This window comes from Phragmites australis, chromosome 13 (genome assembly GCF_958298935.1).
Source record: "Phragmites australis chromosome 13, lpPhrAust1.1, whole genome shotgun sequence".
Classification (NCBI taxonomy): Eukaryota; Viridiplantae; Streptophyta; class Magnoliopsida; order Poales; family Poaceae; genus Phragmites; species Phragmites australis.
Genome location: NC_084933.1, coordinates 21,802,858 through 22,084,796, shown reverse-complemented (window position 1 = coordinate 22,084,796; position 281,939 = coordinate 21,802,858). Strand labels below are relative to the sequence as shown.

Sequence of the window (281,939 nt, the reverse complement as noted above, 5' to 3'; positions counted from 1 at the left end):
CAGCATCCATCAGCATCCAACCGAGGAGTTTAATGTGACGAAATGACGAACCTCCTGCAGCAAATCAGCGGCACCTTTCCTCTCCGGGCACCGGAAACCACACCTCTCGAAGAACTTGAGCAAGTACTCCCGAGGTCCCTGGTAGACGATTTGCCCCTCGGACAGCAGCATGACGTCGTCGAAGAGCTCAAAGACCTCCGGCGTGGGCTGGAGCAGCGACACCACGACGGTGGCCTCGCCCCTGTGGACGATCTGCTGGATGCACTTGATGATTTGGAAGGTGGTGGAGCTGTCGAGGCCCGTCGAGATCTCGTCCATGAACAGCACCTTGGTCGGGCCGACCAGCATCTCCCCTGAAATCAAACACGGCTGTAGCGACGGAGGGAGTGCGATCGGGAGCACAGCAGGATCGAGGGGGGAGGAAGGGGAGGCGCGGCGCGCGGATCTATGGTGAGGCGCTTCTTCCGGCCACCGGAGATGCCGCGCATCAGCTCATTGCCGACAATGACGTCCGCGCACATGTCTAGCCCGAGGATCTGCACCCACCAACGCCATCACAACCGCGGGCATCGTCGAATGCGTCGCGATTTTGCCAGGGAAGAGGGGAACGCGACGCGAGCCCAGAGAAGCGCCTTGTCTGCAGCTGCAACCCGATGGTGCTCACTTCCGCCGGACTCCGAAGCCGCCCGACTCGTTGCCGCACGGGCTCGCCAGCTCTACTTCCGCTGCTCCGCGGGAAACAACCGACACTTCTCCACTCCGCTCGCGCACAGGGATGAGGACGCCGCATCGCGCTGCAACTTTGCCGACGCTGCGCACATCTCCGCATCCCTGTTCCACTCGATACCGAGTCTGTTGGAGTAGTTTGCGGCCGACTTCTGCTGTAAATCAGGCGCTACAGTTCTTTGCGGCGCGGAAACGGACTCCGTTGGAGTTGGCCTTACATTCGTAACTACTTCACTTGGGCTTTGCAATAAGGTTGTAGCATTTCTCTGTGATTTTCATATAAACTGCTCTACAGCCAGATAAAAAGCAACAGTTGTGTTACTTCTCTGCAGGAAAGGAGCTGCGAGGTTATTTTGCGTGGTCTTTGATGAACAACTTCGAATGGCTCTCTGGTTACACAGTAAAGTACGGTATTTGTCACGTGGGCTTCAAGACACTAAAGCAAACACCAAAATTGTCTGCTACATGGTACACCAAGTTTATCAAGGGTTACAAACAGTATAGAGATGACCCATGAAGAATCCCCTAAGTATATGGCTCCCTAGCACAGAAATACAAAATTCTCAGTGTCGATGTTTTTACAGTACTTATATGATGCAGTAACGAAATGTGTACAGGAAATTAGTTTGGTAAATTTCCTCATGCCATCTTATCCCTGTGTCCTAGCTTCTCAACTATTTTTTAGTGAAATGTGTTTCAAAACTTCAAAAATAGAAGTAGCAATCTGACCATCCTCCTTCTAGTTGCAAAAGGCATAATAATTTAATGGAAATTGAAAGGACTATAGCCTCGCAGTTAGCACAGGAACTCATCCAAGACACGTACACTAGCAGTAGTATTTTTGGTGCTGCAATAGCTTGCTGATTTTTCTGTTTTCTTCTCTATTTATACACTGCTGATCACTACAATATGGTCTGATTCAAATAGCTAATAAGTACACCAATTATTGCTTTAATTAGCTATTATTCTCCCTAATTTGCTAGCTGAAAATCTTTGGTTCAAACAGCTAATAACTACAGCAATTACTGCTTTAATTGGCTATTATTCTCCCTAATCTGCTAGCTGAAAATCTGCACACATCAAGGCTTATTGCTAACAATCTCCCCCTAATCCTTGTGTGTGGACTTGGAATTGATGTTGAACATTCCAATCCTAGCACGAAGCTCATGGAATCTGACTTGCCCAAGTGCCTTCGTTTGAATGTAAGCGAGCTGGTCCTTAGTGCCGATGAAATCAGCACTAATCCTCCCATCTTCCCGATACTCCCTGATGAAGTGGTAGCGCACATCGATGTGTTTGCTACGTTCATGGAAGATAGGGTTTTGTATCAACGCTAAGGCTGACTTGTTGTCAATCTTCAGCTCGACGGTGTCAGCGTCCCTCCCCTTGAAGTTGCCGAGCAGTCGAGCCAACCACACCGCCTGTGTGGCTGCGGTAGTGGCAGCAACATACTCTGCCTCACAGGACGAGAGTGCCACCACCTTTTGCTTAAGAGCGTGCCAACTCACCAAGCTACTGTCGTAGAAGAACAAACCGCCGGATGTACTCCTCCTTGTGTCAACATCGCCGACGAGGTCGCTGTCGGTGTACTCGACAAGTCGTGCCTCCGCTGTCCTCCCGTAGTGGCAACCGAGACTTAAAGTCACAACCACATAGCGCAGGATCCTCTTCACTACCGCCATGTGTTCCTCCGTAGGCCGCTCCATGAAGCGACTCACGTACCCCACGCTGAAAGCGAGGTTCGGCCGCGTGTGGACAAGATAGCGGAGGCTTCCAATGATCCTCCGGTACTGAGTGACGTCCACCTCCGCCGCCGTGTTGTCACGGCTCAGCTTGAGCCGCTCCTCCATGGGGGTGCGCGCAGGGTTGCAGTCCTGCATCCCCGCCATCTCTAGGATGCGCTTGGCGTAATGCGCCTAGCACAGCGTGATCCCGCTGCTACTCTGCTGCACCTCGATGCCAAGGTAGAAGGAGAGCAACCCAAGGTCGCTCATCCTGAACCTCACATTCATCTCCTCCTTGAAGAGGTTGATCTCCCCCTCGGCTGATCCAGTGATGATCAAGTCATCCACATAGACCTCGAGGAGCAACAGTGAGTCGCCATGGCCACGCCTGTACATCGCTGCCTCATGCGGGCTCTGCTCAAACCCGAGAGCTCGCAATGTCGTGTGCAGCTTCTCGTTCCAAGCCCGCAGCGCTTGCCGTAGCTCGTAGAGCGCCTTCCGCAGGCGCAGCACCTTCTGTTCTGCTACGGTGATGACAAAGCCAGGCGGCTGTGCGACGTACACCTCCTCCCCCAAATCGCCGTTGAGGAAAGCTGACTTCACATCCATGTGATGCACCGGCCAGCCATCTTTCGCAGCAACAGCTAGCAGCAACCGAACGGACTCAAGACGAGCAACGGGTGTGAATACCTCATCGAAGTCAATGCCCGGTTGCTGCACATAGCCCTTGGCGACGAGGCAAGCTTTGTGCTTGATCACTACTCCTGCCTTGTTCTTCTTGAGCTTAAAGACCCACTTCAGCCCAATAGGTCGATGCCCATGAGGAAGCTCCACCAGCAACTATGTCCCATTCTGCTCGATGGAGTCCATCTCCTCGTGCATGGCTGCCTGCCATGCTGGATCGTGCTCTGCTTCAGCGATGGAGCGCGGCTCTCCCTCCTCGCTGACCAGTAGCAGCTCCTCGCCATCGACGACGCGATTGGCAAGGCATGGTGCCTCTCCCCCTCCAAGCACGTCGTCGATGCGACGGTAATGGAGAGGGGAGGAGTTTTGGTATGCATCTAGCCTGTCGGAGTCGTTTGGTGAAGGAGAGACGAACTCCAGGAGCGAGGTCGCCGTGGGAGAAGCCCCTATGAGCGTGGACGAGACGCCAGCGGGCAAGGCTAGCGCTGGATCCGTCCCCGCGGATGTGGGGGCTGCCTCTGCGGGGAAGACGGGTATGGGCAACGAGATCGCCCCTGTGGGCGCCGGCGCAGCAGGATAAGCGTCTTCTGCGCTGCCTGCGGACGGAGCCAACACGCTTGGGTGGATGTAGTTGACCACTGCCTCCACATGGAAGTCAGGTGTGGCTGTTCCACCGTCTTGCAGCACCGCCTCCCAATCCCAGCTGGCATCCTCGTAAAAAACAACGTCGTGGGAGATGTGGACGCGCCAGGACCGGGGCTCAAGCATGCGGTACGCCTTGGAGCCATCCTCATAGTCGATGAAGACCATCGTGGTGCTGTGGTCGTCGAGCTTCCGCAAGCCTGGTCATATCCTTTACATAACCAAGACACCTGAATGTACGCAAGTAGCTTACCGCCGACTTGCGCCCATGCCACGCCTCAAATGGCGTCTCGCCGTCAAGACTCTTCGTCGGTGCCCGGTTGAGGAGGTAGACAGTCGTGGTCACAGCCTCCCCCCAAAATTCAGCGGGCATCTTCTGCTGTTTCAGGAGGGCGCGTGCGGTGGCGAGGATGGTCTAGTTCCTCCTCTCCACCACGCCGTTTTGCTGCGGCATGTACGGCGCGGAGAAGTACCGCTGCACGCCATGGTCCTCGCAGTGGCGCGCGAATTCAACGGAGGTGAACTCGCTGCCATTGTCCGTGTGTAGAACGTGGAGCTTATGCCCGCTCTCCACCTCCACAGCAGCCTGGAACTTCGTGATGGCCACTGCAGCATCACTTTTTGCTGTGAGAAGCGCCAGCCACATGTAGCAGCTTGCGTCATCTACCAACAGCAAAAAATAGCGGTGCCTGCCTAGAGTCGCCGGCATGATGGGGCCGCAGAGGTCGCCGTGGACGAGGTCTAGGACGCCCTCTGCGCGTTACTTCGCCTTGGCTGGGAACAGGGCTCGGCGATGCTTCGTCATGACGCAGGTGTCGCAGAGCTGTTCCACGTGTTCTAGCCGCGGAAGACCACGCACCATGTCCTGGCGGCCAAGCTGGTGCAACGCGTCGAAGCTAATGTGGCCGTAGCGGGCGTGCCAGTGCCACAAGTCTTTGTGCTGCACCGCGAGACAGATGGGGCGTGCGACGTTGAGGCGTAGGATGTAGAGTCGGTTCCACTTGCGGTTCACCTTGGCGATGAGATGGCGCCGATGATCCCAGATGTACAACACGCCATCCTCGATCAGCACCTTCGAGCCACACTCATCGAGTTGGCCGACACTGATGATGTTGTTCTTCAAGCGTGGGATGAAGTAGACGTCGGATAGCCCCTTGTGCTCGCCGTTCTTCTCGGCGAACAGCACCGTGCCGCAACCGTGGATCTCGACGAGCGATCCGTCGCCGAACCGTACGGTTCCCTATACCGCGCGATCAAGCTTGGCGAAGATGTCGCTGCGACCCGTCATGTGGCTGGTGGCACCAATGTCGAGGTACCAGCCTTCCTAGAGTTCACCGGCATCCGCCACGCTGAGGAACGCCTGGGCTCACGGTTCATCGAGGTGGACTGTTGTCGACGCCGGCGCGGTGTCGTCGTTCAGCATGCAAACCTGCGCCATCAGTAGCGCAAGCTCGTAGTCGTCCTCCTGCACGAGGTGCGCCTGACCTCGCTTGGGCTGGCGGCAATCACGAGCCCAGTGACCGGTACGCCCGCAATTGCGGCAGGTGTCGCGGTCGTCGTTGCGGGCAGCGTTCTTGCCATCAACCGCGCCCTTCTTGCGTGAGCCACGGGAGCAGTGATTCTTATCGTCGCCTTTTGCAGACCGCGACCCCCCTCGCTAACTCGTCTTTCCTTCTGGCGCGCAAGCCACTGCTCCTCCGTGAGCAGCAACTTGCTATCGAATGTCGATGGCAGCACCTGGTCCGGGTCGAGGCGGTCCTCCGCCGCCTTGAGCCGTCCTGTGACCTCCTCGATCGTCAGCGTTGAGATGTCGAGGAGCGTCTCGATGGAGAGCGCGATCTGCGCGAACTTGGGCGGGACAACCCGCAGGTACCTGGCCACGACCTTGGCGTCGTCGACCTAATCACCGAGTACCTCCAGTTGGTGGACGATCCCGGTGAGGCGCATGGCGAAGTCGTCGATTGACTCGCCGTCGTGGAAGGAGATTGCCTCGTAGCCCTTCCTCACCTTCTGGGCAGTCGCCTTGCGAGAGCGCTCGGAGCCGACGCGCATCGTCTTGATCGTGTTCCAGGCCTCCTTCGCCATCTTCTTTGCAAGGGAGGTGACCATCTCCGGCGGGACTGCGCGAAAGATGGCCTCCATTGCCAACCTGTCGTCGACCCTGTCCATGCCGCCCTTGTCCACAGGCTTCAAGCATCACCGACCACTTGGCGTAGTTGTGCTTGGTGAGCAGCGGGTACGCGCCTCCAACATCTCTCACCACGCGCTGTACCACAGGCGCAGGAGCTGCAAAAGGACCATCTTCACCCGCCATGACACCCTACTGATACCAATTGAAAGGACTATAGCCTCACAGGTAGCCCAGGAACTCACCCAAGACACGTATACTAGCAGTGGTATTTTTGGTGCTGCAATGGCTTACTGCCTTTTCTGTTTTCTTCTCTATTTATACACTGCTGACCACTACAATATGACCTGGTTCAAATAGCTAATAACTACAGCAATTGCTGCTTTAATTGACTATTATTCTCCCTAATTTGCTAGCTGAAAATCTGCACACATCAAGACTTATTGCTAACAGAAATAACAACATAATTTACATTTTTTTCAGCCTCTTAACTGGTACAGCTGTAGCATCTAAACATTTATGCTAACACACACCACCACACACTCACCCATGCTGCCATACACACCCAAGAACTACAGACTCTACACACATTCAATAGAACCACCTTAATACATCCAAAAACTACAGACTCTACATACAGTCAATAGAACCACCTTAATACATCCAAGAACTACAGACTCTACACACAGTCAATAGAACCCCCACCTTAAGGCTCCGCAGGCGACAGGCATGTCGCAACAAAGGAATGGATTTTTATTTATGGGGATAAACCCCGGTGATGTCTGAGTTCAATCCTAGGGATCTAACCCAGGTGGCAGCGCTCGCAGCTGCTAGCCAACTGAGCCCCTGGCTCGTCCGATAATTTACATTTTTCTGACACAAATACCTGCTGGCTGCTATTTATTTCTTCGATGATTTTGGTCAAATTATAGCTCACCAGTGATGGAGAATGCTGGCTGCTATTTATTTCTTCAATGATTTTGGTCAAATTATAGCTCACCAGTGATGGAGAACACGTTGCCATTTTATCTGCAAGAACTTATGTCTGCATTGAAGACCTGCGTTTTATACAGTCAAATAAGATTAAACATTAGGGACACAATGACAACATCATGAATGGCGTAAAGCATATGCCTTGAATGCACATATAAAATCCAGTCAGCGTGCATAATGTCCCTAGGATTGAATAGAAGTCCACAAAACGATACCTCAGTCCTCAGCATATCACACTTAATAGAACAAAGACATAATTTTATAAAGAACCAGATGCAAGGACACTAACACACTTTCAGACTCACCTGATTCAAGTTATTTAGATGATCAAATCAATCTCCCACATAACGCCTTTGAAGTTTTTACAAACGAAGGTCTCATTCAAAGTTTTAAAAATCACACATCAAGATAACCATTTTTTTCTGGTCTTCACGGTCATTTGAGGCTGTGTTTCTTAAGAATGACATATCACACAGATCCAAACATACAAATTGGCTTGAGATCATTATAGGTGCAAATATTTTTCTCAAAAGTGAAAGTTAACTGTTATTTCATTCCATCCATATGTGATAGTGTACCATAGACTTTTAATTAAAATGCTGGATTTTCACTGTCAAAGGCTATTTTAATCGATACATATCATGGGAGAATCTCTTCAACTCAAAACTGCATCTACATGCAACAGCACCAACTCTTCAACACCACCTAGAAAGATAGACCTATTCCGCGGTGGGAGTAGTAGGAGGTGACGTAGGTGCAGGCATCGCAATGGTTGTTGAAGGTTCACTTAGAGTCTTTGGCCCCTTATCATCAGTGACTTCCATGGCCGCTCTCTCCTTTGCTTTCTGGGCTCTCTGAAATACTTCTTCCTGTTCACATCATTCCATCAGAGATTTTAGTAATGTGCGCCCCATACAGTAAGGTTTACAGAAGAAATGGAGCAAGCAGCAGTGGTAATTTTCAGTACTTCACTATATGTAGTGCACTGATAAATGATGACAGAGGACAGTTGGATTATCTGATATCTGAAAGCAATCCCAACATCTATATGTGATATCTGAAAACAATTCCAGCATCTAGATCATCCTAGTTGTCAAAAAAAAAGTAAAAATGAACGCAGAACAATTTCTATGCTACCATTTTGCGATTCAGAAGCTTAATTGCACCTAACCCAGGGAACAAATCTAGTTTTCTATTAGGTAAGCTATGCCCGTTTTGCAGTTCAACGCTCGTTCCTTTTTGTACACTCCCATACATGAATTCTGGTACCCCAAAACTAGAAATTTGAATGTTACAGATGATGCACCACAGAGATGTCAATTAGACAATTACTCGATGGCACAGGCAAAATAGCATGAATAGTCGAATACTACCCATCAGCAGCAAGGGCTGTATCGAGCAGTACCTGGAATTCCTGGACCTGCTTCTGCTGCTCGGCCTGCCACTGCCCGACGACACTGAACACCTCGCCAATCACCGACTCGACCCTCCCGGTGAGCGCCTCCGCGAAGGCCTTCCCGAGGAAGAAGGCGTCCAGGACAGCCTTGCTCTCGTTATCGCCTGCGTAACACCCAGCGAGGGGTAGAGTAAGGCCTACCTGGAACTGGAAATTGGAATGCCCTTCTGCTCCACACAAATATATTCGAAAAGGTTACCAGGTTTGGGCTCGGGGCGCGTGCCCCCGCCGCCGCCGCTTCCGCTGCTACTCCTGGCCGTGAATCTGGGGCGCCTTCTGAGGGGAGAGAGCGCCGTGGAGGGGAAGGCGCGACGGGGGCTGGAGGCAGGAAGGAAGACGCGGCAGACGGGGGAGAGAGCCGCAGGTGGTGGTGGGAGCGGTGCCATGTCTCCCACGCTCGCTGCGGGGGTTTCGGGCGAGGGTGGGGTTGGTGGCCGTTCGAAGCCCCCCGCCACCGTCCACCGGCGGATGCAGGCTCAGGGATTAGGGACGAGAAGTGAAAACGGGTAGGATTTTTCTCGTCCGCCCGATCTCCCGAACCGTTTGATTTCGGATATTGCCGGAACCGTTTGATCTCGGATATTGGATCGGATTCCGATATAAATTTGTGGTGGTATTTTTTTATTTGAAATAATTAATATGTTTAAATAATTAATAGAAGTTTCAGCAGCATATTAAGCATTCGTAACTACTCTAATTTCACTCTAACATAACTCCTCCTATAAAACATATAATATACTTAAATTTTAAATTCGAACAATCATAACATATATGATATATATAATAGATGTTTTTACTCAATATCTAAATAAATATTCGTAACTGATATTATAAATATCTGATTCGTTACATATTCGATTCGTATTAATGACTAAGATTACCCGTATCTATATTTTTATCCGATATTATCTATATCTAACTCTTATTTTAATAATAAAATAAGATAAGATATAAAATCAAAACATCTATTCGTATCCGATCCGTATGCCGCTAGACGAGACAGTCGAGGCAGAAGCAGCTCAGGTCGAGCACGGTCACCCCGGTGAATTTGGACTTTAGACGGTTGGTCACGAACAAACCACACGGCCTGATCACAAGTGGTATCACTACGAGTCTCAACCACACCGAATTTCTGCCCAGTGCCCACCTGTCCGTCGTCCTACAGGGTCCAGGCGGCACGACCCAAATCACTTGGAAAGATCCTGTGGAAGGAATAGCTCCATCCATTGCGACCCGTCCGAGGAGCCTTGCCGCCAACATTTCTCTGCCTTTGTGTTTTTCCCTGCACCACGGACCATAGCTTCTACCAGTGACATATAAAAAAAAACATTGCTAGGGTCTGTAGGCAGTTTATTTCTAAAGCATGCCTCATTCCTAGCTTTCCAAACTGTCCATGCCACTGCTGCTTCCACCACCATCACCAACTTTTTGGTTTCACCTCTGAACATTTGATCCACTCATTATAGAGCTGTGAGATAGATCTCGGTTTATTCTGAAAACCAAAAGCCACTTGTATCACATTCCAAGTATAATGTGCTAAAGGACACTGAAAAAACAAATGATCTATTGTTTCCTGCTACCACAAAACTGGCATTTGTCATCTCCTTTCTTCCATAGTGTTTGATGCTCCTCCTGAGTTCCAAATACAACGTGCTAATCAGGTTGTCTTAGTTAAAGATGCTCCTCTTGAGCACTAACCAAAGAAAGATTTTAACCTTCAAACAAATATTTAGTTTCCACAAGAACTTATATGGGTATCCTATTGTTTGAGACTTCAAAGCTAACTAAAAAGATTTAACAATGAACTGACCATTTTTGGTTAGCTGCCAGATCATTTTGTCCTCACTATCATCTACAACCACCCTTGAACAGATGTTTTTCAACTCATCTCAAGCTACTAACTTGTCACCTACTAAGGGTTTGTTTGGTAAAGTTTCAGCTCTAAAAAATTTTAGAGCTGGTTATCCCTAACTTTAGAAATTTTTAGAGCTAAAGATGTTGACAGTTTGAAGGTCTTTAGTTAAAACATATTGTTCTTATTTTAAATTAAAAACATATATTTAAATAACTTTATTTTATCATACAAACTCCAAATCCTACATAGATCTCGAAGCTGGAGCTCTGCCAAACAAGATCTAAAGCTCTTCTCAACTTTAAACACTCCCACCCTTTATCAAAAACCTCAGCCACAGAAATATTCTTGCTGAAAGTGATATAGTATAAATCAGGGAATTTACTAGCTAAATGTACCCCATCTAGCCAATTATCTTCCTAAAACCTAGTCCTTTCGCCATTTCCTACTTTCTTTGCACAAAACGGGTAGAAATACTTTTTAACCTCCATAAGTCCAGCCCAAAAATCTCAGTTAGCAGGATTAGAACTCGGTTAATAGATTTGCTACCCACATACTTGTTCATCAACAGCTCCTGCCACATACCCTTTTCATTTTCCAGCTTCCATAGTCACTTGCCCAAAAGAGCAATATTCATTTCATGATATCTAAATCTAGCACACCTAAACAGTCTAAACCACCCTGTTCTTTTGGACAACATACCACAGGCAAGCGAACAAGGTGATACCTTCTAGCATCCTGGCCCTCTTGCCATAACAAACATTTTCTATAGCAATCCATCCTATACCTCACACTTTTAGGAAGTCTGTAGAAGGAAACCATATAAAGAGGTACATTACTAAGGGAATAATTGAGCAGAATCAATCTCCCTCCAATAGATATAGATAAAAGCCTACCCTGCCATCCTCCAATAGATAATCGGTGGTAGGCTTGTCAGCTCTGTCATCTATTGAAAAGTTCAAAATTGTGAAATGCCCAATGCTTGATGTAGTCAACAATTGGCAGCAATACCACTTCAAGAAAATAGTCACTACCAGGTAAAATCATTCTTCAACTTTTCAAATTTTAACTGAAGATGATACATCCAATTTGACGGTGCCTTGCGCATCAAAGTACATTAATTCTGTGTATTCTCATTCGCAGGGATGCTACGGTTATTTCGACCTAGGAGAGGAATCAAGTTCCCTACTTTGAGCATATGTGTGTTCTCAGAGACTTTGAGCGTGGTGTAGCTGTTTCAAAAGACAGAAAGTTGATGCCTTGAAATACTTCAGTAGTTCAGCTGATGTGCAATACTCAAGGATGCAGCAAAAGATCTGTATGTACCGTATGCGTTAGCCTAGTTCCTCACAGTCACAGCCATAAAAAATTACAATACGCATCATTCCCTTCTTTCATGTTCTTAAAGCAGCAAATGGTAAGAATCTGATTCTCGGAACAGACAAGTTGAGAATTCGCAACATAGATGAGTTTCTCAGAATTACTGACAGGATGGCGCACCGAGCTCAGCGAGCTTTGTTGTTCAGCGATGAGCAACCAGCAACCAAATTTGCAAGCGTTGTTGTTGTGCCCCACGGATTCTGTGTCGTGACCATCGCACGGCGCCGCGGGCAATATTGCTGGGCGCCTGCCCGTTGTGTCAGCAGGCCAAGTTCAACAACGGCTAAGTCTCCAACGGAACTGCGTCACCAACTGCCGCGCGCTTCTCGCGCGCCCGCCGCGCACGCCCGTCGCGCCCCCGCAATGCGCGCTCGCCCGCACACTCGCTCGCCTGCGCGTGCGCGCTCCGTGCGTCCACGATCCGCATAGTGCGCCCAGCGCATGGCCTAATGGCCTTGTAATCTATATATGTAAAACACCATTGATCAATACAATCTATCGGTTGTTCTACTCTCATGTTCCACTCTTACATGGTATCATCGTCCAAGTTCATCAATCCTTTCTCCTCTGCTTCCGCTCCCATGGCGCACTCTCCCGATGCCTCCTCTGACGATGGAAGCCCCGTCGAGCCTGCCTCCTCTGCTGTGCTCCAGGGCGTCTCCATCCGGTCGCACGTCCCCGTCACCCTCGACGACGGCGAGGCCAACTACGGCCAATGGCGCAGCTTCTTCGACTCTGCGCTGGTTCTCTTCGGCGTGGAGGCGCACGTTCGCTCGCCGCCGCCATCCGATGAGCGCGACGGCGAATGGCGCAAAGTCGACGCCTGCGTCGTCAACTGGATCTCCACCACCGTCACCAAGGCCGTGTTCGACATGGTGCGACGGCCCAGCCCCACGGCGTACTCTCTGTGGCGAGCTATCGAGGACTACTTCCTCGACAACGAACTACAGCGTGCAGTCTATCTCGAGGCCGAGCTCCGGTCGACGCAGCAGGGCGATCTCACCGTCAACGAGTACTGCACCAAGCTCAAGCGCCTCGCCGACCAGCTCGCTGACATCGGACATCCCGTCTCCGAGACGAGCCAGGTGCTCAACCTCCTCCGTGGGCTCAATACCAAGTACCGCTACGCCAAGCCCGTCATCACCTCCAAGTTCCCGCCGCACACGTTCATGAGTGCGCGCTCCTTCCTCCTTCTGGAAGAATTGAGCCTGCAGCACGACAGCAACGTCGAGGCTGGGCAGGCCCTCGCCGCGTCCCATGGTGCTCGGTCGTCTGGCTCCAGCGCCTCCAACCCCTCCTCGGCTTCCTCCGACGGCTCCTCCTCCAACGCGCCGCGCCAGAACCGGAACACCAACAACCGCTCCAACAAACGGCGCGGCCGCGGCGGCGGCAACAACGGTGGCCAGCAACCGCGCGCTCCTGCTCCCTGGGCGGCGGGGTACAACCCCTGGCAGGGTATGGTCCAGGCGTGGACCATGCCCTTCCGTGCCCCGGGCGCCGGCGTGCTCGGTCCACGGCCCCCGTTCCAGGCACAGCAGGCGCTGAACGCCAACCATCTCTCTTCGACAGGCACCTCGGCGTCGCCCTTCGACAACAACGCCGCGCTCTACGCCGCCCTGCAAGGCGCCGGCGTCCCATCTCCTCCGAGCGCGTCCGACTGGTTCCTTGATACCGGGGCTACATCTCACATGTCGTCCTCGCCTGGTAACATGCCTGCCTCCTCCCTTCATCCTTCTTCCTCCATCATCACCGTCGGCAATGGCGCCCGTATGCCTGTCACGCACCGTGCCGACACCTCCCTCCCCACCTCCACATCTCCTCTTTATTTGAACGGCGTCCTGATTTCCCCCTCACTGATTAAAAATTTAATCTCCGTTCGCCGTCTTACACGCGATAACAATGTCTCTGTCGAATTTGACCCGGCTGGTTTTTCCATTAAGGATCTTCGAACCAAGGAGGAGAGGCTCCGATGTGAGAGCAGCGGCGATCTCTACCCTCTGCGCCTCCCTCATCATCAAGCCTTCGCCGCCACTTCTGCAGTCTCCTTATGGCATCAACGGCTCGGGCATCCCGGACATCCTGTGGTTTCCCAAATTTTACAGAATTTTTCCTTTCCATGTAATCCGGCAGATGCTCATTCTTGCTCCTCATGTCGTTTGGGCAAGCATACGCGTCTCCCCTTTGGTCAGTCACAAACTCTTAGCTTTTTCCCTTTTCAATTGGTTCATTCGGATGTCTGGACTGCTCCTGTGTTTAGCAATTCCGGCTACAAATACTATGTCGTCTTTCTTGATGATTTTACTCATTATCTATGGACCTTCCCTCTACGAAATAAGTCTGATGTGCTTCCCACCATTCGTGACTTCCTCGCTTACGTTCAGACGCAATTTCGTTTACCTCTGCTCGCTCTGCAAACGGATAATGGCCGCGAGTATGACTCTGCCGCCCTCCGTCTCCTCTTCGCCACACATGGCATCCAGCTTCGCCTCTCCTGCCCATATACCTCACAGCAAAACGGCAAGGCTGAGCGAGTCCTTCGGACTCTTAACAATTGTCTTCGTACTTTGCTAATTCACAGTGCAGCACCCTTGGCGTTCTGGGCGGAGGCGCTCGCCACGGCGACAACATCTCATCCGTGTACATGTCGCGCAATCCCGTTCATCACCGCCGCACCAAGCACATAGAGCTGGATATTCATTTCGTCCGGGAGAAGGTGGCCATTGGAGAGCTGCGTGTCACTCATGTGCCAAGCGCGCGACAGCTCGCCGACGTCTTCACCAAGGGCTTGCCGTCGGCGTTGTTCTTCGACTTTCGGGACAGTCTCTCCGTCATGGCACCCGACGTCGTGACTGCGGGGGGTGTCAGCAGGCCAAGTTCAACAACGGCTAAGTCTCCAACGGAACTGCGTCACCAACTGCCGCGCGCTTCTCGCGCGCCCGCCGCGCACGCCCGTCGCGCCCCCGCAATGCGCGCTCGCCCGCACACTCGCTCGCCTGCGCGTGCGCGCTCCGTGCGTCCACGATCCGCATAGTGCGCCCAGCGCATGGCCTAATGGCCTTGTAATCTATATATGTAAAACACCATTGATCAATACAATCTATCGGTTGTTCTACTCTCATGTTCCACTCTTACACGTTGCGCTTGCGCCGCCGTACGGGAGGGCGGAAGGCCCCCGCGGTCCGCGGAAGAGAGAGCGAGCGCACTGGAACGCCGCCATGCTCGTGCGCAAGCGCAACCGCAACCGCAACCGGATTGCGGAACCTCCGAACCGGGGTTCGTAACATCGCGGAGGTGGTCAGTATCTGAAATAACGACAACCCCCAAGAACAAGAACAAGAACATTTGTCCTTTTCAATTCTCCCTCCTCTGAATCCAGTTGAGCTTGAAATTTTGCACAACGCTTCAACAATTCAATCCGTACCTTCAAACTTTTTTACCGAATTTTTTGTGGCTATTTTGGGTCCTGCCATCGGCGGGGAGATGGTTTGGGGTGGTCGGTTGAGATAACGACCACCCCATGAACATTTGTCCTTTTGACTCTCCCTCCTCCGAATGCGTTTGAGCATGAAGATTTGCATGATGCCGCTCTATTGTATTTGCTACATGTTTGTTATTTTACTAGATTTTTTTGCGGTGAAATCAGATCGTGGGGTGGTCGTTATTGGAAACAACGACCGCCCCCAAGAACATCTCTTTTTCATTCTTCCCTTTGCTGAATCCGTTCGAGCTTGGGATTTTGTAGGGTGCTGCGCCAATGGGGCGATCCCCTTAGCTACCAGTTTTTTTCTTTAGAATTTCAGGAATTGCGTGCGTCTCCTGCGGCTGCGGGGGAGCTTCTGAAGAAACGGCCGCACTCTCCGCCACGGCCTCGACCTCTCGGATCTTGTACTGTGCAGCTCTGCCCGTGCTGTTTAGCTCCACCAAAAGGCCCTCGGTGATATCGCCGACGGCGGAGAACCAAAGGGGCTAGGCTCGCTTCTCGGGGTCGGTGGCGACGTCCCATGCTTGGAGAAGGGCGGCCATGAGCCGCCATATGCCGTCCGCGAGGCCCTGCAGCTGGTCGGGCGACGGAGATTGGCAAAGGGAACACAGAGCGCGCGCGTCCAGGGGAGCTGACCGTGCTCGGCACGAGTAGGCAGTGGCCCGCGTGAAGTTGTCTCGCGGATCGGAGTAGGCAGCGGAGATGCTCGTCGGCCGGCTCTCGTCAGTACTGTCGTCGGCGTCCCTTTCCTGCGCTGTGGGCTAGGGCTACGCACTACTGTCCACTGGATGGTGCTCACGGCTCAGTGAACAGTGGTGCTGTAGGCTGTAGCGGGTGGCATCGAGAGATGATTGGCCGGGCCTCACGTCTCCTGCCCTTGCTCGTGCACGGGATACAGGTCTTCGTCAACTCAGTCGAGTCGTCGGCGTCCGGATGACTTGAATCTGGGCTCGTCTCGCTCATCTGGCCTCCTCTCTGCAATCAGATCGATCAAACCGGAAGGACAACCAGAATCTACTGTCGCAGCTCCAGCTCCAGCTCCAGCTCCGCTCCGGCTTCCCGATCCTCCCATGGCGTGCCGCGGCGAGAGGCTCGTCGACGACCTGCGCGACTTCCTCGACGACTTCGCGTTCAGGGCTAAGCGGCTTGCCGCCCCGCTGCTGCAGCCGTTCGGGCCCTCTTCCGAGCCGAGCGCCGTCGGTGATGGCGAGCTCGACAAGCTGAAATCCAAGCTCAAGCGCATCCGCGCCACGCTCCGGGCCGCCGAGGACCGCGTGGTGACCGACGACTTCGTCGCGCTGTGGCTGCGGGAGCTCAGGGACCTGGAGCACGCGGCCGAGGACGTGCTCGAGGAGCTCGAGTTCGAGGCGCTCCGCGCGGCCCGCCTCGAGCGGTTCAAGGCCCAGCTCCTCCGCTCCAGCGCCGGCAAGCGGAAGCGTGAGATCAGTTTGATGTTCCCCTCTTCCCCCGATCGCCTCAAATGCAAGATCGACAAGATCATGGAGCGGTACAACGAGATTGCAAGGGACAGGGACGCTCTCCGGCTGAGAAGCAGCGATGGGGAGAGACGGCAGGAGGTCAGCCCCATAACGCCCACCAGCTGCTTGATGAAATGCCGGCTTCATGGAAGGGAGCGGGACAAGAGGCGGGTCATGGAGCTGCTCTTATCTGACGAAGCTAACTGCTGCAGTGTGTATTCCGTCGTGCCTGTTGTTGGGCCGGCCGGTGTTGGGAAGACCAGTCTCGTTCAACACATCTACAATGAAGAGGCCATCAGCTCAAAGTTTGACATAAAAATGTGGGTCTGGGTGTGCCAAGAGTTCGATGTCTTGAAGCTAACACGGAAACTCGCTGAAGAGGCTACGGTGTCTCCTTGCGGCTTTGCTGAGGTGAACCAGATGCATCGTGTCATCACTAACCGGCTGAAGGGGAAGCGGTTCTTGCTTGTTCTTGACGATGTATGGGATGAGAGCGGAGACCACTGGGCGAGCTTGCAGGTGCCTCTGAAATGTGCTGCGCCTGGGAGCCAAATAATGGTGACAACTAGAAGTACTAAAGTTGCCAAGGCGATGGCTTCGAAGATACACCAATTGGGGTACCTGTCTGATAATAACTGCTGGTCTGTGTGCCAAGATGCTGCCTTGCGAGGCCGTGATCCCAGTATTCTTGATGATAGTCTTATTTCTATTGGTAAATCGATTGCAGCCAGGTGCAGTGGCTTGCCTGTGGCTGCAAATGCAGTTGGCAATGTTTTATCCAGTGCAATTGATAGAAATCATTGGGAGGCTGTTGAGCAGAGGGATTTGTGGAACAGCGAAGTGGTTGGGCAGATTCTTCCTGCTCTTCTGGTGAGCTACAATAGCTTGCAGAAGCACTTGAAACGCTGCTTTTCATATTGCTCATTATTTCCAAAAGAGTATTTGTTTAGAAAAGACAAGCTGGTCCGTCTATGGTTGGCACAAGGCTTTGTTGAAGCAGACAGAGAACGCCATGCTGAAGATATTGCTTGCGAGTATTTTGATGACCTTGTGGAGAAGTTTTTTCTTCAGAGATCACCATATAATGAAGAGAGGTAATTTTACTTATTTTGGAATTTTCAGTGATTCAAAGTGTGAAATGTTAACTTGAAAATCTGGTTTGAAAACAAAAACAACTAGTTTGTGATAACTCATTCTCTTACCCGTGAGAATCTATTATTGTATTGCTAATTTGCTATTTGCTAATTATAGTTATCACCACGGATAAATATGCTAAAGTGTCCTTGGTATATGATTCAAAGCTGAACTAGGTTGCGCATGAAGTCAACAGTTAGTGAGGGTGCACACCTTTATTATGCAGAGGTCAAGTACTCAGAGATTACTATCTAGATGTCATTGGCATATGTCTTACTCCCTCCGATCACAAATATAAGTCTATATAGCCTTCTCCCAAATGCACCAAATATAAATCCATCATAACTCCAATGCATATTTTTGCTTCATTCTTCCATATCTGCCCCTACTTAAATGCATCCTAATTAATACAGTAAACTTGCCACACACCTTAACTCTACCAATACTTGATGGGCAACATGGTCATTGTACTCCTCACCTTAATTCTTGTGCCAAGTTCAAATAGACTTATATTTGGGATCGGAGGGAGTAGATGTCTACATGGACTTGGCAGCCATAAGCCACGTGCAGTGGATGACATGCCACTATGTCAGAATAGTGATGGAAGTCTGTAAAAAATGCTGGAAGAGTGTTGCTATGTTTTGTATTTTGAAAAGTTAAAAACGCACATTGATTATTCAATTATAATCTTGACTGGTCTAGTTGTATCTTTATAAGAGATGGTCATTGTACCCTCACATGGTCATTGTGCAATCTAGCTGGTCATTTATACATAATAACAGAATGATAGGCGATGAATAGTGAATTTCAAAGTAATACCTTATACGCTCAATATGTAAACCCAAATAGTATAAATAAATATAGAAGTGTATGTATAAAATTTATAATTACACACCAAGATTGTTAGCTCTTTATGCTATGCTGAGGTTTCCTAATTGTGAATTCATCTCGACTCTTGAGCACTTCTATACACTGCCATGTAAGCCCAAGTGCTAGGCTACTAGTATCATCCCATGCCTTGCGAACCTTGAATAGTCTTTATTACTGTTTCTTCAGTGACTGTAAGTATACACCGTAGCATCTGGTACCCATTGACACACTCTTCAGAATTTTGGTTATCTTCTACTCTGTATGGTACCCATTACACACTCTTCAGAATTTTGGTTATCTTCTACTCTGTATCCTGGTAAACAGTTTGGGTTGTTCGTTTTGTCCTGTGATAATTACTAGACAAGTGGCTTCCATTGTTTTAACTAAATGAACAGCCTTGCAGAGTTACCTGTCTCAGCCGTTACAGAACCACAGATCTTCCTATCTAGCTACATAGTTTTTGGATCTTACATGTTTGGTGATGATAACCTGTTCTAATTATATTTCTTTGTGTTTATGATGTTCTAAGATTCTTCATAAGTTTGCGAACGCTTCTTCCAACAGGTATGTCATGCATGACCTCTATCATGAGCTTGCTGAATATGTATCCTCCAAAGAGTATTCCAGAATGGAGAAAGCTACATTCTGCAATGTAGATGAAGATGCTCGCCACTTATCTTTAGCTCCAAGTGAGGATCCCAATGAAATAATGCAATTTTATGCGCTCCATAACCAATATATGAAGGAATTTCATATCCCTGGTCTGCGAACATTGCTGGTTGTTCGAAAAGATGAACCCAAGGATGATGGAAACACTTTGCGCATAAACTTCCCAAGTGACCTGTTGAAGCCTTTTGTGTCATTAAGGGCTTTGGACTTGAGTAATACTGATATAAAATGCCTACCACGCTCTATTGGGGAATTGATACACCTTAGGTACCTCAGTCTTGAGAATACCAAAATCAAGTGCCTGCCAGAGTCAATAAGTGCCCTATTCAAGTTGCATACAATGAACCTCAAATGTTGCGAGTGGCTTGGTGAATTGCCTCTGGGAATCAAATTCCTCACTAATCTAAGGCATCTCGAACTCCCATCCATGGATAACTGGAATGTTTACATGCCACGTGGAATTGGTGAATTAACAAACCTCCAAACAATGCACATGATCAAGGTCGGAAGTGATTCAGGCTCCTGTGGGATTGCTGACTTGGTCAACTTGAATAAGCTTAAGGGGGAGTTGTGCATCTCAGGAATAGAGAACGTGACAAGTGCACAAATTACTCCTGAAGCTAGCATCAGGAACAAAGGTGAATTGCGTAAGTTAATACTCCTCTGGTCTTGCATTGACTCCATGTTTGCTGATGAGGCATCATCTGTGTTGGATAGTCTTCAACCTCACCCTGATCTGGTGGAACTCATTATCAGGGGCTTTTCTGGTGTCAGATTTCCTTTATGGCTGGGGGATCAGTATATGTTTAGCTTATCCATTGTAGAGCTGAAAGATTGTCGGAATTGTAAAAAGCTGCCATCTCTTGGTCGATTACCTTGTCTCAAACATCTTTCAATCAATTCACTGACCAGCATAAAGCACGTGGGACGAATGTTTTCTTGCTATGACGAAACTAGCTGCAGTGATTGTAGATCCAGCACCAGCAGATCCTTTCCTACATTGGAGACACTGAAGTTCACTAACATGGACTCCTGGGAGCAATGGGATGAAACTGAGGCCACAGATTTCCCTTGTCTTCAGCACCTCACCATTATGAGATGTAGCAAACTGAGGGGGTTGCCCAAGGTTCAGGCACTGCAAAATCTTCGGATAAAAAATTGTGAGAATCTACTCGATTTGCCTAGTTTCCCATCCCTCCAATGTATCAAAATTGAGGGTTTCTGCAGTGTTAGCCATATACTGCAACTACCTATATTTTCTCATCTTGAGACGTTAGAACTCCGTTGTAACAAGAAACTCATATCAGTGAAAAAGGTACAAAATTTTGTCACTCTTCACAGTTTGAGATTGAAGAAAGAACATAAGATTTCAGGGTGTCAAGTGTTGCCTTTCCAGAATCTGTCTGTTCAAGATAGTCAGGTACATGTGATTACTAAATTAGATACCAAAGATGTCTGTTATCTAATGTTACGGATTCTGAAACATTACATGCTTGCTATATATTTCAGAAAACTTGGACGTTTTTAAGGTGTGCCGGAGGAATACTAGAATGTAATTGCAACTTTGTTGCATGTACTGATCTTGCCTTCGGACAAACCAATGTCCCACCTTCTGAAGGTAGCTCACTCCACTTTTATGATTCGTTTGTTGGCCCTCCTTTTTCATTTTCTGCACACATATGCATTAATTGCATCATTATTCAACTTCTTCTTTTATAGGAAGAACCTATTTGGCAGCTAGATGTGTTTATGTCAACTCAAAACATTTAACGGAGATTTCTTTGATTTATGTTTATCTATTTCAGCGGAAATCAGCAAAGATGTATCATTCCATGCTGGGCAACCTGAAGACGTCGAGCTTGTATCCTGCAATCCAGTTTGGATTCAAATGGGCCAGCCGGAGGAGATTGAGCTTGTTTGCATACGCTAATTGACCAAAGATAGTGAAATCAGCGTGATAGACAAATCAGGATCTTAAGGTGCTACTGCTAACACCTGGATAACGCAGGTCAAATCAGGGTCTTCAGAAGCTAATACAGTGAGTAATCCACGCTCAAGTTTTTGCAATCTTAGATGGGAATTCTGGTCTGCCAATGTCGTATGCTAAGTAACATCAAACAAACTCAGCTGGTATCGAGGTTCCTGTATCTGGTATATTTCCTCTTAATACTGTATGTACGTTCTGATATTTCAGCCACACACACATATATATATCTTGTAATGAAGAGAATTTTACATTCAAATAATCTGTAGCGGCACGAATGGGCCTCGCCGGCGTGCTGCCCCCCGCGCCGGCCAGGTTGATTGATTTCCAGCCTTTTGCGCCGACCGGCTGATCATATCAAGCCCGGCCTCGAGCGGCCGCACGCGCTCGTCAGCTAGCAGTTCCGGCGTCAATAGCCGCTTCCAGCCTTCCTGCCACGCGACTGCCTCCCTCGCCTCAGGTCTCGTGGCCCGTAGCCTCCGGAACAGCGCGTCTCGCCACTAGCCGAAGAGCTCCTCGTCCAGGAACCGCGCCATGTCCCGCGTCTCCACCGAACGTGAGTGATCATGCGTTTACCATCTCCAACGATTTTCCGTCAAGTCCTGCAATCTCTTTATAAAGAGATTTTTTTTTCTTTTAACATTCTAACGATTCTTCTTTATAGTTACCGTCACAAAGTAATTCTTAAAGTTATTCCATTCATGATGAGACTCTCTTTTACTTTTCTTCACAACTTACTTCCAATGAAAACTGTTAGAGATAGGAAAAAATAAAGAGAATAATAATATAAAGAAAAATCAAGAAAAAAAATAAAATAAAGAAAATATGGTTAGACATAGTCTTAACTGAATCGGGTTAGTTAAGTATCAGGATCTCTCTTCCCCAGCCACCAGTTGGTTAAGCACTCTATGTTGCTAGATGAATTTCCCGCGCAACCGAGCACGTGCATTGCTGATATATATCTGTATGAAATTACTATGCTGATGAACTGAATTGTTTGGATGCGTCAATTAATTAGGTATCATAACATTGCCAAATACATCTGGTTGAATCTCCCGCGCAATTGCACGCCTATCACCAGGGTTGGAGCCACGTATGGTCATAACCCCCGTAAAGTAAAACTGTAGTGGAAGTTGGCCCGTTTTGATCATATGTGCACCATTTAAATCCAAAATTATGTCTCCTAAACTAATTTATTTGTATATATTATTGCATGTACAGTGAAGTAGTATACCCCTACCACTTTGCTCTGCTCCACCTCTGCCTATCACAAATAGTGCCAAAAACATCACGCTATGGAACAAACACGCTATGGCCACCTGCTACACATGGGAAACCTAGAAGGCTAGAACGGACTTAAAATCCGCAGTTATCACACCATTTAGCCCTATGTTGTGTTAGTAAAAGTTCTGCACGCAGATCGTTTCTTCCGTCTTCTGAGACCTAAAATTAGAGTCTAGTAGCGATCGATTGCTCGATTTAGCGATTTGAACAATTGAATTTTGTACACTTGATACTATATGCTACTATAGCATAAACTGTGCGTAGGAATGAAGCTAGGCTTCAGGAAATGAAGGCGCTGTATCTGTGTAATCTCCAGTGCTATATCCTGAAGTTGGTAATAAAAATTTGAACATGGTAATGAAAGTGTTTGATTCAGCTAAAGGTTTAGGGCCTTTTTTGCAACGTTCGAATCAATGAGTGGCGCTCCTTATCTGAACCGGATTTGTGTTTGTATTCGGAATCCTCTTCTTCGCCCAGCGATTTAGTTGGAGATTGTAAATCTGCGAAGTTGGTTGGAGATTGCAAAATGTACAGACCCTAACGAAACTTCGAAAGCCAAAGCCAATCCATCTATGGGCGAGCAGCCGAGTTTGCATAGACAGGAGGAATTCATGTTGCTAGCTAATAACTCTATCTTGTGTAATCCTTAATTTTTTTAATGCAACAACATGTATTCTCGCTCTCTAAATTGCCGAGAGCAGTACAGATTGATTCTCAAGAAGGGAAAAAAAAAACACATCTTAACAGTTTTAAAACAAAGGAGATGATCAAAATTGTAACCTACGTCACCAAGAGGTTTATTTGTTATTGGATCCACATCTTAACATTTTTCTGTACATTTAAAAAAATTCAATGTCTAGATTTGACCTTTGTTCAATTATGGTTTGCTTTCTTTTCTCTAGCATATACGGCAGCTCGGAGAGGAACGCTGCTAGAGAGGCCCATGCTTTCTAAACTACACAGAAGCTGAACAAGACCCAATCTGACTTGGACCAACCATTGATTCGTCTAAAAATATTGGGGCTCGAGCATATTGTTTTCCAAACGCTTGCCCTCCACTCTCTTGGTTGATTGTGACCAAACATCAACCAATTTGCTTGGGGCTGTTTGCATTTTGCCAAAAAAAATAGTGGGAATGGGATTTAATTTCTTAGTAAAAGGATACAAGAAGAAGACATCACATGAACCTTTTTTCTGCAGACTGATATGGAGCCCAGTAATAAGAGTCAAAGGAGGAGTCGTACGGGCGGAGGTTCGAACCCATCCCGCACCTCTCACCTCATAGAAAACTGCGTAGTTAGGGAAGCGCCATTAAAAATAATCACATGAACCTTTTTTTTCTCCTACCAAGCATAGAAATAGAAATCTTAGACCTTTCGGTGGCACTAGTTGAAGCTCCACCGATGCCAAGATCTACGCTAAACCTTCACAAAACTCCGTTCATTTGTATGTTAAAAAACAGTGTTCATCTGTACCAGACTGACAATACCAGCTGCATGGCATTTAATTTGCACATATCTACTCGTAATTTTGAAAAGAGAGAAAAAAAAAAGAAAGCATTATCATCCAATGGAGAAAAAAAAAGGAAACAGGGTAAGATATGCTTGTCTGGGTCCAGGCGCCAGACACCTGTATCTGAAAACACCCAAACAAAAGCTTCTTACTACCGTACCACTGACCGGTGGTCCTACAAGGGGGCCCAGCGCCGGGACCCGCGGGTACACGCCAACAGATCCCCCCGTCAATCAATTACCGTATTACCCTCAAGGGCTTCCAGTAACCACGATCCTACCCTTCTGTTGTGCCTCATCTTCGCGGAGCTACGATGGCATAATTGTGATTGATGGAGTCCTGAGAGGCTTTCTTGAATGCGTTCCAGTATAAATAGGAGGCTGCCCCCTCCTCCTGCCTCCCTTCTCTTATAACCCGAATTTTTTTCTACCTCCTTCTCACCCCTCCCCGTCGCCCTCCTCTCTCCCCTCGTCTGCTCCACTCGCTTTCTTGTCTTTTCCCTGTGAATTTACGGTTCTGCCCCCGGTGGGCTCCACCACTGCATCTTTTTTTTTTTTGGTTTGAGGCCATTTGCATCCTTTGTTTAGTTTGCTCTTTTTTTCCCTGGTCCACGAGAGGAAAAAGACCTCTCTCTTGCTTTCTTTTTCGACGGCTGTGCTCTGTGCTGACGTGGCGCGTGGTGAAGCGGAGCCGTCGATATGTCGCTCAGCGAGAAGCTGGAGGCGGCCCGTGTCGCGCTCGGCAAGCGCAAGGAGCGGGAGCTGCAGGCGCAGGCGCTGCGCCCCGCGCCGGCTAAAGCCGAGCCGGGGAAGCCGGCTCCCGCTCCGGCTCGGGCCGGCGGCGGCGGCAACAAGATCCTGGCCGGCCACCTGGCTCACGAGTTCCTCACCCACGGCACGCTCCTCGGGCGCCGGATCGAGCCGAGCCGTGCCGGCCCGGCTCCCGCCGCACGAGACGACCCCGAGCCGAGGAGGAGGTACGCCGAGGTGTCCTGGCTGCTGATGACGAGCGGGGCCCACATCCCCGGCGTCGTCAACCCGACGCAGCTCGGCCGCTGGCTGCAGATAAAGGACTGACGGCCACGTCGGCGCGACAGGTGGCGCGGCGCCATTGGCCCGAGGCGCCGGGGCACCCAGGCTTTCTTACCTGGGAGAAGGGGAACCGATCGATGCTCCCCTGGACACACCAAGCGGTTTCGCCATTTTTCGCCTCCTCTCTGTGCTCTGTTTCTATCTAGATTCTCTAGATCTAGCGAGATCAACCAAGACTGCCTGTACTAGCTTTGTTTGACACATTGTTTCTACAACTCTGTTGCCGTATCATGTCTGTTTGTGCATGGAAGTGTGTGTGTGTGTGTACGGCCGATGGACGGCTGGACGAGCTGATCTCTCGTGCGCTCCCGAACTCTCGCAGAAGGCCGTCGGGTCTCGTCCATGGAAAATCGGCTTCGCCTGTTAGTCTTCCGTATCACGTTCCTACCCGTCTTCCTCCCTCGCTCTCTACTTTATGCAGATTCTCGAGTCTTGGCGACCAACGACAATGTTGGCGCTAATGGGCCTGCACAGCCGAAAGCTGGTCGCGTATTCACACGGCGAAAATGTCGCCGTGGTATGGCAGTGCGCGACGAACATGGCGTTGGTGCTGCTGCATCGGTGGAGATGGCAAATGCTTTGCGTGGTGCAGTGGTTGGTGTGGGACTGCGGGCCGCCTCTCGCCCTTTCCTTCTTCCTCCGTCCATGTGCTTGGGCCTGAAACGGATGCATAGTTCCTTTCTTTGGAGGAACACCAGCTTGAAACGGATGCGTAGTTCCTTGGACGCCCTTAGCGTGCAGGGGGAAGAAAGAAAGAACAGCTTGTCCTCCATTGACAGGAATGCAAGGTTATATGGTTGATGGTGCATTTCGTGAATCTTTGTCCAGTGATCGCTGAGATTTTCTGTCGGTACACATACAGACAACTCCAGAGAGATTGGGTCCATGGAGTGGTCTAGAGCTTTTTTTTGTTTTGTTTTTTTGTGAAGGAAATACAGAGTTGGTTGCTGGTGCAATTTCGTTTAATTACTACTTGCTCGTCATTCTGGTTCAAGTCTTTCCATTTGTTTATCCGAGCAATAAAATGGGTAGGTCTGCCTCCCATCTTGTTTGCCAGCTGCTCCCGTATAGATCCGGCAAAACACGGTGCACACTGCTGGTTTGTCCTTTTCCGATCTCGGCAACGCTCTCCGACAGCTTCCGTTTCTAGCGGCATGGTAATACGGACGGAGCAAGGTAGCGGCAAATTTACGAACGGATCGAGCACCTCGTATCACTGTTTACTGAGTATTTGGGTGGATCTGAGAAAATAAGGTGAGGAATGAAAGATAGTTGTTAGGGATGAAAAAAATAAAGGATATTATAATAGTGTTATAGGTGATAAAATTTTAAAGTATCTGTTGGAGATAATTTTAGTCGGGCATTGTTGTTGCCATTGTTTGATTGGTTTGTTCCAAGCAATTTGATTCTTGTACCAACCTGGTTAGTTCGTTTCAAACTGTCATTATTGGATGGGGCGTATTGATCTGGTCTATCTTTTCATTCATCGTCTCGTTAGTGGTGGTCAATGCATGGTCTGTGGAAGGACCGTATGTCCAAGGAACCGGGGGACAAGTTACACACAGGCAAAAAGCTGCTAGACTGTTAGGGAAGAATAAAGGGTGGAAGGGGCTGTGAATTATGATCTACCCATGTAAGCATGGATCTGAAATAATTCGCCAATATTATGTCAAGCTCTAGATTAAAAAAAAAAATGGTTGCATGTGGTGTCTCTCTTCTTCCTGCTATACTCTGGTGTGTTAACCTAGATGTGTGCAACAATATGTCAACAAAGGGGAGGAGCGGTGGTGATCAGGGAGATTTGGAATTTGGGTTAGGAGCGCGTCTCAATTTTTGATGCTTTGTGAAAATTACATTCGCCACGATAGCATTTCCCTCGCTCATATTCCGCAATGCTCTTTCCTGTCTTGGCTGGTGCATCCATTGTTGGTGAGTATACATGTATTTTCGCCCTGTTTCCCACCGTTCAGTTTTGATGTGATCGAGTTGAAATGTGAATTCGAAGTTGGATTACTCGATCTGGGAACTTCGTCAAGTGAAAGTTTTGATTCCTATTTCGGAAGTAGGATTATTGGTTGCCGGGAAAGGAAGACATGCCCGGATTTAGAAACACAGGTGGTCTTACACCAATAGATTTTTTGCGAGGTTATGCTAAAAGTTTTATTCCTATTTTACATCTAAGCACAGGGTAGCCAGTAAATTTCGCCTCAAATTTAAATCTACGTTTCTTTTGCTACTCAGCTAAAAAACACGCCGCTCTGGTTATCCTCTAGCTCGTCAGCCCACACCAACAGATTGGCCAGCAGAACTACATACAAGCGGACATCCCATTAGTCCGCATGCTACTTTACTTAATTATAATTGTGATTAAACGGTCTCAAAGCCCGTAAGTCTACCCCGCTACCAAACCTATAGCGAAAATAAACCTATTAGATTATAATTATAATTTTAATAATTAATAATAACATAGTTATTAAGACTAACATATCTGTCAATAATATATGTTAGTATATTTTATAAATACAATATATCAATAAGTCACCGCAGCCGGATAAAATTTAATTAAATTAGAGAAGTCCTAGAAGAATTGACCTCATCGGATAGCTCACTGCAGTAGAGTTTGCACTTACCGGAGCATTGTGCGCAGAGGCTAATAACATCACTGGATAGCCATGTGCTCTGTGTATTAAACTCACCAGAGCGTTTTTGACAAAGAGGAAAGGCTGAGAACCTCACTGGATAGTCCGGTAATCTGCATTGGATAGCACGGAATCATTTCTTGCAGATGCGATTATAAGTGTTGAAGAATGAAAATCAACTCATCGGATAGTCAGGTGATCACATAGATGAATGCGTCTAAATATTTTACACAGAAAAAGTGGCGCGGTCTAGCTCAAGATAACTCACCGGAATGTCCTGTGATAGATTTGAAGGCACATCAGAATGTCCAGTGTACACAGAGGCTTTTAATGAAGTTCCAACGGCTAGTTTATGAGTTTGTACTCACTTAATGATCCGATGTTGATACTATTATTCTCATCGGATCATTCGGTGTTAACATTTTTTCCAAGTCATTGGGAATCCGGCTAGTTAGCGGGTTTAATACTATAAATACCCCTCCACTTAGTCATTTAATGTGTGACATATTGCTGGAGTCTAGAGAAAGCTCATACACACTTGAGAAGACATATAAGCCACCAACGTGCTTAAAATGATCATTCAAGAAGATTAAGTACAAGATTAGAGATTATTTAATGCTTATAAACCCAGAATGAGTTGTAGCTAGTTGTTCCAGCTTCAAGAAGGAATCAAGGAGTGATCATAGTTTGTACTGAGTGGTACATTAACACCTTAAAGTCTTAGTGACTCAGCAGCATTTTTGGTCTTGGTGGCTCAAGCTTGTTGATCCTCTAACTTGGTATGGAGCGGTAGCAAAACACGTGTATGGTGACACGAAGACACTTGCATTGGTAGCTCAAGCTCCGAAGTGATCACAACAGCAAGTGACCGGAAGAGTGGCTAGTGATAAGAACTTGTTGCCTTGTTGGCTTGGTGACTCATTCAAGTTGAGATCTTATCAGCTCAAGAGCTGTGACCGGATGCCGATCGGAAATATATCCTTTGTGGAGCTCCAATATAGACTAGGAGTGACATTCATGCCATCGATACCACAGAATAAAATTTTTACGTGTCGAGTTTATCTCTCTACCTTATTTAAGTTTCCACATTTACTTATTTGCAATTTACCTTGCTAGAGTATGTTAAAATCTCCTAAGAGGTAGAGTAGAAATGCTAAATAAACCTAGTGTACATTTAGATATAATTTAAGATATATTTATCTTATAAAATATTTAGACCCAAATAGTTTTTAAATATCTTAATTTACTCCCCTCTAAAATGTCACCGTTCCTCACAAATCCTAAGCAGGAACCGACTCCTCTGACTTGAGAGGGAAAGTCACGTATAAATAGTGAAATAAACAATACTATGTGAGAGGAGGGACAACCGTTTGCAGTAAAACACTATAGCGCACACACTGTTCAGGAAATACTTTGATGTATTTACTTTATACTAGAGTTGTAGCATCACTGCAAGTTAAATATATGCGTTCCATATCCAATCCAACGATGTAAAGCGAAGCAAAGTCACGGGGGCACTATTCACCTGGTGCTTTTACTTCCTCAAGTCAGAAGAGCCAATTCCCCCCTATGGAGCACCTTCCAAATGTACCAACCACCGAATCAGGCAAAACCTAACAGAAATGTGATTCTCCCGTCCTATCGTCTTCAGACCACAGTTAAAAATATCGTCGATAACCGTTCGTTTATCGTGGTTACCGGACGGTTCGATCCGCATTGTTTTTATAAACCACTCAAATTAAAATTTAAAAAAATAAAAAATATAACAAAATTTGATTAATTTCTATCAAATTCCACAAAATTATTGTACAGTTATCACCGGGGATCGGTAACCGTTTGCAAAACGGTAACTAAAACCCTGCTTCAGAGACATGTGTGTGTGAAGGTGCTACACGTACATTAAGGAGGGGTAACAACACATCGATGTCTGGTCTCATGTATTTGTAGTCTGATTCAATTTATAGCGTTTTGATAATTTATTTTCATTTTTGTTTTAGATTATGTATAATAAAATTTATCTTTTTTATTTTTTTATTGTAAAAGTATTGATTCGATTTGAATTTTTTGACATACAGATTATAGTATCCTATACAATATTTTTTTAATGATTTTTTAAGAATATTTATATAGTATTTATAATTTTGAGAGTAATGAAATATAGTGTTTTTTTAAACTGTCATCTATTGGAAGGACGACAACTTTATTTTTTAAAGTTGTTACTCGTTGGAAGGACGACACTTGTTATCATTCTTTCAATGAGCGATGATAGTCTAGATGTGCAATATTATAAGTATATAATTTTGTAAATATTAAAAAATAAAAATAAAAAATCCCAGCATCGAGGCCGTCCGCGCGCAGGGATTTGGATGACCTATCTCCCCAAAATGGGTGTCCTGCGCAGCCCAGCCCAGCCCGCCCCGGCCTCCTCCTCCGTTCCCCAATTCGCTAGGTCTAGCAAGCAAGCGAGCGGCCGAGCCGGCGGATGCGAGACGACGCCGTTCCGCGCGCGCGAAACTGCCAGTGTTCCCATCCAAAAGCTCGTCCCCGCCGCCCGAAAATCTCCCGCCTCCCGCAGATGGCGCCGGTTCAGACCGCGTCCACGCGCTCCAAACATTTCCACCGGCCCCTACCCGCCACTTCCCTCCAGTTCCGAAACCCCGGCACCCCGCCTGGCCGCTTCTCCCCGCGCCCCTTGCGTATTTTACCGACTCCAGAGCCAGCGCCCAGCCCAAGCTTCTCAGTCTCTCGGCACCTATCTCCCTCTCCGGCTCTCTGCCTCTCACGGAATTTCGGAGGGTGATATCGGAGGGAGAGGAGTGGAGTAGAAACGGGCGTGCTCGTCTCGTGAGCGGAGATGGAGAGCCTGAGGAGGTTCCTGAACCCGCTGGTGCTCAACCTCCAGAAGATGGAGCTGGAGCTCACCTGCCCCGTCTGGTGCGTTGAAACATCGCTTGCCCCCTCGTGTTTCCTTTTCTTTTGGTCTAGATGCGGCTACAGCATGGACAACGGCTTGCAGTAGGACTATTTTCTTGCTTGTGATGTACATCAAATGTTCAAGGCGTCATTTTTATTGTTGAAGATCTCACTACGATGCAGTGGCAGAGCTTGAGCCAAAGTTTAGAGGGGGCTACTAGCAAGAAATAGATGAATTATGCAACTAGGCGGGTGCCATTTGATGCCAATTTAATCAAATATAGCAGCAGGCACATTGTTTTTGCATGTCAGAGGAGCAAACACAGGGGGTGGGGGGGGGGCATGGCCCATTTTGGCCTCCATGAAGCTCCGCCCTGCTACGATGCCCGCAATAGCGAAAATAAAATTATCTAGAGCTAGACCCGGGCAAAATAGTGTGCTTTAAGCCTTTTAGAATAACATGAGAAGATGAATGAATTTGTATACTGACCTTCTCAGTCGTCTGATGGTGAAAATCTTTGCTTGGCAGCCTGAAGTTGCTCAGCGCGCCTACAATGCTACCTTGCTACCACACATCGTGCAGGTAATTTCTTCAGACGCCTCAACTGATTGCCATCTATCATCCTCTACTAATCTTGCCTTGCGAGTTGTGATGGTTGACGAATTTGTTGGGTTCTTTCAGCAAGTGTGCCACTACACCGACTACGAATGGTTACAGCTGTGCCATCTGCAAATCAGCCTATCGTTCTCAAGGTACATCATGGGTTGCTGAATTGTTTCTAAGTTCTGATTGATGCCTCGATTCTTTGTTTGATCTCAACGTCGTTTGCAGATTTAAGGCCGGCCTCTCACCTTGAGGCAATAGTAAGCATTCACAGGAGGCTCAGCTCTACAGTCAGCACCATGGTTCAACAGCAGGATACTCAAGTTCACATTCCTGGTACATCCTTCTTCCATGCTTGCTTTCTTAGCTTGCAGAATATGAACTTCAAGCATTGATAATAACTAGTGGGTTGTAAGAGTAAAGGTTGATTGATCTGGCAAAAATTTGCCCTTTGTCCAGTTACAAAGACAGCATCTCAAGGAACACCAGAATCAGGAAACAGAAGTGGGGTAGACAAATCTGACCAGATGAAATCTTTCAACCCCTTTGCTTCAAAGCTAGTATATAACCAATCGACTGGACCTGCATTTGGGAATATGGATGGTGTTCAAGCAAGAGATCCTGCTTTTGAGAACAAAGCTGCTGATGCAGCTGTTGCGCCAGCAGTTTTTGTACAAGGAGGATCCTCTGGGTCACAATCTTCTGACGGACCTGGGGATTTGGATTGTGACAGCAATGACCTTGAAGGAGAACTGGTGAAATTCCATCTTATCTTGATAATCTCTGTTCTAAAAAAGTATGTTTCAAAGCATACTTTGTGTAAACTCACTCTTAAATGCGTGTTATTCTGTCAGATAGCAAGCAGATCACCTCTTCAAGCTGCATTAAAAAGGGAGCCAAATGGAATGGGTGGCCATACCAGAGAGTTGAAGAGGCAAAAATCCATTGATCAAGGAGAAAGTAAGTTATTTTCTAACTGGTCTTCTTTCTGAATATTTGGATATGCAAGATAATGGTGTGATTGTGATAAATACAGGACAACCAACCATGTCTGGTGCTTGGAAATGTGAATTTTGTCACTCTTTCAAAATCACTGAGGTCAGTCAATGGCAAAACTCAAGCAAGAGTTCAACTTTGTTTGTTTGCTAGTATTCATGACATGACCTGCCACTGGTTGATTGTATACTTTGAGAATCTAATGCAAATTTGGAGCTTGCAGTTTACTGGCCCTTTGTCGCATTATTTGCAAGGGGAGCCATTAGAGGCTGACCAAGCTTGGAAATCAAATGTTCTGCATGTCCATGAGAAATGCATTGAATGGTATATTACTGGCAACTTTTGTGATAACATTTCTGAAATACACATACTCATTTGACTTAATTCTACAGATACTCCTATCAATCTGAAAATGAAACTTTGAGTTTTGTGGTTGTATTTAGATGTAAAGTTTGTCTTTTGGCTTGCATATAGTAGCTATATACTGTGAGTTTTGTGTACCATTTCCTAAATAAAACTATTTGCATTACTAAGTTATGATTCCAATACAGGGCTCCCCAAGCATTCTTTACCGGTGATATTGCAAACAACTTGGAGCCTGAGTTGGCCCGTGCTTCTAAGATCAAATGTAGTATTTGTGGATTGAAAGGCGCAGCCCTTGGCTGCCTTGTGAAGAGCTGCCGCAAGAGTTATCATGTCCCATGCGCCCACAAGATCTCAGGCTGCCGATGGGATGAAGTGAGTCTTGTACCTTAATCTGCATTGTCCATTCTGTATTCAGTGAGAATGCTGCATCCTTTGTTATGGTAAAACATTTAGTCAATTTATCTCATTGAACTATTGTGGTGTGATCCAGGAAAACTTTGTTATGCTGTGTCCTTCTCATTCATCAAAAAAGTTGCCTTGTGAGAGATTGAAATCGAAAATGAAGACCAAGCTGCAGCAGTATGTTCGTTGGGCCTGTTTTTCATAGCTGCATTTTTCTATACCTGATTATGTTTTCTGATGGATCCCTTTTCTCCCAATTCCCCAGACCGTCTTCTGATATGATACATGATAATCTAAATTCACCTTCTCCAATGCAAAGGGATAAAATTTGGACCGACTCACCTTTTCTGACTAGTGAATGGGTGATATGTGGATCGGCCCTCAATGGTCATGAAAAGGTATTTTATTCCGTGTTTGATATGATGTTCACAAACTATGGTACTTTATAGTTGATTGGAATAAGTCTATTTAAACCCTTGGGTGGCTGAGGTTCGTCTAGATAACCCTCTGAAGTATGAAACCAGGTATCGAGCCCCCCAAACTATTCAATACCGTCTAAATAACACATTGAGTTGGTTTTGGAAGTGGTTTCGCCACCGTGGCTTTTCAAATTGTTGAATTCTGCTTTGTTTAAGTTTTTTTTGCTGAGTCAGTGACATATCATTGCCACATAATCCCCATGGTGGCAAAACCACTCCAAGGGTATGTTAATTAAACATTTCTAAAAGCTTTCAAATTTAACAACAACAAATTTAAAAGTTTTAATATAGTATTCAAAACCAGGTATTTAATTCAACATTACAAAAAATTAGAATTTAAAAAATGCAAAATTAAATATTTTGAATCTTAAATTTCAGATTTTGATTATGAACTTCAAAACATGAGTTAACATTTCATATTCAAATGTTGAAGTTTGATTTTTAAGTTATTTGTAACATTTCTTTGCCAAGTTAGTGCTGTTTCATTAGCTGTGTGACTTTCATGGTGGTGAAACCACTTCCAAAACCACCTGGGTGGGTATATAGACATTGAATACCTGGTTTCATACTTCTGTGGGTTACCTAGACGAACCTCAATACTTTAGAGGGCTAAGTAGACTTATTCCTAGTTGATTTGAATATGTAATCTGTCCTGACATCTTCAAAAACTTCACAGGAAATCTTGGATCAGTTTGAGCATCAAACTGGCATCACAGTAACTAACAACTGGAGGTCAGATGTGACACATGTGATTGCTAATACGGATGAACGTGGGGCATGTGCTAGGACACTCAAGGTTCTCATGGCCATATTAGCTGGGAAATGGGTTCTTAGTGTAAATTGTAAGTACATTTACTCTGAAAATCAATAAATTTCTTGTTGCAAACCAACTTATGCCTCCTGGGTCCATTTTTATGTTTTTGTGTTTACTGCAAGTTAGACAGGATAGTTTGGGTGCTGTCACCTGGTGGTGTGGTACTTGTAATCCTGATAATTTGACTTAGTAAATTACTGCTTACTATTGGAACATTGTGCTGGCATCTACTTGGTTGCTGTGACATAGGTTGCCCTCTTCTGCAAGGAAGTTATCTGATACAAATTCGCATGTGACATTTAGGGCTGAAAGCTTGTATTGAGGCTAGAGAACCAGTCCCAGAAGAGCCCTATGAGATCAGTTCTGATGTTCATGGCTCCTTTGATGGCCCTCGCACAGGAAGGCTTCTAACAATGCAACAGGTTTGCAAATGAATTCTGGGATTAAATAAGCCAAACTAAAACTTCACAGTAATAATCTTGTTGGTATATTGACTGCATACTTTTCTTGTTCTCTAGGCACCAAGTCTGTTTGCTGGGTTGACCTTCTATTTCAGTGGCCATTTCATGCCGGCATACAAGGTTCACCTTGAAGATTTGATTGCTGCAGCAGGGGGGTCAATTTTGGAGAAGACTGGGCTCTCTAGCACGTCCTTAATTGTTTACAGCATGGAGCCACCACAAGGAAGCGATCCAGACACGCTTAATGAGGCTATCAAGAAGAGAATAGCTGAGGCTGAGGAATTGGCAGCCACCATTGGCTGCAAAGCTATTCCTCATACATGGCTTCTGGATTCTATTGCATCCTGCACAGTTCAATTGACTGTGTGACACTGTACCTAGGTTAGAAATTAGGATCTACTTTCTATTTTTTTTCTTTTTTAAAAAGAGCAAAGGAAGTGATTGACGTGTTGTCTTGTTGATCCAAAAATATCTTCAGATGCTGTAACATGAGCGCACAATTCAATTCGAATAAGCTTTTGTATCTCATTCAATGTTACTGTCAGTGTTGTCATATTCACATGTTTCACCTACCCACAGGTGCAATTGGTTTGATTTTTCTTTTCCCAAAAAAAAAAAAAGATGGTACTTGTAGGTTGGCTTTACTCTAAATTCTGCTTGCGTTGGCAAAAAAAAGTACCAGGTGGATATCAATCTGGACTGTGTTCCAGATCCAACGCTTGGGTGCCGTTCAAGAATGTCTACATTCAGCTGTGGAATTAATCATTCACTGCTACAGCAATGGGGAAAGTATGAAATGATTGTGGAGTGCATTGGAAACAAAGCAAGCGGGATTGCTGAGCTCAGTAGGTTGCTTCAGGAGCAGTTCAGAGTTCACCAACAGCAGCCAGGAGAGGTCCCCTTCATGCCCTGAAGTCTCACCAGTCGGCAGTCACCAGAGTCCTTTCCTGATGTCTCATGAATTTTTTTTTTTCACCAGACCCTGATCCTGATGTCAAAGCAACATTTGTACCTCTCTGTTTCCTTTTTCTTTTTCTTTGATCTTTATAAGGAGACGCCCATGGATGCTGAGCGGTGACAGTGCCAAAGTCATGGCGTTCTTCAGCAGCGGATCGCGAGCGCTGGTAGAAATCCTGACGAGAATGCAGAGGTGAGTCGCAGCTTGCTAGTATTTTGTATTTTGCCTGTAAAAACAGAAAGTTTATATGTGCAATGGTTAACCGAGTGCACTCAAAGAGTATATATGCTGAATATTCGAATATCTCGAGACTCGAGCAAGTTTTTGAAATTTTTGTAGCTTGAATTATGTGTTTACTTAACGCAGAGAAGATGAACAATTTGTTGTGTGAGAGCTTTCATGAACATGCATGCGCACAGCCGCTCATTATATATCCTCAGTCATAAACCGTTTTTATGTTTTTGTTGCAGTGCTGAAAGACCAATGCCTGTTGATCACACCTTCTTCGAGTTCGGATCAATTCGATATCATGTAGAGGTAATACCATTTTCAAGCGCCTGGGATGCAGCAGCTCAAAAGTCGACACAAATACTGAACTCGCGGAGGGCGATCGTATATCTCAAACTAGAACGAAACCTAGAACAATTATGCCTTTGTGACCTTGTGTTCTTAGCGCCCATATAACTGCAAAATCGTGCAGGCTTCAGCATCAGATCCTGATAACGCATACTTGTCGATATCAACACCATCTCTATCCCACGAAGCCTCGCCCTCTTCGAGCGGCTTGCCTGAATTCACACTACAGGAGACGAGGAAGATGTACCAGAAGTTCGCCGAGATTATCGAGCCGCCAAAGGAAGGATATGTCCTGACACTGAAACTCAACTTCTCCGGCCTTACTCGACCAAAAGGTACGATCGAGCCATCGAACATGCTTCCGATCCTTTCATCAGTTCTGTAAGCCGTCGCAGCTGCGACGGAACACGCATTTCACCTGACTGCAACCGCATGCTCTTCGCTCACGCTTTTGCATAGATCGCATCAAGGCTATCAACCAGATATCGGTGCTGCAATCCGTCGTCCTCAGCTCGCAGCTCAAGGGCATGCTAGTGAGCCTCGGCGCGTCCGGCACGATGAAGCTCGTGTACAACCAAAGGGAGCCGTTCTTTGTCAGCAAGACGGTGCGTCCTTCGATCCACGCAAACAAAATCTTCAGAAAAAGAGGTCAAAGGAACGCAAAGGCATCAGCTTTGCTAGCTCAGCTCGCTCACCATTGTGTTTCTTGTCTTCTCCGCAGCCGGCAGGAAAGATAAACGCCGTCTTCCCCATGCGTTTCAGGGACGACACGGACCTGGCTATCGCGACCTCCTTCTTCCAGGTGGGTGTCCCGCCTGATCTCTTACACGTAGATGCATTTGCATCGATGGCTGCGTTTTCAGTGAGGTTTCGCGTGCCCTCAAGGAGCCGGATCACGGCGTGTGCAGGAGCTGCAGGACCTCGGGAACTCGTTCGCGAAGGCGCCCAAGTGCAGCTGGTCGCCGATCCCGCCGCCGGAGCTGCGAGGGGAGTACGTGCGCCACCTCACCACCAACGGCGGCTTCGTGTCGTTCGGTACGTGACGCCGCCCCCAACCCACCCCGATCCCTGCCGATTCACAGCCGCGCCGTGGCACTCCCCACGGGCCGACCCGCTCGTTTTAGCCTCCTCCTGTGTGTTGTGTGACGTCCCGGGCCCGGCCGGCCGGCCTCGTGACGCGCAGGAGTCTTCTCGCGGCACGTCAGGGGGAAGCGGGCGGCCAAGACCGCGTGGATCCTGCTCAACTTCCAGTCCTACGTCAAGTATCACATCAAGGTCAGCCGAGCCGCCTCCGCTCAACTCTGGTCGCGTGTTAGGACGACTCCGATCGAGCTTAGCAAAACACCATCGCTGACGGCGAAAACTTGGTTCTGCGCAGTGCACCCGGAGCTCCATCCAGAGCAGGATGAGGGAGCGGCTGGAGACCCTGACCGAGGTATGGAGTTGAAATCCTCAGAATACCCGAGTTGCGTTGCATCATTCAGGAATTAAGGGTTCGGTCAAGTATCCCGTGGGCGACTAAAATTGAAGCACCTCAACTCTGCCATGACTGAAAACCAAGCTTGTAACGTCGGTGCCTTGCTGATTGAGTTGTTGCAGGCGATCCAAAATGCAAGGCTACGAGGTACTGATGACAAGAGGAAATTACAAGGTACAGACGTTTATCCCATGAATGCGACTGCAATTTTCCCTGCATTTCTTTTCTTTCAAAGATAGTTTTTTGGACGCTTTTGAAGAAAAAAAAATAGATACCACACGCAGGAGATGAAGTGGAGGAGGAGGACGAGGAAGAACAGCCCCCTACTTGCTTCCGCTGCGTCCCCTACTGACCACGCGCAAATTGGCATGAAAAAGAGGAAATTAATTGTGAGTAGTTTTAGCACAGTTGAACGGAACTGATGCGATCCGCAAACCGCTTGATAGGGCAATGATACTCAGATCAGAAAAAAAGACGAATCTACCTACATATGTTACTTTCGAATAAAGTGACTAATTAATTTTTCTCGAACGCGCAAGAGAGCTATGTATTATTTAATCAAGACCAAGAACTGATAGATTACAAAGCTATAAAAGAACGACCCCATATCCAGCCCTCACTGCAACAACGAACCCAACCCCTCTCCCCCCGCTGGTGCGCAGAATGTATGAGCTCAAATAGCAATCGCAACCAACTTATTAATCGGACCTGCACCTGCAATGATGCCCAAGTCCCTTATGCTTATGACAAAGGATCACATAATGGCTGCTAGGACCATGCAAACGGATATGCAGATGCAAGTTACTTTCCATGATCGGTATAAGGCATGCATATGATGGATAGGAACGGCAACAGCCTAATTGGAGCATGCATATAGTAATAAGAGTAACATGAAATGGAATGGCACTGCATGGTAGCAGAAAATATTATCATATCTACCAGTTGCTTCTTGTTATTTTCTTGCAGAAAGTGCTGATATAATGAGGCAAAGTGGCTCATGAGCACATTACAATTTTGTGTTCTTTGCAGTGGTGAAGAAGAGGAGCAAGAGAAGGCTGATCAGCTTTGCAAACGCGAAGAAACTGCAGAAGGGTTTCAGAGCCGTCCTCAACAAGATCAAGCGGCTGCGGCTGAGGATCAGAGTGAAAGGACTGGACCGGCTGAGGCAGTGCCAATGCTTCGCCGTGCCCAAGCTTCCCATGCCACACAGGAAGGAGAACAAATACCACGTACTACAGTGAATCTTAGTCTATTCTCTAGGGGCATGGCTAAAGATTTTTTTAGAGCACATTCCCGCAAGCATGATAGTGCATGCTAACTGTGCTTTCCCATCCCAATCGAGTCAGATAAGAAGGTGACAACTGACAAGAATTTCATGTTCTTTTTCACGTATGAGCAGCGGACATCTGGAAGTACAGCAGTGGACACATAGAATTTTGATTTATTATTAGACAGGAATGCGTCTGTTTGGCTGACAAGGCAGACAATGATAGATATCTGTGCTCGAGCGTAGTTGCATCTGCACTGATTTGTACCTTCGTAATGTAATCGGTGCAAAATCTTCCATCTTTTTAGCACCCAGATCCGAGACATGGTTAATGTGTTTTGAGAAAGAAAAAAACAGCGGGGCACTAAGTACTCATTGTAGACGTAATGGAGCTTAGATATATGTGAGAATAGTATTGAAGTAGGTCTGGGACTGAGCGGCAAAATTCCAAGTGAAACTTTAGTGAGGAGACGAGAAGCATTTGGATGAAGCCGTTACAGCCCCCACCATGCTCTGGCGACTCCGTCGTCTCCCCCTCGATCCAACCCACTCCACCCAATATCCGCCGCCAAAATCCACAAATCGAGCCAGATCGCAGCTTGAGCGCCCTCCCCACCTCTGGATCCACCTGCCCCGGGTCTCTCCCCGCGTCTTCGCCAACAGTCTCTGCCGCTTCTGGGGCTTCCTGTCAGTGTGGCTCGGGAGCTCTGCTGTCGCGGTCGGCACAAGGTCGCCCCGCTCCGGCGGATCTAACGGATCGCTGGTGCATTACCTCTGCCTCGACCTTGATTCAACCAGATCAACCCGGCGCTTCAAAGCTTTTCCCTGCAGCAGATGGAGGTTCGATTCCTGCTGGCTCTTTGGATCTGCAGTCTTTGGTGCTCCATGGCTCCTCGCAGCAGACTTCCTCTGAGCTTGCAAGGCATCAACCGGCGTCGGTCGCACAAGCCAAAGATGAAGAAGGATGGCAGATTGTGAGACCCAAGTTCTGGTGGCGCAAGGAGAAGCCATCCCGGACAACGTCAGTTCCTCAAACTCCAAAAGATCTGAGGACCCAGCAGAGAAGTGAGTTCTACAGACTGAAGATGCAAGGTAGATGCTTCAATTGCCTTGCGAAAGATCACATGGTTGCAGTTTGCAGAGACCCCACGCGCTGCTGGAGGTGTTGGGGCTCAGGCCATAGAGCAGTCCAATGTGCCGCTCCCACTGGGATCTCACAAGCTTGTCCTCGATGGAACCTTCTCTCACAATCACCTTCAGTCAGCTTCAGTTCTGCTTCGGAACACCGGCCTTACCTCCAGGCACTCCTGCACAACACGCACAAGCCCAACCTCTGCAAAGATGATCCAAGATCGACCCCAACTGAGAGATTGGAGATGATCCCTGCGAGCTTCAAGGTCTTGGTTCCGGTTGGCGGGGACCAAACGTCTAAACCTTCTGCCCAAGGTTTCGACAGCCCGCCGATGGCACGACAGGGATGGCACAGAGATGATGAAGACAGCGAAGATGATAGAAGATGGGCGCGACGGGACAGGAGCACCTCATCCTGGTCGCGTGTCGCTCGCCGTGACCCTAAGTTTGCTGCTCCACGAAGTGAGGAGCGGGGGAGGTCGCTTCCCCGGGACCCCGGAAGGCATCCTTCTCGTTCTGGTCGGCCAACGCGCAGGCGCGTCACCTTCGCCTTGCCGGTGGCGACAGTGATGGGAAGCGCTGCAGATAGGCGGGGGGCCGAGGCTTTGAACGAGGGATTCAGCACCAAAGTGTGCTATCGCAAGTCCGGCCCAGTGCCACACCAGCAGGGTGCGGTCTCTCACGATGACATGCAGAGAAGGATTGACATCCACCTAAAGGCAAAGTCTCACAAAGGAACAAGGCGGAAGCAATTCTTTGACAGGAGTGTTGAAGTCATCAATAAGGAGTTTGGTGCATTTGATGTGGTCCGACCGCGGGAAGTCCTTTCTGACCCTATGTTCTTTGAGAGTTCCTTGCAGAAACCGAATTTTCCTGTTCATTTTCCCATCCAAGGAAAGTTGCAAGATGACCTTTGGCCGGTGCTTAGTAGGAATTGTATCACAGATTGCAGTTCTGTTTTCGCCCTCTCCAAGGAAACGAGCGTGCTGCACTCTTTTAATTTTTTCTGTGACCCTATGTTGTATGAAGCTTCTCTTGACCCTCTCCGTTCAGGTGTCCAGTCACAGACACCTTATACAGCTCTGATCGCCTCCAACACAGCGTCCAGCTCACCCGGCCATATTAGCAGTGCAGATCCGACTGCTAAAGCTTCCGTCGCTGGTGTCTTTGTGCCAGCTACATCACCTATGTTTCCAGAGCACCTTCAATCATCGCCCTCTTTGATTGTTGACACTATCAGAATCCCACAGCTATCTCCCTCTTCACCAAGACGATGCAATGTGGTGCAGAGCGAACAGTTTGTAGAAGCTTGCTTCGGTGAAGTTGTAGCGCCACCTCTGTCACGCCCATCTATGGAGCCCCTTTGTTCAGTCTCTCCGCTGCTTGATAACATTCTGAGAAGCCCGCAGCAACCCCCCTGCTCCCCAATACAAAGTGTTTGTGTTACTTTTAAAGCTCCTCCAGGCGTTCCCTGCGAACAGTTAGCGCATGGTCTTCTTCCCACGGGCGTCGACGGAAGTTGTGTCGCTTTTCAGCCTCCAGCCGATACGCCTTCGTGCTTCCCGACCTTTGCGTTACAAGGGAGTCCGGGGAATGTCGTGCTGGAAACGCCCGCTAGTGTGGGCTACGTCCCTTCAGGCGCCTCGTTGACGTCAAGCACCTCAGTTCTGTGCGTCGTCTCTGCTGGAAGTGAGACTCTGCGCGTTGAGGATGAGGCCCCCGCTGAAATGTACGGGAATGACTCTACGGTACCTTCGATTCCTCTTCTTGTGTACTCCAGGAAAAGGCTTCGGGTTAGAAGTGATGTTGCTCCGAGTACCACCAGTCAGGTGCTCCCCTTACTCCCCCAGGTGATTCCTCTGCCGGTCCACGCTGAGTTAGCCTCCAGCGTCGAAGAGGAGTACAACGTCACATCTGCTTCTGATGGACAAGCGATGTCAGTGCGAACCGCGAATCAACAAGCTTGCACGTATTCTCAGAATATGCAGCAGATGCGTCCGTCTGAAATGATCACTGTGGATGAATTTTTAGGCTCCATCACCACTCCCTTGCAACCTCCCTTAATCAGTCCCACCCCAGTTGCTCGTGCTCTTTCCACCAACACACAAGAGCTCTGTTTCACAGACTCGCCCAGGCGCAGTGACAGATTGGCCAGAAAAAGCGCGCCGGGCAAAGGTCAACTCAAGTTAGCGCAGGAAATCTTGGCAAACAAACTAGGAGCATTAGAACCCTCTTCGCGTTCTGATGTTGATCCCATGGCTTCTTATGCGCAACGTTTTGTCCAACCGCTTACCAAGGAAGCTTGTGAGGTTATTAAAGCCCTCGTAGATAAAGGTAAACAACCCCAAAAGAAGCTTGGAAAGGTTAGGGACCGGCCCGCGGAGCCGGTCGTGGTGGTGGGGAACCCGGCGTAATGCGTCATCCACGTCCGGCCAGCTCGTCGTCAGTGTCTGTCATGGAGCGAAGGCTACACCTCTCCCATTTTCAGTCTAGGTGTTGTGTTCTCAGTTTCCGGTCTTGGCTGTTCATTATCTGCTACGCACCTGGGGTTCAAGTCATGAATATCATTCCTATTCTGTGTGGACTTTGTATTTCTAGCGCCTCCGTTCAGCTGCTTTGGTGTGCTTTGCCGGCGCTCAGTTATCTGCTGCTTGTTGCGGTCTCTACGGTGCGACACGCCACTTCGCTGATCAAGATGCTAGGTCTCCCTATGACTAATTGGCTAACTCTCATGCATCCGAACTATATTGTTGTCAAGCCGCTCTGCGTTGCTTCCCATATTCTCTATGTCACAACATAATTGTCAAATATTGTGCTGGAATGTCAGGGGGCTCAATTCGCCCGCCAAGAGAGCGAGCATCAAAAACCTTGTGATAGCGACCAGAGCGTCCATAATATGTCTTCAAGAAACCAAGTTGCAGGTGTGGTCCATTGCTTTAGTATTAGAGACCTTAGGACCGAATTTCACAAGATTCTATGCCGCCCTTCCCGCAAATGGTACAAGTGGAGGTATTTTGTTGGCCTGTGATGAAACCTTCTTTTCTTTATCAGATCCTCTCATCACTGAGCACACTGTTTCGGCCACCATCACCATGTTAGCTGAAAACAAATCCTGGTCCTTGACCTCTGTGTATGGACCGCAGAGTGATGATGAGAAATCTATTTTCTTGGAGGAGCTCGTCTCCCTGATGCCCCTCATGAAGCCTGAGTGGCTGATCAATGGAGATTTTAACCTCATTTACCAAGCCCAGGACAAGAGCAATAACCGTTTGAATCTTCGTATGATGAGAAAATTCAGGAAAGCACTTGATGATATGAATCTCAAGGAGCTTGAACTTCATGGGCGCAGATTCACCTGGAGCAACGATCAGATCAATCCCACCATGACAAGAATTGATCGTTTCTTTTGTTCAACAGATTGGGATTTGATTTTCCCGGCGGCCTACCTGTCGGCTATATCGTCTAGTGAATCCGACCACAGTGCGCTATTGCTCAATGGAGACACCCTTCTACATCAGTACGAGGGATTCAGATTGGAATCCTTTTGGGTGGGGTTGCCGGGCTTCAGAGAGACGGTTTCAACGGCTTGGCATCAGCCAGTGCTTGTCTCCGACGCCATCCTTCGTATGCATGTTAAGCTGAACCGTACTGCCAAAGCTCTTAAGCTCTGGAGGAAGGAAAATGTTGGAGATTTAAAGTTGCGCCTTCTCATTTCTAGAGAAGTTATCCACCGGCTGGATGTTGCGCAGGAGTCGCGAGTGCTCTCAGATGATGAAAGAAGGTTAAGATCTTGGCTCAAGGAGAAATTAACAGGACTCGCTGCAATGGAGAAGGCACGTGCTAGACAACACTCGCGCATGACAATGATCAAGAAATCTGACGCAAACACAAGATTTTTTCACATCAAAGCAAATGGAAGGAGAAGAAAGAAATTTATCCCAGCTTTAAGCTCTGTCGATGAGATTGCAACCTCTCACAACCATAAGGAGGCCTTACTGTATAGGCACTTTGTTGAACATCTAGGTTCAAGCAAAACAAGGGAGCTTGCACTAGATTGGGCTGCACTGAATTACCAATCTCATGATCTATCAGATTTAGAAGCCCCCTTTGGAGAGGAAGAAATATACTCGGTTATAAAAGGTTTGCACTCGGAAAAGGCCCCGGGGCCGGACGGGTTCGTTGGTTTGTTCTACAAAACCTGCTGGGATACTATCAAAAGTGATTTAATGGAAGCTCTCAATAATTTCCACAACTTGGGCTCAGACAAGCTACATCTAATCAACGATGCGAACATTGTGTTGCTGCCCAAAAAGGATGGAGCCTTCTCTGTCGGTGATTATAGACCGATAAGCTTGATCAATAGTTTCTCCAAGGTAATCACAAAGTTGCTGGCAAATAGATTATCTCCCCGTCTCAATGAGCTGGTGCCGATAAGTCAAAGTGCATTTATAAAGAGGAGATGTATACATGATAACTTCTTGTATGTACAAAGGGTTATTCAAGCGCTGCACAGAACCAAGCATCCGGCCCTCTTTATCAAATTAGACATCTCTAAAGCATTTGACTCAATCAATTGGCCGTACTTGATTGAAGTCCTTCAGGCGATGGGCTTTGGACAAAAATGGAGAGATTGGATCTCGGCGTTGCTTGCGACTTCCTCCTCAAGAGTTATCCTAAATGGGACTCCAGGACCGCGGTTCTGTCACGCCCGAGGTTTGAGACAGGGAGACCCGCTCTCACCCATGCTTTTCCTGCTTGCAATTGATCCCCTTCAAAGAATCATTTCTGCTGCAGCGGACAAGAACATTCTTAGACCAATCCTGCCTAGAGCAGCACATCTTCGCTGTTCCCTTTATGCGGACGATGCGGCCATCTTCGCTGCACCGGACGGATTTGAGCTGAACGTCCTTCGACGGATTCTAGATACTTTTGGTAAATGTTCGGGATTAGTAACAAACTTGCAAAAGACTGAAATCTTCCCAATTCGATGCAATGACCTGAATCTAGAGGAGCTTCTAGCTGGTTTCCAGGGAAAGGTTGGTAACTTCCCTTGCAAATATCTTGGTTTGCCTCTCCACACTAGACGGCTAAGAAGAGTGGATGTACAACCTCTTATTGACAAGATTGCGAGCAAACTGCCAGGATGGCAAGGTAGACATTTCACAATGGCGGGCCGTGAGACTTTGGTCAAGTCTGTGTTATCTTCGCAATCTACACTGTCTTGCCTTTACAGAAATGGTTGCAAAAGAAAATCGATCGCATACGACGAAGCTTCCTTTGGAGAGGTGATGAACCAGACAAGGCATGTGGGGGTCATTGCCTAGTGAATTGGCCAACAGTTACAAAACCAAAAGACCGGGGAGGTTTAGGAATATCAGACCTTCAGAAATTTGCTCGTGCTTTGAGGGTTCGTTGGTTATGGCTTGATTGGCAGGACGATGATCGCCCATGGAAGGGCCTCCCGTTGCCGTGTGATCAGGCGGATCATGCCCTTTTCAATGCGTCCACCATTGTTTCAATTGGAAATGGTGTAAAGGCCGATTTTTGGAATTCAAGTTGGCTTTATGGACAAGCTCCAAAAAATATTGCGCCTCTGATCTTTCATAAATCGAAGAGAAAAAACTTTAAGGTCAAGCAAGGGCTCCGTGAATATCAGTGGCTCTCATACATCGGGGAAATCTCAACAGAGGAGGAGCTATCTCAGATTGCATCCTTATGGGGTCAGATTGCACATATACAACTTGTGGAGGATCAACCGGATTCAATATCCTGGCGATGGACCGAGAATGGTCAGTACACTGCCAATAGTGCCTATAAGATCCAATTCCAAGGGACTTTAACGAAACGTGATATGTCTGCTGTTTGGAAAGCAAAAGCACAACCGAAATGCAAAACCTTTGCATGGATCATGCTGCAACACAAGATTTTAACTGCGGACAATCTAGCAAAGCGAGGATGGACCCATGACCAATCATGTCATCTATGCGATCAAGAACACGAAACTTCCACACACCTCTGCAAGGATTGTGTTTTCACACGCGAGGTGTGGCACCATCTGTCAGGCTGGCTTCACCTTTCTAACCTCCCACCTTTTGAGCATTTTCGATCCCCATATGGTTGGTGGCGTGCGGCTTTGAGAAAGATAGACAAGCTGCTGAGATACCAGTTCAGTGGTCTTGTGCTCGTTTTCTGGTGGAATATTTGGAAAGAGAGGAATGCAAGGGTTTTCCGAGCAACGAGCAAAACAGCATTTGAGGTGGCGGATTCCATTAAGGAAGAAGCAGTTCTCTATTGCTCTGCGCACACTTTAGGGGTTAGGAGCATGCTTTGAGTTCTTTGTTGCTTTAAGCAGTGGTTTTCCCTTTAGTTGGCTGTTGCGTGGTTGTTTTTAGTTTCCTTTTGCCGGAACTGGTCCTTCTTTTTTCTGGTACTAAGTTGTCTCGCTTTTCCTTTGTAAACCTTCTTTTACTCCTAGTCTAATAAAATCGGCAGACCTCCTGCCGTCCTTTCTAAAAAAAAAAAGTATTGAAGTATATCACTCACCTGGGAAATTAGTTCGTCCTCCCATTTCCGGTTGCTGCGCTTGGACACTTCCAAAAATCGCGAAAAATTGTGTACATGTACATCTTGTTGATGCACAGTGGTGAAGCTTGGGCCGAATGTCAGCCGTGGCCAGTGAAGCTAACTGAGCCGCAGGGGTGCTGAACTCAAGGAAATTGATGGATTAGACTCAAAATGAACTACAAAATACAAAAAAAAAAAAAAAAACTGTTGGACTAGGGGAGGCCATGGCCCACCTTAGTCACAAAAGAGCTCCGCCCCTGTTGATGCATGTACCTCTGCAAAAATTTAGTACAAAAATATGCACACTTGTTTACTATGAGAAAACTTGGTACAAAATATGTACGCACGTGTACTGTATGAAAAGACAACATATTTTTTAACCAAAATTTGCCAAGGTACAAACATCTACAAGATGTACATGTAAACATTTTTTTCGCGATTTTTTGGTAGTGTATGTGTGGAACCAGAAAGGGGAGGACAAGATTCGGGTTAGCACGCAGCTGGATTCGCTTATTGTCGTTGTTGCAAAAGGAGGCGGTGAGGAAGTGAATGAAGTGGACGGCAATATCTAGGAGACAGCTGTCACGGAGATATTCGTTAAATATGGGTGGATGTTTACTAATAGACTTCGTGCTTGAATTTTTTCCATCATGTTTAAGTTTGATGAACATTTGCTATTTGTTGGTATTTCCTTTACAACTTTGTAATAATGAATGGTTGAGTGCATACCTTATGCAGAGACTAGAATAAATACATCCTTTATTAAAAAAAGCTATTTGTGTGTAGAGTGTTGAAGTATATCACTCACCTTTGCTAAGTAGTTAAGCTTTTGGATAAACTCCTTGATGCACAGGACCCAGTACAAACTTTATCACGGTTTGACCTGTCATTTTCTTAGAAGTGTCTGAATGCCTTGCTCCATAAGTTTGATCTGTCCATTGACTGTAAGTTTGTGTACTTCCTTTTTTTATGGTCGTAAGTTTCTGCACTTGGACTTGACTGATCGCCTTGGTTGCAGTTAGCATGGTGCTCGTATTTTCTATTCTCTGATTCACGACTGGTTCTCGTCTTCTCTGTTCTTATTACGTAGTAGGGAAAGGGACAGCATGAACCGAATGACAGAGACGGAAGCCTTCGCCAACCAGACGGGTCACCAGTGAGCAATCTTATTTCGTGTGGTCAGAATACCGTACAGGTATGACTGCACATGTATGACGTATCACAAACTTGTACTACTGATGTATTCCAAAATGTGGTCAAATGCGACTTTGCAAAGGCTATGACCAGGCGCCGTAGACTTGTAGCACAATATAGTTGGATAACTCAAATGTTTTCCTTGTTGATATGCTTGTCTGCTAGAGCTTCTCTTCAAATGTAACACCAGGGACTAGAGAAGTAGAGAGATTAGCGAAGAAACAAAGGCAATGGCAATCATAGTTGGATGTCTCTCACGTTTTCCTTAGTCTCCATGCTGTTTCTCTTGCCTTTTGTTCAATATACTAGTCATCATGTGCGTGGAATCAAGTTGGCAGCTGCCATAAAGCATCGAAATAAATAGAACAGTAAACTGAAAAAAAACACATTTCTCTTTTCTAATCTTACTTCAAAACTGTTGGATCTTCTAGATGGATGGTTGGGATTCTTGGTAATGGTACATACAAAACTCATCCTTTTATAGCATAGATAGACTATCTAGAATTCTAGTAGATATTTTTCTTTTCGGGTCTAATAGATATTTTATGTCAACCTAACTGAATTTCAAGTTGTATGTATTAAAACTTTTTGTAACTAAGTCCTTTTCAGTGACATCACAGTAGTTTTACAAGGTAATTGACACCAAACGAAAAGGTAAGATAAGAGTCTTAGGGGGGTATTTCTGGTTCTTTACAAGGTAATTGACACAAAAAAGGAAGACAACAGTGTTAGGGTGCTTTTGAAAATACCCTTACTTATGGGGTGTTTTTCGCAATGTCCAACTGTCCATGCATATAAAATGCGAGGGGAGCTTAAAGCGCTTACCAAGTTAGCAGAGCTAGCTGTTTCTCAGGAAGAAAAAGGAAGGGTATCATCCATCACCATGGCAACACGGCCGGGACCTTTCACCGAATGGCCATGGCAATGGATGGGCAACTTCAAGGTAACCAAAGTTGCCAACATATCTATGCTGTTTCCTTCCCACTGTTTTTCATTTCAGATATCTGACTTTCGGGTTTATTAATTGGAGGGAGGTAGTGTTTTTGTTCTTAAGCTAATGACATGGTCACAATGATCAAGAAACCAAGTGAAGAGAATAATTAATGAGGAATAAACTATTTGATGATTGCTAGACTAATATGATCGAGCAGTTGAGCTATGAGGTTGAGGTTCTGTGTCATAGTATTAAAGTAGAGCTAGGAATGGAAGGTGTGCACTGTCAATTTGATAGTGTTGCAAAAGATGAAAATCACAGTGAACAATCAACCTCATATGGTCCAACCATTCTAACATGATATTGGTGGCATAGTTGCATGACAGAGATTTTGCAATTTGTTGAGTTTCTTCCTGTGGCATGAGAGTTGTGACATGGTTTCTTTGAGATTAGGTGATTTAGGTTTCTTAGCTTTCTTTTTCACAGCATGGCCGGATTAGTTGCATGAACACGAGTCTTTTTTCAAGCATCCAACATAAAGTGGCTCCAAAAAAACGATGCAAGTTCAACATGATGCTGATCAAGCCCTAACTATTCTTTTGGCATGAGAGTACCAGGTCATGATTGACAATTTTCATTGTGGATAACAATCCGAGTATAAAATAACATGCACCACTACTGTCCAATTAATGTGGGGGCAGCAAAATAAATTCTCTGTTGATGTTTCAGGCTCTTTGGACCTTGGCTGAAAATAAATGCTCAGCTGGAGTCATCATATCCTAAAGATTTTATCTACTTGTGTACTGAACTTTTGCTAAATTTAGTTAGCTCACATCGGCCTGATGAAGTCATGAACCTTTTACTGTATCAAATCTGAATCACTGGCATTCATGGACTGCATGCAAAAATTGCATATAGCCAATCGCACTGACATGCAGCCTTCAAGCCACACCAATAACTTCAGAAGGAACAATGATCTGGAAACACATTTTACAGACAAGTCATTCATTTAATCTACTCCTATCTTCAGTACCTGATCCAACGTTTATGTTCATGTACAGTACCTGGTCCTGGCACCTGCGGTGCTGCACACTGCCCACAGGGTGGCGACCAAAGGGTGGGCAGACCTCGATCCAGCATACGTCACCATGTTACCAGCCCTGCTGCTGAGGATGATCCACAACCAAATCTGGATCAGCTTGTCTCGCTATCAGACCGCTCGCAGGAAGAACTTGATCGTAGACCGTAGTATTGATTTCGAGCAGGTGGACCGGGAGAGGTCCTGGTAAGTAGCATCAACAATTGTTTGTCAGTTGTCACACAAGCACATATTTGATTACCAAGATTTTGTTGCATTGGCTAACCTAACTACACGGCATGCACATCTGTTAAGCGGTCCTTACCATTCTGTACAGGGATGACCAGATCATCTTCAATGGACTCGAGTTCTATCTGGCCTATGCACTCATCCCAAATGTCAGGCTCCTTCCGGTCTGGAGAACTGATGGGGCTATCATCACCGTGCTGCTCCACATGGCGCCTGTTGAGTTCCTCTACTACTGGTTCCATAGGGCCCTGCACCACCATTTCCTCTACTCTCGCTACCACTCTCACCACCACGCCTCCATCGTCACAGAACCGATAACCTGTAAGTAACAGCAAATCAGCAATCACAACCTCAGTTAACACAACGACTTTGTCGAATTATACTCTAAAACGTAGAAACAGTGGATCCTGCAAGAACTAAATTATTACTTTGGGTGGCACTGCTCATGGAACCCAAGAGATTCAAATATGAATAAAGAATGATCACATGAAACAAGGCACACTGTATTGATTGCTTCCTGAAAGCACAATAAATTTTCAGGAACATTTTCCCAGATCTATGATGTTAATGCTATTGCCAACCGTCATCAAGTTTGTTGATGTCTAAATAGTAAGGCAACCATTTTCCCCCAATACATATTCTCAAGAGTCAAACGCCAGAACCACTAGATAACTGCCAAACGAGAGCATCTCTATACATATCAAGGGCTAAAAAAAATGGCTGAAACCAGGACCAGCCATCTCACATTTCCTGCAAATGATGAATGAAAGCACACAAGGTTACCACAACAAGACAGTTAGCACAGTATCGATCAACTTCAGTAAACATGCATTTACAGATGGGTGGAAAGTAGAAACATGTTAAAAGAGAGCCGTTTCTTGTGTAATATAGGGGTTTGGTTCATCAACAAAGAAGGTATGTACTGAACTCTATTATAGAAGTGCTTATGCTTTGATCCCTTTGTACCACTGGAACTATTCCTGAACCTAGCACAGAGTGATTGTACTAGTGTTTCAGGTTTTAGAAGGGTAAGGAGCCTTTCGTTTATGTAAAGCAATTAATGTTTCCTCAAGTTAGTTTACCATCAGTTTCTTTGTACAAGTAGTGACTCAGAGGGTAAACTCACAAAAGATAAAACTTGTCATCGCACTAGCGCATTTAATACGGGTGTAACATGGGCGTTTTTGCCTACCTACTCACAACATCAGTTGAATTCACGAGGGGACAATTTGATACCCTGAGCATAATAATTAAGAAAAGCAGAGGTGCATGAAAAGAAAAGAAAAGTATGAAACGGATAGTTCTCTGAAACTGTAAAAGTACGGTCATGACAAGATGAGTAAAGCAGTTGGTCCTTCTGTCCTCCGACAGCCAATCTACTTCATTTTTTCTGATATGCGCATTTAACAAGGGTGTAGTAGGAAGAGTCAAATTAACATGGGCGTTTTTTCCTACCTACTCACAACATCAGTCAAATTCACGAGGGAACAATTTGGTACCCTGAGCATAAGAATTAAGAAAAGCAGAGGTGCATGAAAAGAAAAGAAAAGTATGAAACTACACGAATAGTTCTTTGAAATTGTAAAAGTACGGTCATGACAAGATGAGTAAAGCAATTGGTCCTTCTGTCCTTCCGACAGTCAATCTACTTCAAATTTTCTTATATTACACTTGCAATGCTGCAATAAATCAGTAAATGCTCTCACACATAATGTAAATTTGTTAACAGAAGGCTTGGTGATGCAATATTTATACAGTTAATGCAAATTTGTTCTTCATTCTAATGCCATTTACCATATGATTTGCAGCTGTCATCCATCCATTCGCTGAACATGTGGTTTATTTCATGTTATTCTCAATCCCTACGTTAACACCCATTTTTATGGGCTGTGGCTCTGTTCTGGGTGTTGTCTTGTATATTGCATACATTGACTTCATGAATAATATGGGGCACTGCAATTTTGAGCTGATGCCAAAGTGGATCTTCCAGGTCTTCCCTCCTCTGAAGTATCTCATGTATACTCCATCGTAAGTATATATATTATCCCCTCATCCAAACACCCCCTTAGTCCACAGTGATAGCTAACCAGTACATAAAAAGATCCAAAGCATTAGTCATAACTTAACCAAACCGCAAACTATCAACTGTTGTTTTGTCCCACAGGTTTCACTCTCTCCATCATACCCAGTTCCGCACAAACTACTCATTGTTCATGCCATTCTACGACTACATGTATAACACCATGGACAAGTCAAGTGACGAGCTGTACGAGAGATCACTGAAAGGAAGAGATGAAACACCCGATCTTGTTCACCTGACACATATGACCACCTTGCAATCGACTTATCATCTAAGGATTGGGATAGCCTCCATAGCCTCTAAACCATCTGACGACCCTGTATGGTATAGCTGGATGATATGGCCCGTGGCGTGGCTGTCGATGGTACTGGCATGGGTTTATGGATCCTCTGCATTTGTCATTGAGAGACTCCAAATGAAGAAGTTCAAGATGCAGACATGGGCAATACCAAGATACAACTTCCAAGTACTGGATGTTTTGTGCTTTATGATCTATGCCCTTAATAGTTTGCAAACTACTAACAATTTCCTTTCATGCAGTATGGCTTGAATTGGGAAAGAGAATCCATCAACAACTTGATCGAAAAGGCAATATTAGATGCTGATGAAAAGGGGGTCAAAGTGCTCAGTCTAGGACTGTTAAACCAGGCATGATAATAATGCAATGCTTGCCTTGTATATTTATAGGTTTTGTATATACTTTCTATTGTGACAATAGAAATGTACTAAAGCATATAAGCAAAACACATCTAGGAATAAATTTCCTGTTTCTCTGGAACTAACAGGATTTTAAATCAGAGCATTGCACAAGTTGGTGCTCAAGGCACACAAGCTACTCAAGCAAAAGAAGTTCAAATGAATTGTTTATGTTGCTTTCGTCCAAAGTTAAAAAAAAATGTTCAGTTGGTGACGAGTCTAACAGATTATTTGGTTGTCCAGGCAAAACCACTCAATAGAAGCGGTGAAATATTTACACAAAAATATCCGAAAATAAGAGTTCGACTTGTTGATGGAAGTGGCTTAGCAACTGCAGTTGTGCTCAAGAGCATCCCTTTAGGTACAAAGCAAGTTTTTCTTTGTGGAAGTACTTCCAAGGTAGCCTGCGCAATAGCTATAGCCTTATGCGAGAAAGGCATCCAGGTACATCTGTCAGTCTGCCACTCTATTAGTCTAATATTCTTACAATATGATCTTTCAACTTTCCAAAGCATTTCACTAACACAATTCTGTGCAGGTAATTATGAATCAAAAGAAGGAATATGTCACGCTCAAGTCACGACTTCCAGAGAGTAGAACTGTCTACCTGAAATTCTCCAATAGAAACATGCCTCAGGTAAATGTCATCTAATAAAGAGATGGAAAAAAATCATCAAGAAGTGCCTTAGAGTGAGTACATTGTAAGGGGTCTCACTAGTTAGAATCATTAATGCATTATGCTACTCATGCCACAGCCTAAATCTGTATCATTATAGTGTAAGAAGATTTTGACAATACATCTAATACAAAATTACAAGAAAATTACTACGGAAAATACTTATAATTAGAATATAAAATAATTAAAGGAACAAACATTCCAGCAAACACAACATTCTATTGACTGAACTTCCATTGTGACAGATCTGGATAGGAGATAACATAGATGATAAACAGCAAGAGAGGGCACCACAAGGAACAACATTTATTCCTACGTCACAGTTTCCGCTCAAGAAGATTCGCAAGGACTGCACTTACTTGAGTACTCCCGCAATGAAGATCCCAGAGACAATGGAGAACGTTCACACCTGTGAGGTAATAATAATAGGTATCATTACCTTTTCATGTGAAATTTGAGCTACGAGAAAATGGGATCACATTATGCACATACAACTACTCAAAGCCTAACATAGATAATACAATCTACACCAGCATGCATGACACAACTGGCTGTATACGCAGAATTGGCTGCCAAGACGGGTCATGAGTGCTTGGCGCATTGCTGGAATACTGCATGCTCTGGAAGGTTGGGACATGCACGAGTGCGGAGATGATATGATGGACATCGAGAAGACTTGGTCGGCAGCTATTAAGCATGGATTTGTTCCTCTGACGAAAGGTTGATTCTTCTGAATCCTGGCAGACACCTCTAAATGCTGGAGGTTATTCAACTATGAGGCAGAGTCAAGTTTCAGCATTAAGGGGTGTCAGATATGTTGGCCTTGCTAGCCTCAATATCAAGCAGAGTTTGCATTGTAATGTCCTAAAGGGAAGAATAAATTAAGGGATTGGAAACTCCAAACTCATATCAATAGCTAAGTACTCGGTTGTATGGATGCAATCTATGTATCATGAACTTTTACGCAGTGTCAAGGTTCACTAGGAAAGTGTCAATCATGTATCAGTGGTCTTCAAACGCAAAAATGAATCAAACTATGTACTGGCTGCGAAAGATTGAAATATTACTTCAAGCCCACTTGCACAACAATTCATGCTAAGCTTGGCACTAAAATCCACTGTAATGAATCAAAAGGATGTTTGGATACCTCAAGTGACACGCTAAAAGAGTACCTAATTTGCTACCAGACACCAGATACAAGTTGTTAACCAAAAATGTTGTGTAGGCATCAGAACTAAAACTTTCGAGGTCTATGCGTGCCAAACTCGCCCAAACAGTTCGTTTTTGAGAACCAGCAAAATGGGGAGATTACCTGGGCCAGCAATGTCGCGCGAAGAAATCACCGCCTCACCGGTAGCTCGGGCCCTGCCTGATTGGGTGGGTCTGCACAAGCTATCGCGACGAGATGAGGGCAAGGAAGCGGGATTGGTGAGCCCGCAACAGGTCGCCCCCAACCTCCCGTAGATGGCCGGTGGCGATTTGCCCGATTTCTGCGCTGGGACGCCGGGGCATGACGAGCGGAGGGGTGGCGACGCGCGAAGTGAGCCGACGAGGCGGGGTCTGGTCGGTCGACGGTGTGGGGCGCGGTGGCGCTGGCGCCTGGTAGTGCTGGCCGTGTGTTGGCGTCGGCGTCGCGGGCGCGTGAACCAGTCGGACCCGCGACCGGCATGTGGGTCCCGGTCCTGGTACGGGCCGGGCGAGAGGGCTGGTGCGGGTGCCCGAAGCACAAGCACAAGCACCGGACTCTCGTCGGCGCGTTGGTCCACGCCCAAACTTTCAAGCCGAAAATTCGGTTTACCCAAAATCGGGCCCACCACCCACCGCAATTCAAACATGAGAATATGAGATCGATCAGTGCGTGCACCACCTCCGGTCCGTCAACGGGCTTCAGCGAGACTGGATGGCAAATTCGAGTCGAGCGAGTCTGAGTTATCAATCGAGTCTAAGGCCCGTTTGGTAGAGCTCTGGGAGCTGATTTCGCTCCGGGATCACTCTCAGCGTTGCTAAACGGGCTGATCAGGGAGTGATTCTGTTCGGGAATCACTTCCCGTTTTATATAGCGAGGTGGGAGCTGAAAAAACTAGCTTCTATCTGATTCCTAACCGATTCTTCTCGATTTCAACACAATATCCTCTCAGTAATCACTTCCACTACTAACATACCAAACAATTTTATAAACAGAATCACTTCCACCACAGAATCACTCCCACTCTACTTTCACCACAGAATCACTCTCACCACAGAATCAGAGCTCTACCAAACAGCCTCTAACAATAAATTTTAGCTTAGTTGGATTGAAGCTCGACTCAGTTCGAATAGACTCATTAATAATTAAAATTTATAAATTTTCTTCTCTATTCTCAATCACATGTATAAATTATTAAATAGAATAAAATACTCACGAGCTTCAAACTAAACTCGAGTTTGACTCGTTTAGGCTCATGAGCTTTAAATCAAACTCGAGCTCATCTAGAATCTTGGAGACTTGGACGAGCCGATCTTGAATGGAGCGTTTTAACGAGGAATTCGACTAACTCATCCTCCTTTGTCTTATCATTATTTTGAGCAAATATTACAAAACTATATATTTTTTAATTTAATTATTATAAAACTATATTTTTCCTTTCCATTTCAGAAAACTACACTCATTTTGTATCGTTTTATCATAAAAATATATTTCTTTTAGTTTAACTATCACAAAACCATACATTTTCCCTCCTATTTTACAAAACCACATTCATTTTGCACAACTTTATCATAAAAGTATACGTCTTTTGGTTTACCTATCACAAAACTGCACGTTTACCCTACTATTTCACAAAACCACATTTATTTTGCACAACTTTATCATAAAAGTATTTCTTTTGGTTTAACTATCACAAAACTAACCCAAAACTACATTTCTGTTAATATAAACGAATCTAACAAGATAGACTCACACGTCATACTTACAGGTTTTAGCTCTCACCGTTTACTAATGTGGCCGACTACATCATGTCACAATTGCCTACTAAGTTAGCAGATTTCTACATGACTTTTGGATTCTTTCTCTTAGAAGCTATCGATCTGACGTGAGTTGAATTTTTAGGCGTGAAAAAATGGTGCCAGTGAGGATTGGTGTGACACCATTTGGGTGGCTAAATCAATTGCTCCTGGAATGTTGATGTCTAAATGGTGCCACATCAACCCCTATCAGTGTCAAATTTTCACATTTAGAAATTTAACCCGTGTCAGATCGGTAGCTTTTAATAGAATGAGCCTAAATACCACGTATAATTTGCTAACTTGGTAGGAGAATTATGATATAATATAATAACAGAAGTGTAGTTTTGTGATAAAGTAATACAAATTAAGTGTAATTTTGTGAGATAAGAGAGAAAAAATATAGTTTTGTAATAGTTAAACTAAAAGAAGTGTAATTTGTGATAAAGTGATATAAATTAAGTGTGGTTTTATGAAATAAGAGATACAAAATATATTTTTATAAGAATTAGATAAAAATGTAGTTTTACGATATTCACTCTATTATTTTTAACAGCGCCCGCGCCCCTGGCCTCCACGCCAACGGTCGGATCCCCTACGAATCCAAAGACAAACGAATCCAACGACGATAAAACACCCCCAAAAATCCCAAAAAGTTCAAACCAAACCGCACCGAATCCTCCTGCGCGCATCTCCGGATCCATGGGCTGCTTCCTCACCTGCTTCGGCGGCGACGGCGACCGGCGGCGTCGCCGCCGGAAGTTGCGGAGGCAGTCTCCGGCGAGGTCCCCGCCGCGACCGAATCATGTGAGAGTTTTGGTTTGAGGATCCGTTTTCTGCGCTGTGGCCGTTGCGCGCTGTGGCGGCGGCGGGTTCCTGATAGGGTTTGGGGTTTGTCGCGCAGGTTGCCGGGGTCCATGAGGCGTCGGTGGTGGTGAAGAAGGCGTCGCCGCCGTTGCACGGGGCGAAGCCTTCGACGCCGCTGTCGGCGGGTGTGGTGGTGGAGGAGGTGTCGCCGCCGCCGTTGCACGAGGGGAAGGTTTCGATGCAGCTGTCGGCTGATGTGGTGGTGAAGGAGACGCTGCCGTCGTTGCACGAGGCGAAGGCTTCGATGCCGCCGTCGTTTGTGGAGGTCGTGGGTGAGGTGGTCGCCGATGCATGCCCCGGCAAGGAGCTCAGGTGCGTGTACCCTCCATTGCTTCCTCTTTGCGCGTGTGCTCTCGTGGTTGTGTGTATTCGCGCTCGCTCATGCGAGTGCAATGGATGTGAATCTGGGAGGGAGCGAGCTGCGGCTCGGGTGTTTGATTAAATGTCGCCGTGAAGCACTAGAACAGTGCTATTCATAAATTCCTGGGTTCAAACCTCACGCTATCGGCGGTCGCTGGCTCGCTGCTGCCCATAGGTGCCAATTGGCAACCAACTCCCTGTCCACAGATGTTATGACCTTATGCTCGCGATTCAGGATTTTTGCTGTAGTCTGCTTTTACTGCCGTGTTTCTTATCGTGGGTTCGTTCACAGGAATCAGAGTGAGCAGAAGGCGTCACCTGTGCGCTCTTTGCCGCTGGAGAAGCAAATCGCACCACCACTCTCCCCGGTTAAATGTTCTCCTGTGGTGTCAGCAGCTGTTTCCGCACCTGATTCAGTGGAATGTTCACCTGTGGTGGCAGCGGCTGTTTTCACACCTGATTCAGTGAAATGTTCTCCTGCTGCGGCAGCAGCTGTTTCCACTTCTGATTCAGAGCTCAGGTAGATGAATGAACTGCTGTATTCTTCTATGAACTGTGATGCAGTTTGTGTGCCTGTTAATAAACCATCTTTCATGATGTGTAGGGAGGTGAATGAGCATGGAAGTCGCAGCAGTGGCAAGAAGAAAGTTACATTCGACATGCATGCCACAACATATGAAAATGCAGCATTGCCTGATCAAGATGACGAACCACCTGAGGATATAGATGATGAAGATGAAAAACAGGCACATAAGACTGTGGTGCTCCCAGAGAATCATCGGTACCGGAATTGCTCAGACAGCGATGACGATGTGGAAGATGAGTACGCTGAGGATGATGTATATGGTGATGACAGTGACGAAGAGGAGGAGGATTTTGTGGACTGCAAGATTGATTTATTGGATGAGGAGGAAATGGGCACTGAAGAAAACAAGCAGGAGTCTCATGAGTCTCTATTCTCACTGTCAATGTCTAATGATCAGCAGAACGACCAAGAAGTTATCAGTCCTGCACCCAAGAGCAGTGGTGGCTCTGTAGAGGAAGAAAGCCCTCTAATTCGGAGAAACAATCCCCGTGATAGAAGTCAGTATGTTCGTCCTGTGCTAAACCCAGTTCAGAATTTGTCGCAGTGGAAGGAGGTTAAGAGCCTTAAGACCCAAGCAGTGCCAGATAAAAAATTGGACAAGGAGAATGTAAACTCAGTGCTAGATGTCGGTGCAAGCCCTGGCTCTAAGTTATCAAGCCAGACAAAGATAAGCCCTTGCAACACTAGCAAGAGGGGAGTTTCTGTTGACGCAAGCCTCTCTACCTGGTTGGTTTCTTCTGAAAACTCAACAGTGGACAAGGTGCAAAGTAAATCTCCCTGTTCCGTCTCCTCAGTAAGCCGAGAGGAAAGACCTGTCTTGGGTGCTCTAACTGTTGATGACCTTAAGCAATCATCAGCTGCATCATCTCCACGAAGGTCTCCAAGCCATAACCGTGAGGGGGCACCGATGTTGGGTACAGTAGGAAGTTACTGGAGTTGCACAATGCAGGATAATGGGTACTGTTCGTCTAGATCTGATTCAGGAACTAATGGAATCCCCAATACAACAAGCAAGTACAGAGAGGTACACTAAACTTGATAAGTCATACATTTCCTCGGACATTTTAATGATGTACTTATCTTTTAGTGGATCATTGCAGGACAAAAGGGTGAACTGGCCATCGACTCCCTTCAATGTTAAGCTGGATAGAGCTCTGAAGAAAACTTCTGCATGAGTTGTCGCTATTCATTCAAGCCTTAGAGAGATCGAGTCTTCGTTGAATGTGTGGTTCCAAGAAATTTCCCGCTCTAAGCACTGCTTCGCCAATACGCTCTTTATTCCTCTTTGTTTATCCTTGTATTTTTCGTGTGCGAATGTTGCTGAATTTTATGTACATTGGAGTGCTGCCCATGCTGCCGGATACAGAAGTGCTGGAAACTTGGGCTTGTTTGCGTCTGTATATTGCAAATGATTGTAACTTGTGTGACAAAAAAAATAGTATTTAGGTTTTGACCATCTTTTTTGTGATGGTGCTGAATGTGCATTTGGACACATTCTCTACCTATCTGCAATTGTACTTCGGTTGAAAATCTGAACTCTACAAAACATTTTTAATTTTTATTTTGGAGCCAGTGATGATGACTCATCGTGAGAGCTTTTTTGAATACACCCTGTTTGCCAGGGGCAACTGGTGTGTGCCCCTTGACGATGTACCTCGTGAAAATCCATGCAACTCATTCGTGTAAATGGTGAAACTCCGTGTTGTCTGATGTCTACTTGTCTTCACGTATACTCTCGGCTGCATTTTTCATTTCTTTTTTCTTTGAACCGAGCTGCGTTTTTCTGATGCTGTGCAGTGATTTTGGCTGATCTGACTCTATATCAGTAAGCCCAATGCCTGTATATGCATGAGCACGCTACTTGTAGGGGGTGCAAATTTGTGAACATAAGGTACCCATCGATTTTTTTTAGTTTAACTAATAATATTAATTTTCTAAAAAAATGCTAGGTCGGTGGGTACTTTTAAGCTAATTAATTCGCACCCCTACGCGCTTGGTACACGCATGTACGGGCAAAAATGGCTAGCATTTTGTTTTGTTTTTTTGGAGAGGAGCAAAATGGCTAAGCCGGTAGTGCAAAAAAGAAAGAAAAGAAATGGGAAAGAGAGTCGCCTCCATTGGGGGCTGGGCCACGGGCCCACGGCCCAAACGTAGGCCTGGTTGGGCCCGGCCTTCAGCACCAGCACGTCTCCTCCTCCTCCTCCCCCTCCCTCACGTGCACCTGACCACGCGTCGAAACCGTCGCGTGCCACAACCGGATCACCACCAGAGCCCACCGATTCCCTTACCACGATGCGGCAGGGGAAAGGCCAACCAGACGAGAGACCGATTGCCTTGTAGAGTAGTAGATTTCAAACTCAAACCGAACACCAGAGAGAGAGAGAGAGAGAGAGAGAGGTAAATCCGAGAGAGACGTTGGGAGCATGCGGCGATTGCGAGCGCCGCCCCCCTGATCCGGAACTCTACCCCCGGATTGCCCCAGCCCAGATTCGCACGATCTGTGTTCGTGTGTTTCACCATCGGATTGGGGGAAATCAAGGTAATCCTTGTTGTCGTCGGATGATTGCGTTCTAGGGTTCCTTGCTAGCTCTAGACATCTCGATGGGTTTCGAACGGCGAGACCGTCTCGATGCGCTAGTTTCCTTTAGGGTTTTGCTGATAATTTAGTCTAAATTCCATTCGTTTTGAGTTGGGCGACTACATTTCGTGTTCCTACCTATCGCGCCCGCCGCCACCTCGTCCTCCACACCGATGCCGCCCTCCATCACGGCTTGGCGCTCCTTCCCCTCCGCCCCGGCGCCGCGATTCTTCTTCTCCACCATGGTGCAGCGTCCTCCCTCGTCGGCAGCGCCCCTTCTACCGGCGGCGTCGCCGAACCTCAACCTCATCCTCTTGCGCTGGTGACAGGCGGCGCCTGACCTGCACCGGCCTGGCACTGCCGTCTCATTGATCTCGCTGTAGAGGGGGATAATGAGGTGAGGCCGAAACTCCCAAATTGCATGGATAACCCTAAATGGCTAAATTCGGATTGCAGCCCGCTACACCCTAACCCTTAACGAAGGAGAAAAAAAACGCTACATGATTGTATTGTTTCGGATTTGACGTGTTTGTTTTCCCCAGATGGCACTTGTCTTTTCAAGTTAAAAACTGTTGATTCACACCAATGGGAAGATTGTGAATTTCACAAGCTTGAAGTTCATAGTAGAAAGTGTCAGTTACTTCAAGTTGAAAGCTATTTTTTGTCAGTGGTGGCAGCGGGTAGGCTGGTGGCGAGGTGGCTGCAGGTGGTGGTGGACCGGTAGAGCGCAAATCCTCTGCTAATGGAGAGCGCTGTGGCCTGCTGGGGAGCAGATCAGTGTGCCCCGCCTCGCAAGGTTGTGGGCACCCGCTAAATAGGAAACCTCAGTATAAGGGTACAGTATTTTAGTGTGTGTAACAGCTGGTACGTGTGATTTACTTGGACAATTTCATTTTTTTTAATTTGATCTGGTGAGATAGCAATTGGTGGCCAGTGTAATATTACATATTTGATATTATAACACCATTTATGCAGACGTGTGAAATATAGATATTGTTCTGTTCTGAGTTGAACTAATTACAGTTCTTAATGGTAGTGGTACAACATAGTGGCTGATTTGGGGAAACTTGATAGATGAGGTGTGCTGTTTTCATATTTTTTTTCAAATCCAATTGGATCCGATCCATTGGGTCCAGTCCAACTGTTGCTGATCCCCTCCTCCACATATACTTATTCCTTTCCCAATCCCCTCCAATATAATCATGCCTGCTGACCCTTCCATATGAAAAGCGCCTCCGATGGTTGCACCATTTCTGGGTCTACCCACTGCAACCTTCCCTTTTATCCTCCGCTGTCTCCTACTTTTCCCATTCTCAACCACTGGTGACTACCACGATGCTGCCTCGACGTCCTTGGTGTCAGTTCCATGTCATCGCAATCATAGTCCCTCCCCTGCATGTAAGAAACATGTATTTTGTTTTCAGATTTTCTCGACATGTAACAGCCAAAGCAGTACGTCCTACTTTAAGATCCCCAACCAAATTTTCTCTCCTTTTTCTTTCTTCTTGTTAGTTTCTATTTTTCTTCTTTTAAAAGATATTGTTCTCATAATAATGTAGCAACGCTTGTTTTGCGATCTAGTGCTTCATTTTGTTTTGCAGTAAGCGTTGGACAAACTGTTGAATCTTATGTTGGCAGGTAAAGGTGAAGGGGCAAGTTTTCTGAAACTGAATAACTTGGGAGGGATATATGTCTGACATGAATTCTGATCATGTTCTTGAGGTTCCTGACACTCCTGACCGAGTACAGCAGTCAACACGCCCTGAATCAAGCTTTGTTCCCAGGAGGGACATTACAGTGACGGCTGCTAATCCATCTCCACGTCACAGATTTATATTTAAAACAAGACATAATTCCACGCATGGTCCATCAAGTCAAGGCGACGCTTGTAGTGTACGACCTGCACCTTCAGATACTGACCATATATTCAGACAAGCTGAAGTGGCACGGATTCTGGCATTATCAGAAGATCTTGAAGCGAAATTGTCCTCACAAACATTCAACAGGACTACAGGTACATCCCTTGAGAATGAAAAGAGGGCTGAAAAACGTGGCTTGGATCAGAGAAGCGGCATTTTGAACCACATAAGTTGTAGTGACACTGGAGGAAGGAGCCCTAGCTGCCAAATTAGAGATGGGGAGGTTAGTCAGCGAGATGCAAATCATCGGAATGCGAACTTCCTTGGTGTGAAATCAGGTATTCCTACTATCCCAGTGGGAAAACCACAAAACAGAACAGGTACTAGCACCACTAATAGGCTGAAGGTTGTAGCAGACGCTGATGTTTGTTCAGGATCGGGTTCCAGGGATGTCAAAGGGGAAGTGATCGCTAACAAGGCCATCACAGGACCCTCTAGGCCTCCATGTGTTGTTCCTCAAAGGCATGTGGGTCAAAAAAAGCTGGTCCGCAATGGTTGCATTTCTCCCTCTAACATAGCCAAAAGAAGTGTAAAAGTTGGTGAAAAGAGGGAAATGTGCTCTCTAAGTGGAGTTTTACACCATCCACATCCTCAGCTTGATGTTTTTGGCAAAGACGACGTGATTGATCTCACTGATAATTCACCAACAACAAGGCAAGGAAGTGCAGTAAACAATAGATTGATCTCTGCAAACAGTATGGACACAAGAGTGGCCAAAAAGTTGAGAACTGACAGAGCTGGAGAGATTTTGATTCCACCGCCGGAATATCATGCAAACAGCAGCAATAGTTATGGAGTTAGTTTATCACATCGCAACAACAAAGGAAAAGAAATTAGCCATGATATCTTGGACAGTAAGTGTATTGGAGAGGCTAATACGCGGAGGTATGTCCTCCTCCTATCCGTTCTCATAGCTGTCATCAACTCTTGTTTTTCTAATGATGTGAATTCATATATGTTATAGCTAGTTTCTGTACTTATATGAGCTCGAAGTATGGGGGGATTTTCTTTTCGTCCGAAACGCAGCAATAGGGCTTATGTGATAAATCATTGATTGAATTAAACTTAATAGAAATGTAGTACATTTGGCTCAATGGAGTACATTGAACCCCAACCGATTGATTTGAAAGTCAACTTTATTGTCCAATCCACTTAGTTCAGCAAGATACCTTTCATTGATATGAAACGAATCCTTTATTTTTCTTTTTTTCATTATGTTGTTGGACAGTCAATATGTTATGTAGTTTGAACTTCGGTACTTCTGCTATCGCAGGGTTTGTCTAAGTGCTGCAGGAACTTCTCCTGTGGTAAACAACAACAGCTCTGGTATAAATCCTGAGCAAGGTTGGAGAACAACACATAATCACACAAGTAAAATACCCATTTCATTAATGGGTAAGTCGACCAGTAGTTGCGGACAGGAATCAGGATCTTCCGAACCATCTGATCAAGATCCTGGATCTGCAGGAGGCAATAAGAACTCTATTAGTGGAGCACCCACAGCACGGGCTCAAAGTTTGGGAAATAAAACAATAAGGATTGGTAGAGGAAGGAGGAAACATGCCTCAAGCTCTTTTCATCCTGGTGAAAGCTCTAGTGCTCTTAATGAACCTAGAGGTTCGTTTCTTGCATCATCAACAACAACAGCTGGCAGAAATCACACCACTCATCGACATGATATTCCTGTTATAACCATCGATGACATATTCCCTGAAGTTAGACCTAGTTCGAGTGGATACAGTAATGAAACCTCTTTTGATCCTACCATACAAGCACAGTTAGAGTCTGATGAGTTACTGGCTTGCCAACTTCAGGAGCAGTTTTACAATGAATCTCCTCATGTTGTCCCTACAGAAGAGGTAATTTCTGATCATCTCTCTTTAAGTAATGCATTCAACTTCATGAAGATCATATGAATATTACAGTCAAATTCTTGATTTTCCATAAAGCAGATTGATGCAGTCATAGCAATGTCACTTCAATACGAAGAAGGTGCACATCGGACATCTAGAGCTGTTAGGCGATCTCGATACAATACTGTGAGAGCACTTAACTCATTACTGATGTTTTACCTAGCTCATATATGACCAGTATCTCCGCTAGCTTTGCTAGCAAACTATATGATGCCACAATTGCTGAATATGAAGTTAGAGGGTTTTCTTTTTTCATAAACATGAGAAATATGCTGTCAGAAATCTTGTAGTTTGTGTATGCTTAGGTGACAGTTCACGCTGTCCATAACAGATCAAATGACATTGTTTAGTACCGATTAACTTGTAGAGAGCAAAGTGTTCTTTATGACAAAGATCCTCTGCTGTGTTGTCTGTCTATTAAAATTGACATGTTTTATCCTTCTTTGCTTAGAGAGGTGCCCAGGCATCCGGTCCAAATGCTTCTCAGAATGCTGTTGAGAGGGCAAACAATATGATTTCCCGTCTGCAGAATGCTGCCTCAATAACTTTGGGATTGGTATTGCTTTTTATCATGCCCTTTTAATTCTTTTACCCATAAACATTAGTATATGTCGCTTCTGTAAATGAAAATATTTTGGTTTGAAAATACAAACTGACATATTATTTAGGTTCCATGCCATTCAAATCAACTCAGTATCACAGCTTGAACTGTTTTAGAATGTCCAAATATCACAAGATGACTATACTGCTTGTTTCTAGGTCTTCATTTGTATTACTAGATTATTATTAGATATACATTGAATTTGGTTGGATAAATATTTGGAGCACTTGAATAATAATGTCCATCCACATCCAACAGAAGTACTGAAGATTTCTTTTGTGTTGAAGAAACATTCTTACAGTTTTTAGTTGGAGATTGATACCTTGGCTTCTATTTCAACTTTTCTGATAGATGCTTTGGACTTTTAAGATTTATCAAATTGGTTGCATTTCACCCATTTCCAGTTTGGAGTACTGAATCACCTCTTCTATATCTCCTCCTGTACCACTGGGGTGTTTTCAGCTGATCTTTGAACTCAACCGTGTAGTATGATAGCCTTCATTGACTTTACTGTTCTTATTGCTTTACTGAAACGTTCCTCAAAGATTATTAACAGTTTCTACTTCACAATTTTCAGGGAGCTGTTTTTGCCAGATATCCTGGTACTCCACACATTCAACCGAACATTGATTTGTAAGTGGTCGTTCTCCTGTTTGACTGGCCTTCATTTTACCTGATTAACGTGAGAACTCAAAACAGTTTTACATGTATGATTCATTTAGCTATTTCTCTGAGTGAAAATTTACATATAGACTTCTGTTATATACTTTAGCAGCTTCGTTGTTATGCATCTGTCGTTTATTCATTTTTCCCCCCTCTTGCTGGGCTACTTTCTTATCTGCAATTATGCTGATTTTAACAACTTCCAATTGAACAAAGCCCTATGAATTTTCGAATATGTGCTGAAGGAGTTCTTGTTGCAGAAATGACTACGATGCACTCCTTGCACTAGATGAAAATAACTACCAGCACACTGGTGCTTCAGAAAGTCAGATCAATAATTTGCCACAGTCAGTAGTTCAGGTAAAAATTTCTTTCAATACTTGTGAGGTGGTATATGTTCTCTTTCCGTTTTGGTTTGAAAAATCATAACTAGTTTTCTGTGGCTCTCCGTTTTAGCAGTCGAATAGCATCGAAGAGCCCTGTGCAGTCTGCCTTGAAAATCCCTCTGTTGGAGATACTATCCGCCATTTGCCATGCTTTCACAAGTTCCATAAAGAGGTATGCAGTCTGACTGATATATTTCGTTAGTCTTCACAGAACTCTGTTGCATATCTGATGTCAACTTGTTTGCACGTTGCAGTGTATCGACGAGTGGCTGAGAAGAAAGAAACTATGTCCAATCTGCAAGTCTGGGATTAGATAAGAAACTCTGAAACTATGTCCAATCTGCAGTGTATCTTCATTCGCAGTTTTGTAGCGACGAGATGCTTTGTGGGCTTAGCCGCACCATTCTATTGGCATGATGGGCATAGCTAATTAGATGCTTGTGATATGTGTTGCGTGGTTTAATTATAAAGTGCGGTTCTTCCTCATGTGTGAATCACTGACCTTAAGATGTGATCCTAAAGATACTATGGTGCGAACGGGGTTGCTGGGGAAGTGAACCTTGCTGAGATTAGGACGGCTTTCCGCGTTTGTGGGGGAAGATCGGAACCAAGTGAGGTGAATTGAAGCATCAGTAATTAGCAGTGGATTTGATATAGGGCTGTGTCAAGCTCGAGCTCGACGCACACTCCAGCCGAGCTCGAGGGAGCCTGAGATGCCAGCTTGGAGACAAGCTCGAGCTCGGCTCGACCACAGTTCGAAAAGGCTCGAACTCGGCTTGGCGGCGAGGAGGGCGAGTTTGCTGTTCAAAGGCTCAACGGAGCAGCGGCGAGGAGCCGACTGGGGTTGGAGCTTCCGTTCCACATCCCTAGCTCTCCAACATAGACCGTATCGCGGGGAAACGTTTCTAAAAAATGAAAAGAAAAAAAGCAAGGCCTAGAAGTGGAGCGACGAGAGAAACGGGAAGGTCGTTGTGGCCTTGTGCAGTTGTGCATGGAGATCCAGTCCAGGGCTTCTAGGCGATGTATTGATTGTCTTGCGAGTTACGAACTCGCTGGGAAGAACAACAGGTAAGAAGTAAGGATGAAGGAATTTAATATTCGAAGGGCCTTGAGGACTTTGGCTGGGATTGGTAGGAGCCATAGGAACTTCATCACGTGTAGCCATGTAGGCATGTAGAGGTGTCAGGTTGTGTGATGGGATTGTGGCGTGTATGCTTTTATTCGGGACTCAACCTTGTGCGGTGGTCTGGGAATAGGGAAATTGGATGGAGGAAAATGCTAGGTTCAGTGGGAGAAATCATGAGTTGTAGGTACATGTAATATCCTGCTGGCAATAGTAGTGGTGTTAGCCATGTGGTTCAGTGCTATGTGTATTAGTCATGCATCACATGTGGGCTGGGCTAGAAGAAGAGTGCTACATGTGATATTAGAGCATCAATCTTTATTGCACGTATGTATGTGCATGTGGATCAGTTTGTGGCATGGCTGTCGGTGAATCAGGATTCAGGGTCCCCGAATTTTGAGGTCATGCCAGCAGTCCGCCACGTGGCGCCCTCCCGCGGGGTTATCTCCGCGAGGTAAAAAAGACTAAGTTCCGGGAGAGGGCACTCGGGGCCACAAGCAGTGGTCCCCGAGTAACCGGGTTCCTCGATGATCTGCGAAGACTAAGTGACCGGAAAGAAAGTGCTCGGAGAGGTGAACAGTGACCCCCGAGCACCCAGGTCCCCCGACGACCAGGAGAACTGAGTACCGGGAGGGGTGTGCCTGGGGCTGCAAGCAGTGCCCCCCCGGGCACCCGAGTACCCCGAGGACCCAAGGAAGGTAGTTCCGGGAGAGAGTGCTCGGGGCTGCGAGCAGCGGCCCCCGAGCACTCGGTTCCCCAAGGATCCGTACAGTCAAGCCCGGGAGAGAGTGCTCGGGCCATGAACAGTGGCCCCCAAGCACTCGGTTCCCCGAGGACCAAGAAAGGGCGTTTTCGGGAGAGAGTGCTCGGGGAGGTGAACAGTGACCCCCGAGCACTCGGTTCCCCGACGACCCAGGAAGCCCCCCGTCAGTGGCCCCCACAGGGGTCCAGCGATGAGGTGTCAGCCAGTGAAAGGCCCGATGCTGCATTTAAGAGCGTGCGTGGCCTGTCACCTCCAACTGCTCCCGCCACGCTCGGTGTCAGTCCCTGCCATACTCTGGCAGAAGGGCGTGGGGACATTTAATGCACGGGTCCCATCCCGTGCCATCCGGCGCGCCTCGGGATAGCATCGCGAGGCCCGAGGCGTTCCGTCTGCCGCGCTGCTGTGGCAGGCGAACAAGACCAGGCGGGCGTAGCGGGCCGCTCTACGGTTGCCCGGTGGGCCCTCTCCACGGCGCCCATTGCCAGCGCCATCATGACGACTGAAGACCGGACGCGAGGCGCGTTTTCAACCCCCGTCACTTCGCGCAGAAGCCATGATGACGCTCTTTCCATTTATGGTGCCTTGGAACTCGTGCCCTCCCTTTCGGGGCACGCTACCGCCGGCGGGTATTTAAAGCAACCGGCAGCACGGACAAAGACAGGGGAAGACGAGGCCAAGTCTAGGGTGAATCAAGCTCAGACAAGCAAACACAGAACCAACAGAAGCACACACAGACCGAAGGTGAATCCAAGCGAACAGAGGGCGCTCAGGCACTCGAAGAACACCTTCGTACGAGCATAGAAACCGAAGAATAAGGAGCCCGAGGCTCTAGGATAGACAGACATTCTTGTAACTAGCACATTCCTGAGAGACATTCTCAGGGCATTTATAGCATCCACACAGGAGTAGGGTGTTACGCGCAGTGCGGTCCGAACCTGTCTAAAAATCCCCCAAGCGCATTTACTCTTTTCTGCATTAGATCATTCCACCCCACCTGCCATCACATTTACATCCATTTATTTCTCCAGCAAACATATTCAGAATCATCCCCCCGGCCGAATCTCTAAAAAGGGGTCCCTCAGGATCCCTGCGATAGGAGCTAACCCTCCGACAATGGCCGTTGCATCAAGGGGTGATTCTAGGCATTTGCCGAGCATGAGGCGTGTTGACGGGGGTGTCAGCCCTTAAAGAGGGTTAATGTAATACCCTAGCCTATTAGCAGCTTAATTATAGTGATGATTTATGTGGTTTAGGTGTGTTGTGTAGTAATTTAGTATCACCTTGATAGTATAGGTAGGTGAGGGTTAGCATATAAACATTATCGTTTCAAACATATTACCTCCAGATAAATCCTTTTACACAAAGTGATAATAGATGTGCTATAAGTACATAGATCTACACCATGAGTGGGCTAAGCTAGAAATGAATTTTGGACACCAGGTGTTACACATGCTTTATGCATAATTAAACAGCACAGCTTCTAACATACTTACATGCTTCATGAATTTTCAGACGAAGAAATAATAAGTAGTAGACGTAAATCCGGTTCATTATAATATATGTGTTGCAATTAAAAAGGTGAAGTTAATCTAATAGTAAAATAAAGTATAGCACAACCGCTAAGTTCACTTGTATAAGAGTGGCTAAGCAAGTGCATAAGACATACTTTATTTTTAATAATACATCACTTACATATTATGAACTTCATCTATTTCATGAGATTGAAATACAAACAACTAGCCTCATCTATGAAAGACATCATAAAAGGTATAGATCTCAAATATAAATAATATGCATATGGTATGCTACATATGACAACTATAAATGATGCATCATTTGGACTTTGTTTGTATGACATTGGGCGGGAACTTCCTCTAACTAAATCAAAGACCAATGAATAGAAAATTACATAGATTAAAGCTCTTAACCAAAATGAAATGCCAAAGTAAAGGCATCAACACACGTACAACTTTGTTTTGAATCTTATGGACGAATTTGACACCAATTAATCTCAGTTTCTAAATTAAGCTGCTACACGCTAAACATATAAACAAATCCTAAACTAATCCTCCCATCTAACTTAATCCACCATCGACTAGGGACTAACTAGAGATCACCTTCATTGTGAGATCACAAATCGACGATGAATTCTGATAAATTCCACGAAATTCCCTTTTCCCCTTCCTCTCCTTTTTCCTCGTCCTCCCTAAGGGTGGCAACAAGTAGGGTCGAGGCCGGGTGGAGTGAGAACACACTCGACCCGAAACCCCGACCCGGCCCTGAAATTCTAACCAGGTGTAAAACCACCCCGACCCCAGCCTCGACAGGGATCCGAGACCCAATGGGACCCGAAACCTGCTCCGTCTAGATCTGTCCCTAACCTCACATAGCTCCTGGGCTCTGGCGAAGTAACTCCGTCCATGTCATCGTTAGTAGTATCCCTCTCTCTCCACGGTGAAGCAACCTCATCCCTGTCTCTACGGTGAAGCAAAACCTAACCCAAATGAAATCAAGGAAGATGTCACCAAAACAACCAGTACCCCCCAGAGAATCAAAGTGCCGCATGCTCAATCCTATTGGTCAGAGGAACAAGGCAGCCAAAAAACAACGCGATACGTGCCTGAGGAAGGAGGTGCGAATGTTGTTAGAGGCGAATGTCGAGTCATTGACTCATTGGACGAGCCTCCCATGCCATGTGAGAGCACTATCTCATGCCGAGAGGCGCACGTCCAGGAAGCTTAGCAGCGCAACCAGGAGGCGGAGCGGTGCGTCTTGCCAAGCTCGAGCTCAAATAGCAGCTTACTGTCGTGCCTTGCCACCTAGAACCGCAAGGCTATGTGCGGTCGGCCAGGATGCGACAATTGTGATGGCGAGGAACCCACCACGCGCACGATGAGGTACAAACGAAGCAGCTCCACTTCGTGGCTGTCCGCGAGTGGCGACATCGGAATCAAGAGGTACATGCAAAGGGGATGTGGCATGTAGCATGTGATGGTGTGAGGTGTGATGGGAGAGGGAGATGTGTGGACTGTGTGATAGGAGATGCAGAGTAAGGCTGTAATGGGAATGGGTCAAAAAATAATGGGTCCCGATTTCCAAGCCCATGGGACACCTGTAGGTGCAAAATAAACTCAAACCCGAACCTGACTCGGGTCGAGGCCCTGACCTGATGGCCCTATGGGACAGTTTTTATACATGAACCCGTCTCTACCGGGTCTAAAATCCACGGGGCCCTAATCCGTCTCACTGCTACCCTTACTCCTCATTCTCCTTCTTCTTCTTCTTCTTCTTCTTCTTCTTTACATCATTCTATACCGGGGGGGGGGGGGGGCAGCGGTGCACGGCTGGGGGCTAGGGTTTAGGGTGCGTGCGTGTGGTGTCGGGCGAGAATGGGTGGGATTGGGGTGGTGGCCGATCCCCACCCGAGTCTTATCATTTATTATTATTATTATTATTATTATTATTATTATTATTATTATTATTATTATTATTATTATTATTATTAATATTAATATTAATATTATTATTCAATAGTTTAAATTTATTTGACTCGTTACAGATTAATCGTGTGTTTGAATAGATTGAGAATAAAAGATCAAACCTCACGGGGCCTACATCAACCTCCTATTTTATAAATATTCAGGTATTACATTTGCCGAGCGTCCGAGCGTCTGGCATGGATGGCGCTTCAAGTCTTCAACATCGTCACAAGGGCTGCGCTGAGGTCAGAGCATACATTGCTTAGTGCTAAAGTTGAGAACTGGGGTTCTCCTTGTGGGAACAACTCTTTTTGATGTGCGGTGTAGATTTCTCGCAAAGAAAAAAAAGTGCGGTGTGGAGGTTATTTTGAAAGATATAGCATGACTTAACTTGTCCAGTCCTTGAGGCTTATTGATGAGGATTAAGATCATAAATAAGAATCAACTTAGGATTAGCACACAAAAACAAGGTTGATCGAATAATCCACAAATCAAGAACGACTCACCCAGTAGCAGTCCGGTAGAGCGGTTGATAATGTGTTAGTATTTGGCATGTTCACGGATTGCCGGATCCATTTTCCTAATTCTCCATCTCAGAAAAAAGGCGCGAAGAAGTTGTAGATGGAGCCCGTTCCTTTTTTTTTTTTATAATTAGTCCGTTCCCTTTTTAGAACCGAACCCGAGCACAAATAAGAGAACTTAGAAGATGGATCTCGTCATTCCCAGAACACGAGACGCGCCACGTAGGTGGAGCTTATGTCCTTTTCTCATTAATTCTCATGTGAATACGATGGTGTAGTATCCACAGAGGGAAAACTCCATCAGGTTACTTTCGGTATTAAGCCCACTAGGATTTCTTAAGGGTATTTTAAGAGATTTCTTTTGCGGACGAGAATCTCTTTGAAAAGATATTTTTGTTCTCTTCAGCGTTTCAACGATTTTCTTACGGTTTCGTCATGAAGTGATTCTTAAAGTTATTTACTTTAGATGAGATTTTATCACTTTTTTCTTCACAAATCTCTTTAAAAAATATATTAGAGTCACTAGTGTAGAGAATGAGAATCTCCAGGCTGCTATTTTGGAGGAGGAAGTTAAAGAAGCAGTTTTTTAGTTGTTATTCTAATGGGGCTCCTGGCCCTGATGGTCTCCCTTTTCTCTTCTACCAAAAGTTCTGGGATATAGTAAAGAGGGATTTGATGAATATGTTTTCTGCTTTCCAGCAGGGTAAACTAGATTTATATAGGCTCAATTTTGCTTTGCTAACGTTGGTACCTAAAGAGGACGAGGCTAGATGTTTGAGGAAGTTTAGACATATTAGTTTACTAAATTGTAGCTTTAAGAATTTTTCTAAGATTCTAACCCTAAGGCTAGGAAAGGTATGTCAAAGGCTTATTTTGCATCAGCAAAGTGCTTTCATTCAGGGTAGATATATCTTAGAAAGTGTTGTAGTGGCACATGAGATTGTGCATAGTATTCATAAAAATCAAGAACCTGGGGTTATTCTTAAGTTAGACTATGAGAAAGCCTATGATAGAGTTAATTTGGATATCTTGTTTGAAATTTTAGAATCTAGAGGTTTTGGATCTATTTGGATTAATTGGATCAAACATGTGGTTATAGGAGGTTCTGTAGGTGTTGCCATAAATGGTGAGTGCAGTAGTTACTTTAAAACGGGCAAAGGCTTGAGGCAAGGGGACCCTTTGTCCCCTCTCCTCTTTAATCTGCTAGGGGATGTCCTCACTAGGATGTTAATTAAGGCTGCTAAAGGTAATTTGATTAGGGGTTTGCTCTCTGGCTTTAATACTGAAGGAGTGATTTCCTTACAATATGCTGATGATACTATAATTTTCCCTTCGGCAAATGAATGTCATCTTAGATCTTTGAAATGTGTCCTTGTCTGTTTTGAGAAGATTTTTGGGATGAGAATAAACTTTAATAAGAGTGAGTTTATTCCCATACATTTAGATGAGGAGCAGGCCAATAGGATCTCTCACATCTTTGGAGGACCATTGGGATCCTTGCCTATGAAGTACCCAGGAGTGCCTTTACATTTTGACAAGTTAAGAAAAGAGGACATTCAACCTCTAGTGAATAAGATTCTTAAAAGAATAGCTGGTTGGAGGGGAAAATTGCTGTCTTATAGTGGTAGATTAGTGCTTATCAAATCTTGCTTAGCTACCATTCCTATTTACCTTTTGTCTTTTATAAGTTCCCTAAATGGGCTATCAACATGATTAATACTCATATGGCCCACTGTTTATAGAACACTGGTGATAATAGAAGTAACTTCCATTTGGCCAATTGGCCGAGTGTTTGTATGAGGAAGGAGTATGGGGGGGGGGGCTAGGAGTTCCTGATCTAAGAGATTTAAATATATGCTTGTTAGGGTCTTGGATAAGAAGGTTTATTAGTGACAATGGCAAAATGTGGAAGCAGGTCATAGAGTTCAAATATAACACTACTAATCCTAATATCTTCTCCTGTAATGATGTTGGTGTGTCTCATTTTTGGAAAAGTGTGCTATGGGCTGCAAAAGTAGCAAAAATGGGTTATCGTTGGGTTATTGATAATGGTAGAAATGTGAAATTCTGGGAGGATAATTGGTTGGGATCTTCCAGTCTTGCAATTCAGTTTTGGGATTTATATATCATTGCCAACGAGAAATCCAGTACTGTAGCGGAGCTTTGGGATGGAATAGATCTTAAATGCACTTTTAGAAGGTGTGTCAATGAGAGTCTCATGAGAAAATGGGAGGAGTTGTGTCAAATTGCTTCCACAATTAGTCTGTCTGATCAAGAAGATGTCCTAGTTTGGCAGTTTAACTCGTCAGGTGTGTATTCTTCGCAGTCGTTATATAAAGTTCTTAACTTTAGAGGAATCATGCCGGTGTACACGCCGGCGGTTTGGAAATTTTTTGTGCTCCCCAGAGTCCATTTCTTCTTATGGCTGCTGTCCAAAAATAAAACCTTGACTCGAGACAATGTAGAAAAGAGGATGAAGCTCGAAGATGCTTCATGTCTCTTTTGCAATGAAAAAGAATCAGTAAATCATCTGTTTTTTGAGTGTGTTGTGGCTTCTTCCATGTGGCTTTCTATCTCTGAGATAGTGGATTTACAGTTAGGATCTAGTTATGAGTCTGTTGCTATTCTGTGGTTAGATAATAAGAAGTTCTCTGTTGTCAATATGACTAATGTTACGGTATTATGGGCTATCAGGAAGCTAAGAAATAATTTATGTTTTCAGAATGGAGTTTGGTGCAATATGAAAGATCTGTGGAGGAGAATTGTCTTGATGCTCAAAGGTTAGAAAATCCTGTGTCCTACGAGATGCCTTTCACATTTCGAGCGCGTGCTTTGCAAGATGGAGGCGGTGCTTTCGAGACCGGAAAGGGTGCTTTGGTGATGGGCAAAGATTTGGGAGTAGCTGTTTCTGCTCTTGTTGCTTGCCAGCATCATTTGCTGAGCCGGGTGCCCCCAAGTCTGAAGAAATGCATCGGTAAAAGCAAGGTCGAGCAGTTAGTACCAGATGTTGGTTCATGCTCCTGGCTCTTAGCAAGAGGGCGACTGTGAACAAATAGAATAGTTTGGTTTTCTATTGAGCTGGTGCTAGTTTTAAATTGTGATTGTTGGACACAAATGATGTAAACAGTTTTGTCTCCTTAATGCATTGGGTGACTGGGGCTTGGCCCTTGAATTTTTTTAAAAAAAATAGAGATAAGAGAAAATAGAGAAAATAAAAATAGAGAGGAGAATCAGAAAAAATGAAATAAAGAGGATATAGTTTAAGATGGTCTGTTCCCTGCAAACGAACACTTGAACGGTTGCGGTTTTCTGATGTCCCAGGTGGCTGCACGCAACAATCCACGCTATCTTTAGCAGGCGGGCGGGCACCCGGATCCTAATTCCGGCGCGCCGATTTCCATCCGGAAAGTTGCGTGCAACAAACCGCGATCCTTGCACGGTTGCACCCAACGCCGCGTGAGTGCGCTACTCGGCGTACTACTCCGAGCCACGCCGCGCCCCGGTCTATAGAGCGCGCGGTCAAGGCACGGGCAGAGGGATCCAGCGAGTCAAGGGGATCGCGCAGTTTGTTCATCCGGGGTTGGCACCCGCGCACCGCGCGCCCTCGTTTCTTTCTAGCCGCGAGGCAGGAACAGATCAGCAAGCCAGGCAGGCAGGCGAGACCGCGCAGCTGCTCACCCGCTCGAGATCGCGCGCTCGGACGGCCGGGATCTCGTCGCCGTGATTGGCAACCGCAACCGCGTCGGAAACCTCGTCCGTAATAAACCGCGCGCCGCTGCCACTTGCTCGTCCGTCCGTGGAGGTGGGAAACCCTGGGTGGAACCGGGACTGTTCTGGCCCGGCGGCTCTCGGCGAGGTTTTGCTCGCTCCGCTTCGCTTTGTTTCTCGGTGAGGTTTCCGGCGTCCTGGCATTTGGTTATTCTCCTTCTCCTTCACGTCCTTCTTCTTGTTCGTTTGGAAAGGTTGGGAATTTTCGTGGGTTCTTTTCTTGTTTGTTCCTGGCAAAGATTGTGGAAGATGTTTTGAGCAATGATTTTATCGGTTGGTTTCTTCTACATGCTGTACCATTTTAGAGGATTCGGTCTGATTGTTTCGTCTGCGGACCATATCGTTTCGGATTTTGCTCATCTTTTGGCGAGGACTGGTGGGCGGTTAATCCCATCTTTATAGGACTTTAACCTTGGGTTTGGGGTGGTCCGAGGTTCCAGATAATTCTTTGCAATGCTGGTTGCGCCGTCCTATAAAGATGGGATTATCGTTTATCGAGAGCAGCTTGTTTGTTCGGTGCTGTTCTAAGGCATCGGATAAGTTTTCCCCCGTTTTATCTATTCTTTTGGATACAAGAGCGAAAGTTCTAAAGGCGTTCACCATTGATGCACCGCAGGGTTGGTAAAATTTTGATATTTGTCTTGCCTCGCTTCATATTTGACTATTGTTTCCAAATTCTCTTTCGGCTTGTTCTGACTGATGTTAAATTGTTTTTTGTTAAAAAAATGATCTTAAATTGTTGATGCTAAGAATGTCTAAAAATCGTCATGTGATCCTCAGTGAACTTTGTAATATTAAAGTCTCGTTCTACCAACAGAATTTACAAGAGCATGTCTGTTATTCATGTTAACCCCAGTGAATTCCTGTATGACTAATGCAGTGAAGTGCGTGACCCAGTACATCTGAACCTACGCCAGGTGTATAAAGGCACTTGAATACAATGGAAGGGGGTGCGACTGTAGCAGATAAGGCAGAATTCAAGGAGTGCCTGCGGCTTACCTGGACACAGCCTTACATTCTTCAGCTTGTTCTGTCTGCTGGCATCGGTGGTCTTCTTTTCGGATATGATACAGGTATTTGTCCATGATAAGCTACAAAACAATATATCTTGTCGAACTTTTTTTTAGGATAAATAGAGGCTGTGAGTATAGCTGATAGATGTTTCAATACGTCTTTCTTTTTGACATTCTCGAGTTTTTCTCTTCTAAAAAGAAGAAGTGACAATGTTTATCAATCACCTTGAATGTCTGAGGAAAGCAGGATTCCAGAAAATCTCCTTTTATTTTACAAGTATCATGATGATTTCCATCCTGTGGTGCTTGCTGTGCATATATCTGTTAAAAATTTGGGCATTTTAACGTCCCATTTGTCATGTTCATCCTATTACATACACTTCGAGAAGTTCAACGACTGAATTGATTTGCCTCCTTGTTAACAATTATTTTCTAGGTGTCATATCTGGAGCCCTTCTGTACATTCGAGATGATTTCTCTGCGGTGGAAAAGAGCACTGTATTAAGGGTATATATGGCTTATCCCTGATTCGCACTGTGATTCAAATTCAACTTCAGTTCATGTGACATCCTTTTCTTCAGAAAATAAGATTCTATGTGGCTAACATGTGATGCCATGGTTGACTCGAAATACAGGAGACAATAGTCAGTATGGCTGTTGCTGGAGCTATAGTTGGAGCTGCATTTGGTGGCTGGATGAATGACAAGTTTGGAAGGAGGCCCTCCATCATAATTGCCGATGCCCTGTTCTTTGGAGGTGCTGTGATCATGGCCTTTTCCCCAACACCTGCAGTTATCATTATTGGGAGGGTCTTTGTTGGTCTTGGTGTAGGAATGGCTTCCATGACAGCTCCTCTGTACATCTCCGAAGCCTCCCCTGCTAGAATCAGAGGTGCTCTAGTGAGTACAAATGGCCTTCTCATCACTGGAGGACAGTTCATGGCGTACCTCATTAATCTAGCCTTCACTAAGGTACTCACTTAGACACTGAAGTCTTGCCATATTATAAACATTTGAAGAATATATTATCGTAGGGTAATCGATTTGGAAAGAACGTAATCGGCACACTTTTGACCATAAAAAGCTGGCTTCGGCTCAGACCATTCACCTTATCAAGGACGAGGACACTCTTTGGATTTTTGCAGGCGCGCCACCTTTGCGCCTTTTAGCGCGAGAAAAGTCTTTATTTTTGGTTTGGGTGCTTCCGGGATACCCCAAATCTCCCTTGTACCGGGAAAGTTTTAACTTTTGCCCGTTGGGCTTCTTCTTATTAATATAATAGGCAGCTCTCCTGCCGGTTCGTTTCAAAAAGAATATAGTATTATCTTTTCAAACAGCAGCAATAATATGATCTCTGCCCTCAATAACAATGTTATCTCAAATTTTCAATGACCTTTGTCAGGTACCAGGAACCTGGAGGTGGATGCTTGGTATTGCAGGGGTTCCTGCCCTGGTCCAGTTCATTCTGATGCTGCTGCTGCCAGAATCACCAAGGTGGCTATACAGAAAGGTTGGTATTTCTGTACAAAACGTATTACATGGGCAAGAATCATTTGAGGTTTCAAATACTACCATAGTTCAGTCAATAGATAGTACATATTGTGGTAAATTACTAACAAGTTGCCCTTTCTTGGTGAAACGAACAGGGTAGGAAAGAGGAAGCCGCAGCAATCTTGCGGAAGATTTACCCGGCAAACGAGGTCGAGCAAGAGATTGAAGCCATGCACCAGTCCGTCGAAGATGAGGTGCTCCTGGAGGGCTCCATCGGCGAGCAGGGCCTCATTGGCAAGTTGAGGAAGGCGCTGGGCAGCAAGGTCGTCCGCCGGGGGCTCATGGCCGGCGTCATCGCGCAGGTCGCGCAGCAGTTCGTCGGCATCAACACCGTCATGTACTACAGCCCGACGATCGTGCAGCTGGCCGGCTTCGCGTCCAACAACACGGCCATGGCGCTCTCCCTCATCACCTCGGGCCTGAACGCCATCGGCTCGATCGTGAGCATGTTCTTCGTGGACCGGGCCGGCCGGAGGCGCCTGATGCTCATCAGCCTTGTCGGCATCGTCGTGTGGCTCGCCGTGCTCGGCGGCACGTTCCTCGGCGCCGCGCACCACGCCCCACCCGTCAGCGACCTGGAGACGCAGCTGTTCGCGAACCAAACCCAGACGTGCCCCGAGTTCAACCCGCACGTCCGCTGGAGCTGCATGAACTGCCTCAAGGCCGCGTCCACGTGCGGCTTCTGCGCTCACCAAGGAGACAAGGCAAGTCACGCATCAGTCATTGTTCTTGTCTACGACATCACTACACGTTCATCTTGTCGGAATCGCTAATGATCTCAACCCATGCAGCTTCTTCCGGGGGCGTGCTTGGCGCTGAACGACGCGTCGCGGCGGACGTGCCGCGCGGACCAGCGGGAGTTCTACACGGAGGGGTGCCCCAACAACTTCGGGTGGCTGGCGCTCATCGGCCTGGGCGCGTACATCGTCTCCTACTCGCCCGGCATGGGCACGGTGCCGTGGATCGTCAACTCGGAGATCTACCCGCTGCGGTTCAGGGGCATCTGCGGCGGCATCGCGGCCGTGGCCAACTGGGTCTCCAACCTCATCGTGACGCAGACGTTCCTGTCCCTGACCAAGGCGCTCGGCACGTCGGCCACCTTCTTCCTCTTCTGCGGCGTCTCCTTCCTGGCGCTCGCCATCGTGTTCTTCACCGTGCCGGAGACCAAGGGCCTGCAGTTCGAGGAGGTGGAGAGGATGCTCGAGAGGAAGGACTACAAGCCGTGGAAGAGGTACCGCGGCGGCGACGAGCAGCCGGCCAAAGGCCGTGAAATTGGCCTCACTGCACCTTGAAATTTGCATTTCTTTTGTTCGTTTGGATTCGATTAACAATAATTCGTAGTTGGGTAGATAGTGCCCTGAAAGAACCTCCCTTGCCAATAGATTTTCAGGAAGGAAAAAGGAGGCATTAGCCATCTCCTGTTATGAAATTGTGAAAAATATTATAGCTGCTTGTTACCCTTTGTCCAGGAACATTTAATCTTCGTTTTTAACATTACGGTGAATATTAAGTCGTATTATATTAGAGCAGCACTCTGTTCTGCTCAACATTCAATCTTCCATTTCAACACTTTTTTTAAAAAATACACTGGTGGTCCTCGAACTGATGATAATGTGTCATTTAGATCTACAAATTTTAAAAATACACTTCTAGACTACTAATATTATCAAACCATGTCAAACAGATCAATATTGGCTCAGGCGGGATTTTGATGTTGATGTTGCATGCACCATGGTGCGTGGCAAAGACGGCTGACGTGGCATGCTGCATGTACCTACGTGGTAAAAACGGTACAGAAAAAATTAGAAAAAACAGAAAAATCAAAAGAAATAAAAAAAATCAAGAAAAATAGGGAAAATCAAGAAAAAATTCAGAAAAATAAAAAATCAAGAAAAAAACATATTTTTCAAAATAAAAAACAATATAAAAATTAAAAAATAATTAGAAAAATTATAAAATTAGAAAAAATTAGGACGCATGATTATTTCACAAGACCATATGCAATACGTCCTATTTTATAACACATTATACTTTTAGAAATGAATTAGAATAGTAAGAATCAACGAGTGAGTCTATTGCTAGTAGACACTATAACGTAACATGTAACTTGGCCACATGCAACACGTCCTACATGCTAACAAATAGTCTATTGCTAGAATAGGGAGCAGGAGCGACGCGGCCAGTGGTGAGAGGGCAGCAGGAGCGGGAGCAAGAGAGTCAGTGCATGATTGTGTCAGGCTATTTTCGACAGAAAGATAAATTACTGATATAGCCCTGAATAGTATGATGGGTAATTTTACCAAAATTATCATAATTACTAAAATATCTAATTATATAGATCGACAGATTAAGTTTATACTACCTCTTACCTCTACGTAGTATAGACCACCATAAAAAAGCTCTATTTTCTTCACTCATCTTTCCTTTATGCGTAACCAGTGGCCATAGTTAACAGATTACTTTCTCATTCTCTTTTTATTTTAGAGTAAAATAGACTCATTCGTTGTATGTGGTCTAGTGATATATTACACTATAATGCATGTTAGCAATAGACTCACTCGTTGGTCCTTACTATTTTAATTCCTTCCTAAAAGTAAAATATGTTATAGAATAGGATGTGTTGCATGTGGTCTAGTGACATATTTAAGCGTTCTAATTTTTTTCTAATTATTTTAGTTTTTTTTTTATTTTTATTTTTTAATTTTTTTGATTTTTTCCTAATTTTCCTGATTTTTTCTATTTTATGAATTTTTCTCTAGATTTTTCCTATTTTTATTTTTCTGAATTTTTTAGTTTTTCTTATTTTTCCAGATTTTTCTTATTTTTTTAAAAAAATTACATCTTTTCCACACCAACACCACATCTTTTCCAATGCTATCTGTCGTCACCGGCCCTCCCTCGCTAACCAATCTATTTAGAGCTCCCCGCTATCGGCAACGCTCACTTGCAGCACAGACGGCGCTATCGTTACCTCACCACACCACCATTTTACTGTCCACCATCTTTTCAACCGCCACCCTAGGCATCCCTCTGAGCCCAAACCCAAGAAACACATCCCAGCCTCAAAAATCCCCTCACCGAACCGAAAGGGACCTCTCCAGCAATGTCGCCCGATTGAATTGATGCTTTTTTAAGATATCTGAAGTTTAGGAGGACTGAGTATGTATTTATCCCCAATGCTGTGCAAAACGACATATTTGGAGTCTACTCTAGATGCAGTTGCCGCGCCATCGTCAGCTTGAAACAGACAAGTGTCATGCGTAACATAGCAGTGAAACTAATCTAGCTAGGTTTTCTTTCAACTTTCAGTGACCTCTGCAGGTAGCTTTTGCCGATTTGTGCGGCATCCTCCCATTATCATAAAAAAAAGGGCAGGGACCATTGCCTGCATTTATATCAGTTGGGTATTCAGTACGAAAGTACAGTAACATGAACAATGCCGTTCGTGACACCGGTCGTACATGTGAAGTGAAAGTCAGTGCTACAGAATGTGATTCCGTATAGCACATATTTATAGCTATGCCATTTCATATCTTCAATGTCTTCATTTATTATTTTTTTTTCTCAAACATGTAAGAGAGTCTTCACATATTTAGAGCCTAGCTCACGCGTAAAATAAGAAGAAAGAAAGAGATCACAAATCTCCATAATAGTCAGACGACGAAGGTACGAAAAAGCAGCATACATTCCGATAAGCACACAACAAACAGCAGCCGCACCAAGCAACGCTACACAGCAAGCAACTATGCCCTGCTAGCACCTCAACCAGGACAGCCTGATAACTCAATAGGCGGAGCCACATCCCCACACCTAACTACCCGACTCGATCGACGGCCATGCCAAACCACAAGCTCAAAGGTGGGTCATGGGTCATCAGAACATAGCTAGTGCCGCGAAGCACCGAAAGGTGATGAGAAGTCTCACCGAATAGAAGAACGAAAGGGTCAGAGTATGGGAGGATGGTGTGTCCTGCAAGAAGTGCCGCCAGTAGTAACACCAAGTAGCAAAGGGGTTCTTCGAAATGACATCTTCAGGAAGGTGGCGGCAAAGGAACCGTCGTCGCTTGTCTGGGAAGCCGAACAAGATTTTCATCCGGAGAGATCCCAGGAGGAGCTTCATCACGGCACCTCCAGTAAGGTTATGATGCTCATGAGCGTCACCGTCGTTGACAATGGCATGGTGTCTGTCAGGGCATTCGCCCTTAGTTCCCCTACCACGGCACAACCCCTTGAAGCCAGAGGTTCGACGAGTTGACCAGACCAAGTACCTGTAAAAGAACAATGAGTAGCACAAGAGCACAATGCATCCGCCAGCAAGAAATAACAGGGGGCGAAACCCTGACTTGCGGTAACACAGAACATGGCCTCTAGGGTAGCACCAAGGAGCAATGGGGCCACTGATGGCCCGACTGGGTGCATGGTGCGCCAAGGCCAGCTGAAGGCATGACCGGGATCACCGACAACAATGACCTGACAGCAAGTAGAACCAAGCAGGACGGCGACCCATCGACCAGCCGCCCACACCTGCAGCAACTGACGAGCCTCGCAAAACCCACCTGCGCACAGCACATCGCCGGAGCTGAAGGGACCAAAAACAGGCGGGCAAGACGCGAGTATCCATGCAAATCCGATTAGGAAGAGGTAGATCCGATGAACTACAACACGAATCCGACCAAAGCAAGCATCCACAAGGGTGGATCCGGCTAGGCGAGCGCAATGCATAATAAGGAGGGAGGGGGAAGGAGGTGGGGAGGGGGAAGAGAGAGGGGGTAATGAGGGAGAACGGGATGGCGGCCACTACCATCGCTAGCCAATTTTAGCGACGATGACCTAGCCAGATCTAGGTAGGGATAGTGGGTCATGAGCGAATCCGAACCAAAATACTCTCTTATTTTGCTCTTATGAACAAGTTCTACTGTTATTACTTACACGCAGCAAAGAAAACTCCATAGTAGAAACAGATGCCGAAGACTCAATCAACAGATCGTCATGCTCCGGCATCATCTGGCAATTGCATCTTCTGCGGTTCAATCGTCGACGACACATGACCGTCGACATCCGCCGCTGCATTGCTGCTACCGTTGCCGCACTCCTCTGGAGCTGAAAAGATGCACCGTGCGGTCCATGCTGAGCTTTTGCCGCTTCTCAAGCTCATGTTTCTCGAGCATTTTGCTGTGAATCTATGCATGGCAAGGAACAAAGAATGCATTCGAGAATAAGATGTCTTCAGCTAGGCAGCTCGAAAATAAATCTATAAATGAAACATTTGTTTTTTCTCCTAGCTGTATCGTGCTTGCATTTAATGAGCAGATAAGTTTCATTTGGTTTTTAGAGATAAGTTTGATAAATTTGGATTTAGATTCGGTTTAGGATGGCAATTTTTTCTCTAGAAAAAAGAGCGGCCACATATTATTGGAATCAAGCAAAAATAATAATAATTTAAATTTCTTTTAATATTTTGCTTTCCTAATTTAGGATCTAATCTGTTTCTAACCGTCGATGTCATCTGACTATTTCTCGGTGGATATATATCCTTGCTATGATCTTAATGGGTTTCCACTTAGAAAATATTTAAGATTCACGTATGTACATCTGAAGGTACCCCTTCATTAGACGTGGTCATCTCTACCGACGTGCCGGGTTAATAAAATCAAATATTTGATGAATAAATGATTTGAATGTGGCAGTACTAATCGGATGATGTCAATAATGAGCGGAAACAGTAAAAATATTCAAAAAGTGAAAAATACAAGTTTGAACCATCATCAACAGCTGACCTTCAGACGAGCGACGCTTAACTTGAGACAATTTATACTTCCGTTTCGAGCATTACCTTCAGTTAGCAAACCTTAACACTGAAATATTTCTGGCTCCAATAATATAGCAGTTCAATATGAATTGGAAATAGCATGCCCGCAAGTGACTTTTCACCTGATCACGAGTCAGACCTTCAACCTTCATCATGTCAAGGATTGCCTATTGCTTAGCATCTGCAGTTGCCAAAAAGATAATTAGGGACAATACAAAGGCAATAATAGTAATGATAGCGATCACACTGCTGAAAACGTACTGGGCCTTCCGGTAATAAATAAATAAATAAAACAGGTTTCCTTATGCACGGATCCGCACCAGCAGAAGTGAAAATTCCGCTAGGCCACTGGATACATGTCTTATTAAAACTATTGATTTATATTAAAAAATAGATGAAAAAATAAATATATAAAAAATAATGAATATATAAATAATAGATAAGAGATATAAATAGACGATATAATTCGGACATGCCAAGCTACATGGCACTAGCCGCCGATGATCTATATACTGTATACACCAGATCCGAATCTCTTAACATCGATATCACGGTGACTTTATCACTAACACATAAATGTAATCCCACACGTCAGCGCCGGCGCGCGAAATCAGGATCCTCGTCCACACCTGATCAGCCCGCACAGATTATTGCTGCCTCGAACAGATCATCCGTGTAACAAATGTAAAGTCGTCTACACAGTGTTTAAACGTTTACCACAAAACATTGCAGTGCGACCGGAAGACGACGCCGGTATCTTAGCTCGATGACGATACGAACTGACTACGTATCCGGAGCCTCGGGCGTCGGACCTCACGACGCCAAAAGAAGCCTCCGGACACAGCGCTGCGTCCCGCGCCACGTTACGGCCGCGCGCCATGCACGCGCCCACGTCGCGTGCCGCGGCGTCCTCTGCCGCGCCACGTCCCGCGACCGCCGAGCCGCTTGATATAATGCGTCCCGGCTCCTGCGATGGCACTCCCTGCACCAGATGTGCTACTCCACCGACTAGATTTCCTCTCCATCACACGCGTTCAGGAAATCGCAGTAGTTCTTCTGCTAACTCTAGCTAGCGCGCACGGTAGCGAAGCGAAGATGCAGGGGGCAACGACCAAGACACGCAACGCCGACCGCGGCGCGGCGAGGGCGGAGGGGAAGGGCGACGATGCTCGCGGCGTGGCGAGGACGGAGGGGAAGGACGACGCCGGCAGCAAGGTCGGGGGGAACATGGCGAAGGGCGACGCCGGCGGCAAGGTCGGAGCCTTGCGCGGCTTGTCGGCGTCGTCCGAGGAGGCAAAGGACTCCCAGACCATCGTCGCGCTGCAGTCGCCGGTGACCGTCATGCGCCCCGTCCGCGGCGACCTCGAGGAGCACGTCCCCAAACCATGTGAGCAAACCTTCTTTCAGGTTTCAGCTGCTTAACGCTTCACAATGTCGACAGCGCTGTTTGCCATAGTAACTGCGATGCCTCGATGCTCGACTGAGCAGATCTGGCGAGAGCTCTGGCGGTTCCGGACATCTACCACCCCGACGGCACCACGGATGACCACAGGCACCACCACCTGAGCGTGATGCAGCAGCACGTCGCCTTCTTCGACCGCGACGACAACGGCATCATCTACCCTTGGGAGACTTACAACGGTATGTCGATCTCGTCCTCTAGGTTCAGCTGGTACGAGGTACGACTTGTGCAAAATTATCGGTGTATGTGTATCCCTGTACTGCACTGAAACCAGATAGATCGATAACGATGTAGGATGCCGTGCGCTTGGATTCAACATGATCATGTCTTTCTTGATCGCGCTCGTCGTGAACGTGACCATGAGCTACCCCACCCTGCCTGTGAGTGAACGAACTGAACTCTCCCATGATATCTCTGCTTCAGCGATCGATATTATGGTCGTAAAATGTTCCGTTGGTGAAACTTCCATCTGCATTATAACCGCGATTTGTGACCGCAGGGATGGCTGCCGTCTCCTTTGTTCCCAATTTACATCCACAACATCCACAAGGGCAAGCACGGGAGTGACTCTGGGTCCTACGACAACGAGGGCCGGTGAGACATCACCTGCTAACCCTCATCGTCTCTTAACCGCAGTAATCACCCTGTACGTAGCTTGTACTGACTGTTCCCAAATGCAAAAAAAACTCGTTGTATCCAGGTTCATGCCGGTTAATTTCGAGAACATCTTCAGCAAGTACGCGCGCACGTCACCCGACAGGCTCACATACCGCGAGCTGTGGTCGATGACTGAGGGGTTCCGTGAAGTGCTCGATTTCTATGGCTGGTAAGCACGGATCATCAGCTCTGCACTTCAAACTCCCTACTCATGGCAACAAATCAGGACGACTGATTGTGTTTGCGTCGCAGGTTTGCAGCGAAGCTGGAGTGGTCGATCCTGTACGTGCTGGCGAGGGACGAGGAAGGGTACCTGTCGAGGGAGGCCATGCGGCGGGTGTACGACGGCAGCCTCTTCGAGTACGTGGAAGGGCAGCGCCAGCAGCACGCCAAGATGTCCTAGGCTGCCTCCGTAGCATGGCGCGAGGCAGTGTGTCCGTAGCATGTGCTCCACTGCTTCTACTTAAGCAAGCGGCTCGTGGTCAAGTAAGCTGCTCGCAGTGTGTAGGTAGACTCCGTGGCGTCTCTTGGACTGTGAATTAACTCGAGGTGTGAACTCACCATGTGCTCGATCAATAATGACGCAAGAGTTCGTGAGGAGACTTCTCTGTTTCTTCAGCTGTTCCGCGTTCCTTCCTTCCTCCGTGCGTGGAAATGGACCTTTCAGTTCCCCAGTTGTGATGGTCGTCGTTCTGCCGCCCCCCTCAGTCTCGGAAGGGCTCGTACTTGCGTGGGCGCGGCTGGCAACGGGCTCTGCGGCATACCTGCGCGGCGCGGTTCGGTCGGAAAGGGCACCGGAGGAAACCGGCCGCGGATGGTGGCGGGCAATTGCTACGCTCTGCCACCCGGCGTGCTTCGATCAGGATTGCTGGCCCATTGCGACGTGTCGTGCCGATCGGGTATGTGAGCCCAGCGAGCGCTTGACTACGTGCACTTGAGTTATCGTCGTGGAAGCTTGCCCAGTTTCGAACGCGCGAGTGCGTAACCTGTGCGCCGGGAAGGTATGGAGGGGGCATGGTCCAACCCATGATTGCTGTTCTAATAAATATATTACATTTATGGACTTATGTTGAAACTTCGCCTATTAGTTCAGTTGGTTAGGGCGTAACGCGAACGTCGCAGGTTCAGACCTGCGTGGGCCATTTTTTTCCTGCTTGATCCTTCTCATTATGGCTGTAGTGAGTAATGTTGTCATATTCCAATCTAATTTATTTCAGTAAAATCTAAATTTCGAGTGTGCACTTTTAGTTGGTAAAATTAGATGAATATTATCATAAAATCAGCTGTGAGGATGATATGTGGGCCACGTTGGTATTTTCTAACTTCTGTGGTTTTGTGGCACGCACCACCACACCCGCTGTTCGATCCATTCCACTCCTATAGACGTCTAGCCAACCGATCCGTTATTGTAGACACCTGATTCTCTTGTCTCGTTCACGCCGTGGTCACGGCCTATGCTCTAGAAGCTAGCGAAAGGTAAGGTTTTGCCCATTTTGGGAGGAACTAGAAGTGCTAAAATTAGCAACCTGGACATCTCTTTTCTCTATGCAGAGTGGCTGTTTGGATTTTTGCTTGTTCCAGGCATTTTTTTTTTTGTATGTGTGTTCACATACCAGCAAAAAGGCGCTGTGGTTTAGGAGTAGGTTATAGGGCAAAATGCTTCCGAAAAGTGTAATTGTCTATTTGCCTAATTTGAACTTTGTCACGGGAATCACTGTGTTCACCATGATCATCAACTTATAACGTTCAAAACATTGATGTGCTTGAAGATTCTTCTTTTTGGTCGACATCTGTTGTAGATCACATTGAAAGTTTGAAATACAAGTTTTTATCCGGTGTTAGGTCAGTGAGCAGTGACCAGCAATGGAGAGATGGCTTCAAGAAAGAAATGCAAGAATACACCCTGAGTCAAATGGAGGTGACCAGTTTAAGATACTAGGTTACCAGTGATGCGCTTTAATGATCATACGCGGCAAAGCACTGTAAAAGTAATGGCCTGTTACAGGACGTCAGGTTACACATCGTTATACTTGATGCAGCAACCGCATTGTTTAGCTGTTCCTTGTGAGTTCACTTGTACCATCTTGTTGTCTTGTCTATCATCGTGATGATAATATGTAAATCTTTTTTCTTTTAATTAACATCGTTTATTCATTTTATGTTATTAATCGACAACCTAGAAAGAACACACATTACGTACAACACAAGTATACACAGGCTTATATACTAGTCAAAAGATACCAGTGACATGCCTGTATTATTCCGTAAGTGTAGTGTTAAATATCATCATGATACCGATATGTTGTGCTGATAAATGCACATGCACCTAGCTGTTTGATGCAAAAGTAATGCAATTACCTTGGCGTTTGTGCTGTATTCTTTTACTTTGACACCATCAGTCCATCATACACATCTGACAGTTGATATTTACAGATGTCAAGAGTATGGTATCAGCAGGATTGACAGCACTTCCTTGTTCTTCTTATGATCTCCCCGGAGCAGCATCTGGACAGAACACAGTGAAAATTCCGTGCATCGGCCATGGTGGCGGCAGCTTACCATTGTTTTTGGCTAGCAAATTCAGAGGTAAAGACTGCCACAAGCTTCAGCAATTCATATTGCTGAATACTGTAGAAGATTGACTAGCATCTGTGCACATGATTCTTTTAGCTTCAGAATTTTTTATTTGCACTTGAATAGACATAACTCATAAAAGTGAATCCCCTGTGCAAACCTGCTTGAAGTCGGATCATTGAGACTCCTAACATATGATCCATAGTGGAGTTCTACCTATAAATGCTGTAGTGTCCACTCCATAGATATGTCTAATCTCGGCCGTGTCTTTCAGGTGCTGCCATCCACATTGTGGAAATTGATCCCGTTGCTGTTTCAACCTCTATTGAATCCATGGGTTTCCCTGCATCATCTGTGCAAGGGTTATCATCTCAGTCCATGCAACCTGCTGACGCTGATGAGCTATTATGGGGAGGTATACATGACAGCCTTTTCCTCCATGTAGCAGATGCCGAGGATTTCATTGTCAGTGACAGCAATCAATATGATATAGTCTTCATTGATGCCTATGATGGAGATGACATATTTCCTCGCAAGCTCTGGGATGTCGATGGAGCATTCATGAAGAACCTAGAGAAGAAAGTCCATCCTGTTCATGGCTCCGTGGTCGTTAACCTCCATTCTGATTCTGAGCTATCAGCTTCTGATGCAGAAAACAGCGCCCATTTCCAGAGCATACTTCCCATGGGCAAGCATGTCTCCCAAGTCTGCAGAGCATACAAGCAGCACTTTGGGCTAGCCTTCACATCAACCGTCCCTTGCCTCTGCAACGTCACTCTTGTTGCCTGCCGTGATAAGGTGATTACAAATGGTGCGTGCCTAGGGCTTAGTTTTAGGGATTTCATTATTGGCAAGCTGCTGTCGAAGTCCGACATGGTCGAGCACGCGTTGGGCTTGCCGTTCCCTTGTTTGCAGTACGTCAAGAATGGTTTCATGCTGGTTGACTGATGTACGGTGATCAATATGTTGCTTTTCTTTTGCCGTTTGGTCGGTCTCATAAATTTGCTGAGGAATCCCCTTGCATGGTTCCGTGCGGTGTTCTGTTGCAGTCTGTCGGCGTGCAGCGATTTTTGTTTCTCACTCCTGCTTCAGGGCTTCTTGTTTTAGCCCTTTTCCTCGTCAGGGTATTGCCTGATATATGTGTATCGTGTGCTGATTCAGTTAGCTGCAATTTAAGCGTTGCTACACTGATAAGCAACATGCACTCATAGTTCAATGAATGTACGAGAGGGGAAATTTTCTCCTCCCTTTGATCTATCGGCAGCAAGGAATCCGGAGTACACAGAACGAGCTTGCTCGTGGAGCAGCGTCGGGTCGTCGGAGGGGAAGATCTAGCTTCTAGACTGCAGCTCCATAGCAAGCACCACTGACCACAGGTAACAGTACGGATCCAGATTCTCTAACTTATCTTTATAACTCATAACTTAATTTCACTCTAAGGGATATCTTTATTTTTTTCAAAAAGACTCACACTCACACAGTTGTACAGGAACGGTGCGAGCGACTTCGGAGAGCGTCAGGTCTCGAACTCATATCGCTCTCCCGAAAGCTGCCTGCAGGAACTGAGGCACTAAGAGATATCTAATTTATGATTGACATTGTAGATTGAATTTTAATTTTATTGAAGTTCAACGTTTCCAGTAAGTTAAATAATCAAACTATATATTAAAGCTTCAAAAATTGAAGTGATTCCAGGGCCCAAGGTATGAATGTATGCATATACACGGATACGTATACGTATATATGTATGTATGTATGTATGTATGTATATGTGTATCCGTATATTTACATGTATAATAAAATTTTTGGAAAATTTCAGAAAAATAGCGAAATGTATAATAGTTATATTGATAAATCGGTTGAAATAGTCTAAAACTACTGTTCATGTGGGCCTTATGTATGTATATATACAGATACCGATACGGATATGTATATGTGTACATATATGTATATGTATGTATGTATATATGTATATGTATATTTACATGTATAATATAATTTTTGGAAAATTTCAGAAAAATAGTGAAAGGTATAATAGTTATATTGATAAATCGGTTGAAATAATCTAAAATGAACAGAAAAATATCTAAAACTCAAAAAAATATGAAACAAATTTTGTTAGGTTCGTATTACTGTCGTTTATATATTAAAATTATGTGCATGTATAAAAATAATATTATTTTCTCCATAATTAAATGAATGTAAATGTTAATAAATTCATAAATAAATATTGAGATGTCTAAAATTTGTGAACATAATTTTTTTAGTGTCCTTTTGTCATATTCTGTGAAAAACAAAATGGGCGTGGCATAACCGCGTCAATCCGCCTAGTATTATTCAGTTCCACAATTAGTTCCACGTTTTCCAATTAATTATATAATATTTTTCAATTAGTTATATTATATTTTTTGATTTAGAGTGAAATCATGGTAACTTCGAATAAGTGAAGTAAGAGGATCCTCGTGCGCGGGTGACACGGCCGCACCGGCCCATGCATTGTCTCGTCATGAGCGTCTCACGCCCACGAACGACAGGTTCTCCCCCGGCCGCTGCACGCACCAGTGAATCATTTTCATTGCGGCGACGCGAGCGCTCCCACAGGACTCCTCTGTTGTGACGGGAAATCGATCGTGTTGCACTGGCACGGCATTGCACCTTTCTGGCTTTGCGAGAAGGCGTGCCCAGCAGAGTCAGAACCGCGCGCGTGAGGTGTAGGGATGAAAACGGAACGGGAAAATCCCGTTCCGTCCCGGTGTCGTATCTCCCTTTTTTTTTTTAAGTTCGTTTTCGTTTTTTTCCGTTCCCGTTTATCTTATTTTCATTTTTGTTTGGCTGAGAAAATGTGAAAGCGAAAATGGTAGGGAGGTTTTCCGACCGTTTCCGTCCGTTTTCACCCCTACGCTCATTTATGTCTTTGATTGAGACTTATCACTTATGTTTATTATATGCTCGAGTATCGAGTTAAGGTTTATATGGTTTTTTTAGAGGGGTACAAAACATGACGTACATAACCCACTTACATCACACTCACGCCTAACGCACGCACACACGTGCATGTCCTAAGCATACACGTTACAGATATATTCTCGCTAAACGGGCACGCGTGTGCATACCCCTAACTACCAAGGAAAAACCCCCGATGAGGCTCGTGGGTCGATCCTAAGGATTGAACCCACGACTGGCCGTCCCTGTCAGTTTGTCACTGGGAGTGAATCAACCGAGCTACTGCTCGGTCCTAAGGCTTATATTGTTGTATCTTCGTATCTTGTATTTTTTGAGTCAAATATTAATAAAAAAAATGATATGTCATGTGAATCGAAAAATCATATGATATATTTTTTATTTTAATACGACCTGCTGATTGGATTGGTTCATTAAACTTATTAATTCAGTGTTATCTTAAGATAATGTTAAATTTATACATGTTGACATATTTTGATGTTCTGTAGGTCGGTGTTTTCATTTTATGTTTTCGAATTCCGATCGATACTGGTATTTTTCCGATCGGATTGGTTCGTTTTCGACCCTCCGATTATGTCCGACCATTTTTGTTTTTTTCTGTTCCCGTCTATCCCGTTTTCTTTTTCGTCTGGCAGAGAAAATATGAAAGTGAAAACGGTTAGAGAGTTTTCCCGACCGTTCCTCTCCGTTTTCATCCCTAATGAGGTGCATTAAACTGGACGCCGACGCGAACCTAGCATCTGGATGGGATGCCCACGAGGTTCTCGCTCTTGCCGATAAGAGCCAAGTGTACAGGTTGACAGATGGCTTGATTTGTTTTAATTATCAGCTTCTTCTTACTGAAAACGAAAGCAAAGTTTAGTCTACTCGATCTTAAGCCGCTGCCGTTGCATGAACCACACGCATGTTGCATCCAGCATGGCCCTCATTCTAGATCGAGCAGAGTCGTCAATCTCGAGCTCCTTTCTTATAAAATCGATAACGAGCCACATGCATGCAATGGAACACGCGTTAGCCTAGTCAAAGAACAACCTGCCGACCGATCGATACAACCAAGTAGTTCCATTTTGTGTATCGTTATACGAATCAAGACACGAGAGGTCAGATCTCGAGGAAGCCTCTCCATCGTCTTCTCTTCTCTCTATCTCTTTCTCTCTCAACAAGAGAAAACTAGCACCGCCAGAGAGAGAATGTTGCCGAGGAGCTCATCCACGCCATTCCTGCACTCCTTCCACTGCTCGTCCCACTCGTCCCGTTCCTCTTTGCAGCTCCGCCGAGCCTTCTCCGACAGCCACCTCCCGTCCCTCCACCCGTCCACCCCCAACGACGGCAGCAGCGGCAGCCGCAAAACCACCGGCGGCCTCCACACCGAGCTCTCCTTCTCCATCTACAACACCTTCAGCAAGGGTGCATCACTGGCGGCCCAACAGCCTCACCAAGCTGAGCAAGGAACCAGAGCAAGTTCATCAGCGGACGGTGCAGCCAGAGCAGCCGGAGCTGCCGCTGTTCCTGGCGAGGGCCCTCGGGATCGACCGCATCGCCTCGGGCTTCTTCACTGCCAGTGCCTCCCCAAGCACAAGGCTGCCTCATCAGCCAAGATGGAGGGCGTGGAGGAGCGGGTGCAGGACGAGAAGGTGGCCGCGCTGGACGCGCAGTACAAGAAGATGGTCGACGAGCAGCCCGGCAACGCGCTGTTCCTGCGCAACTACGCGCAGTTCCTGCACGAGGTATATATGTACACACTGCTCCGTTTACCAGATTCCAGCCAGTTGGATGGCCAATATATGCCAATACGTCTACTCGTCATTGTAGTTCTTGGAAGAACAAAACAAACGGCACGCTTATGTATATAGACTTGATCGGTTGTACTACAACTTAGATTGGGCTTGTTTCTTAAAGATCATGATTGAGGATACATTACGGTTGCAGAAGTGTTTGTTGTGTTACAGCTTACAACAACGGATGCAGGTGAAGGGCGACCCCAGAAGAGCCGAGGAGTACTACTCGCGCGCCATGCTCGCGGATCCCAGCGATGGCGAGGTCATGTCGCAGTACGCCAAGCTGGTTTGGGAGGTGCACCACGACAGCGAGAGATCACTCAGCTATTTCCAAAAGTCGGTGCAGGCTGCCCCACAGAACAGGTCACCGTCCATTTCGTAAATTTGTACCGTACTGCGAATAAAGCGTATATATACTTCGTATAATTTTAGGATTCCCTGAGGTTGATAGCTAACGGTGGTAGATTTGCACCGTCTCCTGTCCTTTGTTACAGCCATGTCCTCGCAGCGTACGCCAGCTTCATGTGGGAACAGGACGACGATGATTGCCGGGAAGGCGAGCAAGGCGCGGGTGGAGCAGCACCGGGGCAGGTGAAGGAGCTAGCTTTTGCGGCCTTCTGATCCTGCCGGAATAGTGAGGCGTGTGAGTGTGACAGATGTAATGTAACCTGCATAACATCTATCTATTACTTAGTAATTGGCCAACAAAAAAAACTTCCACATTCACTTTAAAGACCACAAAATTACCACGTTAATCTGAAAAAAGAAAAAGATCTAAACCGCTCATTGTATATCTAATGGTGTACATTTAATCAAAGAGTCCGTATAGATTATCATAACAGTATTACCAAAACAGATTTGGTAGTTGCGGTCGGTTGAAAGTAAGATTATAGTATATTTACATCTATTGAGAGAGTCCATATAAGAAAACAAGTAGTGCATGTTCCATACGTTACGGTTACAAACTCTGAGCCTATATATATATATTAAATTAAAGAACTTGCTGCTTGGATTTGCATCGCCATACACCAAAACTACATCAAAACGTGGCCTGACGTTGGATTTCTTACCGGGACTTTCTTGTCAAACTGCTGGCTTCACCGATTTCTGGTCGATTAAATTAAAGAACTTGCCGCTTGGATTTGCATCGCCATACACCAAAATGTAGCCTGACGTCGGATTTCTTGCCGGGACTTTCTGGCCAAACTGCTGGCTTCAATTTCTGGTATGCTATTTGCACATCTCCTCTTCATGGCTGTCACTGTATTGACATACACATTGCATATCATCTCATATTTTTCTGATTGCAAAAGTATTCTGCATCTTTAACCTTGCTTTGCATTCAATGGAACATTTGAAAAAAATAAGCAAGTATTCTGCATCTATTTATTTTTATTCTTTTGTGATTGGGATCCGAGATCAGCATAGATGATGTAAGCGGGCTGTATCTCTATCTCTTTAACCTTGCTTTGCATCAAATGGAACATTTGAAAAAAAGAAACAATTAGGTTAAGCCAGTCAGTGCAGTGCAGATCTAACCGTGGCCAGTTTACCCAACTACTACTAGCCACCCCCTCTCCCGTCCCTTCAAAGATTGTATAAATAGACTAAAATTTCCTTCCAAGTGACTAATTGTATATAAAAAACTATAGAGCATACTGCAAGGTACTCCAGTTGCATCACTGTTTTAGAAATATAGTGGAACTTTTTTTAAATTCCTGTGATGGTTTTGAGCTCTTTGAAGACAGATTAAATCAATAACATAAATGATCATGAGGAGAATAAAGTTAGGATGTAAAAAGCACTTAGTGTTAAAATGTTTAACCTATCATTGAAAATGACGATGATTGCCGGGAAGGCGAGCAAGGCGCGGGTGGAGCAGCACCGGGGCAGGTGAAGGAGCTAGCTTTTGCGGCCTTCTGATCCAGCCGGAATAGTGAGGCGTGTGAGTGTGACAGATGTAATGTAACCTGCAAAACATTTGGATGAATTCACGAACAAATAAGGTAGCACTCGGAACGCACTAGAGGGCGAGAAGACAGCCCGGCAGAATGTGAACTCTGATAGTCTGATCTGTTGGCGTCTGATCCTCGCCGAGCACTCACGACACTGGTCATGCGCCTGATCTTTTGGCGTCTGATCCTCACCGAGCACTCACGACACTGGTCAGAGACCACGCACGACCAGTGCAAAAGATCACTCACGAGCAGTATACGAGCAGTCACAAGCACTGAACGAGCAGACACGAGAGAGACACTGTAGAGAAACTAATACTCGAACTCACGCGAACACAGAGTTGGATTTGGTGCTGCCAAAACGTCACAATATTTTCTTTTTATCTGATGCTATTTATATGCAGAAGCAAGCTAACAAACTGGGCCACGATGCCCGACTATCGCGCCACGCCTGCCGCCCACGCTCTGCTTCTTGCCCACGTCGTGCGCGCCGTGGCGATGCTGAAAAAATGGGAGAACCTTTACAGTACATCATAATACTAGATGATAAAGAGTATTATTGTTATAATCCAACCGTCTATTTTAGTAGGTATTATTATAATTATCTTAATATCTTTAGGAGTAATTACGTTATTAACTGATCGGACTTCGGACTTTCACCACCCATCATCGACCGACCGACGGAGGGTGAAAACCCTAATAAATGAAATGAACAGAATAAGTGAAAGCTTATCCGAAGAATAAACTAACATTTTGATCTTCCCTAATTAAACATATAATTTACAAGTTTATCATAGTTTTTTTTTTCCAATCCTACCCTTATGATACTCATGATACTCTTTAATGGTACCCATGATACTGATGAGCGATAAAGTATTATTGGGCTAATCTAAACCACCGGATGAAAAAAATGGAGGGTATACACTCATTTAGGACCTGGCTTCGACGCGAACGCAGCGCGCCTCTAGCCACTACTACTACATGCAAGCAAAGTAAGAATGAAGACCGTGCACGGTATTATGCTAACATGATCTCTGATGAACTACAGATGCCATATGTATAAATTTGTGCCACCTTTAGACAATAGAGGATTGCACCTTGCTGAGAGGTCACAGGGTTGAGGGTGAAGCAGCAAGGAGGAGGATGGGAGGGACCTCCAGAGCTCGGCCTCTCCACGGGCGAAGCTACGGGAGCATCAAGCCGCGCGCAGAGAGCTTCGTCTTGTGAGTCGGGCCATCTCGGCAAGGAGGATCCAACGTCCCCGTAGCTCTCTGCCTCCTTTACTACCTCGATTCCCAAACTTGTCAATCCGGAACGTCGGCGACGATGCCATTAACGTCAGGCGTCGGCCGCCGGGGAGGCGATAGGCACATAGATTCAGACTGGGCTGTCTCTTGAGCTCAATCTGGGCCGCCAGCCTTAGATCCCACGTCCATGATTGTGCAACAAGTTCATTGGAAACTTTCACGGATGTTCACATGCCTCAGGAAATCCGATGATTTGAGGTGAATCCGACCCGACAAGAAGACAAAAGTCTACGCAAATTCATCAATAGGTCCAACAGCAGCGTGCGAAATACAATTTCCGATATCTCTTAGTTCTGTGTGATCAAAGCTTTCAAATAAGGCGTACGTGATTGCCGCATGACAGAGAATATATCAATGAAACGGTCTCAGACTGTTCGATAATTGTTCAAGATAGCTCACGACTGCATCCGAGCTGCTAAAATTCTTGAGTCGCATAGAACTCTCGATAAGAGTGGAAAAGTCTCTTAATCTGGATTAGATCCAGAGTTATCCAAGACTGTCGAGAAGCGGAATTTCAACCCGAAGAATAAGAAATGCAACAACAAGAAGAATTCTGAAGATTCTAAAGTTATGCCCTCTAACCAATCCGGTCCTCCGTGGTATCCCGAAAAGCAGGGAAATCCATAGCTAGGGGGAGGGGCAAGAAATACTGGCCTTGCCATCAAACTAACTCCCATTTGTTATCTATTGAGTCTTTCTAAAGGAAGTCGAGAAGAAGGCTAACAAGATGAATTTCGACAAGCCAAATGGATCCAAACCTCGACGACTAGACAAAGACTCAGGAGACTATTATCTCGCTTTTCAGGAAAGTAACCATACGATGAACTACATCTACGGAGGATCATCGGCATACAACTCCAAATGTCAATACAAGAAGGTGGAATGTGAAGTCTGCGCTTCTCTTTCGAAGATGCCAAGGTCACCAAGTGACCGGACGTCCCGATCACCTTCGATAAGGCAATTGCCCAAACTTGATCTCATGTCCGGGGAGATACCCAATAGTTGTGGGACCCACCATCAACAATTTGAAGGTAAATCCCATTCTCATTGATGGTGATAGTTCGCTTAATATTTTGTTTGTTTGTGCTCCGGATGCTATGTAGATTCCCAGGACAAAAATTGAGCATGTGAAGAAATCCTTTCACGGTATCATCCCAAGCTCTTCAGCCGCTCCTATAGGCCAGATGTCATTGACAGTTATGTTCGTAACTGCCACTAATTTTCGAATAGAGAAATTTTTGTTTGATGTCGCTGACTTCAAGACTACTTACAATGCTATCCCCGATCATCTTGCGTTGGCTATGTTCATGGTAGTTGCTCATTATGCATACCAATGCTTGAAGATGCTAGGACCTAGCGTGGTGATCACAAGTCGAGGAGACAAGACAATGACAGTCAAGTGCGATAAAAAGAGTTTGTATATGGTAGAAATTACGCCATCGTTTGAAGTTAATACTGCGCTACTCCAACATTCTCCTAAGCACTCAAGGCCAAAGGTGGCACCCACTCTGAACTATGACATCAAGAGTATACCACTCAACCCAGCCGAGCCATTCAGGAGCATTCGGTTAGGCTCTACGTTAGGTACCAAATAAAAACTCACGCTCATCACCTTCCTCCGGTGCAATTCAGATGTGTTTGCATGGAATCCATCCGATATGTCCGGAATCCCCAGGGAGGTGATCAAGTATAGGCTAGAAGTTCGGTCCGAGGCCAAGCCAATTAAATAAAAACTACATAGCTTCATGACAGATCATAAAGAAGCTATTTGGAAATAGATAAGTAGCAAGCTCCTGAAGGCAGGCATAATACAGCAAGTATTCAATATTGAGTGGTTAGCAAACTTTGCGATGGTCAAGAAAGCCAATGAAAATTGAAGAATGTGCGTGGACTTCACTAATTATCCTTTTACTCTACCCCAAATTGATCAACTGGTCAACTCAAGTTTGGGATGCGAGCCACTTTTCTTCCTAGATGTCTACTCTGATTATCATCAGATTAGTATGTGTAAGGATAATGAAGAGAAAAAATGCCTTATCACTCTATTTGGTGTAAAAATGCTTTTCGACTTGAAGAGTGTTGGTGCTACTTTCCAATAGGCTATTTAGGTTACTTTCTGACGATGAATAATTGATAGTTACTATATATAGGCATCACAAGGTTTTTTGTAATTATCGAGGTATATCTTTATATCCTAGAAGGGGACCCCTGGATGAAAAGAAACTATCCATAGTTACCCAAGTTAGCCCGTAATTAGGAAGGTTTATCTCTAAGAACATGAACGACTCCAGAGGATGTACGACACCCATACACACACAACCAAGGGGCCCTGTGGAGGACAAGTCATGACAAGCCCAGATAAGTCGATATAAGCCATTAGAAGATGAGCAAGGAAGTCGCCAACTAGTTTCATATCCATCTAGGATAGTCACACACCGCCTTGTTATAGGCTCAGTCAATACAAGATAAATATGATGTAGGGTTCTTATCTTCTTAGAGGTTCGAACCTGTATAAAAAACCTTGTATGCTCTCTTGTGATTCGTTTACTCAAAGCATTCCCCAATTCTTCAATAAGTTCGTTAGATTGGTGGTTCATAAATCATAACAACTGGTGCTATCCGTGGGGATCATGATAATAGACGTTGAAGATTCTACACAGAACATGCCATCGACATCACCTAAGCTTCACCGAGAACCGGTGTTTCGAATGCAGGGTTCTATGACAACTTTACCCCTCTTCCTGGCGAGCTGGTAATCGATTGGGTGAATTTCAACGATGAACTTTCCAGTGATAATTCAATCGACGAGGTAAATCAATTTATGGATAAATTCACCAAGGATTACGACATCGAGTTTGAACCACTTGGCTGCCAAGACAGTCGTGAATGCCCTATTCACTACAAGATGGGATCTTCCCTCGCAATTTTTGACAACATGAATTGTTGAGACACCTATCTGGAGCAATCCGATGAAAAATCCATGATGGATCTGCCATCAAACCGGTTACGCAAGCTTTTCACGGCATAGTACGTGGATCTTCAATCACTCCCATCAGATAGATATCACTCCCTGTTACCTTCAAAAAGCATGACAACTTCTAGATGAAAAAGATTATGTTCGACGCGGTTGACTTCGAGACAGCATACAACACTATCTTAGAAAGACCTACTCTTACCAAGTTTATGGTAGCCACACATTATATTTTCCAATGCGTGAAGATCCCAGACCCCGAAAGGGGTCATCATTATACGGGGTTGCCCTAAGGTAGGTTTTCGTTGTGACAAGCGGAGTTTTGATATGGCATCTCAACACCAACCAAGCAAGGAACCTAAAAGCTCAAGGATCAAAGTAAATAAGAAGCCTAAGTCGTAACCACGACCACAATGCCTCGAGATGCAAATCTAGAAACCCGGGGGTTGTGTTCCACGACTAATTTGGAACCCTGTAAAAGCACATACTCTACCCCAGAGTAATAAGGATCACTACTTATCGGCTTAATCTAGTATGTGTTGTTTGGGTTTAAAATTTTAAGTCTGCAATAGCTCGTGGGTCATCAATAAGCTTTGTAAGTCCCAAGCGTAAGTACTAAGAGTAACTTCATAATAATAAAGACAATATTTCCTAGGAAGTCATTTGAATTCTTTTTCCGCCTTACTTGTCTTTCTGTGCATCCTATACCCGACAACAGGATAAGCCGCTTCTCGGGTTCCTCATCCCAAACTAGCACCCATGGTGGCGAAAAGCTTTTCTAACCCAAAGTCAATATGAGCTATTTTCTCTTCCTTGTGTTTTCTATTTAGGCTGGCTACCCAGAAAATTCTTTCGGGTAGATAGTCGGGGGCTTAACAAGTACTAGGTGCTAATAACTGAAAATGACATATTGTGTACCATCTGAAAGCAAATTCCAACGAGAAGGGAATGGTCATTATGTTGCGAACTCGGGTTGCAAAAAAAAGCTCCTTATTGAATTCCACGAGTGACTGGGGGCTACGACACCTCCCACTCAAGAGGACCTAACGCTGGTCATAATAAGCGCTCCGACTAGTGATCAACACGTCCCGAACTAATCGAAGGAAGAAGTTAGTAAGGAGATCATGATATGCCGTCGAATGCATCCAGCACGAAGTATTCCCGTCAAGAGTGAAAAGCGTTTAGATTCTTATAAGTCTAATAAATCTACAAAGTAATTTATTACAAACTGCAGGGTAAAGTTTTAAGGCAAGACGACCTTAATGTTCTCGAAGGAAAAAATGACACAAATGCTAATAAGATTAGCATCGTACCAACAAGTTCTCTGGCACTATCACGACCAGAACATCCGGAAAAAGGTCATTTGAGTCAACATAACGGCAACAAGCTATCTCCAAAGTGGGAGGGTCACTGCACGGTAGACGAGCCTACTTGCCCTGGGACTCTTAGCAATGGAGGATGGACGAGTCTTCGATAATTCTTGTAACGTCGATTAACTTCAAAAGTTTTATGTGTAAGTACTAAGAGTAAGTGTATGCTAATAAATATTCATATTTCTCATAAGGTCGTTTGAATCTCTTTGTGTTCTTTTTTGTATTCTCTAAACTAAATGTCTGGCACCCGTAAGATGGGTACACCAACGGTAAACCGCAATCAGGGTAACTTTGCCTATCGCGCGCACTCGGATAAGCCCAAACAAGGTCACATGAGAACCGATTTCATGAAACAAGAGTTTCTATAACCAGAAGGGAAGTATGAGCGTTCAATTATTTTCTCTTACCCCTGTTAGCTGATTCATAATGATCGGTTAGTAGTTTTTATCTTATTATCTTTGACTATCCATCTGAGTTTTTTTTTTCAGATAACCAGTCGGGGCTACATGAATATGATATATTAAGAGCTAACAATAACATATTGTGCGTATACCAAAGCGACTTCCTTTATGTAGGAACGATGTTCTAAGTTACGACCTCGCGGGATGTGATAAATGTTCCTTAACGCGTCCCTGAGTGCCCAGGGCTATCACGCCTCCCACTCATGTCGGACCTAGGGCTGACCCGATTAAGCTCACTGATTAGTGATGAAGTCATCCTACTCTAACCGGAGGAGTAAGCAAGTAACACTAAGCATGTTAGGTTATATTACCTACTCGGTATCAAGTTCCTAAGAAGTCACACCAATGTTATTTACATTCCTTTTATTTTTTTACTAACAAAAGAATGAATTTTTATTCTCAAGCACAGGTTACAAAAGAAAATCTAAGCGAACTTGACGATTCTCCGTCTAGCCGTCGCGATGGTTTGGAGTACTACTCGGAGTTATGACCTTCTGTGTCGGGATCCCATCACATTTTTTGTTTGAGATCTATTCTAGCGCACGCGAGGGTTGTTGGTATGAAATACTAGGAGAGCTAGCGCACTACATCGATAAATACACCCAGTTTTCAAATATAATCATGATCTTTTGCCAGAAAATGAGAAAAAATATATTTTCACCACTAGGAAATTTTTTCGCTACAACAGTTCAACTTCCGAGTCTAGCCAACGATGAGTCTTATCTCCCTTGTACCTTTACAACGACGAGATGATATTTATGGAACGACTAAAAAATCTATCCAGATAGAACACCTTCTCGAGGACTCACTTGCGAACTTGGAGGTGTTCGGAATCTCGAGAAAATGATCTAAGAATTCAGAAAACTCGATTAGATGATTCATCCTAATCGGGGATCCGAGTCCTACTCGATGATGTGGTCGGACAAAAAGCTCATCTTTACTGGTCATATACTTGATCCATCGAAGCCTCATTTCACGTATTGATGGGAGGCTTGACGATGAATAATAGATAGTTACTATATCCGGGCACCCAGAGTTTTTCTCAATTCTCATGACATATCTTTATCTTTGGAAAGAGATTTCTAGATGAAAGGAAACTACCCGTTAATACACAAGGCATCTCGTAACCCGGAAAGGTTTATCTCCAAGAACAGGAAGAATGAATCCAGATGACATACCCACATATATATACGGAGTCAAGAGGCTCTACTGAGAACAAGTCATGACAAGCCCAGAGAAACTGATACAAACCAACAGAAATCGAGCAATTAAGTTGCCGACTAATTTCAGAGAAATCGAGCAATTAAGTTGCCGACTAATTTCAGATCCATCTAGAATAGCCAAAACCCCTTATAACATACTTAATCAATACAAGATAAATATGACGTAGAGTTATTATCATCTTAGAGGCATAAACCTGTATATAAGCCCATGTGTATTTTCTTGTGATTCGTCTACTCAAAATATTGTACAATCTTTCAATAAATTTGTTAGATCGACGGTTCATAGAATGCCAATACTTTCTAACCACAAATCGGTACAAACCTAAAGGCTTGTGTTAATGATATGGTCGTAAAGAGTAAAGAAAAATAAAGTCTACTCAATGATCTACGAGAGATCTTTGACAATCTCAGGATAAATCGTAAGATGTTTAATCCTAATAAGTGTGTATTCGAAATGGCTTCAAGCAAACTCTCAGTATCTAGTCCTGATATTGAGATAAAATCCTAAGAAGAGTAAAGCCATTAAAAACATGTGATCTCTAAGTTTCGTAAAGGAAATCTAGAAACTTACTCGATGCATACCAGCTCTAAGTCACTATATTTCTCGGTTAGGTGAGGAACAGAGCTAATGCACACCGCTTGATATGCAGCGGGGGATGAAACGTACAGGAGGCAAGTTCATATTGCTTAGTATAGGAGTTCAGGGATTAGATGTGGTAGAGTTTGTCTTTGTTTTTTCGTTTTCCCTCTCTGTTTGATAGGTTCGCTTGATCTGGAGAGTTGTCTGGATGTTTTCGGTTTTCACTTTTGTTCCGGTGTAAAAACATTTGGTTTTACCTAACTTCTACAGAAGGCGGGGCAATAAAAAAAGCCCTGTTTTTTTTAAAAAATAAAAATTAGCTCCTCGTTTGCATCGCAATTAGTAACCACGATCCAAGGTTTTACACAAAACTCCCTAAATTACATCACGGTTAATAGTTGATTTGCAGAAAACCCCTTAAATTGGTTCGTCGCGATCCAATTTTTTGCATGAAACCCCCTAAAACAGTACACTGTTTTGCAAAAATTGTCCCTCCGCGTCCGCGCTTCTCCCTTTCCCGTCTGCGGACGGCAAAGGCGACGGCCGCCACGCCCACGCGAAAGAACTCTGGCTCCTCCCCTGGCTCTCCCTTCACCCCCACCCCCCGCCTGACATCCTACAGCCGCGCTCTCCCTTCTCCAGCTCTTCATCGCCGCTGTGTCCCTCCTCCCCCGCCTCTTCCCCTATTCCATCGGCCATGCCACTCGCTTCGAATCCTAACGGTGGTGATCGTCGCCATGCCCTGGCTCCGGCAGACATCTCCTCAGCGTGTACCAGCTTCTTGTAGGAACAGAGCGACGATGTTCGCGGAGAAGGCAAGCAAGGCAAGTGAGAGACAGCTAGCTTCGACGGCCGTCTGATCCTGCCGGGACAGTGAATTCCAGGAGTGCTAGCGATGTAATGTAGCCTGCCAAACCTCTGAATGAGTCGACGAATAAATAAGGTAGCAGTTGGAGGGCGAGAAGCTAGCCATCATGTAAACTCTGACGAAGATGTTCTAGATACTGAATTACTGATAGATGTGCCTGACCTTGTAATGATAGATGGGCTACATGTTTCTCAGATGACGATATATGGAGGATGGCACATGGATGGCATTATACAGCAGTGATGGGAAGTCGCAGGCCTCTAATTCGTACCTGCAATTGCTGCATCCGCAGGGCAGACAGCGAGTAGAATTGAAAGTTTTACCTAGCTTACCATCATGACCGTATTCCATGGTTGGCTAATCTGGCGAGTTAACGAGGCAGATACCCATACGTCGTACAATTAGCTGGTACTTCTGAATGTATGGAGGACTGAAAGGAGCCTGCCATGTGAGGCGCCGAGGCCTCCCGTCAGCCATTTCGTTCTGCACCGTTTTCTGGATTATCATTGCGCTGAGCCCGTGAGCAATTTGCCTCCGTAAGGATGTGCTTAGCCTTATTCAGATTTGTCAAGAGAGAAGTTGGGAGACGGTGAAGTCGATGGGCTAAGGGTGGCAGGGGGTCCGTGGTCGGCGATGGTGAATTCGATGGGCACAGCATGACGAGGCGGCAGATGGTTGGCGGCAGTGCCAACAATCACGGCAGCTAACCGAAGGACATTATCGGCGGTGAAAATATGCCTGATTTTTAGAAAGAATGCACGTGGGTATAACAACATCATAGCACGTCGTTACCATGAATCTGTGAAAAAGGATTTCGGCAAGGACATTGGGATCTCGTTCATATATAACCCAGAAGCTTTTTAGCTAATACCCACAAATGTAAACTTCAATCGTGCTATCATCATTAGAGCTAACCGCAGCCTGCAGCAGCTAAAAGCAAATAGCCAGTGCCAATATAAGTTGAATTATTAACACATGCAAATAACCTAGGAGAATCACTGAAACTGTTCACTGACATTGCAAAACTTCTAATGCGTTCTCAATGGACACCAATCCGACGATAACATGATCCTTTTCAACAGGTCACTGCAGTAGCTGAGGAGCAAAACCTACCATCAAAATGGCAACAGAAGCCCATTCAAAAAAGACTCCCGCACAATATCACCTAAGCAAAAATGCCAGAACTGCACCGGCCACCAGGTATAGAACACGGATGGTTCATGGCCATTCACCAGCAGAGCAGGTGCAAAACTAGTAGCTGTCATATTGGCGTCCACCCTTTTTCTGGTGCCCATTGCCCTTTGATCGTGTAGCATAATCCCCATCATATCGCCCAGCAACTTGGTCCCTTGAGAAATCAGTGGTTCTTCCTCGTCCCCGCCCTGCAGAGCAAGAAACTATAATTAACAACCCTAAGAAAAGAGAATTAAGACAGGAATTACATAGACATAGTTTACTCAAAATTCTTGTTACAGCTATTGTAGGGGAATTGATTATCACATTGCATAAGTCAGTGTATCCCCTCTTGATAACAGCACTTCAAGAACCTCATTCACTATTTCAAGCACAATTTTGTCAGTCTGATTGCCAGAACAGATTCTGATATAAATAACCATGCTTTCTCCATGCCTCTGCCTAAAACTATCGATACAAAAGGTTCTCTGCAAACTGCTGGGACAAACATGGTTGAAGAAATATTTATATGGTAGAGGAGACATCCTAAGTAGATACTTACTTCCGCCACGAGGGAATCCACAGTTAGGCCTCCTCTCCTCAACATGTACTAAACGGCCATTCAACTCTATTGGAGATGCCTGATGCACAAAAGATTGATCAGACAAGAGAGCATTCAGGTATACTGTGTGACATGATATAAAGACCATCACAAACCACTAATTTTTTTTCCTATGAACATCTAACTATGGGTGTAAACCTGATTGAAATAATGGAAGTATCAAATATCTGATTTCACAAAACACTGTATATTAGTAAAAGTGTCTGGTATGCTGTGGTAAATCAAAGACCTTGACACTGAGGTTTGACTACATAAAGAATCATTAGAGTTTTAGACACTTATCAAATTATCATTATATATCTCTTATTTACGTTAGGGTTCCAAAAAACTATGGGGTATAAGATTACACTTTGAAAGACAGCTGGTGTTTCCCCCTTGCGTTCAGGACAGTAAGCAAAAACTGTTTTGGCAAGTGGTTCAATGTTCATTTCACCCATCTCTTTACATCCAGGTATAGCTGGCTAGCTGCATAGGTTGTGATATAATGCAGATTGTAAAAGTCTGCGATGCTACGGGAAACTTACATTTAAAGCATTCTGGATACCAGACATGTCTTCAAACTCAACAAAACCGAAGAAAACTCCAGCCTCCTGCATATCAGTAGATGAAATTAGGAAGCCAGCAATAAACAAAAAAGAACAAAAATGCACCAGATAAAGGCAAGAAACCTTGCGACTCCGAATAGCAACTCCGTCAGGTTTAATTCTTCCAAAAGCCTGAAAGACCTTCTCAAGATCAAAGACTGAAGTAGACGGCGGTAGATTCCCAACGTAAACTGACAAAAACTCTTCTCAAAGAAAAGAAAAACCATCAACAGTCAAGGCTACAGGAAAAGACAGAACTGCCCAAAATTCAAAAGTAAACCATTTAGTCCAGTAAAACATATACAAGAAATAAAGAACCTTCAATTGACTACAAGTCAGAAAATCTATCGCGTGAAACAGAAGGTCCTAGACAGGTATTATTAGTAATGTAGCTCCCTGAGTCTAACAAAGCATCAAAGCTTTCAATAAGCAAATAAGCCATGACACAGGACAACAATACTGCCAGAATGCTTCAAGAAAGAAAAAATACAGCATAGATAGACTTGCATTTCCCAGATTGGTTAATCAGTAGTACATAGACAAAAGCAAGTCCAAAATACATTCCTACAAGCATGTTTGAGTAGATGATGAGTTGCAGGGCAATAACTCTTCAAACAAGCAATAAAGTAGAGCTAGATCAACTCCCAAGATTGACAAAGATGCAGCAGCTCTATAATATTGAGAAAGAAAACAGTCATAACAACAAGTAAGCAGTGGTTTGTGCATTCTAACAAGAGCTCAACACTTAAAGAATTTACTTTTATTTAACTGATACGAAAGCCGATAGAAAGGGCTTACTAACAATCAGCATTTCGAATTAAAACTATTATAAGGGGTCTTGGTGAGGGCGGTTGCTCTGGCGAATCTTTTTTTATTAAGTCTTAAGAATTTGGATTTAAATCTCCTCTATCCATACAGGCTTTAGAAATGAACTAGAGCTCAAATCCCAAAGTGGAAAAATGTGAAAACAATAGATAGAAAAATTAAAAGCCCATCTCAAGAGCTAAACGGCTAAACAATTTTTATCTTATTTCATTACCTATAAATAGAAGTAATAACAAAACAATTTCAACACAGGCCCCAACAAAATCATCAGAAGCTAGAGTAAAAACAGTGTACAAAAGAAAGAAACCTTCATCCACAGGGACGCTAACAACCCGATGGGTGTCCATGTTGGATTTTTCATGCACTGGAACAGATTGCACCTGCTGATCCACAGCCTGTTGTGACTCTGCAGTCCCCATCGTGGCCTTGTTGAGAGGAGCGGAGTGAATAGCCTGATGACCAGTGTGTCCTTTTTTTCGCAACTGATACAATTGCAATCAATGAGAAAACTAGGAATTCAGCTTACAAAATATAACAACCGTTTTCTTACCACTGAAGCATATGTCTTAGGTGCTTCTTCCACAGGCTCTTCTTCAAGGGTAGGTGGGGAAGGAGGGAGGGGAGGAGCAAGAGGTGAATCCTGTTTAACATCTTTTGAACTTGGGAATGGAGGAATATGCTCTTCCAAAGGAGTGTCATCATAAATCCCAGCTCTAAACTCCAAAGGATCTTGCTGTTGCACCTCATTATTTTCAGCAGGGGCTAAAACCTCCGTCGCCTCAAGTTTTCCAGCCAAGTAATCAGATGCTGGGAAAATTAAGCAACAAAAAAATATCATTACAATCATAGGCATGATTATTATTTGAAACCAACTTTCCCTCAATCTCAACACCAAGGAGTGCATTAACCATCTGGCAAAAAAATGAAACTAGGAATTTACATGGAATTATTACTTAAGAATGAGAAAGGGATCAGTGAAGGCCTAAATTTAGTGGCACGAGACATGAGAATTATCTGGTGACCTTGGGAGTTGTGATGTGGATTCTATTTTCTGCGGATCAAACAAAAGAGTATGCTCCTAGCATCAAAATTTGATAGCTAGAAGTAATGTATCAAGCAATATAACAAAACCTTTTTTTGCAAAAGAGAACCAGCCCCGACATGGACACGATGGGACAAAGCAGAGGTAGGACAAGTTCATGAAACAGTGAATGCTAGTTGTCTAGATGCATTCTTAACTTCAACACCGTTGGGAAGAGATACCTGTTTCAGCCATGGTATAAGGAGCATCCACCTGGGGTATGTTATCAGCACAACTGTAATCAGCAACATGGTACTGATCATCATACTCATCGCAAATGAGCTTAAAGATGTCACTAAATACAAAATATCCATCTTTCTTTGGAGCAAGAACAATATTCTGAGCAAATCTCTTGCGAGCAGGGTAGCCTTTCAATTGCACTAGGCCAGTAACCAACAGCATAATGGCTGCACCCCATGACTCTAAGCAATTGGCCGTTTTAACCTCAACCTTGTGTATATTCATGGACATCATCATATCATTGATAACCTGCAGAAGTAGGTGACAATAAAAAAAGTAAGATGGTTATAACCAACAGTAAAAATATAGCCTATCAGAGTTTGCAAGACGAAACAACATTGTGGCCTAGTGGTAGGACACAGCATTGTGGTGGTTAGGTCAAGGGTTCAAGCCCTTTCAGTCAAAAATAAACAATTTATCCGATGTGTTCTCTTCAAAAAAGCATAATCATTAAAAGGAAGAGACCGATTCATCCAGCATAATAAAAAATAGTAATCGCTATGTTCTGCTTTATTTACCCTTCAACACTAATCTTTTTGTATCAAACAGAACTGAAAAACGACCAGGAAATGGATGAAAACCAATAAACAGTACACGAGATGCGTATGAATAGATACAAATATACAACATAAAGTAAAATTAAATTTGGAATAACAAAACCTTAAAAAAAACTGGTGTTGGTAACTTTCGCACACAAAAAATACAAAGAAAAAGAGTGCAGCAACACACTGCTTCGTGGATTTTCACAACGGCTTCCTTCCCCGATCCCAGAACATATGCAAACAATCTCAACGTAACCAAACCATCACCTGGTCCATAAAACAAGATCTCCCAACGCATAATCACCACCAAACTTCGATCAAACAGAACTAACATCAACACGCCTTAAACTCGACCAACTTGGCATTTCACAAACCGATGGTAATCTACCAACGCCAGGAAGGAAAAACACAGCAGAAATTTTTACTAGAGACCTGGATTATACCTCAACCGTCTGACCAAACGATAACTGGCCCGTCTCGCAATCCAGCCTCACCACGCTGCTCTTGTCCGTGTAGAACTGGCGCGCCAGGTGCGGCTGGTTCGCCAGGACGTTGTAGTAGCCCGTCAGGAAGTAGGAGCCCACCTGCTTGCAAACCAGAGCGCTAAAACAAAAACTACCACCACGCGTCAGGCGTCAAAAACCCAACCAAAACCCCACCCCGCAGCATTGCCCCCGTCGCTAGAGATCCGGCGCCCGCTCACCTCGAGGGCGTAGGAATGCCCAGCGATTTTCGGCTCTTGCTCCATGGCCCCAAAACCCTAGGGAGGAGAGAGCTCGGATCGGGGACGGGACGACGCGGCTCCCGCTAAGCGCGAGGAAGTTCCAGGAGGCGACGGAGAGGAGGAGGGAGGCAGGGCGGCGGCTAGGGTTTTCGGGGGCGAAGGCTCGCCGGCGGGGAGCGAGGCGAATGGAGACAGCTGTGGAGAGGGAGGGCAAGTTTTTAAAATGGCTGCTCCTTTTCCGTTTCTGCTTTTCGCTCCCCGTTTCGCTTTTGCGATTCGAAGCCCACATTTTCCGGTCATCGCGAGGAGACGGAGGTGGGGACCAGAGACTCACTGGATGACGAGTGGGGCCGCTAGAGGGTGGGTCCCAGATATCGGTGGAGGTGAGAGAGCTGGCTGGTGGGCTGGTGGCCGTCGCGGCGGGAATGCAGCGCGGTCGACCTCGCGGCGGGTCCGCGTCGCGCCGCTGCGTGCGGGCGGGCGGGCACTTTTTGGTCGATTCGCGGGGAGCGCGGGGCGGTGACGTGTGGCGTTCCGTGGCCGTTGGATTGATGCGGACTCGAGAGGCGTGGCCGAGGAAGGCCGGCCCGAGTGGCTGAAGCCGAAATGGGTCGGGTGCAAGTGTGGCGAGCCTATCCACAAGCCCACTTGGCCCGCTCCGCAAAAACAACACAGCGGGCCAAGTCCAAAACCAAAGGCAAATATTGCTACGAAGTCCAAAACCTTGCCTCTTCTCCCCTCTTCTTTCCCTTCTGCCGCCACCACGCCTCCACCCGCCCCTCAGCTTCCGATGGCCGAGGCGCCGCTGCAGCGGTCGTCGGACCCTACCACTCCGCCGCAAGAAACCAACCAAAGGAACAAGAGAAAGGACAAGAAGAATCTCGCCAAGAAGCAACCGAAGGGAGCCGCCGCCGCCTCCTCGGGCGCTGGCACCATGGTTGAGGACCCGTTCCTCGTCCTCGCCGGCGGCAAAGAAGGAGGTAACGAATACTAGTACTCCGAGTTTTGGAGCTGCCAATTTGGCTAGATTTCCATGTGTGGTCAATAACGTGACGAGTGGTGGTTGGGCGCAGGGTTCCTGGAGCTGGAGGAGATCGACGAGGCGGACTTCGGGATCGTCGGTGGCGTCGTGGAGGACGTGGGAGCGGGCGATGGGAAGGCGAAGAAAGATCGGGGAAAGAAGAAAAAGAGGAAGCGGAAGCGACGGGGTGATGACGAGGGATTGAGCGGCGATGGCGATGGTGATTGTTAAAGTTGTATTCCAGTGTGTAACGTTAGGATAGGCTAGGGATTAGCTTGGCTGTTGATTAGGTTGGTTGGACACGCACGTTCGCATGGCGACCTCGTCTTTCGGAGACCACGTCCTGCGCTAGGCCTGATCCTAAATGATCGGATCACAGAGCATTGTAAACCATGTACTTGCCTTATAAATAGAACAAGATCCCAAGAGGATCACTGCGTTTTGGCATTCTGTTTTCATGGTATCAGAGCCTAATCAGATCCACAATTACCGCGCTCAACCATGTCCTCCAGCCCACATTCTTCCACCAGCCACACCACAACCTCCTTCCAGCTCCAAGCCATGCCGACGCCTTCAATCAATCACGTCATCAGCGTGAAGCTCACGCAGGAAAATTACCTGCTATGGTCGGCCCAAATCCTCCCTTACCTGCGAAGCCAAGGGCTCGTCGGGTATGTGGATGGATCCCTGCCGGCACCCGTCCAGACCGTGATGGTCAGCCCATCAGAAGACAGCGGCGGTCGCCGAATCATCGTCAATCCCGATTACACAAGCTGGTACCACCAGGACCAGCTCGTTCTCAGCCTCATCAACTCCTCTCTCACAGAGGATGTCCTCGCCACGCTGATCGGGGTCATCACGGCGCGCCAGGCGTGGACTACTCTGGAGAGAATGTTCGCGTCAAGCTCGCGCGCGCGGATCATGCAGATCCGCATGCAGCTCTCCACCATCCAGAAGAAGGAGACAAGCATCGCCGACTACTTCCGCAAAGTGAAGCGACTCGCTGACACTCTCGCCGCCGTCGGCAAGCGGCTCGAAGACGAAGAACTCATCGCGTACATGCTGCGCGGTCTCGGGCCAGAGTACGATCCACTGGTGACTAGCATCACCACGCGCGCTGACACGTACACCATCAGTGACGTATACGCGCACATGCTCAGCTACGAGATGAGGCAAGAACACCACAATACCGTCGTGCAAGTTTCTGTTAACAATGCAAGCAGGAACTCTGGTGGTGGTCGAGGTGCAGGAAATCTAGGCCGAAGCGGGCGTGGCCGTGGACGTGGCGGCGGCCGCAGTCAAGGCGGACGCCCAAATCGTCCACAGCAGCGGACTCAGTCTAGTAGCAGCAGCTCGCCATGCCAGATCTGCGGCAAGCTCAACCATGACGCCCTGCAGTGCTGGCACCGCTTTGATCAGGCGTACCAGCCAGAGGAGAATGTCAAGCAGGCAGCGGCGGTCACCAATGGATACTCGGTCGACGCCAACTGGTACGTCGACACCGGCGCCACGGACCACATCACCAACGACCTCGAGCGCCTCACCACCAGGGACCACTACACCGGGGGAGATCAAGTGCAAGTAGCGAACAGTGCAGGTTTGTCGATTTCTCACATTGGTCATTCAACTATTGCTGGCTCCACTCGTCCTTTATATCTGAACAATATCTTGTTTGCACCCAAAATCAACAAACATCTGATTTCTGTTAGAAAGCTAGCCACTGACAATAATGCCTTTGTCGAATTTCATCCAAACTCCTTCTTCGTTAAGGACCGAGCCACGAAGAATCTGCTCTTCCAAGGAAAATGTAGGAATGGCCTCTACGTTCTGCCAAATAAAAGCCAAGCACTTCTGTCAGCCAAAGTCTCCCAAGAACAATGGCATCAAAGGCTCGGGCATCCTGCATCTCCAGTCACTCTTAGAATCTTGCAAGATAATAATATAGCAGTAGACTCTATGATTTCACCTTCCTTGGTTTGTAATGCTTGCCAATTAGGGAAATCACACCAGCTTCCTTTCAATTTGTCACAACATGTATCTACTGCTCCCCTGCAATTGATCCACACTGATGTGTGGGGACCAGCTCTCCCCTCAGTAAACAATTCAAAGTACTATGTTTCCTTCATAGATGATTTCAGTCGATATGTGTGGATCTATTTCCTGAGGTGTAAGTCTGATGTTGAGTCAATTTTTATTCAGTTTCAGAAACATGTTGAACACATGCTCAATTCTAAAATCAGATCTGTACAGTCTGACTGGGGAGGGGAATATCATAGGCTACACAACTACTTCAAAAATTCAGGCATAGATCATCGTATCTCCTGCCCTCACACACATCAACAAAACGGTCTTGCTGAAAGAAAACATAGGCATCTCGTAGAGACTGGCCTTGCTCTTCTTGCTCAGGCCCAAATGCCATTGCGTTTCTGGGATGAGGCATTCAACACAGCCTGTTATTTAATAAACAGGATGCCCAGCCGCACCATTGAGCATGATACTCCCTTGCACAAGCTTTTCGACACATATCCTGACTACTCTAGGCTGCGCGTTTTCGGTTGTGCATGCTGGCCCAACTTGCGAGCCTACAACGACAAGAAACTAAACTTCAGAACTAAATAATGCACCTTCTTGGGATACAGTGCCACTCACAAGGGATACAAATGCTTTGATCGCACAACAGGGAGAATTTACATCTCTCGGGATGTAGTTTTTGATGAGTCTATTTTTCCTTTTACTCAACATTCTTCACAGGAGAGTCTACTGACACAAAACTCTCATCATCCTACTATCCTACCTGTGCTAGCCAAAACCACCAAATACACAGAAGAGTCCCTTATCACCTCTTCACAGCCAGTAGTAGGTGATGACATTGTGAGTGATGGACAAATCAGTCCTGTTACTAACACTGATCCTTCTAGTGCTAGTCAGTATGCTGCAGGTACTCCAGCTGGGGTACAAAACAATATTGCTGATCCAAGTTCAGATGACAATCAGGAAGTGCCCAGTCGATCTCTTTCACCTCAAGTCACCAGGGAACATCACATGAGGACAAGACTCAGTAATAGGATAGTGCAGCCCAAGCAGTTCACTGATGGAACAATCAGGTACTCAGAGAATACTCGTGCTTTTGCCTGTGTCAAGACTGATAGCAATCCGACAACAGGATCGTCAGCTGTTTCAGAACCAAATAGTCTTCAGGAGGCCCTTGCTCGCTCAGAGTGGAAGGAAGCTATGGACATAGAGTATTCTGCACTACTCCGAAATGACACCTGGGAGCTAGTTCCACCCAAGAAAGGGATTAACTTAATTGACAGTCGATGGGTCTACAAAATAAAAAGAAAGGCAGATGGCTCAATTGACAGGTTCAAAGCGAGGTTAGTTGCAAAAGGCTACAAGCAGAGATATGGAGTGGACTACCTCGACACTTACTGTCCAGTTGTGAAACCATCCACAATTCGCATCGTCTTGTCTCTAGCAGTGTCGCAAGGGTGGAATTTGAGGCAGATCGACATTCAGAACGCATTTCTCCACGGGTTACTTGAAGAAGAGGTGTACATGAGTCAGCCACCAGGCTATACTGATTCAAGCAAACCGTCCAATTACATTTGTCATCTGAAGAAGGCACTTTATGGGCTGAAACAGGCACCAAGAGCATGGCATTCACGCCTGACAGATAAGCTGCAGCAACTCGGGTTCAGTCCTTCAGTGGCAGATGCATCCTTGTTTGTTTTCAAACAAGGCAAGACAACAATCTACATGTTGATTTATGTAGACGACATTATCATTGCCAGTTCATCAGAAGTAGCCACTGACAAGTTGATTCAAAATCTCTCCACTGAATTTGCTGTGAAGGATTTAGGGTCCCTTAATTATTTTCTAGGAATTGAAGTAAGAAGAGAGGGAGATGGAATACTGTTGTCCCAAAAGCAGTATGCTGCTGATTTGCTAAAAAAGGCCAACATGGATAAGTGCAAAGCAATCTCTACACCAATGGCATCTACTGAAAAGCTCTTCAGAGATCAAGGGAAACATCTGTCAGGAGATGATCAATTCAGATATAGGAGTATAGTTGGAGGTCTGCAGTATCTAACCATGACTCGACCTGATCTAGCCTTTGCAGTAAACAAGGTTTGTCAGTATATACAAGCTCCTACTGATGCTCATTGGGCTGCAGTTAAAAGAATTATCAGATTTGTCAAAGGTACAATTGACTACGGTCTTAAAATTCAGAAGTCAGCAACGACAGTGCTGTCAGGTTTCTCAGACGCCGACTGGGCAGGGTGCCCTGATGATCGACGTTCCACAAGCGGCTTCGCAGTGTTCTTAGGTAGAAATCTGGTGTCATGGAGCTCCAGAAAACAATCAACTGTATCCAGATCAAGCACTGAGTCAGAATACAAGGCAATTGCCAATGTAACTGCTGAGATGATATGGATCCAATCTCTGCTGAAAGAACTCGGTATATTCCAGCACAAGGCACCTCAACTCTGGTGTGATAATCTTGGAGCTACTTACTTGACAACGAATCCCATGTTCCATGCAAGAACAAAACACATCGAGGTCGATTTTCATTTTGTCCGAGAACAGGTGGCACGCAAAACTCTGGAGGTGTGCCTCATTTCATCAAAGGACCAGCTTGCAGATGTTATGACCAAGCCACTGTCAAGAGCTCCTTTCGTCGCTAATTGTCGCAATCTCAACGTCCATGCTTCTCGTTGTGATTGAGGGAGACTGTTAAAGTTGTATTCCAGTGTGTAACGTTAGGATAGGCTAGGGATTAGCTTGGCTGTTGATTAGGTTGGTTGGACACGCACGTTCGCATGGCGACCTCGTCTTTCGGAGACCACGTCCTGCGCTAGGCCCGATCCTAAATGATCGGATCACAGAGCATTGTAAACCATGTACTTGCCTTATAAATAGAACAAGATCCCAAGAGGATCACTGCGTTTTGGCATTCTGTTTTCAGTGATTTGGTTGTTGAGAGTGAGCAGGAGGAGGGGGACAAGGGGGAGAAGAGGGCGAAGAGGAAGAATAGAAACAGGAAGAAGAGGAAGGTAAAGGATAAGGAGAAGAGCGCCGAGAGCAACGACGAGGACGTCGCTGACGACAATGCAAAAGGTGGTTAAGTTTACAGATTGTTGATTCGAGGCATTGAAATTTGTGGAGGCTAACTGTAGTATTTGTTCCGTTTGGGTCTGTAGTAGTTATTATTGCAAAATCGATTTCATCGCAGCGTGAGTTTATTTGGAACTGTTGTTTTTTTCCAAGACACTCAAGATGACAATGAGAATATGGAACAAGATAAGGATGATGAGCTGATTTTGGGCGAGGATGAAGGTTATGCATGGTGCGAGCTTAGGCTGCACCCTCTGCTTGTTGAGGCAATGCACAGGCTTGGATTCAGAGAGCCAACACCTATACAGAAGTCTTGCTTTCCTGCAGCAGCGCATCAGGGCAAGGTTTGTCGAAGTTTTAATTTGTTGGCCATTAGGCACTAACCTTTTAGACTTGATAATGTGAAATTGTTGTTCATTATTGACATATTTATATGCTATTTTTACTGAGTCTATTAATTAATTAACTTGATAACTCATCTTAGGGCATGTTTGGTTTCATTGCCCACTAGCCTTGCTTTGCAAGGTTTGGCAAGGCAAACCTTGCTAGGGAGGAGAGCCAATTTGGCCCTCCCTCAAAAGCAAGGAAATCCTAGCCCACCTTGCTCAAATTCAAACCAAGCAAAGGAACCAAACATACTTGCTTGTCCTCTAACCTTGCTAGGCAAGGCTAGGCAAGGGTGGGCAAGAAAACCAAATATACCCTATTTGACTCAAAATATTGGACTTCTTCCGATGTCTTAACTAGTCTAACAGATAGTTGTTCTAAACTGAGTAACTAACCACACTGGTTTTGGTCCCTTAACTTTTAATAATCATAAACTGCTGCCCCAAAACTTAGGTATTCTAATTGTGCTAACATTTACTTTGCAACAGGATGTTATCGGTGCAGCAGAGACAGGTTCCGGTAAGACACTTGCTTTTGGCCTCCCTATTTTGCAACGTCTCCTTGAAGAGCGAGAAAAAGCCTCAAGATTACATCAGGAAGATGAAAAAATGGAGGAAAGTTCTAGAGAAAGCCCTCTTCGTGCTCTTATTCTGACACCCACTAGGGAGCTTGCCAAACAGGTAAAGCAATAGACTGACATAACTCTATTTACATAGCAATTTAGCTGTCAGTTCTGATGCCTTTTTGTCTCCTGTTTGAATTCAGCTTTTCAGTTAGTCATTGAATTAAAATTTCTGTTATTGATTGTCCCATCTCCTGTTCAAGCTGTCTCCTAATTTTCTTTTTTCAAATATAAGTTAGGTTATGTCTTTAAATCTTACAATTCTTTATTTACAGGTATGTGATCATTTGAAAGAAGCAGCCAAGTTCTTAGGAATCCAGGTTGTTCCTATTGTTGGTGGTCTATCCATGGAAAAACAAGAACGACTTTTGAAAGAGAAGCCTGAAATCGTTGTTGGAACTCCAGGAAGATTGTGGGAGCTCATGTCGACGAACAATCAACACCTAGTTGAGGTTAGCACATGAACATCTGAATGTATATGTCAACTTCTCAGTATTCACACTGGCAACTCAATCTAACATACAACATTTATACCATACAAATGCGGTGTCCTGAATAACAAAATAAATGATATTATGTTAGGCGAAGCTCATTTGAACTTTGTGTGAGTGATAAAAAGAGCTCAACTTTAGTTAATGAAGTTTCCAACCTGGTCATCAGTCCTACTGGATATACTAATGTATTAACGATTTGCATCTTCTTTTGTTAGTGTACTGCTTCCATCCTTTCTTGTGAAATCAAGGACACACTAACTAATTCAGTTTTCTTTCTTTTTTTTTTTTTGCACAAACAATAAACAGGGAGCTGCCTGCCTATTTCTGTATTTAAGAACCAATGCTTACCAACAGTAAATACTTCTAGGTGACAGGAACTAACTATACCCTTCATGATTTGTGGTCTCTGATTGAACCTAATGCGTATCCAAGAGAACTTTTTTAGTACATTGTATTTCTACTTACATTGAGCATTTGAGCTCACAACAAAGTCTTGTATTTTGAAAGATAATAAAGTAGAGCAGAAGCTTCTAAAAAATTTATCGTAACCTTGTACTTGTTGTAATGTTCATTTTCTCGTTATCTATGTTTATGATGTGGTGATAATGTCATAATGCTTTTCTTTATCACTCAGCTGCATTCATTGTCATTCTTCGTGTTGGATGAGGCTGATAGAATGGTCGAACGAGGCCATTTCCATGAATTACAATCTATCATTGAGATGCTTCCACTAAATAATGGTTCTGATGAACAAGCCGTACGAACCACACCGAACTGTGAGACTGTGCCAATTTTGCAAATAAAGAAGAGGCAAACCTTTGTGTTTTCAGCCACACTTGCACTCTCATCTAATTTTCGGAAGAAATTAAAGCGTGGCCTATCTACTTCGAAGGCATCGATGCCTGATGATGTCAGCTCCATTGAAGCACTTTCGAAGCAGGCTGGAATGAAGCCTAACGCAGAAATAGTTGATCTGACAAGGGCCTCAATATTGCCTGAGAAACTTGAAGAATCCTTTATTGAGTATGCCTTTTCTGCTTTTATATTCTTTTATATCATGGCTATAACTGGCACCATTTTGCTTATACTATCCACACAAAAGGTATTTGTTGACAGTTTTACACACTTACCGATTTTTGTTTGCATGTTTGACAGGTGTACTGATGATGATAAGGACGCCTACCTGTATTATATATTGAGTGTTCATGGGCAAGGCCGCACAATAATATTTTGTACATCAATCGCTGCACTACGCCACATTTCCTCCATATTGCGCGTTCTTGGAATTAATGTCTTGACAAATCATGCTCAAATGCAACAAAGAGCTCGCATGAAGGTGATTTTTACATAGAATTGTGCATTTTACTTATATTTGATACTTGCTAATGTGGGGGAGTTGTCATCCAATTTCTACAGCATCTTGATGGCTCAAGATTAGTTCTATTGCATACTTTTGCACTTTATCTATCCAACTCTAATGTTTATTAAGATATATTCCATGTAACTGACCTTCACTTGGATGAAAATTATGCCTTCTTCAATTGGAGATGCACTCCATCTTTTTTGGATGTCACTTTTTTCAAAGTGGCATACTAACGTTTATCTACACCTGATAACTGAACCTGAGATCAGTGCAGGTTGCACTTTTGTTCAGTTCTTGTACTGTACCTTTTACACCATAGCTATGTGCATTCTTGCATATTTTAGGTTGACCTCTATCTGTGTCTTGTTGCTGTGGAAACACGCTTGACTACTTTCCATGCCATTTTTTGTCTAGGTTTCCTTTCATAGTTTCATGATAGAAATCATTGAGTTATTCTTTGTGTTCATTTAGGCTGTGGATCGTTTTCGTGGAAGTGAAAATTCCATTTTGGTTGCAACTGATGGTTTTGCAAGGGGCATGGATTTTGATGATGTGCGAACTGTTATCCATTATCAGTTGCCACACTCAACTGATGTAGGTGTTCTGTACACTTCTCCTGGTTATACATGTCATGAGGATCACTAATCAGGGTTGTCAAATTCCTTTCTGCCCCTAAGGTTTATATCCATAGAAGTGGAAGGACAGCACGTAAATCATTGGCTGGTTGCAGCATTGCATTAATCTCTCCTCCTGACAAGGCCAAGTTTTACTCTCTTTGCAAGTCGTTGTCAAAGGTAAACCTCAAGTCGTTCTTTCAGGCTGCTACTTTCTAACTCAAGAGGTTTTCTTCCCTCCTTTGTACCATGATGTTTGATTGCATTATGATCAAGAAATGATATGGTGTTTATGGTACCATTTTCAGTATTTTATTTCACTCTTATCTACTCTTTTATTTTGCTCTGAGTCACCTACCAAAGTACCAATGCACTAGGCACTTTTTCAAGCATGGTTCGTCATATTACAGTGTTTCTTTTCCTTTTCCCATTTTTAGCTGATAACTCAGCAAGTTCATAACCATTGATTGAAATTCACAGGAGAACTTCCAGCAGTTTCCTGTAGATCCTGCTTACATGCCAGCAGTAAAGAACAGGCTCTCCCTTGCTCGGCAGATCGACAAGATTGCATGTAAAAATTCACAGGCAAGGCCTCCTTTTTTCTAGCTTTCATGCATTTTCTTAAATCATTTCTAATATGTATGAATCCATGGCTTATATTGGATTAATTTAGGCTACACTTACTTTTTTTTCTCTAACTTTCCATTTGTGTTCTAGGAAACTGCCAATAAATCCTGGCTTCAGAGGAATGCTGAATCCATGGGATTGATATTGGAGGCTAGTGACAGTGAAGAAGAACGTGTACAGGGCCACAAGCAACAGAAGACAACTTCTGCACATCTCCAAAAGCTTCAACAGGTTGGTATACTTCAGAAGATTTTTGTGGGTTATAAATTGAGAAAGTATGCTATTTATAGGTTTTCATGATTTTTACAATGTTCCTCTATCTATCTGGCCCATATTTTAGCACATGAATTGTAGGACTTGAATGATCTCTTGCAACGCCCCTTGCAGCCTAAGACTTTCTCACGACGCTATTTGGATGGGGTTAGTTCTCTGACACTGAGTACAACTTTATGTTACAATAATGGTACCTTAAACTAACACTATCCTTTTCTTTTCCGTTCTCCTTCACTTGTCCAGGCTGGTATTTCACCATTACTTCAGAAGCAACTAGAAGAGTTGTCCAAGAGAAACGTAAGCAGCAATAGCAGTAAGAATGAGAATACAGGGTCTCGATTTGTTGTTATTGGTCTGGATCGTGTAGAACCCTTGCAAGCACTCCAGAATTCTGGGCAAGAGGTACGCTCAAATGAAATTTCTCTAGGGATACGGTGTTCCTCCTTTGTGGTGGTTGAAATCTTCATTCTCCTAAAAAACAAAGAACAAGATGCATAAATCATCCTACGATGCACGTTTGTATGCTAGAAAAAAATAGATTTGTCTATAGATTCTTTATGTCGTTAGTGTCAAGAACTAAGCTTGTGATTTGTGGATGTGTGTTCTTTGATTAGTTGTTTTTTCGCATGTTTTACTCCTTTTCTTATATGCTAGAGATTTTATGCTTTCAGGTCTGTGTGAACATAGACAAACAAAGAGAAAAGCGAAGACTTGCGGAGAATTGGAGGTGGAAGAAGCATGAAGAAAAGAAACGTAAACTTTTCCATCCTTCTCTTTCTTTTGCTTCACTTGCAGTTTGGTCTCTCCATTGGCTGGTGGCTACCCAATTGCTGATTTCCAAATATTTGAAAAGAAACGGGCAACTATCCTTCTAACCACTTTATTATAATTAAACTATTTACAAGGACAATGCGCGTGTCTTCAAAGCTTACTCTGAATAGAGCTTACAGTCTAGTCGTAGTGTCACGTTTATATTGATGTCGAGTAACATGTTTGCTTGGTTTACATGTAAAGCCTGCATACCATTCCAATGTTAGATGGCAGTAGATGCATCTTTGCTCTGTGGAGATGGATGCCCGTAATTATAATGAAAAAATTGTCCAAACATTGTAGAAGCAGCAACACTCCGACTTTCTAATTTCTGGTTTTAATTTTCAGGTACACGAGAGCAAAAGAGAAAGGAGAAGAGAAAAGCTAAAGAGAGGTACTAAGGGCATGCTTATTTTAGCTTTGGATTGTGATAGTTGTTTCATAATTCAAAGCTGGAATAAAAAGACAGATTCTATAAGCATATTGTGATCACGATCCAAACCTGAAATAAACAGAGTAGATCCTGCAAGTAAATTGCCATAAAACAGGCTCAGATTGCGAAGGTGGAGAGGAGCTTCTTAGAATCCAATTTTTCATAATCCAGTTTCTTACAATTATGTTTATTTCATTTTTTATTGTAAAAAGTAGCTTGTAGATTACAGATAGTAAGAAGCTAGATTGTAAAAAGCTGGTGAAATATGGATTACTTGTAGTGAAAATGATCTTATTAGATTATGATTGTGATTTTGATGATTAATAACAACATAGTCAATGAAATTAATATATTTTTTAAGAATATATATTAGTAGTTTTTATGGATGCAATACATAAAGAAATTATCGTAGTCGGGATAAAGTTTAGTTGAATTGTAGAAGTATCAGGAAGATTTGTCTCACTGGATGGTTCGGTGCTTTGAGTATTGAACTCACCGGAGCATATTTGATAAAGGGGGAGAGAGGTCTGAAGATCTCACTGGAAGTTCCGGTGATTAGCAAGTATGCTTGTCGAAGCAATTCTTTCAGAGAAAGTTGTCCTGTGAAAAATGAAGGTTAAGCCTTATTGGATAGTTCGATGATCAAAGCATGGTAACACCAGAGTGTTTCTGTCTAGAAGGTAGAATGGAACAATCTACTGAAATGTTCAGTGATCAGAGGAAGATACACAACGGAGCATTTTCATCAGAGAAGGTTGCAGTCGTGGAAGATCAAAAATCAACATGCCGGAAGGTTCGGTGATGAAGCAAGGCTACATCGGATAATACACCGGACAATAAACAGTGTAAAGAGATAGAACGAAGTTTAAGGCATAGGATAGTCCAGTGATGAAGTGATGTACACCTGATGCTAACACTGGAGCAATTTACACAAAGAGGATGCAGTTGGCTCGGATGGCTCAGGATAACTTACCGGATGTTCGGTGATAGAGATGAAGTATACACCGGAGTGTCTAGTGTTTACAGAGGCTTGAATTGTGTTCCAACGATTAGTTTGTGAGAGTGTACTCACTGAATGATCCAGTGTTAGTACTATTATTCTCACCGGATCATCCGATGTTAAAAAATTTTCTGAGCTGTTAGGTTAACGGTTAGTGTGTTGGTTTGAGGCTATAAATACTCCTCTATTCAGTCATTTGAAGGGGTAGTATGCTGCTGGAGTCTAGAGTAAGCTTATACACACTTGAGAAGACATTTAAGCCAGCAAAGTGCTTAATGTGATTATCTAAAGTGATTAAACACAAGATTAGTTAGTGATTAGTGTTTATAGGCATAGAGAGAGTGTTGCTAGGTGATTACTGTCTAAAGAGTGGATTAAAGAGTGATCCAATCTTGTAACAAGTGGTATGTCAGTATCTTAGAGTCTTGATGACTCGTTGGTAAGCTTGTTGACTTTCCGACTTGGTGTGGAGCGGTGACGAGAAGCGTGTATGGGGACGCGGAGACCTTTGTATTGGTGGCTCAAGCTTCAAAGTGATCACGACGGCAAGGAACTGAAAGAAAAGCTAGTGGTTAGACTATTCCTTGGTGATTTCGTAGCTCATTCGGGTGAAGGTCTTATCTTTGTGACTTTGTGGCTTAAGAACTGTGACCGGGTGCCGGTCATTTGTGGAGCTCCAACATTGACTAGAGGTGGTATTCATACTATCGATACCACAAGATAAATATCTCTTGTGCCGAGTTTACTCTTTCTATTTTATTTACATTTTCACATTTATATTCTTGTAATTATCTTGTTAGATAGTTTGCAAACGTTTTAATTGGTAGAGTAGACTCACTAGATAAACTTACATATTTAGATATAAATTGATATAGATTTAGTTTTTAAAGTCAAATAGATTCTTGGTGTCTTAATTTACTCTCTCCTCTTTTTAGGACGTCACCGATACTTTTATTACTATATTGTAACAATTCAGTTTTTATAATTCAACTGTTTGTTTCAGCTTGTAAATTATGATCATAATTCAATTTTTTCAATTCAACTGTTTGTTTTAACTTGCAGATTATGATCACAATTCAGCTTTTATAATTTAAAATAAATAGGATCTAAATAGCATATGAAAGAGTATCTATGGGCCTCTAAGGGGGTATATATTTACTAAGCAACTGACGTCCTGTCCGGCTGCTCAATTCTTAGATTTCCTTTTAACCATGCGTCAATTCCTTTGGGGAATGCATCCATTGATGTTCTTGCCATGATAGATTACTGAAGTCACCAGATTAACACTAGGCTTTAGAAAGATCAAGGTGATGGATATCATGTTTTTTGGCTGAAGTTAGAATGCAAAGCGCTGGCTCTGAACGAGGAAGATTAAGCACACTGCTTGGGTACACTGTAACATGACCTCTGTAACGTATACGCTTTATCACATTTCATCTTCTAATCTCGCGTACGGTAATACATGTTGTCAAAAGTGTTGCCTGGGCGGTGCTAGTGCTGGTCCCAGTTGGATGTATTATTTCTATATGTGAGTTTATTGAGGAAAATAACAGCATAGTTATTGCGATACTTTTATGCTCTGCCTCTACTTTATGTGCAAATGAACTAGTTATTCCGATATACTGTTTTTTAAACGATTGGCGGATATGTAGTTTTCTTTGATGCGTTTTATGAACAGGGCAAGCGCTTGGGTCGGTCTTTGTTCAGAGCGAATGAATCTGAATCGGACGGCCTGTTTAGCAGTACATACGTCTAGCTGCCGTGTATGCAAATTGGAGAAGCCATGCACAGAATAAGAAGAAGAAAAACTTTTATGATAGAGAGGAAGGGAAGGGAGGGGCTCAGAACTTGACTTGCCGCTCGACGGGATCCGAATCCCGATCGAACTCAACACACGAATTCCGTATCGAACTCGGCATGACTCATGAGCACATACACCAGCGACCTCTCTCCGCCCCCTCTGTGTGTGTGTGTGTATGTATGCGTGCGCGTTCACGTCCATCCCTCACCCAGTTAGCGTTAGCCCTGCCTTGGATCTTGGCTTCTTGCCGCGCGCTTGTTCCATCTCCGCAAGATTGACGAGAAGCGCCGACGCACGGTGCGCGCGCGAGAGAGAACGGAAGGCACGACGTTCATTGCTTGACAGCGGCAGGGTCTGTGGACGACGAGGCCATCTCGGAGGCCTTGGGCGTTGAAGTCTTCTCCCGCAACTCAGAGGAGACATGGACGTGATGGCAAGGGCGGCCGCGGCCGATGAACCTGTCCTGAAGGCCCTGGATTTAACGCCTTCGCCCGCGAACTCGCGGAAGCCATCCACGAGATGGCCGCGGTGGACGCCGATGAAGCTGTCTTGGAGGCTTTGGGTTTCAATGCCTTCGCCCGCGAGCTAAGAGAAACCATGGACGAGATGGCAAGGGCGCACGCGGCCGATGAAGCTGTCTTGGAGCTAGGCCCTAGGCTTCAACGCTTTCGCCCGCGAACCCGCAGAAACCATCCAAGACATGGCCGCGGTGTGTTGGACTAATCATAGGGTGGGTCTGGGAACTCGTTTCACGTGGAGCAAAAGCAAGAAGTTGTATTTAAGTTAGAAACTTTAGTTTGTATATGATTTAATGTCGTATGTGTGCAGAAGTACGTATAATTAGAATTCGAATTAGAATTGATTTAGTTTAGAGTTCGGTTAGCAGTCATTTTAAATATTGAGTTGTAACTTCTGAATCGTGGCGAGTTAATAGAGTCTAAATTTTCCTCCAGAGAAGTTTCAATCTACTCCTAAGTTTTGCTTGTTCTCGATAAGATTGCAGGAATACGTTCTCGTCAAGTTCGAGTTATTCGTGCTTGATCTGTCTTTGCATCTCTCTGAATAGGTTGCGACTCGTGTGTAACTATACGAGTACGTACTCGATGATTGCGTGCTCGAGTGCCTGCGTGGTCAAACGCTTGTGTGGTCGATAAATTACATGGTCAAACACGCACTGCTGATCGCTCATGTGGTCGAGTGGTCGAGCGTAAGCTAATCGTAATCGGGTACGAACAGATCGCACACGTACTGATCGTGGTCAGAAACGAACTGATCACACATGTATTGATCGTGGTCAGAAGTATGTGTGATCCAGAGGTAGAAGCCAACACGGTTGACACCGATGAAGCGGTCTTGGAAGCCCTGAGCTACAACGCCTTTGCCTGCGAACTCGCAGAAACCATCCACGGCGGCGGCGGACGCCGAGGAAGCCGCCTTGGAGGCCTTGGCCGGGCTTCAACACCTTTGCCCGCGAGCTCAAATGAGTCATGGATGAGAGGACGGCTGATGAGGTTGTCCCGGAGGCGTCTTGTGTCAACGCCTCCGTCGGCGTGAGGGACGAGGAGGCTTTCTTGGATGAGTTGGATTGCCACAAGATCGTGCGTGTGATAGCTCAGGCCCTGGAAGAACTACGCGAGGAAGCAAGTGCAGCGGCGGCGACGATGCCAAGACAGCTCAGACCACCACGACATGTTGCCTGTGCTTGATCAGCTCCGGAAGAAGCTTTTTTGGATGAGTTGGGCTACCACCATGGAGTCACGCTTTGGATGAGATCCACGAGGGAGCGGGTGCAACGACAAGTCGGCATTGCAACACATTTTTTTTTCACGAACGAGGTCCACACCTCTAGTTTCAGAGGACTGTATGTGCCTTTGAGGATGAGCGATGCCCACCAAGAATAGTGACACACCATGAAAAGGCAACACCTCACATGTAAACAACGGGTTCGAACCCACGACAGCAGGTAAGTCTCCACTGAGGCTTACTGTGACACTCTAGCATTGCTTTTGCTAGAGATGACCTATGTAGCACGATTGGAGCAGAAACCTAGATTTGTACAGATACAATACCTGCAGCTTTTGTACACCTCTCCCTGGTTGAATGGAACTATTTTTCCTGCTGTGTTGAGATGTGCTCTTGATCAATTTTTCCTACAGTAAGAGGCTTCAATTATGCTCCCTCTAGTCAAGAAGGTAATTCCTCTTTGATGTTGGTCCGTGCCCTGAGATAGAATCAATCGCCGCTAACAGGGTGAGTGTAACTGTGTAAATTCGGCTGTTTTCAGTCGATTGTGCAATAGCCCGACCCTTCCGTTTATTACATCTTTAATTTTTCTCGCATATGTCATGATAAAACTTAGTAGTCGAAGTGTCCTCATATTGACTTTAGAGAGTGAAAAACAAGCTTAAAACTTCCAATTAAAACCGGGAACTTTCAGCTTGGATTTGCAACGAATTTGAATTAAGTTTCCAAAGCTCTCAAATGGTGTTTGATAGGATTGAATCAGAAACATCAACTATAGTCTATCGACAAGAATCTGAAACACTTCCCACTCAGCTCGAGTTTGAACGAAAATATGAAATAAAATGGAGCTTGTGTCTCGAATTTGAACTCCAATTCCGTTTGCAAAACATTCACAAACAATAAAATGGAAGTAGCTGGGGTCTTTCATCCATTCTGCGATTGCAGTGTCACCAACGCCTCCTAGCGTGCAATGCAATGACCACCTCCCGGCCAGCGTTAACTAAACGCAACACATAGGCATCAAAATACGACTCGAATTCAGTTATCTGATTTGTTAAAGAAAATTTGGACGTGCGAGATACAACTTAAAATTTGACATAAATGTCGGAATCCGACTTGAATTCGGAGTGTTCAATTCGGTAAAAAGATTTGGACACAGATGTACATACACCACTGCTCCCGGCTCATCGTGTCGACCTTGTGCCGCGCTGTCCGCGGCGTGTCACGAACGCATCCGGGGACGCGCGTGGTGCGTGCGAACTCGGAGTGCCACCCCGTGTCGGGTCCTGCACGATCTCTGCTCCATACATATTCGCACGCGCACCCTGCTCTCGGCGTCGATCATAGCCCGGCTAGCGACTTTCCAATCGAGCGCGCGTACGTACGTATGGAGCGAGTCGAGATGATCCCCCCGGAGAAGGGGACGCTGGACGAGGCCGGCCTGTTGAGTAACCGCGTGTGGGCGCCCGACGACCCGGCCTTTCTGTACGACCCCAAGTACCGGTTCCCGGTGGAGGAGCTCCTCGCCCTCTCCCGCTCGCCCAGCTGCTGCTCCAGCGTCCCCCGCGAACGCCGCCGCGTTGGCGATCACGGAGGTTCCACCGCGGAAGCAGAGGACGGTGTAAAGAACGCCGTGTTGGAAGAGCCCGGCTACGTCGCGGTGTTGGAGGACCCCGACTACGTATTCGTCGACACGGCCGACGAGATCGAGCGTGGCCGACGGGAGGCCGACGAGGAGGCCGCCCTCGAGGCTCGAGGGATCGACCTCGTCCGCGAAATCGAAGAACTCTTGGCGGACACCGGCGACGAGGCCGTCCCGGAGGAGACGACACCAGACGGCCCCGCCGTCAATGACGTCCAGGCCGCTGCCGAAGCGAAAGCCGGAGGCGCAACACGAGGGCAGCAGCAGCTCCGGCGGTCTCGCCCCATGGGAGCCGGTACGTCCGCGACGAAAGACCCATTAATCTGTGACGACCAAGAAAAACAAGACCCGTAGATGAACTGATTCTGGATACAAGTGGTTACCTAACGGTAGTTCAGTTACTCATTTTTTTTTCATAATTTAATTAGGTAGAATTGAATCTTTTAATTATTTTTAAAATTTTGAAACGCCCTAATAATAAAAAATACAAAATTTATATCTCTAGATAGGGATTGTCTTTGAAAATGAATCCTTAGTCACACGTAAATAGTATTCATGACTTTACTCCGATATGAATCGGTGGATTCGAAATAGAACTGTAAGATTTTAGCGCTGTAGCATTGCTACAGTATCCATGCTACGTCAAAACAGCCCGGTATTCTCATAAACAGGGTTCAAGCTATCGTATCGGTTGCAAATTACTGTTCATGGATGCTGTTCACCGGTGCCTTTGCTGGGATCCATTTTCATTGTCTTCGTGATCAATCGTTTCTTGTGATGAATGACGAACGTGCTCTTGTAGTTTTATTATTTTTCCTGTAACCCAGTCAGGTTTGATCAGCACCCTTTTTCTCGCATGTCGATCGATTTCACGCCCAAAAAGCTGCGATGATGTAGGAGAGCTGTTAGCAACATTGGCTCTTCACTCGGAAGTTCGTAAGCCCTCGCTAAACCCCATCTGAAGATCCCGTCCTCGCTCCACACGGTCCACGCGCATCCCCTCGGGTTTTGGGCTATTTCCGCTGCCGGCTCGGGGCTTTGGGGACGCCGACCTTTCTGGGCTGTGCCTCTGGTATCTTCCTGGGCGTGAGGAAAAGCAAGGTGGGCCGTGGTTGTGTCGTCCGATCCAGGGATTCCAACCGCCGGTTCCGCTTTGTCTCAAAAAAGAAAAAAGGCTGGTCCTGCTGGCTCGCCTTTAACTTTGAGCAGAGCACGCATGGGTGCGCTTTGGTGGAAAAATCTCGCAATCGTGTGTTCTCGCTCTATGAGATTGTGAATTTATTCCCCAGCCTTGTCAAGCATATGTGTCATGGTGTGTGCGCGCGCGCGCTATAGTTCAGCTTCTGTCTGCAATCGAGTGGGCTGTGACCCTTGGGCTTTTCTACCCGCACCCTTCTGCCCTTCTGCTCTGTTCCAGAGGGCAGAGTGAATTCGATGATGGATAAAAGTCTGAACATTGTATCAACTCATCTCAGAAGAGAGAAGGGTTCTGAAAGAACGAGAGGGACAAGTTCAGTTAGATATGAACTGTCAGTTTCCAAAAGTTCAGTAACTTTTCTTGTCACATAGAGTGACAGAAAGTGCAGGTGCCTCTTTCCACGATACAAAATCCCTAAATTGGATTTCGTCTTCGCGTTGATGAAAGCAATGAAGGAACTACCTTTAAGTTCATACACGGGTTTCTTGGGACCTTATTATGCCTTTGGCTCCCTTTGCAACTGGGAGATCATGGTCCAAGCTCCAAACATCTTTTGTCATTGGCCATTACTTTAGGCTACAGTTGAGCTGCATGGAATCTTAATTCTTATCCCTCAACATTATTCTGTGGCATCTATCGTGTTCAGTTCACTATTTTTTGACAATTCCATTTGCAGTCCACAGCCAACAGCTCTACCTTTGAGCCACTGAGGACCCGATGGAGATAGTTGTTCAACGTACCCGGACTGCGAACGAATGGACAATGCGATTGATATTTGTGGGAATATCGAACGCGGGCCATTGAACCAAACCTGCCTCTGCATATTGGCATCACAGACTTCTTAAGCATGGAGCTGTCAAGAAATTCCGGAAAGATTTGTATGCATCGAAGAGCATGGAATGGGAATTTAGAGAAATTTTCGCTATCTTATCCTGTCTTTGTAGATTAGATTGCATTTTGATCGGTGTCGCACGCTCCAGCTCTACCACTGTCAATGAGATGTTCTCGGGCCTGTTAGCAAATGGACAACTGTTCTGCAGATATGTGCACTGCAGTGCTAGTTGGTTCATTGTTCATTTGCAAATGCATATACCAACCAGTGGCTGGAACATCTGAACTTTTTTTCTCATTGCAGACGACAGCTTACTCCCACCGTTTAAAAAAAGTTAAACTTTGTGTACTTTAACTAACATTTAACTAAATTATAAGAATGTCTAGTATGTAAAAATTACACAATTAGATTCATAATTCAAAATGACTTTACAATATATAGATTTTGTAATTATAAATGATATATTTTGTGAGAGAACCTTAGTTAAAATTTAACTTCAAAGATTGAGCCTAAAAGAAATATGTCTACTATTTCTAAACGGGTGGAGTGTAATTTTGTGCTTTCCTGGGACCCATGTAGTATTTTAGCTAACTAGTCCATCAACCCATACGCCTGCCCCAGCTGAAAATATTTTTAGAAAATACATGGATAATAGAACTTCGTGAAATAGAAGTGATGGATGTGCTTATATTGACCACATTTCATTACTATATTCCTCTACTAAATTAGAGTCTTGTGTATGTTATTTTTCCTTTTTTTTCACATTCACAATATCCGTTAATATGTGTTACGCTACCCATGGTATAATATCTCTTTTCTTTCATAGCTTATCTCCAGACTCCACGACATAATAGAAAGACCTAAATTAATGTTGGTGAAAAACATATGAAACCTTGCAGGGCAACGCCACTTTAAGCTAATTTTGTTATAATGGTAAATATGGATAATTTAGAAGCAGATATTTGGTTTTTTTGTTAATTTTTTCATAATAGTAGAGATGAGTAATTTAGAAGTATGTATTGGAGGTACTTTAGGTTAATTTTTTATAATGATAAAGGTGGGTAATTTAGAAGCATGTATTTGGGGTACTTTAGGTTTATTTTTTCATAATGGCCAATATGGGTAATTTAGAAACATGTTAGATTCAATGACTATTGTTGTCAATGATAATTAGAGTTCATCAAATTAATAATAGGATGCTTTGCTTTTTATGTGAATTTCCCTTTTTCTAGCACATCTTATATAAAAATTAATATAGAGACAGTCCTCAATTAGTAGTAGTAAGATGTTGGGAAGTACCACAGCACGTCAAGCCTAGCAAAAGGCTGGGGCCTTACGGCATTATATAAGCGATGGTATCCAAAATGTATCGTTGGCTACTGCACCGGAGGTTAGGTGGTTATTGACTTTTGACGGCAGCCGTCCAATCAGAGGTCTGATAACTGAAAGCAGGAAGAAGATAGGCGATCGAGTGACTTGCTGCGTGCGAGTGAGACGGAGCTTTCGTTCTCGATCGTTCGTTTCTCAAATCTCAAACAAATGGTCCACGATTGTTCCTGCATGTTACGGCCTTTCCTCGGCCAGACAACCCTTTTGGGGGAGAAGACAAACAGGCAAAATCCAAAGCACACGTGGGACATTGTGCGGTTGCAGCAGGAAGCTGCACTACACCAGGGGCTGCAATGTGCACTGCGACCCTCGAGACTAAGGGTGTGTTTGGTTGTCCGCATGAGGTTTTGTAGAGCTGCATCGTATATACTGGATGAGTGGAAGCAGGCTGAGGGGATCCGTATTCTGGAAAAGAAGTATGTTTGGTTGGTTGGATGAGCGGATGCATGTAGATTTTGAGTTTGTGTTTGGTAGGTTGAATCTCAGACTGCATGTGGGGATTCGTTGTCGCTAACAAGTGGGCCCCGCGTCGGCCAAGCTGCATCCCGCCGGTCAGGACGGCACCTACGGCCGATTCGGCCTGCTCCCGGCATGCAGCACGCGCGCGTATTCGCTGCACCCACGGCTGCAGCGCGCTCCGTCGCTGCACCCATCCAAACGCGCTGCTCCCTCGTCGTATACAGTTGTGGCTGCACGCGCGGCTGCATGCACGCACGGCTGCGCCCATCCGAACACGCCCTAAGTGCATCTCCAATGATAAAAGATAGCTATTATCTCTTAGTTATAAGAGTATATTTCTTAATATTATGATTAATATAATTTTTCAATCTCATAGAGTAGAGAGAAAAATAAGTATTAACTCTTAGAGATAGAAAGCTAGTGCTTGTAAATCACTTAGAACCTTTTTGTCTATATGAGATACGAAAAATTATGAACAATATGATTCATATAAATTTTAAAAAGTATGATCTCTCAATTAAATAATAGTTATATCGTTAAAGATGCCATAACAATCATCGGCCCTTTCTAGGAAGGAAATTATATGAGACCGATTTTTACAGAAAGACCCCTATCTTCGTGTGATATGTGTCATCTACTTCTCTCATATATATTTAATCAGACCGTTAGATCCAAAACAAACAGCGTTGATCAAAATCTCACGAAGACCTTTCTACAGAGGATCTCATATATTTTTCTTCCCCCGTCTGCTGCTCCCTAGGCTGCCCATGCATCCGGCACCGCACAATATGTAGTGGCAGGGAGTCACGTATACGTGGAGCTGCAGATCGACTCAGGGACTACTTGGATCAAATGAACAGAGTTTGAAGGGACTGAAAGGCCAGACCAGCAAAATGAGACCCCGTTTGTAACACGGGCATTTCTTAAGCCTCCCGCAGGATTTGCCTGCGAAATTGCTACGTTCGAAACGGGCTCTGGTTATTCTCCATGGGTTAAACTTGACCAAAGAATCAGTAGTGGTCGAGATCAAACTTTCGGTGCGCACAAAACTCTCGTTCTTTCTACCCACCCAAGGACGAACGGCCAGTCTCAAGGTTTGGGTGACACAAGGAGCCTGCAGTGCACGCAGTTGTTGAAGCCTGTCAGTTGAGATGGTTGAATATCTAGCTATAGATTATATAGCTGTAAGTAGTATATTGTATACGGATAAGTTATATCATATATTTGATATACAACTTTAGATATTGAGGATCTGAAACTATGGAAGCTAATATACTCAGAGAACACGAAGACTTATATTAGGAATGTCTTAATCGTATTAAACAACTTAAATACGACTAGTATCTAAGCTGCATTCGATTGTCTTCTTTGGCTGATAAAACAGAAGACTCACTATCGACTATGACGGACTCAGACGACGCCAGTACCCCTATATAAAACGGGGACCCAAACCTCAATAGAGGATAACCCACGACAGATCAACGCATGCACAACTCAACGCAAGCACCAAAACACTAGCTTTAGAGATACTCGATAACTCCAACCCTAAATTAATTTAGATCTGATCTACTCTATTGTAATACGTTTAATTTGTCACTTGTACTCGAGACAATTCATATACAGCATTATCCACACATGATATAGGATATTACTATACATCAGTGGTCCGAACTATATATATTGTGTATCTTATTTTTTACTCAATTATTAATCTCGAACATACTTTAGTTCAATTACGAATATATTGTGAGGACTAATCTTTGACATATGCAACCATTGACCTCAGGTCAGCACCGAGTTGGTGCCTGGTGGTACTTTTCATCCGTTGAAGGGTTCGAACTTTGCTGCGCATGCACATGGCCATTCTCCCATTTACCTCCCATGGCCGCCGCGCTGGGAAAGGGACGCGCACGCGGCGATGGCATGATTTTTCCGTCATCCAAGCCGCCCAGACTCGTTTTCAGCCCAGCCGCGTACGTACGTCCCGGCTGCCCCTTTGTTGGGAGATCCCGCCCGTGTCTCGCCGCAATAACTTCTGTTTGCCTTTTCTCGATGCAACTCGCGTTGCGGTACGTTCCGGGCGTAGACTTGTATTGGTTGGGATTGCATTGGAGCAGTCCTACGTAGGACGGTAGGAGTAGGCGAGCACGGACGTACTCGTATCGGTCAAGTCAAGGGGTTTCTTTTGTCGCTGTTGTACCTGCAGTCTAGGTAGGATTAGGAAGGAGACCAGATAAATAGAACTTGGCATCAATAGCTCATAGCCCATGGTAAGTGGCTCTCAAATGTCAGCGCATGCAGTAGTACAGTATTCCCTCCGTTTTGCAATATTTATTCATAGTTTTGGAAGTATCTATCTCAAATTGTTTGTTCATCGCGGTAACCAATGATATTTTATGATCTATTTTTCTACTATACTGTTGAGTGTATATATGTATTTACTTCAACGCCATGAGTTATTTGCTCTCATCATTGTATTGATTAGGGGTAGTATGGTCATCTCATTGTATTTTTTTACTCGATTTCAGTATTTTTTGATTTGTACGTAATGATAGGTGTAGATAAATATTGTGAAACAGAGGCAAGTTTTGAGAGAAAAAAATGCCAATGGAGCCTTGCACTGTTGTAGTAGTACTCCGTACTGTGCAGTAGCATCTCTCTTTTTTCCTATGGGAAAGAAAATCTTGCTCTCATTGTGTACCCTGTCACGCTTTCCTGGAGTGGTGGTGGTCTCGTACAAGAAGCTGAAGGCAACGAGCGTGTTGCGACCTTGTTCATTTTTGGCACTTTAGTCTTTAGGTACCAGGTTTGGACGTCCGCGTGATCATCCTTTCCTTCCCTTCTTGCCTGCCCAAGCTCCGCACCTGCTTCCAGAAAAAGGGAGACGCTTCGACTGTCAGTTTCTGGTTCTAGGAATATTTTCCAATATAACTACATAACTGATTGTAAACGACTCATATCATTGTCAATTTTTAATCTCTCACGTTTGAACTATGATAGAATCGTTAAGAACCGATATTAATACCAACTATCAATATTGATTTTCTAACCAGCCAAACCAACTCAAATCGAGATATTTATAAGTCCCATCTATCAAGCTGAACCCTATCTCCCTCTCCTTATCTCTTTGGCCAATGTCTCTCTCTATCCTCTCTCTCGCTCTCGGCTCTCTTTTCTCTGGTTCTCCTCCACACTGAGCGACAGCGGCGAGGTCTGGAAGAGCGTGTGGAGTATGTGGAAGTTGGTGGCAAGGTGGGAGGCTAGCTCCGCCTGAGATCACACCGACAAGGACCATGCTGCGACGGCTACGGCGGGATCCGTGGAGGCAGCGGCTGCGGCAGGATCCATGGAGACAACGGCCACAACAAGATCCATGGAGGCGGCAGCCATGACGGGGTCCATGGAGGAGGCGGTCTTGGTGGGGGGTGGATCCACATGCTGCTACCTCGAGCTCACTAGATCTATGGAGGAGGGAGGAATCCAGGTCGGCGGCACCTTCGCCCGAGCCTGTGCCGTTGTCATCAGTAGTGCCGGAGGCGAGCATAAGGCGATGGCGGTGGGGCGTAGATATGACGGAGGCGAGGGGCACAACTAAGCCCGAGCCTAAGCGCGACAAATCTGTCACAACGGTCTTTGTACCACCGCATTTTTCTCTGCAAGGTGCGCACGATGGAGCGACCGAGGCGATGAGTGGGTGCGGCAGCGCCTAGGTGCAGTGGCGCCATGGGTCATCTTTTTCTTTTTCTTTTTTTTTTAAAATATCATCACTATCGATTGGATCCGCGAACCGATAGTGATGGATACTTTTAGTACCGATTCTAGAAACGACACTGATAAATACTGATTATCAGTATCGAATAATTAATAATGGTTTAATACCCGTCACTGATAATATATTATATAATAGTATAAGTCTGATACCACACTCTTTCATTTTCTTACTAACCATACCATAAAGAAAACTAAGGTCACGGTTCCGTAGTGAAACCTTTTGCCATTGCTGTTCTGTGAAAGAAGTTCCTCACGCGCGGCCGGGGCCGGTCAAGCACTCTTCGGTCTGCTCATCCACAAGCACACGGCAGCCGTACACTTGGACGGCTTATTCCAAATAGCAAACGAGGTCTTTTTTTTGGCGCAGCGCGCACACACAAAATGGTTCTTCTAGAAACATTGCCAATCACCTCGTCCGAAGGGAGCAAGAAAGGTTTATATATAAGTCAGCTAGGTGAACACTTTATTTATTGTTCACTAGCTAAGTATTTATGCATTACAATAAAAAATATAAATATTAGATATATTAATATTAAATATAAACTCAAAGTATAAAAATACATATGTGTCATGGGAGCGCTAACGAACAAATGTATCCGGAGGGATACCGTAATTTAATTTCAGATGAGATTAAAAAAAGAGAATAAGTATATATATTAATTAGTAAAACGATTACATATCCGTAACTGGTAATATAATGATTTAAATTTTAGAGATTTTATTAAATAAAAGAAGAGTATGAAAATAGATGATTATAAGAACTAATTCATGTTTTATATAGTAAAACTAGAGCAGTTCCGCGATCAAAAGAACGGAGATTAGCAATGCACTCGTGCTGCATGCAAATTAAGCATAGTCGCGTGACGCGAATTCCAATCCAGCCGGTGGTGGTTGCATGTGCGCCCCACGCCATAAACCATGATCTGATGGTTGCATGCACGAACAACGGGAGCAGATAGATTCCACGGGCTTTCGGCTCTCGAGCCCCTAGCTAATTGCGTTTACCTATGCCTGCGCGAAGTACTAGGTTTAAATGTTATTTTAGTTTTCAATATATAGAACAAGTTTATAATAAATTTTTTATATATGATATATTTATCCTTTTCAATTTCTCTAATATTCAATTAATAGCATATAAATCATCAATCCAGCATACTTATTGAATTAAAACTTTACTTTTCAATAGACTTTAATATAAATATTCTAGTAAAATATCATCTTAAAAACATAAAACACAATCTATTTAACAAAAAAAAATCAAAATTTTAAAATAATATCTATTTGAGAATTGGCAAAGATGGTGGAGTTATTTACTTCGACCAACCATATAGTGAGACAGAGTGAGACCAAACGTGCCTAGGTATAATTTAAATAGTACTGCTGCAGTAAATAACCATTTTAAAAATACAGGTGCATTAGGATTTGATAAATTAAACTTTATAAATCTTGATTAACAATTAATCAAATTATATACATAGTATGTAAAACATAGATCAATATAGTTATATTTCACGTATCTTTTAATAAGATATTAGTTTCACAACAATTAATGATATATTGCAAGAGAATTTAATGGTCAAAATATATTGTGAAAGTTTTTTTATATCCTAATACACCTATAAAAAGAAATAGAGGGAATATTATTGACCATGTTGTGGGTCAATGGTTTATGAGAGTCCTTACGTGGCTGTCATGAACGTGATTCGGCTCTAGAGGACGCTCAACATATTTGATCGAATCATTTGAGTACACAGATTATGGAGACAGATTCAATAAGCAACGAAATCTTCATGGCTATGCTAATATTATTTATGCAATCCTCATGAGAGAGAGAGAGAGAGAGAGAGAGAGAGAGAGAGAGAGACGTGCAATTGCTCAATTTTTATTGATGGCCAAAGTACATATTAGGTGCTGGGCTGATATCGGTGGACGTATGCACAAGCTCTGTCAGATCCAATTTGAACGACCCAGATCAGAGATAAACCTTGTCTCGAGAAACACCTGTGTAGGTAATCATATACAACAACTCGATTTTTCTGTTGAATAAAAATCTTTTTACTAGACTTCCAACACCCAGCCGATCATTCATTAATTAATTACCAAATCGTAGCTGAGTGAGTAGATTTCCTTGCTGGGCATAATATTTTCAAATTAACCACCACTCCAACGTGCATGAGCAGTGCCGGCGGACTTTTTCTAGCAAATCTGCTGAAACAGACGGACACCCTGACTCCGCTGTACGTACGCACGCAACACGATTCACCTGCAAATAATACACGGGCTCACCAACACGCCATCCTGCAAATAATACACGGGCTCACCAACGCGCGGCCAACTGTTCGATCATCGCCGGCGAGTGAAACAACAGCAAGTGGAGCGTGTGCCGTCTCGCCGCTTTTGGCCGGGAGCTGGCTGCATGGATGGGATCCTCGTGATCCACCGAAATGACGCGGGTGTGCACTGCACCGGTGCATCTCTCCCAAGCCCCACGGCCAGGCCCAGCTTTTCCGGGCAGTCTGTTGCCTCCTGATCCGAGCGCCAGCACTGGAAATCGGCTCCTCTGACTTTAAGAGAATAAAGTACTCATGTGTAGTAAAATCAGCATAGTAATCTTGCAAACAATATGCATGATATAATTTCACTATAACATACTATTCCATCTTTTATAAATTACTGTCTATGACACTGTTCACATATGACTTACTTAGGGTATGTTTGGTTGCCCGTATGCTCTCAGTCTGACTGTATGAGTCATACAGGCTGAGTTGAGATAGGCTGGGGAGATGCAGTAGGGTCTGTTTGGTTGGCTGCATGTGTTCAGTCTGGTTGAGAAGATATTGTGTTTGGTTGTCTGCACGAGTATATGTTGTAATGCAAAGGAACTCACTTTTTTTATCAAATAACCTAGGTTGAAAATATTTTTATAAATTAGTATATCACCGGATAAAAATATTAGTGAATTTTTTACGATTTTTTGAGAATTTTAATTAAATATTGACTTGAGCTTTTTAGATCAAACTAATTAAAATAGGTTGTTAGTGACCTCTAATTTGCTCACAAAAATATTTAGAATTTTTAGACCTCTAAATAAAATCGAAAGTTAAATAAAAAAATTCGTATACACAGTATTTTGCATCTCTCCAACCAGACCCGACGGAAACAGCCGATTCCAACGTTTTCCCGAGCCTGGCTGGGTGGATACAGCTGCATGATCTAAGCATCCAAATGCGTGAGCATACTGCATCTACGGGTGCATGCACGAGCTGAGCTAGCCATCCAAACACGTCCTTAGTAACGTCGTAGCAGCCGGTTCCCAGCAGGGGTTGGCCATTTGTGCGCGCTGCAAAGCGCGCGCACCCTCCGATTGGCTGATTTGACCCTCGCCTTGGGAAAAAAAGGCAGAAGGCACGGCCCGGTGTTCGAGCCGGTGCGGTGCTCCCAGGCTCCCGGCTTTCCCACCTGCTGCCTTTTTGTAGTTTGTACTGCTTTGTTGGAGTCCGTGGTTCGTGACATCACAGAGGAGCTCCAACCATGATGGAAGTGCATCTTCCGATCTTCCCATGTCCTTTTCCGTACTCGTGCAAGAGTGAAAAGTCAGGCTGCATTTCACTCAAAAGGTTATTCGTCATTAAATTGAGTTTTCTCAAATAAACAAGTAAATAATCTAATCAACAAGATAGAGCGATAATTCGTCACGCATACAGACACATCGTGATGATGAGAGATGGGACTTGAGCCTTGTAATTCTTAGGCCGCTCAAGCCATGATTTTTGTTTGATCCAAACCACAGCATGACACAAAATATTTTGGATCAGATCGGTACGGCACGAACACGAGAGTCGTATCGTGTCTAGGACCTTAGCATGCTGGGTGTGTCGGCATAGCACGAAAAGGGTATGATATAATTTGTTTGACTATTTTTCTATATTTACCGTCTAATTTCTCTAATACAAAACGTGAGACGCTAAGGTTATATTTATTTGTTGAGAGATGATAAAAGATAAATATGTAAATATGATAAATAGATATAAGATGGTAAGAGATAAATATGTAAACATTGTCAGACGATATCGAGCATAAGAGACATAACTGTGAGACAATAAGAGATAAATATATAAGTATTCTCAAATGATATAGAATAGGATCATGCTAGGCTAGCATGGTACGAGGATGGCACAGCATATCAAAGTGCCGATACGATATGGTAGGATGGACTAATTATGCCTAATAAACATAGCACGATATGGTACAAAGAGACAACGGGGCAGCTAGTGTTGATATGATACGGGCTAAGTTTCAGCTCTGGTCAAGACTTATTCCTAGTTTTCACACTGCCTTTGATCGGCGGACGTAGCGGATCACGATAGAGTGACAGCTCTCGATCACTCTGTTGTTTTCCCCCTTTCAGTCGATGGCATAGGTTTGCTTTCTTTATGCAATGTATTTCAACGAGCGCGTTGTCAGGTCATGGCAACTTGGTCAGAGAGGGCCATGGGAGCAAGCTATGTGGTGCTCTATAATACGCTGCAATATCTTTTTATGACTGGTACCTATTTTTTTTTGAGAAACTGTTCTGTTTTCTTCAGGTATCAAGAGTGCATGAAAGTATTGGCGTAGTCCGCTGCCGTAGAAATTGTTACTACTGCCATCCGTTCTTTTTTGTTTGCAGTACAAAACACAAGGGAACATATCGACAAAGAGGAGAGTTAGTCTGAACCATAGAAGTTGCAGCACTAAAAAATGCCACCACATGAAGTTGAATCCCCTTTTTTTAGAACAGAAGGCATTTATGTCCTACCATAAGATTAGAGAATGGGAGTGGGATTTTTTTTTTCCAACACAACTCTTGATACGAAAGTTAAAAACATGTACTGAGCCAGTACAGAAAGGAATTCAGAATATGATAATATAAAATAAATATGTACTCCATACAAAAGCATCACTCCAAAGCCACTAGATTCAAGGAACAAGACAACGTTTTGATGGAGGGGTAGAGACCACAGGACAGAACACACCAATTGTTTCAACCATCAGCAGCCACCTATCTTGACCAGCAGTCCACCACACCTTGTGATCATAAGATTCCACCACACAAAAAAAGCAGCATTATTAGCTAAGATAAACCCTAGCCCCTCCCTATTCCATCCACAATACACAAGACTCTAAACGGCGCATGTACACAGAAACCCCAACAAGAACAAGAACACTTGTACCTGTCCCTCCTACTCTTGTTTTACGATCTTGCAACACCAGAATGGCAAAGCATTGGCCCAAACAGAACCGGCAGATACGAGATCAAATATGACGCGAGAAGAGAAAGTCAAGCACGCGTAATTTCTTCTCACGTTTGGTCTTGATTACACCTGCGGGTTGCTGGTCACCGCCGTCGGATCGACACGGGTCTGCGCGGACTTGAGCATGAACGCACCAACCCCAGACTTGTCGCCGGGGTCCTCGTCGTGGTAGACGTAAGCGAACCCACCGTGCCGGGTCAGGTCCATGCCAGACATCTCGTCGTCGGCCGAGATGCGCAGCAGCCCGAGCTTCTTGAGAGAGTAAAAGAGCAGGCCCATGGTGCAGCTCACCCACCCGGCGATGACCAGGATCTGAACGATGTGCGCGGCGAGCAGGCGGCCGCCGCCGCCCATGAACAGACCGTACGGCCTGCCGACGCCGTATATCTCCTCCACGTATTTCTTCCTCGCGAAGAGGGCGGTGAAGATGATCCCCCACGCGCCGCACCCGCCATGGAGCTGCGCGGCCTCGAGCGGGTCGTCGAACTTGAAGCGCGCGGCGAGCGCGTTCAGCCCGATGAGCACCCACGCGGAGACGAACCCGCAGATGAGGGACGCCCACGGGTCGACCACGCTGCACCCGGCGGTGATGGCCGCGAACCCGCCGAGCAGACCGTTGCAGACGTCCACCACGTTCCAGTGGCCCGTCTGGAGCCGCTTCCCGAACAGCGTGGTGAGCGCCGCCACGCTGCCGGCCAGCGTCGTGGTCACGGCCGTGCGGCCCACGGCCGACCACTGCCCGTTGATGCTCCCGGAGGGGCCGTACGACTTGAGGATGATGTTGAAGGACCCGGGGTTGAACCCGTACCAGCCGAACCAGAGCAAGAAGGTGCCAAGCACGACGAGCGACGCGCTGTGGCCCTTGAGCGCCACCGAGCGGCCGGCGTGGTCGAAGCGTCCGATGCGGGGGCCCTCGATGAGCGCACCCCAGAACCCAGCGATGCCACCGACCATGTGGACGACGCCGGAACCGGCGAAGTCGATGACGCCGGACTTGAAGAGCAGCGGGCCGGACGTGCGGAACGCGGAGGCCCACCCGTCGACGGACCAGATCCAGTGGGACACCACTGGGTAGACGAATCCCGTGAGGAACGCCGAGTAGATGAGGTAGGCAACGAACTGCGTCCTCTCCGCGATGGACCCCGACGTGATGCCCGCGGCGGCTATGGCGAAGGCCCACTGGTAGAGAAAGGAGGAGTAATCGAAGCCGGTCTTGGGCAGGTGCTTGAGCCCGAAGAACTGCTTCCCGATGAAACCATTAGAGGGCGACCCGAAGGCGAAGGCGAAGCCGAAAAGGTAGTAGAAGAGCGCCCCAGCCGCGGCGTCGAGCACGTTGGTGAGCATGATGTTCATGGTGTTCTTGGCGCGGACGGAGCCCGCGCAGAGCATGGCGAACCCGAGCTGCATGGCGAAGACGAGGTACGCCGAGAAGAGCAGGTACGTGGTGTCCACCGCCGAGGCCGTGTCGGAGAACTGGTTGCAGAGGTAGTCCGTCGCGTTCGCCGCCGCCGGGCCCAGCAGCGGCGCCAGGTCCGCCGCGCACGTCGACATCTTCGCTCCGCTCCTCCAACGAACACGCACGTACCGCGCGGTTGGAGGAAAAGGTATGGGGACGCGAGGGGACTCACGTACACGGATGTGAGGATGGGGGACGAACAGACGGTGGCGTCGATCGGATTTATAGGAGGCCGGCGTGCGGGTGCGGGAGAGGAGATGCAGATAGAAGAAAAAACAAAGAGCAAATTGCAGTTTTGATTTGGAAAAACAAATCGGCCTTCATTTCGTGAGACGGGGAATCCAGGAGGAATGGGGAGGGGTTTTGGGGAGCCACTGGGCCCATTGGCAGTGAATCTCCTGTGGTGGCCTGGATCCCCCGAGTCGTTGCGGAATCTGGAGATCTAGCTGGACCCTGCCTCGCGATGGGGTGGGTATCCATCCTGTACTTGAGGTGTACGTGTCAGTTGACATTGGCTCGAAACTTATTCTTTTTTGGTGCTTCTCAAATTTTCTTGATTTTGTTTGTTTGTTTCTCATTTCTGGTTGTGCTGCAATCTAATGGGTGGGTCAAGGACGGAACTAGCCTTAGGCAGGCTAGGTTTTAGCTCGAGACTTGAACTCAAATTTTTATTATATTTATTATGTAAATAGTAGATTTTTTAGACCTAGTTTAAATTTGAATGGATTTGCCTGGAGCTTGATGTATATTTGGTTTTGCCCCTGGCTAGGTGGTTTCATGGCTAGCGATACCAGGCCCATACCTTAAGCATTTTCAATAATATATATAACCGTTATTCATAAGAGTTGTGTATGTCACTAATAAATAATACTTATAGATTCCATTAACCACGATGCATGATAAAATCATCGACCACTGCATCAATTACAAAAGTTGAGAAATGATCATGCCACACATCAACATCTCACTCACCATACATACCAACAACAGCTAATTCATGCGCTGCATTTTTACCTAATCTAGGACAAAAACAAACTCGATAAGAGAAAAAAGAGTAAGCTCTTGATTTCCCTAAATATTGCATCTAATACTATAGACAATCTTCCTAATAATTTAAATATAGCAATACCTATAAATTAATATAAAAAATTCTATCTAAGTAGTAGTCTAACTTTTAACTCTCATCATTACCCTCTCCTCTACGCAAACAAAAATCATGCGTTGACAGCCTTATAACTACCCCTCCAGTAACAAATAAGTGTTGTTTTGAGTTATGAGCAGTCAACTATTTTAAATTTTAGCTACAAAATACTTTTTCGGTATTGAATTTTGATATTTGAAAACAATATGGGTAGATTTATCTCAAAAAGTACTTTTATAATAATATACTTTTAGCTATGTTTTATCAATATATATCAATAAAAAGTAATAGTTAAAATTGTATTTTGGAGAACGTATCGATATCTAAAACGACATTTATTTATGACTGAATGGAATAGCTAACATATATTGTTGGAGATGCACTAATACTACTTGGCGGGGTTTCATTTTTGTTCTCATACTTAACCCCAAACCAGCCTTAACCTAGACAATTCAAGGCTTGAAACCCAGCGGCACGCATTAAAATCTTTCAACAATTTCAAGAGGGAATCTGGCCATGACCAAATCACTTGTCAACGCATAGGAGAAGAAAGAAAAGTAGAAGAGATTCACGTATTTGATAAATTGACCGGATACGTTAGTAAAAGCTGCGCGCTAAAGTCTTGCCAAAACTGTGACGTTCATTTGCGGTTCAAGATAGCACACTAGTTAGTTTTCGTTTCACTCCGTGTTGCCCTCTATGGACACCACAGCCATAAAAGAAGAGGAATTGAGAAAACAAGGCAACAAAGAGCTTAATGCTTGACTTAACCATTTTGGAGGTGCCTAGAGGATAGGCTAACAAATTAATAGTATCCTCATGGAAAATAAACTAAAGTGACTTAGAAAAAAAAAAAGAGGAAGCAAACATTCACATAATACATGAGCAATTAGTTGACCTGGACATGGTTGATCCTAAAGGGTAGGCTTACGTTAATTTACATCAAGGCCACAAATGGTTGGTTCCTGCATGTGTGATCATGAAAGTGAGGCTAGGTATTGATACACCATGCAGGAATCTAAAATTTAGCACGCCCTATGCCCCTTGAATCTCAATGGCATGCCACTTGACAAACTATTTCACTGCTCTCATCGACCATCAACATATATCGATCATTTGGATTCAGTGTAGAGCAATGTCAACAGAGAAGATTCAAAAAGCCGACGTCACCGAAGAGGACTTTTGTGTGAATATATACTACTATACGCTAGCAGGTCAGAAAACGGAACCTGCGGCACATATTTTTTTGTTTAAGCCAGTGTTCTCTTTGCTCCGGTCAGTATGACAATTTCTCTATTTTCGTAAGAGAAAGGTATCTTGAGGTGACTAACCTCTTTCGTGCATAAACTACTCTTGTGGCGTGCACATTCGTGATGGACGACGTGCAAACTGTCAACCACAAGATTTTTTTTTTTGCCTCTGAGAAATACGTACAGGAATTTCATTTATACCGATTTTTTTTCATACATAAACTATTTTTTTAATACCAGACCCCTTGGAGGCTTTTTGACTGGGCCTGCGAGACCGGGGGCTGGAGCCAGGGGCTCCTTCCACCTTTGGAGGTTTGCCATCTGGCTACAATCCCACGTGCTTTCATACATGAATCTTAAGACTTTGAAGAAGTTAGTGTCTGAGAAATCAAATTGAAATGTGATTTAGTTTATATGTGATGAGTGATTGACATACTTGTCAATTTGGTTTGTCGAGTTTTGGATTGTTAGACCTTGGTTTGAGTATTTTGATTATTGACTAACTGAAGTTGAAGTTGGAGAAATGTGTTTGCTTGTCTCATGGTGTGCAGGTGACGTATGCAACCTGGCGGTTGACGGTGGGTGATCGGGGCTAAGCGGGTGTTTGATGTTGGACGATCAAGGAGGTCGAGCGGAGTCAAGGGTGATCCTAGCTATACACGTGGAGGCCAAGCAAAGCATAAAACAGAAGATGGAAATGGTGTGTTGACAAAGTCAAACGAAATGGATGCCTGTGCAAGTGATAAAGTGGATCGAGGGATCGGGAGCGGGAGAGACTTGTCGGCGGTTAGGATCGCAACATGAAGTGCACATGTCGACATCAGAGCGCTTGCTTAAGGTGTAAGCAAGTGACGAGTCATGCTTTGAGAAGCGTGTAGACGGTTTCACGGTTAGGTTTCAAAACCATAAGAGGACTGGAGGAGTATGTGGCACCATCATGAAGCTTGCGTCGATGCGAAACTAAGTCGTGAAGGCGCCATGGCCGATCGATGGACGAAACAATAAATGGACCAAAATACACTCGGTGGTAGGTAGAAATGTACTACAAGAGATGAGTATTTTGTTAACAAGCTAGGAAACTTAGGGATCAAGTTTTCTAAGCCTATAAATAGATAGATAGGACTATGTGGGAGTTTGAACCAGCCACTTAACCTATTGTGCAACCCATTTGAGAGCTTAGTGCTAGAGTTTTAGAGTAGAGGAATGATGAGTGGTTAGTCTATATAGTAGATGTGATTTTTGAGAGAAAAATCTTTGTAATTTATTTAAAATAGGGTTGACCTCTTTGAGTAATGAAGTTTATATTTTTGTATATGCTTAAATTCCCGTCCTTCTAGTTTCTCTCTATTGGTTACTTTTTTATTTGGCAAGTTTTCAATCTCAGTTGCGTTTTTTATTTTCGTGCTTGAGCTGAATTTTTACACCGTGTTGGAGTTAATCTTTAGTTGCTAGAGGCATAAAATTCGCGTACAAAAGTACATAATTGGATATTTAATTTATTTACCTCTAATCCATCAACTTTGAGGTTTTCTTCATACGGTGATCATCTCCTTGAGGTTTTGGTGTTTCTTCTCAAGATCTAATTTTTGTGTGGGGTTGAGATATGGGTTGGTTTTCTATGGAACATAGGGTTCAATTCCATCCATAAGACCCACATTTTGTTGGATTTTCAATTTTAGTTTTTAAATCAGAACTTCTAGGTTGAGCCTGAATTTCTGCTGCGTTGCTCTTTGTGGTGAATTCTTTTTTAGTGCATTGGGTAAAAAAGGAGTAGGCTGTCTATTTCGCAAGAAATTTGTAAGACATCTATTCACCCTCTAGTCGTCTATCTCGCTCCTACAATTGTTATCAGAGTCAGTTTGATCACTTGTTGACTTTAACCGGCTTTGTGATCCGTATGCAATATAGAGAGAAGTGGAAAGATTTCGTTGTTGGATGGAAGAGACTTTTCATATGGGAAGGTGCGCATGGAGGCTTATCTTCTAAACCAAAGCAGTGCAATATGAGAAGTAGTCGATTCTAGCTACGAGATCCCTACTGCCCACACAACTTAGGTTCAAATAGAATAGTATGAGACTAACAACAAGGCCAGAAATATTTTGTTCACTAGCCTGAGTCGGAATGAGTTTGACAGGCTTTAGCATCTTCGTACTGCCTGTGAGATCTGGACTACTCTGAGTATTTTCTATAAAGACACTAATCAGATTGAGGCCAGACGCCAAAGCACTTACAAACAAGAATACCAAATATTTGTGTAAAGTTCTGATGAATCTTTGGATGCTATGTTTACTCATTTTGATGAAATTTTAAGCAACATTAGATCCACTGGTGTTTTTCCTTATTCTAACCATAAGAGGACAATCAAACTTCTCTATGCTCTTGACCGTAGCATATGGAAAATAAAGATCTCAAGCATGGAAGAGTCACCATGTTACGACACGTTAACTTGTGATGAACTCTTCAGCAAACTCAAGTCTACCGAGATACCTAAGGTGGCTCGGATTCGCCTTAGAAACCTTCGGGGACGATCGGAAATGTAGAGTGGAGGCCAAAGGAACGATAAAGGTAAATGAGAGTTCTACTCTCAAAGATATGGCTTTGGTTGAGTATCTGTGATACAACTTACTTTCTATATCTTAGTTACTAGATGAGGACTTGGAAGTGCACTTCAAGTGTGATACTTCTCGAGTTCTTGATTCTTCTAGCGCTTTGATTTGATAGATCTCTCGAGTTGTGAGAGTTTTTGAAGCCGATTTTTCTAAGGTTTCTAGTTCTTCTCGATGTTTATTTGCTCAACCTTCTTTTGAGCTTTGGATGTGGCATAGGAGATTAGGGCACATGAGCTTTGATTTGCTTACTCATTTGAGTGCTATAGGCTTGATCTGAGAATTGCCCAAGCTCAAGTTTGAGAAGAATCTTGTTTGTGCTCCTTGTCAGTATGGCAAGATGGTTGCCGCTCCTCGCCCTCTAGTCAATCGTGTGATGACTGAATGACCAGAAGAACTTCTCTATATAGACATTGTAGATCCTTTTCGGGTTCGTTCGGCAGGTAGGAAGTGGCATGTACTTGTTATTATTGACGATTACTCTCGCTACTCTTGGGTCTTCCTTCTTGTAAGCAAGGATGAAGTGTTCTCACACTTTCGGAGCTTAACTTTGAGATTGTTCAAAGAACTCTCATGTGCATTAAAAGCAATTCACAGTGATAATAGTACCGAGTTCAAGAACTATCTGTTTGATGATTTTTGCCTTGAACATGGCATTGCGAATTAATTTTATGCCCCACACGTTCCTCGCCAGAATGACGTGGTTGAAAGAAAGAATAGAACTTTGGTAGAGATGGCTACGATAATGCTCGATGAGCATAGGACTTTTAGGAAGTTTTGGGCTGAGACCATTAGCACAACATGCTATATCTCAAATCAGATTTTCTTGCGGTTGATTTTGAATTTAACTTCTTATGAGTTGCCCTTTTGGAGGAAGCCAAAGGTTTTGTATTTGAGAGTTTTCAGTTGTTGGTGTCTCATCCCAAAGCGTGGCAATCTTGAGAAGTTCGAGTCACGCTCTTCTGATGGTATTTCCTTAGGGTATTCTCTTCGTATTCATACTTATAGGGTTTACAATCTTAACACTAACACCATTATGAAATCCTGTGATGTGACTTTTGATGAATCAACCCCCTGTGCTAGTTCTGTATTTGAGTGTGCAGGTGATCAAGAGATGAGCGAGAGCATCTTTGTAGATAGTGACTTTCCAGCTCTTGGTGATGACGAGGATGATCCTCTACTTCCCTTGACCATATCTGCTCCAGAGTTGGTTCCTACTTCTTCTACTCTAACAGAGGATCCTACAGACTCTACTTTCACTTCAGCTACTCTCGAGCCTACACCAGCTGTGTTTGAGAGGGAGGTTCTCTCAAGGTGTGAGGTCCCTCAACACATTCAGCGGCAACACCCTCCACAGACGATGATCGGTGACATCAATGAGGGTAACGAGGTCCAAATCTACTTCTCATGCTCATTTTACTGATTCTGCATTCGTTGCTTCCTTTAAGCCCCATGATATTGGACTTGCTTTATCTGATTCAAATTGGGTGAATGCCATGTATGAAGAGTTTGAATTTTTTTGAGAGAAATCAAGTTTGAGTCCTTGTAGAGCCACCCATAATGTCCACATCATAGGCACAAAATAGGTTTTCAAAAACAAACAAAGGGGGGATGGGTCTGTAGTAAGAAACAAGGCTAGACTAGTAGCTTAGGGTTTCACTTAAATTGAGGGGATAGACTTTGAGGAGACTTTTACACTGGTATCTAGGCTAGAAGCCATTTAAATTCTCCTAGCATTTGCGGCATCTCAGGGTTTCAAGCTATATCAAATTGATGTCAAGAGTGCTTTCCTAAATGGTTTCATACACGAAGAGTTCTATGTCAAGCAGCTACTAAGCTTTAAGCACTCTAAGTAACCTCACAGAGTATACAAGCTTTAGAAAGCTTTGTGTGGACTTAAGCAAGCACCTAGTGCTTGGTATGATAGGCTTAGATCTTTCTTGTTAGAGCACGGGTATGTCATGGGTCGATTGATAAAACTTCATTCACTCTCAGGCATAACAAAGATTTCCTACGTGTTTAGATTTATGTAGATGATATCATTTTTTTGCTCTTCTCATGCACTAGTGGCCAAGTTTGCAGAAATTATGAGCAGGAAGTCTGAGATATCGATGATGAGTAAGCTCAATTTCTTCCTTAGAATTCAAAATGTATGATCGAATATGCGCAAAAATACTCAATCAGAGGGGGGTGAATGATTGCGAAAACCAAATTCAAAGATTAACTCACCCAAATCAAAACTCGATTTATACTTGGTATTCCAATCGAAACAGATTGCACAAGCTCTAGTGAAAATGATGTAGAGAAAAATTTGCTGGTCAAATTGCTCTCAATTTTGGTCTGAAGAAACTAGATTCAAATACAAAACTAACCCCATAAGAATAGAGTAAATCGGATATGTGGATCAATAATTATGCCTGGTTGAAACAGACTGTGTCAACAACATGAGTAATAAAGCTTTTAGGAATCCAGTACCGAGTCACTCGACCAACAAGGCGAAACACGAGTAGCCCGAGTAGACTTAACACGAGAAGCTCAAGTGAGTTCAACTCGAAAAGCACTAGCAACTCGAGTAATCTCAACTCGAGAAACTCGAGTAGGTTCAACTTGAGTTACATGAGTAGTAAAAGGTGATGACTGTTTCACCTGAGGCACAAAATGAGGTGACACAACCTCACGGGGGATAAAACGTGCCTTTCACAAATTAGACCTAGTCTTAGATTTTTCATTCTTTTGTTGTTTAGTTAGTCTAAAGCAAAAATCTACTAACTATCCATCTCTACCATAATGAGTGCAAGTGTACTTAACCATGAGTGCTTGTCTCATGGTATACAGATGATGGATGCAACTTAGCAGTCGATGACGAGTGATCAGGGCTAAGCAGGTGCTTAGTGCCGGACTATCAAGGAGGCCAGGCGGAGTCAAGAGTGATCCTAGTTGTACACGTGAAGGTCAATCAATGCATGAAGCAGAGGATGAAGAAGACGTGTTGAAAAAGTCAAATGAAAGGGATGCTAGTGCAAATGACAAGGCAGCTCGAGGGATCGGGGTGGGAGAGACTTGCCAGCGGTCAGGATCGTAAGACAGAGTATATGTGTCAACATCAGAGCGCTTGTTTAAGGTGTAAACAGGTGGTAAGTCACGCTTTGAAAAGAGTGGAGAGGGTTTCACGGCCAGCCCTCAAAACCGTGAAAGGACTGGAGAAGTATGTGGCATCATCACGAAGCTTGCGTCAAGGCGAAGCTAAGTCGTGAAGGCATCACGACCGTTCGATGGATGAAGCAAGAAATAGACCAAAATACCCTCAGTGGTAGGTAGAAGTGTACTACAAAAGAGGGGTATTTTGGTAACATGCTAGAAAACGTAGAAGTTAAATTTTCTAAGCCTATAAATAGAGAAGTAAGACTATGTGAGAGTTTGAACCGGCTACTTAAGCCCATTGTGCCACCCATTTAAGTGCTTATTGCTAGGCTTTAAAGGAGTGGAAGAATGGATGCTTAGCCTATGTAATAGGTGTGAGTTTTGAGAGAAAAATATTTATAATTTGCCTAAAATATGGTTGATCTCTTTAAGTAACGAAGTTTATATTATTGTATATGCTTAAATTTCCCTTATTCTAGTTTCCCTCTATTGGTTTTTTTTGGCAAGTTTTCGATCTCGGTTGTGATTTTCGTTTTTGTGTTTGAACTGAATTTTTTCACCTTGTTAGAGTTAATCTTCTAGTTGATAGAGTCATAAAATTCATGTAAAAAAGTACATAATTGTGTATTAAATTCATTTGCCTCTGATCTATGAACTTGGAGGTTTTCTTCATCTAATGATCATCTCCTTGAGCTTTTGGTGTTTCCCTAAAGATCTAATTTTTGTATAGGGTTGAGATATAGATTGGTTTGATATGAAATCCAGGGTTTGATTCCAACCATGAGACTCATCTTTTGTTGGATTTTTAAATTTGATTTTTGAATCGAAACTTCCGGGTTGAGGCTAAATTTCTACTGCGTTGCTCTTTGTGATGATTTCTCTTAAGATGCGTTGGGTGAACAATAAGTAAGTCATCAATTTTGCAAGAAATTTGTAAGACGTTTATTCACCCTACTCTAATCGCATATCTCGGTTCTACAGTGTCTTATTGCTATCAAACTCTTATGGCTTTGTTTAAGGAAAATTCTGGTTCTTTCTCATCTTTTAAAAAGCTCTAAGTTTGAATTTCAACTCCTCATATGGGAGCGTTCATAGAACAAGAGAGTTTAAAAATCTGATTCAAGCTGCAAACCCCCATTCCACACAATCAACTACTCTACATAATTCAGCGAATTGCCTACTTTTAAACCCCAACTTGAGAAGCTAGATACCCTAAGCAAATACCAGGAAAGTAATGAGACTTGTCAAACAACTGCATTGATAGCACAACAACCTATAGACTACAGCTTAACCTACATTAGATTACAGCTTAACGGCATCACGTTCGCTGTAAACCCCGCGCCGGGACGGACAGCGACGACCGAGAGCGTAAACAAAGGATCCCCAAATGGTACAAGCAACTCCTGTGGAGACCCGACGCAGCTGGATCGCATCGCCATCGATCACCAGGCAAGGTCAGCGGCCGACTTGTTTATCTGCTGCCTAATCGCCTGCGACAAGCCGACAATAGACTAACCAGCGTTTTCTGAGACTGCAAATCCAGAGCAAGAAGGTATCCGCTTGTCGCGTCTGTAGTAGACAAATTCCACTTCGCATGCTCGCCTATTCGCCGAACGGTGTGTGTGGAGATGTTCTTTCATGGCCCGAAGAGCTGTTTCTGCAGTGTAGTTTATGCCTGTGCCGAGAACCATCTGTGCCTGGGGATCTCTGACCTTGGTTTATTTAACCGGGTTTCTGTTTTAAGAAGTCGTAATGTGACAGCATCTGATGATCTACCTGCTGCTGGTTATAGATTATATTACTAGTTGAATTCCTCTTGCAGCTGGCCTCCACTTCCATTCGCCGGAGCTCGTATCATATAGTAGCAGTATGTTTAGCTGTTCATCCTCTGATAGACCAGCGTGCTATGTGAGTAGATAAGTGTATTTTTACTCTATACCTGCAATACGTTCCTGCAAGTATGTCTACATGCCGTTGTATGATCCTTAGTTTATGAGTATCACTGGCATTTGACATGTTTGCGTATCATTGGAAGTTTGGAATCCCATGGGCTTAACAACCTTTGCGTTGACCTGAATCGATTTGGAATTTTGGATCATGATCTGAGCACATGATCCCCATGGTAAACAACAGATCATTGCCTTCAACAGGGGAGTTTGAACTTGGCCAGAACTCCCTCTTGTAGCTTCATATACTCTCTTTCTGAGAGTGGCCAAGCATTGTTTGTGGTACTTTGGTTCTGAAAAACATAGCTAGCGACAGCATTATCCATTCAGACTGACGAAAGAGGGTGACTTACACTTGTAGATACAGGTTATTAGTCTTTATTAGAAACATCAGTGCCCTTTGATGATGAACCGCATTATACCTACTCCGAGGGATTATTATTGCATTCATCTTGTTGCATCTCTGCATATGGCCTGTCTGTTTCTTGTTCGGTCTGTTACTGAATGATTATGAGCAGTTGAACACGTGCATGCCTGAAGCGTTTGCTGGTATTCCCCAGTTAGTATAAGCCCTAACTAGAATTTTCTTAAGTGTTAATAATCCTGTCAATGATCTGCATCTTGGAGGCTCGACTTCGCCGCAAGTTGGATTTCATTGGCACGGGCTGCTGACGCTGTGGCTGCGATACTGCGGTGGCATGCCAAGGTCGCAAAGTCCACCCTTCACCACTGCATATAGAATAGATCAAAATACTAGGCGCTGAATGAACGAATGATTGAGATTCCTGACAAAATAAGATTTATGAGATGCAGTACTGCTACAGATGCCTAAAGAATCACATTCGAAAATGCAAAAGAAGTAGTCAATTATACTGGAGGAACAGCGGAACTGCCAGTATGTTATCTATTGTGGAACAGCGCCGCTGAAAGATTCAGATACATTTCACTTTGCCGTCATGTTATGGTAGATTCCTTGTAAAAATATTCATGGCTGAGCTGGTGAATCAAGAAAACAATAAAAAGTGTTGCTCTCAGCCTACTGTCGAACCAATGTTTCAATTTCGGCCTTGTCGCTGTAGCTGCTGAAATACAAATATAGATTCAATTGGATATAAGATGCAAAGTCAGCGCAACATAGCAAAGTGCCTAGCTGGTGACACATTTTGTTGTCCATTTGATGACTCGCTGAAAGATGCTTAGCAAAGAAAAACCTTACCTCTGGATTAATTTATACTGTTTCTAATAAGAGTTACGCACTTGCACGATACTATGATTACCTGCATTATCTTCTGTTTCCGATAATCCTAACAGCTGAATTAGTATTTTCTGTTTTCGACATGGATGAGGAATCAACTTAGTTTAGTTGGCTGAGGGTGTGAATATACGTATAGACCGTTCAAGTTTGAGTTATTTTTTAACGTGGCGTAAATTTGTGTCTAATTTTACTTCATCAATTATACATATAGGTCCTCTACATGTGTTTTTTTAGGTGTTCAAGGCTCTCTTTTCCCTTAAGTGATAGAGATCCACATTTATCCCTACGCATCTTACTCGTGGAACCTGTGGTCAACTAGCAAACCTGACCAATGGAACATGCAAGCATAAATGCCATTGTTGTCGTGTCAGGCTAGTAGTATATACTTTTTCTGATTCTAAATATAACTCCATTAGAATATTGACAGTGTCTTCAATATAATATTTTAACAAATAATATATATATAATATACTATTTTAAGTAGAAATGGTTATATACTATAATAATATTTTTAATGATGAACTTAGTAACACCAACCGTTGTCCATCTATATGATTATTTTGCTATTGATGGTTAAAGTTAAAAAAATATTTGACTTAGTACAAACTTAAATAGTCTTATACCCTACCCTGTCATAAATATATGTTATTTTAGATAAGATACGGTCTTTAATACATATCTTTGACTACTATTTTCTATTAGAATATAATTACAAAGTCTATTGAATTTTTGATATTATGAAAATATTTTTTATGATAAATGTACCAATATAATTTTAATATTTCTAAATTAAATATTTTAAAAGCTATTGTTAGTTAAAGTTTTAAAAGTTTGATCGGAATTTTTCCAAAATAGAATGTATTTATGATTGGAGAGAGCATTTGAGATCCGAGGGGTATGATATTTCTTTTCTGCGCAAGTTGGCATGGATATTCATGCATCTTAAAGAGATGACTTAATTATGGGAGAAAGGTTTCAAGACTCCAGATGCACCGCATTAGTGATGATATATTTGATAGTCAAAAAAGGGAGGGATCTTGATAGCGAGTCTCAGCTGTCGCTGTGTCTTTCCTCCCAACGTTATTGTTCAGACTCCATAGAAGCAGCTGTCACAGATGTACTCGCTTTCTCGACGCTCAGACTGCATAGGAGCAGTCAAGCAGCGACCCTGGAGCCTCGAGCACTTCAGCAGTTGGAAGTTGGAACGGAGCACAGCCTTTTTGAATTGTGTGCTAGCCCGGAGCACAGCCTTTTTACCGCTTTCAAGTGATTGGATTGGGCTTCCAACGAGTGGAGCCCAAGAATAAAGCCCAATTCAGGGTTCTCGATCTGTAGGCCACTCGAAGGCCCGATTTTGGGTTCTCAAACTGCTGAAGGCTCCAAATGCCGGCCATCTCCAGTCCGGTTAAGGACGAAACCTTCCAAAACGAATAGCTGGGAGCCAGCCCAAATATGCTCCCCGCGCGTTGGACGCCGCTGCGAAGGCCGCTGCCCATTTGCCACCATCTGCCGGCCCGCGCGGGCATCGTTTCTGTCTTGCCATCTTCAGCTTTCTCACGGTGTCGTGCAACGGCGGCCAGCACCACCGCGCCATCCGCCGTACGACGAACGACGAGGAAGTCACGACTCACGAGGGGCAAGAGAGCGAAGTGTGACGGCCAAGTCGCCACGGCGATGGAGGATCATCGCTTTCGGCTGGACCTGGACCTGCCCGACCTGCGACGGTAGCATCACAATCATCCACTTCTTCACAGACACGCACACCGCGACGCCGTGGAAGGGAGCAGAAAAAGGAGAAGCGCAATACCAAAAGCAACCGGTGAGTGATCATCATTACGCTCAAAGGCACCACTAATGATGCAGTGCCACAACACTAAAGACAAGGCAGGCTACCTTTGGACTTGGCTTTCCTGATAGAAAGAAAGGAAAGAAAGCATTGACGGTCAAAGGAAAGAAAGCATGCATCCAGAAACATCTTTGCATTCTCACTCTTATATATTGTTATATGTACTAAGTAATAGATTACATTAATCTTGGTATATTGGCTCTGCACTTTGAACAGCCAGTCTTCACCCTTCAGTCTCACAGCTTCTGAAAATTAACATCTACCGTACCACATAAAGGCCTAGCTAGCTAAATCGTATAGTCGTTGCACAGCAAAGGCGTATGTATCACGTCAAGAAGAACATAAGGCGCTGGAAATGAAGATAATAAACCCGAACAAGAAGATGCGTGTGTGTTGTGCCAATAATCTAGGAGGGCTCGAAGTTGTAGTGCTTGTCGACGCCGACGATGACGTCCCAGGTGCAGCTGAGGCCTTTGGGGAAGACGACGAGGTCGCCGGCGCCGAACTCGACGCACTCGCGGGAGCCCTTGACGGCGGCGCGCACCCTGCCCTTGAGGAGGTAGCACGTCAGCGCCGCGTCGAACTTGAGCGGGTACTTCCCCGGCGGACAGCCCCACCTTCCATGCACGAACGCACCATGGAAGAAGCAATTAAAGGTAATCACACCACGCACGCACGTAACACACATGAAGGAGAGGAAGGAAGCTTGATTAATTACTTGGGCCAGGACTTGACACCGAGTTGAAGCAAGCGCCCCTCCGGTGGGTTCTTCTCGACGGCGATGGAGAGGCTGTGGTCGTTTGCCGCCATGGTCGTCTCTGGGCTTGAAGCCGTCCCCATGAGCTTCAGCTGCACAAGAGAAGAAGTGGTTCTGTCGTGCACTAGTGATAACCAGCGGCAGCCTCAAGGAGCTAGCGGCAGATGAAAATAAAGGGGCTTGCAACCAGTTGGATCGCTTGAATATGGACAAGCGCCAAGCGCACTTGGAGTGGAAGGATGCTTATACGGAGGCAGGGATCTCTGCATTTGTTGCCCTTTAGTACAACATACAGCCTCCCAAATAGATTAGACTGTTGAATTGGAAGTAGCCAACACGGTACAATTTCGCCCGCGGGGTTTAAATCATGTCGCCCACTTTTATAAACACGGCCGCTAGTACGCCCAAGTGGAAACACCGTTGTGTAAAGATTTGGGTTTATCCCTAACCTTCGCAGTTTTAAGAGCATCTCCAATCTAGATGTAGCAATTCGTGTCTAAAAATGGGCTCACCACCCCCTTCTTATCCCTCGTCAAATCAAGAGACCGCAAATAAACTTGCTAAATCATGGACCTCTAAGAAAACAAGTGGAAATGTATACTGATATATATATGTGATGAGTGATTGACAAGTGTGTTGATTTAATGATGATTTTTGGATTGTAAATACATGTATATATACTGTAATTATGATCATGACTAACCAAAGTTGCACAGAAAATCGAGTTAGCATGTTTATCTTTGAGTCTTAGAAAAATGTACACGCATAATGGTCCGACGCTCTGGAAGTTGAATACGCCGAATGGTTTGGCATTCAGACGGAGTACACGTCGGAGCATTTTAAGACAGAGGCAAAACTTGAAGTACACGCTATATGATCCGGCGTTGGGGTGAAGTGAAAGAGAGTATGCACATGCAAGATTTAACTTATCAACACATGGCAAAAACTCAAGTAATCGTCTAGACTCCTCTTAATAGTATGATATTTATCTATCAATCTAGTCATTTCTCTTCTCTAATCACCATTGATCGGTAAAAAAAAAAACCCTATATTTTATACATTTGCCTTTGGCTAGCCGTCCAATTGGATTTTATGAATACATCATCTGAGTCTCGATATTTCTTCTAGGCCTATCATTAACTCTTCACTTGAGCTTAATGATGATGTTCATCATCGCTTCTCATCTCGATCATCTCTTGATCTTTCGGGAGTTTGATGAAATTCACTTGATTGCTTCCTATGCACTAAATATGTAAGACTTTTGTTTTCACATCATCTTCATCTGATTCACCATCGAGATATGAACCACAAGCATCAAGCACACAAGTTGTCCACTAAGCTTGTCTTAATCTTGCTCTTCCAACTCGGTACATTAAATATCTCAATTCAATATTTTCCTTCATATAAAATCTCACCCTAACTTACTCTCAAGCATATAACACATGGGTTAGACTATAAAACTCAATTGATAATTTTATACCTTTGGTCACTTAATATCCACAAGTGATTTAGCCTTCACACTTATTGTCAATATTCTTAAGACCATCCTCAAACTCAGATGTCTCTTCCTCTCTAGCTTCTTCTTCATCACATGAGCATCACTTAGAGCTCAACAACCTCGATGCATATCTTTTGATTTCATGTTATTCCTCAAAGAACCCATGCTTTATCACTTAGACATCTTCTATGTAATAACTACTAACAATTTTTAATATAATTGTTAGTCCATAGGTATTATCATCATTTACCTGAACATCATTTGGAGCACATTCATCTTAATGTATTTCTCTTAATCAAATGACATTCAAATAAATCCATGCTCAATCCTCTATGCATCACCTATGAAAAATAACCTATTAACAATTCTCAACATAATTATTAGTGTCTATGTATTATTATTAATTACCAAAGCCACACTTAGAGGCTAGATGCACCTTCAATTTTCTAGAAAATAGATCCTCTCGCGAGGGTGAAACTATAACCTAAAGTCGACTTCTTTGTGTCCATGCAACCCGCAAAGTCAGCATCCAAATAACCCTTAACCTCAAGATTATCAGACCTCTTATATGTGAGCATTAAATGCTTAGCGCCTTACAAATAATACATGGTATTTTTGACAGCTTTCCAATGCTCTAATCCTGAATTAGACTGATATCTACCCATTATCCCCGTTATATAAGCTAAGTCAAGACGAGTGCAGACCTGAGCATACATAATGCTCCCAACTGCTGAAGCATAATGAATCGTCTTCATCTGATCAATTTCTAGTTTGTTCCTCGGGGATTGGAATGAACCAACTTATCCCTTTTAACAACAGAAGTAGATGATGCAAAATTATTATGCATATTATACATTTTGAGTACTCTATCAATGTAAGCCCTCTGGGATGGATATAATACTCCTTTGGACCTGTCCTGATGAATCTCAATACCTAAAATGTAAGGGACTTCACCAAGATCCTTCGTATTAAAATTAGATGATAGAAACTATTTAGTCTCATACAGCGTGTCCTTGTCACTACTAACCGGTAAAATATCATCCACATAAAGTACCAACATGACAAATTGGCCCCCTTTAACTTTAATGTAAATGAGATTGTCCACTTCATTTTCTTTGAAGCCAAAATTTTTTATGACTTCGTCAAACTTAAGGTACCATTTCCTAGATGTCTCCTTTTGTCCATAAATTTATTTCTTGAGCCATGTCTACATTCTCATGCAAGTCGCCATTAAAGAATGTAGTTTTAGCATCCATCTGATGTAGCTCTAAATCATAATGAGGCATTAGCATCATAACAATCCTAAATGAGTCATTCTTCGAGACAGGAGAAAATGTGTCATTATAATCAATCCATTCTCTCTAAGTGAAGCCCTTAGTGACGAGTCCTGCCTTAAACCTTTTGACATTTCCCTTAGAGTCATGCTTAGTTTTGTAGATCTATTTATATCCACCGATTTGACTCTATCGAGAATTTCTACTAGGTCCCAGACCTTATTAAAACTCATCGACTCCATCTCATCTTCCATGGTCTCATGCCACTTCGATGAATGCTCGCTCATCATAGCCTCCTTAAATGAGGCAAGACCATCCACCTTTTCTATTCTGTTCACATCTTCATTCATGTACATGACATAATCATCCAAAATACCATATCTTCTTTTCCGTTGTGATCTTCTTAAGGGCTCATTAGCGACCACATGAGTCTGATCTATATGATGCTCATCATTAGGTGTTGCGCTACTAATTCCATAATTTTCTTCTTGAGGCCGAACATCTGGAGATGCAACAACAACAGGAGGTGCATGTACATTATTCTCTTGGATAATCGGGATAGGAACATAAACTCGGTTCTCCGAGTGAAATTTTGATTCCCTCAGAACTCCCTTTGATTTAAACATTTTCTAAGGATTTAGCATATCTCGTTTATATAAACTTAGTGGTACAATTTGGACAATAGAAGCGATACCTCTTTGATCATTTCGCGTACCCAATAAAATAACAGCTAATAGTCTTATTTTCAATGCACGAGTTAAAGACTTTGGCTTCAACTGAACAACCTCACAATCGTAAATATCTTAAGCTTGTTTTTCTCTTACTCCATAATTCATAAGGTGTCATTTAGACATTGATTTACTGGTGACCTAATTTAGTATGTGAGCAGCTATCTTTAATGCCTCAATTCATAAATTATCAGGCAAATAAAAGTTATTAATTATAGTCCGTACTATATCTATGAGAGTATGATTTCGTCTTTCAGCTACTCCATTTTGTCGAGGTTTACCATACATTGAGTATTACACAACTATATTATTTTCCTGAAGATACAATGCAAAAGGACCAGGAATCTACCCACAGGGAGCGTGTATGCTGTAGTACTCTCCTCCTCGATCCGACCTTACTATCTTAAATTTTAAATTTTGCTGATTTTCTACGTCAGCCTTCAATATTTTAAATTTATTGAGTGATTCAGACCGTTCGCAAATAGGAAAGATATATTTGTAATGGGAGTAATCATCAGTGAACATAATAAATGAGTCATATCCCACGCGATGTGAGTCGTTGGATCGATATCAACGGCTACAAACCTTCGTGCCTATAACAGAAGGTCGATAAGAGCGACGGCTTTGGCTGTGGAGTGATGTGGCGACAAGGTGTGCCAGGTTCAAGGCACGCGTGGCGTGATGACAAACGAAGGCGTATGTGACGCTGGGAGGCAGCGATGACATGCGATGGCTACAACGAAAGGCACGACAGCAGGTACCCCGTGGAGGGATACTAAATCCCCAAAAATTCAGTTTTGGGAAAACAAATTGATTTTGGGATGAACTATTTTATGATTTTTTGGAAAGGATGGCATGGACATTGCCGAAATTTTTATATAAGGAGATAATTGACCCAGTTTATAAGGGAAATCAGACCCGAAAACCTCACAACTGCATTGCTTAAAAGAACCGGCAGATAATCTCGAGACGACAGTACAACCTCGAAACAGAACGACACCCATACCAGAGGCACAAAATCCCCAAAGAAAAGGACCAAACAATACATAACATGCTTGAAACCGAAGCCTAAATACTCATGAATCATGAAATCGACAACAATTTAGGGCTAATTGCACATAGGATCTTGCAATTTCAAACTAAGCATGCTCATTATTCGGCAACTAGGGCTCTACTGACAACACTTAGACGTGATTAACCATAAACCATGATTAAAACATGTTTAACCGACAACAAACAAAGACTAAAAATAACTAATTGACATTAACAAAAGCACAATTAACCTCAATCTCAATTAATCCGAGGCTAAACCAAACAACCAGTGGCATTAGCGTTCATGAAAAGGGCTAGATGGCTCTTGATACCAAATGTTAATGTTAAACCCTAAGGATCTTAGCTAGCCTTCAACATGAACACCTCTTGCAGAAATCAAAATACTAACCGGTTCCTGAGAAGCCATTAGGAATTAGCGATAACCCGTGCCTGCTTGATGCAGGCGTAACAGTAGTTGTCGGTATAGTCGTACTTAGTCGAGCAGGTTCGCCAGCAATATTGCCAGCGATGGTCAGGGCCTTTGGTCACTTGAGCGCCAAATTAGATCAGAATTTGTTAACCAAAGATCAACCATTGGCCTCCCCTTTTATTGTGACTCTAGGTGACTAGGATCACAAACAATTTTTGGGTTTGGGGTCACTGATATGGGTGCAAGTGGGATTTTTCGTTCCCCTTATGTCGATCTTATCTGCTGGTCGAGATCACAACTGACTAATAATTAATAGTTAGTTAAGTGTGCATCAAAACTAATGATGAGATTTTCTTATTCGCTTGGCTCACTAGCTTGTATATTTTGGTTTTGGATGATTAAATTTTAGATCTCATACTTAAAATAGGCTGGAATCCTAGCATGCACTTGCAGAGCTTTGTAGCTGAAGGTGTCCATTAGCTATTTTACTCTAAGTAATTCCATTTTCGCAACTAATACCAGATGACAATGGTTATACAAGTTATTGGAACAGTAAATTTAGATAAAAATATATTTGAGAAATTTGAAATCTAGAACGCATGTAGTCCTTGAGAATGAATGGAAATCAATGACAACTGATTTTGACTGACGTGAAAAGATTCCCTGTATCAAGCATTCAGCTATATCAAGTTGATGTCCTGAAAAGAAAAGACTTACAAAAACGTGTATCGACTTCCCAACGAGATAAGAGATACATAGAGACATAAACTAAAAGGAAGAAATGTGAAGTATGATGAAGAAGTCATATGATGAAGTCATGTCGGGAAAAAAACATAAGTCCAACCCACCCATAGATTTAATTGTTTTTCATCTTGAAATAGAAAGTGAGCAAATCACACCACTTGAAAGATCGACGGTTAGTGATGCTCGTTCCATGACTGTTGGACGGTGAAAGTAGCCATCACTAAGCAAACTGCCTGCTGTACTAAGTGTACTATGACCACGTTAGCGTACTTTAGCTTTTAGCAACTACACAGCGCTACAGTAAAATATGAGTGTATAAACAGTGATTTACAGTGGACTGTAGCTAAACCATTGTAGCAATATTATTTTGTTTACACTGCAGCGACTATTTCTACTGTTCATAGGGTACTGTAGCATCAGATCTGGTAGGAAGGGCTAATACATTTTACTGTAGCGCTGTGTAGTTGCTGGTTGCAACAGAGGATCCCGATCGTACCTTGGACCAACGGCCCCGGATCATCCGTCACCCCACGCGCCAGCACCCCGCGCGCCTATGGGGCTAGATCGTGAGCCGCGTCATCCCCTGCCCACCCGTGGCCTGCCTCTTTTACCGCATCAATTGCACGGCAAGGATGAGAGCCCCGGCGATAGTTTCGTCCCTACCGTACCCGGGTAGACCCCACCTACCAGGCTTAGAGGCCCCCTCTCGTGCTCCGCGTCCGCGAGGAACCTGCCCTTTTGACGCGACAAGGTTCGCTGCTCCCCCTCCCTGTGCTTGCTGCTCACTTCATCTACGCATCCCTTTCCCCATTCGCCCCACCCACTTTGCAGGTTGCAACTGCAGCATCTCTCTCTCCCCACACGGCAGTTACACCGCGAGACCCCCGCCCCCTGCTTCCGCCATGGGCGAGGGCGCGGACGATCCCAAGGACCCGAGGACGATCGCCCGCAAGTAAGAGCCCCCCTACCTACACGTTCTTCTCCCGATTCGCTTTCCAGATTTTCGCGCCCGGGGCGTGTTTTCGCGCGGAGTTTTGATGGAGTAGTGGAGCAGCAGGGCTCCAAGTGGAACCGCTGATGCATTTTCGTCGAGAGTTTCGTGTCAGGCCATCGATTTGTTGTGTCTATTGCTGATTTGTTGGGAGTTTGTGGTGGAGGTTTTAGGCAGGTTTTGCGGTGCAATTTCTTTTTCTGTTGCTTAATTTTAGCAGTTCATGCCCGATACTGTTTCTTTTCATGTTCTAGATTGATTTTATCCAAGCATCCGTTCCGTGAGAGATTTTGAGGAGTTTTCGGATTAGTTGCGATATTTTTGCAGTTTTGGATGTTTAATGGTCCCCTGTTTCGAAGTTCGAAAACGCGATCCCCCCCTTCAATCTCTACGATTCGATCATGTCAGAAACTTGGTCAGGGAAGGGTTTGCATATCTGCCCATCGGTAGCTCGTCAGGTTTCTGTTGATAGGGGTTGCTCGGTATTAAAGGCATGTGTCGACCAGTCTACTCGATTACTTTATGGCAATGCAGCGCGCCAGATAAAGTAAAACATGTCAATGCATAAATGAACTACTGTTAATAACTATACGAGATTTCGTGGTGATTGTGCCCTGTAGCCATTACTCCTAATACTCCTACTTTGTGGAAAAAGGTGGACGGTTTTTCCGTTGATTGTTGAATGGAGTAGTGAGAGACTGTGACTGTGAGTGTCTGTTTTTTTTTAAAATATTGTCAGACAAACTATCGGCGTTCTGTTACCTTAGCTTTTCTTAACCCATTATTTCCCTTGTTTCCTTCAAATGATACTGGAGTTCGGAAAACATCATTAAGGGTGTGCAAGTTTTTGGCATTTAGGTATCAGTTGGATCTTTGCAAGAGGGCTGTGGAGGAGAACATCATAGTGTACCTTGGCACTGGATGTGGCAAGACACACATTGCTGTGTTGCTCATGTATGAGCTTGGCCATCTCATCCGTAAACCCAGCCGTGAGGTCTGCATCTTCCTTGCCCCAACCATCCCCCTCGTCCGCCAGGTACAATAGCTCCTTGCTCCTCTCAGTATATATTTTAATTGTAAAGATGAGGACACATGCTCTTAATTTCTTATTACTAGATTAGTTGCACACCCTGAACTGTTCATTGATGTTTGTAACACATCTTTTTCAGCACCAGGTTGCTTAGTCAGTGCTCTTCCCTTTTTTTTTTTTTTGTAGCAAGCGATGGTGATTGCGAGTTCCACCAACTTCAAAGTTCAACGTTACTATGGAAGTGGTAAAAGCTCAAGAGATCATCAGGCATGGGAGCAAGAGATGGGAGAATTTGAGGTATTGTTTGCTCTACATTCTCTTTGCTGGCAACTGCCAACTGATCACTGATATTCCAGTTTTCATTTTTTAATAGTTAGCATAAATTAATTAAAGCTGTATGTACTCAAAAACTTTTGGAGAAGAATTTCTAGACAGAGATGTGTGTACCGTGAACTTTCCTCTGAAACTAGAGTTCTGACTCTTGATTAACATGTAAAAAAATAGACAAATCAGTCTTTGCACTCAGTTTTGGGAAAATATAGTCTATTTTATTTTATCATTTATTCAACTCCATGCATAAGTTTTCTGCCTAACTTGTGCTTCTTTCTCTGCTGCTTCAGGTCCTTGTAATGACTCCTCAAATGTTATTGCACAATTTGCGGCATTGTTTCATCAAGATGAGTTCAATTGCACTTTTGATATTTGATGAATGCCATCACGCGCAAGCACAAAAAAGACATCCTTATGCACAAATTATGAAGGTAGTTCCATGATTTCTTGCTTTAGTACAATTTTCATTGCTCGAACTATATACATCTGTTGGAACTTTTAGGTGCTGACATTTCCAGGCCACTGAACTTCCTCCTGTAGCTGTGCCCATTAAATCTTTATTTCTGTTGGTGAACTACATCCACATGGCAGGAAGTGACTTGCTATTGTTGACAGAATTTAATGTAGTGACTTGCAAAACAAAAGGAAAAAAAACTATCAGAGTGTAGATTTCTTGGTACAGGAAACATGTTGATGGGTAACTTCCAGCCTCTAGGGGCTGAAATGGATTGGACGTACAACAGTTTTTGATGACGATATCCTTATCATCAATATCATCAATGTTTTCCGGTTGAATGTAGAATAAAATTGAAATAAAGTCTATCCTAGGGTACATATGAGGTAGGTAATAGAGCAAATATAAATGTTAAATACTAACTTTGTACAGTATACTCAATATGTAGGTACACACAGACACACAGGAAAATGACTTTTAACATGTATAAAACTAGAGAGTTACGCCTATGCTTATATCTATATAAATGTGTGCAAAAGAATCTCCAATTTCTACAATGGTTCCATTCACACCATAATATACATATAAAACAACATCCTATATATGCATATGAATATTTTAAAGAGTAAATTTCACAAAACTACAGCTACCTAACTATCGAAAAACTACAACTTTTAGAACCAATTTCACAGAACTACAACTATGCGCATATAGTAACACAAAACTACAATTTTTTCACAAAACTACAACTATTTTGCTCTGTTTTTAGTTGTAGTTTTGTGTTACTAGGGGCATAGGTGCTCGTAGTTATGTGAAATTGGTTCTAAAAATTTTAGTTTTGTGATAGTTAGGTATAAATAGTTGTAGCTTTATGAAATTTACTCTATTTTAAATTTACTCAAATCTGTATCTGGCATCCGTATTTGTATGTGAATGTAGTAAGATGCTAAATCTTCATAACCATATACTTCTGATGGATATGGATGCTAGACGCTCCAGGAATAGTTTCTTATCACACTTCAGGTTCAATTATCCATTTTATGGCCCTTGCTGTTCCCATATAAATATGACCTTGTATTCTCCCTATGCATGGTATTGTTTCTTTTATCCACAACCTGGTGACTATTCAGGGCTATTTCTTTCCTTTTTTTTTCTCCCAATATTTACCCATTGTACCATCGAATCCATCATGCCAGACAACCTTATGTAGTTGTGAGGGCTTGGTCACACTGCTAGTTAGAACCGCCAATTGATGAAATTTAATTGATTTGAAGCAGTTGAACTTATGCAATAGTTGGAGCATTATTACATGTCTTAAATAATACTATTTAATATATTCAATGAGTTGCAGACTTTTCAGTCTGAAAGTATTTATAACTATGTTTCAGGAATTCTACAATAGCATTGATAAACCTCCTCGTGTTTTTGGCATGACTGCTTCACCAATTATTGGAAAAGGTAATGGTAATTTCCTATAGTATTTTGTGCCAGGTTAGTGAACTTCCTTCACCTCTACTGCAAGCAACCATATTCACTTGATTTCCATCTTTTGTCTCCTATTTCATCTAGGAGTTAGAGCATAGTCTTTCCCTCTTCTTTTGTGATTGATGTTTGGATCCTATTTTGTTTCCCTTTATGCCAAGCTTTCAAATTATTTGCTCCCTGTGTTCTTTTTTCTTTGCCTTCCTAGAATCTGTGCCGTCAATTTTTAAAAAGCTTGACCATTAATCTGTCAAAATTATCAAGATTGACTATATGAATATGATACTACTAGATCTATCTTTAGAAATGCTTTTATAATAGTATAACATATTGTTTAAATTTCTTTTGTCGAATTCTATTAAGGTTTGCATGAAAGAAAGGATAATATACCAAAGGGCATCTTAATCAAACAGACAGTTGAAATGAGAGGGAGGGAGGATCAACTAATAATACTCTTGAGGACTGAATAAAAATCTGCTCAAATGTAAACTGCCTCGATTGCATTACAAAATAGTATTAGAGCAAACAGGCAAATTGGATAGAAACATACCAGAGGGTGATCCTTCCCAAATCCTTGGTCGTGTCCTATCGCCAACTTTGCCATTTCTGATGGCCAGGTCGAAAAAGGTTTTCCTTATTATAGTGGAATAAGATGGGTACCTGTCTCTCATCCTTTTAATCCAAATCATTGCGTACAAGCATAATGTTGTATTCCTGTACCTTTTTGTTGCGATGTCTAATACCCAAAAGGCCAAAGTAGGATGACTGAAGGATACTTGTATTACACCATTATTTTGTTTAAACAGAAGATTTCTTGGGATTGAAATGCTATGGTTATCAAGGGACACACAAAATAGTGTTCGAACTAACACAAAACAGATGAAATGTCAGAAGATCTCTATTGTTGCTTACTAATGTGTTATTTTTCCTCCACAGTTGTATTATTTTCTTCCTTTCCCCATGCACACTCTCTTCTTTTTTGGGTAAGGTTTTAAGCATGTATGACTGAGTAATTATCATACCTATGCTTTCTATGACAGGCGGGTCTAATAAACTTAACTACACTAAATGTATCAACAGTCTCGAGGAATTACTTAATGCAAAGGTACGTACTACTAGCATACTCCAAATATCTGTTGGTCTTCAGGTATAATGCTTTTGACATTTTGCTTTTTGAAACCTGTAACTCTCACTGTTTATAGGTTTGTTCAGTTGATAATGTAGAACTTGAAAGTGTGGTTGCTTCTCCTGAGATTGAGGTGTACTTTTATGGCCCAGTTAGCCATTCTAACCTTACTGCTACTTACAGTAAAGAGCTTGAGGGGTTTAAGCTTCAGGTAAAGTTTTGTTATCTTATTATATTGGAATTTTCATTGTTCCAGTCAGTGTTACCTGGACACGGACACGGGTGTCGGAATCCGACTCGGACTCGGGTGTCCGATTCAGCAAAGAAAATTTGGACACACGAAATACAACTCGGAATCCGACACGGGTGTCGGAATCCGACTCGGATTCGGGGTGTCCGATTTGGCAAATAAATTTGGACACGGGTGTCTAGGTAACACTGGTTCCAGTTGACATGAGCTTATGTGTTCCTTTCTCTTTTCTTTGTCCTTGAACTACGTCTATCGAGCTTTGAATAGGCGGAATGCATGCTAAGAGACAGCCTATGCGATTTCAAGGATTCTCAGAAGAAACTGAAGTCCATGTGGAGGTTGCATGAACATTTGATTTTCTGTTTGCAAGAAATCGGTCTTTTTGGAGCTCTGCAAGTGAGTTGGCACTATTTGTTCAACCAAATTTTAAAATGATTACAGTCTTGTCTCAACTGAATTTCTTCTTGGCTATTCCTTGTACTTTGGTGTGTTCTTCAGCAAGCGGTGATAGGATTTATAGAACTGTTCTACGGTGATGATCAGTTGCTTTCATGTGTGTATAAATCTGCCAATTTTTCTTATACACATATCTTTTTTGCATCTTTCAACAGCATTGGTGATTACGTTCCACTAGACAATCCCCTCACTATAGTAAATATGTTCTAGGTTTATAGATCCTGAATCACTTAAATTCTTGCAAGAACTATTGTGTTGTAAAAGTTACATGTATTTTCCATGTGGTTTGGTATTGCCTGTTGTTCTGTCTTTAATGGTTACAAATTTTATTGAACTGGAAACTAGAGGCTTCTGAGGGGAATAAAGCCAATTATTTTCCCAGAACTGTAGTTTCACAATCTTTTTTTTAGGGAAAGTAGTTTCGCAATCTTACTGCAACATGTATAATGCTTTTGTGTTGCTTTCTCTTCTACTGGATTATGTTCCAGTGTTACTGTCACTCCATTGCATGGTGTAGGCTTTTGGTTCGTCATCATGTATTTCATTGGCAAGTGATGATTTGGACCTGATTGAGAAAGATGTTATAACTTAGAACCCACCATGAAAATTTCCTTATGCTGAAAGAACTGAATAATATTATGGTTGGCATGAGTCTTTCCTTACCCGCTTTCCTGTTTCTGCTGCTTGGCTGCTGTCGGTGTATCAGGAACCGGGGATCCCTGAGTCCCGAGGCCAGGCCAGCCGTCCGCCACGTGTCACCATCCTGCGAGGTCCTCCTGCGGGATGAGGAAAATCTAAGTTCCGGGAGAAGGTGCTCGGGGCCACATCCTCTGGTCCCCGAGCACCCCATTTCCCCGATGACCCGCAGAGTCCAAGTGCCGGGAAGAAGGTGCTCGGGGAGGTGCCCGGTCGCCCCCGAGCACCCTAGTCCCCCGATGATCAGAAGAGCTAAGTTCCGGGAGAGAGCGCTCGGGGGGCTGCGTGCGGCAGCCCCCGAGCGCTCGGTTCCCCGAGGGTCAGTGCAAAAGTGCTCGGGAGAGAGTGCCCGGGGTTGCACGTGGCAGCCCCCGAGCACTTGGTTCCCCGAAGGTTCGAGCAAAAGCGCTCGGGAGAGAGTGCACGGGGTTGCACGTGGCAGCCCCCGAGCACTTGGTTCCCCGAAGGGTCAGCGCAAGAGTGCTCGGGGTGGCACGTGGCAGCCCCCGAGCACTCGGTTCCCCGAAGGTTCGTGCGAGAGTGCCTGGGAGAGAGTGTTCGGGGAGGTGAACAGTACACCCGAGCACTCGGTGCCCCGACGACCCAGAAGGGCCCCCGAGGGGCCCGCCGACGAGGTGTTAACCAGTCAGAGGTCCGAGGCCGCATTTAATGGGCGTGAGCGGCCTGACATCCTGACATCCCCAACTGCTCCCACCGCAGTGTCAGTTCCTGCCATGCTTTGGCAGAGAGGCGTGGGGCCATTAATTGCACGGGTCCTGTCCCGTATCATTCGGTGTATCTCGGGATAACGTTGCCAGGATCAAGGCGTTCCGCCTGCCACCCTGCCGTGGCAGAGGAACAAGACAGGGTGGGCGCGTCGGGTGCCTCTGTGGCTGCTCGGTGGGCCCTCTCAACGGCGCCCGGTGCCAGGGCGTCCACAGTGACGAGTGACCGGACGCGCGCCGCGTTTTTCCACCGCCCCTGTCACTTCGTCCAGAGGAAATGATGACGCCTTTCTCAGTCGTGGCGTCTGGGAACTTATGCCCCTTCTTTCCCGTTCGGGGTATGTCGTGGCCGGCGAGTGCATAAAAGGATGGGCATACAGAAAGAGGAGGAGGAGGAAAAAAAATCAGACAACATCGGAAAAAGATCGACTCGAAGCATCGGAGGAGAGAACAAGCCCAAGCAATCGACCGTGCCACACTTATACGAAGAACACTGCAAGCAAGCCTGAGCAGAGCTAGAACAAGGAGCCTCAAGCTCTTAGTTAGACAATATATTCTTGTAACCAGACATATTCCTGGAGGGATCCCCCAGGGAAAGTTATTGCATCCATACAGGAATAGGGTATTACGCCCCCGTGCGGCCCGAACCTGTCTAAACTCCGGTGCATTTACTTCCCTTTGCACTAGGTCGATCATCCCCCACCACCGGCCATTGCATTTATTTCCACTTCCATTTATTTCTCCGACGAACTTATTCAGGATCATCCCCCCGGCCGAATCTCTAAAAAGGGGTCTCTCGGGATCCCTGCGACAGGAGTTCACCCTCCGACAGCTGGCGCGCCAGGTAGGGGGGAACATCCCTGAATCTGTTCGTTTGTTTTCTTCCACGGGAAAAGATGGCCGATGGGCACCGTCTCCAGCGTTCCGGCTCCACTTCCAGTGACGGAGTGCTGCCCGACGTCCAGGAGGCCCCAGTCGCTGCTGCGTTCCAGCAACAGCCACTATCTGCGCGCGCAGCTTTTCCCTCCCAAGGGGACCAGGGCGCTGGACCCAGCAGGGCCGCCGCCGCCGCCACCGGTGCACCCTGCGACCCCCAGCAGGTGGTCGAAACCCCGACCACCAGGTCCGCCTCTGGGCAGCGCCGGGTGCCACTTCGGCGTAGACTCGCCTTTAGCGAGGCCAGCCCGGGGAGCGCGCTGCTTGCGGCGCATGCTCTCCTCAGGACCGGGGAGCGCCCTCCAGGAATATGTCTGGTTACAAGAATATATTGTCTAACTAAGAGCTTGAGGCTCCTTGTTCTAGCTCTGTTCAGGCTTGCTTGCAGTGTTCTTCGTCTAAGTGTGGCACGGTCGATTGCTTGGGCTTGTTCTCTCCTCCGATGCTTCGAGTCGATCTTTTTCCGATGTTGTCTGATTTTTTTTCCTCCTCCTCTTTCTGTATGCCCATCCTTTTATGCACTCGCCGGCCACGACATACCCCGAATGGGAAAGAAGGGGCACAAGTTCATAGACGCCACAACTGAGAAAGACGTCATCATTTCCTCTGGGCGAAGTGACAGGGGCGGTGGAAAAACGCGGCGCGCGTCCGGTCACTCGTCACTGTGGACGCCCTGGCGCCGGGCACCGTTGAGAGGGCCCACCGAGCAGCCACAGAGGCACCCGGCGCACCCACCCTGTCTTGTTCCTCTGCCACGGCAGGGTGGCAGGAGGAACGCCTTGATCCTGGCAACGTTATCCCGAGATACACCGGATGATACGGGACATGACCCGTGCAATTAATGGCCCCACGCCTCTCTGCCAAAGCATGGCATGGACTGACACTGCGGCGGGAGCAGTTGGGGATGTCAGGATGTCAGGCCGCTCACGCCCATTAAATGCGGCCTCGGACCTCTGACTGGTTAACACCTCGTCGGCGGGCCCCTCGGGGGCTCTTCTGGGTCGTCGGGGCACCGAGTGCTCGGGTGTACTGTTCACCTCCCTGAGCACTCTCTCCCGGGCACTCTCGCACGAACTTTTGGGGAACCGAGTGCTCGGGGGCTGCCACGTGCCACCCCGAGCGCTCTCTCCCGAGCACTCTTGCGCTGACCCTTCGGGGAACCAAGTGCTCGGGGGCTGCCACGTGCAACCCCGGTCACTCTCTCCCGAGCGCTTTTGCTCGAACCTTCGGGGAACCAAGTGCTCGGGGGCTGCCACGTGCAACCCCGGGCACTCTCTCCCGAGTACTTTTGCAATGACCCTCGGGAAACCGAGCGCTCGGGGGCTGCCGCACGCAGCCCCCCGAGCGCTCTCTCCCGGAACTTAGCTCTTCTGATCATCGGGGGACTAGGGTGCTCGGGGGCGACCGGGCACCTCCCCGAGCACCTTCTTCTCGGCACTTGGACTCTGCGGGTCATCGGGGAAATGGGGTGCTCGGGGACCAGAGGATGTGGCCCCGAGCACCTTCTCCCGGAACTTAGATTTTCCTCATCCCGCAGGAGGGACCTCGCAGAATGGTGACACGTGGCGGACGGCTGGCCTGGCCTCGGGACTCAGGGATCTCCGGTTCCTGATACACCGACAGCTGCCTAGGGCTTTAAGTTTGCTTAGCATTATGAGTATAGTTTGATTACGGACTGTTCCCGACAATCCTCCGTAGCTGATACATATGCTGTTTTATGCGATTGATCATTTAGTTTTGTAAAATCTTTATTTGCAGTTTCAACAAAAAATGGTTTATTTGCAATTGAATTTTTGATACCCTTGGGGTTTTCCCCCTTTACACAAGTAGAGATGGTATGCAATCTTTTTTAATTGAAAAATCTTGGATTCTGTCCATGTTGATCTGGGCCAAACGCCAAACCTTGCCAGGCACAGTTTCTGAGGTATGCATTTTGTTCAATGCCACGATTGTGGTTCACCACGCATTCATAGTCCCATGCCCTACGTGACATAGACCCATTTCTCTGTCAAACTTTTCCACACCTGTGGCATCCATTTTCACCACAGATTTGTTGCACACCACACTTTGCCTAACTTAGCTGTGGCAAAATTAGGTGTGAAGTAAACACATATCTGATATTATTTGTTTGATTGTAGTGCAGGCTGCAAGGACCTTTCTGTCTCCCTATGGTGGTAGTCTAGATAGAAAGGGGGTTGATGTTAATGCCAATCATACCAGTTTTGTGCAGCACTACCTAAACAAAGCAATTTCTCTTCTAAGTTGCAACATCTTAGACGGTGAGGTCCCCCTTCCCTCCCTATTAAATTCACTTAGCTGGGATGTAATTGTTTCTGTTGTGCTATTCAAGAAGCTGGTCTGCATTAATCAAATAGGCATAGCACAGCCAACACTGGATGGATTAGTACCTTTTGGAGTACTTTTGATTGGAAATAAATGTAATATGAAATTCCGCAATATTTCTTAATCATCGAATTGTAAATCTGACAAGACCTGTTTTAGGCACCGATGGTGATTCATTTGATCTAGAGACACTGGAAGAACCTTTCTTCTCAAAAAAAATTTCTGTTCTTATTGACGTTCTTTCAAGATACAGGTAAGCCTAATCACTTGTGCTACTGTCATTTTCAGAAACATAACTTCGATTTCAATCAATGCACTGTGCTTAATGGCATTATTAGCTACATTGCCCTGGGGTGCCTGAGTTTGATCTGTGCCGCCATATCCTTTCAACCACATATGATTCAGTTGTGTATAGAAAGTATACCATGTCTACTTATGCCTTACGTTCAAAATCACATGCGCCTACAGACTACACAGGTAATGGCCTGCTGGCCAGGTTTTACACTATTTGGGTGGCCCCAGGGTCCATATTATACTAGAACACAAACGGTACTGCTGGATATATCATAGGCTATGCTTGAGCCTAGAAATGGCCTAAACTATAAATTCGTAGTCTTCAAGATATGTAGAACTCTCCTCGAAGAGTAACTCAGCTTCAGACACATCCACTGAAGATTTATAGAGCCAGGGTGATTACTTTGGTACTTAGCAAACCACAACGTGTATGAACAGATATAAAGAAGGTATTCTTAATCGAAAAGGTGTTGGTTTGTCTCAACTATTATAGTAAATATGTGCCAGGAGATAAGATCTTGCAATTGACAGGGATACAACTAATTTCTGGGGTTTCATTTTGAAGATGGTGCTGACAACCTGCTTATTAAATTTGTTAGAATATCTCCTTGGTACTTGTGTTAATCATTGCTGGTCTTTCATTAGTCCTAGGTACTTGTGCTAATTACCCCTAGTCTCCTAGCTGTATGCGCAGCCTCCCAGGCTGGCTTGGCCCTTTGGGCTTTCCTGTATTCCCTATATATATGTAATCTCTCCTGTAAATCAATCTCAAGCAGTACAAGCCTGTTGGCCTTCCTCTAATAAAATTCACTATGAAGTTCCAGAAAGACTACTTATGCCATGAACTACAAAGCACCCATTAACACAGCCTCATTATCTGAAAGCACGTTGGACATTATAAATTAACTTTTAAAGAGTTTGCCTAGGTTTAGCCACAAAGTACTGACTACTCGATGGGAGTTGGAATAACGAGGGCTTACTACTGCTTTATTTAACTGGTTTCTGCTCAGTGATGACACACACACACGCACCCATCATAATAATTGTATACTCATATGCCAGAGGGAAGCCATCCGTTGTTTCCATTGGACCCCATTGTCAGGATCAACAAGTGGCTAAAGTAACAAGCCTTTATCCCACCCATAACTGCTAATACAGTCACGTCGAGACTTCAGCTCAACTTTGGCGATATGTGTACACTTGCAGACATTCTGGTCAATAATTGCGAAATACTCGAATATCTGTTCCTAACTGAGGGTGCAATTGTTGCTTGCTGTGTAGTAGAAATCCTATTCCACTGGTTTGCTGTTGAACCTGAGGACGTCCAAAACCCAACGGAAAACCAAGCAATTTCAATGTTTTAACTGGAACTACTTTAGAAATAAGTTTCTGCCTTTGGTTCTTTTGTCATCGTCCTAGTTATTTTTTTCTTTGGTTTTTATCAACAAACAGGCTAGAGGAAAACATGAAGTGCATTGTTTTTGTGAAAAGAATCATTGTGGCAAGAGTAGTAGCACATATTCTCCAAAATTTGAAGTGCCTTGATTTTTGGAAATGTGAGTCCCTTGTGGGATGCCACTCAGGATTGAAGAACATGTCAAGGAACAAGATGGGTTCTATCATTGAAAAGTTCTCTTCGGGTCAGGTATAGTCTGAATTTGGTCCCTTCTTAATATTTCTCATTAGGTTTATCTCCTAATGATCTCTGCCAACGCCAGTATCCATGTAGATGTTTATTGTGTCACAATCCCTTTTTCTTTACTTTTTGCAGGTGAACCTTTTGGTTGCTACTAGTGTAGGTGAGGAGGGACTTGACATTCAGACTTGCTGCCTTGTTGTGCGGTTTGATCTTCCAGAAACTGTTTCTAGCTTTATCCAGTCCAGGGGACGTGCCCGGATGACTAAATCTAAATATGTTTTTCTCCTGGAGAGGTCATTTTTCACAAAAGCTAATTTATGCAATGCTGCCTTGATACTATTATCACTTCCTTGTACTTAGTTCCTAGACCTTGAAGTTCTTCATTTTGATATATACCAGGGGAAATCAGTCTCAGGAGAAGTTGGTTGATGATTATATTGCTGGTGAAAGCATTATGAATAAGGAGATTAACTTGAGAACTTCAAATGATTTGTTCGATTCCCTTGAGGAGAACATCTATCGAGTGAATAACACTGGTGCTTCCATTAGCACTGCTTGCAGTGTATCTCTACTACATCGCTACTGTGACAACCTTCCTAGAGATATGTATGTAATGACCATTTACTATTCAACCCATTCCGTATCACGTAATACTTTACTAGACTAACCTAACTCCACTTGTTGCAGGTTTTTTATTCCTTCCCCAGCATTCTTCTTCATTGATGATGTTGAGGGAATAGTCTGTAGACTGATTCTTCCACCAAATGCTGCGTTTCGTCAAATGTGTGGTCAACCGTGTCCATCAAAAGATGAAGCTAAGAGAGATGCATGCTTAAAAGCATGCATAAAACTTCATAAACTGGGTGCTTTGACAGATTTTCTTCTGCCAGGCTCAGGTTCTAAAAAGATCAAGGTATCAACAACAAATATTTCAGAAAGCAACAAAGCTGAGGGTATGGTCACGGTTCATTATTCAGAATATAATGTGGGAACATTGGTGATTTGGCTTAACTAATTTTTCCATGTTTCAGATGAAGGTCTAAGGGAAGAGCTTCATGAGATGTTGTTTCCCGCAGTTCTGAGACCTTCAAGATGCAAACTGGACTGTTCATTGAACCTGCATTTCTACTACATAGAATTTATTCCCATACCAGCAGATAGGCGATATCAGATGTTTGGTCTTTTTGTGATCAATCCCCTTCCAAAGGAAGCTGAAAAATTGGATGTTGAATTGCATCTTGCGCATGCAAGGATAGTGAAAGCAGGAATTAAATATTTAGGAATGATTGCATTTGACAAAGAAGAGGTACTATATGGCTCATCTACCCAAACGATAATACACAATCTGTCATGGAATATTGTTTAACATGTGGGCATGTGGCTGTTCTTTTTATTTTCTAGATGATGCTCACACACAATTTCCAAGAAATGTATTTGAAGATTCTCCTGGACAGATCTGAGTTCACTTCATCTTATGTTATGTTGGGGAATGATGCTGCGTTACAAATTAATTCAACATTTTACCTGCTGCTTCCCATCAAGCAGAAATTCTATGGTGATAAATTTATGATTGACTGGCCAACGGTAAAGCGGTGTTTATCATCACCTTTATTTCAAGATCCAACGGATTTGTCTCCGAATGACTCATATTCGCCAAATGAGCCTTTGAAGCTTCTTGATGGAACATACAGTAAAGCAGATGTGATTGGCAGTTTGGTCTTCACTCCCCACAACAACCTGTTTTTCTTCGTTGATGTCATTAAGGATGAAGTAAATGCTAAAAGTAAGTTTAAGTTTAACGGTGCAACTTATGAAGAACATTTCAAGGAAAGGTAATAGGCTGAATCCTTCCTTTCATGCCCTTTCTTAGCTTACATTTTTTATTTACAATTTTTGCACAGTAAACTGAAATATTTTTATACCATAATTGTGCACCCATCAGGGCAAATATAATTGTGTCACTAAGCTTAAGATTTCGATTTGTGCATACCATTTTAGGAGTATGAGTATTGCACTATGTAATATGATGATGTGTGCCCTGTTGTATGTTGAGAACAAACTAGCTACATAAATCCAGCAGAAATGTGCATGTAGATTGATGTACCCATATTTCTGGAATAGAGTTGTATTAGTTGTAGCATTTTAGGGCCTGTTTGGTACAACTCCAGCTCCGAGATACATGCTGGATCTAGAGTTTCTATGATAGGATAAAGTGGTCTAAACTTTTATTTTTAGTCCAAAATAAAAACCAGATGGCTCAACTAAATACCCTCACTCTATCAATAACTCTAGATCCAGATTTCTTGGAGCTAGCTCCAAGAAATCTTGGATCCGGAGCTATACCAAACGGGACCTTAATATCTACTTTGATCTTATCCAAGTCACGTATCCTTATTTTTGCACCAAGTCATGTATCCTCCGTTGAGGGTGTTTCCTTTTTTTCTTTGTGCGCTTTTGTTTGTTGCCCTAGAACTGATTTTATCACCTTAATACAATGACGCACAGCTCTCCTCTAGGTTCAAGATTTTTTTTTTTGCACCATTATAATCTGGAGGTCGCACCCAGCAAAATAAGTGATGCTTCTGTTCAACTGGTTTGTAATGTTATGCCTTGTTGAAATCAGGTTTGATATCAAACTATCCCATCCTGAACAGCCACTTCTGAAAGCTAAACAGCTCTTCAATCTGCGCAATCTACTTCATAATCGATTACAAGAGAGCAGAGGTTTGTTTGTTATTCTTTTTCAGACTGACACTATTGTTTATTGATATCATTACTGTTTCACTACAGTACTTGTGCTTATCTTGTCTGAAGATGAAATATTAGTGATGGCTCTGCAATTTTAGTTCTGATATTCAGGCACACTTGTGTTATATGTGGCTATGATTTCATTAATAAGGGCATGTTTGGTTCATAGCCAAAACTTGCCACAGTTTGCCACGCCTAAGGTTAGTCAGATTTGACTAGCTTAGGCATATGTTTGGTTCATAGCCACAATTGTGGCAAGATTCTCTTCCTGCTGTTATGGCCCCGCGCGTCAATGACTCAAAAAAGTGTGGCAAGATTCCCTTAGACGTGCCAAAGTGTGGCGAAGATTTTGATCGACTAATCTTATGCGAGTGTGGCAAAAAATTGTGGCAAATGGTGACAAGGTTAGTATATGAACCAAACAAGCCTTAACTCTTTTCTAGGGCAATGCTTTGCGTCAATCATCTATAGTGCATTTGACGATCTGCCTCTATATATTTTATTATGAACTAATCAAGAAAAGGATTTTTGGGTGTGTGTGTAATGTGTTTGGAACTATGGAAAACAGTTTTGAAATCAGTTGCTCACTTATGGATTTACTATTATCTGTGTTAGCGTGAGCTATTGTGGGCCGGCCACATGGGCCTTGGCGCCCAAGCCTGGCGGCTGGGCTGCCTCAGGGTTTTATGGTAGTTGATCATAGATTAGGCAAGGATCTCCGTTGATTGGGTGTATTCTATAAACCCTAGACGATCCTTGCCTATATAATGTACACCCCTGTACCTCTATCAATCAATCTACTATTTTCCCGAGCCATATTCGCTTTCATGGTATCACGAGTCCGGGTTTCCCCTCGGATTCATCTTCCGCTGCCCTAGCGCGCCGGCCTCTCGCCGTGCTGCGCCTGCGCGCCGGCTTCCTGCCGTGCTGCGCCTCCCACCTCTCCTCCCCTGTGCGCCGGCCTTCCTGCCGTGCTGTGCTAATGGCCGGCTCCCAGCCGACCTCTCCCACCACTGCCGCTGCAGCTACTGCCGCCGCCGCCGCGGCCACCCAAGAGGAGGCGAACGCCGCCGCGGCCGCCGCGCAGCGCCTCGCCCAGGAACGGCAGGCCGAGCGCGACGCTGCCCTGGCGCGCGCCCTCCTGGCCGAGGCCGCCGCCAAGACCCGCGACGCCGCCCTGGCGCGCGCCGCCAAGGAGAGGGCGGCTGCCGCGGCCGCCGTCGCCCCTCCGGAGTCCTCCGGATCCGCCCTGGGTCCCCACGCCGCCCCGGCCGACCTCCATGCTGCCATGATCCTCCACGAAGCCTGCATGCCCAGGCGGTCGCCGTCCACAACATCCGGAGTCTCGTCCCTATCGTCCTCGACGTCGACTCCGGTAATTTCAATCGCTGGCGTGATCAGTTTATGCTGACCCTCGGCAAGTTCTCCCTCCAGGATCATGTCCGCCTCGCCTCACCGACCCCTGCCTCCCCGGACTGGGCCCGGATGGACTGCGTGGTCAAGTCCTGGATTCTCGGCACCCTCACCGACGACCTTGCCGAAGTCATCTCCTCCCAGGGCTCCACCGCTAGGGATGCCTGGCTCGCCGTCGAGTCTCAGTTCCTCGACAACCGGGAGGCACGCGCCATCCAGCTTGAGACGAAGTTTCGCACCTTCGTCCAAGGCGATCTCTCCGTCACCGACTATTGCCGCCGGCTCAAGAAGATGGCGGATGATCTCGGTGCCCTCGGCGAGATAATCACCGACCGCACCCTTGTCCTCAACGTGATCCGCGGCCTCAACGAGCGCTTCGCCCACGTCGGGACGCTCCTTCGCCGCAGTCGGCCCTTCCCCTCCTTCTTGGAGGCGCGCGGCGACCTCATCCTGGAGGAGCTCACTCTGGAAAACCGGCAGACCTCCCCTGCCGCTGCTCTCGCCGCCTCCACCACCAAGTCCTCGGCTAGCGCCCCTCAGCAGTCCGGCGCCGGTTCCGGGGGCTCTGGCACCGGGAACGGTTCCAAGGCCGCCAACAGCCGTCGCAGCAAGCGCGGGAGCGGGCAGCGCTCCACCACCGGCGCCCCACATCAGCAGCAGGCTGGCGGCGCCCAGCTTGCGCCCGGCGCCAAAAGCGCCGCCCCTCCCGGCGCCACGTGGCCCACCTTCTACAACCCCTGGACGGGGACCATCCAGATGTGGCCTGGTCCCCGCCCTCCGCTGGCGCCCATTCCCCAGCCTCGTCCTCAGCAGCAGCAGGCCTTCGTCGCGCAGCAGCCGCCTGCTGCCGCACCTACTACCGCTGAGGGGGCTGGCCAGTGGGCCGCACCAGGGTTCTACAACCCCATGGCCGGACTCCCCTCCTGGGATCAGCAGTCCCTGGCCTCTGCGTTTAGCACGGCATCGCTGAACCAGCCTCAGGCCAACGAGTGGTACTTCGACTCAGGTGCTACTTCTCACATGACCTCTACTTCCAGCACTCTTTCGCATGCCTGTTCCCCACGGTATCCTACTCCTTCATCCATTGTTGTCGGTAATGGCTCTATGATTCCTGTCATTGCCACTGGCTCAGCTGAGTTGCCTCGCTCCCTGCTTCTTAATAATGTTCTTGTGTCCCCACAAATTATTAAGAACCTTATTTCTGTTCGCCAGTTTACTACCGATAACAACTGCTCTGTTGAGTTTGACCCCGCTGGTTGTTCTGTGAAGGATCTGCAGTCTCGGAACGAGATCGTCAGGTGCAATAGCTCCGGGCCGCTGTACCCCCTGCGTCTCCCTCCAGCACACTCCCTTGTCGCCAAGGTCGCCTCCCCTCTGTGGCATCGGCGTCTTGGTCACCCCGGTCATGAGGCTTTGTCGAAGCTTGCGTCTAGTGTCTCCAGTCAGATAGAGGACTGTTCAGATTTATGTCATGCTTGTCAGTTAGGGCGTCATGTTCGTTTGCTCTTTTATGCTTCAGCATCTCGTGCGTCTAGCAAGTTTGATCTCATTCATTGTGATATGTGGACATCTCCCCTTCCCAGTGTCTCAGGTTATAAATATTATCTGGTCATACTTGATGATTGCACTCACTATTTGTGGACTTTTCCTCTGCGCCTTAAGTCTGACACTTTCAGCACGCTCGCCAACTTCCTCGCCTACGCCTCCACCCAATATGGCGCCTCCGTCAAGGCTGTCCAGTGCGACAACGGGAAAGAGTTCGACAACTTTGGCACCCGCACCTTCTTTCTCACCCGGGGCATCCATCGTCGCATGTCTTGCCCTTGCACCTCGCCTCAAAACGGTAAAGCTGAATGCATTATTCGCTCCATTAACAATGTTGTTCGCTCCCTACTGTTTCAGGCCTCCATACCTCCTTCCTACTGGATCGAGGCCCTCTCTACGGCGACCCTTCTACTTAACATTCTGCCTACCAAGACTCTCGGCTTCTCTACGCCGCACCTTGCCCTCTTTGGCACGCCGCCGGTCTACGATCACCTTCGAGTCTTTGGTTGCAAATGTTACCCCAACCTGTCTGCCATAGCTCCTCATAAACTCGCTCCTCGGTCCGCCTTGAGCGTTTTCCTTGGATATTCCGCTCATCACAAAGGATACCGTTGACTTGACCTCTCTTCCAATAGAGTCATCATCTCGCGGCATGTCATCTTCGATGAGACTGCCTTTCCCTTTGCCGAGCGTGATGGTCCCCGCACTCCCGCGGACTTCGAGTTTCTTGATACTACTGACGCTGTGCCCGTTCCTATTGGACCGCTGCACAAAGTTTTGCCTGCAGGTATCTCCACCAGTGTCGCCGTTCCTCGCTCAACCTCCTCTGGAGACTTGGCGGCCTCCGCCGGTGCCCCCAGCGCCCCCGCCAGCCCTCCTGTGGTTGAGCCTGGGGCGCCCCTGGCACCTCCTGCGTCGCCGGCGTCCTCTGCCGGCCCCTTGGCGCGCGCGGTCCACGACCCGCCCGCGCTGCGCGCGCCAGGGTCCCTGACGCCCTCTTCCGCGCCCAGCACGGCCTCCCCCGTACCCAGCGAGCCCTCGGACCCGCGCGGCCCTCCCCTGGCGCCCTCGGCTCCACGCGGCCCGCCGCCGGGCTTCCCGCCGCTGGCGGCGCCCACGCCCCCTCCGCCTGCGGTGCCTGCCCAGTGGGTTGCCCCGGATCGCGCCATCACTCAAGTCTACACGCGCCGGGGCCGCCCGCCGACTGCCGTGTCGACCCCGCCTCCCGCTGGGAGTTCTCCGCCGGCTGCCGGCTCCCCCCCCCCCCTGGAGTCGTCGTCGACTGCTGCTGCTAGTCCGTCTTCCCCGCCGCTCCCTAAAGGTGCTGTTGCGGTCCCTCCAGTGACCAATCAGCACTCCATGGCGACGCGCGCCAAGAGCGGCTTCCGAGTTCCGTCTATCTTCCATGCCGCGCCACTGTCCCCCGTGCCCAAGACCTTCCGTAGTGCACTTGCCGACCCGAGTTGGCGTGCCGCTATGGAAGAAGAACATGCTGCTCTCATGAAGAACCACACCTGGGATCTCGTGCCACGTCCCCCTCGGGCCAATGTGGTGACGGGAAAATGGATCTTCAAGCACAAGTTCAACGCCGATGGGTCTCTCGAGCGGTACAAGGCGCGCTGGGTTCTTCGAGGATTCACCCAGCGTCCTGGTGTGGATTTCGCCGAAACTTTCAGTCCTGTGGTGAAGCCTGCGACTGTCCGCACAGTGCTCTCTCTGGCCCTCTCTTGTCGATGGCCTATTCACCAACTTGATGTAAAGACTGCATTCCTCCACAGCACCTTGACCGAGACATTCTACTGCATGCAGCCGTCTGGTTTTGAGGATCCCGTCCATCCAGGCTTTGTTTGTCGGCTCAACAAGTCTCTCTATGGGTTGAAGCAGGCTCCTCGTGCTTGGTACAGTCGGTTTGCCACACATTTGGTGTCTCTTGGATTTGCTGAAGCCAAGTCAGACACCTCGCTCTTTGTCTATCGGCGCAGTTCAGAGACTGCCTATCTGCTGCTTTATGTTGATGACATCGTCCTCACAGCTTCCTCACCCGGTCTTCTTCGACGGATTATCTCAGCACTTCAGCAGGAATTCTCCATGAAGGATCTCGGAGAGCTGCATCACTTTCTCGGTATGCATGTTCAACGTTACGGCGATGGCCTTCTCCTTTCTCAGAGGCAGTACATGATGGACATTCTTGATCGTGCTGGCATGGCAGAGTGCAAGCCGTGTTCTACGCCGGTTGATACAAATCCCAAGGTTTCTGCTGCTGATGGTGCACCTGTGGCTGACGCATCGGATTTTCGCAGTCTCGCTGGTGCCTTACAGTATTTGACGTTCACTCGACCGGATATTGCATATGCTGTTCAGCAGGTCTGTCTTCACATGCACGATCCCCGTGAGCCCCATCTCGCGGCTCTCAAGCAAATTCTTCGCTATATTCGAGGCACTCTTCATTTGGGTCTTCTGCTGCGACCATCTACATCAACTGACCTCCTGGTTTATACTGATGCTGACTGGGCCGGTTGTCCGGATACGCGCAAGTCCACCTCGGGCTATGCTGTGTTCCTCGGTGATAATCTCATCTCTTGGTCCTCCAAGCGTCAGAACACCGTCTCGAGGTCAAGCGCTGAAGCTGAATATCGTGCAGTGACCAATGGAGTTGCCGAGGCCACCTGGCTGCGCCAACTCCTCCAGGAGCTCCACGCCCCTCTTCGCCGCGCCACACTGGTGTATTGCGATAACATCACTGCTGTCTACATGTCCTCCAATCCTGTTCAGCATCAGCGCACCAAGCACATTGAGATTGATCTTCACTTCGTCCGAGAACGAGTTGCAGTTGGTGATCTTCGAGTCCTTCATGTGCCGACGTCATCTCAGTATGCGGACATCTTCACCAAGGGCCTTCCTTCTTCGGTGTTCACGGAGTTCAGGTCCAGTCTGAACGTGTGCAGTGGCTGACGATCAGACTGCGGGGGCGTGTTAGCGTGAGCTATTGTGGGCTGGCCACATGGGCCTTGGCGCCCAAGCCTGGCGGCTGGGCTGCCTCAGGGTTTTATGGTAGTTGATCATAGATTAGGCAAGGATCTCCGTTGATTGGGTGTATTCTATAAACCCTTCTATAAACCCTAGACGATCCTTGCCTATATAATGTACACCCCTGTACCTCTATCAATCAATCTACTATTTTCCCGAGCCATATTCGCTTTCAATCTGGTTGTTGTTTGGGAGTGGCTGCTGGACTTCAACCAGAGCACTGTGAAGTGCAAGCAATATTGTCATCATTCATGAATGTCCTTATTTCATTCCATCCTATTTTTTTTTTTAATATCTGCAATTAAGATACATCAACACTCTCGTAGAGATGCTGTTTTTGCTTATCAAATAAGCCAATAAGTTACATGAGAAGTTTTGCATTGCTCGGAGGATACCAGGAGGGTACTAATTACCAAGAAATCCAACACGAATGGAAGGGCATAAAATGAAATATGGTAGTTATAAAAAATATCCTATACTTTTTTCCCTTTCCTCTCTCTTCTAACTTGGTCATAGGAACTGTGCTGGAATGTCAATACCTAAGCGTGCCATTCTCTCTCTCTGTGTGTGTGTGTGTGTGTGTGTGTGTGTGTGTGTGTGTGTGTGTGTAATAGAACTATCGGCCAGTGTGTGTGTTTCAAATAGATCAAAAGAAGCACTGCCCAATGCACAGTTGGAGGCATCCTCAGCAGTGATAGATTGAACTGCTTGCTCGATTTACATGTGCTCACTTAATAGGATAATACTTCGGTAGTAAATATGCTTCTTTGGATACTTATACTAGCCATTGATGTCCACTGTCCATACGTCAACATTGATGCCTTTAAGCTGGATGGCTTAGGAGACATGATAAAATCGCTAGAACATGCAATTGCCACACAGAGCAGTAGATTGACGGCTGTTATATGGCCGCTTCTGCTCCTCTCAATAGTCCAAGATAGAACAATAACACAATTACCTTATGATTGTTGCTGGAACCAACCAAATTTAGTATTTCCACTGACAGGTACCTAAGCCTGTACTGATATCAATAGTTCTCATCCATTAGATTGATACACATGTATGTCTCACGAAGTAACAAGCAAAGTAAAACTTCTCTATATGTATTGGAGAGAAGTTCCTTCATCAATTTATTTTTATTTTATTTTGCTTTCAACTCTCGAACTGCTTGTGAATTGCTATCAGATCTTGAACTGCCTGTGAATGTATTTGATCTGGTATTTTGTTATTTCCTGCTTCTCTGGTTTTGAGCACTGAGATGACTGGAGTGTAGCCATAATCTGGTGACTGAATCCTACCTAGAATATATTACTATTTACTACCGTGATTCTTAAATGGTTCCGATCCGGGTATAATAATTCTGATGTTGTTATTTTTTGGGTTTGCTATTTCTAATAAGAATCCGAGGGTCGTGAATTGGTGGAGCACTTTGTGGAGTTACCTCCAGAGCTATGCTCTTTGAAGATAACTGGGTTCTCAAAAGATATGGGTAGTTCTTTGTCCTTGCTACCATCTTTAATGTGTCGCTTGGAAAATTTGCTAGTGGCTATCGAGTTGAAGGATGTCATGTTGTCATCTTTCCCGGAGGCTTCTCAGATTAGCGCTTCGGGTGTAAGTCATGCTACCTTTTGCATTGTTGATGCTGAAACTTCTTGTAGATTTTGCAATCTACGCAGAAAGTAACTGTCATTTATGAGGAATTAATTTCAGATTCTTGAAGCACTGACCACTGAAAGGTGTTTGGAGAGGATTTCTTTGGAGCGATTTGAAGTCCTAGGTGATGCTTTCTTGAAGTATGTAGTTGGGCGTCACAACTTTATTTCATATGAAGGACTTGATGAAGGTCAGTTGACCAGGAGACGTTCTGCTATAGTGAATAATTCAAATTTATATGAATTAGCAATTAGAAGAAATTTGCAGGTGAGTTGAATTCATTAATTCTCAATATTTATTTTCCTGCGAAGTTTTGTGTCATCTAGCAGTTATTTCATCTTTTCTTATTATGGACCAGATCCAATATGCTCAACCTTAAGCTGGTGACAAGGTGGAGTCTCAACCACCAGATGCAAAAATAGTTTAGTTCATAATTTTTTCTGTCAACTTCCTACATAACTGCAATATACACACCTTATTTTTTTAACTGCCTTACTAGGATATTAACTGCTAAGAGCCAAATAATACTGGGATAGCCTTGATGTGTTCCATATTATTTTTGGTTCTTTCATAATTACCTACCAATGCTGTTAAACATGTCGCTTGTTCCTGATCTATTTTTGTTGTTTTCTTATTGATGATATGGTTGTCTGCCTTCTAACATTTAGGTAGAAAATCACGACTCCTGTCTTTTGTGTTTGTCTATCTAAATTTATGGATAGATGGCCGCTTCCGCTTCCGCTTCCCCTCTCCCGGCGCCCCTCCACATCCCAGCCCCTCGTCGGTGTCTATCCCAGGCCTGACTCCCACCTCTTCGGCTGTGTTTTCACCTATGAAGCCGGCCTCCACCCATTTGTCTCTTTCCCAGACACCGACCTCAACCCTCTTGCCCGGCTGCTCTGTCGTTCTCTCAGGTGGGCCGTTCCAAGGAGATGGCTGGCTTGACGACAACCCCTCCTCCCCCAAGTCCGGCGGCTTAGGGCCACGTTCCTCTGCCCTAGCCTCCTTTTGTGATGTGGTGAGGGCATGTGCCTCTTACCCTCTAGCCTCGCTATCCTCCCCTGTCGCGTCGCTCCACGCTCTTGCCCGGTGTACACCGCCCCTGGGTTGCGTCCTTCTGTTTGCCTGGTGAATTGCCGCATCTCTATGCCGGCTCTTGAGCCACATGTGGATGGTTGACATGAGGTGGTTGGCAAGCGCCCCATGTCTATGACGCCTTCGTCCCGCGCGCTGGCCTCTCAAGCCGGTCTCTAAGGGCCTACGTGGACAATGCTTCAACTTCCTTGCGATGAGTCATCGTGCTGCCATTTACCAGCGCCGCAGTCACTACTATCGTTGCTTGACCTTGGGTCACAGGAGCTACGGGTGCACCAGGCCGCACGTTCCTCGTGCTCCTCCGTCCCGTGTCCCGACCTCGACGGCCGCCCCCTTGGCTCTGCGACTGTTTGATTGGAGTCATGTCTCGCTTCCAATGACGCTGGACACGACCTTCGCTGGGATCACCCCTGGTGCACTTCCCAGTTTGGTTACCTCGGTTGTGGACGCTTCATCCTGCGATGATGCTCCCTGGGCTGGCCAGGGCATCGGGGGTGTCCATCCATGCCACCAGCGTAGATGTCCTTCATCTTCCACAGCTGGGGTGCCAGCATCGAGCTCTTCACCTCTGCATCAGCGCTTATGGAGATGGAATCTTCTAACGTGGTTGTCATCTCTAACCCACCAAGGGATGTGTTTTCTTGATCGCTCGGAGCGTATTGTTCAGGTCGAGACAGGTCGAGATCAATCTACATCGGACGCTCTTCTTGACAGTCATAAGCATTAAACTACCGATTGCGTCGCGGGAGGTGGTGGTCGCCATTGCTGAAATGTTCAATCTCTATATTAGGCCTGCTAATGGGTTGAAAACTAACCCAAACCCAATCCAAACCATGCAATAACACCTAGGGAACCCAACCTCTCCCAACCCAAAAAATAGCCATGAGAATCCAACCCAAACCAGCCCACCACAATTTTCCACCCAACCCAACACAACCCAAATCCCAGAAACGGGTTCAACCCATTTTTCAACCCACTCTCCACCCAAGCAGGCAGAGTGCTCTATTGTTGATGTCCCCGTCGATTCCTTCAACCCGGAGCACCAGCCATCGCCTTCACTTCGCCACTTGACCTCAGTAGAACCACCGCGTTGGTCACTCCTCTGCGCAGCACCGTCGCCACGCCATCTCAGGCTTGCGCGAGGTCATCCATGGCAAGCTCTCCTGCCAAAGGCCATCCACTTCTATCGTCGAGGTTGTGAGGTCATCAGTCGCTGATATCCTCCGCCATGATTTAGGATGCAATCTTAAGAAAGTATTCCCATTGAAGACTTGGTATATCACTCCTAGAAGAGATTTGGTCTCAAGAACTAAATCGATTGATCACAAAACAAAACAAAAAATAGATAGATTTGGTGCTTGCCTCTCCTAAATGAATGTGCCCCAGATCTCGTGCTTCCGCTACAAGCCGCCAGCAGTGAGTGCCTGGATCGGGGAGGGAGCCCGATGGAGCTACAAAATCGACAGAGGAGCTGACAATGACCTCGCCACCGCCATCACCGCCATCTCTCCTATCGCAAAGTCGTACCGAGGCGTCCTCAACGATCCAAATTGGAAGAACGCGATGATTGACGAATTCACCGCCCTCTCTGCCAACAACATTTGGGATCTCGTGCCTCCTCCACCGTACTTCAACATCGTCTCCGGCAAGTGGATATTCCACCACAAGTACAATTCCGACGACACCCTTGCACGTAAAGCGTGCTAAGTTCTATGTGGCTTCTCCCAGCAACCCGACCTCGATATGATGAGACCTTTAGCCCCGTCGTCAAGTTGATCACCATTCGAGTGGTGCTCTCACTCGCTGTCTACAACAACTGGTCCATCCACTAGTTCGACATCAAGAACGCATTCCTCAACGGCAAGCTTGAGGAGACAGTCTTCTGCCAGCAGCCCTCCGGCTTCGCTGACGCCGACAAGCCAAATCACATCTGTCGGCTTAACATATTGCTCTACGGTCTGAAGCAGGCTCCTTGCGCGTGGTACAACCGCTTACAGGCTTTCGCGGTCTCCATCGGCTTCCGCAGTTGCAAAACGAACTCCTCTGTCTTCGTCTACCACAACGGGACCGACATCACCTACCTCCTGCTGTACATCGACGACATCATCCTGACAGCGTCAAGCACGACCTTGCTTCAACGGATCATCACCGCCCTCCGCAACGAATTCGCGATGACCGACTTGGGCAATCTCCACTACTTTCTCGGCATCTCGGCTGTCAGGACTCCCACGCCATTTCTCTCTCGTGCAACCCGTGCGCTACACCAATCGAAGCATGCTCCAAGCTGGCTGCTGAAGCTAGCGCCCCGATCTCCAATCCAACTCTGTATCGTGGCCTTGCCGGTTCTCTCCAGTACCTCACTTTCACCCGTCCTGACATCACGCATGCTGTTCAGCAAGTTTGTCTCCACATGCACAATACACGTGAACAACACTTCCTGCTGATCAAGCGTATCCTGCGGTACGTCTAGGGAACAATCAGCCATGGCTTGTAGCTCCTCCCACGACCTCTTTGTCTACTCCAATGCCGACTAGACGGGCTGTCCCAACACTCGTAAGTCTACTTTAGGCTACCACATCTTTCTCGGCAACAACTTGATCTCGTGGTCCTCCAAGCGCCAACACACCGTCTCCCGGTCTAGTGCTGAGGTCAAGTACCGAGCTGTCGCCAATGTCGTCGTCGAAGCTTGCTGGTTGCATCAACTCCTCGCCGAGATCTGTCTCCCTCTGACCAAGGCCACCGTCGTCTACTGCGACAACATCAGCGCCGTGTATCTCTCCACAAACCCAGTCCAATATCAGTGGACTAAACATGTGTAGATTGATCCGCACTTCGTCCGCGAATGGGTGGCACTGGGAGACGCCCGTGTTCTACATGTCCTGACAACTCTTCAGTACGTTGATATCTTCACCAAAGGTCTTCCAACCGTGGTGTTCCAAGACTTTCGGTCCAGTCTCAACATCCGCGAAGCTCCAAGTTGACACTGCAGGAGGGTGTTGGAATATACACCTTACTAGGCCCTACCGGCCAGACCCAGCCGACCCTGCCAACCCTGGCCACCACCTTCCTAGTTTAGGGTTGTGTATGTATGGAATGAGGACAGCTGCAGCGATTGATCTCCTTCCTAGTTTAGAGAGATTGATACCTTACCGTGTATAGCTAATCACTTACCTAGTGTTAGCTCCCGAAACTTCTATATAAGCCATTCGACTGTATAGGAATGATCAAGCAAGAGCATTCTCTCACATATCTCTTCTTTCGTGTCTGTTGGGCATTTCTATTGGAAGTCCTTCGACATCTCGGTTTTGGGAATGGGTGGTGCAACACGTTGTGCACTCTTCTTTCCACCTCTACCACGAACATTTCACTTAATGGCGAGCCGGGAGAGGAAATTTGGTACCGTTGGGGCCTCCAACAGGGAGATCCCCTATCTCCCATGCTCTTTGTCTTGGTCATGTATGTCCTAAATGTCCTAATAAGTAAAGCAAGCAATGATGGACTCCTCCAACCACTAGCTACAAGACATATCAAGCATCGAGTTTCTCTATATGCTGATGACGTCCTTTTTTTAAGGCCAGTCTCTCAAGACATGGAGCTTGTCAAGGGGATCCTTGATTTATTTGGCCAAGCATCGGGACTAAGGACTAGCATTCACAAGTGCTCTGTCTCGCCAATTCAATGACAAGAAATTGATGTTGCTGCCATACAGAGTGCCCTGCCATGCTCAATCACAGATTTTCCTTGCACATATCTTTGTCTTCCCCTCTCTCTCCCTGGACATTGACTAAGGCAGAATTGCTACCTCTAATTGAAAAGGTGGCAGATAAACTCCCAGGACGGAAGGCAGCCTTGATGAACAAAGCATGTAGATTGACTTTGGTACGCGCTGTCCTCACTGCCATCCCAATCTGTAGTTTGATAGCACTTGAGCTGCCAACATGGGTGATCAAAGCGATCGATAAACGTCAGAGAGCATTCCTTTGGAAAGGAAGGGAACAGGCAAATTGTGGCAATTGTCTAGTCACTTGGCCAAAGGTCTGCAAGCCGCTCGAGTTTGGAGGACTTGGCATCCATGACCTCACCAACCTCGGGTGGGCTCTGTGCATGCAATGGCTTTGGCTGACAAAGACTCAACCATGCTTGCCTTGGACTGATTATGACGTGCTGGTTCATAACAACATCAAGGCGTTATTCATGGTCTCGGTTCACATGACAATTGGAGATGGCCACGATACTTTGTTCTGGTCAGATCGGTGGTTGCAATGAAGACCGTGACAGACCTTGCCCCGCATCTTTTCGCCGTGATCCCAAAGCGTACGGTGAACTGGAGGACTGTCCAGGAGACATTATTCGAGCACCGATGGGTACAGGATATCAAGGGAGCCCATATCGGTTGTAGCCCTCGTCAAATACCTGCAACTTTGGGAGTTACTTGAGGGGATCCTGTTGCAGCCAAATGTGCTGGACCAACACACCTGGATCTATTCTTCGTCTGGGCAATACTCCGCGAAATCAGCCTACAGTTTGTTCTTCACTGGCAGCACCTGTTTTGAGCCGTGGCACCGCATTTGAAAGAGTTGGGCACCGCCACAATGCAAATTCTTCATGTGGCTGGTTGCCCGTCCGTTGTTGGACGGCAGATCGTCTCGCTCGGCGTGGCTTGCCTCACTCGGCGCATTGCCTGGTATGTGATTAGGGGGATGAAACTATACAACACCTCCTGTTATCTTGTGTCTTCGCTCGTCAAGTTTGGTTCATTCTGCGTCCAAGGGTTGGCATGCAACATCTTACGCCGACACAGCTTGATGAGTTTTTCATGGAGTGGTGGCACCACACAGTTTCAGCCACTAACAAGAACCGGAAGAAGGGACTCAATTCCCTGCTCATACCGGGCCCATGGACCATCTGGAAGCATCGCAACGATTGTGTATTTGAGAGCGCATCCCCAGATATTCAATCGGTAGCATGTCCGGTTTATGGAGAAGCTAATCTTTGGTGCATGTCTAGAGTGAAGGGTTTAGAGCAGCTAATGCTCTGATTCTAGCATGCAGTTTGGCGATGCTTTTTTCTTTAGTGTGCCTTTGTTACTTCTCCTTCCCTGCCTTTCTTTTTCTGTCTTTTATTTTGTTTTTTATGCGGGTACTCTCACCCCTGTAATCAACTTTTTCTCCTCCTTTTACTGCAATGACATCCAGTTCTCTTGCATGTTCGAGAATAAAAAAATGTGTTTGTCTTTTTTTCTTTGTCTCACTATAAAGTATTTGCCATGAAATTCTGCACTTTTACAGAAAATCTGAAACATCTTGTTGCAAACTTTAGGTATACATACGGGATCAACAGTTTGAACCCACTCAGTTCTTTGCACTGGGAAGGCCTTGTAAAGTTGTTTGCAATCCCGACACAGAAGTGAGTTTACACCAGAAGAATATCGACCCAGATAGACGAGAGAATTGTAACTTGAGGTGTACGAAGTCTCATCATTGGTTGCATAGTAAGACGATTGCAGATGTTGTTGAGGCACTTCTTGGAGCATTTATTGTCGAGTGTGGATTCAAAGCTGCATTTGCGTTCCTGCATTGGATGGGAATAAAAGTTGATTTCAAAGATTCAGCTCTCTATAGAGTATTAGATGCAAGCTCCACCAATTTGTCTCTCATGAATTATATCAACATTGCTGAGCTTGAAGAATTAATAGGTTACAAGTTCAAGCATAAGGGTCTGCTTCTCCAAGCATTTGTACACCCTTCTTTCAATAAACATTCTGGAGGATGCTACCAGGTCTAACCCTCCTTTTTCCTTTTCCGTCTCATCATTAACAAACAATTTTGATAGTGAAGAATTTGCTCACTTGAATATATTCTTTTCATTTCTAATCAGAGGATGGAGTTTCTTGGAGATGCTGTTTTGGAATATTTGATGACCTCATACCTCTACTCAACCTACCCAGATCTAAAGCCTGGACAAATAACAGATCTGAAATCATTAGCTGTCAATAATAATTCATTTGCTTATGTAGCAGTTAAGAAATCTATCCATAAATATCTTATAAAGGATTCTAATCATCTTACGGCAGCAGTAAATACATTTGAGAATTATGTTAATCTTTCCAATTCAGAGAAAAACTTGTCCGAAGAACCAGCATGTCCAAAGGTATTGATGTTTTCTTGATTTTCTTTTATCTTTTTTGTCTGTAAAAACTTTAGTTGACTTTCTGTATAAGCTGCAAATGACCCCTTTCTCAAAAAGAAAGTAATTTGTCTACACTTCTTTCATAATCCTTTTTCTTTGCTTTGAGTAAAAAGAAAAGTTATAAATTACAGTTACCGCTAAAGGATAACGCTTCTTGAATTATTTGATACAAGATAGGATAGTAGGATCCAAACGTATAACTATTGTAAGATAAACAGAGGTGTTATCAATAATTGCAAGTATTTGGAATCCTATATTATTCAAGCATTGGATATATTCAAATTTATGTTCAGCTCATCTAATATCTTAGCATGTGTTTTTGAATATAGAGTTTCCTTATGAATCACATACTTTACAGGAGACGCCATGGTATTTTATTTGTCATCAAAAGCTTACCCTTTTTTGTAACCTTACAGGTTCTTGGTGATATTGTTGAATCTTGTGTTGGAGCGGTGCTTTTAGATTCCGGTTTCGACCTGAATCATGTTTGGAAGCTAATGCTTATGCTTCTAAGGCCAGTACTGAGCTTCTCTGACATGCACATCAATCCTATGAGAGAACTCCGAGAACTTTGTCAATGTAATGGTTTTGAGTTAGGCCTTCCTGAACCTTTGAAGGCTAATGGAGAGTATCATGTCAAAGTAGAAGTTAACATAAACAGCAAGACGATAAGTTGTACTGCAGCAAACCGGAATTCCAAAGATGCTAGAAAGTTGGCTGCACAAGAAGCACTTTCTAAACTGAAGGTATAATTTTGGCCACATTTCCTTTTCTTTTCTTTTATTCTTACCATGCAATTATGAGAATTTGAGGCTATAGAAGCAGCACTTTCTAAATATTTTTGGTGCTTTGCCTTTTCGTTTGCACTTACCATGCAATTGTGAGAATTTGAGCTATTACAATGGTTTTCATTTTTTGCTGAACTGTTGATTTGCATGCTAAATGTGAATGACCATTGATTTAATAGATTGTGTCGGGACCGGTCTAAGGACAGACCAATACCCCTTTTTTTTTTTGGAAAACCCCCCTACTGTGGTAAATAAATATAGATATATAATAAAAAAGAGGATAAGAACAACTATACAAGAAATGAAAAGAAAGAAGAAGGCCGAGAAGGCTAGGCTGAGGGAGAAACTATACGAAGATACTAATCCAGTTAGCAACCACCAGACTAAGAGACGTATTCATTCTATTAAGGTGTAAAAGAACATTATCTACGAACGATCTCCTCCATTGTTCAAATGCAGGCGTTGTTGAAGATGAAGCCATTTCTTAGTTTCGAAATTTCCCTAGCAGCTATTGTGAAGACTTTCATGAATAAAGGACCGGAATTCAGCTTTTGCTTTCTGAATCATATCGAAGAACTGAATTGAATGGCCCCAATTCACTCCTGGGGAGTTCCAGCAACTGTAGCTAAACTGACACTCAAAAAAGAGATGATAGGTTGTTTCCTCAACATTAAGTCTGCACATCACACAGTTGAAATTGTTTCCTTCAATCTTGTAATTTCTCCATTTTAGAATGTTTCTTGTATTCATCCTGTCCATAAAAAGAAGCCACGCAAAGACTTTGTTTTTTGCAGCATTTAAATTTCCAAATCCATGTAAACAGTGTGGGTGGTGTAATTGCTCTAAAAGGAAGAGCGTAGTATTTGCTTGATGAATAAGAGTTATTCCCCCAACAGTACTGCCAAGTATCTGTTTGTCTGCCATCTCGTCTTACTTCTTGTACCTTAGTTGTCAAGGTTTGCAGTTCTTCGAATGCTTCCACTGAAAGGGGAGTGTGGAAGTGCAACTGTGTTGTGCTGTCCCGGATGTCACTTGCTAAAGAAATATTATCATTTTTAGCAAAAGAGAACAATCTTGGGAGCTCTTCTCTTAAGAAAGATCCATTCCAAACATCATACCAGAGGAGGATTGTGGCTCCATTTCCTGCTAAACCATAAGCAATACCCCTAAAGTGATTGCAATAACTCATTACATCTCCACCAAAATGAGCCTCTATCAGAAGTGATACGCGGTATTTGCCCATTTGAGTAGTAAGTGTTCCAAATAAGGTTAACCCAAGGAATGTCCATCTTATTGTAGAATTTGTGTAAGTGCTTAATCAATAGAGCTTCATTTTGAATTCTAAGGTTGATGACCCCTAACCCTCCTTTTTGTTTTGGCAAACATACTTTTTCCCAAGCTACAAGAGGTTTTCCTTCCGCATTCACATCTGATCCTCTCCACAAGCAGTGCTTTCTTGCTCTATCTATGTTTTTTATCACCGTCTTTGGAAGTTTTAGGGTGCACATAGTGTAGGTTGGGAGTGAAGAGATTGATGAGTTGATCAAGGTTAATCTTCCAGCACTTGTAAGTAGAGATGAAGTAGCCATTAGTCTTCTCTCCACCCTGCCCATTAAGGGGTTGTGATCCTCCACTCTGGGTCTTGTGGTACCGAGAGGTAAGCCTAGGTATGTGAATGGGAAGGATCCCACAAACCAATACCCTTACAGTATATTGAGTCAGGAATCAATCTCGATATACGAAGACTTCACAGATGATAAAAAAACACAATGTCATTAACTTAACATGAAAAGGTCATTCTTGCAGAGGGGACCTTCGAGGGTCAAGAAGGAAATAAACACCGCAGCTAGCGCGGTCTTCTCATCCGTATCTCCCACAGGCAGTTGGTGTAGAGCACCACCTTAGAATCCTCCATCCTCAGAGTATTTCTTCAGAATTTTCCCGACCGAGCAGTATGGTTATAGCAAGTGTGAGTACGTCTCGTACTCCGCAAGTTGTGGTAAAATATGGTATGAAGGCAATCACAATAATAAAGCTTACAAGAGCTTATTTGCATAAAGGTAGAATTTAAGCAAAACATTTAATAAAAGCTAGAGTAAATGCTGAAATTAAATAACCTCAAGAGTTGATCCTCTTGACCTCAACCGAAGTTGATCACCTCAAGCATGGTTTCCAACCATGAATGAACCATCAACCCATGTTTTCTAAACATTTGCAAAATATTCTAATCATATGTGGCATTCCTCGCCACTCATTACTGTGAGTACGGCTGATATATCAATTTTACTCTGCAAAGATATACACTTTACCCATAAGACATGATCAAACTCTTTTGTCAGTACCCGTCGGTACCTTACACACTTCCGAGGTGTGCGCCGAGTTGACCACTGCAAGGCCTTCATAATGTTTCTTCCAACAAGTTTCACCGCCGCGTGAGACAAATAACCTCAACAACGGAAGCCCCCCCCCCCTTGCGTCTTACGATTCCAAGAAAATCTCATCAATTCCCCGTTCCACCACCTGGTCTACACTATGTTAGGAGATAACTAATTAATTGGCCAGGCTCGTCCCATACCAGGCTTATGATTGTACTGTAAAGCTCGGTCTGATCGCACCATTAACCGGTCTTTAATTGAATTGAGCAAGACTACCATACCACCTACCCCTGCCAGCTAACCCAACCTCTCGCTCAATTCCCTAGTTCATGTTGCTAAAAACATTATCACAATCTTAGCTCATGTTGCATAAAACCATTATCAAAATCATTGTTTTCCCCGAGCATGGCTAAGCAATACTTACCCTTGATCTCACCAAAACCGAGGCGACAAGGTAGATATGAGAAAACTAAGGTATTGCCTATCATGGGTTTTCCATCGACAACTAATAGCATGCAACTTAATAAAACGAAAACATTTAGAAACATAGGATCAAAATGCATCAAGGACAACTTGCCTTCACCCTGGTGCTCAACGAGATCCACAAACTTCTGGTCATGGAAATATGCAAACTCCTCCTGAGCATTGGCATCTATTCGCAAAAGAAAACAAGGCAATAAACACCTCAAACAACTCAATTTATTATTTTGATGATTTTTGGTGAATTATTGGTGAAGGAAACGACTAGATCAGAGTTGCAATGATGGAGATATGGCTTGGAAAGGGTGAAAGAAGGGCATAGAAATTTTCCTGGAATTTTCTGGATTTTCTTGGAATTTTTAGGAATTAAAAAGGATTTTTCTGATTTAAAAAACACCAAAAAGAATTAAAGCAGATTATTCCAAATTATTTGACTAAATAAAACCTTTTTCATAATTATTTCTATTTTTCCATAATTAAAAACGTTAAAGGAACATCTATAAGATGGCCAAGATCCGTGAGAGGAAGACGAGGGATGTCAACCAAGTCAAATGTATTAAGGATGGGACAGATCGACTTCTGGTGAAGGAAGATGAGATTAAGAATAGATGGCGAGAGTACTTCGACCAGTTGTTCAATGGAGGGGGTGAGAGCTCTTCTATTGAGCTGGACGACTCCTTTGATGATGCCAATAGGCGTTTTGTACGAAGGATTCAGGAGTTTGAGGTCAATGAGGCTTTAAAAAGGATGAAAGGAGGCAAGGCAATGGGCCCTGATGGTATCCCTATTGAGGTGTGGAGATGCCTTGGAGACATAGCAATTGTATGGCTAACTAAGCTTTTCAACCTCATTTTTTGGGCAAACAAGATGCCCGAAGAATGGAGGCGGGGTATATTGGTACCAATCTTCAAGAATAAGGGGGATATTCAAAATTGTACTAATTACCGTGGGATTAAGCTGATGAGCCATACGATGAAGCTATGGGAGAGAGTCATTGAACACCGCTTACGAAGAATGACAAGCGTGACCAAAAATCAGTTTGGTTTCATGCCTGGGAGGTCGACCATGGAAGCTATCTTCTTGGTACGACAACTTATGGAGAGATACAGGGAGCAAAAGAAGGACTTGCATATGGTGTTCATTGACTTAGAGAAGGCCTACGATAAGATACCGCGGAATGTTATGTGGTGGGCCTTGGAGAAGTACAAAGTCCCAACAAAATATATTACCCTTATCAAGGATATGTACGATAATGTTGTGACAAGTGTTCGGACAAGCGATGGGGACACCAATGATTTTCCAATTAGAATAGGACTGCACCAAGGATCAGCTTTGAGCCCTTATCTTTTTGCTTTGGTGATGGATGAGGTCACAAGGGATATACAAGGTGATATCCCATGGTGTATGCTCTTTGCAGATGATGTAGTGCTAGTCGACGATAGTCGGACGGGGGCAAATGGAAAGTTGGAGCTGTGGAGACAGACCTTGGAGTCGAAAGGTTTTAGGCTTAGTAGAACTAAAACTGAGTACATGAGGTGCGATTTTAGTACTACTAGGCACGAGGAGGATGAGGTTTGCTTTGACGGGCAGGTGATACCCCAGAAAGATACCTTTCGATATTTGGGGTCGATGCTGCAGAAGGATGGTGAAATCGATGAAGATGTGAGCCATCGAATCAAAGCTGGATGGATGAAGTGGCGCCAAGCTTCCGGCGTCCTCTGCGACAAGAGAGTACCACAGAAGCTAAAAGGCAGGTTCTATAGGACGGCAATTAGACCTGCGATGTTGTATGGCGCAGAATGTTGGCCAACTAAAAGGCGACATGTCCAACGGTTGAGTGTAGCGGAGATGCGCATGCTGAGATGGATGTGTGGCCACACAAGGAAGGATCGGGTTCGGAATGATGACATACCTGATAGAGTTGGTGTAGCACCAATTGAAGAGAAACTTGTCCAACATCGTTTGAGATGGTTGGGCATATACAACGCAGGCCCTCAGAAGCGCCTGTACATAGCGGAAGAATAAAGCGTGCGGATAATGTCAAGAGAGGTCGAGGTAGACCAAACTTGATATGGGAGGAGTCTGTAAAGAGGGATCTGAAAGACTGGAATATCACCAAAGAACTAGCCATGGACATGGGTGCGTGGAAGTTGGCTATCCACGTGCCAGAGCCATGACTAGACTTGCAAGATCTTATGTGTTTCATCTCTAGCCTACCCCAACTTGTTTGGGACTGAAAGGCTTTGTTGTTGTTGTAAAAACGTTAAAGAAAACCTATTAAACATTATTCTAGATTTTCTAAATCATTTTTATAACTTAAAATTTATTTTCCACTAAAAATAATTTTAAAAAAATTATAGAATTTATTATACTGGAAAATCATTTTAAAACATTTATCAAATTTGTTAAAGAATTTACAATATTTTTATATTAAAGAAAACCTATTTTCGGATTTTTGGGAATTATTTTCTTTAGGAAAAAGGTCTTTATTGCGTCAGGTGATGTCACTAGGCTGACTGGGTATGTTGATGGGGCCAGGTTATGCTGATGTGGACAGCTGACTCGGACAAAGAGACGCTGACTAGGCTTCGGTCGAAGGGGTATGGGAGATTTAATCTCGGCCGTTGGCATTATATGTAATGGCGGGGAGTGCGCTTACCTGAGATCCAGTGACGGGACGGTGTCGGCGACGAGCTCGGGCAACGGAGGATAGCCAGAGAGGAGCCGAGACTGCGTGGCTCGGGGATTGACGATGAGTGGCGGAAAAGAGTCCCCGAGCGACGACGAGTCCATTGGGGGGGCGGGGGCACGTGGACGTTGGAGGGCCTCACGGCGGCGTGGCAACAACGAGGAGGTTCGACGGCGGTGGGAGCTCAAAGATGTGGCTCTCGGGCGGTGTTGGGGCTCTGGAAAGTGGGGCAAAAGGATGCGGGGCTGATGTGAGGCTTAGAGGGGTCACGGGGTCCTTTTATAGGTTGGGGGTGGATGCGTCGTCAGGTTAGGGTTTGGGGCCACCGGCGAGATTCTCGCGGTGATTTCCATGCATCTGTGTCCGATTTCATCGTGTGGATGCTCTTCCCTTCTCGTGCACAAGACTTTCCATCCAGGCGAATGCAACGTGATCTCCTTCCATTCTCAGGCACAGATCGAGCAGGATTGACGAGCGCGACTACATATGGGGGAAAAGGAGGAAGGTAGGGGCGAGGTAGAAGGTGATTCCGACAGGTGGGCCTGGGTGGCAAAGAGAGGGAGAGGGCGGGCGCGTGGACGCGAACGCAGGTGTGGGCTGGGAGGTGCGACTGCAGCCCATGGCACATGACGCTGGAGGGAGAGGAGGGAGAGCTGGGCCGGGGTGTTTTGTGGGCCACATGGGAGGCCATGAAGGGGAGGGAGGCCAGGGAAGGCGGACTGCAGAGGTGGGCTGAGGGAGAAGAGAGAGGGCCTAGGGAGAGAGGGATGTTTGGGCTGAGAGAGAAGAGGGAGGCCCGAGTGGGTTTTCTTATCTTCCTTTTTCTTTTCTATTTCCTGCAATTTATTTTATTTTATTTATTTCTTTGAGCAAAAAATTATTTTGCAAAAATTAGGGCTGTCACATATTGCTTCCTCTTCCTCATCCTCCCTCTCTCTTCCATTCAATATGTTTTGCTTAGTCTTCCAACATATTGTTGTAAATATCAAGCAACCGCATTGCTTTATGATGCAATTGGACGATTTAATGTGTTTCAATGCAATTAGATGATTTAATGTTTTACTTTTTTATTTTATTTTATTTTTGAGGACAGTAGGGGAGATCCTTACTAGAATATCTGAAAGACTAGAAAAACCATACAAAGGTCTATAAGACCCAAAATGCAAAGGTCCTAAAGACCTGAGGCCCTGTTTTGCACAGCTAAAACTTATGAACTTTTTCTGAAAAGCTGCTTATGGTTTCTGAGAAAAGCGGTTAGCTTATAGGCTTAATTTTTAGGCTCTCAGCATATCAGTTTTTCAGAAAAGCTGTTCTCAGTCAGCTTATCAGCTTTTAGTTTATTTCACCAGAAACTAGCTTATCAAAAAAGCTATAAGTTAGTAATAAATTTAGCGTTTGTTTCAGCTTATTAGCTTTTCTGAGAAGCAAAAGCTGCTGATAAGTAGAAACAAACAGTGCCGTAGACAACATAAGTCTAAAGAAGCTGCTAACTAGCATGGTTATTTAGAAGCCAGGTCAATAGATGCAGCAAATTGTTCTCCAGGCCCTTCTGCAGATTCATATCAGGTATCAGCGTTCTCTTCCACAAATGCTTATTTAGGGGAACCTTATGAAATATACACCTTTTTTCTGGCCAGATGTGCCAACATCCCAGTGTGATTAGCTCTCTAAACACTTTTTTCTTGGATGATAATGTCCCTCGAACTGCTTCTAATCTTTCCAATATCTGAATAGATAAATCATTAAATCCCAATGGATATCAAACAGGTCCCAGAAACAGCCAAAGAATAAATTACCATTATCTTCAGTGCAATTATTCCTACATAGCACACACAAGTCCAATTCAGTCTGAAAGTTTTCCTTTTTCAGCATGGTCCCTGTGTTTGTCTCGCCATTACGCAACATAAAACAAGATTCATTATTTAGCATATATGTTTTAGTATGGAGGTGTATTTTGTATTTCAATAGGTAGTTGTATTTGGAATTAGGCACGCGAACTTCACCTTATGTGTAATGAGAGCTGATATTATAAACATGTATAAGGCATACATTTGGACATCCTGATGTTGATCTGTGGTACATGCATGGGTAGAAAACCCTTGTAACGAGTTTGGGGCATAATTGCATTACACTTCAATACCTACTCAATTCTTATCTTCTCCAGGTGTCCTGACCAAATATTGTACATGATCCATTGACCTTTTATTTTCATTTGTTGTTGGAACGATACCTTCATGCGCAGCGAATATACAATTTCTTGACAATTTGGCATGGATCTCAATCAATAGGCACTCAAGGCTACCATCTGTGCCACAGTTTCAACTGCGTATGGTCCTAACAATGTTTATTTGCCAATCTTGATTTGTTCCTTGACATCCCCTTTGAGGCACTCTGCTTCTACGGTCCACAAATTTATTCTCTAGTCTTTCGTTGCGACCACATTGCTACTGCCTGGTGACATCCTTTTAACATCGATAGGTCATTGTTTGATTTGTGTCTCGAAGCATTGTTATCCAATTTGTCATGCAAATTGACAATACTAGTGTGGCTGTTTTGTTAACAAATTGGATACCTGTTTTGTCATTATGTTCCGAAATGGAATTTTCATGTTCCTCTAACACCATAGTTTTCATACTCGTTGTATCTTATTCCTTAGAAGGCATGCCAGAGCCAATTTGCTGGTGATATTTATGAACCCTTGCGCATCCGTGCAGAATTATGGGTACAAACATAGAAGCAAGTCACTGGAGGAAATTTTGCGTTCTGCTAGGAAAAAAGAATCAGAACTGATAGGCTATGATGAAGAACCAATCAAAGTTGAGGCTGACATATCTGTAGAAATGAAGAATCTACAGATTAGTGAAGAAATGGATGCAAACTTCTTTTCTCAAAATAGAGAAGAATCTTTCACGGGGAGGTCTGAAACCTCCATTCAAAGTACTGGAGGAGATAACAAAGGTGACAAGAATGATGCTGATAATGGAAGGAACATTCAGCCCAAGGTGGTTATGCAAAATGATCGTCTACCTAGAGGGGCAACTGATATAAGCAATATGAAGGAGTATCATGGTATGCTAATTTTTAAAATCCGTTTTTTTGTTTTCTGTAAAATATGCTCTCCATCTGAAATTTTGAATGAAACATGCAAGGTGTCAACTGGTGTAACGAGCCCTTAGATTAATTATTAACTTGTACGTTTACAGGAGCCATCGGTCTTTAATACTTGATTGATATTTATATCCTTCTGAAATTAGTCTGTGGTGCTTGTCAAGCTCCATAAATACAATATTTATGATATACATTTAGTATAGGAAATATGCTACAACAAAGTTCTGCATAGAAAGGGGCAATTGCATATTTCATTCAACCTTTTAGTGTACATTTGACTTAATCTATGCCTGGGACATAACTAATGCTCTTAGAATGTACACAGTATTTTTTTTTTAAAAAAAAAGAAATATGGCTAAAACGTAAAAGATTTACAACTTCTTTATATTATATGATAAACATCTTTGGAAGGTATGTTTAGCAAGTAAAATGGTACCCTTCTTTTTATTTTGATTAATTTTAGAGGTAATGTCTTAACATTATTAAGCACCTTGGTAGGTGATATGGTACACAAAACAGCAAGGTCATTCCTTTATGAATTTTGTGCTGCAAACTATTGGAAACGTCCCAAATTCGAGTTATGCAAAGATGAAGGGCCAAGCCATCTTCGAAAGTAAGCTCATCTACCTACTGATATCTCTGAGTGAGAAAACTGATTTACTTGTATCCTTTACAATCAGAATTCTGTCCTCATTGAATGGTATGTGCAATAGTTTGTGTTATAGTCTAGTATTATTGAAGTCTATCTGCGTACGAGGCCGCTTACGCACCTGCATACCAATTAAGCGCCAAGGAGTGGTAAAATAAAACGCTTTGATTCATGTGGTCTTCTATTCTACATGTTTGTTTTTATATTAGCAAACTTAAGAGCATATTTATTGTTGTCGTTTTTTTAGCTAGGCTTGTGGCAAATTATATTTACATTTCATAACTTTTTCCACTAGTGTTTACTATACCTTAGCTTGGGTGACTGAACACAAGATAAACGCATCATTCTAAATAAGAGAAATGATGTTGGTGTCGAGTCACCAAGATGACCCATGGTTCATACATCTTTATATAATATTTTTTACCTGTGAAATGATGCAGGTTCACTTGCAAGGTTATTGTTCAGATAATGGGAACTTCTGCGACCCTTTTGGAGTGCTATAGCGATCCTAAGCTACAAAAGAAGGCTGCACAAGAGCATGCAGCACAGGGGGCTCTGTGGTGTCTTAAGCAACTTGGATACCTACCGAAAGATGAAGTTCGTATCTAGCAACATTTCAGGTTTTTGTGGCCTTCAGTCGAATACATCGCCTTGTATGTTTGTTCAGATATGCTCCATAAGCACGACTAAAGAAACAGTAAGTGCAAACATGCATTCCCTTTCAGTGGTGCATTGATAAATGTGCAGCTCTTGCATCACGTATAAAAATGTAATAGCAATTGTGCTCATTCAGGTTACGTTACATATATACAGTGTGCAATCTTACCATGTGAAAGGAGGGTGGTGCACTTGTTGAATTGGTAACAAATGCCGGCTTGGGCAATGTATTAAGGTGTAAACTCACGAGTCTCGGCTTCCACATAAGGAACGCAGTAGTCCCTGGGACCTGAATTCAGCAGAGCGAAGAACCTGAGTTCACGAATTTCTGCGAAAGAACCAAGTTTGGATTTGCGCAAACGGTCGCTGATTATCCTTGAAACAAAGCAGGGTGCTTTAGCAGTTGGGAGACAAGGCATTATCAACTCGCATAAACCCTTCATCACTTTCAGAGTTGCAGGTCCAGCTGCTAGGTGGAGGCAAAATCTGCGCGCCCCCTTGGGACGATCCTGTGAGCGTCGGCAGAAGGCTAGGTTGCCATCTCGTCGGCGCTGCCCTTCTCCCTGTCAGCTTGTCTGGGCCCAATCAACCTGCCGCGGATCATCCTGCGGAGCGGGAACAGAAGGGATCCAATTCCTCTGATTTCACAAGGTGAAGCCAGGGGAGAATAATATTCTGTGAGATTAGCTACAGTAATTTACAGTTGAATACTAATTCATTTACAATCCAACAGACAGCGGATTGAAATCAATTGACTTCGCTCACCGTCCGAACCGCTGTCTTGGTCTCGTGTGTGGCTCGCTCTAGGTTGGGCCTCCGTGTCCGTGCCGTGCGTTGCGTCCATTGAAATCCGACCGTTGAGAAAACAACGGACAGACAGGATAGCTGGATGAGCCGTGTACTAGTCCTCTCCTCAGACGCCAGGGGCTCACGTGATCGTTCGCGACCCGCACCGCCCGAGCCCGTTCCGTCCAGCCGCCTCCGTGTCAGCCCGCCACCACCAGCAAAGGCTCGTGCCGAGCTGCGAGGGGTTTAGGTTCTGGCACGGCGGGCAGAGCGGGATCCAGAGGTTGGATGGCGGCGGCGACGGAGGAGCCGCGGCTCCTGGGATCCGTCCCTGGAGTGGAAGATGCGGGAGAGATCCACGGCGCGGTGGGGGAGGAAGGACGAGCGCGAGACGACGACGACGACGAGGAGATCCTGCGATTCATGGACTCGGTGGACGGCTACCTCCTCCTCATGGACTCCCTCTCCTCGGCTCTTCGCCAGGTACGCTACCAGCCAGTGTCTAGTCCAGCCTTGCGTGATCTCTTGGGTTTGATTCAGCCACGCGAACTTCAGAACTAACTAGTACTAATCGGGCTGTTTAACAAAAAAAAAGTCCTTTGCTCGATTAGTTTGGACAATGTTGCCAAATCCTTGACCTGAACATGTTTTTGACCCGATTCGAGAGCAGAAACTCGTAATATTGTGGTAAGAGAACTTGACGAGATAGTATTCAGAGGTGTGGGAGAGATGCACCATCGAAATCTTGCCAAATCCTTGAGTAGAACATGTCTCTGACCCTATTCTGGAGGAAAATGTTCACGATATTTCGGTAAGACTGTTATATCTGCAGCTGTGAGAGCTTGAGGAGATAGGATTCATAGTTAGGGAGAGATGCTCTATCAAAACTTTGTGCATGGTGTGAATTTGTAGTGCTGTATCCTTTGTTTCAGTTACCTCACGTTGTGCATTATATTGCACTATCAACTGACATTTTCTAGTCTGTACTACTTTGTACTGCCCTGAAACTAATCCAGATCCAGACTCTTGCATTTTTTTTGACATATTTCAAAAGCTAGTCCCTTCTCTGGGATGTTCAACACGTAGTGACCATGTGATGCTCCTTAATATTGTTAGCTTGTGACCCATTGATCGAGATTCAGTGAAGTCATGTTTGCCTGTTTCAGTACTGATATAATATACAAGTAAATATGAATATTTGTGTTCCTAGGGGTGGCTCGATCTGGCAAGTGCTCGCCATTCTATGGGCCCATCACGTGTTTCAAGTACACTGTTTGATCATAAAGAGCAGTCCGCTGCCACTAAGCTGCAAGTTGTCGATCATGCAGGCTTGAAACCATTAGGTAAATTACTTCTCTATTATTTGATTCAACAAACTCTAATTCTCTTTTGGCATTGCAAAAACTTGCTACCAGAGTTTAGAAATATCTTTGTTTTATCTTGAAGCTGCCTCCTGGTTTGTTTTATGTACGTCTACTTTAAATAAAGCTAGATAGGTACTTCCATACGCAAATTGTGAGCTGTTTCCACGAGATGCTTTAACTTGTAATTTAAAATATTCTTCAATTATGGTTCAGAGTCAGAACCACTCTTTGCTCTATCAAAATGGTGTTTGCAAGAAGAATCTCACTCCAACAATGATGTCCCTGTGCAAGCTAGCACTAAGCCAAAGTTGAGGCATCGAGGATCAGCTAATACCCCAGGCATGTCCTATTTCTACTTTCTTTGTTGTTAAGTATCAAATGTGTTGATTAGATATCTTTGCTCAACTCAAATCTTTTTGTCAAGAAGATGGAAACCATGGAAGGGATGCAACCACTGCAGAGTCATCTACTGGTGCCGACACTAGCAATCATGTAAGTTTAGTATAAAATGTCTCTATTTTGAAACATGGGGTTAGAATGTTAGATGGTGGGAGATTGCTTAGAGGCAACAAAGATACATCCCTAGTTATGGCAATGTCAAAGACGCAAGTTTTATGTGCCTGAGTGGTCAGTGTGGCCCAACTTCGCCCTGATATGCTGAATTCAAGATTTGCCGATGGTATAGAATTAAATTGTACAGTAATAATATACTGCAGTATACTAACTGCATTCAGGCTTTGGAAGATTTCTGGTTAATGCTGGTAGTTTCAGAAAATCGGTGTTGGATTTATTTACCAAGTTAGTTTACTAGCAAGAAAGTGAATACAATTTCAGTGTGGTTTCTATCTGCAGCTGAGGTGTCACACAGCTGCATTTTGGGATAGTGAATAAGAAAGCTGTCCTGTACTTCCTGGACTTTCCAATTCATTGATTCTCCTTTTGACCATTTTGCACCTTAGGTTCAAAGAGCAAGATCAAAAGCATTATCAGTTTTTGGAGCATTGGTGTCTCCAAAACTACGAACAGCCCAAATTTCATTTGAAACAGGTTTGCTTCTTTCAGAGAAAAGCGTATCAATTTAATCTATGTCTTGATCTAACTGTATATTTATTTGGTGCAGCACTTGAGTTGATTGTGGAGGTAGCAAATTCAAGGTCAAATATGTTAGCCAGTTTCTCCCAGATAAAAGAGTGAAGCTTGACGTTTTGTTTTGAGGTTTTGTGCCCCTGGACACCATCTATTCAATATTCATGGGATTGCAGAAACTGTAAACTGAAAGTCATGAAATCCAGTATATTTCAAGGAAGCGGAAGGAATCTCGATTAAATGGCATATAACGTTCGCCATACAGACCACCAAGGTGGAACTCATGTACCTGTGAAAGCGAGGACATATAGCTGGAGGCAACCAGAACTCAACGAAACATCAGATGATCCTTTCCCGTTTAGATGCAAGTCTATGTATGAATATGGCACTAATATGCTTCAGCTCCGCTCTGTGAGTTGTGTTTCCATCACTGTTTGCAATTTCTTGCTATGTAACCACACAGTATAAAATGAGTTCAGCCCATTAGAGCAGCAGATTCGTAGCAGCTTAGATGCCACAACCACAAAACTATTTTCTACTCGGACTGTTAGGATCGCTGCAAAGCTTGCAACAAACACCACTACGGCTATAACAATTGACGGCACTGTGCAGCCTCGTAGTCCAACAGGGGCAGCTCGGCAAGATAGCTCGACTTGAACTCGCAATAACAATGTAGGATACTAGGATACAGCTGAAACACAAAGTGTTGTGGGCTGAAATTACTGTTCACGCGCGTGAAAGTATTGGCGGTGCTATAGCACGAGTTTACCTGATATTATGGTAGAGATCGAGGTTGTCATTTAATTAGGAGATAAGTTTGGTATGATTCGAATTTATTTGGTTAGGAGATAAGTTTGATGTAGTTCTTAATTCAATAGGAGATAAGTTTGGTAAGTTAGGATTTAGAGTTGATTTAGAATTGTAATTTCTTCTCCCTGTATAAAGAGATAGTCATCTATTATTGTAATCAAGTAGGAAGAATAGATCTAATTCTTAGTCTTTTTCATGCTAGGGATAGTTTAAGGAGTTTGGAACTCACTCATCAATCTAGCAACACAACTTCGTAGCTCAAATTCGCCTAAAACTATATTTTGCTCCAAAAACTCAAAAACATCTAAAGAACTCAAGAACAACTCGATTTCTCCATGAAAACGAAAACGAATTGAATAGATAAGTAGCTCATGAGCTTGTGATCGTGTGGATACCATATGCATACCTCAAATCCTTCTCTTGAAATCGGATTTTGGGGAGAGAGAGATAATGCTTGAGAGAGAGTGAGAGGGGGAGTTCCTCCCTTGCTTTAGCTAGCTGGAGAGGGAGAGGGAGGCGTGGGGGAGTGAGGGAGAGAGAGAGAGAGAGCAGGTGGCTGCTGCCCATCTAGGTGGTTAGGGTGGTGGGCCCATATGTGGGCCCACATGTTAAAGAAAGGGTTCGTTTTAACTGCAAATTTTATTATTTTTTCTCTCGAATTCATTTATCTCATCCAATTGACTTTAGAAGAATTGCATTAGCATTCTGAAATAAAATTACACAAAATTAAACATAATGCTTAAGAAGCGTGATTATGCTTAATTGCGTAATTAAAGATTTGGGACGTGACAAACCTCGCAGAGGGGGTCTCGCAACCATGGCGGCGTATGGTGGGCGATCGAGAAAAGACGAGGTGGGAAGGTCTGGTGCCTGTGTGGGCTAGCTTAGTGCATGATTGACGGGCCTCCTTTGGCACCTGAGATCATTACGTGATCTTCCAATCAGGTAGCCAGATCGAGATTTAAGCATCGGATGGTAATCACTGTAGACATTCGAATTTTGAATCGCCCTATGATTACAATTTGGATCCGCACAATTTGGGTTTGGCACCGAAGAAATCGGTAAGCTTGCTATCGTCGGCGGCAAGAAGTCTGCCAGCATCACCACAGGCAACGGGCGGGGGCGAGGTAACGAACCCTTCCAGGTCTGGATCACCCAACCACATCCTGGCCGAACCTCATGATCGCCGCGTTTCTTCCTTGGGAGCAAAACGTTTCCGCCATTGCCAGAATATTGCTGGCCGACTTTGCCGCCGTCTCCACATCGAGGATTTTCGACCGTCTTAATCGAATTACTTACCTCGATAGCTGGGGCAGGGATGGAATCCAAACATCCACAACGCCATTCCCACCATTGAGACGCTGGAGTAGGGAAGCCAACAACCGTCCGGAACTCATCGATGAGCTCATGGTCTGGCTTTGACTCCTGGCTAATAGGCGGCGTCTTCGAACGAAGAGTAGCCACCAACTTCTCGTCAGCGTTGGCCGTAGCATCGTTGGCGTCGAACCCAGCGAAGAGCGCCGAGCAAAAGCATTTGAAATGAGATTCATGTTTATGAAGAGGAGAGAGAACAGGAGGAATATCGACAGCGTTGTCCTCCCCCTCCCCCCCCCCCCCCCCGGTCGGCGTCGTAGAGAACAGATGTGGCACAAGAGATAGGTGGCGTGGGTAAGACCCGGTGTCGTGTTGCTCCTCTTGACGTCCCGTTCCTCCTTGCAACCCACTTGGGTGCTTGTCACTGCCGAAAGATCCGACGAACGGGTTGTTGTCGTAAATGGACGAACCGGTGCACGGGGGGTTGACATCGCTGGACAAATTGGCGAACGGGCCCTAGCACACGTGAACCGGTGAGTCAACCAGGTGCGACTCGAGTTCATGGCAAGGAGAGAGATCAGGCGGGGTAGACTCGCTGTCAATGTCCCCCTCAGTCGCGGAACTCGAGAAGCGTGCACCGCTCAACGGTGAAGTCAACCGGGGCCGCGACCAGGGTTAAAAAACCCATAGTAACCGAGCAAAAATCACGAAAATCGGCCATCTCGTCCGGTTCGGTTTCAAAAACCGAACGGTAATCAAATTTGAATTCAAAAAATTCGATAAAATAAAAAAATAAAACAAATTCAAAAAAAATTAAAAAAAAAACTAGACACAATTCTAATACCTTCTGTGAAAAAAAAATTCAAAAATAATATCGTTTGCATCATATTCTATAGGGAGGAAGTTTGAAAAAAATAGAAAAAATTGAAGCGTGCGGCTCAGTTATTAACTCATGTTAAGGGAAAGTTTAACATGTAAATACATATTTTTCTTGTGTAAAACGTATCTTAAGAGGATCTTTAAAATTGATTCACTTTATTTAGAGTTTTATTAATTTCTCTATGATTTTTACAAAGTTCACAAACATAAAGTGAATATGTTAAGAAACAGCACTGTAATTAACTTTTTCATGTCTACTATTATTTTTCCTACGTAAATCATAGTATAAATAAACTAATAAATGTGGTTTCACTAATTTTTGAGGTGTGATGGATCAGTTATGAATTAATCTAGTCGTAACACATTTACACAATCTTGCATGTTACAATAACTAATTCATGAGTTCATGTATTTTTAAAAGACATGGGATCATGTAAGAAGACTAAAAAAATTAGTTTCATGATTTTTGGATTAGCAAAGAGTAAACTATACATTTAACTTGGTTTAAACAATACATTTTCTCAAAGAAAATTTTAAACTTTTTTATGAGTATAAATACTTTAATCATGTAGATCATGTTACAAGGAAACCAAAAAAATTTGTGTCACTTGATTTGAATCTCAGATGAATTAGTTAATGATTTTACAAGATTGAAATAATTTTTAGGTTTTTTATTGAACTTTACTGGAAATCGAGAAAACCGAGTGGTTACCGAGAAAATCGAGCGATTACCAACAATACGGAAAATTTGAGAAAACCGTTCAATAAATCGCAAAAACCGCTCGGTAACCGGTCCAGACCGACAGGTTACCGAGCGGCTAAAATCGCGATTTTTTCCTGAAATTTTAAATTTTGCCAAATAAATTTTATCCAATTTTTTTAAAAATTTTTGACCGGTTACCACGGTAACCGCGACTTTTCAGTTACCGCCAGAGCTCGGTAACTGAGCTCCGGTCGGTAAGCCGAACCCTGGCCGCGACACTAGGGTGAGCCTCATGTATGAGGAGCAGCATCGCGTCGCCCCCTCCGTCATACTCGCCATGCTGCGTTGTAAAAAAAAGGGTTGTAAAAAACTCCTTTGTTCTTTTTTTTTGGAAACGAATCTTCACCTTTGACTATTGAGTAAAGTTCAGGTGGGATCTTCCCACTGTTGCTCACTCACAAAAACTGAGATGGCTAAACCGGACTCAACGCCAAAACTGAAATGCTTAATTAAACTGACGGTAAGCTTAGCGGCTGTCCATTGGCGGGTAGGACCGCCTCCTTTTCCAACTTTTCTATGTCGTCCAATCACAATAATGGCGCGAGGAAAAAGACATTACAGGTTATTGGGAAAATGGTTGTGTAGCAGTAGAGCTGAACAGAAGGCCTCGTAGAGGTTTATTATCATCATCACATGCTTGATCACAGCAGTAAATAGCACTGAGCAATGCATGCATATGCGTCGTACTGGAATACTGATATGCAACTTGTGGTTCTTGTTTTGGAGACTGATAACGTCAGGTGATGTTGTTACAATAAGTGTCTTGACTTCAATAAAACGAAAATACATAAGCGTCTATGCGTTTGTTTGATGAAATATGACTATGCATATTTTACTGGATGGAGCGGTCTAATTTCTGGTGTTGTATGGATAGAGCGATTCAATTTCTGTTTAGTTGGACGGATAGAATTTGAATAGAATTAGCTAAAATTTTATGATACCGGCTTATTATATATTTTATCTATTATATTATTATTTAGGAGAAAAAAGAGCTGTCACATTCGCTTTCAGTTATGAAATTACCACGTTAATCAGATAGAAAAAAAAATATCCATACTCCTCATTATTATAAACATCTAACAATCTAGATTAAACCAAATAGCATATCAAATACGATTAAATAGCTAAATTCAAAAATCAAAGAGTCCATATCAAATATAATTAATAAATACCTAAATTCGGAATTAAAAATTATAGAAAATTAGCAATTCAATTTTCATACGTTTTGAAAAGCAAAAAAATATTTAAATAAAGATTCTAAATAAAATAAAAGTAATAATAATTAAAATTAGGGTTAGAATAGAAAAATAAGGATCCATATCAAATAGTCTTATAAAAAATCAAATTATTATAAAAATCAAATGCCTAAATGGTAAAATACAATTAATCAATAGCTAAAGTTCATAATAAAAAATAATATTTTTTTTTAAATTCATACTAAAATAATAGATTAATAAGCACCGTGTAGCTTAAGGTTGTCACATCAAACAAGCAACAAGTAAGGCACAGCACACAGGCAAAACAAACCTATTCTGATTTTGGTTATGCTGCTTATACCTGATACACGATTTTAACAGTTGATCAAAATATATATGAATAGAACCAATACATGTATATGATTCGTGTACAAATTTAGGGCATAAATGATTTTATTTTCTACTAACATAATTTTTATTTTTTCTTCTAATTTTATGTGTTTTGTAACTAAATAACACTAACCATGTAAAAAACTAAAGAGACTAATTTTTAATCAACGATTATCTAACAAATATTGTAGCAAGGCTAGCCACACAATTAACGTGAGCCACTTGCTAGCTTTTAATTAAAATTTAATCATACAAGATCTTATCTTGTTGATTTAATTGCAATCAATAAAATGGTATAATCGGATCGCAAATCAAATAAACTATTTAAAAGATAATATCATTTAAAGTGTGCTAACAACTATCCAACTCAGACTCCCATATTTGAAAAAAAAACTTAGATATCCGATTTATTGATTTAATTGCAATGAATAAAATGGTATAATCAGATTGTAAATCAGATAAACTGTTTATGAGATAATATAATTTAAAGTGTGCTAACAACTATCCAACTCTGATATTTGAAAAAATTCTTGGATCCGACTTATCGCTCCGAAATACTATCCGAACCTCCCCAAGCGGTCAGACAATTGGAAAGTATTGACCCGTTTTCATCCCTACTATCAATCCATAAAATATTTTTGTGTAGGAACTAATGTCACCAACTCAAATATATATTGCAGTAAAATGTATATAATTCAAAGAAAATCTCAATCAGATCCGCAACGCCCACAAAACGCTTAATACTGGTTAGCAGAGCTGAGATATATAATCCCACTAGCAACCCCGCCTAGTCACCGAGTCTCGAGCCTATCACTGTGGGGAAATAAAATTTAACCAGTTACCATGTCACCCCTATGCTTTCCAATCAAGCCCTCGAGAGCGAACCCGAAATCCCAGTGGGTACCAGCAGCCGAAAATAACTGGCGAGAGAATGTTATTTTGTACTCTACTTGCTATAAGATGTTGGAAGTTGAAAACTGTTTAACTTGAATGAAAACTGAGAGGACAGATAAATGTGACCCCAATCGGATGGTTACTTGCATATTCATCTACATACATATTCTAGCTCCCGGTCAAGTAATAACAATCTTTTAACCCCCCCCCCCCCCTTTAAACCCTGGATGCAACTAATGCATATTCATTTACATACATAGTGAAGCAATCCCAAGATAATGTATTTTCAGACTTCTTTTATTCGTAACAATAACAGGAATAGGGCTGAAAAACGGATTTTAAAATATCTTTAAGTATTCTCTCAAGAGTCTTTGAAAATTTTCTAGAATTTCTAACATCATAAAATATGTGTACTAGCTAAGTTACATCAATAAATAAATAGCTCCAAACAACATAGGGTGTGCATGTTTCCATTCAGAAGAGTGAGGATTGCACACGTGATGGCACCTTCAATAGTTCGTACACTGACCTTCCTTTAGAACTGTAATTTTTGCAGGGAGAAATGGTCTGGGATGTTCAACCATGCAATCTTACTAGGATCATGCTGTCAATTGGCGGTATTCATCATTTGCACTATCAACCACCTCATACCTTGATCTCACATTCTGCATCAATTTAATTCTTATTTAGTTGTCTTGTCTTAAGGAGCTTTTGACACCATGTGATATGAGAAAAGCAGAAATAGTTCTCAAGTATAAGACAAAACTATAGGATGTAAGAAACCTCTAGAAGCGTGACATAGTAGAAATCTTCCATGTGCTGCATAAGGGCCGAACCATCCCTGATTGAGCGGAGTAGATTTATTTCTGTTTGCAGTAGTTTTCCCACAAGTTGCTTCTCTCCTTTCATCTGCAGGGAATTTATATGCACAATTTGTGAAAACAATGTGAGCAATACCATTTTTGTAACAGATGGAGGCAAAAAAACTCACAAATTCAGTAACAAGAACATCAGGTGTGTACTCCCCTATAGCATCACCTTGGTCTTCATCATCTAGAATTTCGTTGTTTACCTGTGTCACATACAAATACAGTTTATGTTTCGGGTGAGAACTGGGGCATCTGAATAATAAAAACATGGATACCTAATTAACAACACTATTAGAACATGTTTGGATCGAAATAGGATAAAAACACTACTTTACCAGTGCATCTTTTACATCTCCAAATTTGAGATAAACTGGTGCTTCCACATGGCAATAGCCCATAAGACGTGGTACTGTTGGAACGATATCTCGGTGATTGACAATTCTCCAGCTGTCCTTTACTTTCTGCGTAGTAGTCGGAAAAAATATCTCAAAAATATAGTGTGGTTGCTTTTAATTGTCTAGTTTATAGATCATTACAGTTTGATTACAATAAACAATATCAGAATTACGACTTAACCTATAATGATATAATCATTACACACTGATTTAAGCAAATAGGCTTGATCTATGGAAATACCAATAAGATAAACAAAAGATATTACTGTGCCACACAACTAAATGCAATTCAGCAATTTGGTTTGGCGAGTTTGCTAATTGGAACTATCCTTTCGCAGGTTCTCAGCTCAGCTCTTTTTTCTACAATTTTATTTCTCTGAATACCTTGTACCCAAAAAGACTTTCATTAATTTCCTCCATGAAGAGTTGGTACATAGCTTGTCTATATTAAGTCAGCATATAGTAGGGGTATCTTCTCTCATGTTCCCATAAGACACTATTTGTGTGAGCACGGGGTGTAGTCAATAGCCATAGCTTAGCTAGGAGTCTAAGACAACTATACTGCAGACGTATTAGAACATTTTAATATTTTGTTTTCCAAATCCAAACGATGGGTTCGACTATTCCTCCTTCCATCTCTTTCCCTTTTTTTTTTCTTTTTCATATCTTACCTTCTCTCTCCTTCCATACAAAGGATTACAGCATTTTGTATGCCTTCTTTAATAATATTTCTATGCAGCAGCCCTTTCAATTGATATTTCAATAAAAAACCTGATAGGTACTAAATATTCATATTCAACATGAACTTCCCCAAGATTTTCTTATCCAATATATCAAGGATTGGAGGCAGATTGAATCAACAAATTGTGCCAAGACACAAGAAGATTCAAGTTGCTCAATATTCACATTCATTTCCAGAACTCCACAATAAAATGTCTATGATGTGTACTGAACGGTCCTTATTCCATACCAACAAATATTGTGAAAACAAATAATCATTTTATTATATGTAGAAGAAGAATATAATTCTCAATTGCATTTTCTCAAGTATTCTAGTTCTAAATCAATCCATCCAAGTAGAAAATTTAGCCCCTTCAAAGTTAGTAAATGGTCTTATAGTTACCGCATTGTAGACTTCAGCGAACTTTCTATTTCCGACTCTAGGAGAGCCAAAGTTGTACATTGTCACAAATATGAGACCATTCCTATACAAGGTGAAAAGAAAAATATGAACACATAAATATAGAACAAGGTGCAGGAAAATAGGAAGCCATTATAGAAATTGTTAAGAGTTGGCAGCTGCAGGGGTATGTTGACAGTTTTGTAACATAATCATATAGAAATCAGAAGCTAAGCACTAATTATATTTTTCAAAATATATGAAGCGCCAGCACACCAGTAATGAAGAGTATCCTTGCACGTTTTCTTTCTTCATTACTGCGGCAAACACTATGTAGTGCAGGGGCAGAACAGTTAAAAAGGAATCGTCCAAGTTCATCTGATCTTGTTTCGGTTTATCACTTGTTAAATGTTTGACTGATACCTTTTTCCACATACCCTGAATCAAATGATGTCATATGGTGTCTACAAAATGAGAAGGTCGCAGGTATAGATCAAGTCAAAATTTTAACTTACTTGGCCATTTGACTTGATGAAAGTTCAAGAGCAAGAAGGGTTGCTAGTGCTCCACCTAAACTGTGTCCAGTTACACAAACATGCCACCTAGGTATTTTTTCTGCGTCTTCTTCGTCCCTGCAGTGGAAAAATGAGATACTTTGAGACTAAAACTTGAGATAATTACTTGATAAAGCTATATATATATTGAACACAGAAGCATTCAAGTTTTGAGTCCAAATATTGCTTTTTCAGCAATTTTTCTGAGATAACGAAAATTCCATGTGGATAACAATGAGAACATGCTGCGGAAGGTTGAAAATGAATTTTCCTGCTTCATGCTGAACTAACTTGCAGTAGAAAGTCACCTATTTCATTACAAGATACTTACTGGCATCCTACAGCATATTTGATGAGAGCCATGATCCTATTCCTAACAGAGTCATATGCACCTAAGAATCCACTGTGAACCTAATACATGGTATGACAGCATCTCAGTTAGCATTGCGTGAGAACAAATACATAAAGAGAAGGAAGACAGTAGATGACTAACTTGAACTTCTTGTTTGAAGTCACCACCCAGCCTCTCAGGGTTTAGTCTGCAATCAGGTTGAAAACATGTTGTGCCAAAGGAACAAACAATGATGGGGAAAAATGGCAAAACACTGCAATGCTAGTGCTTCTTAAAGCTTACCCGGCAGGTACAAGCATTAAGTCAGTTCGCAAATCCTTCCACCTTGACTAGGTTGACATTTAGAAAGCATGTAAAGCAAAGTAAGTTAGGTGGAATACATTGCAAATTATGAAGTAAATTTCTACAAGAAAGGCTTTCATGTTAATGCATACTTGTTTTTTTGAGGGGGGAAATGCATACTTGTTCAGTTCCCCGGAAGGCAACAACCAGCCTTCTTCGCGAAGAATCACGCCAAATGGCAACCTGAAAAGAATTGTTAATAAAAGCTACCAACACAAGGATAAGGAGACAGCAATCTCATTGATATCAAAGCAATATCTCACTTGTGTGTCTGTTGAAACATTGTCGAGAAAACATATCTTTTCAAAGTCTGATTTGATGAAACTGTTACGCCCCAATGAAGTGGCAAGCATAGCCCATGCCTCCATAGCAGTCTCTGCACTTGCAAACAGTCGCCGCATATCCTCAGCTTTCTGTGCATCAACGGACAGTTTGGTTGATGCAACAGTATCATCCTTATCAATAGAATCTGAAGCTGCAGACCCTTGTTGTTCTCTGATTATATCATCTTTCCAGTTTGCTTCATTCGTTGTTACTGACTTCTTGTTTTGTGGTGAGAAGTTTTTAGAAAGTATCACCAGAGCTCCTAGTATATTCTCTGTTTGAGACAATACATCCCGAGATACATTATTGATATCTGGAAAGGAATCCTGCACCTCCTCTTTGGTTGTAAATGTTCCATTTTCATTGTCAACACCAACTGCATCTTCAGGAGTAGTTTCACTGCCATCACTTGTTGAAGTATCTACCGTTGCCAGTCCAGATTCTAAATATTTCTTTTCAGCAATTTCACGTGATTTCAGACCAAGTGAACTTAATAGGTCAAATCCATCCAATTGTTTGACCTCAGGAAGTGAAAATCCAAAGTTCTGTAGAACATTTTGGTTGAGTACATTGTTCAAAGCTCTCCAGAAGTATTCATCTGATTCCCTCACATCGGATGATGCATTTCCTTCACTGTTAACAACTGTTGCAGGAGACTGAGCCTCACTGTGAGAATCTGAGGTATATCCAGAATCAACCTTCTGCTGTTGAGCCTCATTTGATTCAACTGAGTTAACTGGGGATTCTTCAACACTTTTAGATACCTCAGACCCATCCAAAGATGATGGCTTTGGAAGGTAGGTGTAAGTGAAAGAACTTAGCTGGCCAAATGCAGACTGCACAAATTGACTTGCATTTATACTTTCAGATCCAACGACAGTTCTAAGAGCAGATCCCAGGCTGCTCTTCACAAGAAAGTCAGACACAAAAGGTATTCTCCACCATTGTTTCTCACGCTCAATGTCATCATAGCTCTTGTATTTGACCTGAGTTCGCCAATTAGAATGAACAACAATGTTACAACTCTTCGCCATTGTGGAAGAATTTAACTATTGCTATTGGAGCAACATGATAACTAGGCTGTCCATATAACTTTATACTTGTTTGTGCAAGGAGAACAGCAGGAATGAATGGTAAATACAGTCTATGGTATACCAGTGTGGCTTTAATATTAAATGATGTTATGTGTGACTAAAATTAACATTGCATTAATGGCTAGTTAAAAGGCCATTCTGCTAGTTCGTGTCCAAAAAGCTTTCTGCTACCTAATTGTGAAAAATTGTTCTACTGGTGTTGGTTTTATTAGAACCTATAACAAAAGGATGAAAGAAAAGAAGGGGAAAAATATAAGTAAGGCTTTTGCTGCTTTTCCCCCTCGGGGGAGCAAGGATTAGTTTGTTAGAGCATGCACCTTCGCGCTCAATGACCAGAAAAGAAGAATGGCAAGGATCTTACCTCTAACTCAATAGTTCCACCACCACCAAGGCCTTCTAAGTCAATAGTAACATCATGATTGTTTCCTAAAAGAGCAAGGGCACTATAAGATTTTACCAAGAGCAAGACAAACGAATGTGTTCATATTAAAGATTCAAGGAGAAGACAATGCCTGATTGCACTATAAGCAATTTTTCACATGAACACTCATGATGAAAAATGAAGACACAAGAAAGTGACCAACCTACATAATGTGCTTTCAGTTTTGCCAACTTTTCATTACCGATCATAGATTTGCCAGTTTAAAAATAGCCTTAGTTGTCATTTGGTATATGTTGATTTTTGGAGGGAAATATTGTTGTGCATTGATGATAAATAGTTGCATGAAGACATGGTTTAACTTATTACTGCATGTGGATATGAGCAAATAGTCTTAGCTATTAGCATGATACATTGTTTTGGTTAGTAAGGCATGAATGATTTTCAACAAGAAGATGCAGAGTGCTTTAGATCAGCAAGATTAATGCACCTGAGTAATGTGATTGTGGAGCTGTCGCTATAATTAAGGAAACAAAAGTGACTTTAGATAGTATCAGAAATTCCAGTACGGGTGGTAAGTTACATCTTTGAGATTTTTTTTAACTTTGGAATTGGCAAGTTATTTTAAGTTTGGACTGAATCAAGCTTATCATAAATCAATATTTTGTTGTCCTTTGACATAACATCATAAGCATAAATAATAGAAAAAAATGTACATTTTCTCTATTTTCTCCATAAGAACAAGCTAAATTGATCAGCTTCCTATTATTCCTGACCAATTCCATCCTGTTTCACCATAGATTTTGGCCAGGATTCTGTACAGACCAGTCCCACTGAGAACAAACCAGCACCATTGACCTCATTGGGAATGGGTTCTAAAACCCTTGTTAGAACAAAGGAAGTACCAGAGGATAGAGAATGATATGTTTTGTAAATACAGAGAATTACCATCACAAAGTGATTCTAGGTACAATCCTGCATTTCCCATGCGTTTGTGAGGGGTAACAAGGTTTGAGTCCCAAGCTGCAACCTATTGAGGAACATGGTGTCACATGCCAAAAGGCACAAAAATCATCCATAGCAACACCAAGATATAACAAAGTAGATGATTAAAAGGACAATTAAAGATGCACAAAATCGGATGGCTGATTATTATCACTTGCTATAATTAAATGCATGTTTTCTTATCCACTTCTTTTGATCAAATAAAATTAATCTTCACCATGTACTCTGCCCTTCTGAAATCTGAGAGTAATAAACATGCATATCAGTTTGTTAAGATCTTTGGCCTAAATATTTCTGGTTCATCTTAAGCTTTGTTGGAGTTGATGTACCCAACTTCCATCACGGTTTATATCCAATATCATCACAAGCCTATGGTACATTAGTCTGCAGCAGTTTCTTTGCCGAGACAGTTGGCAGACTAATGGGGCTAAGGAGAAACGGTTAACAAAACACACAAAGTAGAAAGATTGGAATTTCCCTCAAACCAAAATGGGCCAGAACGGGAACCATGAAATTATAACTTCCTGATACCTGCAGTAGATTTTCTCGAGATTTCTTAATGTTAAATGTGAAATCTTCATTCCATGTTGGCTCCTTCGTCCTACGATGATCAATTACAGAATGAAATAAAAATATTCAAGTTTTATCAAGGAGACAACCCACTAGTTGCCCCATTATTCCAGAATGAAATAAAAAGGCATAGATACGTATTGCATAGATTATCTTAATTTGCATACAGAGAGAAAATCCTGATCTAGAGTAGCACTCCCAGCCCCAGCATACACAGAAAAGGTATAGGTAACTCACGCCCATTTAATTTTGCTTTTTGCAGTTTGGCCATTCAGTTGTAGAATCACATAAGGATCACTTGTACCCTGCGATCAAAGAAACTAGGGGAAGGGTAAACAGTGGAACACGAGGGCTTTGAGTAATAGTTGCAAAAAATGTAAAATGTAGTACTAATCCATTGGAGAAACGAATCACGTTTCATAAAGGATGAAGCACATGAGCAAATAGCATCGACAAAACAAATTATGACTATTCAGCAGCATACACAATTACACATCACCGTACCCATGGATCCAGTGCAGGAAGATTTATGCCTTTCTTCAGCTTCACAACTAGTTGGCCATCATATACTTCACGGAGAAACACACTGCAATAGTTGTGGCATCATTCACACGATTTACAGTGACAGCAACAACGCATTCAGAATTCCAATTTTCCTTATTGCTTAGCACCGCAGCGACCACAAATACTTCAAGCTCTATAAGGAAGGGTAAGCCCACAACTTACTCGGACAGGAACACTGTCTGACAGTCAGCCGCATCGGTCTCGCGCCAGCCCACATCTGCCTGCCAAATACGACGAACAATCGCGCCATATAAGATAATCCACGCCGCTTGCCTGAAGGACTAGCGCAGTTCAAGGACGGGAAGGAGTACGTCATGAGGGAACAAGGGTCTCACCGGCGGGCTGGTGTAGGCTTCGAACGCAAACCCGGCGAGCACAACGGCGAGGTTGAGGTCGAACGGCGGCCGCCGCGGCCCATCCTCCTCCACCAACCCCTCCCCAGCGCTCTCGGAACCGGGCTGCACGGCGGACGACTGGCCGCCGCCGACGCCGCACCTCGCCCGCAGCCCCGCCCACCTCCGCCTCCCCGTCCTCGCGCCCCAGCACCGCCATGCCGCTCTGCAGCCCGCCAACGAGCGCGCGGGGAGGACCGAGGCGGCTACAAGAGGCGGCGCGACGCGGCATGCGCTTGCGGGTGCGGGAGCGCCGGTTGAGGCCATGGGGATTCGGCGGCTTCTGTCGTTTCGTTTCGGTGCGCCGTCGCTTACTCGCTTCCGGTCGAGAGAAGGAAGAAGCGCCTCTTCGCTTCTAGACTTGTAGAGCGGAGTGCTAGTCCGTTCGAGTGGTGTGGGGAAGAGGGGAGAAAGGCGCGCCTCGTTTGTGCTGGACTGCGCGGTGGGTCCCACTACGCTGGCAGCTTGGGCCCAGTTTGTGCTGAGTGATCGTGTCATCCCGCTGGTTGCAGGAGGATTAAAATTTCGGCCAACTTTTATGAATTTGGAAGGCAACGAAATATTTAATTTAGAATTTTTTTACTGGCACGTAGGATCCATAGAATAGATGATGAAAAATAATTAAAATTTTGGTCTTTTCGTGCTGAAGAAAAAATTATAAAATAAAATTAAAATCCCTGACTCAGTATGCTAATCATGATGGCATTGTCTGTGTTCAGGGTGACGATAATATAATCGCGATTCTGACAAGCTCGATTTTTTGCTCGTCTAGGTTCAATTTCTGGAAATTTAACAGCTCCGGGCCAAAATGCATCGACTACATTAGATGATCAGAACGATGTGTTCTTCGCAACAGGCACCAAAATCTCATCAAGCAGCAGCTATACAATTCAAGATCGAGACGAGAAACGCGAGACACAGCAGCGGCAATCTGCGGATCATCGCCGGCTCGGAACGATGTGTTCTTCGCAACAGGCATCCGGCTCGGACCCCATCGGCGCCCGGGGGGGGGGGGCGCAAAATGCATCGACTACATTAGATGATCGGAACGATGTGTTCTTCGCAACAGGCACCAAAATCTCATCAAGCAGCAGCTATACAGTTCAAGATCGAGACGAGAAACGCGAGACACGGCAGCGGCAATCTGTGGATCATCGCCGGCTCGTCGGCTACATCCAGTAGCCTTCCACGCTGCCGTCGTCCGAGGGACGGCCGTGCTCGCTCATGCTCCCCCTCAGCCTGTAGAAGCTGTGCCCCCCCTTGGCGCGCAGCGGGCCGGACCAGTCGTGCATCGCCAGGGACTCGATCTTGTCCAGCACCGCGCTCGACGCCGACCGCGGCCTCCGCTCGTCGGCGCCGATGGGGTCCGAGCCGTATGCCAGGCGCGGCGGCGTGGCGACGGCGGCGTCGTTCCACGTGCTCCTGCTGCCGTCGTCCCACGGTGACTCCCCCTCCTCCTGACCCGTGGCGCCGCCGCCGAAGGAACCGCTCCGGGTCTCGTCGCCGCCGCAACAGCTGTGGATCAGCTTCAGCGCCTGCACGACCTCGCCCATGAACGGCCGGTGGGACGCCTCGACGTTTACGCACATGGAGGCGATGGCCGCCGCCTTGGCCAGCTTCTCGAAGTTGTAGCCCGCCGGCATCGACGGGTCGACCAGCCGCTGCAGGCCTTCCCGACTGGTGAGGAGCGGGCGCGCCCAGGTAACGAGGTTCTCTGACCCCGGCGGCTGTGTCATGTCCACGGGCTTCCGGCCGGACAGCAGCTCGAGGAGCACCACACCGTAACTGTACACGTCACTCTTGACAAGGAGATGCCCCGTCATTGCATACTCTGGGGCAACGTACCTGCACAGCATGGAGGCAAATGATCCAAAATTAAGAAAAATGACAATTGCATAAGTTTTTTTAACGATGATAAATCAATTAACTGTGAATACTAGAGTTATGATAATTGCATTCAAGAACTATATGATGGCACTTGGGGAATAATAATAGTACAGGTCTTACCCGAAAGTTCCCATGACCTGAGTAGAAATATGTTCAATCCCATCTGATGCTTCCTTTGCCAAACCAAAATCAGCAACCTTGGGGGTGAAATCGTTTTCCATTAGAACATTGCTAGCCTTAAAATCACGGTGAATGACATGGGGATTGGCATCCTCATGCAGATAGGCTAGTCCCCTTGCCGCACCAAGGGCTATTTTCATTCTAGTATCAAAATCAAGCGGGCCGTATATTTTATCCGAGCCTGAAACATAGAAAACAGAAGTAATCGGTCACATCAGAGAATTATGTAGAAGTAAAAAAAAAAAGAATTGGAAGTATAGGAGTACGTGATTCTTTATGCCAACGAAAACAAATCATGTTCATGCATGATGTTCTAGGCTTGCCAATCCAAGTTTCTTAGAACAGTTTATGTGAGTACTGAATAGATGATATCGTCAAAAAAGGTAATGAAAAGATGTTATGCAAATCACCATACTTTCACATACCATGCAGATGAGATTCAACGCTTCCATTTGGAACAAGCTCAAATACTAAGCATCTCGTGCTCCGTTCAATGCATATACCAATCAGCTTGACAAGATTGCGATGATGCAAACGACTTAGCATTTCAACCTCTGCAATGAATTCACGATCTCTGTTCTGATGTTTCCTTGTGAGCAATTTGACAGCAACATCAATACCATCTTCAATTATACCACGATAAACACGTCCATAACCTCCTTCACCTATTATTTTGCTGAAGCTGAAGTTTCCTGTGGCCTTCTCAAGCTCAGATATTGTAAATGTCTTAACGGTGGATGGGTATGTTCCTATTGTTGAAGCGAATGATGCTGCCGAGCTGCTCGTATTGGAGCATGATGACCTCAAACCTGAAACAGGAAAAAAATGTATTAATAACATCAGGGGGAGAAGACAATCTGAATAAGGATTTTATAGTTCCTGGTGCATAGTTTCTCGGAAATTAAAGCAGGATCGTAAGTACAGGGTAAACCTTAGTGGTTAAGTCATTGATGTTTGCTTGCTAACTTTTAGCTTAGTATATACTAAATAATGAGATTATGGTGCCACCACATGATTCGGAACATAATAAACCGAAGTAATGATGGTCCTGCCATTGGAACAGGTAGAGCAATATAAATGAAATGGAAATAAAGTAATAAACCAACAAGCAATTTTAATACAGAAGTCAAGGACTAACAAGGATCAGGGTGAGTTCCTGGTGATGGGAGGCGGGAGCACAGGAGTGCCCATCGCCTGAACCAGGTTCTAATTCCTGGTACATGAGTATAAAACACCCTTGCTCCAAAAAAAAAAAGTCAAGGGCTAACATGTAACTTGCAGCTTAGTTGATCTAAATGCAAATGGCCATAATGCAATACACCAGAGGTGTAGTAGTATATTGTACCAACTGTCAAGAAAATTACCTCCTTTTCTCGTGATCGACGAATTTGAAATGCGGCCAGTAGCATGAGAATTTTCAAATCCTTTATATCTCCAAACGATGCCAATGGCAAAGCACATCAAAACAAGAACCACTGCTGACAGAGCAATTATGGCAACCATTTTAGAGTTGATCTTGTGATGGCTTCTATTGTGTATATTTGCACCAAAAGGGTGCTCATTACCGCTTACTGGACCCAAGGATCCTGGAATAGGTACCAAAGAAGGAAGTCCTGCAATATGTGTATGATTAAATAAAAAGAAGCAATAAAGGCCTTTAGGGAAGGCTAGCGAAGTTGATGTATCAACAACTATTATATTATTCACCTGGATAATGAACATATGTGACATCATAGTCACCGAAAATGGATGAATTTATTGGCACCTTCTTTTGCAAAAATCTGTTGCTGATCAGTAAGGCTGAAGTCCTATCAAACTTCTGACCTAGTGGCACCAAATCAATGGTTACCGTTGTCTTTTCAGGATCTTGAAGACTACTCCCAGCACCCATTATCCGAACTTGACTCTGTTTCAGGAATGTACCAGCTGCAATCTCGATTTCTAACTCATCAATTCTTGGAAATAACTGATATGGTGCTACTCCAAGGTTAAGCTGAATTTGCATAGCATATACACAACCACAGGGGGAACCGATTGGAGTAGAAGTAAGCGGAGCAGAGCAAGCTGTTCCACTGCAATCTGTTAAGATTCAGGCATGATCATGTCTATTATTGTTATTTTCTTCTGTACTAACAATAAGATTTGCACTATAGGACAGTGGAGAAAATTGAAAACCTTGTCTTTCTGACGATGAAGGTGGTGGGTAAGAATGAGGTCTTTTTCTGTGATGCCTATGCACTGGATGACTGATAATGGGGCCTGATAATCAAAAGGAACGATTATTTGTATGAAGAATGCTAAATGAAACAAGTAACTGAAGTGGAAGAGTACACATCGAAATTATATATTTTAGGTCTTGGTGAGAATTGTTTGTGCTTGTCACACTGTGTTACTGTTCGCGCATACAAATCTCAAGAGTATTTCTACTTACGCTGAGGTTGAGGAGAAGGTGCTGGGGCTAGGGCAGAAAAACGATGCTGATGTGTTCTACTCCAGAATCCAAATAAGTACGCTGCAATACTTGTTGAGCTTGATATTCCCAGTTGCACTGCATAGGATATGCAGACAAAAAAAAATAACCCAAACAATGCATAGAAGCATCACAAAAAATAAAATAAAGAACTCGCGCTAAAATACAGCTAAAGCGCAAGCGTTCAATGCACTGAAAATTGGGATGCAAATATGCACCCTTTTTGTTTCCAGCATTTGGAGCTGTACAGTCTGTATACATTTAGGCGATGTGGAGTGCAATGATAACTCTACGCGAGAAAAATAAAGAGCAAATAAAAAGCCCTTGTTCAAACAAACAAACAAAAAAGGAGTCCAAAACCCTCACCAAAGCCTAGAAATTTCGAGTTCGGCGTTAGTAGCAGAAAATGCCTCACCAGCGGTCACAGGCTCACAGCTCCTGTTGTATTCAGGCACGCCGGGATAACCCAGCAACTCAGGCACACGGATAAGCGTATAGAAAATAGCCGCAGCGTCAATGAGACAAATTCGAAGCACAAATTTTCAGAAGAAAAAAAATCCCAACTCAACGAAGAGGCAAGAAACGGTCATCAGCGTCTATCCTCATTCCTGTGATGCGCTCAGAGTCTCAGACCCACGAGAGCAACAGCTCCATGAAGCGAAGGCAAAACCTCTTTTGTTTTTTCCCACATAACAAGGGGAACTTGCCACGCACGTCATGCCCGCCTCTCCTCCCCGGTGATCCCATTGCAAGGCCGCAAAACGGACCAGGATTCCACCCGGCATTGCAACTCGAATTCGAGAAAACGCTCGCTCGGACGAAGAAAATCTCAAGGACGTACCACAAACCACGAGGAGGAGTAGCGCCGCTCCCCGCGGCGGCATCTCGGGATGTTTCCTTCCGGCGGCGTTCGCCGGAGTTCCGTTGGGCGCGCCGGGCTCAAGGCGCTGCTGCCATGTGGGCCCCAGGCGGGGGATCCCAGTCAAGTCCGCCTTCTTCCTCGCGCTCTGCTTCTGCTGCTGCTGCTCCTCCAAGTTTCTTTCCTTTTTTTTCCCCGGGAGTCCTTTTTGGTTCTTCGCATTGAAGTAAGGCGCTGGTCCCAAGGGAGCATTAATTGGCGGGTGGGAGATACACCGAGGAGGTCCTCGTCTTTGGAGCTTTTCCAAACGTGTCTTATTTTTGGGGCAATTTGACTATATGATACTTTTTAAATGTAAAATTGGTGGGAGGACATCCTTTATTCGGGTACACTACTCTTTTGTGTAAATTTGTGTATGGAAACTGAAGATAATACAATAGTCATTTTCTACTTGTGAGGGGAGAAAGAGTGTAAAAAGTTTATTTTGTTCTAAATTAAGGTGGGATCCACAAGTCAGTTTTTTTTCCTCTCCTTTATCGATCGCTGTCGGTAACACAGGAATCAGGGGTCATCAAGTCCCGAGGCCAGATCAGCAGATTGCCACGTCCCCCCCCCCCCCCCCCCCCGCAGGGATTATCACCCCGAGGTGCGAGAAGACTAAGTCCCGAGAGAGGGTGCTCGGGGCCATGCACAGTGGTCCCCGAGTATCCGAGTTCCCCGATGACCCGAAAAGACCCAGTGTCGGGAAGAGAGTGCTCGGGGCTGCCAACAGTGGCTCCCAAGCACTCAAGTCCTCCGACGATCAGAAAAGCCGAGTACTGGGAGGGGGGTGCTCGGAGCTACGAACAGTGGCCCCCGAGCACCCGAGTACCCCGAAGACCCAAAGAAAGTCAGGTCCAGGAGAGAGTGCTCGGGGTCGCGAGCAGTGGCCCCCGAGCACTCGATTCCCCGAAAACCAATAGAGGACGTATCTGGGAGAGAGTGCTCGGGGCTGTGAACAGTGGCCCCCGAGCACTCGATTCCCCGAGGACCTGTGAAGTCCCTTGCCGGTGGCCCCCACATGGGCCTAGCGGTGAGGTGTCAGCTGGTGAAAGGCCTGATGCCGTATTTAAGAGAGCGTGTGGCCTGTCGCCTCCAACTGCTCCCCCCACGCTTCCTGACAGTCCCTGCCACATTCTGGCGGGGGGCGTGGGGACATTTAATGCGCGGGTCCCATCGCGGGACATCCGGCGCGCCTCGGGATAGCATCACGAAGCCCAATGCGCCCCGCCTGCCACCCTACTATGTCAGGTATACAAGACCGAGTGGGCACGCTAGGCTGTTCAATAGCTGAACGGTGGGCCCTCTCCGCGGCGCCCGTTACAGAACGGCATGATGACGAACAAGACCGGACGGGGGCGCATTTTCAACCCTCCCCGTCACTTCGCGCAGCAGCCCATGATGGTTGCTTTCCATTTATGGTGCATCAGAACTTGCACCCTCCCTTTCTGGGCACGCTACCGCCCGGTGAGTATTTAAGGCAGGGTGGGCTCCCCAGAGAAGAGGGCAGAGGAGAGCAAGCCGAGAAAGAAGACAGAGGTTCAGTACGAGCACAGAAGTTCAGATTACTGAAAAACAAGGAGCTCGAGGCTCTAGGCTAGACAAATATTCTTGTAACCAGCAACATCTCTGAGAGACATTCTCAGAGCATTTATAGCATACATACAGTAGTAGGGTGTTACGCTCAGTGCGGCCCGAACATGTCTAAAAACCCCTCAAGAATTTACTACTTTCTGCATCCGATCATTCCGCACCATCTGCCATCGCATTTACACCCATTTGTTTCGCCCGTAAAACAGATTCAGAATCAGCCCCCAGGCCGAATCTCAAAGGGGGTCCCTCCAGATCCCTGCTTGAGGAGTTCATCCTCCGACAACCGCCATGAGGGGTTGAGCTCGCCCGCCATCATCAGCCGCTCCTCATCAGGGCAAACTCTACTACAAGGTGCACTAGTAGCTCCTAAAGTCATGGCCACCACCCACTCCCTCTTTCCCATTGGAAGTTATCATGTTGCGACTCTTCTTCTTCGCCTCTGATCAAGGGTTAAGCTCCACTGCACTATGCCCCCAAATCCGTCGCACTAGTGAGATCCTCCTTCGATTCCTCATGATCGTGACCTTCATATTGTGTTGCGCACCCTTGATAGTTCTTCCTTGCAACTATGTTGTTGTACAGGGTCTCCTTGCCATTTTCCCTTTCTCTAGTCATTATTGCCACCACCAAAGGACCTTCACTGACAACATGTCGCTCTAAAGCTCTTCCACCCTAACAAGCATCATGTTGAGCTTCTACTCGCCCTGAGAATCCTAATGTGTGTGCCGGTTTGCCCTTGGCCCGTCACTGGTGTGGTGCTCATCAGGGGTCTGAGTGCCGCCAAGCTGTCTCGTCATCATTAGCCATGCTCCGGTTGGGCCTGCTAGCCAAGAAGCCCCTGTGTCGGTTCATCACAAAGCGTTGGTGCCGCTGCTACCCTCCTCCGACCACAATGCAGCTCAGCTCACCGCCAGCGAATGGCGCAAAGCTGACTGCCATGATGCTCCTGCCTCGCCGTGCATGACGACAACCTGCTGTGCACCGGCTTCATCGACAAGACAATCCATCGGAAATGCGTCTCCCAACGCTTTAGACACCCATCCACGCACTTCTTGTCATCACCACTGTCAGGCTTTGCTTTCTTGGAGCTGGACATGAGGAGGAGGAGGTCGCGCCATCACTGCCCAGCGTACCGCGAGGCTCAAGGCGACATTGGTTCGGATGCAGGCTCCATCTCCAGGCACGGCGGAGGGGAGCAAGGAAGAGACAATGGTTGGGGCGACAGGAGGAGTGGAATGAGCTTGCCACCAGAGAAGAGCTCGTCGCCCGTGGCGACAGGGATGATGCGGAACTCAAACTCGTCATCATCCACCTCAGCCAGAGTCGTCGTCGATGGAGCCACAGGGCAGTGGAACGCGAAGGGATCAGGCAAGGTCACCACCGCGGTAGACACGGCTGATGGTGGCAGGGCATGAACGCGTGAGGTGGCGAGCGACAACTGGCAAGGGAAGACAGGGGCATTTCTGTCCTTTGCTAGTTTTCTTAACCCTCAAACCGAAAATGAATATTTTATTGGTTGAAGTGTCTTCAAGCAAATTAGCACGAAGGAGCAGTGTCCAGGAGCAAAACATGTTTGAGTGGTGTCATCTGGCTAATTTCACGTTTAAAGGGTGTCCTACAGCCAGTTTTCTCTTTTTTTTTTATTAATTTTTCGCTTCAGACTCCAGACTCCAGGCTAGTTTTCAGGTTTCCAGGTCTGACACAAAATTATCTTATGCTTATTTTATGAAATATTTTTCTCTCCGATCATAAATACATATTATTTTAGATAAAAACGATGTTCAATATATAGTTTTAATTGCTATTTTTTTGTTAGAATGATATTAAATTTATTAAATTTGTAGTATTATAAAAGTACTTTTCAAGACAAATGTGTGAGAGAGAGTGTGTGTGTATATATATATACATATGTATATATATATATATATATATATGTATATATATATATATACTATTTTAAGATTTTCAAACTAAATATTTTGAAACTATTATTAGTAAAGTTTGACCGAATATTTTTCTAAACAATATGTATTTTATGATTAGATGGGGTCCTACTTTTAAACTTTTCATGTGATTTGTTAGTACACTCTTGCTCCAAAATCTGTGTTTTCAACTACTAGTAAATCTGTTGCGAAAAGTTTGAATGCTGGTTTCTCCTAAACTCTCGTTGATGAGTCCAATTAGCCGTTTGCTTTTTGAAACTGAATACTTCATCTGCCCTTGTTTTGCCCTGCCGGGATAGAAGAATGCTTTCCATTTTCGGCTGTGTTTTGGAAACAATCTGTTATATACCAAAATTATTTTAATGAATATATTTGGTATTAGCGAAGAAATGATATATGTTTAGTTTCCTTTAATTTGATTTTGTCCCTTACCATGAAACGGAGTAAAGGTGTCGTAGGTCATGGCACTCGAGTTAGTATAGGTGCAGACATTATGTGTGACGCCACTGTGGACCTAGAGCAAAATAACGAAATTGTCACGGGAGATGAACAAAACAGCGGTGCTGCCCGTGCGGGACTTGATCTTGCCAGCCACCCTAGACTTAAGAGGAGTGAAGTCGAAGGAAGAGCATAAAGGCTTAGGCCCACCTCTTCCATTGCAACTCAGCAAAAGAACATAAAGGCCACAAACTTTAGTTACACCAAAATATAGCAATATCTCACATAAAAAAATAGCAGCATCCGGTTTCAAGAAGAAAGTATAAGATGATTATGTATTCATAAAAGGTCATATTAGACTAGTTAAGCCAAACTTTTGACGCTGTTCCAAAATCTAGGCAATAACTGAAGAAAATAGTTTTTTGTTTGTGACCAAGCTAAAATTTTGACACCTTAATAATGATGGGTGCCACTCGAGTTTTGTCCTATGTTTGCCGTAAATAATTTTTGTGTGGCCAAAATTTTCGAGATATGACCAAATTTGGCCCCAAAGCACATAGAGGCTGAATTTCCAAGGCATGACCAATTTTTGGTCTGGCACAACAATGTTGTGAAACAAACACTCCAATTAGAGTCTTTCAGCAAGACAAAGTACCATCACAAAATTGTTCTCGACTCCAGAGGATAAATCTCCTACTACAGTAGAAAAGGCCACTCCAGAGGCGATTTCTTCGATCTAGCATCGATCTCTCCATCACCTTCCCTCTGACGGCCTCTTCAACGCTGGAGGAGGGGGGATTCGGTAGATTGATGTCCAAGATAGTTGGTAGTGTCGTTAGTCTTGCTAGGTCTTGTAGATTTGGTAGGTTTGGGTTCGGTAGTGCCTATGTTGGGGTACCTCCCCAACTTTTGTTCCTTAAGGTGGTCTTCGATAATGGCGTCCCTGTTGACTTCTTCTCCGACGATTCCCTTGAGATGTATGGCTGCTCGTTCTGCATCGATGGCCCCGTCCGCGCCATGTCCAGGCGGCAGTGGCGCGTTGCGCCCATGCCATCTGCATGTGGAGGGGGACGAGGCTGCCAAGAAGGGCACCATAGTGTTGTTCTTCGCGGGAGGGTGTGCCGTGCATGTCCAGCGCAAATGCGGATAGTGGCAGTTTAGCTAAAGTTTTTTTTTGGAGCTGAGCCTTTGGTGCCTCGTGGTGTCATGTTGATGTTGCTATTGTTTGTGGTGGATCTGTGCACGGATAGCGTCTCCATGGTTGCTGATAGCCTCATCGGCGAGGCCAGTGATGAAGTGTTTGTGTATGTGTATGCGAATGTCTGTTTGTGTGTGTTTGCTCTTACCAGATCACCGGTGTTTTTGCCGATGGTGCTAGTTTCATCTGCGAGGGGATTGGAGTTCTTGCCATCCCTTTTTCCAATTGTGGTTTTGGGTCGTAGGTTCCTTCCCGGTGGCTGTGGAGGAAGGTGTTCCTGTATTCGAGTAGACGATGCAACCGCCGATACTCTTTTAGTAGTGTATATGTGCTTTGGTTGTGGTCCAGGAGTGCTGGTTAATGCGGCGTTTGCAAAGCTTGGAAGTTGGTCTCGGTACGAGGAGGTTTGCTCCTAGGTCTCGGATCGTGTAATTGGGATCGCCAGAGCAGAAGATGACACAAGGACCTAATTATGCTTCTTTGTTATTTCTCTCTCTAGGGTTTCTATACTTTCGGGAAGCAGGATGTACTGTGATCCATATTAATATAACCCCTTTCCCCTCACAAAAAAAGTACTATCATAAAGAAAAAAGCAGGGCAAAGTACATAGCAAAGAGTTCATAGAAATAGTTGTAGCACGCGACCTAACATCTTGCTCCACCCGGTTAGAAATTAATTACCGTTTTCTACATTTTACTGTCTCCAATCAATACTTTTATCACCCGTCTTTGTAACAATTTATAAAATCTTATAGAATTATAGTGTATATAAGTATTTTAAGGCAATATTCATGTACTATTTTTGCATAGCCATTATAAAGAAGTATTGTGTTTCAAATATAAAATAGTTAACCGATGTAATGTGCAAAGTGAACGGCACAATGTCTATAAGAGCATCTCCAACGGGATAGTTAACATCGGATTTGGACAGATGTGGAAATGAGAGAAATAGACTTAGAGCTAATACCTGAGCAATCTATGAGCACCTGAGCTAGCGCATGAGGAACAACACGTGGGACCTACAATTTTTTTTGGAGATTGTTGTAGATCTAACTAGTTGAAGAGATAGTTTTTACACTATCTTTTAGGTGATATAGAGATGACATAGTAAATAAGAGATAGCAACTATTAAAGCTGCACTACCTGGCAACATGGGTCAACGTGCCGAATTGTCAACTGTTTTACTACCACCATTGCAAGATACAACATTGTACAAGAAGAACACACTTTTTTTAAGGACTTTGAAGAACACACTTCGACAGCCTGACAGGTAGGCATAGCCATGAAAGCCGTATCACAGAACAGAGAGCTAGCAACGTACAAGCAGTACCTCTCTCATTGCCTTTCTGAAAGAAACCTCCAGTAAAAATGCTTGATTTTTTTTAAAAAAAAGAGAGTAAAAAGTTAAAAACGGTTGCATCCGGGTGGGCTAGACACGACGTCCCGTCGATGGGCGATCAATTAGCCGGCGAAGTTAAACTTGGAAGGCAGGAAACGCTGGTCCTTCACTCATCTTTTCTGATAGATTAAACGCAAGTGGGTACTGACGACTGCACTGGCCAGGGAGCCGCATGCTTGCATCGGTGACAAAACTCGATGGCGCCTACGGACGCGGGTGGTTGCGACGAGGAAAAGGCTATTCCAATCCAATCGTAACACTGCTCTACCATGCGTGTTGCCGGTCGATGAGGACGATTTGACGCGTTCACGTGCGAATGTATATCCCTGTTAATTTGCGACGCAAGGATAATCTTCACATGAATCTCGTTGCACGGCTCGTGCTTTCTTCCTTGGTTTTCTTCGAAATGTATTCATTCCTAGTGCAAAGGGTGACGGGAGACTACTCATCTTTGCTATCAAATCTGTAGAGAGAGAAAAACGGTTGAAGAAGAAGCATTTCTCAAACGAGAAAGATCTTCAGAGTAGGATCAACAATCATAGCGATTTTCAGTCGCAAGCCCCGAGTACAAGCCAAGCCAACTATCTCGTTGAGAATCATCACAGCATCGCATGGGTAGATGAAACATTTGACACTACGCACCTCAACCGCAACCCCCTCCCCCCCAACCCCCGAGCACTTCAACCGCAACCAACCCCTGAGCACTTCAACCGCGCAACCACCGAGCACTCCACAGGACTAGGCTTTAGTCTAGGCGCTAGCACACAGTGTCATGTGAGGCATCTATCGCTGCAGGGAGTTGACCACCTGCGGTGTGCCATCGGATGCACGCAATATTCTGCAGCGAATTCCTTGGCTAACAAGGATCAAGTCGGCAAGAAGCAGTAGGGAGGGACAGTCAGCTGGAACGCACAAGTTGATGGTTGCATACTCCCCAGCAGGGTTAAAAAACCGTCGGTAACCGCCCAAAAATCGCGGTTACCAACCTTCTCGATCCGGTCCGGTTTCAGAAACCGAACGGTAACCGAAATTTGAATTTAAAAAATTCGAAAAAATAAAAAAATTTAAAAAAATCAAAACAAATCTTAAAAAAAAACTAGACACAATTTTAAGACCTTCTGTGAAAAAAAATTTCAAAAATAATATCGTTTGCATCATATTCTATAGGGAGAAAGTTTGAAAAAAATTGAAACGTGCGGCTCAGTTATTAACTCACGTTAAGGAAAAGTGTAACATGCAAAAACATATTTTTCTTGTATAAAACGTATTTTAAGAGAATCTTTAAAATTGATTTCACTTTATTTAGAGTTTTATCAAATTCTCTATGATTTTTACAAAGTTCACAAGCATAAAGTGAATATGTTAAGAAACAGTACTGTAATTAACTTTTTCATGTCTACTATTATTTTTTCTACGTAAATCATAGTATAAATAAGCTAATGAAAGTGGTTTCACTAATTTTTGAGGTTTGATGGGTCAGTTATGAATTAATCTAGTCGCAACACGTTTACACAATCATGCATGTTACAATAACTAATTTATGAGTTCATGTATTTTTAAAAGACATAGGATCATGTAAGAAGACTAACAAAATTAGTTTCATGATTTTTGGATTAGCAAAGAGTAAACTATGCATTTAACTTGGTTTAACAAATACAATTTCTCACAAAAAAAATTGAACTTTTTTATGAGTTTAAATACTTTTATCATGTAGATCATGTTACAAGGAAGCCAACAAAATTTGTTTCACTTGATTTGAAGCTCAGATGAATTAGTTATTGATTTTACAAGGTTGAGCCCTTTTTTGGATTTTTTGTTGAACTGCGCTGAAATTCGATAAAACCGCTCGATAAATTGAGAAAACCGAGCGGTTACCGACCCAAACCGCTCGGTAGCCGACCAATTCAAAAATGCGAGAAAATCGCTCGGTAACCGACCCAAACCGCTCGGTAACCGACCAAAACCGAGCGGTTACCGAACAGCTAAAATCGTAATTTTTTTTCCAAAATTCAAATTTTGCCAAATGAATTTTCTCCGAATTTTTTTGAAATTTTGACCGGTAACCGCGGTTATCGCGCATTTTCGGTTACCGCCGGAGCTTGGTAACCGAGCTCCGGTCGGTAAATTGAACCTTGCTCCCCAGTGCAAGAGACTACCAGGCCGGTTGCAGGAAGGACGAAGATGACGTAGACATAAGACATGACACTTCTAGGTTAGTTTTATTTTTCTCAGCTCATTTTTTAAAAGATTTTAATTTTAATTTCTCATAATATTTAGAGTATCTCATATTTTCTCCAATTTAAAAATTAGATTTCTAAGATTCTCTTCTACACGAGTAAAATTTCTCTTCATATCAATTTCATCTCCACTCCATACACTTTTTCTCTCTCTACATACCGCAATAATAAAAACTAGTTGCTATCTATAACCACTAAAATTACCCTTAAATGGCATGTACTAAGAAACGGTGGGTACACCGCACCAAAGCCCAAGAGCTAGCGAAGACACTTCTTGTCTGGCTCTGCAAGCATTGATGAATTCCTAGAGGCCAGTAAGGTAATACCAGATCAGACCGACAAGTATGAAGAAACAGATAACCAACATTAATCAGATAATACTCCCGATCCTAAATATAAGTACATATAACACTTTTCCAAATACACTAAATATAAGTCAATCACAACTTCAATACACAATTTTGCTTCATTCTTCCATATCTACCTCTGTTTAACTGCACCTAATCAATACAGTAAATTTGTCATCCAATCTTAACTCTAGCAATACTCCTTATCTTAATTCTTATGCTAAGTTTGAATGGACTTATATTTAGGATAGTAAGGAGTTCTAATTTGATGCTTCAGATATTCAGTTCGTGTATCAAAGTCAACACGAAAACTGTTTAGGGGAAGTAAGGAGAAGCCGTGGCACAACACTTCAACCCAGTGCATCGATCCTTCTCATTTTGTGTTCTTCAGACAGTTGATGCTTCCCGGACATTTGGATTCGTGATTGCTCTTGGCTACCTCTCCCTCTCGGTTCAGTTAGAAGTTGCCCGGAATTATTATTCCAGAGGAAGTACTGCTAGTATAATGGTACAGTTGACTAGCAGAGAGACACACGTTATATCCGCTGTGTATATTCATGGATGTAGAGGCTGGATTTGTTGAATCTGACATCCAAGTTTGTTCATAGATGTATAAGCACAAACGAAGCAGAAGCTACAGGCAAGATCTGAAGTGCAGAACTCGATTAGCAGAAACAAAAGAACGATCGAAATGAAGTGCAGGACTCAAGCGGTAAGGAAGAGAACCTCTTGTACTTCGAGCATACTGAAGCCAGCTGATCTGTCGGGACATTAAGTTTTGATAGGAGCTGCAGTAGGATTGAACAGGTGCAACGGCAAAGATTACGACATCTTATGATCACGCCTTAGTAATCCTCACCGCTAGCGTCAGAGGAACAATAGTACGGCATAGCAACCATGCATGGTACGACCAAAATGCTACTACCAACTTTGGACAGAGTTTGTCAACAGGATGACCAATGAGACGATAGACAGGACCACAGCGAGGGATAGCGCTGACATTGCAAAAACCATGGAAAGGGACACAATTGCCTTCGATTAGGGGGTTTTATCTTTTGGAAAAAGTATGTAATATTTTTTGAACTCTCATGTTGGTCTAACGTCAACTCTACACTGAAACTCTTACTTTACAGCTTCATTACAGCTTCAAACTATCAAAATCAGAGCAAAGGTAATTGGAATAGTGTTTTTTAGGCCCTGTCGGAGGGTAAACTCCTCAAGCGGGGATCCTGAGGGACTCTTTGAGATTCGGCCGAGAGATGATTCTGAATTCGCGTCGTAGGTGAAATAAATGTGAGTAAATGAGATGCAGGTGGAGGTGGAATGATTAGATGCAGGAAGGAGTAAATGCTCAGGGGATTTTTAGACAGGTTCGGGTCGCACTGAGCGTAACATCTTACTCCTATGTGTATGCTATAAATGCTCTGAGAATGTCTCTCGGAGGATCTGCTGCGTTACAAGAATATTTGTCTAAATCTAGAGCTTCGTACTCCTTGCTCTTTGGTTGATCTGTCTTCTGTGCTTCGATGTTCGTCGAGACTTGTCCTCTCTTGGTCATCTGTTGTCTCTATCTCGATCTCGATCTCAACTGTCTTTCTCCGGGGAGCCCGCCCCGTTTATATACCCACCGGGGTGGTAGCGTGCCTAGAAAGGATGGCGCGAGTTCCAAGACACCATAAATGGAAAGCAACTATCATGGGCTGCTGCATGAGATAACGGAGAGAGTTGAAAACGCGCCCCCGTCCAGTCTTGTTCGTCATCATACCGCTTTTCAACGGGCGTCGCGGGGAGGGCCCACCGGGCAGCCACCGAGCAGCCCGGCGTGCTCGCCTGGTCAGAGCAAGCCTGACACAGCAGGGCGGTAGGCGGGGTGCTTCGAGCTCTGCGACGTTATCCCGAGGTGCGCCGGATGACGAGCGATGAGACCCGTGCATTAAATGTCCCCACGCCTCCCTGCTAGGCCGTGGCAGGGTTTGGCAGCAAGCGTGGGGGGAGCAGTTGGAAGTGACAGGCCACACACCCTCTTGAATGCAGTATCGGGTCTCTCACCAGTTGACACCTCATAGCTGAGCCTCTGTGGGGACCACCGGCGAAAGAATTCTCAGGCTCTCAGGGAACCGAGTGCTCGGGGGCCACTGTTCGCAGCCCCGAGCACTCTCTCCCGGATATGCCCTTTCTTGGTCCTCGAGGAACCGAGTGCTCGAGGGCTACTGTTCATGGTCCCGAGCATTCTCTACCGGAACTGACTGTTTGGGTCCTCGGGGAACCGAGTGCTCGGGGGCCACTGTTCACGGCTCCGAGCACTCTCTCTCGGAAATGACTGTTTGGATCCTCGGGGGACCGAGTGCTCAGGGGCCACTGTCCGCAGCCCCGAGCACTCTCTCCCGGAACTTGGCTTTTCTCATCGTCGGAGGACTTGGGTGCTCGGGGACCACTGTGCATGGCCCCGAGCACCCTCTTCCCAGTACTTGGTCTTCTCGGGTCATCGAGGAACTCAGGTACTCGGGGACGTGGTCCCCGAGCACCCTCTCCCGGAACTTGGTTTTCTCGGACCTCGGGGAGATAACCCCCGAGGGAGAGCGCCACGTGGCACTCTGCTGTTCTGGTCTCGGGACTCGGGGACTCCTGGTTCCTGTGTCACCGACAAGCCCGTCTACAACCCACTCGAGCATTACTTTTTTATACTTAATTGATCGGATCAAATGTCCCAACTCTATCCCTACATAACCCTAGCTAGCCATTGCCCCAAATCAACCACGCCAACTCCCGATCCCCAACCTCTTGATTTAGTTTTGACCACGCCACCTCCGCCGCCTCAAGTGCACCTGCTTGCCACTCGCCATCATCACCTTTGACGTCGGCAAACTTGAGCCCCTTCTCTACCCCCACTACATCCGTTTTCAACTTTGATGACCTTCCTCATTGGGCCCTCGCCCCTTGCCCCAGCCCTCCTTCCACCGCCTGTCGCCGCGCTAACTCGTCTCGATTTAACTCCCATGTCCCAGCTCTACCCACTGGTGTTCCTCCACCACCCCAGCCGACGACACCCTTACAACCTCGCTACCCTGCCCACCAAGCGGTGCCACCGCTACTCCAACCTACCGCCACAACATCCCACTAAGCCCGCCATACTCCGATGGACCCCAACCCAAACCCTGAAGACCTCACCGAAGACGGGGGAGAAGAAAGGGTCGATCACACACAAATCGCAGAGCATATCCCACGGATAAAAAAAATCGACTGTTGATCTCCCAATAAACACGTGGGTATGTTTCAGCATTTCCTTTTTTTTAAAGGTGGTTTCACTGTTGCGCCTTACTAGTAAGGAAATATTTGATGGCATGGAAAACCAATCAGTACAAGTCTGCACAACAATTTTTTGGGGTCTAGCCGTCAACCTCTAAAACAGTATGCTTGTGTGTCCTATATGGATGACAACGAGCATATTTTACCCGTGTACCCAGTTGTAAAAACTGTAACGGTGGGGGTTTAGGTTCCAATTTTAATCCGTGGTGTAACATCCCAATTTTTAGCAAAATTGAAATAAAAAAAATCAATTTCAAAGAAACCAAACTCAAACAAAATTTCAAAACTTTTCCTCTCCCTTTCCCCTTTCTTGGGGTCAATCTAATCCAACTCTCCTTCCGCGACCCATCTCCTTTTCTTTTTCTTTTCCCGTGGCCCAACCCTCTCTCTCCTTTCCTTCTCTCTTTTCCCTCTGTGGCCCAGCATGCCTTCTAGCCCAGTCAACCCACCGCCCCTCTCTCCTTCCTTCTTCTTCATCCCACTCCCGCCGCTAGTGCACGCGCCCGAGCGCTGCAGCTGGGCCCGCTGCCTAGCCACGGCGTCGTCGCCCTCCTAACTCTCGCGGTCACCACGCATCGCGTCCCACAACCGGAAACCCCGCCAGCACTAGCACACGCGAAGAGAAGATGTCGCTACCTTGACTACCGAGCTTGACCTTTCTCGCCCCGCACCACGCGAAGTCCACAATGTTACACCACCATCATTGTCGCCCTTTGACAAATCATCATGCCGTACCATGCGCGAGCGCTACCACCGGACCCCACCGCTTGGCACTGTCACCCTTCGTCCGTCTATAAAAGCCCAACTGTTTCCCCTCCGCTCCTCACCGTCTTCCACTGAGCATGCTGAGGCAAGCTCCGCTCCCCCCTCTCTCCCCCCCCAACCGAGCATCGAGCCCCTTTCTATCGATCTCCCTTACCAGCCCAAATCTACCACAGCCAAGCTACCTAGACAACCCCAGGCACCTCCTCCGCCATCTCCCTAACTCCTCTAGCCTCCACTAAGCTCCCCGATGAGCTCCCTGACACGCACCAATGGCGGCTTGCTGCTAGCCAATCTTGTCCCCTCCCTCGTTCGGACTCCGTGTGAAATGAGATCCTCGTGCTCTCCTCTCTCTCCCCATGCATTTGCTGTCATAAACGGTGGCCGGAAGACCATTCCAGAGAGTCTCTGGTGCCTCCTTTGCTGTGAGCCGGAGACGGAGTGGCAACACCGCCTCATGCCGTTCGATGGAGATGTCGTTGCTCCCGCCATCCCCCCTCTCTCTGCGTGTAAACCCATAGGTGGGACCGATCGTGACACCGTTTCTCCCCCTGTCACCCCTTCCTTGGGCCGGAGCTAGGCCGCCTTAGCGCACAAGTCAACCCAATGGCCCATAGAACCTAGCCGCACAACCCACATGCCAAGTAACGACCCATTTGCACAGTACCCAACCCATCTCCCTTTAAGCCAGCCAAAATGAACAATGCTAGTACAGTAACCCTTCTTCTTCTTTTTCTAGATTTAAATTTCTGGAAACATGTATCTCCTTCGTTTCAACTCTGATTACGATAATTCTTTCACCGATATTCCTCTAAATTCAAATCCTATCCATTTCCATCAGGTTCATTTTTATTTCAAATTATTTTGTATTTTGTTTGTATCTATTTGTGATATTTGTGTGCTGTGTTTTAGAGACCGGAGAGTTCGAGGAGGAGGAGGAGGAGGAGCTAGGAATGCAGTACTTTGAGCAGGACCCTCTCGAGGACTTCAGAGTAAGTCTCGATCTATTTTCCCTTGTTGATCATATTATACCCAGTTTTATCACCACAACCCGTGGCAGCTATTTTTCACTGAATAATTGCATAAGTATTATTTATTGGCATAATTTAAGTTGTTGATCTAGTTATGTCCTATTGTAAAATTAGCTGGCCTGATTGCTATCATTCCATATATAACCTTGATAACCTTAGAATTATCATCTCGACAATATCAAATACGCCAAGGCAAATCCCTTGATACTAGTATGCTTAGAACTATGTACTTTACTATTATTTGATACTTAATAATGGTTAGTTTTGCGAAATGGGTGAAACTTGCTGCTTTGATGTTGTGTGAGCATCGGGATGGGAAGGCTTATCGAATATTGATAACAACAATAAACCTATCAGAGTTGGAACAAATTAGGATTCCTGCTGGGAATGTCTTGAGAGTTTAAGTGCTATACGTGTGATAGGTTTAGTGTAGATATGTTTGTCTTGGCTCGATTAAGGACCAAATTAGTGTGACATCTTATCTAGTCTTCACAGTACAACCACATGACCTCGTATGAGGAAGGGCTTAGTCTAAACTCCACCAACTAGTCTATTAGTCGTCCAGAGGTAGGAGTACAACGAGAGACTATAAAGTAGGTGCAAGCAGGTGCAGGCTTGTCGACATGATTAGAGGCCTAGTACAAGTCAGGAATCTCTGGTTAGCTCCTGTAGGCGGCTAGTGGGATGATGTTGTGGTTGGTAATAGCTTTGTTGAGTCACACTGCCACGATGGTGGTTTGTTGCTAAGCTCAGCTTGTGTGCAAAGTATACCACTCTGCAGAGGTAAAACTATTCGAATAGATGTGTCCATGGTCACGAACGAACTATGGTTTGGTCATAACAACTAGCATGAGTTATGTGCATTTCCTTGGAGTGTGAGTGGGCGGGGTATGCCTGTTTTTTGGAAATAGGCCCAACAGTTGACGTGGGTTGTTGTGGATGGAGTGTCTGGCAATATTAAACTTGGGTTTTATTGGACTTCCACCGCGATTGAACCCGCATTTCATTTAATATTAATGATATGGTGTTTTCACAAAACCTGCCTTATGAAAATGAACCCATGCATGTGTGAATTTGGATTTTCCACAAAAGTTAAACTTATTGCCTTACCCTTGCCAATATTGTATGCATGTATTTATACCCTTTGACGTAGGGCAAAGGTTATGACTTGCTAAGTACATTTGTACTCACTCTTGCTTATGATTTCAGTGGAAGATCCGAACTTCACCAACGTCGATGGTGAGGCTGACGAATAAGTCTTGGTCGCGTCCGCACCCGAGTTACCTGTGGAGTGGCATGTTCCCTATGCTGACCCTTTTGTGCCCTCTGGTGATGTGGATTTTGTTGCTCGTGCACCTCTACATAGCCATTTATGTATTACTAGCTAGGTGGAGTTATGTCGTCGCTTCCTTTGTTGTATGACTATGGAATCACTTATTGTAAGACTTATATTTACCAGCGACTGATCCAAAGACTGGTATAATAAAGTTTTAAGCACAGGTGATAACCCGGGGTGCTTCACGTGGTTACGAGTGCGGGTTTGAAGTTAAACTCAATGTGTTCAATGAGATGGGCATGAAATTTCCTTACCCGTGCCCGCTTCGCCTATATATCCGCTCCATACATCTATCATGTGAGCTCACTTCCTATTTGATATATAATGTGCAGTTCCAATCGGCCAACCATAGCCACCAGCACCCAGTCGGCCATCGGCCACCAGTACCCACTCGCCCTCCCACGACTCAGATCCAGCACACTCCGTGTCTCCGCCCCTCCCTGAGACCCTTACCTCCGCGCCCTCCCAAACCCCGATAGTCGAGCCCTCTGCCCTCCCCGACCGCGTCATCCACAGACCTGGCACGCCCTGGTGTGCCCTCCGTCCTCCCTGACCGTAGCGTCCATGGCTCCGTCGCACCCTCCCTAACAAAGGTGTCCACAGCTCCACCGCACCCTCCTTCCTCCCCGATCGTGCCGTCCATGGCTATGCCACACCCGCCTTCCTCCTCGACCGCGTCTTCCACGGCTCCGACGCACCCTCCACCATCCCTGACTTCGACCGGCGACCACCATCCACCATCCGCGCCTATCCCTACATGACTTCAATCGCCCTTCCGCGCGCCCAAATGTAAACCCCTACTAGTAGCATCTCTGAGCAAGTCTCGCAGGCGTCCTCCTCCACCCCTCTTACACTTGAACCTCATGATGCATATGCTCCTCTTGTTGAATCAGGTAATGAAGCCCTGTAATTTTTTCCTTAGACGTTGGTGGTGCTCTTCTTTCAATTTAGTTAGAACATGTGTTCCTGAATATGCTTGTCTTGGTGTCTCCACTACATTGGCATGACCGCACGAGCTAGAACATGTGTTCCTGTTGAAGCAGGAATGATGTTTGGTAGGGTTAGCTAGGTTATCAAATCAAACATGAATGAATGAATGATGTTTTGTTGGAGTACTTCGGTACATGAATTGAGTGTTGAAGCAGCTGTTTGCTTTTGATGGATTCTTGATATGCTATTTATGTATTTACAGCAATTGTTTATGTAATTCTTGAACAACTATTGAAGTAGATGTTTATGTATATATCATAGAAATTCTTGATATGTTGTTTATGTAGCACATGGTAGTGATGTTTCAGTGGCTTTGCTGTCCATGAAAGCTACCAAAATTTGTGTAGACTTACACATGTAAAAATGTGTAGATGTTTTAATCATGCCTAGATTGATTGTTGAAGCAAGAATGATGTTTGGTAGGGTTAGCTGGGGTACGAATCAAACATGAACGAATGATATTTTGTTGGAGTAATTTGGTACATGAATTGAGTGTTGAAGCAGTTGTTTGCTTTTGATGAATGTGAATGGCCTCATATTTTACTAGTGCCATTACTTCACTTAGGCATAGTTGAATTAAGGAATGCATTATTAAGATTGACTGGACTACGTGCTGCTCTATAATAACTATATTTGTCTTTGTTCCACTCTATACTAATTATATTCCTAACATGATTTTTGTGCATTATGTTGTAGCCAGGGATGTGCCAGTGGAGGAAGATAGAACTGCTGTTGTGACTGAGTCTCGTAGGTCAACGAGAAAGCTTACTTCACCTGTTTGGGCAGACTTCACAAGAGTGTGCGACAAAGATGGAGTGTGGAAGGCGAAATGCAACCACTGCAAGAAGCTTCTTTCAGCTACAACAAGAAATGGTACTAACCATTTGCATACTCATTTGAAAAATTGTCTCTATAGAAAGAAGCCAGGAGATAAAATACAACCAAATTTGAGATTTGCAGGCACTGAAAAGGGGAAAGTAGCTATAGAAAATTATGTCTGTGATCAAGATGTAGATATAACAACACTTTATTCCATGGTTGTACTTCATGAGTACCCTCTGTCCATTCTGGAACATCATAGCTTTCATAAATTTGTTAGTGCATTACAACCTTTGTTCAAAATGGGAACTAGAAACACTCTTAGAAAGGACATCATGAGTTTCTATGACATGGGAAAAAGGAAGCTAGGATGTTTCTGCAAAAGATCAATTGTCATGTTGCTATTACAATGGATCTTTAGACAACAGATAACCAGGAAATGAGATATATGGCTATCAATGGACATTTTATTGATGAATCATGGACGTTTAAAAGGTGCATATTGAGGTGATTTCCTAATTTTGCATGTTGTCATGTCAATATCAAGCTGCAATATTGCTAAACCTGCAATGGATAGACGATGTCTTGATATCTAGCATGCTTATGATTGAATACGTCTCCTCGGAGACGTCGCTTTCAAAACACCTCTCCTCGGAGATAAGATTTACTGTTATCAATTATAACTCATATACCATGAATCCTTGATGGTTGTGAATTTCGTGATGATTGTGAAATCCTTGATGTCATGTGGGATGTAGAGGATGGTGTGTAAAAATGGATGAAAACTGTTTTAGCAGGGGCAGGTGGAGTAGTACTCTGGATAAAGATGCTCCATGGGGCTTGAGTTACCTTTGTGGTATTCATTGCCAGAAGATGTCTGCCATGGCCGTTTAAGGACTGAGTCATTGCGCTGTCATGCTTAGCCACCCCGTGCAACCATACGTCTTAAATGGACAAGACTTGAGTTGTCCTTCACCGGATTAAGTTGGGCATTATACTAGGAGGTTGAGAGTAGCGAGCAGTCAAGTGACCATCTATCCCTCTGTTTGAAGGTTTCTAGATCTGACTTAGGCTTAAAAAGGGGCTAGCCTTCAGTACATGGATTCTGGCGCTTGGAGGGTAAATCTCATAGAAAAGCTATGCAGGAAAGGTGATTAGAGTGTCTTGGTATGATTCGCTCCTCCACTTGCAACAGTTGGAGGCTGACCATATCACGTGGGTACAGTGTACAACCTCTGCAGAGTGTAAATGTATTTGAATAGTCGTGAAAGCAGTAACCCTGATGACTAGACTCCGAGTGTATGTGTCTTTATGAGTGAGTGTGTGAAAGTGCATCTAGGCCCCCTAAGTGGGTTTTAGCTTATTGATGACAAAACAATTAAGGAACTAACATGCTTTTCTAAGTTATGAACAGATTTAAGTATTAGTTGTAAAGATAAGTGACGTTTGACGCCTGTCGAAACAAATGGAGAATCAACGAAGAGTACTCAATAGGATTTAAACTCTTTTATTTTTGAAAATTGAGTCTAGGATAGCCACTCTATTAAGAGGGTTGCATTTGATTGCTTGGTTAGTGTCTCAATGCTCAAGATATCCCTTAGAACCAACTAGTTGAGAGACATAATCACTCACGGACACCGAGTTCATTCTGAAAAAATCCACTGAGTCCGGATACTCCGGTGTTCACTGGATACTCCGGTACTCAGTATTTAGCCCGGAATCTCCGAGGTAGACTCCGGCAGAGAGTCTCGGTTACGGTTTATTTTTATTTGGAAAAAGGCCGGAGTCTCCGGTGTTCACCGGATACTCCGGTAATTTAAGGGTTAACAGACCGGAGTCTCCGAGGGAGACTCCGCCAGAGAGTCTCGGTTAAGTGTTTATTTTAATTAAAAGGGGATCGGAGTCTCCGGTGTTCACCGGATACTCCGGTAAATATTTTAGAGTTAACCGGAGTCTCCGAGGGAGACTCCGGCAGAGACTCTCGGTTAGCGTTTAATCTTTTTGATAAAAGAAAAGAGAGACCGGAGTCTCCGGTGTACACAGGATACTCCGGTACTTGGAGAGGTCAGAGGGTCCGGCTAGTCTCCGGACTTAACGTTTTTGGAAGGACTGTTAGGACCGGAGACTCCGGTGTTCACCGGAGACTCCGGTAATTTAACAGAACTGTAACGGCTAGTTCTGACACGTTCTGTGACCGTTCTGACGCTATTTTTGGATTTAGGGCCGGATACTCCGGTGTACACCGGATACTCCGGTCAGTTCTGACAAAACAGTAACATTTAGTTTTTGAGAGAGAGCTATAAATTCCCCCACACCCCATGGCATTTAGAGCTTGCTATTGCTGGTAAACTTTAGACCTCTTGAGCACTTTAAGAGCATTCAAAGACCCTCCAACCACCTCTAGTGCAAAGTTTATAAATTTTTAGAGAGTTTGTGTTTGGAGAGAGTTCAAGTCACTTGAGTATTGAGTTCTTCATCGAGCATTCGCTGCAATCATTTCTCTTGAAGCTTTGTGCTTCTAGATGGAAAGGCGTCGCCCGTAGAGCACCCAAAACTTGTGGAGTGCCACGGGAAGTTTGTAAACATCTTCGAATTGAGTAAGAATTTCTAGCTTGATCTTGGTGGTCGCTAGAAGAGGATAGGGTTGGAAAAGACCCGGCTCTTTGTGAGCTCCTCAACGGAGACGTAGGCACTTCTTTGTGAGGTGGCCGAACTCCGGAATAATCTCTCGTGTTCGTATTTGTGCCATTTGTTTTATTGTCTGAATTTTGTGATTTGTCATATAAATTGCTTTAGTGATCATCTTGCTAGTGTTAAGTGTTATTCTAGCTCTGTGATATCCAGTAGACCTACCTTAAACCTTAGATTCTAGCTATTAGCTTTAATTCGTAGTTGTTCTAAATTCCCTGTATAGACCGGAGACTCCGGACTAGACCGGATACTCCGGACCATACCGGAGTATCCGACCTTCACCGGAGTATCCGACAGATTTAATCCGCTGTTTTAGTTTTAATTTTCAGAAAAGCCTATTCACCCCCCCTCTAGGCACTTTCAGTGTGTAGACTAGATATTCATGTGATGAGGTTGCTGGCTCAATCCACCAAAAGCTATGAGGTACTAGAGGTACACCAGATATGATGATAAAGACTATGGAGTGAGGTGTAGCCCCTCCTAGGACTAAAAAACCTTCAGATATAACTTGTTACTATTTTCTGGATTTAAAATTATTTTAAAAATTTTGTTATCAGGTTACCTTGATTTAAACTATTTTAAAAGCTTTGTTATTAGGTTACCTTATTTTAAATCATTTCAAAATCTTTATTACCTTGTTATACTGTTTTAAATTATTTTAAAAACTTTGTTACTAGGTTACCTTATTCCAAAAAGTTACAATAGAGAATATAACTGGATACCTACATAAAATCTACTTACACTTAAAATTATATCATAAAGCCTTATCCTTAAAATATCCTTTATGTATCTATCAATCTCTTGAAGTCGTATAAGACTTATTGACTACCTTCCGTACTCAGTCTTGTTACTTTCAAATTGTTGCGATGGAGATAAAACTCAGCCTAGATGAAGTTAAAGAGAAGAAGTCTAAGGTCGTATCTGCACTATAGTTGTATGTGGCTTTGGGTTGCATCGTTTATTTCGCTCCGCTGTGTTGTTAGCTCTTCTGCTTGGCTGGTCTACTGTGAATCCTTGTCCATCAGATCATCTTTTATTTTTTTCATATGGTTATTTTATATTATTTTATTCAAAGTATGTATTTGATTCATTCTGTTAAATTTTGTGCGTATCAACTACTTGATCTAGTGACTGATATATGAGGCACAAAGGAATCCGAGGTCAGGATCCAGACACGAAGGGTGGATGAAGCATGAACAACGATGCAATCGTATGAGGGTGTGTTTGGTTTTTTTATGGGGTTTTATATAGTTGCATCGTCTAGTCTAAGTGAAAATAGTTTGAGCAGAGTTATATTTGTTGAAAAGAAGATTGTTTGGTTGGTTATATATATCTGGACAACTTAAGTTAAATTTCTGTTTGATTGACTAAATCTGAAACCGTATGAGCGGATAAAAGAGTTAAGACTGTGATTAGTTGCTCGCATAAAAATGATTTTATAGCACTAGCAAGTAAGCCTTAGCTTCTTAAGTCGATGCAGGATCCGTCGGGCCAGGCTTCATTATCGGCCCAGGCTGAAAACATATATTTATATTCGTCTGATCAGACTATCACAATAAATACAAACAATAGAGCACACGTTTTGATAAAATTATACACATCTGATCTAGATCAGCTCTTATAAATTCAAGAAACCAAACACACTTAAAACAAAGATGCGTATAATTTTTAGGAAGGTAACCCACCCAAAACAAAAGCCCAGGAACCCCAAAGCAGCACACCCGCCTGGCCCATCTCCTCCTTGTCCCCGACGTCGCCTCTGGTTCTACTCCCACTACTCGCCGCCGCCCCCACCACCCCCAACACCATGTACGGCGGCGGCGGCGGCTTCAGCGCGCCCTCCGCTGCCCGGGGCCGGGGCCGCAACCAGAACGAGGACGAGGACGAGGAAGAGGAGGAGGGCGGCGAGGGCCGCGTCCTGGAGGCGTGGGAGCGCGCGTACGCGGACGACCGGTCGTGGGAGGCGCTGCAGGAGGACGAGTCCGGCATCCTCCGCTCCATCGACACCAAGACCCTCGTCCACTCGCAGTACCGCCGACGCCTCCTCCTCCGGTCGGCGGCCGCGGCGGCGGCCCGCATCCAGAAGGGACTCATCCGCTACCTCTATATCGTCATCGACCTCTCCCGGGTTCGTCCCCTCGCGTCATGTGCTGTTTATTTCTCTCTCGGTCATTCGGCTGGACGCCCCGTCGAGCACCTGGCGAGCGTATTTTTGTGTGAAGTCGGGCTAGTTGCTTGGGATCAATCGAGCTGGCTAGCAATGCCGATCGTGTCGATATCACATTGTCCTACCTAGTTCCGAGAGTGATGTGATAGTGCTTAGGCTCTGGATTTGGTTCACCGAAGATGTTGGCTTGAGCCAGGATTGGTGGAGTGGTGAACACTGGGATAGTGTCTTTTGCTTGTTTCATATGCTTGGTTCATTTATAAGCTTGTGATTTTCAGTGGAGATGATGCAGGTTTGCATAAACAGCTTTGGTTCATTTGTTTGTAGATAGAACCGCATAGACAAGAGCGAGATGATCTGATCGGTTCCCTTTAGTGCCATTTGTTTAGACTCAGGGCTTATCTGTGTTGATTATCCAATTATGGCTCATGCATTTCCTGGGCATGGGTGATGCTTTAAATGGCGGCTATGAGGTCAATTTTTGAAGAGTAAATTTCGCATAACTACACTATGATCGTCGAAACTATTACAAAACTACACTTTTCTCCTCCTATTTCACAAAACCACACTTACTTTGCATCATTTTATCACAAAACTACACTTCTTTGGTTTAACTATCACAAAATTACACTTTTTCCTTTATATTTCACAAAACCACACTTACTTTGCATCACTTTATCACAAAACTATATTTCTGTTACTGTGAACATATGTAATAAGATGGATCCACGTGTCATACCTACAGGTTTCAACCCTCACCGTTTGTTGGCGTGACCAACTACGCCATGTCACAATCGCATGCTAAGTTAGCGGATCCTACGTGGCATTTGGGTTCTCTCTTGGAAGCTACCGATCTGGTGTGAGTTAAATTCCTGGGCATGAAAAATTAGCGCTGGTGGGGGTTGACATGGCACCATTTAGCCGTCCAAATGGCGTTGACGGGGGTTGTCATGGCACCATTTGGGCGGGTAAATGACGTTGGTGGGGGTTGGCATGACACCATTTAGCCGTCCAAATGGCGCTGGTGGGGGTTGGCATGGCACCACTTGGGTGGCTAAATGGTGTCATGCTAACCTCCACCGGTACCAATTTTTCGCACCCACGAATTCAACTCGCACCAGATTGGTAGCTTTCAAGAGAAGGAGCTCAAAGGTCACGTAGGATCTACTAACTTGGCAAGCAATTGTGACATAGTGTAGTCGTCCATGTCAGCAAACGGTAAGGACTGAAGCCTGTAAGTGTGATGCGTGGGCTCATCTTGTCAGATCTGTTCACAGTAATAGAAATGTAATTTTGTGATAAAATGATGCAAAATAAGTGTGGTTTTGTGAAATAGGAGGGAAAAGTGTAGTTTTGTGATAGTTAAACCCAAAGAAGTGTAGTTTTGTGATAAAGTGATGCAAAGTAAGTGTGGTTTTATGAAATAGGAGGGGAAAAAATGTAGTTTTGTGATAGTTTGGACGATCGTAGTGTAGTTTTGTGAAATTTACCCATTTTTTAAATCTAACCATGTTGCTATGACAGTAATATCAAGGGCAGAATTATAAAAGTATGGGAGATCAATCATTTTATGCAAGGACACTGTTAGTTAGAGTGGTAATAGCTTGGTATTGAGAAAAACTAAGCTCAAGCGCTAGTTTTACCCACGGCACATGTATCAAGAGATAAAGTCTGTGCCAACTCTAGAAACCAATTCAATCAAGAGATAAGCTCTGCACCAACTCTAGAAACCAATCCAATCTATCTAAGGTGATACTTCAAGAGTTTCCGTACTCATAGATTCATGTTCATGAATCATGGGGAACTGTGAAGCCTTGGCCTAGGTTGTCCCCATTCATAGTAATAGCATTGCCCTTGGCAGCAACCTGTTGTTCAGAGCTCAAAGCCTACCAGAGCCAGGCTCCATTTATATGTGAGCCCAACAATTGGATTGGTACAAAGAGAACTAGATGACACAGCACATCATTTTTCGGATTTTATATGTTGACCATGAGGCCATTATTGGATGAGTCCTGACATAATATGAAACCTCTGATATTTATATTATTGGATTTTATATGTTGAGATCTGAATCCTCTTGACCATGAGACCATCATTGGATAAGTCCTGACATAATATGAAACCTCTGATTGCTACAAAGAGAACTAAATGACATAGTACATCTATAATTGGTTTATGTCCTGATATTTATATTACATAGCTTATATGTATGTGAAATAGAGCGAACATCTCATTTCTCCCTTTTACACTTACGTCATCAATTGCACTGTTCTGTTGAATAGTTGAAGGTGTTTCTGGTTGTTATTGCTATTTGTTGCCTGAATAGTTGTGTTTGAAGTTACTTTTAATTGTTTTCCTTCATCTAAGAAGTTATTCTCCCGAGCATTTTGGCATTTTGTGTTAGATGTTTTGACCTCTGGTAAGGCTTGCTCCTATAAATCCTGACATCACAAGTTCAGGAATTAGGATTGCAGGACAAGATGTAGGTATTTGATGATTGCTGCAAAATTGCTCTATAGAACACTCCTGTGTACAGGCATAAAATCTAGTCTTGACATTTACCTAAGAAAAAAACATGAAAGACTTAGATTCTATTAACCAGCAGAAAAGATTCTTTGAGACGTTTTGTATTGATGCATATCCTATGGATTGCAACCAGTGAATGGTTGTTCAGTTGTTATTCATTGATGAATTAGTAGCCTACCTCTGTACTTATTGGTACCTGCACACTTGAGCTGTGGTAACAATATTCCAGGATTTACTGCAACACGAGTCACCTAGTGAATAGCTTTGTCCTAAAAACACTTATTAGGAGTGTAAGGTTCTTTGTTGTTAAGAATATGAAAAGAATAATGTCTTTTTGACTGATTGTGCCTTCTGTTTATGTCAAAAGAGAAGGAAACTGTACTGCTCTAAATTAGCATGAAATTTTTTTTTTTTGCTGATCTGACAAAGCTTTATACATTCTGATTATGCATTCTTTGGAAAATGTGCATTTTTTGGTAAAGAAATATCTCTTTTCCACCCTCTCATTTGGTCTTTTTCTTTGGTCTGTTATAACCTTATATGTTAGCATCCGTAAACAATTTTGTTTTAATGATTAGCCTGGTCAATTGTTTTTGTGGTGAAGAATCGTTTTACTGCAAATTATTGTTACACTGTTCTCTTTGCACCTTTTGCATGCTCAAATAGGTCTTTACTCATGTAGGCAGCTTCAGAGACGGACTATCGTCCTAATCGAATGGCTGTTGTTGCAAAACATGCTGAGGCTTTCATAAGAGAATTCTTTGACCAGAATCCCTTGAGCCATGTTGGCCTAGTGACGATTAAAGATGGTATTTCTCATCGACTTACAGACATTGGAGGGAGCCCAGAATCACAGATTAAGGCATTGATGGGGAAGCTCGAGTGTTCTGGTGATTCATCTCTGCAGAATGCTCTAGAACTTGTCCATGGTTATTTAGATCAAGTCCCGTCGTATGGCCACAAGGAAGTCTTAATTTTGTACTCCGCCCTAAATACATGTGATCCTGGTGATATCATGGCGACAATAGAAAAATGTAAACAAAACAAAATTAGATGCTCCGTTATTGGTCTTGCTGCAGAGATCTTCATTTGCAAACATCTCTGTGAAGAGACTGGTGGATCCTATACGGTTGCGCTGGATGAGGTGCTAAACTGTGCTTGTGATTTTACCTTTGGTTATTCAATTCTTGTGGAAGGTTAATGACTTCTCCTTTCTTTTGGCAGTCTCATTTTAAAGAATTGCTGCTGGAACATGCTCCCCCACCTCCTGCAATAGCGGAGTATGCTTCAGCTAATTTGATTAAGATGGGTTTTCCACAGAGGGGTGCTGAGGATCTTATCTCTATTTGCTCTTGTCACAAGAAAATAAAGTCTGGGGCTGAAGGTTATATATGTCCTAGATGCAAAGTTAATGTGTGTGAGCTTCCAACAGAATGTCGAACTTGTGGTCTAACACTAGTTAGTTCTCCACACCTGGCAAGGTCATATCATCATCTCTTCCCAGTAACACCGTTTGATGAGGTGTCCTCTGTTCCAAATAGAGGCCAAAAGGGAGGACAAAGTTGCTTCGGCTGCCAGCAGAGCCTTTTAAACCCTGGTATGCTTAAGCATGTCAAAAGCTCATGTCTGTTACTTTTCCAGACTATGAAAGATATCTTTTAATGCCTTGCCACCTTGCCTGCGTATGTTCCAATGCTACCGAACCTTGTGTTCGGTAGCAAGTATTCTGTATTCTGTAAATTCATGCATAGTGATACCTGTCTTTATTCTAACTATTCTCTCTTCTTTGTGAAGTGTGTCCACCAACTACACTACATTGACAAAACAAATGGCATACCAAAATGGGGAGCTTGCGAAATGAGAATTAGTCTCAAATTCTTTCTGCTATTGAAATGAACAGTTGACAAAACATAGATAGCCCTTCCACATTAGTCTAAATAGAAAAAAAGATGGCTTCCATTACTGAGAGCAAAGCTTATGCGAGCATTACTTTCTTCCCTTCCCAATTCTCATGCTTCTTTTGATGTGACTTTATTTTACTGTTTTTGTTCTATGTTACATGCCTTACACGTGTTCATTAATTATTTATTAAATATCCTTGCAGATGGCCAATCTAGCCTCCATGTACGCTGCCCAAAATGCAACCAGCACTTCTGCCTTGATTGTGATATTTACATCCACGAGAGCTTGCACAATTGCCCTGGTTGTGAGAGTCAGCGCAGTTTAGCGTCATAGAGACGCCAGTGTGTGCATTATTCAGGTGTTGTACCTTTTTTGAGTCAGCTTGTTACTGTATCGGTGGCAGAGTTGTTTGATGATCAAACGGTGTACAGATAATATAATGCCCTGCATCCTTTTGTTGACGTCTTTTGTTAGATGGAGTAGCTAGTTAAGCTATTGATACTGAGCAGAGGCCGAGTTGATACTTTAGCATTATGCGGAGAAGAGATGTTGAAGTGTATAACATGACTGGAACTTGTGACTCTTGCTGTTTTTCTGAAGCAAGACGATATCGTTTTCCGGTACCATGACTCGTGTCTTTACACGCTGAAACTAAGGTTGTAATGTACAAGAATAGGATGATCTAACTTATCAGGAATCCTAACAGAGGAATGATATGTCTCGCTGGGTGGTGCTTTGCTCTCATAACTGCGAATTCGTTGATGTTATTGAAATGCTACTGCGACAGACAGCAATGCCGGAACCTTTTCTGAGCCAGTTTGTTACTGACGCCTCTTCCCCTCGTGGTTTTGGGTGGCGAAAACTTACGAGCGCGATATTCGTAGTGTGGCCTTTTTGGATGAGAGTTCATTTCTTCCACCCACTTTTATCTGTGATGTGGAGCAGAATCGTGTTCCTGCTATGATACTCCCACGACGAGAAAGGTTTTTGCCATGATATCGTGTTGCCTAGTCTTCCAGAGACAAGTACTCATCGTTTGATCCTTCACAGTGTGGTACGCATCGGTGATCAGTGCATGGCTGAATTGGAGCTGATCTGGGCATAGGAGGGACATACATGCCGTACCTGGAGCCCATGCAGCCATGTTGGTTGGTAGCATCTGCCTGTTGATCAGCTATGTATCCAGTACATCTGTTCAAAGTCAGAGACTCGCGATCTGGTGAAGTGCTTGCCAGCGCTCGGTGCGTGCATGACTGCATGTCCACTCACTACGCAGCTCAGCCAGCTGAGCTTTTCTCCTGTCGTGATCCCTTGCAGTAACTTTCTGATGATACGGTCGACCGGTCTGCAGTCGCACTGTGGGGCGTTGTCGAGCTCGTGCACGATGGTGGCATGGAGAGCGGAGAGACAAGGGCATTGTAAGATCGGTGATGGCACGAGCCCACGCCGGAGTGAATTGGATCCACTTAAAACTAAGACTTAATTTAATAAAATAAATTTATTTTAATTTCTATATAAATGCGATATAGGTTTATCTAGTGTTTCTACTCTACTATAATAAAGTTTTGCACCTTAAAAATCAATTCTACCAACTACACATGAAAATCCTAGAAAAGATAAATACGAAATAATAAGTGCAAGAAAAATAAGTACAGAAAGTAAAGGGTAGAGAGAACATTAACATTTTCATTGCAAATATACAAGCACAATATTTTAATTAAATTATCATAAGAAGTAGAAGCATCCGTTTTAGATTTAACATAAAAAGAAACAGATAATTTCTTGGAGGCCTTAAATGGTAGCTCAAAATTCTTAAATTTTGCACTGAGTCTTCATGCTCCTCGTTAAGCAAATTGTATTTGCTAACTAATTCTTCATTATTAACAATAAATAGAGCATGAATTTCTTTACGGACCTCAAACTTATTGGTTAGTTTTTCTAACGTCTTTTGTTGCTCATTTATTATCTTAAAAAGCGCATAATCACTTACATCATTTTCCTTATCTTTGATCATAAGGCACATGTGTGATGATGATGAGGTCAATGAATTCTTCTTCTTGATAGAGAGCGCGGCCATCGTACCACGATGTTCAGCATCACTTGAGCTTGAGTCTTCATCCACCCACTTTCCTATACATATATAGGTCTTTCTTCTTCCTCTCTCTTCTTTCTTTTCTTTCTTGAGCTTGCACCTAACCTTCCTCTTGGATTTGCTTGGATAATCAGTGGCGAAATGCCCAACTTCTTCACACTCAAAGCAAGTCTTCTTGTGTTTTCTTGCATTGAAGGCTAGTTTATTGATTGAGATTGGACATCCCTTGGATTTGATCTTCTTCATGTACTTATCCAATTTCTCGATGATATCGATGATCTCTAGATCAATTTCATCTTGATCTTCTTTGTCATCTTCATCGTCTTCTTCTTCACTTGAGCTTGACTCTTCTTTCTTCCTTATCATCTTAATCTTTTCTTGTTTGCTTGCAAGAGCAAGGTTCTTCTTGTTGAATGAAGAAGAAGCTTCATCACTCATCTTCATGTAAAGCTCATGTGCAGTGAGTTTTCTGAGTACTTGTATGTGTGTCATCTTACTCAAATCTTAGCGGTTGTGAAGAATGGTGGTGATCTTGTCGTGTCTTGGACGAAGAAGAGCTTGAAGCATTATCCTCACCACAATAAAATTTAGGCATTCGTACATGTCATTTACATTTTCATAAGGAAACATAAAAAAATGTTTAATTTAGATTTAACAACATGATATTTTCTTCACACGCATCTTTTGTACCATCATAAATTTCAATTAGTGTGATCTAAATATTATGTGCATTTGTGAAGCTGTGGACACGATCAAAAACATCAATGCTAAGAGATAAAAATAAGTTACTTCTAGCTATAGTATTGAATAGCAACTCATCATTATCAGCTTTTGTAGGCTTGTTAGGCCTACTTAAAGGTTTCATATTTAACATTGTAACTCTCAAAACATTTAAACCTTTGAGCTCTAGATAGCACGGCATACGAACTTTTCAATAGGGGAAGTTTGTACTGTTAAAGTGTGGAGCCCTACCGATATCCATCCCATCTTCGGACATCACTTTCTCGCTAGGCGATGAAGCTTAAGAGTCCAAATGTGAGCCGTAGGCTCTGACACCACTTATAAGTATCAACGATGCCCTAAGAGTGGGTGATTATGATCAGTTAAAGCTAAGGCTCAATTTAACAAGATAAACCTATCTATCTAAATGTGATATAAGTTTATCTAGGGTTTCTACTCTATCGTAATAAAATTTTGCACCATAAGAATCAATCATACCAATTACACATGTCAATTTTAAGAAAGGTGAATACGAAATAGTAAGTGTAAGAAAAAAGTGTGGAATGTAAAGGGTAGAGAGAACGTAAACTCGGTACGATAACTTTTTTCTATGGTATCAGTGAGTTATCGCTCACCCCTAGTTTATGTTAGAGCCCCTCACAAAGGCCAAGCTTTTTAATCGACTAACTCCGTGGATAACCATTAGAGCTCTCCACATGCCGGTGGATATCGTATTAGGCCTCTCCCATATGCTCACTGCCGTCTCCACTATGGTAGTGCTTTGCCACTTTGGCACGATGCACTCAAGCTGTTCCATAACCTCCTTGGAGTGTCTCGCAAGACACAAACACCGCCAAACCATCTAGGTGCCATCAAGCATCAAGCGAAACAAGTGTGGATCACTTCTTGACCCAACTCTAGTCTAATCACACTACTACAAAATACCCTTTCACTACCGGCTCTAAAACACCCTTCCTTGCCGGTTTTAGAGCCGGCAGTGGGTAACAGACAATGATAGTCTTGAACTATCACTGTCAGCCTGGAGACCGACAATTAAGGTGTTATTATTGCCGACTGAAGGCTTCAACCGGCAGTGATAGTCAGGCATCGAATCGATGTTTTTGGGTTGGGAAAATTGAAAAAAAAAATCACGTGAGGAACCCCCACACCTGCACAAGTCACAAGTCACACGATTTTTTTTCACGAAATACGCGCACATGCGGTTCATGGCACTCGAACCCAAAACATCTCAACTCGCACGATACGTCCTTACTATCCCACCACACAAGTACCAGTGATAACATTAGCGTATGTAATTCTTTTGACATCTCATGTTTGAAATTTTAAATGATTATTTGGATATCTAAATAACTTCAAATGAAAAAGTTCTTAACTACAAAGTTGTAGATCTTGTCGAGAGCTACAATTTTGATATAAAATTTGTCCTCATCCGACTTTATATGAAAAGTATAATTTTTTTAAAATAAACTATCATCCACTATCACTGCCGGCTCTAGCCACGAACCGATAGTGAAACCTTGACTATCACTGTCGGTTCATAACATGAACTGCCGATTCATAGCTAAAACCGATATTGATAATCAAGTTTCACTGTCGGTTTTTTCGAATGGTCTTTTAGTGTCGGTCCTTGATACGAACCGGTAATGATACTCCATCATTATGGACTCGTAAGGAACCGACAGTAATAGACCATCATATATGCTTATTTCTGTAGTAGTAGTGTCACCTAGCTAGATGCACACTAGAACTAAACTAGCACTAATCAAGTTCTTAATCTTGTGCTAATTTTCTTGATCTTTACTATCATTATTTTGATGGTAAGAGCTCTCAAATATATGTAGCAACACTTCTTCTAGCTCCAGCACACTTCAAATGACCAGGTGGTGGAATATTTATAACTCCAATTCCAAAAACTAGCCATTAAAAAAAGCTATCCATAATTTGTGAACAATGGATAATCTAGTGTTACTGTTCATCTTCCGGTGAGTGCATCAGATCTTCCGGTTAGTATAACTACAACGGTCCCGAAACTAGCTGTTACTTGTATTGCCTTCTCATCTGATATTCGGTTAATTTGTTACCCTTAGCACTGGAACATCCGATGTGTATAGCATCCTAACTCATTGCTAAACAAATGCCTCTGCATAAATACTCCGATGAAAACCTCTTTTGATCGCTAGAACATTCGGTGCACTTCTTTTTTAACATCGGAACATTACATTGGAATATCCGATGTACATCTAATGTGTATAATTTTCAAAAACTTACAATCAATATTTTGGCTACAACTTTTTGCTCTAGACTTTAATTTTGGTGATATTGGTTTCTATGGAAAGTTTATGAAGTGCTCGACAACTTTTGTATTGTCCACTTGAGCTGAAAACTTCTTTTGAACATAGGAACATTTGGTGAAGTCCATGTGTATATCGGATTATCCAGTGAGTATAAATCCAAAAAACTGTTATCCGTATTTTGGCCTTAAATTTTCACTCTAGACTCCGATTTTGATGATCGTATACTCTATGTAAATCTTGTGAAGATCTCAAAACATGCTACTGAAAACTTGAACTCAAAACCATTTTAATAAAATTAAATTCATGGAACAAGTCTAATTCAATCATATTTTTATCCTAGCTTCACTTTTTTTTTGTTATGACTTCAATTCTTAATATAGCCCTAGTATGCATCACCACTAGATTATTAGCCTAAAGATACTAGGTGAACCTACTAAACATAAACTAATTTTTTAGTATAACCAAAAAGAACAAATCTATCTATATAAATAATGCTTTTAACTTTATAATCACTTATCTAAGCAATAGATCTTTATATCTTCATAAAACTCTACTTTGACCTTAATATTAAATCATTTGAGGTGTTTGATGCCCTTTAGTACATCACATAGAATCCTTAAAACTAAATCTTCTCACACTAGTAAGCCATGTTAGTCTTATTAACTATATTAATATTAATTGTGGCTGACTGGGTGCCTATCCGACGGAATGTTTTGCACGACTATCCCGTCAGCTATGGTGAAAATCAGACAAACATTTGTTCATTTTTATTGCAAGCAGTTTAACAGCAAGATTACTTAGCTCCACAAAGTCACCTAAACCTTCCTGAACATTGCAAGTTTGCCAAAGCTCACCTGACCATCTTTTAATATTAATAAAAATAAGACTTGTATTGAGAAAGAAGTTACCTAATAGAGTTACTCAAAATTATATATTTTGAACATTATAGAGGAGACTAAAATATATTTCTTGAGATTGAGGGAGCAGATGCAAAAGGTGCGGTTTCCGGAATACGCCTTTTAGGCCATGAGTTTGTTGAGGCCCGATTACCTTTCTAGCACGGAAGTTTATGCTGCTTTAGGGCACCCTAAGCGGAGTCCGTATCCAGTGCTATAATACAAATATGAACTCCACGTGGCCTGCAAACGTGCTCCAACGGAGGCGGTTTCGAGTGCTACAATGTCGCTACATTGTTGAGAGAAACACGTACTCCAAATTTGCTGATTCTCTTCTATCCGCATCACTATTCACAGAGGATAACTGTGAGTCTTAAGGGACGAGGAGAGTAATAAAAGATAGAAAATATGGTAGCCATTGGAGATGAAAAAAATAAAGAATACTATAATAGTATTATAGAAAATAAATTTATAAAATATCTACTAAAAATGGTCCTTACAGTAGAAATCTTGAGCAACAAAAGTGAGTAGCTACTTAGCCACCATTCGCTGGTTTATCAATGTACTCCTACATGAACTCTGAGACAAGATTCTCACGACCGGTAAAGTACTATTAAACTGAACACGAACAGATAAATAATAGATTTCTAATCACTTCGCACCGTATCTCTAACGCGATATGGTACTCCAAATCTTTTCGAAGCCGTATTTTAGACACAACTCAGGACGCGCACATAACACACACTTTATATAAAGCTCGCTAAACACGTACGCGTGTGGATATCTTTAGCCTAACCTAAGCGGCTCCAAGTGCTAACTAGCAATAAATACCTCCCACTAAACGGGGTCGAACTCCCGCCGGTTTGGCTCACAGCTGAGCTTTACGCCGAGCTACAGCTCGTTCGCCAATATTCCGCATTGACCTGTGACTTCTGCCCAGCTGAGCTTTCAGCTGATGCCTGACGGCGAAAAGACAACAAGAACAAATGGTCATCTGAACAGCGCACGCCGTGCGCCATTAAACATTTCGCTCGTCGAGCTCACCTGACCTCACTCGAGCTGTTGAGCAGGCCGGCCGGAAGAAGACAGTTCAACGGCTCTTCAATATTTTTGCGGCGCCGGTGTGCCGATACGCTCAGCTCACCTACACGTACTTGTGATATCGGCGACGAGGCAACTTGCAGCTGTGCAGCGCATCCCAACCACCGGCGCGACGACAGGAAACATAAATCTCATTCCCTCGGGGCTCTGTGTTGGTTGGGCTAACCTGCTCTCTTCCCATTTTTTTTTCTGAGTCGGCAGGGTGACGACTGACGAGCACCCTTGTTCAGTAGAGTAGTTGAGAACTTGAGATGAATGGCCCTGGCAGATGATGATAAGGGATCGCGAGCGCTGACCTTCCAAGCTTATCTGTTTGGCGTATCATCACCGGGACTAGCTCGGCATATTTTGACCAGATATGCATGTATCCTGTTGTTGCTTCAATGAGTGTACAAATGAACTGTCCAGCTGGATAGTTTACTTTCTCAGGCCTACAAGTGTGACTAGATACGTTCTAGACTTCTTAACACCCCCACTTGAGGTAACGAGGAAAGGAGGACTTGGCCTTGAGAGCACGAGCAGTCTGCAAGTAGTAGATAGCAGTTTCACTGAACACATTGTCATGTGAAGAATTGCTACCGAATTGTTTTCACCGCTGTCTACCGACAAAGTTTCAGATCTAATAATTCTCAAAGATGGGTATTTCTAGCTCCAAAAGTTTGTGGAGTTAGAGCTATAGATATACTAAACGTGTTTGAATAGGCTATTTTATTTTTATTTTAATATAAAATAAAAACTTAAATTATATTATCTTAATCAACAAATTTAAGATCTAATATAGAGTTAAAATTTGGAACCTGTCAGACACGACCTACAAGTAACAGTATAAGAGCCTTTTAGAAAGAGAGGATTGCTCTTAGAGTTCTGATATGAGGCCCGGGGTAGCCAGGCCGGCCCAAGGACAAAATGCTCACTGGGCCCTGTCAAGCTGACGTAATCAGGTCCTGAGTTCCAGCTAGGCGCCACCTCACCGCCAAGCGCAGCACACGCTAACCCGTCGCGTAATTTAAACCCCAGCTGTTTCGGTTACTACTCGCTGAGTCGCTGTACGCTTCCTCCCTCCCGCGAGAGAGACGAGTCAAAACCAAAAGCCGCACCCAAACGCTCCACCTCCACCTCCACTCCCTCCCATGACGGCTCGGCTCCTCTCCAAAAACCACCGCCTCTTCCTCCTCCTCCTCTCACTCCTCCCGCAGCCATCGTAGACCGCAGGCGGGTGGCGGCGCACGAGACCCGATCCTGGAGCCTGGGCGGCGCTGGGGGTGAGTCGAGGCGATCGCAGCGATGGAGGGCGCGTGGAGGAAGGTCAGGAGGGCGCTGGGCCTCCGCCTCTGTGTGCGCACCCCCGCGGCGGGCGGCGAGCTGCGGGCGCCGTCGCCCGCCGGTGGTTGTCGAGGGGATGCGGCGGTGACGGTGGCGGCGGCGGGCGAGTCGGGGCCGGCCACGCAGGCGGGCGCGCTCCGGCGGTCCAAGTCTGGGGGCAGGTCCTCCTCGTCTTCCAAGGTGAGAGATACGAGCGTTTCTGAATTGGGGTTAGGGTTTTCAATCCGAGAAAAACGTTCGGGTTTGAATGCTTGGTTTGATCGGGAATCGGGACGTGGGGGTAGTTCCGCGCTTGGTAATTTGGAATCGAAATGCTACCAGTATAACGCGAGCTTTATTGGGTGTTTCTACCGCGGATTGGATGCGTATCACTACGAAAATTGGATTCGCTTCACCCGTTTAAGATTCTTAGATGGAGATCTGTGTATGCTTCTTTGGCATGATTATAATTTACGCTCATTGATATTGTGTGCTTCTCTCTTTTTCTCCCTTTTTCAAGCGACCTTCTCAATTACACTACGTCATTTTGCATTACTGCTTTGCACCGTTTTATTCTCTCTCGTCAGAAAGAAAATTTCCAGTTACTGTAAAAAAAGAGGGAAAAAATAATCCTATTTCTGTATTTGAACTCTTCAGCGTCTCTGTGTTAGTCAATGCTTCATTGCTTAATAATTTCAGTCCTGCTTTAAGAGATTCTTAGGAGACATTGTGCCAGCTGTAGTATGCTCGGTATCATGTACTATCTGTGTTAGTCAATGCTTCGCTGGTCTCCTTAGATAACAGCTTCACGCAAGCCTCTTCCCTATTCCATCCACTGTACCTGTATTCCACTTGCCCTCCTCCCTGAAAAGGGAAGGGAAAAGCTTGCTTCTTGCTCATCACCTGCCCGTGGTGGTCACGTGTAGCGAACCCCACTCTTTCCTCCTACCACCAGCTTTCTATCTTTACGGCAAACGTTCCAACTTGACAGCTGCTGTCCATTATATGGGATGCAATTTGCCAACTGATTGCTCCTTTCTGTTTTTATGTGCCGTTTATGTCTCAATGTCAATGGCATGCGAAATGTCCTATTTGTGTGAATGTGTACCAATTTGACAAGCGACGTCAAAGGGATATTGCCTCATTGAGTTGACATTTATCGGTGTTATGCATGCACCGACTGGTGAAAACACAGTAAAGCAGAAGTTTATGTCCTTTGGATTTGATGCATGAAGTTTTGTGACCACAAATTGGTCATTTTTCCCTAATGATCAGGGCTCAGGAGCACAGCCTGTGCTAGGTTGAAATTTCATTCCTTGTATTAGGCATTATAAGTCATATTGTTGTAGGATATATCTTTCCGCTGAGTTTATTTCACATATTGAAGTAACTTTGACCATATGCAACCATTGAATCTATGATTTTGTTCGGTGGAAACTTATGGTGGTGACAGTACAATACCCATAAAATTAATGATGAACTACTTCAGTTTAGCAACACGGGGACGGTTATTTATTATTCCTTTGTTGTCTTGCCGCTTGGTGGTAGGTATCTAGCTGCTGGTCAAAGGGTGTGCTTGGTATGGAATGCCAAAATTTCTTAATTCTGTGATTTCGTAGGCGCATGAATAGTTCACCTCTTACTTTCTAGTGGCGATTAGTTGACCACATGCTACCTATCAGAGAAGAATTTGTATGTGCACATTTGTTATTCAGAAAATAACTAATATTGAGGCAATGGCGCACATGCTACCTACTTCAGTGGAGACAGATTTTACTTCAATGAAGAGTCAACTCTTGAAAAGATAGGCCCTTCTTTGGCAGTGTTTGCAAAGATGCATCTGTGATACCAGCTCCTTTGGATGAGCTAGATAGGATAGCTGGGATGATGAATTTGTGATATCAACTGTGTTCTGGTTGAGCTGGGTATCATTAGTACGATGCATTAGTGATACGAGCTGTTTGGGTTGGTGGAATAATTAGGAAGTCGTCACAGTTAAAATGAAACATAATCCGTATATGTATTGGATTTTAGAATCGTAAATTTGGCAAGCAGATAAAGAAACAATTATCTGTACTGAGCTCTAAAATTGTAGGCTAGGTCAGCTAGTGAATGAGGTAAGATAATTAAAAGATAATCTGTTTATGTTCACGTGTTCATGGAATATACATGTACCTTTCGAGTACGTCTTTTTATATAATTCAATAGAGTTAAACTGATCTTTTATTTTGTTCGTATTTCAGCAGGGAAAATGTGCAATATGCTTTGCTACCATGAGATCTGGCCGCGGTCAAGCCTTGTTTACTGCAGAATGTTCTCATATGTTCCATTTTCACTGTATCTCATCTAATGTAAAACATGGAAACTATGTCTGCCCGGTTTGTCGAGCGAAGTGGAAAGAGATACCCTGTCGCTCACTATCTTCTAACAGCCCTCATGGAAGAATTGGAATTAACCCAAATCGATCTCCCCAACAAGATTCCCATATGGTTCTTCACCGGCAAGATCCAAACCGTCGGCGAGATGTCCGTCGCTTACATACTTCTGAGCCAGCAGACTTCAATGATGATGAACCTTTGCAGCACAAAGAGGGTTTTGACAATCTTAATTTTGGATCTACTAAAACTCCGGAGATCAGCTCATACCCAGAATTCCAAACCGTTCCACAGTCATCATCTCTAGATGGATTTGATATTCTGATCCATGCGAAGGCCCCCACTGCTAGCTCAGGCCACATCACAGGCAGTTTGGTTAATGAAACCTCTGTGAGATCGTCAAGCCGAGCTCCTGTTGATCTTGTTACTGTACTTGATGTTAGCGGCAGTATGGCGGGCACAAAGCTAGCACTCCTGAAGCGAGCAATGGGTTTTGTTGTTCAGCACCTTCGGCCATCTGATCGTCTTTCAGTCATTGCTTTTTCATCTACCGCCCGAAGACTGTTCCCCCTTCGACGAATGTCCCATCATGGCAGACAGCAGGCCTTGCAGGCAATTAACTCACTTGGCGCTGGTGGTGGTACGAACATTGCTGATGCACTAAAGAAATCTATGAAGGTGATTGAGGACCGTAGTTATAAGAATTCAGTATGCAGTATCATTCTTCTGTCAGATGGCCAAGATACCTACAGCATTTCCTCAAATGTCCAAGGAACCTCAACGGGTCATAGGTCACTTGTTCCATTTTCCATTCTAAATGATGAACGCCATATGGTACCTCTGTACGCTTTCGGATTTGGGGCAGACCATGATTCAGATACCTTGCATTCAATTGCTGAAGCTTCCGGTGGCACATTTTCCTTTATAGAGGATGAAGGTGTGATGCAAGATGCGTTTGCTCAATGTATTGGTGGGCTTCTTAGTGTTACTGTTCAGGAGATGCGCCTTAGCATGGAATGTGTTGATCCTGGTGTTCAACTCTGTTCCATCAAATGTGGTAGCTATCCATGTAAGGTGGCAAGAGATGGACGAAACGGATCAGTTGATATTGGCCACTTGTATGCTGATGAGGAGAGAGACATTTTGCTGTCGTTGACCATTCCAAAATCTCGTGAACAGACTTCACTGTTAAGAGTTGCTTGTGCCTACAAAGATCCTGTGACAAATGAGACTATCGAGATTCAAGGTGACGAAGTAAAGATCAAGAGGACAATATCCACTGTATCTGAACCAGTATCTATTGAAGTTGATCGAGAGAGGAACCGTATACAAGCTGCCAATGCTATTGAGTCTGCACGGGCTGCTGCCGAGAGGGGTGCTCTCGCTGAGGCCGTCACTATTCTCGAGGATTGCCGGAGGGTATTATCCCAGTCCTTTGCAAGCCAAAGTGGAGACCGTCTGTGCATGGCCCTTGATGCAGAGCTAAGGGAGATGCAGGAGAGGATGGCAAACCGCCAACTCTACGAGGCATCAGGGAGGGCCTACATGCTGTCTGGACTGAGTTCACATTCTTGGCAGAGAGCGACAGCGCGTGGAGACTCTACAGATAGCACCACTCTTGTGTACTCCTATCAAACACCATCCATGGTTCAGATGCTACAGCATTCCCAGAACCATTGCCCTTGACCTCAGGGCCAAATGCCACAAGTCTGTGCAGCGAGGTCATTCCTGGAGAAGCCTCAGGCAGGGTAATTCGCCGTTATCTTGGCAATGAAGTGCTCTGATGATGGCGAAAGTTTCATCTTAGCTTTCGTAGCCTTAGCATGATTGCTGGTACTTATCACCTATTGATTTACTTAGTACCTATTCTTATGCTTATTTGAGTCCTATTTGAGTAATTCCAAAGAAATTGAGGATACATTGTGGTTGTGGGGGCTATACTCCTGGGATGTGAAGGAATAACATTTGGGAAGCAGGTTGGAGATGCAAATAGATTGGTTCCTAAACTTTATTAATGAACCGTTCCAATTTTTTCGAAGCATAGAATGAACCGCTTCACTTGATAATTGGTGATGTGCACAAGGGAGCCTCAGGTTGTAAACCGGTGCATCTATTCTGGTGTTGACTATTCTGATGTATATGATGCGAACACATCAACAATCTCACGATAATTTCATGCTCTAAATGTAATGTAAGATTGCTTACAGTTTTTTTCATACTTTTTTTTTTTCTAAAAGGAAAGCCTCCCAGATTGATTCGCGTACAGAGGTGCTCCATTAGCTTGGTAGTTAGTACTGCACCGAGCATGGAGATCGGGCCCCGCCAACCTTCGCCTTGCATGCAAGCATCTGCTCCTTTAAGCCCAGGCGAGAATTGTTGTGACAGTCCGTCAGCGTGGTCACCACCACGTCTACCACCGCCTCGCACCGCCGGCAGCCGGTCCCGCAGCTCCCTCGGAATTGCCGCGTCCAGGCCGAACAGCGTGGCCGCGACCTCGCGCTCCTCCGTCGGCCTCGCGCAGGCCGGCGGCACGAGGCCCCTTCCGAGCACGACGCCCCTCTGACGACATGGCCGCGTCCGAGTGCCTGCAAACGCAGGCCTCGCCCAAGAACCTCTCATCGGGGTTGCTGGCGCGGACGGTAATGTTGAGCACCGGGGAGATCTGCTGGGCGCTCGGGTCGACGAGGCCGCGGATGCCAGCGACGGCCACCGAGCACTCTGGCGCCCGCGGCGCAGGAAGCAGGATCACCTTCAGTAAAAGCAGGGCGGACAATACCGTCAAGGCGGCCAACATTACCAGGAAGAGGCACGGCAGCACGGCCCCGACGTGCGCGCATGCATAGATCACCGCCGAAGTGCTCAACCGCGAGTAGGTACTTCTGCCTGCACGCGTCCGCCGCCGTGCATGCGAAGTCGAGGGAGCGACGAAGTGTACTCCCATCGCCTCTGACTTCCTCTGCTTGGAGCTTGGATGCGTCTGCCGTCATGCCGCGCCGGTGCCGCCGCTTACTCGCGTGCGCAAGCGCGGTCCAACAAACGCACCCCGGAACCCAATTCTTATTCTGTCCACGATCGCCACGGATGACAGGCGCCTGCACGTCCACGACTTTTCCGTTCCGCGTGGGCCTCGTAAGTCTAAGTAGGGTATAGTCGGTCCAACCGGCCCGAGTCCTCTCACCTTTAGGATTGGTGCAAAATAAATTTGACGGTTGTGATGCACTCCTATTCTCCTCTGGCTCCGTACTCCCGAACCCTCTTGATGCTTGCGCGCCGTCGCCTCCCCAGCTACTACCACCGCGGCTCCGCCGTCGCCCAGTGAGTTAGGGCTGTAATATCACGGAAGGTCTGGTCTAGTAAATGTAGCCGAAGTTTGCTTAAGATTGCTACTAGGAATGTACGTAGCCGGTAGCAGGTTCTATTTCCAAGCGCATAAGAACCTTTTTTTTACAGAAGTGCATAAGAACTTAAGAGGGCTGTGATACCAAAAGGTCTTATTTCCATAAGCATAAAAGCCACGATATTCCACTCAAAAAAGGAAAAGAAAAGAAACCCACGATGTAAACCCAAACAAACCTTAACAACACGAAACATTGGTGATGGGCTATGCTCAGGACTTTTAGGTTTGGAGAAAGAAGAGGTCTTGAACGAACCTCGATATCGGGTGTTTATGAAACTATTACAATACTCCAAGCGAGAATTTGACAAACTTGCTACTGACTGTACTTAATCTATATAATCTGACCAAGCAAATCTGCAATACATAAAGTTTCTATGTATAGAATTGCTGATATTTTCTCTAGTATGTTAGACAAATTTGGTAAGTCAAACTATTGCAATACTCTAAGCGAGAATTTAACAAATTTTCTTAGTTTGTATGTCCAACAGAGATTACAGCCATGGACCGGAGTCCTCGACCTTGTCTACTCCATCCTCTCCCTACGTTGCTAGCCCCAGTTGCCATTCCGCTAGCAAACACACGAAACTTGGAACCAAATTAAGTCATTGCGTTTCAATGAATCAATGCCTCGGAGGGGTCGTGGACCTCGGGCTCAACAACGGCTATGGAAGCGGGCTTCGCGACCTTGGCGGCGCCGAACCATATCTGCAGCTTACTTTCGCCGGCGCCGCTCCTCAGTTTGTCGCCGTTGCCGCAGCGCGGCTCCTGACTCGGTCCAGTAAGTGGAGGAAAATCAGGACGTGAATCGATTTGCTTCTTTCGTTGCTAAGTAATCCTAGATTATTTTTTCTTCGAAACATATAGTCCTAGATTTCTTGGATGGAGATTCTATTCTTCTCAATCAAATCTGAGCCTATCTCTCTCAAGTGTGGTTTTGGTGTGCAGCATGCCGCGGTGCTTTACAAATCCAAACCATGTTCGCAGAGTGTAGGCGCGGAGCACGGAGAGCAGATCCTCAGCCATTCGAGTGCATGGGCACGGCTCATCGGCGCAGGGAGGTGAGACTGGGAGAGCGGACGAGACTCGCCTGACGTAATTGCCCTCTCTGACGTGTGGTGTCACTCTCACTATGAACACGTTCCTGGGAGAGCTCCAGCAGGGTGGGACTTGCGCCGCAGACGACATGGAGAAGAAGAAACAGTATGAGAGGCTGACACCCGCTTCCCACTACCTTTTTTAATTTAGTTGCTGGGCTGTACCAACTTGTTTGCTTAGGTGGGCACCATGTCAGCAAAATTAAGATGAACAGGTGGACGCCATGTAGGCTAAAACCAGGTTGGGTTTTATCCAAGGGGTAAATCAAACAGTTTCAAAAGTTAAGGTGTTTCATGTCTGGTTTTACAATTTGAGAATGAATACCGGATTATGACGAGAGTTCAAAGGTGTAAAATGGATTTTATCCAAAATAAAATTAAATTAGATGTTGGGTGTTGGGGGAACGACTCTCCATCTCCCCCATGGCTTACGGAGTCAATAGGAGAATAGGCATGAGCCGTTGGCAGAACCTTCGTTTATGTGGAGCCTTTGAGACTTCTACCTTCGGTCGAAGTCGAAGATGGCCGTCCAACAGTAAAATATCAAGTGATGAAAAAAGGTGGAGGCACCAAGCACACCAAAGGGGCCCGAAGCCAACAGCGGAGGACGGGGGCTTCGGCTCGGAGCCTACGTTCGATAGTGGGGCCCATAGACTCGTCGCGTTGAAGATGCTTTGTAGCAATCTGGCTTAGCTGGATTGCGTATTTACATTGTAGCTATAGAATATTGGGTAGGTAAAGGGGTATTTGGATAAAAATAGATATGATTTGTTGGGATATATGCTATAAATACCCCAAACTTTAGATTTAATAAGAGATGAACAAAGGAGGTGCCTAACACCCAATACAATTCCTACTTGCATATTGTCTAATCCCCTTTGAGTCTTCAGGGTCGTACCTTCAGTCTGATCCCCCATAGGGATGATAATTGAACTTATGGGTTCAGGTATCCACAAAGTTCTGCACCCGAAGGTCCAGGTTCGGGTTTAATTTTCTGCTCACGAGTCCATCAGATCGAGTACCCGAACTGAGTTGAGTTGGACTCGAATTTCTATTTTCACTCACGGGTGCCCATCGAGTCGCCTGAAACACCCAATCGGCTAAGACCAGATGACACACAATCTACTCCTAGTTACTTGCCTCCACCCCTAATGGCCCGACCCCATTTTTTTGCCCTAACTCGGTGACTCCCATTCAACCTTGCTCGTTAGTGCCACCCGCCCCTTCGGTGCCATCGCCACGCGCCCACACCGCCGTCTCGCCCGCGAGTCGTAGCTTGGCCTCACCGTGTCGTTGGTCGCCCAATATTTGCACGTTGTCGACCACCTCTATTCTGTGCCACCTCCTTCCGGCCTTGGCCATCAGTGACTCTATGGCTCCGTGTCGCCCTCTCCGATCTCGGTGCCTCACCCGTTAGCACCGCTCGCCCCTCCGGGCTCCGGCCTTGCTCGTTAGCGCTACCCGCCCTTACTCTGGGGTAAGACCTGACGGGTCCCCGTCGAGTTCGGGTGCAGGAGCACGTTTCAACCCAATTAGGCGTTCGGTGCTGGTCATATTTTCAATTTTGGATTTCGTAGCGGGCGGATTTAACTAAACCCACACCCAACCCGTTGCCACCCCTAATCCCCCATGCTCCCCGATCACTTGTTTGGCTCTGCATCCACAACATCGGGTGTGGCTGAGGTCTCTCATCAACATAACCTACGGTTACTATCCTTACCAGGTAATCAGTTTTTGTGTGTGTACCGGTTGATATGCATGAATCAAATTTTGGTTAAATTTGGATGAAACTTGATATTTCATCAACATTCAAAACATTTCAGTAAATCACATCCAGATTTGATCAAATGTTTGCCAAAAATTTCAATCACGCTCAAACCCAATTGAGCGAAAACCAGGCCGGTAAAGTTTTGAAACTGATAGCTTTAACATTGTTTGGAATTAGTTATCAGGTTGCCTGGTCCACCCAATCATGGCAGCTTAGGTGTACAAGAATCAGAGAGAAGCGACTACAATTTTGGGAAGAATCATTCACAATTTACAGTATTTGGATCTTGATTCAGCTTTCACCTTTGCTTCATATTGTTTTTTCTAAGGACAAAGACTACAACAAAAAACATTGCCTTTGAAAAAAAAGTATATAGTACCTAAACAAAAGAAAGCTAAGTAGCTCAAATCCCACAAATACAGATACAGGTTGAGCGAAAAAAACGCAGTGAAAATTTCAAAAATATCTTAGTTCTTGGTATCACAATTCTAAGCCTTACTTTTGTAACTTTAGGTTATTGAGATATATGAAAAAATTGGTGACCGAAGAAATAGCAAAATCATATCAAGTTCATAGAGTACAAGTACAAAACTTGGAGAGACACGTACATGTCTCAGATCTCAAAAGTGCTCTCCAGCTCAAGCTGCCCACCAGCGGCGTCTTCTTCGTCGTCACCGACATACAAGTACGGGTTCTTCTCCACGGGCTGGAAGTTATAGAACACGAACACATAGAAGGCAAGGCTCGCCATCTCAACGGCGACGTTGACGACCCACCGGTACTTGTAGCTGAGCACTGCCGCGAAGGCCGACACGGCGATCCGGGTGAAGTAGAGGTAGCAGACCACCACCAGGTAGAACTGCTTGAAGAGGGTGAGCTTCTGGAGGTTCCGCGCCGCCTTGCCGTCGGTCTTGGACGCCTCCCGCAGGTTGCGGATGGACCAGATGATGGGGAAGAACACCGCGCAGCAGCAGATGACGTCGACGAGCAGGAAGATCTGGTTCCACGCCAGCCAGTCCCTCCCCGCCGGGCCAGTCTCCCCGATCACCGCCGACGCGATGTTCTCGATCACTTGCAGGGGTATGATGATCATGAGCACGTTCTTCTCGCGATCCTGCACGCACAAATGCGAAATGCACGAGTATTACATACGTGTCAGGTACTCAGGTTTGATCGTTGATCGTTGCATATAGCCATGTACGCACCTGGAGAAATGGTTTCAAGAAGGACCAGCCGGTGCCGATGAGCACGATGACGGTGAAGAGCAGGATGCCCTTGAAGAAGCCGAACACGTAGAACGCGACGTCCCACCCGTGCGGCGTGCCGGTGCGCTCCACGTACCACGAGTCCTCAGCGGCGCACGCGAGCTTGAGCGCCTTGAACAGAAGCAGCGCGCCCATCACGGCGTGGATGCGCTCGGCCGTCTTGCGCTGATTGACGCACACGTACACCCACGCGCCCAGGAACACGAAGTGCACCGCGGACGTGGCCGCGAAGATCCCCGGCAGCGGCAACAGGCCGACGGGCAGGTACTCCTTGGCGCCGGAGCGGCGCACGTTGTACATCTCGGTGCGCACGTCCATGGTGACCTCGACGCCCTCCTGGCAGCTGCTAAACAGCACCGTGTACTGGTCGGCGGCGTCTATGGTCACGGATCCCTTCCCCGTGCCGTCGGGCGCGATCTCCTTAAGCCGGAAGAGAGGCAGCACGTACTTGCTCGTGAGCGGGCAGAAGGCGCCACCGGAGGCCTCGGCGTACTCGGACTCGTTGTTGATATTGAAGAAGAGGGAGTTGGAGATGAGGATGAAGCCCATGAGAGACGGGTCCGCGGCCTGGAGCTGGGACCCCTCGGGGACTCTCCATGTGACGCCGGTAACGGAGACGGTGGCGTGGCCGCCGGGCTTGAAGCCGAACTCCTCGAACAGGATGACGGAGCGCGGGTCCGTGGCAATGGGCGTCGTCTTGATCTCGGCGCGAGCAACGGGCAGGAAGAGGAGGACGGTGACGAGGGCGAGGAACACGGAGGCGGCCATGGATCGATCGAATTGGTCACGCAAATTCGGTTCGTGCCACGCCATTCGCCCGTGGCCGTGGGTGAGGAATGCCAGTGTGCCTGCTCTTGACATAGATAGAACGGTGGCATGCGCCGTGCACGAAACCACGAACGGAGAGGGAGGGTTCGGTCGATGAGCGTGGCGTGTTTTAGGGGTGGCCATGGGAGCTGGGAGGAAAGCTCATGCATGAATCAAACACCCAGGAGCCAGAAGGCCAGAACTGACAGCTTTTTTCCGCTCTCTTTGCCCCTGTATTATGAACATGATCAGATTGTCATGAACAAGCGTACCATCGATGATGCCTTCAGGAATTTCTGGCGATGTGTTTACTTAGTGGGCCTGTTACATGGGCTGAGCTCACTTTTTTAAGATGGGCCAATATTTTGGTCTAATGCTCGTTGTGTTTGGGCTGTAGAGGTGCATATTATCATGCGGACACATGTGCTACGCTTGGTACGTACAAGTACAGCATTTCCTCGGTACCAGAAAGGCAATATGTTGAAGGCTTGGCGCACACTTGTTCTTTGTGAACAGTGAAAGATCTGCATGCAAGCATGTTTAAAAGTTATATCTCTCTGGACATCAAGATTCCGGCTACCCTTTACGCTAAAAGCTCAAAAGGACAGCGAGGTACTCGTGGAGAAGGATCAGGCCGCTCCGTACAAGATGGAACAGATACCATTAGATTGTTTTCTATTTTCACGTCGCCTAGCTAGCCGGATGGCCCCAAGAACTTGGTGCTTCTTAGCATTAGAATGTCAACCCAACGGAAGTGTACCCATGGCCTAGATTCCTTTGCACACAGCTCGATGACACTATATATAAATTCTGAACCGATGTTACCAATTGATTTTTTTTTCCAAAGAAAGAGGGTCTAGTTGATTATATTTCAATAGTTTGTGAAAATCTATCAACAGTTTATATATGAACCAGCTACTCAACAATTTCTGAAAAACTGGCAACAATTATATTGTTTTCAAGACATATCATGCATAACAATTAATAAGCCGATGGAAGCACGTAGGGTAGACAAAGGCCCATTTGGTTTTCTAATTAAGGGTATCAACTTAGTTTAGAAGCAAAGAAAGTTGTTCAAAGTACTTAAACAAGCGTAAAACCAAGGATATGGAGATGAGGAAACGAGTATATACGTATACTCCAGAACGTATGACCAAACTTATTACTCCTACCTAGTGCAATTTACTTTGCTTTGAGCTGTAATGCAGCTGACAGAGACCTTTTAGTGCCTCCCTTTAGAATTTCTCTCACACACGATTTGCCGGATGTGACTGTTCTGTTGCTAGCTAGTGCAACTAACCAGCTTTGTGTCGGGACCGTATCTTGCTTTCTACTTTTAGCTTCAGATCGAGTCCTGTGATGACAGCCGATGATCTTGCTTGGAGTATAAACATACCCTCCAAATACGCTGGGCTTTTGTTTTTTTTTAATAAATTAACAAGCTTTGCGAGGCTTCTGGATCGCAAAATAAAGGAGCGGAAAGAGACTTCCGGACCAATACATCATCTTATATACTGTATCATAGATGGATGGATGGATGGTTCATTTCACCGCACACACATTAGGATACCCTTCGCCGCAGCCACATCGCGCAATGGAATCACTAATCAAACTAGCCCGAATAAGATGCTGCCTACGTGCCCGAGACCAAATGACATGCAAACAGACAGGGAGCTCTAAAGCTGAGCAACACACAAAGCGGAGGAGGCAACGACCCGGCCGTAACATATACTGCAAGCCTAGCTAAATCATTATAGTAGCAATGATATGGGATTATATATAACCGGGTCGGTCGATCTGGCCTTGTCGTTGTGGTCCGGGCCGAGATTTACGCGCGCGGTGGCGATTAAACAAAGCGCTGGTCCTGGCGGGGGCGGGCGACACCTGTCGCCGGCGTGAAGCGCCGAAGTCACCGCACCCAAGCGCAGAGACGGTGATGCGAGCATAAAATAATCTCGCCCCGCCGTACGTGCTAGCTTGCCGGATATGGCTCAACCGAAGCCACATCAAGGTTTTGGGCCCATTCAATATAAAAGACTAGCTGAAGAACTCTCCATCAAGGTTTTGGGCCCATTCAATATAAAAGACTAGCCGAAGAACTCTCCATCTTTTTGTCTTGCTTCTCTATCTGATGTGAAACTAAACTCAACTATCTCCCGTATCACATATCGAGTTTTTTTTATTTTTTATTAAAAATTTAAATAAATAGATTTCTCGTGAAAAAATTACAAAATTAAACGTCTGAGAGGGTGGCTAGGCCTGCTAACCGCCCCCTCAGAGGGCGGCAAGGGTGATAACCGGCCTCTCAGGGGGCGGGTAGGGCCTGGGAGGGCAATTAGCAGCCTAGCCACCCTCTGAGGGGGGCGGTAATGGCATTTTTTTTACCGAAAATTGTAAAATTTTGTGTTTTCATCAAAATTTAAAATAGGAAATTTACAAAATTTGGAATTAACAGGATTGAAGAGGAGTGAAAACGGTATCAACCTAGCGTATGGCACAAGCGTCCTCGCAAACAGGTGGCTTTAGCCGCTGGTGAATATAACCCATCCAAACAGCCAAAGCAGATAAGCCTCCAAATGCCTGGAGATCGAGTTTGCGTTGGTCTGGAGGTGCATGTACGCCGGCTGCAAATATGACAGGTGTCAATAATGATCATAACTAGATACTCGAATAGGAAATAGGAGGTTGTATTGTACCGAACCTGAAACTGTTGGATCCACTTATTCGTTGGCTCTCGTGCATCGGACAAGAACTCAGGTACGTAGGGAGGTGTGTCGGCCTTCCGCTCAACCGGGCCAAAGCGCTGATGCATGACGTTGATCCAGTCAGCATCCATATCGATGACCCCAACCGCAGCTCCCGCGCAAGGTATGCCTAAGAGGTAGCCTCCGTCCTGTAAGGTCGGGGTCATCTCGCCGCACGGGAGGTGGAACGTATGTGTCTTTGGCCTCCATCGATCAACCAGTGCTGCTATCAGCGACCGGTAAAAATAGAAATGACGCGTTGCTGCCTCAGGGTTCTCCGTCGATCGCACCTCAACCAAACAGCAAAGCGGTAGGAGTCCCGCCGCTGCCAACCTGAAAGTATCGAAGTACATTAATGATATGGTAATACATCATCGATATGGCAATTTTGTATGAAAGTATCTGTGCTTCCACCGATCGTCGATCGTAAGCAGCTCTCCAGGGTCTCGTGGTCGGAACACTCCTAACTCTGTCTGGTGCTCGGTAGACAAAAAGTTACGGTGCCTCTTGTCCACTGCAGGGTCCAGAAGCTCGGGGGTCGCAGGGTCCACCATATATGCATTTGAAAGACATGTACATTAATGCATTGCTAGATGTAGACAGAAACAATATACATTGAATGCAAATTAACTATACAACTATATGCAACATGAACATATTGCAACATGTACTTACAAATGAAGGTTAAAATGCTAGAAATCGAAGTACAATTAAGGCAGCAAGCTATGCTAAATACAATCACACTACAACGCGTCATAATACTCACCTAGACAACATGTGTATTTTTTGGACAATACTTGTACGTGTGACCTGTTTTATTGCACTGACTGCATCGCTTGACCCTAGGACCCGCCTCGGATTCACCCATATCGTTGCGAATCCAGCGAGTTTGTCGGCGACCAGGTGCGTTCTTCATCTTTTCCAAATCAGGCACATGGATTCGTGAAGGCCCTGGATTACTTGTAAAAGTGTCAACAATGCCGTAACCATACAGCTCATGATTCCTGGTGTTCAGTATTTGATCCTTCATGAAGTACTTTGAAACATATTGCTTGGGAAGCATATTGTGCTCCGCACACGCAGCTATGACGTGTGTACAAGGTTTGTGGAGTAATTGTGGCTTCTGGCAACTACAAATGCATGTCCCACTCCTTAGCACACACTCTTGAACATGCCGCTCACGTCTTCCACCCCTCCGACCCTTATCCCAACACAAGACACTGAACCTGTACTCCGCAGTCCCCTCTTGATTTGCGCAATGCATGTGGACCTTCTTTGTTGCCTTCTCCATATACTCACATAGCATACATCCGTACAACATACGATTGTCCTCCATTACATTTTTAGCAGCTGCATACCGATCAATAAAATACATACAAGTCCCATGCAAAATGCCTTCTACAATTCCAACAAGTGGGAGAGACATCATTCCTCACATGACCCAGTTATAAACCTCAGCAAGATTTGTTATCATTACTCCATACCTTGCCCCACCACTGTCGTACAGCAAAGTCCATTTTTCATTTGGCTCATTACGTATCCACTGTGAAAAACTCCTAATAGCTGACCCTGACCTCCTTACTATCTGCGGAGTATCTATTGGGAAAGGTCCAAGAGCTATCGGTTCATCACCAGTTGGTGCAGTTTCTGCTATCTATTTTAGAGTTAGTTCATCCAGTCTTACCCATAGGGCATTGAATTTTCGTTGTTGGTTTTGACTGCACAACTTTTTGAAAAGCTTCATCAACTCTTTGTTTTTTAACTGTTTGTAGAAGTTCGCACCTATATAGCGCATGCACCATCTGCTCTTCAGGTCGGGCCACTGTGCTACTACACCCCGTCGAACACTACTATGTTGCATATCCACCAAAACCTACAACAACCCTGCATATCTATCATGAATCAGACACACATCTGGTCGGTCAAGAACAATAGCATGTTTCACCCGCTCAAAGAACCAATACCAGCTGTCCCCGTTCTCACTCTCCACGAAAGCAGACCCCAGTGGTAGGACTTGGTTGTTACCGTCGACCCCAATTGCAGACAATATCTATCCTTTGTACTTCCCAGCCAGGAATGTTCCATCCAGGCATATGATGGGTCGACAATACCGAAATGCTTTGATGGTTGCAGCGAATGCAAAGAAAGCACGCTGCAATACTCATTTCCCACTGTACTCCGCATTAGTCGAGGGGTAATGCTTGATAGCATAGTTTATTATGTACTCTGCATCAGTCGAGGGGTACACCGAGTGCACGAATCTTTAAAAAACAACTCATCCCATCAAGAACAACTTAAAAACCAACTCATCCTGTTGTGGGTGTAATTTTTTTAGCTATAAATACGATCATCAATTTTTCTAGACATATCTCTTAAACTATAGTTGCCTGCAATTTGTGTCTATTACGGTCGACCACCGCTAGCGAGCTTCCATCACGATTTTGAGTTTGGGAGGGGGAAGGGGTTTGGGATATGATGTGCTCTCTAGATTTAGAGGGATGCCCAACCTAGTAGTCCAATCCACAACGGTGGTGGCAGATGCCTGAGGTAGCAGCCCAGCCCATAATGGTGGTAGCGGATGTCTCTGATCGTGGGAGGTGGAGAACCAATGGCTAGGTTATGCCTAGGTAAGGAGTTACAGCAACAACCTGACATAGCCAGGTTAGCGCAGCAAAGAGCGACAAACGCAAATCAAGATATTAAGATGCCGTTGGAGATGGAGGATGAGGGGTAGGGCGGGGGAGCGAACTATGCCGACACAAGTAAGAAGAGACACAGTGCTGCAGGCTGAAGGTTGAAGAAAGAAGGAGGGTTGTTGGATTCAGATTGGATAGTTGAGTGTGTCGACGGTCGGAAGTGGTAAATTCAGGTAACTGAACAATAGCATCTCCCATTTCCTTATCGTCAATTTTATTTACGTAGTTCATTCGTTATGAGAGTATCTGAATGCCAGAGCGATTAGTGAATTCTCCGAAGCACGTCCACCTGACAAGAGCCCCAAGGCCAAGGGCGCCTTCGGTAAGAAAGACGCGGTAACTCAGCGAGCTTTTAAAAGATTGGGCAGGAAAAAATAACGTGGACATTTCCGGAAATCTGCACGGTAGTGGAGCATGGAATTCCCCTGACAAGGACGTGGCCTTTGGCGAGCGACAGACAGAATAGAGGTCGCCTGTGCCCGATGCCCCGATCTATACGCGGCACCGGCTCACTCGTTACTCATTGCGGGACAGGCAGCATAAGAGGAAAGAAAGGTAGGTTTGCTCACCCCCTCCCGGCCGTAGATATCTACGAGTTAGCTGCTGCAAGCAGTACAAATATCTCCAAGAAACCAGCAAAAAACAGCAGCCGTTTGAGGCAGAATTCCCAAAGCTTTCTGTTTGCTGCGGCAATGGAGGGGCAGCTCGGTAGGGGAAGGCAGGAGGCGGACGGGTGGAGAAAGGGCCCGTGGACCAGCCAGGAGGACACGCTGCTCGTCGAGCATGTCAGGCAGCACGGCGAAGGGAGGTGGAACTCCGTCTCCATGCTTTCAGGTACTGTTGGTTTGAAAAGTAATTACGGACAGGGCACCACGTACTAATTAGCTTCCTTTTTTTTTGTTTTTCCTTGTGCTCTCCTTGATCTTCTTTTTTTTTTTTTTTACTTCACGTACACCAAAACAGCTGCACAACTTGCAAGTTGCAAATGATTGAGCTGCAAGTTGCGCGGCCGTCAACCAGGCAGTTGTTCTTTACGGTACGGCGTTCTTTTAGGCTTGTGATTAGCAAGGATCTTCAAGCGGCAACTTGTGAGAGCCAACTAGGCCCTGTGATTCTGCCATGCACGATATTCTTGCGTGTCTCTAACATGGTGTTTTCTTTCTTTCCTTTCTGGCCTTGGGCTTCTTATTTTGATGTCCTGCTAAAGGAATTCTTTTCTTCACTGATCTCCTGTTGTTCTTCTAAAAGATCTAGCTGCTATAGTGTTGCTGCGAACGCTGAGCTTGCATGCAAGCTGGTAACACAGCCTCTGTACTGGAAGATGCGACCATGCTGATCATAATCGATTCATTATATAAAGTTCTATCCAGTTTCATGAACGAACCAATTGGATGTAGACATGTGTGTGGTGTGACACTGGACACTGGTGGATATACAGAGTAAAAAATGGAAAATATCGAGCGTCGGATTAAGATCTCGTGTCATGGGTGGACTAGATCATCCCATTCTTGTGGGTACACGTTGCAGAGTTACTGAAGCGAGCCTGGACGTGAAAGTGAGCGTAAAAGTGTAATCATACTACCATAGTCGCTAAAGGAGTATGTCTAGTGAATACATGAGCTCGTTGTCTTTTTCAAGGAAAAAATGTTGCAGATCATTATATATTTATATTCCATCAAAATCTTAAGTTATCTTTGAGTTAGTTGGTTAGCTCTGAAAACCATTTATTGAGGAAAGCTCGTGAAAATTAACCATCGCTTGCTTTCCACATAAAGTTAGTAGTTAAATTAAACTATTACAGTATGTGCTACACATGTGCTTCATATATGTATGCTCATGGGTCAGGGTGGCTGACTTGTCTGAGATCCATTCTCCTTTTGGCCTTTTGTTTGCTTCAGGGCTGAAGAGGAGCGGCAAGAGCTGCAGGCAGCGGTGGGTAAACTACCTGAGACCTGATCTAAGGCGAGGCACGATCACACCCCAAGAGGAGAGCATCATAGTCCAGCTCCATGCTTTGTGGGGAAATAGGTATAGTAATTAGCACATGATCAGGCGTGATGATTTTACTGTGCTTTACTAAACATGAAATAAACCTGGTTTCGACTTTTGATTGCTGTACTAATCAAAATTCGGCGACATGTATTCGTGTGTGTGTGTGTGTATATATATGCAGGTGGTCGACGATCGCGCGCAGCCTCCCGGGCAGGACGGACAACGAGATCAAGAACTACTGGAGGACGCGCTTCAAGAAGGGCAGGACGTCCAAGAACATCGAGCGAGCGAGGGCGCGCTTCCTCAAGCAGCGCCGGGAGATGCAGAGCCAGCAGCAGCAGCTCGGCCAGGGAAGGGACGAGAACCAGCACGGCGCCGCGCGCACCGGCACGGTCGACGGCGACGATGGTGGCAGCGCGGTCGATGACGCGTGCGCGGCGACGACGGTAGCCGAAGCCGGCCACCACGAGGCCCTGATCATGCAGAACGCCATGGACCTCATGTGCCCCATGTCCTGCGCCCTCCTCCTCCACGGCGCCGGGCAGGGCGGCGGCGGGGGCAGCTGCTGCGGCTCCACCAGCGAGGAGTACGGGTCGAGCGAGGAGGACGGCGCCACGTGGGGAAGCCTGTGGAACCTCGAGGACGTGGTCGACGACGTCGTCTTCGACGGCGGAGCGTGCGGCACGCTGTGGTAGCTAGATTCGCTACCCTGCCGCCGCTGGGTGATTAACTAGCTAGCTGCTGCATGCGGCATGCCTTTTACTAGCTAGAGGGGAGAGATAGATAGCTTAGAGCTGATCCTGGAGTAGTCGTGGTGCTGGTGGTAAAGATGGAACAACAACTGCTGCACGTTCACTCGGCAGAAGCGCAGCCTCAGCTGATGACACGTTAAAGCTCCGACCGGGGCACTTTCTTTATGGGGGAACAGAAGAAGTTCTCCGCTAGCAAAGCCCTCTGATCCGTACCTGAAAACAAAGGGGATGTGAGGGTGACAATTACTCCATTCGATATTGATTATTTCCAACCATGCATGCACCAAGTGTAAAGTGTATCGATATCAGGTATATGAACCAGTACCGCAGTACGTCTGCATGAATCCTGTGTCTTGGCAGTATTTTTTTTTCGGGCGATGACAGGAGTTCTACCTAAATTAATTAAGAGAAGTGGAATAAAAGTGTTTAGTTATAGTTAGCAAACGATCTCAATAACTTTGAGACCTCTAATACAGGGGCACAAAAGCAGTAAAATGAATACCTCACACCTCTAAAAACATCATGTGCGATCTAATGTTGATGCCATCTATAATGAGTTGGACCACCTTATTTTCTTGTTTGGACAAACTCCAAAAAATACATCGATTTTGTTATTTCTAAATGTTCCACATTATATTAAAGCCTCATTGAGGTCTCTTCGGCATGATGTTAGCGTAGCTTGCAGCGATGTCTCGTACCACAAGTCTCGTAACATTAGGAAATTGATAGATATAATGTGCAGTGATAAATAGAGGCAGAGTATGGAGAGCACTTGCGACCGAACTTGGATGGTGAAGGGGCACTCAAGGCACAGGTGAGCCACTGTCTCAGACCGGGTTTGGCATAAGACGCATTGAGATTGGTGTGGCCACCCTCTGAAGATAAGGTTACCTACCATAAGAATTTTATTTTGAATCAGTGTTCATGCAAAGAATTTGCACTTAATTATTTTCTACTTTGGCCTTCGAAATAATATTCGATGTGTCAAGAATATCCGAGGAGAGATTAAAGTGTCGAAGTTATGATCACAAGTCTATAAACTCAGCAATATGAGTGGATGTTGTTATTTTTCTACATACTATTTAATACGTCTGCCATTAGCTAGGTCTTAGCACAATAATGAGCTCTGCCATTTGTGACATCCTGAGTTTTAGCATACTAATTAATTGTAAATTTCACTCCAAATTAAAACTATTTGATTAATTAAGCCAGCTAAAATCAAGAAAAAATAAATATTCAAATGTATTGGTTTATGGTTTTTATGATTCTTTATGTAGATATTGGAAATTGAATGTCTCTCAATTTCAAATCTATTCTTACATTCTATTCAGCTCAAATCCAATTTGAATTCATATCTTTTTTATTTGAATCACCTTCCAAATCTCAGAGCTTTACTCCAATTTCGTAAATTCAAATAAC

The 281,939-nt window shown here is 44.6% G+C and overlaps 22 protein-coding genes, 3 long non-coding RNA genes, 1 other non-coding gene and 2 pseudogenes across 44 annotated transcripts in view; 17 read left to right on the top strand and 11 right to left on the bottom strand.

The window, feature by feature from the left end:
* The window catches only part of LOC133888880 (uncharacterized), a 1,677-nt gene extending 1,061 nt beyond the window's left edge, over positions 1-616 (bottom strand). The window contains exon 1 of the long non-coding RNA XR_009903840.1: positions 1-616. This exon is cut by the window's left edge and continues 321 nt beyond it. This is a non-coding gene — a long non-coding RNA (uncharacterized LOC133888880).
* Positions 617-1,832: 1,216 nt separating this feature from the next.
* On the bottom strand, positions 1,833-2,615 carry LOC133889533 (secreted RxLR effector protein 161-like). The gene has a single exon (XM_062330019.1). The coding sequence runs from the start codon at positions 2,613-2,615 to the stop codon at positions 1,833-1,835; it is 783 nt and encodes a 260-aa protein (XP_062186003.1).
* Positions 2,616-7,430: 4,815 nt separating this feature from the next.
* On the bottom strand, positions 7,431-8,834 carry LOC133889805 (uncharacterized protein At4g13200, chloroplastic-like). The gene is made up of 3 exons (XM_062330280.1): positions 8,553-8,834; positions 8,303-8,457; positions 7,431-7,766 (listed from the first exon to the last, which is right to left on the bottom strand). The coding sequence occupies exons 1-3, from the start codon at positions 8,737-8,739 to the stop codon at positions 7,617-7,619; spliced, it is 492 nt and encodes a 163-aa protein (XP_062186264.1). The 5' UTR covers positions 8,740-8,834; the 3' UTR covers positions 7,431-7,616.
* Positions 8,835-14,724: 5,890 nt separating this feature from the next.
* Positions 14,725-21,447, top strand: LOC133887847 (putative disease resistance RPP13-like protein 1). 2 transcript variants are annotated; one of them, XR_009903657.1, is made up of 4 exons: positions 14,725-17,638; positions 19,113-20,458; positions 20,509-20,637; positions 20,727-20,835. XR_009903657.1 is itself a non-coding variant. In XM_062327835.1 (4 exons), exons 1-4 carry the CDS (start codon positions 16,137-16,139, stop codon positions 21,145-21,147), a joined length of 3,261 nt encoding a protein of 1,086 aa, XP_062183819.1. In that variant the 5' UTR covers positions 14,725-16,136; the 3' UTR covers positions 21,148-21,447. The 2 variants fall into 2 exon arrangements, 1 of the variants encoding a protein (XP_062183819.1); XM_062327835.1 differs by adding an exon at positions 21,023-21,447 and having other exon boundaries at positions 19,113-20,637.
* Positions 21,448-24,391: 2,944 nt separating this feature from the next.
* LOC133889834 (uncharacterized) lies at positions 24,392-25,330 on the top strand. The gene has a single exon (XM_062330313.1). It carries the CDS (start codon positions 24,696-24,698, stop codon positions 25,071-25,073), a length of 378 nt encoding a protein of 125 aa, XP_062186297.1. The 5' UTR covers positions 24,392-24,695; the 3' UTR covers positions 25,074-25,330.
* A 4,819-nt stretch (positions 25,331-30,149) lies between these two features.
* On the top strand, positions 30,150-35,334 carry LOC133888210 (BRCA1-associated RING domain protein 1-like). The gene is made up of 14 exons (XM_062328362.1): positions 30,150-30,661; positions 31,170-31,223; positions 31,323-31,393; positions 31,473-31,580; positions 31,704-31,999; positions 32,099-32,204; positions 32,281-32,342; positions 32,464-32,564; positions 32,792-32,978; positions 33,097-33,185; positions 33,274-33,406; positions 34,164-34,329; positions 34,605-34,723; positions 34,820-35,334. The coding sequence occupies exons 1-14, from the start codon at positions 30,582-30,584 to the stop codon at positions 35,129-35,131; spliced, it is 1,884 nt and encodes a 627-aa protein (XP_062184346.1). The 5' UTR covers positions 30,150-30,581; the 3' UTR covers positions 35,132-35,334.
* A 99-nt stretch (positions 35,335-35,433) lies between these two features.
* LOC133888211 (actin-related protein 2/3 complex subunit 2B-like) lies at positions 35,434-39,337 on the top strand. 3 transcript variants are annotated; one of them, XM_062328364.1, is made up of 11 exons: positions 35,434-35,912; positions 36,191-36,257; positions 36,421-36,631; positions 36,756-36,901; positions 37,018-37,098; positions 37,205-37,331; positions 37,480-37,571; positions 37,675-37,731; positions 37,896-37,947; positions 38,058-38,162; positions 38,803-38,944. In XM_062328364.1, the coding sequence occupies exons 1-10, from the start codon at positions 35,827-35,829 to the stop codon at positions 38,123-38,125; spliced, it is 987 nt and encodes a 328-aa protein (XP_062184348.1). In that variant the 5' UTR covers positions 35,434-35,826; the 3' UTR covers positions 38,126-38,162; positions 38,803-38,944. The 3 variants fall into 3 exon arrangements, with proteins under 3 accessions (XP_062184348.1, XP_062184349.1, XP_062184347.1); XM_062328365.1 differs by lacking the exon at positions 38,803-38,944 and having other exon boundaries at positions 35,435-35,912; positions 38,045-38,162; XM_062328363.1 differs by lacking the exon at positions 38,058-38,162 and having other exon boundaries at positions 35,437-35,912; positions 38,803-39,337.
* Positions 39,338-46,695: 7,358 nt separating this feature from the next.
* On the bottom strand, positions 46,696-48,307 carry LOC133888583 (uncharacterized). The gene is made up of 3 exons (XR_009903806.1): positions 47,544-48,307; positions 46,969-47,010; positions 46,696-46,872 (listed from the first exon to the last, which is right to left on the bottom strand). It is a non-coding gene; the product is annotated as an uncharacterized LOC133888583 (long non-coding RNA).
* Positions 48,308-48,686: 379 nt separating this feature from the next.
* Positions 48,687-54,731, top strand: LOC133888581 (very-long-chain aldehyde decarbonylase GL1-7-like). The gene is made up of 10 exons (XM_062328881.1): positions 48,687-48,872; positions 49,925-50,148; positions 50,279-50,511; positions 51,999-52,218; positions 52,355-52,736; positions 52,811-52,918; positions 53,210-53,410; positions 53,505-53,603; positions 53,888-54,058; positions 54,206-54,731. The coding sequence occupies exons 1-10, from the start codon at positions 48,687-48,689 to the stop codon at positions 54,365-54,367; spliced, it is 1,986 nt and encodes a 661-aa protein (XP_062184865.1). The 3' UTR covers positions 54,368-54,731.
* Positions 48,835-55,429, bottom strand: LOC133888582 (uncharacterized). The gene is made up of 5 exons (XR_009903805.1): positions 54,955-55,429; positions 54,002-54,051; positions 50,267-50,509; positions 49,928-50,145; positions 48,835-49,840 (listed from the first exon to the last, which is right to left on the bottom strand). It is a non-coding gene; the product is annotated as an uncharacterized LOC133888582 (long non-coding RNA).
* Positions 55,430-57,285: 1,856 nt separating this feature from the next.
* On the top strand, positions 57,286-60,010 carry LOC133887709 (uncharacterized). Its single transcript, XM_062327678.1, has 5 exons — positions 57,286-57,431; positions 57,529-57,803; positions 58,144-58,371; positions 58,456-59,461; positions 59,538-60,010. Exons 1-5 carry the CDS (start codon positions 57,327-57,329, stop codon positions 59,610-59,612), a joined length of 1,689 nt encoding a protein of 562 aa, XP_062183662.1. The 5' UTR covers positions 57,286-57,326; the 3' UTR covers positions 59,613-60,010.
* A 659-nt stretch (positions 60,011-60,669) lies between these two features.
* Positions 60,670-66,987, top strand: LOC133887959 (uncharacterized). 5 transcript variants are annotated; one of them, XM_062328002.1, is made up of 10 exons: positions 60,670-60,976; positions 61,684-61,879; positions 62,654-63,819; positions 64,208-64,793; positions 64,887-64,973; positions 65,299-65,403; positions 66,026-66,081; positions 66,372-66,471; positions 66,568-66,669; positions 66,752-66,987. In XM_062328002.1, the coding sequence occupies exons 3-10, from the start codon at positions 62,705-62,707 to the stop codon at positions 66,812-66,814; spliced, it is 2,214 nt and encodes a 737-aa protein (XP_062183986.1). In that variant the 5' UTR covers positions 60,670-60,976; positions 61,684-61,879; positions 62,654-62,704; the 3' UTR covers positions 66,815-66,987. The 5 variants fall into 5 exon arrangements, 4 of the variants coding, with proteins under 4 accessions (XP_062183986.1, XP_062183985.1, XP_062183987.1 ...); XM_062328001.1 differs by lacking the exon at positions 61,684-61,879; XM_062328003.1 differs by lacking the exon at positions 61,684-61,879 and having other exon boundaries at positions 62,617-63,819.
* Positions 66,988-75,940: 8,953 nt separating this feature from the next.
* Positions 75,941-80,240, top strand: LOC133888841 (probable inositol transporter 2). Its single transcript, XM_062329214.1, has 7 exons — positions 75,941-76,271; positions 77,032-77,224; positions 77,601-77,671; positions 77,800-78,135; positions 78,566-78,673; positions 78,810-79,418; positions 79,506-80,240. Exons 2-7 carry the CDS (start codon positions 77,092-77,094, stop codon positions 80,004-80,006), a joined length of 1,758 nt encoding a protein of 585 aa, XP_062185198.1. The 5' UTR covers positions 75,941-76,271; positions 77,032-77,091; the 3' UTR covers positions 80,007-80,240.
* A 5,269-nt stretch (positions 80,241-85,509) lies between these two features.
* Positions 85,510-87,044, top strand: LOC133889111 (peroxygenase-like). Its single transcript, XM_062329571.1, has 6 exons — positions 85,510-85,909; positions 86,011-86,163; positions 86,279-86,364; positions 86,484-86,578; positions 86,685-86,810; positions 86,894-87,044. The coding sequence occupies exons 1-6, from the start codon at positions 85,618-85,620 to the stop codon at positions 87,042-87,044; spliced, it is 903 nt and encodes a 300-aa protein (XP_062185555.1). The 5' UTR covers positions 85,510-85,617.
* A 411-nt stretch (positions 87,045-87,455) lies between these two features.
* LOC133889532 (uncharacterized) lies at positions 87,456-90,163 on the top strand (annotated as a pseudogene).
* A 3,203-nt stretch (positions 90,164-93,366) lies between these two features.
* Positions 93,367-94,575, top strand: LOC133889531 (uncharacterized; annotated as a pseudogene).
* An 11,114-nt stretch (positions 94,576-105,689) lies between these two features.
* Positions 105,690-110,775, bottom strand: LOC133889800 (nuclear transport factor 2-like). The gene is made up of 9 exons (XM_062330276.1): positions 110,463-110,775; positions 110,203-110,343; positions 109,160-109,466; positions 108,447-108,703; positions 108,204-108,378; positions 107,156-107,274; positions 107,012-107,077; positions 106,428-106,506; positions 105,690-106,074 (listed from the first exon to the last, which is right to left on the bottom strand). The coding sequence occupies exons 1-9, from the start codon at positions 110,505-110,507 to the stop codon at positions 105,944-105,946; spliced, it is 1,320 nt and encodes a 439-aa protein (XP_062186260.1). The 5' UTR covers positions 110,508-110,775; the 3' UTR covers positions 105,690-105,943.
* A 1,758-nt stretch (positions 110,776-112,533) lies between these two features.
* LOC133889881 (small nucleolar RNA Z247) lies at positions 112,534-112,672 on the top strand. The gene has a single exon (XR_009903961.1). It is a non-coding gene; the product is annotated as a small nucleolar RNA Z247 (small nucleolar RNA).
* A 28,289-nt stretch (positions 112,673-140,961) lies between these two features.
* LOC133888279 (ammonium transporter 1 member 1) lies at positions 140,962-143,174 on the bottom strand. Its single transcript, XM_062328461.1, has one exon. It carries the CDS (start codon positions 142,920-142,922, stop codon positions 141,435-141,437), a length of 1,488 nt encoding a protein of 495 aa, XP_062184445.1. The 5' UTR covers positions 142,923-143,174; the 3' UTR covers positions 140,962-141,434.
* A 12,956-nt stretch (positions 143,175-156,130) lies between these two features.
* On the bottom strand, positions 156,131-157,145 carry LOC133888651 (uncharacterized). Its single transcript, XM_062328975.1, has 2 exons — positions 156,731-157,145; positions 156,131-156,629 (listed from the first exon to the last, which is right to left on the bottom strand). The coding sequence occupies exons 1-2, from the start codon at positions 156,850-156,852 to the stop codon at positions 156,419-156,421; spliced, it is 333 nt and encodes a 110-aa protein (XP_062184959.1). The 5' UTR covers positions 156,853-157,145; the 3' UTR covers positions 156,131-156,418.
* A 5,936-nt stretch (positions 157,146-163,081) lies between these two features.
* LOC133888648 (endoribonuclease Dicer homolog 4) lies at positions 163,082-204,407 on the top strand. Of its 9 annotated transcripts, none has more exons than XM_062328966.1 (27): positions 163,196-163,427; positions 164,325-164,502; positions 164,683-164,793; positions 165,117-165,257; positions 166,669-166,738; positions 167,803-167,867; positions 167,965-168,099; positions 168,406-168,534; positions 168,637-168,691; positions 173,090-173,230; positions 173,454-173,547; positions 175,041-175,233; positions 175,360-175,520; positions 175,627-175,833; positions 175,915-176,180; positions 176,259-176,533; positions 176,629-177,059; positions 177,851-177,951; positions 185,360-185,571; positions 185,671-185,880; positions 192,028-192,486; positions 192,586-192,858; positions 193,314-193,643; positions 201,944-202,298; positions 202,836-202,950; positions 203,427-203,683; positions 203,800-204,407. In XM_062328966.1, the coding sequence occupies exons 1-26, from the start codon at positions 163,378-163,380 to the stop codon at positions 203,593-203,595; spliced, it is 4,926 nt and encodes a 1,641-aa protein (XP_062184950.1). In that variant the 5' UTR covers positions 163,196-163,377; the 3' UTR covers positions 203,596-203,683; positions 203,800-204,407. The 9 variants fall into 9 exon arrangements, with proteins under 9 accessions (XP_062184951.1, XP_062184953.1, XP_062184950.1 ...); XM_062328964.1 differs by having other exon boundaries at positions 203,427-204,294; positions 204,377-204,407; XM_062328965.1 differs by having other exon boundaries at positions 203,780-203,821.
* A 134-nt stretch (positions 204,408-204,541) lies between these two features.
* On the top strand, positions 204,542-207,373 carry LOC133888650 (uncharacterized). Of its 2 annotated transcripts, none has more exons than XM_062328974.1 (6): positions 204,542-204,912; positions 205,640-205,772; positions 206,007-206,132; positions 206,221-206,285; positions 206,753-206,840; positions 206,914-207,373. In XM_062328974.1, the coding sequence occupies exons 1-6, from the start codon at positions 204,718-204,720 to the stop codon at positions 206,985-206,987; spliced, it is 681 nt and encodes a 226-aa protein (XP_062184958.1). In that variant the 5' UTR covers positions 204,542-204,717; the 3' UTR covers positions 206,988-207,373. The 2 variants fall into 2 exon arrangements, with proteins under 2 accessions (XP_062184958.1, XP_062184957.1); XM_062328973.1 differs by having other exon boundaries at positions 206,218-206,285.
* Positions 207,374-213,382: 6,009 nt separating this feature from the next.
* LOC133888069 (uncharacterized) lies at positions 213,383-221,490 on the bottom strand. 2 transcript variants are annotated; one of them, XM_062328176.1, is made up of 18 exons: positions 221,029-221,488; positions 220,856-220,914; positions 220,634-220,715; positions 220,367-220,434; positions 220,091-220,160; positions 219,503-219,584; positions 218,537-218,601; positions 217,021-218,067; positions 216,878-216,940; positions 216,698-216,744; positions 216,557-216,602; positions 216,395-216,474; positions 216,025-216,141; positions 215,513-215,594; positions 214,330-214,455; positions 214,117-214,197; positions 213,909-214,034; positions 213,383-213,790 (listed from the first exon to the last, which is right to left on the bottom strand). In XM_062328176.1, exons 1-18 carry the CDS (start codon positions 221,350-221,352, stop codon positions 213,725-213,727), a joined length of 2,631 nt encoding a protein of 876 aa, XP_062184160.1. In that variant the 5' UTR covers positions 221,353-221,488; the 3' UTR covers positions 213,383-213,724. The 2 variants fall into 2 exon arrangements, 1 of the variants encoding a protein (XP_062184160.1); XR_009903700.1 differs by lacking the exons at positions 213,383-213,790; positions 213,909-214,034; positions 215,513-215,594 and having other exon boundaries at positions 214,172-214,197; positions 221,029-221,490.
* A 375-nt stretch (positions 221,491-221,865) lies between these two features.
* On the bottom strand, positions 221,866-226,751 carry LOC133889292 (receptor-like serine/threonine-protein kinase ALE2). Its single transcript, XM_062329805.1, has 8 exons — positions 226,464-226,751; positions 225,584-225,700; positions 225,328-225,411; positions 224,860-225,231; positions 224,517-224,765; positions 223,578-223,961; positions 223,093-223,333; positions 221,866-222,930 (listed from the first exon to the last, which is right to left on the bottom strand). The coding sequence occupies exons 1-8, from the start codon at positions 226,504-226,506 to the stop codon at positions 222,255-222,257; spliced, it is 2,166 nt and encodes a 721-aa protein (XP_062185789.1). The 5' UTR covers positions 226,507-226,751; the 3' UTR covers positions 221,866-222,254.
* Positions 226,752-248,311: 21,560 nt separating this feature from the next.
* LOC133888834 (general transcription factor IIH subunit 2-like) lies at positions 248,312-253,665 on the top strand. The gene is made up of 4 exons (XM_062329205.1): positions 248,312-248,737; positions 251,985-252,446; positions 252,527-252,899; positions 253,407-253,665. The coding sequence occupies exons 1-4, from the start codon at positions 248,417-248,419 to the stop codon at positions 253,535-253,537; spliced, it is 1,287 nt and encodes a 428-aa protein (XP_062185189.1). The 5' UTR covers positions 248,312-248,416; the 3' UTR covers positions 253,538-253,665.
* Positions 253,666-261,377: 7,712 nt separating this feature from the next.
* LOC133889035 (E3 ubiquitin-protein ligase WAV3-like) lies at positions 261,378-266,156 on the top strand. Of its 2 annotated transcripts, none has more exons than XM_062329473.1 (2): positions 261,378-261,831; positions 263,877-266,156. In XM_062329473.1, the coding sequence occupies exons 1-2, from the start codon at positions 261,613-261,615 to the stop codon at positions 265,689-265,691; spliced, it is 2,034 nt and encodes a 677-aa protein (XP_062185457.1). In that variant the 5' UTR covers positions 261,378-261,612; the 3' UTR covers positions 265,692-266,156. The 2 variants fall into 2 exon arrangements, with proteins under 2 accessions (XP_062185457.1, XP_062185455.1); XM_062329471.1 differs by having other exon boundaries at positions 263,874-266,156.
* Positions 266,157-270,877: 4,721 nt separating this feature from the next.
* Positions 270,878-272,300, bottom strand: LOC133889690 (protein CANDIDATE G-PROTEIN COUPLED RECEPTOR 7-like). Its single transcript, XM_062330149.1, has 2 exons — positions 271,470-272,300; positions 270,878-271,378 (listed from the first exon to the last, which is right to left on the bottom strand). Exons 1-2 carry the CDS (start codon positions 272,295-272,297, stop codon positions 270,878-270,880), a joined length of 1,329 nt encoding a protein of 442 aa, XP_062186133.1. The 5' UTR covers positions 272,298-272,300.
* Positions 272,301-278,239: 5,939 nt separating this feature from the next.
* Positions 278,240-280,864, top strand: LOC133888740 (anthocyanin regulatory C1 protein-like). The gene is made up of 3 exons (XM_062329085.1): positions 278,240-278,610; positions 279,675-279,804; positions 279,950-280,864. Exons 1-3 carry the CDS (start codon positions 278,259-278,261, stop codon positions 280,461-280,463), a joined length of 996 nt encoding a protein of 331 aa, XP_062185069.1. The 5' UTR covers positions 278,240-278,258; the 3' UTR covers positions 280,464-280,864.
* The last annotated feature ends 1,075 nt before the right edge of the window (positions 280,865-281,939 follow it).

Coding starts and splice junctions, on each gene's coding strand:
- LOC133889533 (XM_062330019.1), bottom strand. CDS start 2,615: ATGGCGGGGATGCAGGACTGCAACCCTGCGCGCACCCCCATGGAGGAG.
- LOC133889805 (XM_062330280.1), bottom strand. CDS start 8,739: ATGGCACCGCTCCCACCACCACCTGCGGCTCTCTCCCCCGTCTGCCGC. Junction 8,458..8,552: donor GCGCCCCGAGCCCAAACCTG/GTAACCTTTTCG, acceptor GGTGTTACGCAG/GCGATAACGAGAGCAAGGCT. Junction 7,767..8,302: donor AGCAGGTCCAGGAATTCCAG/GTACTGCTCGAT, acceptor TGATGTGAACAG/GAAGAAGTATTTCAGAGAGC.
- LOC133887847 (XM_062327835.1), top strand. CDS start 16,137: ATGGCGTGCCGCGGCGAGAGGCTCGTCGACGACCTGCGCGACTTCCTC. Junction 17,639..19,112: donor TCACCATATAATGAAGAGAG/GTAATTTTACTT, acceptor TTCTTCCAACAG/GTATGTCATGCATGACCTCT. Junction 20,638..20,726: donor TGTCTGTTCAAGATAGTCAG/GTACATGTGATT, acceptor TATATATTTCAG/AAAACTTGGACGTTTTTAAG.
- LOC133889834 (XM_062330313.1), top strand. CDS start 24,696: ATGTCGCTCAGCGAGAAGCTGGAGGCGGCCCGTGTCGCGCTCGGCAAG.
- LOC133888210 (XM_062328362.1), top strand. CDS start 30,582: ATGGAGAGCCTGAGGAGGTTCCTGAACCCGCTGGTGCTCAACCTCCAG. Junction 32,343..32,463: donor ACTCTTTCAAAATCACTGAG/GTCAGTCAATGG, acceptor TGGAGCTTGCAG/TTTACTGGCCCTTTGTCGCA. Junction 33,186..33,273: donor ATGAAGACCAAGCTGCAGCA/GTATGTTCGTTG, acceptor CCAATTCCCCAG/ACCGTCTTCTGATATGATAC.
- LOC133888211 (XM_062328363.1), top strand. CDS start 35,827: ATGCTGAGCGGTGACAGTGCCAAAGTCATGGCGTTCTTCAGCAGCGGA. Junction 36,632..36,755: donor CGGCCTTACTCGACCAAAAG/GTACGATCGAGC, acceptor GCTTTTGCATAG/ATCGCATCAAGGCTATCAAC. Junction 37,332..37,479: donor CGGCGGCTTCGTGTCGTTCG/GTACGTGACGCC, acceptor CGTGACGCGCAG/GAGTCTTCTCGCGGCACGTC.
- LOC133888581 (XM_062328881.1), top strand. CDS start 48,687: ATGGGGTGTTTTTCGCAATGTCCAACTGTCCATGCATATAAAATGCGA. Junction 50,512..51,998: donor CGTCACAGAACCGATAACCT/GTAAGTAACAGC, acceptor TATGATTTGCAG/CTGTCATCCATCCATTCGCT. Junction 52,737..52,810: donor TACCAAGATACAACTTCCAA/GTACTGGATGTT, acceptor CCTTTCATGCAG/TATGGCTTGAATTGGGAAAG.
- LOC133887709 (XM_062327678.1), top strand. CDS start 57,327: ATGGGCTGCTTCCTCACCTGCTTCGGCGGCGACGGCGACCGGCGGCGT. Junction 57,432..57,528: donor CCCCGCCGCGACCGAATCAT/GTGAGAGTTTTG, acceptor TTTGTCGCGCAG/GTTGCCGGGGTCCATGAGGC. Junction 57,804..58,143: donor TGCCCCGGCAAGGAGCTCAG/GTGCGTGTACCC, acceptor GTTCGTTCACAG/GAATCAGAGTGAGCAGAAGG.
- LOC133887959 (XM_062328001.1), top strand. CDS start 62,705: ATGTCTGACATGAATTCTGATCATGTTCTTGAGGTTCCTGACACTCCT. Junction 65,404..66,025: donor CCTCAATAACTTTGGGATTG/GTATTGCTTTTT, acceptor CACAATTTTCAG/GGAGCTGTTTTTGCCAGATA. Junction 66,670..66,751: donor TTCACAAGTTCCATAAAGAG/GTATGCAGTCTG, acceptor TGCACGTTGCAG/TGTATCGACGAGTGGCTGAG.
- LOC133888841 (XM_062329214.1), top strand. CDS start 77,092: ATGGAAGGGGGTGCGACTGTAGCAGATAAGGCAGAATTCAAGGAGTGC. Junction 77,672..77,799: donor AAAAGAGCACTGTATTAAGG/GTATATATGGCT, acceptor CTCGAAATACAG/GAGACAATAGTCAGTATGGC. Junction 79,419..79,505: donor GCGCTCACCAAGGAGACAAG/GCAAGTCACGCA, acceptor CAACCCATGCAG/CTTCTTCCGGGGGCGTGCTT.
- LOC133889111 (XM_062329571.1), top strand. CDS start 85,618: ATGCAGGGGGCAACGACCAAGACACGCAACGCCGACCGCGGCGCGGCG. Junction 86,164..86,278: donor CCCTTGGGAGACTTACAACG/GTATGTCGATCT, acceptor ATAACGATGTAG/GATGCCGTGCGCTTGGATTC. Junction 86,579..86,684: donor TCCTACGACAACGAGGGCCG/GTGAGACATCAC, acceptor CGTTGTATCCAG/GTTCATGCCGGTTAATTTCG.
- LOC133889800 (XM_062330276.1), bottom strand. CDS start 110,507: ATGGAGCAAGAGCCGAAAATCGCTGGGCATTCCTACGCCCTCGAG. Junction 107,275..108,203: donor TAGCGTCCCTGTGGATGAAG/GTTTCTTTCTTT, acceptor TTCTTTGAGAAG/AGTTTTTGTCAGTTTACGTT. Junction 106,075..106,427: donor TGGATTCCCTCGTGGCGGAA/GTAAGTATCTAC, acceptor CTTGCTCTGCAG/GGCGGGGACGAGGAAGAACC.
- LOC133888279 (XM_062328461.1), bottom strand. CDS start 142,922: ATGTCGACGTGCGCGGCGGACCTGGCGCCGCTGCTGGGCCCGGCGGCG.
- LOC133888651 (XM_062328975.1), bottom strand. CDS start 156,852: ATGGGGACGGCTTCAAGCCCAGAGACGACCATGGCGGCAAACGACCAC. Junction 156,630..156,730: donor GGTGTCAAGTCCTGGCCCAA/GTAATTAATCAA, acceptor CGTGCATGGAAG/GTGGGGCTGTCCGCCGGGGA.
- LOC133888648 (XM_062328967.1), top strand. CDS start 163,108: ATGAGAGCCCCGGCGATAGTTTCGTCCCTACCGTACCCGGGTAGACCC. Junction 165,258..166,668: donor CTTATGCACAAATTATGAAG/GTAGTTCCATGA, acceptor ACTATGTTTCAG/GAATTCTACAATAGCATTGA. Junction 192,487..192,585: donor ATTCTGGAGGATGCTACCAG/GTCTAACCCTCC, acceptor ATTTCTAATCAG/AGGATGGAGTTTCTTGGAGA.
- LOC133888650 (XM_062328973.1), top strand. CDS start 204,718: ATGGCGGCGGCGACGGAGGAGCCGCGGCTCCTGGGATCCGTCCCTGGA. Junction 205,773..206,006: donor TGCAGGCTTGAAACCATTAG/GTAAATTACTTC, acceptor ATTATGGTTCAG/AGTCAGAACCACTCTTTGCT. Junction 206,841..206,913: donor CCAAATTTCATTTGAAACAG/GTTTGCTTCTTT, acceptor TATTTGGTGCAG/CACTTGAGTTGATTGTGGAG.
- LOC133888069 (XM_062328176.1), bottom strand. CDS start 221,352: ATGGCCTCAACCGGCGCTCCCGCACCCGCAAGCGCATGCCGCGTCGCG. Junction 218,602..219,502: donor CCTAGAATCACTTTGTGATG/GTAATTCTCTGT, acceptor TTGCTCTTTTAG/GAAACAATCATGATGTTACT. Junction 216,941..217,020: donor ATGTTTCAACAGACACACAA/GTGAGATATTGC, acceptor AATTCTTTTCAG/GTTGCCATTTGGCGTGATTC.
- LOC133889292 (XM_062329805.1), bottom strand. CDS start 226,506: ATGCCGCCGCGGGGAGCGGCGCTACTCCTCCTCGTGGTTTGTG. Junction 225,701..226,463: donor ACTCCTCCTCGTGGTTTGTG/GTACGTCCTTGA, acceptor TATCCTATGCAG/TGCAACTGGGAATATCAAGC. Junction 223,962..224,516: donor GTCGATCACGAGAAAAGGAG/GTAATTTTCTTG, acceptor TTCCTGTTTCAG/GTTTGAGGTCATCATGCTCC.
- LOC133888834 (XM_062329205.1), top strand. CDS start 248,417: ATGTACGGCGGCGGCGGCGGCTTCAGCGCGCCCTCCGCTGCCCGGGGC. Junction 248,738..251,984: donor TCGTCATCGACCTCTCCCGG/GTTCGTCCCCTC, acceptor TTACTCATGTAG/GCAGCTTCAGAGACGGACTA. Junction 252,900..253,406: donor GCAGAGCCTTTTAAACCCTG/GTATGCTTAAGC, acceptor ATATCCTTGCAG/ATGGCCAATCTAGCCTCCAT.
- LOC133889035 (XM_062329471.1), top strand. CDS start 261,613: ATGGAGGGCGCGTGGAGGAAGGTCAGGAGGGCGCTGGGCCTCCGCCTC. Junction 261,832..263,873: donor GGTCCTCCTCGTCTTCCAAG/GTGAGAGATACG, acceptor TTCGTATTTCAG/CAGGGAAAATGTGCAATATG.
- LOC133889690 (XM_062330149.1), bottom strand. CDS start 272,297: ATGGCCGCCTCCGTGTTCCTCGCCCTCGTCACCGTCCTCCTCTTCCTG. Junction 271,379..271,469: donor TCTTGAAACCATTTCTCCAG/GTGCGTACATGG, acceptor TTGTGCGTGCAG/GATCGCGAGAAGAACGTGCT.
- LOC133888740 (XM_062329085.1), top strand. CDS start 278,259: ATGCCCCGATCTATACGCGGCACCGGCTCACTCGTTACTCATTGCGGG. Junction 278,611..279,674: donor CTCCGTCTCCATGCTTTCAG/GTACTGTTGGTT, acceptor TGTTTGCTTCAG/GGCTGAAGAGGAGCGGCAAG. Junction 279,805..279,949: donor CATGCTTTGTGGGGAAATAG/GTATAGTAATTA, acceptor ATATATATGCAG/GTGGTCGACGATCGCGCGCA.